Source organism: Cololabis saira, chromosome 6 (genome assembly GCF_033807715.1).
Source record: "Cololabis saira isolate AMF1-May2022 chromosome 6, fColSai1.1, whole genome shotgun sequence".
Taxonomy (NCBI): domain Eukaryota; kingdom Metazoa; phylum Chordata; class Actinopteri; order Beloniformes; family Belonidae; genus Cololabis; species Cololabis saira.
In genome coordinates this window covers 13,739,801-14,005,000 of record NC_084592.1, presented here as the reverse complement: position 1 = coordinate 14,005,000, position 265,200 = coordinate 13,739,801, and the positions used below count along the sequence as shown (strand labels likewise).

The following is a 265,200-nucleotide window of genomic DNA, read 5'->3' as shown; positions in this document are numbered from 1 at the left end:
CTTTGAAATATTTTCAACACTTTGAAATATTTTCCACTTTTGCCAAATGGCTGTGGTACCTGTGGTGACTTTGAAATTTTTCAACACCGTGGGGACTTAGAAAAATTTCAACATCGTGGGGACTTAGAAAAATGTCAACACTTAGAAACTTTTTCCACTTTTGCCAAATGGCTGCGGTACCATGTGGGGACTTTGACATTTTTCAACACCGTGGGGACTTAGAAAAATTTCAACATCGTGGGGACTTAGAAAAATCTCAACACTTTGAAATATTTTCAACACTTTGAAACTTTTTCCACTTTTGCCAAATGGCTGCGGTACCATGTAGGGACTTAGAAAAATTTCAACATCGTGGGGACTTCGAAAAATCTCAACACTTTGAAATATTTTCAACACTTTGAAATATTTTCCACTTTTGCCAAATGGCTGTGGTACCTGTGGTGACTTTGAAATGTTTCAACACCGTGGGGACTTAGAAAAATTTCAACATCGTGGGGACTTAGAAAAATGTCAACACTTTGAAATATTTTCCACTTTTGCCAAATGGCTGTGGTACCTGTGGGGACTTTGAAATTTTTCAACACCGTGGGGACTTAGAAAAATGTCAACACCGTGGGGACTTAGAAAAATTTCAACATCGTGCGGACTTAGAAAAATTTCAACACTTTGAAACTTTTTCCACTTTTGCCAAATGGCTGCGGTACCATGTGGGGACTTAGAAAAATTTCAACATCGTGGGGACTTAGAAAAATTTCAACATCGTGGGGACTTAGAAAAATTTAAACACTTTGAAACTTTTTCCACTTTTGCCAAATGGCTGTGGTACCATGTGGGGACTTTGAAATGTTTCAACACCGTGGGGACTTAGAAATTTTTCAACACCGTGGGGACTTAGAAAAATCTCAACACTTTGAAATATTTTCAACACTTTGAAATATTTTCCACTTTTGCCAAATGGCTGTGGTACCTGTGGTGACTTTGAGATTTTTCAACACCGTGGGGACTTAGAAAAATTTCAACATCGTGGGGACTTAAAAAAATCTCAACACTTTGAAATATTTTCCACTTTTGCCAAATGGCTGTGGTACCTGTGGGGACTTTGAAATTTTTCAACACCGTGGGGACTTAGAAAAATTTCAACATCGTGCGGACTTAGAAAAATTTCAACACTTTGAAACTTTTTCTACTTTTGCCAAATGGCTGTGGTACCTGTGGTGACTTTGAAATGTCTCAACACCGTGGGGACTTAGAAAAATTTCAACATCGTGGGGACTTAGAAAAATCTCAACATCGTGGGGACTTAGAAAAATGTCAACACTTTGAAACTTTTTCCACTTTTGCCAAATGGCTGTGGTACCATGTGGGGACTTTGAAATTTTTCAACACCGTGGGGACTTAGAAAAATTTCAACATCGTGGGGACTTAGAAAAATCTCAACATCGTGGGGACTTAGAAAAATGTCAACACTTTGAAACTTTTTCCACTTTTGCCAAATGGCTGCGGTACCATGTAGGGACTTAGAAAAATTTCAACATCGTGGGGACTTAGAAAAATCTCAACACTTTGAAATATTTTCAACACTTTGAAATATTTTCCACTTTTGCCAAATGGCTGTGGTACCTGTGGTGACTTTGAAATTTTTCAACACCGTGGGGACTTAGAAAAATTTCAACATCGTGGGGACTTAGAAAAATCTCAACACTTTGAAATATTTTCAACACTTTGAAATATTTTCCACTTTTGCCAAATGGCTGCGGTACCATGTGGGGACTTTGACATTTTTCAACACCGTGGGGACTTAGAAAAATTTCAACATCGTGGTGACTTAGAAAAATCTCAACACTTTGAAATATTTTCAACACTTTGAAATATTTTCCACTTTTGCCAAATGGCTGTGGTACCTGTGGTGACTTTGAAATTTTTCAACACCGTGGGGACTTAGAAAAATGTCAACATCGTGGGGACTTAGAAAAATGTCAACACTTTGAAACTTTTTCCACTTTTGCCAAATGGCTGCGGTACCATGTGGGGACTTAGAAAATTTCAACATCGTGGGGACTTAGAAAAATCTCAACACTTTGAAATATTTTCAACACTTTGAAATATTTTCCACTTTTGCCAAATGGCTGTGGTACCTGTGGGGACTTTGAAACCCAGCTCACGTTCCCTATTAGTGGATGAACAATCCAATGCTTGGTGAATTCTGCTTCACAATGATTTTACTTGTGACAGAGCCTTCTATGACAAGTGGAGGTCTCAGCAACGTGCCTACCATGGTGACCATGGGTAACGGGGAATCAGGGTTCGATTCCAGAGAGAGAGCCTGAGAAACGGCTACCACATCCAAGGAAGGCAGCAGAAAAATTTCAACATCGTGGGGACTTCGAAAAATCTCAACACTTTGAAATATTTTCAACACTTTGAAATATTTTCCACTTTTGCCAAATGGCTGTGGTACCTGTGGTGACTTTGAAATTTTTCAACACTGTGGGGACTTAGAAAAATTTAAACATCGTGGGGACTTAGAAAAATCTCAACACTTTGAAATATTTTCAACACTTTGAAATATTTTCCACTTTTGCCAAATGGCTGTGGTACCTGTGGTGACTTTGAAATTTTTCAACACCGTGGGGACTTAGAAAAATTTCAACATCGTGGGGACTTCGAAAAATCTCAACACTTTGAAATATTTTCAACACTTTGAAATATTTTCCACTTTTGCCAAATGGCTGTGGTACCTGTGGTGACTTTGAAATGTTTCAACACCGTGGGGACTTAGAAAAATTTCAACATCGTGGGGACTTAGAAAAATGTCAACACTTTGAAATATTTTCCACTTTTGCCAAATGGCTGTGGTACCTGTGGGGACTTTGAAATTTTTCAACACCGTGGGGACTTAGAAAAATGTCAACATCGTGGGGACTTAGAAAAATGTCAACACTTTGAAACTTTTTCCACTTTTTCCAAATGGCTGCGGTACCATGTGGGGACTTAGAAAATTTCAACATCGTGGGGACTTAGAAAAATCTCAACACTTTGAAATATTTTCAACACTTTGAAATATTTTCCACTTTTGCCAAATGGCTGTGGTACCGGTGGGGACTTTGAAATCCAGCTCACGTTCCCTATTAGTGGATGAACAATCCAATGTCATTTTTCTGGAAAATGTGTGAAAATCCAGCAAAAGTGTTTGAAAATATTCGCAAAAGTGTCTGAAAATATTTTCAAAGTGTCAAAACACTTTGTCATTTTTCTGGAAAGTGACTGAAAATCCAGCAAAAGTGTTTGAAAATATTTGCAAAAGTGTCTGAAAATATTTTCAAAGTGTCAAAACACTTTGTCATTTTTCCATCACAGTCGCTCTGCAACCCATTCCTATAGTAGATCTGGTAGTGGGAAGTGGACTTATGATTTTTTGGTACTGAGGGACCACACGAAGCTGGGCACCGCCCAGCTTCGTGTGGTCCCTCAGTAAGCCGTGCCTCTGGTACCTGTGGGGACTTTGAAAAATTTCAACATCGTGGGGACTTAGAAAAATGTCAACACTTTGAAACTTTTTCCACTTTTGCCAAATGGCTGCGGTACCATGTAGGGACTTAGAAAAATTTCAACATCGTGGGGACTTAGAAAAATCTCAACACTTTGAAATATTTTCAACACTTTGAAATATTTTCCACTTTTGCCAAATGGCTGTGGTACCTGTGGTGACTTTGAAATTTTTCAACACCGTGGGGACTTAGAAAAATTTCAACATCGTGGGGACTTCGAAAAATCTCAACACTTTGAAATATTTTCAACACTCTGAAATATTTTCCACTTTTGCCAAATGGCTGTGGTACCTGTGGTGACTTTGAAATGTTTCAACACCGTGGGGACTTAGAAAAATTTCAACATCGTGGGGACTTAGAAAAATGTCAACACTTTGAAATATTTTCCACTTTTGCCAAATGGCTGTGGTACCTGTGGGGACTTAGAAAATTTCAACATCGTGGGGACTTAGAAAAATCTCAACACTTTGAAATATTTTCAACACTTTGAAATATTTTCCACTTTTGCCAAATGGCTGTGGTACCTGTGGGGACTTTGAAATCCAGCTCACGTTCCCTATTAGTGGATGAACAATCCAATGTCATTTTTCTGGAAAATGTGTGAAAATCCAGCAAAAGTGTTTGAAAATATTCGCAAAAGTGTCTGAAAATATTTTCAAAGTGTCAAAACATTTTGTCATTTTTCCATCACAGTCGCTCTGCAACCCATTCCTATAGTAGATCTGGTAGTGGGAAGTGGACTTATGATTTTTTGGTACTGAGGGACCACACGAAGCTGGGCGCCGCCCAGCTTCGTGTGGTCCCTCAGTAAGCCGTGCCTCTGGTACCTGTAGGGACTTGGAAAAATTTCAACACCGTGGGGACTTAGAAAAATTTAAACACTTTGAATCTTTCTCCACTTTTGCCAAATGGCTGTGGTACCATGTGAGGACTTTGAAATTTTTCAACATCGTGGGGACTTCGAAAAATCTCAACACTTTGAAATATTTTCAACACTTTGAAATATTTTCCACTTTTGCCAAATGGCTGTGGTACTTGTGGTGACTTTGAAATTTTTCAACACCGTGGGGACTTAGAAAATATTCAACATCGTGGGGACTTAGAAAAATCTCAACACTTTGAAATATTTTCAACACTTTGAAATATTTTCCACTTTTGCCAAATGGCTGTGGTACCTGTGGGGACTTTGAAATGTTTCAACACCGTGGGGACTTAGAAAAATTTCAAAATCGTGGGGACTTAGAAAAATGTCAACACTTTGAAATATCTTCCACTTTTGCCAAATGGCTGTGGTACCTGTGGGGACTTTGACATTTTTCAACACCGTGGGGACTTAGAAAAATGTCAACATCGTGGGGACTTAGAAAAATGTCAACACTTTGAAACTTTTTCCACTTTTGCCAAATGGCTGCGGTACCATGTGGGGACTTAGAAAATTTCAACATCGTGGGGACTTAGAAAAATCTCAACACTTTGAAATATTTTCCACTTTTGCCAAATGGCTGTGGTACCTGTGGGGACTTTGAAATTTTTCAACACCGTGGGGACTTAGAAAAATGTCAACATCGTGGGGACTTAGAAAAATGTCAACACTTTGAAACTTTTTCCACTTTTGCCAAATGGCTGCGGTACCATGTGGGGACTTAGAAAATTTCAACATCGTGGGGACTTAGAAAAATCTCAACACTTTGAAATATTTTCAACACTTTGAAATATTTTCCACTTTTGCCAAATGGCTGTGGTACATGTGGGGACTTTGAAATCCAGCTCACGTTCCCTATTAGTGGATGAACAATCCAATGTCATTTTTCTGGAAAATGTGTGAAAATCCAGCAAAAGTGTTTGAAAATATTCGCAAAAGTGTCTGAAAATATTTTCAAAGTGTCAAAACATTTTGTCATTTTTCCATCACAGTCGCTCTGCAACCCATTCCTATAGTAGATCTGGTAGTGGGAAGTGGACTTATGATTTTTTGGTACTGAGGGACCACACGAAGCTGGGCGCCGCCCAGCTTCGTGTGGTCCCTCAGTAAGCCGTGCCTCTGGTACCTGTAGGGACTTGGAAAAATTTCAACACCGTGGGGACTTAGAAAAATTTAAACACTTTGAATCTTTCTCCACTTTTGCCAAATGGCTGTGGTACCATGTGAGGACTTTGAAATTTTTCAACATCGTGGGGACTTCGAAAAATCTCAACACTTTGAAATATTTTCAACACTTTGAAATATTTTCCACTTTTGCCAAATGGCTGTGGTACTTGTGGTGACTTTGAAATTTTTCAACACCGTGGGGACTTAGAAAATATTCAACATCGTGGGGACTTAGAAAAATCTCAACACTTTGAAATATTTTCAACACTTTGAAATATTTTCCACTTTTGCCAAATGGCTGTGGTACCTGTGGGGACTTTGAAATGTTTCAACACCGTGGGGACTTAGAAAATTTTCAAAATCGTGGGGACTTAGAAAAATGTCAACACTTTGAAATATCTTCCACTTTTGCCAAATGGCTGTGGTACCTGTGGGGACTTTGACATTTTTCAACACCGTGGGGACTTAGAAAAATGTCAACATCGTGGGGACTTAGAAAAATGTCAACACTTTGAAACTTTTTCCACTTTTGCCAAATGGCTGCGGTACCATGTGGGGACTTAGAAAATTTCAACATCGTGGGGACTTAGAAAAATCTCAACACTTTGAAATATTTTCCACTTTTGCCAAATGGCTGTGGTACCTGTGGGGACTTTGAAATTTTTCAACACCGTGGGGACTTAGAAAAATGTCAACATCGTGGGGACTTAGAAAAATGTCAACACTTTGAAACTTTTTCCACTTTTGCCAAATGGCTGCGGTACCATGTGGGGACTTAGAAAATTTCAACATCGTGGGGACTTAGAAAAATCTCAACACTTTGAAATATTTTCAACACTTTGAAATATTTTCCACTTTTGCCAAATGGCTGTGGTACCTGTGGGGACTTTGAAATCCAGCTCACGTTCCCTATTAGTGGATGAACAATCCAATGTCATTTTTCTGGAAAATGTGTGAAAATCCAGCAAAAGTGTTTGAAAATATTCGCAAAAGTGTCTGAAAATATTTTCAAAGTGTCAAAACACTTTGTCATTTTTCCATCACAGTCGCTCTGCAACCCATTCCTATAGTAGATCTGGTAGTGGGAAGTGGACTTATGATTTTTTGGTACTGAGGGACCACACGAAGCTGGGCGCCGCCCAGCGTCGTGTGGTCCCTCAGTAAGCCGTGCCTCTGGTACCTGTAGGGACTTGGAAAAATTTCAACACCGTGGGGACTTAGAAAAATTTAAACACTTTGAATCTTTCTCCACTTTTGCCAAATGGCTGTGGTACCATGTGAGGACTTTGAAATTTTTCAACATCGTGGGGACTTCGAAAAATCTCAACACTTTGAAATATTTTCAACACTTTGAAATATTTTCCACTTTTGCCAAATGGCTGTGGTACTTGTGGTGACTTTGAAATTTTTCAACACCGTGGGGACTTAGAAAATATTCAACATCGTGGGGACTTAGAAAAATCTCAACACTTTGAAATATTTTCAACACTTTGAAATATTTTCCACTTTTGCCAAATGGCTGTGGTACCTGTGGGGACTTTGAAATGTTTCAACACCGTGGGGACTTAGAAAAATTTCAAAATCGTGGGGACTTAGAAAAATGTCAACACTTTGAAATATTTTCCACTTTTGCCAAATGGCTGTGGTACCTGTGGGGACTTTGACATTTTTCAACACCGTGGGGACTTAGAAAAATGTCAACATCGTGGGGACTTAGAAAAATGTCAACACTTTGAAACTTTTTCCACTTTTGCCAAATGGCTGCGGTACCATGTGGGGACTTTGAAACCCAGCTCACGTTCCCTATTAGTGGATGAACAATCCAATGCTTGGTGAATTCTGCTTCACAATGATTTTACTTGTGACGGAGCCTTCTATGACAAGTGGAGGTCTCAGCAACGTGCCTACCATGGTGACCATGGGTAACGGGGAATCAGGGTTCGATTCCAGAGAGAGAGCCTGAGAAACGGCTACCACATCCAAGGAAGGCAGCAGACGTGCAAATTATCCATTCCCGACTCGGGGAGGTAGTGATGAAAAATAACAATACAGGACTCTTTCGAGGCCCTGCAATTGGAATGAGTACACTTTAAATCCTTTAACGAGGATCCATTGGAGGGCGAGTCTGGTGCCAGCAGCCGCGGTAATTCCAGCTCCAATAGCGTATCTTAAAGTTGCTGCAGTTAAAAAGCTTGTAGTTGGATCTTGGGATCGAGCTGACAGTCTGCCGCGAGCCTGGGGTGCTGGGGTATCTAGAGCACGTAATCATAGGAGGACAGTTTGTACCTTTCAATACACTTATTGTAAAGTACAATCAAAAGTTGATAGGGCAGACATTCGAATGAGACATCGCCGCCACGGAGGGCCAGCGATCGGCTCAAGGTTATCTTGAGTCACCAAAGTGGCCAGGGCGCCCGCGAGGAGCACCCCGCATGGGTTTTGGGTCTGATAAATGCACGCATCGCTGGAGGTCAGCGTTCGTTGGCATGTATTAGCTCTAGAATTGCCACAGTTATCCAAGTAACGGTAGAGCGATCAAAGGAACCATAACTGATTTAATGAGCCATTCGCAGTTTCACTGTACCGGCCGTGTGTACTTAGACTTGCATGGCTTAATCTTTGAGACAAGCATATGCTACTGGCAGGATCAACCAGGTAGCCCCTCCGCAAAAGAATGCGAGGCGGAGGCGAGGCAGGACCGGCCGACGCACTGGGCAGCCCCCGGTGGGAGTGCCGACGTCTCGGCAGCCCCGTGTGGGGAACCTCTGGAGCGGCCGGACCCCACCCCACCTGGCGCACCATTTTCTGGGTGGGTGTGGGTCGCTGGAGCTGGGTTACACCGCAAGCTCTGCAGCGTGGCTGAAAGGGGTTTGAGAAACACCGTGCGTTCCGGACGAATACACCGCCGCCAGAGCGGCAGCCGATGTCGGAGGTCGGCCTGCCCGGCGGCGGGCTCCGTGGGGGGAGACCTGGGGCGGACAGGTTGACTCGGTCTCGCTACCGAGAGGGAGGCGCGGCACCCCCCCGGTGGTCGGGGGGAGCCGCGCCGCAGAGGCGGGCCCGAAGGACGGAGGAACCGACCGACCGCGAGCCGGCCGTGAAGCCGGGAGTGGCGGGGGCCCTCCGATGTCAGGCCGCGGTTGCCAATCGGTATGGAGGTGGTCCGGTGGGTGGGGGGTCGCAGCGGGACGCCCGGGGCCGAGGGGGAGCCCGGGGAGCGGACACAGGCGGCCGTAGGAAGCCTGGGAGCATCACAGAAAAACCGTCTTTTTCTGTTTTAAAATCCGGCCAAACTGTCTGAAAATCGGGCGAGAGTGATGGAAAATGACCAAAAGTGATGATAAATGACTCAAAGTGGGGCCGGAGGACGGCGCGGCACCCCCCCGGTGGTCGGGGGGAGCCGCGCCGCAGAGGCGGGCCCGAAGGACGGAGGAACCGACCGACCGCGAGCCGGCCGTGAAGCCGGCAGCGGCCGGGGCCCTCCGATGTCAGGCCGCGGTTGCCAATCGGTATGGAGGTGGTCCGGTGGGTGGGGGGTCGCAGCGGGACGCCCGGGGCCGAGGGGGAGCCCGGGGAGCGGACACAGGCGGCCGTAGGAAGCCTGGGAGCATCACAGAAAAACCGGCTTTTTCTGTTTTAAAATCCGGCCAAACTGTCTGAAAATCGGGCGAGAGTGATGGAAAATGACCAAAAGTGATGATAAATGACTCAAAGTGGGGCCGGAGGACGGCTGGAATCGTCCCAGGAAGAGCACTGAAAACCGGCCTTTCTGTCTTAAATTCCAGCCAAAGTGTCTGAAAATCCGGCAAAGGTGATGATAAATGACTCAAAGTGACTCAAGAGGACGGCTGGAATCGTCCCAGGATGAACACTGAAAACCAGCGTTTCTGTGTTAAAGTCCGGCCAAAGTGTCTGAAAATCCAATAAAAGTGTTTGAAAATATTTGCAAAAGTGTCTGAAAATATTTTCAAAGTGTCAAAACACTTTGTCATTTTTCTGGAAAGTGTCTGAAAATCCAGCATAAGTGTTTGAAAATATTGGCAAAAGTGTCTGAAAATATTTTCAAAGCGTCAAAACACTTTGTCATTTTTCTGGAAAGTGTCTGAAAATCCAGCAAAAGTGTTTGAAAATATTGGCAAAAGTGTCTGAAAATATTTTCAAAGTGTCAAAACACTTTGTCATTTTTCTGTAAAGTGTCTGAAAATCCAGCAAAAGTGTTTGAAAATATTCGCAAAAGTGTCTGAAAATATTTTCAAAGTGTCAAAACACTTTGTCATTTTTCTGGAAAGTGTCTGAAAATCCAGCAAAAGTGTTTGAAAATATTTGCAAAAGTGTCTGAAAATATTTTCAAAGTGTCAAAACACTTTGTCATTTTTCTCGAAAATGTCTGAAAATATTTCAGAGTGTCAAAACACTGTCATTTTTCCATCACAGTCGCTCTGCAACCCATTCCTATAGTAGATCTGGTAGTGGGAAGTGGACTTATGATTTTTTGGTACTGAGGGACCACACGAAGCTGGGCGCCGCCCAGCTTCGTGTGGTCTCTCAGTAAGCCGTGCCTCTGGTACCTGTACACCGTGGGGACTTAGAAAAATTTCAACATCGTGGGGACTTAGAAAAATGTCAACACTTAGAAACTTTTTCCACTTTTGCCAAATGGCTGCGGTACCATGTGGGGACTTTGACATTTTTCAACACCGTGGGGACTTAGAAAAATTTCAACATCGTGGGGACTTAGAAAAATCTCAACACTTTGAAATATTTTCAACACTTTGAAATATTTTCCACTTTTGCCAAATGGCTGTGGTACCTGTGGGGACTTTGAACATTTTCAACACCGTGGGGACTTAGAAAAATTTCAACATCGTGGGGACTTAGAAAAATTTCAACACTTTGAAACTTTTTCCACTTTTGCCAAATGGCTGTGGTACCATGTGGGGACTTTGAAATTTTTCAACACCGTGGGGACTTAGAAAAATTTCAACATCGTGGGGACTTAGAAAAATGTCAACACTTAGAAACTTTTTCCACTTTTGCCAAATGGCTGCGGTACCATGTGGGGACTTTGACATTTTTCAACACCGTGGGGACTTAGAAAAATTTCAACATCGTGGGGACTTAGAAAAATCTCAACACTTTGAAATATTTTCAACACTTTGAAATATTTTCCACTTTTGCCAAATGGCTGTGGTACCTGTGGGGACTTTGAAATTTTTCAACACCGTGGGGACTTAGAAAAATTTCAACATCGTGGGGACTTAGAAAAATTTCAACACTTTGAAACTTTTTCCACTTTTGCCAAATGGCTGTGGTACCATGTGGGGACTTGAAATTTTTCAACACCGTGGGGACTTAGAAAAATCTCAACACTTTGAAATATTTTCAACACTTTGAAATATTTTCCACTTTTGCCAAATGGCTGTGGTACCTGTGGGGACTTTGACATTTTTCAACATCGTGGGGACTTAGAAAAATCTCAACACTTTGAAATATTTTCAACACTTTGAAATATTTTCCACTTTTGCCAAATGGCTGTGGTACCTGTGGGGACTTTGAAACCCAGCTCACGTTCCTTATTAGTGGATGAACAATCCAATGCTTGGTTAATTCTGCTTCACAATGATTTTACTTGTGACAGAGCCTTCTATGACAAGTGGAAGTCTCAGCAACGTGCCTACCATGGTGACCACGGGTAACGGGGAATCAGGGTTTGATTCCAGAGAGGGAGCCCAGGGCCGGGCAGGGAGACCTGGGACCCGGACCCACAGCCCCAGCAGCCCCAGGAACCAGACCCACGGCCCCAGCAGCTCCGGGAACCGGACCCACGGCCCCAGCATCTCCGGGAACTGGACCCAGGGACCCAGGAGACCCCGGACCTGGACCCACGGCCCCAGCAGCCCCGGGACCCAGACCCACGGCCCGAGCAGCTCCGGGAACCGGACCCACGGCTCCAGGAGACCCCGGACCTGGACCCACGGCTCCAGGAGACCCCGGACCTGGACCCACGGCTCCAGGAGACCCCGGACCTGGATCCACGGCTCCAGGAGACCCCGGACCTGGACCCACGGCCCCAGCAGCCCCGGGACCCGGACCCAGGGACCCAGGAGACCCCGGACCTGGACCCACGGCTCCAGGAGACCCCGGACCTGGACCCACGGCCCCAGCAGCCCCGGGAACCGGACCCACGGCCCCAGCAGCCCCGGGAACCGGACCCACGGCCCCAGCAGCCCCGGGAACCGGACCCACGGCCCCAGCAGCCCCGGGAACCGGACCCAGGGACCCAGGAGACCCGGGACCTGGACCCACGGCCCCAGCAGCCCCGGGACCCGGATCCACGGGACCAGGAGACCCCGGACCCGGACCAACGCACCCAGGAGACCCGGGACCCAGATCCACGGCACCAGGAGAGCCCGGACCCACGGCACCAGGAGACCCGGGACCCGGATCCACGGGACCAGGAGACCCCGGACCCGGACCAACGCACCCAGGAGACCTGGGACCCAGATCCACGGGACCAGGAGACCCCGGACCAGGACCAGGAGACCCAGGACACTCACACCCACACCCGCCAAACACTGCACTGAACCGGGGACAGCTCGCGGTACGGGGACATTGGCTCTCCTACCACCTCCAGGACCTCCAGGGACCCCAGGACACTCACACCCAGCCCGCCAAACACTGCACCTCACCGGGGACAGCTCCCGGTACGGGGACTTTGGCTCTCCAGGACCTCCAGTGACCCCAGACTCTCACCCAGCCCCGCCAACCACTGCACTGCACCCCGCAAAGACCCCCATGCCGCTTCCAGACCCCCACACCGGGGCACTTGGGCTCAGTTCAATTCTACGAGCCGATGGAGCTCTCCATGGTTCTGACGGAGCTCCACACGCTTCTGACGCATCTCCAGGGCTCTGATGGAGCTCTACATGCCCAGGCCCAGGCCCAGGGCCGCCTGCACTCCCCCAGGAACACCCCGGACCCCGGCCTCCGGCCTGGAGACCCCCCCCCCAACACCCGGCGCACCGGCCGAGCCGGGGTACCCGCACTTAAGCACCCCTCCGACCGGCCATCCCTGAGTGATAGAGCCCAGCCCACGGGCCTGGAGGAGAGGCCCAGGTACCCCCCGGGGACCTCGTGCCCGTGGTACCCGCGGACAGCGCTCTGCAGCCCGTGTAGGGACTTAGAAACTTTTCCAACACATGCCTCGTGTATGTGGTACCATGGACAGCGCTCCGCAGCCCGAGAGGGACTTTGAACGTGCCTCCTGCCCGTGGGCAGCACTCTGAAGCCCGCGGGGGGACTCTGAACATTTTGCCCGTGGTACCATGGACATGGACTATTGCAACAACACATCATCAGTAGGGTAAAACGCGTTTATGTTGCCATGGTTACCGGTCGCTTCATATACATAAATATTATGCTATCATAACATGTGGAAATCAATGTGTTTATGACATTCACTGTCATATGTTTAATTCAACTTCAGATTTTGGTCACCTTTCACTAAATCAGTGGTGATCCTAGTTATTATGTGCAACAAAGTAGCAGTTTGGGCTGCATTCTTGCTCTATAAATAAAGTTTATAATATTTATGATTGTTGTTATTATAATAAAATATATTTTCTTGCATGATTACTTGAGAATAATTTTTTTTTTTTTAGATTGTGAGCAGAAACACACAACTCTATACAACCTGTTACTGCCATCATTAAAATTCTTTGTACACTTATTGGCTGCAAACAGTTTTTGTATAAAATGCTGCTGCAACTTTTCACTTTCCAACAATAGACTAGGTAGAATGTCAGAAATGGGCTTATTTAACATTTTGGGGGTATTTAAAGTGGCTGTATCCAAATCTGCTACAGTATGTACCAGGCTAAAAAAAATTAGTTTTAAGCCTCCTAATTACTACAATAACATAGGCCTAAAAACATAGGCATTGCAGTAATTAGGTGAACAGGATAGAATATTAAAGTATCAAATATCTACATGAACCCTCTCTGGCTTGTTCCTTATGAACAATAAGTTGTTTTTTTAGATATTGGATGCAAATTCGCACATAATGATGTCACACTTAATTTGGATGTGAATTTGAAAATTGTGATATGATTTTTTTCATGAAAAAGTTTCATGGTGATTAATTGACTTTTTTTTTTCCCCTGTTCAGCAGTAATGCTTTGCCAGTGGAGTTGATATACTTATTTCTCTATATTGAGGCATTTCAGCAGATTTGAATTCAGCAATATTGAAGAGACTTAACCCCCAGATGTTGTATTTACCATGAGTTTTATTCTCCATTCATTAATACATCAATTATCATTAACACATAATTCGCAAAGACTCCAAACAAACCGGCGTCCGAGCAAAATGAGAAACAGAGAAAAGTGTTCAGAACAAAACCACCAGCAAACTAACAAACCAACCAACAAAGCTCAGAGTTAACAAAACGAACCAGCAATGAACAACTGGCCGCTGATGAGCTGACGGGCTGCAGGTTCAGGCTCACAGCGCGACTGAAGGCTGATTTATGGTTCCGCGTTACACCAACAAAGACCTACGGTGTAGGGTATGCGGCGACCGTACGTGGAAATGCGGTCTTTTTTCTGCTATCAAAACATGTTGTAATGTGAATTTGCAACACTTAAACTACAAATAATATTTTTGACGTGACATCAGAGATTGCACATGCTCTCTGTGAAAGGATGAGAAGCTCCACAACTGGAAATGGGCGGGTGGTTTGGAGCGTCTGGGACAGTCATATCCGATCTGAGTGTTTGGAGCTGTTCAGACTGAGACGCATCTGCCCAAATGCGATAATGATCGGATATGAAACTACCTCCCGGAGGTGGTTTCCATCTGGTTTGCAAAAATCGGATCTCATGCGGTTTGGGACTGTTCAGACTTCAAAAGAGTCATCCAGTTTCAATCTGGATGGGCTAAAAATCGGATATTTGCCTGCAGTCTGAACGCGGCCTTAATGTGATGTTGTAAAAGAGGAAATCAGAACCAAACCAATCCCAACTAAACCCCCAATGAAGTCCTTTATTTTGAAAGACTTGATAGGTTGAAAACACATCAAGTGGGACAAAAGAGTGTATTAAATCTGATGGGTTGTGACAATGCTTCGTTGTTGTGAAGGATTCAGTATTTGACAGAAAATGAAGGGAAATCATCATTATTTTTTCCCCTTCTGGGAAGTTTGTGACTGTTTCAAATACTACAATTGTTCTACCAATTTCTCCTTTTTTTCTCTTTTGTGTATGTTTGCAGGCCAGAGCCTCAGGAGCTGCGTTCTGGCCTGTGTTCCCGGCCCTCCCCCCCCCTCTGGTCATCCCATTGCTTCTTCCACCTGCCTACGTGGATGTCTGCTGTTGCTGCTTCCGCCTGCCTGCACCCCCCCCCCCCCCCCCCCCCCCTCTGGTCATCCCGCTACTCCTTCCACATGACTGTTGTGCTGCTGACGCCCCCCCCCCCCCTCTGGTCATCCCGCTGCTGCTTCCACCTGCCTGCTGTGTGCTGTCGACGTCCCTGACTCCCCCAGTCTGGCCTTCGGCAGGAGGGTCCCCCCTTATGAGCCTGGTCCTGCTCAAGGTTTCTTCCCTCCTAAAGGGGAGTTTTTCCTTGCCACTGTTTGGCTTAAGGCTTTTCTCCCACTAAGGGAGTTTTTACCTGCCATTGTTTATATAATAATTGCTCGGGGGTTTATGTTTATGTTTATGTTTATGTTTATGTTTATGTTTATGTTCATGTTCTGGATCTCTGGAAAGCATCTAGAGACAACATCTGTTGTATTAGACGCTATATAAATAAAATTGAATTGAATTGAATTACCACCAGTGTGCAGCAGGCGATGCTGGAATGATTTATCCTTGTTGTTGTTGTCCCTTGTGATGTCAGAACTAAATCTGCATCACAGTGGAATCACTGAGTTCCAGAACCAACTGTTCTGTGAGCCACATTTACATTTGAGCTGAACTTCTGGATACCAGCAGTGACGTCTGAGTGTGAATTATTCCTGTTCAAGATGAACATGAATAACTTGGTTTGTGAGTCGTCCGACGTCCGTCATCCTCCAAACTCTGAGAGAGATTCAGGTGACACATCTGCCGGTTTTCAAAAACCTTCCTGTTGACTCTGTGTTAGTCTGTATTGGTGTATATGTCTCAACTAAAGTAGAAAATATGATAAAAACAAATACATATATATATATATATATATATATATATATATATATATATATATATATATATATATATATATATATATATATATATATATATATATATATATATATATAAAACCTAAAAACCTTCCTGTTGACTCTGTGTTAGTCTGTATTGGTGTATATGTCTCAACTAAAGTAGAAAATATGATAAAAACAAATACATATATATATATATATATATATATATATATATATATATATATATGTGGTACAGGCTGCGTGGTTGGTAACACCATCATCAACCACCTGATGTACGCTGATGATTTAGTTGTTTTTTCACCATATAGTGCTGGTCTTCAACAGCTACTGAGGGTCTGCTCACAATATGGCCTCGACTTTGACATTCTCTACAATGCAAAGAAAAGCAACATAATGATCGTCAGGACCAAAGAGGACAGCAAACTGTCATTTCCTGACTTCTTTTTGTCTGGCACTGTCCTCAAAGTGTGCAATGAGGTTAAATACTTGGGACACTATTTTAATGACGACCTGTCTGATGATAGGGACATTTATAGGCAGTGTCGTGCATTGTATGCGCAAGCGAACACACTTGTACGCAAATTTTGTGTGTGCTCTGTACCTGTGAAGGCTGCACTTTTTAGAGCCTATTGTACTCCCATGTATACTGCTCACTTGTTCACTATAAAAAGAGCAGTATGCAGAAACTTCATGTAGCCTACAATGATGGGATGAGGCTGTTGCTCAAGGTGCCACGCTGGAGCAGTGCAAGTCAGCTGTTTGTCAGTGTCGGTGTGCCTACCTGCACTGCTGTACTGCGTAACCTTATGCACAGATGTATGTGCAGGTTGTCGTACTCTGGGAACAATATAATTTTCCAACTGACTAACCCTGCACAGAGCTCAGTCAGGTTCTTCTCCAGAATCTTTTTTTTGTACCCCTTGTCTGTTGTCTGTTGTGCTATGAACCTTTTGTCCTTAATAAAGTTTATTATTATATATATATATATATATATATATATATATATATATATATATATATATATATATATATATATATATATATATATATATATATATATATACAGTGTGTATATGCAAATATCTTTAATATAAATGACCAAAATAAACTAAACTAAAAAACTAAACTAAACTGAACCAGGACCCGTCACCCTGGGACCTCCAGGAGCTCCAGGAGCTCCAGGAGCTCCAGGACCTCCAGGACCCGTCACCCTGGGACCTCCAGGACCTCCAGGACCTCCAGGACCTCCAGGACCCGTCACCCTGGGACCTCCAGGACCCGTCACCCTGGGACCTCCAGGACCTCCAGGACCTCCAGGACCTCCAGGACCCGTCACCCTGGGACCTCCAGGACCCGTCACCCTGGGACCTCCAGGACCTCCAGGACCTCCAGGACCTCCAGGACCCGTCACCCTGGGACCTCCAGGACCTCCAGGACCTCCAGGACCCGTCACCCTGGGACCTCCAGGACCTCCAGGACCTCCAGGATCCGTCACCCTGGGACCTCCAGGACCTCCAGGACCTCCAGGACCCGTCACCCTGGGACCTCCAGGACCTCCAGGACCTCCAGGACCCATCACCCTGGGACCTCCAGGACCTCCAGGACCCATCACCCTGGGACCTCCAGGACCTCCAGGACCTCCAGGACCCGTCACCCTGGGACCTCCAGGACCTCCAGGACCTCCAGGACCTCCAGGACCTCCAGGACCTCCAGGACCCGTCACCCTGGGACCTCCAGGCCCTAATACTCTTTGGTACTCCTTAATTTTCTGCTTCTGGCTTTACTTGCTTCTCCCTTCAGCTGGAATCTCTCATTCAAACAGCTGTGCTTATAGAGCAGGACTCTCAGAACCAACGGGTTAACGTCTCCTGTCTCCAGTACTGGAGTTGAGGGGGGATGAGGGGGGATGAGGGGGGATGGCATCCCCCCCTGAAATAAAAACGGTCCAAATCATCCCCCCTGTAAAACTGCCATCCCCCCTTTCCATCCCTTATGTCATTTCATCAATGAATGTGGTTTTACTGCTATTTCAACATTTAGAGTAATTACCAGAAAAATAACTTATTTGACAATTTTTACCCGTTTCAAGTAAATTTTCACTTGAAATAAGTAGAAAAATCTGCCAGTGGGACAAGATTTATCTTCTCATTACAAGCAAAAAAATCTTGTTCCACTGGCAGATTTTTCTACTTATTTTAAGTGAAAATCTACTTGAAACAGGTGAAAATTGTTGTTTTTTCCAGTGATGAGTCTTGTTTTAAGTGTAATGAGATTTTTTTTACTAAAATGAGACATTTTAACTAGAAATAAGACAAATATTCTTTTTTTGAGTTTTTGCAGTGATCCATTTTACTTATCCTGGGAAGGACAGAGTCATATTGATAAGTTCAGAAAACTGTTTTTTATTGTTGTGTTTTGATGTATTTGATGTAAGCCCAGTGGATATTTAAAGCTTACAGAAGGCTGCATTTAATTGCTGCTATGTCATTCCTGCAGTATTTCTGCAGGTGTTTTGGTCAGTGCTATCATTTGTAATATATTATATTATTTGTAATCAACACAAATGATCTGTCCCCATATGATAAAATCCACCATCCCCCCTGGTTTTCTTTTTACAACTTGAGTACTGCCTGTCTCCACAGCCAGGTGCGTCTGGGTTCTGGCAGAACTGTTTTCCGGGCCGTCACCAGCTCCGTGAAGCGGCTGGACATCAGTGAGATCTTCTCAGCCCTGTAGGTTCTGTCGTCCTCGTCGTCACCGACAGGAACAGGAAACCCAGATCTGTGACCTCTAGAGCCGAGCTGGAACCAGCAGGTTCTGAGGTTCTGACGGGCCACAGGGAGGCTTCACCGTCTCCAGTAGAGAAGTACACAAGCATCTGAACACGCTTAGCGCTTTAAGTCAAACGTTTGTTGACAGATCCATACTTCAGTCTGCTTTTTGTTATCGCTTCTTTTATTTTGAAAATCCCTCCAAAATTTTGGTCCCTTTTTTAATTTGAGAAGTAAAAGATTGTAAATGTTTTTTATCTCCGTGGACAGAAGCAGAACACAGCAGATGTTCTAAGAGCAGATGTGATGGACCCTGAAGGACGAGCAGAGACTACAGTGGTTGATTTTAAAGCATGTTTATTGCATGCATGATGTGAGAGAGAAGATAGTTAGAAATAAAGACAAAGACTTTTTCTTATTGGAGATTCAAAGTAAACTTTAATACAGACTGGTTCCCCTGACAACCTCCCAGAAAAGAACAGATCAAGAATGTGCTTCATAGTTTTCTTCTGACAAAAATGCAAATATCTAGATAAATATTTCAAAATAATTGGCTAAACTGGAGAGGAACCGTGGTTTGGACTTGGCCTCCCTTCGTTGGAGCCTTGATTGGTCCGATCACTCTGGTCTCTTCATCTTCTTTGGCTCCAAACATCGTGGATTCAGTCTTGAACTCATCTGTGTGGGAAGTTCAGTCTCACCATCACCTCCACGGTGCTTAATCACTACCTGCCGATGTCGCATAAACGAGGATGAGGATGGGATTGCTGTGGAAACGCGTGCACAGGTTTTGATTTGGTGTTTTTATCCAAAGTGCAAAGTGCAAAGTGCTTGTAAAGCTGTATTTCCAGGACTGCTCAGGTCCGTGGGAGCCGAGCGGCATCAAATCCCACCTGTCACGGTGGTGAACTGTTATCACTCTGTGCAGAGTTGGGATTAGTTTAACAGCTAATAATATTCACTTTATGACGGCTAATAGTGCGCCGACATGAAAATCCTCGACAGCAGAGTCAATGGTTTCAACACAGATCCCCATGGTCCTGCATTGTGCGGAATCTTTCTGTTGTGGCATTTTATGAAATGTTGTTTTGGATTCCATAGTAACCAGGCAACTGGTTGTGCGAGCTGTATCCATGTGTGTTGTTTTACTCCGTCTCAGTATTCGTGCGACTGTCAGCTGGTTTTCAGAGACTTCTGCCTTTGCTGTACTTGGAGACCCCTAAACTGCAGAACACCTCAGTATCTGCTGATACCATGAGCGAACAAAAAGGGTAAGGACTAGGGTTGCCAGCCGTCCCTTGAAAAACGGAATCGTCCCGTATTTATAAACTAGAGTACGCGTACCGTATTGAGCTGAAAAGAGACGCACTTTGACTCGCATAGTATTACTGTGAGAGTCAAAAAATAGTCCTCAAATGCCAATGGAAAATGGCATTTCTTTCTGTTTTATTACAACTGTAGCTAAAGTCATGGCCTTTGAGGCACAAATATGTTTACAAGTTTTCTACAGACTTTCTGTTTGCACTTTTGTTATTGCACTATTACAGAATGGATGTTCTGCTTTCTTTCTATTGTTTTATATTAATTTATACAATTTTAAGTTAAGCAGGACAGGTTTCTGTTTAAGAAAGATACTTATTCAGTTCATTTAGTTATTTTGTATTAAAGTGAATTGCTAGATAATTAGTTTTCCATGTGCTCATGGCATTCAAAAATATGCATCTAATTCAATTCAGGTTCGAGTCAAATAGTTCAAAAATCGTTTCACTCACAAAAAAGGGGCTAAAAAAATTCAACACGCCAGGAAAGGTGAAGGCAATTGGGTTGAGGGGATGAGGTGTCCCTTATTTATTTTTAAGGAGTTGGAAACCTTAGCAAGGAATCATAAAAACATATGGTTGTGTGTTCTAGAAATGATGCACGACCTCCCGGACACGAGGACGGCGAAAACGAGTCCCTCTGCTTCGAGACTAGAGCGCAGCTGGAGAAAATGTTCTCCGACAGTCACCTGGCGGAGAACAGCTTTCTGCTGAAACACGTGCTGAAGAACAAGCACGGCTACGTCAGCCTCAAACTTCTTACTTCTTTGAAAAAGGTAAACAAGTGTTGCGCTGCTGTGTGTGCACGCTCCCAGTTAAAAGGAACCCCGGTTATTAAGACTTGTAGGCCCTAATAAGCCACAATTGTTCTCTTATACTAAAATATGTTGTTAGAAACACATAAAATAATGTAATTACTTTAAAAATATACAATGTTTATGACATATTTTGACCTGCGGGAGGCGCCATGTTTTACCTGCGCAATGCATTCTGGGGGGGATGACGTAGTTCGGTTGCTCTGGGACTGTGCGCACATTATCCAATTTGTCACTGCAAAGTTTTGTTTGAGGAAAAAAGATCTTTGAAATAAATACTTATTGAACTCTGAATAGCCAACCAATCTATCCTCTACCTAATATAATGGATAGTGGAATATTCAGGCCGATTGGGACCCTGAAATTAGCCGTATAGAGCAGTGGACGGACTGTTTCTGTGCCTACTACAAAATTGAATCCTGGCGGCGCCACTGTCCTAATGATTTATAAAGCATAGGACAGCGGTGGATGCTAATAATCTCCAAAATTATTGATATTGGAATACGTTTTATCACACAATAGCTTCCCGTGAACAGCTGCTGACAAAAACATGAGCTCTTGACAACAAACGCTCTCCTTCTCTGTTTGCATCGAGATGCAGTTGCAGCACAGACACCATCGATTTTGTCCCACTCTCGCCTCATCTGTCTTTCTTGGTCTTCATTTGGCTCGTTTTGAGATAAGTTTTCAGTGTTGTCCTCCTCCTTGACCTTGTGCTCGGGTTCAAATTGAAATGGCTGAACAGATGACATGTTTATCCTCTGGATTATCTCGTTGAACAGTCAAAACAGTGTAAGGGGGCCAGCAGGTGCAACCGACTGACGTCACTACCCAGAGTGCATTGCGATGTAAACAACAATGGCAACCTACGAGTTAAATTATATTTTCAAATTTAAAAAAAAAGGAAGACATCAAAAAGGTTTTTTATATCACATTGTTATAATTGATACCAACATTTATCTTTTAAGACCTACATGGCCAGGGTTCCCTTTAACATTCCGGCTACTTGAATGAAAACAACCCAGTGCAATTTGAACCGAGTTTGAGTTTTCCATTCTTTGCTGCAGATAAAATCCCTGACCAGCGACTGGAACGTAACTCTGATGGCTGCAGAGTGCTCTGACCTCCTGGAGGTCAACGACGACTGCACCAAGGTGAGGCGCAAGGAGCCGCTTCCCAGCTGGCTGCTGTGCTCCCCGACCAACAAGTTCCTGCTCATCTGGGATGTTTCCAGGAGGCCGGGCGGCCAGGGCGTGGCCTCCCAGGGCCAGGGAGATGTGGCCTCGCAGGGCCACGATTCCCTTTTACTCAAGGTGCTCCAAAGGTTTGGCAACAACGGCAGCGTGGCGTCTGTCTGGATCCTGCACCCTGGTGACGACCTGCCCAAAGAGCTGCAGCAGTATGCCAAACACAACAAAGAGCTCAGCCGAGTCGTGTGTGCCGTTGTGAAGTTTAATAGTCTGGAAGGGGCTCGGGAGGCCTTCAGCGCCCTGAGGGCGGAGGAGGAGGAGGAGGAGGTTGATGGGATAAGTTTACGTGTGGCACAAATGGGATTCAAGTCGGTGCGGGACTCAATCAGGTCTGAACCCCCAGAGGAGGAAAGCAGGAGCCAAACTGGGGAGATCCCACGCCCTCAGGAACATCCCCTTGACGTTATGAAGGTTAAAGTCGGGCCAGAACCTTCTCCTCCTCAGGATGTGTTTGAAGAACCTCGAGGAACATACTATCCACAAGTATGTTTCAAGGACTCAATGAAACAATACTTTGAAAAGCATTGTTTGCGCCCCCCTTATACACTGAAACAGGACAGTAGGATAGATTACTCCTGTGGAGACTGTAACGTGGAAAGCCCGTGGGTACTCAGGCGCAAGTGTGCCGCCACCGCTGCAGGTCACCTAGACATGACCCGGCCCAGGAACGTGCCCTATCTGATGCAGGGCGTCCTCCGTCAGCCGCGCGGCCCCGACGGCTCCAAGGGGTTTCACGCCAGAAGGGAATCATTCGGCAGCCTCGGATGAACAAGAAGTGACAGATTATTGAGAGAAGACTTTGTTCCAAAAGAACAAGTGAATAAATGAATAATAAAATGTTTTACATTGAACAAAAGCTCTGTTGATGAGAGGGTTTTTAAGTCATGCTGGGGTGCAGTTGTGAGCCACTGACAGATGAGGGCAGCATTCAACTGTGCTCAAATGAGTAATCCTTAACAATTTGTTCAGTTTCTCAAACTGTGACGACCATGAGTCTAATTCCATAGGAGATCATGTTGGTGTTTTGACTGACACACATATTAGGAGTAAGAATAGCATGCATCCTAAGCTGAAATGAAAGTGAGAGTAACACCAGCTTCTGCCTCTGCACATCGACGACTCATCCGGCCACAACTGCAAATTAAACTGTGCATTTTTTTCCTCAGCCAGGATGGATATACCTTTTTTACCACTTTCTCAGACATAAAAAAAAAAAGAAAGTTGGCCTTCAACACAAAACGCTGAGGAAAAAAAGCTCTCATTGTCCTTCTGTATCTTTTTCATAAATGCCTGTTTAGACTTGGGTTCTTTAAAAAGTAGCTTTCCACTCACTGGGATGACATTTGGCAAAAGGGACAAGCTTTCAAACCCATCGAAGGTTTAACCAATCACAGAGATATACCCAAGTTAACTAACCACCTGAGATTTTTGCTTAATCGCAGAAACATTGCAGTGACGATCGATGACGAACATGAAAACTCTAGTAGAGATCCAACAGCGTAGACCGGCGCCGCTCGCCTCTCTGCTCCGTCGAAAGTAACTTAACTTCCCTGACTGTCAAAGACTACTGGTAGCACTGAGAGAGCATTATCGCTGTTTTCTCTTCTTTTTTTTTGTTAATTTTATTGTCACTATTATGATTCATTATGTCAAATTGTATTGTTTAGTATACTTTTCATGTTGCTTTTAATAATCATTGTAATATCAGACATTTCTTCTGTCTTAAACTGCCCAGGCAGCCTTGGCTGTGCATTATTTCATAATCATTTTTAGGGTACTTTAGCACACAGAACATGTATTTTTAACATGTTCCTAGATACTAATACTGGAGGAACACTGTTCTCTGAGCTGCTGTCAGATTTTTCTTTTGTCATATGATATTTTTTTATTCATTTTATGTGTTATAAAATTATTGCGGACCAGTTTGTTATTTTTCACCCAGTTTCTGGTTCATTTATAGTTGAGGCAGTGCTGTACAGTGTTGTGTCATCCGCATACATAACTATAGTGGAATTTTGTATTACAAGAGGTAGATCATTTGTGTAAACAGAGTAAAGTAAAGGGCCAAGGAAGCTCCTTTGTGGAACTCGACAGCTGATCTGCTTACAATCGGAAAGGCTACCATTAAAAAAAAACTCTCTGTGATCCTCTCAGATAGATAACTGATTATCCAAGACAGTGCTTTGCGGCTAAATCCATATTCATCTAATTTAGTGATCAATATATTGTGATCTATAACATCAAAAGCAGCACAGAACTGTGCCCACTATTTCCCTATTATCCATATGTTTCAGCCAGTCATCAGTTAGCTGGGCTAGAACTGTGGTGATTGAATGACACTCTCTGTATGCATGCTGTGAACTTGTGATCAGATTATTTATGATAAAATCATTTTGGATTTGATTAAAAACTATCTTTTCTAATAATTTGCTTAAGACAGGGAGTATGCTTATTGGACGGCTGTTAGCATCTGTGAAGTTAGATTTATTGTCCTTTGGTATTGGAATTATCTTAGCCTCTTTCCAAATCCTTGAGCAAACCCTGTTAGTAAAACATCTATTAAGATATATATAAAGATAAATATATATATAATATAAATATATATAAAGATGTGACAAATCGGAGTTGATATGTAAGCTGCAGCAAGTTGTAGCAGTTTACCATCTAGGTTGTCGGTTCCAGCAGGCTTTTCAATTGGCAGAGATGGTAATAGTTTATTTATGTCAGGTACAGCAATCTGCACAAAGTCAAACTTACAGTTCTTATGTGGTAACAGTTACCACTCAGATCCTACAGCTTTTTGCACGCGCTTAGGGCACTTCAACTCCAACAAATAAACGCTTTTACAGTATTGTCATCAACAAATCAATCGCTTGCATTCAACTCTCACGCACGTTCTATACCGATTCTACAAATTAAACCTTTTGCAATTTTTCCTTATTGTTTTTTAAATCCAGCAGGTGTGCCTGATGCCTTTTACCCCAACAAAGCCACCTCCCACGCCTGTGCTCCAGGAAGACACTCACTGACACTGAGTCCAGTTGAATAAAGCTTTTGTTGCACATCATCAGCTGTTGTGCCAACGACAGTCCAGTCAGTGATCCAGTCAGATTTCACAGTTTCAAGCTTCCTCCTTCAGACCGGGATACAATGAAGACGGCAGACATCTGAGAGCACAAGGGCAGATCTTGTAACAGAGTCAGACAGTATGCATCATCTTTTGCACTCAGTAGAATTACATGCAGCTCAACAAGCAGTATGCTAGTTATTGCATATTGAGCTGGCAGTGTGAACACAGCTATAGATACCAATGCATGTGTTAAATCAATATCACTGAAAGCAATTGGAACTAATTCGTACAAGAAGAAAAGCTGGCGTTTGGTTTTTTTGGTCATGACAAAACTTTAAATACAGTGTCATCCACGACAACTTCTGTGTGCTAAAATGTAACGATTAGATAGCAAGATTATGTGTTATTGGATTGGTATTAGAGTCTTAAAATCAATGGGAATAACTAATAAGAATGCTTGGTAAAATGTTTCATCCTGAGCTGGAAGACATCTTCACATCAACTCAATGCATAATGTGTTGTTTTTGATAATACACAAGCTTGTTTTTTAACCTCTCATTCAGCACCCGGGTATTGTAGGTGTTGTTTTTTGAAGCTTTGCACATGTAAAATAAAGTGTTGAATGCAGCTCCCTGTCGGACCACTTTTTTGGAACCAGCATGAGTTGGAAATGTCTTCAAATTCCCTCACATGGCATTTTTTGTTGTTAGATTGCCATTACAGTTATAATATTTTCAAGGTCCTGTGGCAAAATAATTTCACTACTTCTGCTGTGCTTTTAAACAGCTGTGTGTGTCTGGTTTTCTGGTGTTTATAATAACAAGAAAAGAAATACATCTTCACTCTAATGTGTGCTATTACGTGTGCTTCCTCTTCCACTATTCTTCGTGACGTCATCAAAAACATCACATCATGTGATTCACATGTCTTTGATGAGCATTTGAACGCTACGCGTCTGAAGCTGGAGCTGATTTGCTGCAAACGAGGATGAATGTGCACATGTTCCCAAACGTAGCAACAGCGCCCTCTGCTGGTTCATGGCGGTATGGTCGTAAGTGGCAGCTGCGGCTTCACAACTGTCTTCTATACGCGCATTGTAGCTGTCATAATAAGCCAGAAATGGTAATTTGTTATTTTTATTTTATTGGGTTTCTAAAAAATAATATGTACCATGTGTGTTTTTTTGAGCAACATTATACCTGTGGGTTTGTATGTCCTTCAGTACTGTAGGGGCAGGCAGAGGCAGGCCTCCTCCTAATTGGTGCTGGCTTAATTGAGTGCACCTGGTGAGCCAAGCTCATTCTGAACTGAGCTTCAGTGGTGGTAGCAGTTCTTCGTAAAATAAATAAAACAACTTTAACTGTCCTAAAAACGTGGTAGAAGGCTTACACGGTACGTTGTTGTCTTTGTTTGTATACATTTATTTAATTTCATCGTTTGTTTAAAAATTTAAAGATTTCATTCAACTTGTTAAAAATATATTTGTTTATGTTTGCAGTTTTTCACGTTGTCTGTGGGGAAATAAAATACCTTCAGATGTCAGTGGAGCGTTGTCTTTACCATTTTAAGAAGCTTTAGGAGCGGTTACAGTGAAAAACGTGGCCACCGACGCCGGAGGGGGCAGACTATTTCCTGGCGCAAACACTCAACAGCCATTCACCTCCTCGCATCGGCGGCGGGTTCCGGGACAAGCGTTGACTCCAATAACTAGCCGCATGCATTTGGGGTTACGCAATACATCCATGGTTAGGCTACGCAGACTCAAGAACTACACGGCGCCCATACGAAGCGTGGACCAGCGGAGCAATGAGGGCTGCAGTTGTCGAGACGACCACAAGAGGGCAGCGTCGCTCCATTCACTGGTCTGCAACTTTCTACGGGAGAACGTTCAGCGTGGAGTCCAGGTATATTGCGTTGGCAAAAGAAAACGTCCAATTAATATCAAGACAAGTTACATTGAACTGTTTTGAAGATAAACATTGATTTGTCTGAGAAGAAAATATACATATAAGTTTGAGAGACATTCTACTCATTTATTTTCAAAGGAGAATACTTTGCATATTCGGTGTATTCATTTTTCTACAAGGTTGCATGAGTAGTGTGACATTTAATTTAAAGGTTTAATTTCAAAGAAGTGATAGGCCTACTATTTGTTTTCATTCAGTTGATGATTTAAATAAGGACACTATTTCATTTATTGAAGAGGCTATTTAAAAAGAGATACAATTTCATTTTGTTGGTTAAAAGCAAAAAGATCTATATCATTTATTCTTGCTGGTGGTTTAAAAACAATTTCATTTCATTGTGGTGTTTAAAAACAAAACAAAGGATATTTCATTTACGATTTGTTCATTTAAAAAGTAACTTGGTGCTTTAAACTAGCAAAGTATATATTTTGGGTTGTATAATATTATTTTCCTAAGCAAAGGCACTCTAACTGAAAGGAAACATGGATGAGGGTGAAATAGTTGCACCGGAGGAAATAATTGCTGCATTAAAGGAAGAAAAGGCACTTTTGGAGAAAATGCTGGAAACTGAAGATGAAGAGTCAGAAAAGGAATTAATCCAAGAGCGTTTGGACGAGATGGAAGCATACTTCACTTAGGCTGCGTCCGAAATCGCATACTTCCACCCTATTTAGTGTGCAAAATGAGTATGCAAGATTTTTTAGTGCGTCCGAAACGTTAGAACATACTAAATAGTGTGCATCATGCATACTCATTCCGGATAATTTTTTGAGTGTGCATCGATGGACACTACCCGAGCAGAAATTTCCCACAATGCAATGCAGCGGTGTTTGGTTGCTGCGCGCGCACCTTCGGCTGCGCAGAGCAACATGATGGAGGATAAAGCTGCCGGAGCTGAGGAAAGTTGCAGCAGCACGCTACAATTCAAATGTGAGTAATTAGGTGTGATTTTGCTTTGGTTTCCATAAGATATTAACCAGATGAGTTCATAATTTATCACATTATTGTGTAGGTAGATGTATTTGCAAAGTTTACGAATGAGCTACCTACAGGCAGCCAGTGATAGCTAGTGTTAATGTTATTTATGGTATAATGTTAACGTTGAGTGAGAGGGGCTAGGGAAACACAACCATCGTATCTAATCAATTTAAGGGGTGATACTTTCCTCTGTTAGTGAAATACTATCACGTGAATTGTTTTGATGTGCCAGGGACGGACGAGAAGACGAGAACCCGGAGCAGCTGATCCACTGGAGAGCAGCCAACAACAGACTTTTTCTCAGGGAAGCGAATTAATAACCAGAGCTGTAGATCCTCTCTTCTGGCCTGATTTTTCCATATCTACAGTAGCAACCCAAACCAGTTTAACTTTTCAAAAGGCCCTGCCTTTAATAAAATTATTGAAAATAATATAGTAATTATAGAAACATGGGAGAATTGAAGTTGTTTGTATGATAGGAGGATGATAGAAAGGTTCATATTAAATGGTGTTATTATAACACATTTTGGGTAATTATAAACTTGCAGGAAGGAGGACAACAGCTGGCATCTATGAAATATCTCAGGGAATAAAATAATACAATAGGCAAAGGTTGAACACCATACGCCACAGCAATTACAAGTAACATAAGTTTTATTAAAGCAGTAATTCACTAGAAACAATATATAGTATAATATGCTAATAATGTTAATAATAATGAAGGTGTTGATTATGATAACAATGACAATAATACACTGTAGCCCTTTATAACAATCCCAAACTGATCTCTGCAATATATCAACAACTATCAAGAATAATATTACTGTGAGGTAAAAATAAAGATGAACAATGAACAGATTGAATTAAATTAGAACAAAATCATGTTTGATGAAATAAATGTTGACTATGCATTCCAAATACTAACTACTATATTGTAACTAGTATAAACTATTATATACATATTTACATTGATTGATTAGTCAATTATAATTATTGATTTTAAATCTGATTCATATCTGTTAACATTTAGATGTAATCATGCTGTTGCAGAGCTTGCACTTCAACCACTGGAGCTGAGACAGCGGCTGACAGCTTGTCTGGATTTTTTTCTCTCCAGAGGACAACTCAGCACGTCCAGATGCTCCAGGGTCTTCATCAGGGGGCTGCATGTCCTGCTCCTCCATCACGTCTCCATTGTCCAGGCAGATATTGTGCAGGATGGCACAAATAGTTGAGGAATGCAAGTCGAACGTCACTAAAGAATATGAGCGTATAAGGGCAATAACAACTCCTTCTCAAGATATCCGAAGAAAAGTAGACACCTGTGTCTCGGTAGCAGATGAAATGTTTGAACTTCTGAAGAAGCGTTCATATGAGCCTGGGACAACGGAGTTTGATCCAGAGGCTGCAAAGACTGCAGTAAAACAGTTGCTGCAAAGACCAGATGCCAAGTCTGTCTACGGCTCTACCGTTTCCAGAGCTGAACGGGGCAGTCAGCGTGAAAGCCACGTCTCTGAGGGATCAGTGGAAAAGGCAAAAAGGGCAGCGCTGGTGGCTTCAAAAAGGGCTGAATTGCAGGCAGAAGAAAAAATCTCAATTCAACAAGAAAGGTTAAAAATGTTGGAGACACAAAGATCTTTGGAAATCATGAGAGCTGAACAGGAATTAAGAAAGCTTGAGAAACAAAGAGACTTGGATGCTGCAGAAGCAGAATATAATGCTTATACAGAAGAAGAGTTCAAGCTAACTACTCAAGGAAGGGGTCCAGAAGCAGTGAATGTCCAACTCTCAAGTGATTTTGTCATTCAACAAACTAGCACTCCATGTGCTCAAGTCTCTAAACGCATTCCACCACCTCCTTCCATTGAAAATAAAGAGCCCACAATGAATGAAGTCAGTTTGGTTCAAGCATTACAAGAGACCATGACACTGACTAGGCTTCCAGTACCAGAGCCGTTTGTGTTCTCAGGCGATCCACTAAAGTTTGTTGAATGGAGCACCTGCTTCAAAGCATTGATTGAATCGAGCTCTGCAAAGCCAGTGCACAAGCTGTTCTATCTGAAAAAATATATCAGTGGAGAAGCTCTTTGTGTGCTAGAAAACACCTTTTACAGGAACGATGAGGAAGCATATAACCAGGCTTGGGATGCCCTCAATGAACGATATGGACACCCATTTGTGGTGCAAAGGGCCTTCAGAGAGAAGATCAATAAATGGCCAAAGATTGGACCGAAGGAGTCGTTTAAACTAAGAGAGTACAGCGACTTCCTAACCTCATGTAAAAATGCAATGCCCTATGTGGAGGGGCTACAGGTCCTCAATGACTGTGAGCAGAATCAGAAGTTGGCTTACAAACTTCCAGAGTGGGCCACCACCCGCTGGAATCAATATGTTACTGAAGCCATATATGATAAAAGGCCTTATCCAGGGTTTAATGCGTTTGCAGACTTTGTGGCAAAGGAGGCACGAGCAGCGTGCAACCCTATTACATCCCTGCATGCCTTTGGACGAAAATCAACAGCTGTTTCTGGGAGGGAACCAAGACGCTCAAAGGCAAGTGTCTTTGCAACAACAACAGAAGTGTTTCAGGGTCCCAAAACCACTCAGTCAAATACAGCAGGCAGTGGAAAAGGGGACACTACAAAATCGAAAAATAAACCTCTAGCAAATGCAAAACCATTGAGCTGTATTTGTTGCAAGCAGAATCACTTTATCTACAAGTGTGAGAAATTTGCTGCATTGTCGCTAAAACAAAAGAAAAAATTTGTTATTGACAATATGTGCTTTGGATGCCTCCATATCGGCCATTTTTCCAAAGAATGTAAACGGAGAGCTTCTTGCAATATTTGCAAAGGAAACCATCCATCTCTGCTTCACGAAGAACCCCTTGTTGCAAAAGAGCCCTCTGCAGATACGACAGAACAGGAGGCAACCGCTTCATCGGTCTCATGCAGTGTGACCGGAGATAATGGAGATCGAACATCAATGATTGTACCCGTGTGGCTGTCATCGGCTGATGGCACCTCTCCCGAGACCTTAGTGTATGCGCTGCTGGACACACAAAGCAGTAACACCTTCATTGACTTGGAAACTGCAGAAAAAATAAAAACGGAAACACAGCCAGTCAAACTGAAACTGTCAACAATGACCGACAGGGGTTCGGTGGTCAGATGCCAAAGATTGACCGGTCTAAGAGTTCGAGGTTACTTCTCACAAGAAAATATTGACTTGGCACCTGCATACACTCGGGATTATATACCGCTGGAACAAAGCAGCATTCCCACTCGGAGAACAGCAGAAAGGTGGGCTCACCTTCGCTGCATATCTGGGGAAATGCCTGAGTTTATGGACTGTCCTGTTGGTCTCCTGATTGGTTACGACTGTACAAGAGCTCTTAAACCAACAAGAGTAATAACCGGTGAAGATTACGAGCCTTATGCGGTTAAGACAGACTTAGGCTGGAGTGTGGTGGGGTGCATACAAGCTCAAACAATGTGACAGGGCTCTGTCACCGCATCTCAGTTAAGGAGCTCCCCCCGATCACACCCGCGAATGTAATCAGAGCACTGGAAAGTGATTTTCTGGACACAAATCCTAAAGATAAGAGTATATCACAAGAGGACATCCAGTTCCTACAACTCTTGGACGGAAAGGTCCAATATGACAAGGAAGGACATCTGGAACTGCCCTTACCCTTCAGGGAGCGGCCTCAGCTTCCCAACAATAAACAGCTTGCTAAAGTTCGACTGAAACACCTGAAAAGAAAATTTGAGAAAAATACAAAGTACAAAGAAGATTACATTAAATTCATGAACAGTGTCTTTGAGGATGGTGATGCTGAAGAAGCCGAAGGCCCATCAAAGGAGGGAAATACATGGTACATTCCACACCATGGGGTGTATCACCCTAGAAAACCCGAAAAAATACGGATTGTCTTTGATTGTTCTGCCAAATATGGAAGCACCTCTCTAAACGATTACCTACTCACAGAACCAGATCTAACGAATGGACTCACCGGAGTGCTGTGCAGATTCCGTGAGCACCGAATAGCAGTCACATGTGATGTGGAAAATATATTTCACAGATTTCATGTTCGTAGTGAAGATCGTGATTTCCTGAGGTTCTGTGGAAAGCATGGATAAAAGACTTAGGCAGCGTAACTTAGGAAGGAAAGGTGAACGTCTGACACAACCGTCTATTCTCGAACGCCCAGTCCAAAAGCTAGTGGTACTAGTTGAGAATAAGCTAAGTTAACTAGAATAAAGGAAAAACTTGATGTGTTGATTGATGGTCACTTAAGATTGAAAAGGAAGACTCTAAAGTGATACTTTTATTTTGTTGGTAAAGAAAATTACAGATTCTATAGCCTAATTAGTTCATGGCGGCAGTAATGAATCACTGTAATTTTGGGGGCAGTGTAGCTGTCCTAATAAGCCAGAAATGGTAATTTGTTATTTTTATTTTATTGGGTTTCTAAAGAATAATATGTACCATGTGTGTTTCTTTTGAGCAACATTATATCTGTGGGTGTGTATGTCCTTCAGTACTGTAGGGGCAGGCAGAGGCAGGCCTCCTCCTAATTGGTGCTGGGCTAATTGAGTGCACCTGGTGAGCCAAGCTCATTCTGAACTGAGCTTCAGTGGTGGTAGCAGCTCTTCGTATGTTGAACAAGAGTTGCCGTAAAATAAATACAACAACTTTAACTATCCTAAAAACGTGGTAGAAGGCTTACACGGTACGTTGTTGTCTTTGTTTGTATACATTTATTTAATTTCATCGTTTGTTTAAAAATTTAAAGATTTCATTCAACGTGTTCAAAATATATTTGTTTATGTTTGCAGTTTTTCACGTTGTCTGTGGGGAAATAAAATACCTTCAGATGTCAGTGGAGCGTTGTCTTTATCTACCAATTTAAGAAGCTTTAGGAGCAGTTACACGCACTTACCGAGTGTACTGTCACGTTTGTTTTTTTTCATCATAACTGAACAACACAAACATCCGTATGCTGTCCTTTGACGACCGAGTTACTCCTTAAAATAAATGGATGGCGCTCCTATAATTTATTTCTTTAGTTCAGCCACTTATAGGCTCTGCAAAGCGATTTAGCCTTTTTCCTATTCAACCGTTCACGGCCTCTTATTTTAGACACTCGCGCAATGTGACAACAACCCCCCGGTGAACATGTGGGAGTGAAGTGGGGCGTCTCATAAACACCGACACACGGCAGCTGCAGAGTTTCAGCTCTGCTAGAATCCACCAGCTCCACTTGTGAATGAGCTCCACTGACTCTTGAACACACCGGTTTTACTCTCCGTCTCAGACATCGGGGATGTGGTTGCCGAGAAGTGAACACTATATAAGAGCTATTTCAGGGTTCAGCTTTCGCTTACGGCCATACCAGCCTGAATACGCCCGATCTCGTCTGATCTCGGAAGCTAAGCAGGGTCGGGCCGGGTTAGTACTTGGATGGGAGACCGCCTGGGAATACCCGGTGCTGTAAGCTTTTTCAACCAGCAGAGAGTGCTCTTGCTCCCTCTACTCACACATTTTTATGCCTGCTTTGTTTGTTTGTTTGTTTATTGGATGGATTTACAGTCAGTCATGGATTTGATGTTGTATCATGAAGCTGGTCCCAATCTAACACAATCTCACAGTCTAGCGACTAAAGAAAAGTTTCACCTTCATGCTCCACTGCTTTCTTACTTGCTGTTGTAGTTGTAGCCAATTTAGAGTTGTGCTGTGTGTGTATGTATGTGTGCGTGTGGGTGGAGGTTGTCATTGCATCACCTGCACACCAGTGGGCATAGGAGGTAATTGTCAATCAGAGGTTAGGTAAGGGAGACACAGGTGATCAGGTGCAGGGGAATTAGGAGCTGGGAAGCCACATAGTTCTTCAACCGTGCATGGAGTGTGTGTGTCCGCATGGTTTGTTCTGTCGCCAGTAGCCTAATGTGTCTGATAATACACAAGCTTGTTTTTTAACCTCTCACTCAGCACCCAGGTATTGTAGGTGTTGTTTTTTGAAGCTTTGCACATGTAAAATAAAGTGTTGAACGCAGCTCCCTGTTGGACCACTTTTTTTGGAACCAGCATGAGTTGGAAATGTCTTCAAATTCCCTCCCATGGCATTTTTTGTTGTTAGATTGCCATTACAGTTATAATATTTTCATGGTCCTGTGGCAAAATAATTTCACTACTTCTGCTGTGCTTTTAAACAGCTGTGCGTGTCTGGTTTTCTGGTGTTGTTTATAATAACAAGAAAAGAAATACATCTTCACTCTAATGTGTGCTATTACGTGTGCTTGCTCTTCCACTATTTTTCGTGACGTCATCAAAGACATCACATGTCTTTGATGAGCATTTGAACGCTACGCGTCTGAAGCTGGAGCTGATTTACTGCAAACGAGGATGAATGTGCACATGTTCCCAAACGTAGCAACAGCGCCCTCTGCTGGTTCATGGCGGTATGGTCGTAAGCGGCAGCTGCGGCTTCACAACTGTCTTCTACAGTAGAGCCTCCAGGAATAAGGTGGATACGCGCACTCAGGGGCGGGTCTAGACTTTTTTTCTTGGGGAGGCAAGCTAGGGGCACAGACTGTGGAAGGGTGGCACACCGGAATCACAATTTTTTTTAAATGCCCCATAGTCTTAGATCATAATAAACGGTAGGCTGAGGTATGAATAATAGAACTATTTTATTTACCCAAATAATGCACAAAACAGTGTAGCATCCAGCATCTAGAAATCTTATCTGACTGAGTAAAATGTTTTTGTTTGTTTGTGTGGGTTGATCTGTGCTCCGGAAGAGTATACTGATGTATCTAGTACTAGTAACCTAGTAGTAGTATTAGTTTCAGCAAGATAAACACTTGTGTTTCATAGGTATCTAGGTATCGTATGTATGTTAACTTACAGAGACGGAAACAACCAACTGAGTTTAATTATGAATGACTTTTATTTTTTTGACTTCAATTTTAAAATCATATGGCAGCACAAACTGAAAGAAGTCAAGAGGTTCACAATTATTTGACCTTAAGTGTGTGTGTGTGTGTGTGTGTGTGTGTGTGTGTGTGTGTGTGTGTGTGTGTGTTATTGAACCAAATGTCATAACAGGTACATAGTGTGTACACATCAAAAATCCCTTTGGTCTTGATCTTAACCATTAACAACCAATTCTGAACTTAGAACACAAATACACTTAAATAAATCAGTCTCACTATACACCAAAGCACTAGTCTGCCTGTGCATGTGCCATCAATGTGAGAATTACATTCAAGTTACCAAAGTTTGAGTTATATTACAATCACAGATAGTTTGTGTATATTCACTCCAGTGCACGGGTTCACAATTTTTTCAAGTCTATCTTAAAACAACAGCCCAATTCTGAACTTAAAACACAAATACACTTAAATAAATCAGTCTCACACACCAAAGCACTAGTCTGCCTGTGCATGTGCCATCAATGTGAGAATTACATTCAAGTTACCAAAGTTTGAGTTATATTACAATCACAGATAGTTTGTGTATATTATTTACAGGATTATGACAGCTGAATACGCCTGTTTTGGTGTTGATTGGCGAAGCGTTCAACAAAAGCATCCAAGTTCAACGACCTTGCCCTCCTCCTCTCAATACTAAGTAGGGCTGCAACGATTCGTCGACGTTGTCGACAAAAATCGATAATCAAAATTGTCGACAATGAATTCCATTGTCGACAATAGTCGCCAGACGTGTTTTTCCAACGGAGTGAGGCATCTCACTTCAATACGTTCTCTGCCGAGAGACGCGCATGCGCGATAGCGTCTCTGCCGAGCGGTAGCGGGTAAACAGAATGACGGCGTCCCGTCCTGTAGCAGCTGCATGTAACAAAACTTCTAAAGTTTTGGAGCCTTTTAGCCTCGATACGGTAAATAAAAAGATTACTTGCAAGGTTTGCAAAGCAGACCTTGCTTATCACGGGAGCACGTTGGTAATGCACAAGCATTTGAAGAGAAAGCACGTCGGGTCTGAGTGACGGGTTTCAACAACACCAGTTCAACCCAGAGATGTTTATTCATTCATGGAATTATGTCTGACTGATCACTGCCTGTCCTTGGTTTTAAATAGGACATTTTCTTAACTTTTTGTATGAACAGCGGCAAAGTTGAATAAAATATCTACAGGACTGTCTCAGAAAATTAGAATATTGTGTTATTTATTTCTTTATGTTCTGTAATGCAATTAAAACAACAAAAATGTCATACATTCTGGATTCATTAAAAATCAACTGAAATATTGCAAGCCTTTTATTATTTTAATATTGCTGATTATGGCTTACAGCTTAAGATTTCCAGAATATTCAAATTTTTTGAGATAGGATATTTGAGTTTTCTTAAGCTGTGAGCCATGATCAGCAATATTAAAATAATAAAAGGCTTGCAATATTTCAGTTGATTTGTAATTAATCCAGAATGTATGACATTTTTGCATTACAGAAAATAAAGGACTTTATCACAATATTCAAATATTCTGAGACAGTCCTGTATTTTTCATTGAAGTACCCATCTTTCTCGTGTTTATTATCATTTGCCACATAATTAAAGTGACATACTAAATTTAAGAAAAAATTACTAATTATCCGATTAGTCGACTAATCGTTTCAATAGTCGGTGACTAGTCGACTATTAAAATAGTTGTTAGTTGCAGCCCTAATACTAAGCACTCCAATATTGCTAAGCCTGTCATCATTAATTGTTGTTCTCAAATGATTTTTTATCAGCTTAAGCGCTGAGAAGCTGCGCTCGCAACTGGCACTGCTAACAGGCAAAGCTATAGCTATCCGACACAAGTGAAAAAGCTGATGAAAAACCTCTTTTGTATGGTTCAAGAAAAGATGTTAAATCCAGGATACTGGATAGTTCAGTCCCACACTGTGCCTTTCTATGACCTTCTTTGCCTGATACAGCTCATGTTTTAGGTCCTCAACATCACAGTCAAAAAGACAGGCAAGACGCAAAACTGTTTTCTCTTCTAAAAAGCTTTCACCCTTGGGGTTAAGTGCCTGTATACCCCTCATTATATCAGTTATTTTTGCTGAACCGTCTCTGAAGTTCTGCATTCAAATGATCCAGGATGGGGGTAAAATACATCAATCTTGAACTTATCTTTGTCCCCTTCCTTGCATCTACGTTGACCAACAGTGGATTCTACAAGATACTCACTAAGTCTGGAGCTCCCTCTTTGTTTCCTTTTCTCAACAGCCTCAACTGCAACATTACATTTCTTTGCAGTCTCCACAGTTTGCTGCCAAAGATCATCAAAACAAGATCCAGCTCTACAGTCCTCTAAAGTCTCCTGCAGCAATGCAAAAAAACAATCAACTTCAGGCACTGCTTTCACTGAATCAACAATAACGAGGTTGAGACAATGTGCGTTGCAGTGAACATAAAAGGCATGTTTAGCCTCTGCTTTGATCCTTGCTGCAACCCCATTGCATCTCCCTGACATCACCGCTGCCCCATCATAACCTTGACCTACAAGATTAGACTTGTAATCAAGGCCATATCTTTCCAGACACTGTATTATTTTCTGACTGAGTCCTGCTGCATCTAATTCACTGGCTCTCTGGAAATCTAAAAAGCTCTCATGAACTGCACCATTATAATAGTACCTCAGTACTAATGACAGTTGCTCACTTTTCTTAAGATCTTTTGTTTCATCTGCAATAACAGAAAAAACCTCACTTTCTTTCAGTTCCTGTATGATGGATTCCCGGACCATATCTGACAGGCATTCCAAAATTTCATTCTGGATTGTGTTACTGAGATACTTGGCATTGCCTGATGCATTCATTTTTTTTGCAATCAGTGGATTGTGTCTTGCAATCAGTTCAATCAGTTCTAGGAAATTTCCTTTGTTTTGTGAGCCTTCAGTTTCGATGTGTCCCCTTTGAGCAATGTTCTGCATGGCTGTAAGACGAAGCACTTCAGCAATTGTTTTTATGTACGTCCGGTTTTCCTCAACTTTTTTTTTGTAGGCTTGGTCCAAAGCATCTCGTATAGAAAAATCTCTGAGAATATTTTTTTTGTATTCACTCCAGGCAAACATTGCATTAACATGCCCTTCTGATTTCTCATGCCATTTAAACCCCCCATCTTTGTACATGGCCTTTTTCCAATTGGAGTAACCTCCCTGTGCTGTAAAGGGTGTTTCAGGGGTGTTGGGCAAGCTAAAGTGTCTACATGCAAAGCAATATGCAGAGTCACAACTTTGTGAGTACTCCAACCATGTGAAGTGCGTGAACCATGAGTGGTTGAAGGCTCTTTTTCTGTCCCCCTGCACAGTCCGTGGATACACCCTAAGGACAGGCTGTGTCGGTCCGTCTGCTGGACACCGGGATATGTCTTGGAAAGAAGGGGAACAAGAAATACAATTTTAAACTATGCATAATACATGGCTTTTCATTTATAAAACACAATGTAGAATTCAGTGGTACTGAATTCAAAACCAATCTTGTGAACAAAAGCTGGGTCTCCTGTTGAAGTAATGCACTAGACTTGATCATCTTTCTGAAATCTTAAAGCAAAAGAGATCAAATACCCAGTTGGTGGGATGGTGTGGGGTGCGAAGTATGGCTAGCCTCTTCAGTGTCACTGCCGCTTCCACCACTACTACAGAGAGTCTCCTGTTGGGTGGTATCTTCGTGACCTAACTGATCACTAGGGGAAGTGTCTGATCACACAAAGAAATATTCAATTATTGCATCAAGAAGTTATTTAAACACACACTGTTTTTATTTAATTGCTTAGAGCTATCCATTATGACTTAAATATTTAGCTTACCTGCAGAATGCTGAATTGTCGATGATGGGCCCGCAGTCTCATCATTGTGCAAAGTTCCTGGGAAAAGTTGTATCAGTTACTCAAAATGTCAATACGAGTATAACATTAACTGAACTTTTAATACTTATTCAAATGTGATCTATTTTAAAGACATCCTGCTACCTTTCTTGACATTGTGGACATATCTTATTCAGTTCATTTAAACTTCTTATGCTATAGGCCACTTATCTATTCCTTCCTATTCGATAGATAGATAGATTCAACTGTCCATTAGCTCATAAAAACAACAACCACACTTCCACTCATCAACAATAAGGCGCATTAAAATAGACATAAAGTAATAAAACAGAATTGAATTAGATTAAATTAAAATTGCCCATTCCACAGTAGTCCAGCCCAATTGTGGCAGAGGTGGTGTGTGAGTTTGAGTGTGACTGATTCAGGATGCAGTGACTGATACCTTGATCACCAGCTTTTTTTTTCTTTATCAAGAAAAAGGTCTCAATGTTTTGAGTCCTTTTCATCCTGCTTTCTTTCACTGTCTCTCCCTATCACTGTCTGCCCCTGAAGAAATCATGCATATTGTTTGGTTAGAAATAATAGTTAAATCAGAAAATCACTTTACTTAAACTGAAACACACAGGATAGGTATCACATGCAATTATATCATCCTCTAATGATATGTTACAGCAACCCCAAGCTGTCTTGTTTGTACATGTGTATGAAATAAATCTTTTTGAAGACTGAAAACGTGTAATACGTGACGCTAACGTGACGTCCTTTGGTCTAACCTCCATCCGAGAAAAGCCTCGCCTGGACACATGATATTGTATTTTGTCAGCTACACACACACAGGCTGTGTGTGGACGCCACAACACGGCTGGTTGAGCTAAAAGCTAACGTTAAATGCCTAAAGTTAACCTCCACTCTAGAAAAGCCTCCACACTTGTATTTTGTGAAGTAACTTTTGTTTGAAAGGCGACAGACGCGCTCACACGCATGTTACACACAGTGAGTGTGTCTTTATAGTCAGTAAGTCTAGCTTGGGGTTGCAGTGACGTTCGTTTTTTCCACATTTACTGGCGCAGGCTAATGCTTCTCATAGACTTCAATTCATTATGCTAAGCTAGAGTACTGTGGTAACTCTAGATACACCTTACTTATCAACTTAATTTAAACATTTGTAAATCCTTTAACACTAACGTTACACATTGTGAGCGACTGTTTACTTCTTCTTCTTCTTCTTCTTCTTCTTTGGGGTTTAACGGCAGCTTGCATCCAGTTAGTTGCATTGCTGCCATCTTCTGGATCTTTCAGGAATTCATATTCTCCTCATCAGACCAGTATTATGTAAAAATTTAAACAAACTCCGCCTCCCTCTTCCACTCGATCCCCCTTCCAAAATACTTCTAACTGTAGCTTCTTTCACACCCATTTCTTTCTAACTGTAGCTTCTTTCACACCCATTTCTTGCAGCTCTGCCACTAGCTCAGCTCTTTCCCTGTTGTATCTCCTGCAGCAAATAAGCACATGTTGTACTGTCTCAGGTACTTGACACTCGGAGCATAGTCCATTTTGATGTTTACCCATGACGTGCAGCGTGCTATTAAGAGCAGTATGCCCAATCCTTAACCTGGAGAAAATGACATCTTCCTTTCTCCTCCCTCTTCCTCCGGTGTTCACTGAATCTGTCACTTTCCCCGTTACTGAAAACAAATGCCTTCCTTTATTTCCTTCCTCCCACTCCTTCTGCCACTCCACGATGATTTGTTTCCACACTATGCTCTTCCCTTCACCCTTAGACAGGCTTAAGTTGGCATCCACCCTCTCCTTTTCCACTGCTCTCTTAGCCAACACGTCTGCTTTTTCATTGCCCCGAATGCCTGAATGTGCTGGAACCCACATCAGCACCACTTCAACACCCCTCCTTCTCACCATCTGGTTTGCTATCAGTATCTCATACACCAGATCGTTCCGCCCCTTGGACATCCCCATCCCAACACTCTTCACCGCAGACACAGAGTCACAACAAATCAGCACTCCACAATTCATCAGCTGTTCTGCCCATCTCACTGCTATTAAAATTGCATACAACTCAACAGTATGTACATTCAGAAAATTAGAAGTTCTCACATAAGATTCAACATTCTGCCTGAGCACGGTAAAGGCTGCACCCGTAGTACCTGTCTCTTGGTCTTTAGACCCATCTGTGAAAACCAATACATGACTATTGTATCTCTCGGCTACATGACAGTGAAACTCAGTGACCAATTCTGCTCCCTTATTCTGTTCCCTCATTTCCAGTAATCTCAAGTCAGTCATTGGGACTTGAAGCTCCCATACAGGTACCACAGGCCACAACACCACAGGACAGAACTCTTTATCATAAATTAAAACTTCCCGAGCCACCCTCTCCCCTGTCCATCCAAAACTAGACCCCCCCCTCATTCCTCTCTCCCATGTTGCCTGCATAGCCACTCTGACAGGATGATCTTCCCTTTGACCCATCAGGTTCACCCAGTAATTAGCCTGAAGCTGTTTTCTCCGCAGGTACAAAGGCATTTCTCCCATCTCAACTTGCAAGGAGCACACCGGAGATGATTTTATTGCTCCTGTACATATCCTCAGCGCTTTAGCTTGGATTACATCCAGCCCAGCCAGCACAGACTTGGAGGCAGACCCATACACCAAACTTCCATATTCCATTCTCAATCTTATCAGATACACATAGATCTGTCTTAGTGATGCTTTATCTGCTCCCCACTCTAATCCAGCTAAGCACCTCATTAGGGCTGCACGATTAATCGTTAAAAAATCGCGATCTCGATTCATGCTTGAACGCGATCTCATTTCCAAATGACGACGATTTAAAAAAAAAAAAAAAAAATTTTTTTTTTTTTTTTTTAAAGATGGCTGCATAAAAAAAGGACTAGGCCTATGTTCTAGGTTGTTGTAGTCCTGTCATGGTTAACTATCATGTTGTTATATTTTGTTAATGATTGTGGATTACATTTGGAGAAACATCTACCTTTCTCATCACCTGACACATATTGCACATAAATATTGTTAAAATTGTTATTGTTAAAATTATTTAAAGACAAAAGAGATGTTTATGTTTTTTTTGTTCAATGTCAGCTGTTACAGCAAAAAGCAGCCAGAGGAATACTTTGTTGCCTCAGAACTACAGGATCTGTTACAAGTCCCCTTTCTGAAAGGGTGTTCAACTCAGGGAGGAACAAATATTGTTCAAAATTGTTATTATTGTTTAAATTATTCAAAGGTTTGTGTAAAGAAGACAAGAGATGTTTATTGTTATTATATTTTTGTTCAGCTGTTGCAAAGTTAAAGTAATAAGTGCAATAAATTTTATATTGGAAAAAAATCGTGAGAGAATCGTGATCTCAATTCTAAGCAAAAAAATCGTGATTCTCATTTTGTCCAGAATCGTGCAGCCCTATACCTCATCATATTCAACACTTTCTTGCACTTGTCTATGACTTTCCGTATATGGTCCCTCCATGTGAGCCTCGTGTCAAAAAACACACCCAGCCACCACCGTTTCCTTTCCCATTTGAGCTTTCCTTATTTCATCCTCTAAGCATATTATTGAGTCCGTCGTACTTCTCCCTTTCCTAAAACCACTCTGACAATTAACCATCAGTCCTCTCTCTTCTATAAAATGCATCAACCTTCCATTAACCAACCTTTCCATTAGTTTTCCCATATGCGATGTTAGAGCTATTGGTCTATAGTTTCCTGGCTTGCTTGCATCCTTCCCCGGTTTCCTCATGGGAATAATAACTGCCTCCTTCCACCCTAAGGGAATTACTCCTTCTTCCCAGACTTTATTATACAGCCTCAAAAGTTTCTCCAATCCCTCATCACTTAAGTGTCTCAACATAACATAGCAGACACTGTCTTTCCCTGGGGCTGAATTCCTACAATTAGCCAGTGCACTCTTTAGCTCCCTCATTGTAAATGATACATTATATTTATCATTTATCCTTCCTTTCTTCTGAATTGCTTCTGCATGTGCCCTTTTGGTTTCTTCTCTACTTCTTTTCTCCTCTTCTGATAAATGATCGAAACTGTGTATTCTACTCAGCGTGTTCACCATCATTTCTGCCTTCTCCTCATTTGATATGGCCACCTGTTCCCCATCTGACAGGATTGGGTAACTCCATTCTCTTCTATTTCCTTCCATTTTCCTTATCATTCCCCATACTTCAGTTATAGTGGTTGTATTCCCTATGGAGCTGCAGTAGTCCCTCCAGTATGTTCTTTTTGCTTGCCTTATAGTTCTTCTAGCTACTGCTTGCAGCTTCTTGTACTCAACCAATTGTTGAAAGTTATGGGTCCTCTTTAGTATCCTAAAGGATCTATTTCTGCTTTTGACTGCCTTTTTACATTTGTCATTCCACCATGGAACCGCCTTCCTCTTATTTTTTCCTGAACTTTTAGGTATTGCAACCTCTGCAGCCATGCATATACTCTGCCGTACTTTCACTTCATATTCATCGATATCATTTCCTTCTTGGATTTCCCTGAGATGCTCATCACTCAATCTCCTAAATATTTCCCAATTTGCTTTCTTAAAAATCCATCCTCCACAACCATTCTCCATTTGCAAAACCACCTCAATACCCATTTTACACATAACAGGATAGTGATCACTCCCTATAGTCCCTCTTCCATATACCTCCCATTCACACCTTGGCGCCAATCTACTGGACACCAATGTAAGATCTAACACCGACTCTTTTCCAGTTCTTACATCTATCCTCGTCTTTCTCCCATCATTCACACACACACTAAATTCCTATCATTCAGCATCTCTTCTATTACCTGCCCATTATTATCTGTCTTCTCTCCTCCCCATAATGTGCTGTGCATTAAAATCCCCGCACCATATAACATTGTCTGCATCTTGGCCTTCTACTTTCTCCAGGTCATCTAATCTCAGCTCTTTACACGGATTATAATAATTTATTACCACCACCTTCTTTCTATCTGCCCATATTTCCACTACTATATACTCTTGTCCCTCCCCTGTACCCACCACTCTATATGGCACTCCCCTCTTTACAAAAGTAGCACACCCCCCTCCATTCCCCTGGTCTCTATCTCGTCTAACACCAATGTAGTTTAACAAAACAAAATCCAAATGAGGTTTTAGCCATGTTTCCTGGATACAAATTACATCAGGTTTCACCCTTCTGATATCAATAAACTGTTTAAAATCTTGGCCATTCACTAACAGGGTTCTTGCATTCCACTGTAGTAACAGCATGATCAGGAGGAACATCCTGCACTACATCCTTCCTGGCTGGGTAGTGCCCCTGCACTTAACCCATTCCGTATCATCTCCCACTTTAATCCCACCATATCTAAATGCTGGATTGCTGCTTTTGCAATAATTTGGATCCTTTCCGTCTTAGACTTAACCTCTGTTGTAGCATTGATTACCCCTGCAATAAAGATTACTAGATCCCTCTTCTTTCTCCATGCCTTCTCCTCCTTCTCTCTGAATGTTTTTTGTCTCTGATTCCACACATTTCCAGACACTACTTCCCCACGGCCATTTCCTCCTTTATCCATCACTGTTACTTCCATCCTTTTAACTGCTTCTGCATGTGAGACTTTCTCCTTCACTTTAATATTCTGCACCTCAGCCTCCTTCCTCATTACTTCACAGCCCCGATACGCTGCACTATGGGCTCCCCCACAATTACAGCATCTTGGCCTTACTCCCTCTCCACACTCCCCATAATCATGGTTTCCTCCACATTTTGCACACCGTTTGTCCCCTCTACAGAACTTTGCCACATGGCCAAATTTCTGGCATTTGAAACATCTCATAGGTTTTGGCACGAATTCTCTTACCCTATATCTCATGAATCCAAAATACAGCTCACTAGGCGGGTCCTTAACACTAAATTGTACCAAAACAGACTCAGATTCCTTTTTCTCCACTCCCTTAGTCAACCGCTTCGCACTCTGAACCTCATCACACTTCTCCTTTAAGTTTTTCACCAGCTCCTTCATATCAACAGACAAGGGAATCCCATAGATGACTCCCCTACTTCCCTGCTCCCCCACTCTCACCACCTTCGTCACCACCACTTTTCCCATACTTTGCAGCTTTTGAGCCCTTGCAACCTGTTCTTCCGACACACATCCTATTAGTAAATTACCATCACTAAAGACTCTAGCAAACTTCACATCCCCTACCTGATTTTTAATAATCTTCGTTAGTTTTATTGGATCTATATTCTTCACCCCCTCCCCATCAAACCTCACAACAACTTTCCATTTTTCCTCCATCGCCTGCTCTGCCTCTATTCCTCTAAGCCTCTTAGTTCCCCTGTTCACTGTCCTTACCTCCCAACTACCACTCCCTTCCTCCTCTTCCTCAAACTCCTCCATACTCCAACTACTTTCCCCCTGAGCCCCCGCCATAGCCAGCAAAGAGAGTATACGAAAGCGAACCGTATACCGGACCTATACAGGCCGTCGGCCAGTCGCTCCCACCTACCCCCTCGGCTAGCCCGCGGTTGCAAAGCTAAATTAAATATCGTGTTCTAATAATTCCGAAAACTCTGGTACTCAAGTGTATCAAGTCCGACCAACGTGTCTGCAACCTAGCAGCCGCCTCTCCTATCCGGCGACTGTTTACTTACCCTTGTTTTCTCCTTTTCTGCAAGACAGAGTTAACGCATCCAGAGTGAATCGTCAATCCTGTATTTTTTGAATGTCGACTCGGACAAACTGATTGGTAGCTCTGGTGGGGGTGGCCAGGCAGGGTGGCCAATCATATTCCAGGGGTAGCCGGTGCCACCCCCAGCCACCCCGGTGGCCACGCCCCTGCGCGCACTTACCGAGTGTACTGTCACGTTTGTGTTTTTTTCTTCATAACTGAACAACACAAACATCCGTATGCTGTCCTTTGACGACCGAGTTACTCCTTAAAATAAATGGATGGCGCTCCTATAGTTTATTTCTTTAGTTCAGCCACTTATAAGCTCTGCAAAGCGATTTAGCCTTTTTCCTATTCACCCGTTCACAGCCTCTTATTTTAGACACTCGCGCAATGTGATAACAACCCCCCGGTGAACATGTGGGAGTGAAGTGGGGCGTCTCATAAACACCGACACACGGCAGCTGCAGAGTTTCAGCTCTGCTAGAATCCACCAGCTCCACTTGTGAATGAGCTCCACTGACTCTTGAACACACCGGTTTTACTCTCCGTCTCAGACATCGGGGATGTGGTTGCCGAGAAGTGAACACTATATAGGAGCTATTTCAGGGTTCAGCTTTCGCTTACGGCCATACCAGCCTGAATACGCCCGATCTCGTCTGATCTCGGAAGCTAAGCAGGGTCGGGCCGGGTTAGTACTTGGATGGGAGACCGCCTGGGAATACCCGGTGCTGTAAGCTTTTTCAACCAGCAGAGAGTGCTCTTGCTCCCTCTACTCACACATTTTTATACCTGCTTTGTTTGTTTGTTTGTTTGTTTGTTTATTGGATGGATCCAAAAAAAAAAGTTAATTTCCCCATTAAGGTTGAAATAAAGGACAGTTTAATCTAATCTAAGAAAGAGGTGAGAGTGGGTGGAGGGCGTAAAGTAAAACAGATTCAGGTTGACAGATATGTGACATGAGGAGGAAATGTAATAATCTCCAGTAAACCAAAAGAGGCCAACAGTTCAATCAAGCTGATGCAGGATGAACAAGCGACACCATAAACTTGATCACAAATACCAGCACGCGTATTAGATTCCTGATGTGGGGTGATGAGGGAGAAGCTGCCGTCCATCCAGTATGACTCTGTACGTACGTGGTTTATCAAGACAACACATCCCTCACGCTCTGATGTTTGAGCTCCTGGACCTCCTTCTGTACGCATCCTTGTTCTCCCTCTGCCTCCTTGTCATCTTCTTCTGTACCGTGTTTGTCTCTGTGTCCATCCACAAAGACTCTCTCCATCCTCTTCCAGAGCTCCTTCACGTAACTAGGGCTCATTGTTATGGAAAGACTGATCCTCCTGGAAGAAGAGAAGATACGCAGGAATGAATGTACTCTGTAATGCAGTCAGTCATGGATTTGATGTTGTATCATGAAGCTGGTCCCAATCTAACACAGTCTCACAGTCTAGCGACTAAAGAAAAGTTTCACTTTCATGCTCCACTGCTTTCTTACTTGCTGTTGTAGTTGTAGCCAATTTAGAGTTGTGCTGTGTGTGTATGTATGTGTGCGTGTGGGTGGAGGTTGTCATTGCATCACCTGCACACCAGTGGGCATAGGAGGTAATTGTCAATCAGAGGTTAGGTAAGGGAGACACAGGTGATCAGGTGCAGGGGAATTAGGAGCTAGGAAGCCACATAGTTCTTCAACCGTGCATGGTTTGTTCTGTCGCCAGTAGCCTAATGTGTGTGATAATACACAAGCTCGTTTTTTAACCTCTCATTCAGCACCCGGGTATCGCAGGTGTTGTTTTTTGAAGCTTTGCACATGTAAAATAAAGTGTTGAACGCAGCTCCCTGTCGGACCACTTTTTTTGGAACCAGCATGAGTTGGAAATGTCTTCAAATTCCCTCACATGGCATTTTTTGTTGTTAGATTGCCATTAGAGTTATAATAATTTCATGGTCCTGTGACAAAATAATTTCACTACTTCTGCTGTGCTTTTAAACAGCTGTGTGTGTCTGGTTTTCTGGTGTTTATAATAACAAGAAAAGAAATACATCTTCACTCTAATGTGTGCTATTAGGGTTAGGATTAGGGTTAGGGTTAGGGTTAGAGCCAACGACAGTCCAGTCAGTGATCCAGTCAGATTTCACAGTTTCAAGCTTCCTCCTTCAGACCGGGATGCAATGAAGACGGCAGACATCTGAGAGCACCAGGGCAGATCTTGTAACAGAGTCAGACAGTATGCATCATCTTTTGCACTCAGTAGAATTACATGCAGCTCAACAAGCAGTATGCTAGTTATTGCATATTGAGCTGGCAGTGTGAACACAGCTATAGATACCAATGCATGTGTTAAATCAATATCACTGAAAGCAATTGGAACTTATTCGTACAAGAAGAAAAGCTGGCGTTTGGTTTTTTTGGTCATGACAAAATTTAAATACAGTGTCATCCACGACAACTTCTGTGTGCTAAAATGTAACGATTAGATAGCAAGATCATGTGTTATTGGATTGGTGGTAGAGTCTTAAAATCAGTGGGAATAACTAATAAGAATGCTTGGTAAAATGTTTCATCCTGAGCTGGAAGACATCTTCACATCAACTCAATGCATAATGTGTTGTTTTTGATAATACACAAGCTTGTTTTTTAACCTCTCACTTAGCACCCAGGTATTGTAGGTGTTGTTTTTTGAAGCTTTGCACATGTAAAATAAAGTGTTGAACGCAGCTCCCTGTCGGACCACTTTTTTTGGAACCAGCATGAGTTGGAAATGTCTTCAAATTCCCTCACATGGCATTTTTTGTTGTTAGATTGCCATTACAGTTATAATATTTTCATGGTCCTGTGGCAAAATAATTTCACTACTTCTGCTGTGCTTTTAAACAGCTGTGTGTGTCTGGGTTTCTGGTGTTGTTTATAATAACAAGAAAAGAAATACATCTTCACTCTAATGTGTGCTATTACGTGTGCTTGCTCTTCCACTATTCTTCGTGACGTCATCAAAGACATCACATGTCTTTGATGAGCATTTGAACGCTACGCGTCTGAAGCTGGAGCTGATTTGCTGCAAACGAGGATGAATGTGCACATGTTCCCAAACGTAGCAACAGCGCCCTCTGCTGGTTCATGGCGGTATGGTCGTAAGTGGCAGCTGCGGCTTCACAACTGTCTTCTACAGTAGAGCCTCCAGGAATAAGGTGGATACGCGCACTTACCGAGTGTACTGTCACGTTTGTGTTTTTTTCATCATGACTGAACAACCGAAACATCCGTATGCTGTCCTTTGACGACCGAGTTACTCCTTAAAATAAATGGATGGCGCTCCTATAGTTTATTTCTTTAGTTCAGCCACTTATAGGCTCTGCAAAGCCATTTAGCCTTTTTCCTATTCACCCGTTCACAGCCTCTTATTTTAGACACTCGCGCAACGTGACAACAACCCCCCGGTGAACATGTGGGAGTGAAGTGGGGCGTCTCATAAACACCGACACACGGCAGCTGCAGAGCTTCAGCTCCGCTAGAATCGACCAGCTCCACTTGTGAATGAGCTCCACTGACTCTTGAACACACCGGTTTTACTCTCCGTCTCACACATCGGGGATGTAGTTACCGAGAAGTGAACACTATACAAGAGCTATTTCGGGGTTCAGCTTTCGCTTACGGCCATACCAGCCTGAATACGCCCGATCTCGTCTGATCTCGGAAGCTAAGCAGGGTCGGGCCGGGTTAGTACTTGGATGGGAGACCGCCTGGGAATACCCGGTGCTGTAAGCTTTTTCAACCAGCAGAGAGTGCTCTTGCTCCCTCTACTCACACATTTTTATGCCTGCTTTGTTTGTTTGTTTGTTTGTTTATTGGATGGATTTACAGTCAGTCATGGATTTGATGTTGTATCATGAAGCTGGTCCCAATCTAACACAATCTCACAGTCTAGCGACTAAAGAAAAGTTTCACCTTCATGCTCCACTGCTTTCTTACTTGCTGTTGTAGTTGTAGCCAATTTAGAGTTGTGCTGTGTGTGTATGTATGTGTGCGTGTGGGTGGAGGTTGTCATTGCATCACCTGCACACCAGTGGGCATAGGAAGTAATTGTCAATCAGAGGTTAGGTAAGGGAGACACAGGTGATCAGGTGCAGGGGAATTAGGAGCTGGGAAGCCACATAGTTCTTCAACCGTGCATGGTTTGTTCTATCGCCAGTAGCCTAATGTGTCTGATAATACACAAGCTCGTTTTTTAACCTCTCATTCAGCACCCGGGTATCGTAGGTGTTGTTTTTTGAAGCTTTGCACATGTAAAATAAAGTGTTGAACGCAACTCCCTGTCGGACCACTTTTTTTGGAACCAGCATGAGCTGGAAATGTCTTCAAATTCCCTCACATGGCATTTTTTGTTGTTAGATTGCCATTACAGTTATAATATTTTCATGGTCCTGTGGCAAAATAATTTCACTACTTCTGCTGTGCTTTTAAACAGCTGTGTGTGTCTGGTTTTCTGGTGTTTATAATAACAAGAAAAGATATACATCTTCACTCTAATGTGTGCTATTAGGGTTAGGGTTAGGGTTAGGGTTAGCAGCCAACGACAGTCCAGTCAGTGATCCACTCAGATTTCACAGTTTCAAGCTACCTCCTTCAGACCGGGATACAATGAAGACGGCAGACATCTGAGAGCACAAGGGCAGATCTTGTAACAGAGTCAGACAGTATGCATCATCTTTTGCACTCAGTAGAATTACATGCAGCTCAACAAGCAGTATGCTAGTTATTGCATATTGAACTGGCAGTGTGAACACAGCTATAGATACCAATGCATGTGTTAAATCAATATCACTGAAAGCAATTGGAACTCATTCATACAAGAAGAAAAGCTGGCGTTTGGTTTTTTTGGTCATGACAAAACTTTAAATACAGTGTCATCCACGACAACTTCTGTGTGCTAAAATGTAACGATTAGATAGCAAGATTATGTGTTATTGGATTGGTGGTAGAGTCTTAAAATCAGTGGGAATAACGAATAAGAATGCTTGGTAAAATGTTTCATCCTGAGCTGGAAGACATCTTCACATCAACTCAATGCATAATGTGTTGTTTTTGATAATAAACAAGCTTGTTTTTTAACCTCTCATTCAGCACCCAACACACCGGTTTTACTCTCCGTCTCAGATATCGGGGATGTGGTTGCCGAGAAGTGAACACTATATAACAGCTATTTCAGGGTTCAGCTTTCGCTTACGGCCATACCAGCCTGAATACGCCCGATCTCGTCTGATCTCGGAAGCTAAGCAGGGTCGGGCCGGGTTAGTACTTGGATGGGAGACCGCCTGGGAATACCCGGTGCTGTAAGCTTTTTCAACCAGCAGAGAGTGCTCTTGCTCCCTCTACTCACACATTTTTATACCTGCTTTGTTTGTTTGTTTGTTTCTTTATTTTTTTGTTTATTTGTTTGTTTATTGGATGGATCCAATAAAAAAGTGAATTTCCCCATTAAGGTAGAAATAAAGGACAGTTTAATCTAATCTAAGAAAGAGGTGAGAGTGGGTGGAGGGCGTAAAGTAAAACTGATTCAGGTTGACAGATATGTGACATGAGGAGGAAATGTAATAATCTCCAGTAAACCAAAAGAGGCCAACAGTTCAATCAAGCTGATGCAGGATGAACAAGCGACACCATAAACTTGATCACAAATACCAGCACGCGTATTAGATTCCTGATGTGGGGAGATGAGGGAGAAGCTGCCGTCCGTCCAGTCTGACTCTGTACGTACGTGGTTTATCAAGACAACACATCCCTCACGCTCTGATGTTTGAGCTCCTGGACCTCCTTCTGTACGCATCCTTGTTCTCCCTCTGCCTCCTTGTCATCTTCTTCTGTACCGTGTTTGTCTCTGTGTCCATCCACAAAGACTTTCTCCATCCTTTTCCAGAGCTTCTTCACGTAACTAGGGCTCATTGTTATGGAAAGACTGATCCTCCTGGAAGAAGAGAAGATACGCAGGAATGAATGTACTCTGTAATGCAGTCAGTCATGGATTTGATGTTGTATCATGAAGCTGGTCCCAATCTAACACAATCTCACAGTCTAGCGACTAAAGAAAAGTTTCACCTTCATGCTCCACTGCTTTCTTACTTGCTGTTGTTGTAGCCAATTTAGATTTGTGCTGTGTATGTGTGCGTGTGGGTGGAGGTTGTCATTGCATCACCTGCAAACCAGTGGGCATAGGAAGTAATTGTCAATCAGAGGTTAGCTAAGGAAGACACAGGTGATCAGGTGCAGGGGAATTAGGAGCTGGGAAGCCACATAGTTCTTCAACCGTGCATGGTTTGTTCTGTCGCCAGTAGCCTAATGTGTCTGATAATACACAAGCTCGTTTTTTAACCTCTCATTCAGCACCCGGGTATCGTAGGTGTTGTTTTTTGAAGCTTTGCACATGTAAAATAAAGTGTTGAACGCAGCTCCCTGTCGGACCACTTTTTATGGAACCAGCATGAGTTGGAAATGTCTTCAAATTCCCTCACATGGCTTTTTTTGTTGTTAGATTGCCATTACAGATATAATATTTTCATGGTCCTGTGGCAAAATAATTTCACTACTTCTGCCGTGCTTTTAAACAGCTGTGTGTGTCTGGTTTTCTGGTGTTTATAATAACAAGAAAAGAAATACATCTTCACTCTAATGTGTGCTATTAGGGTTAGGGTTAGTGTTAGGGTTAGCAGCCAACGACAGTCCAGTCAGTGATCCAGTCAGATTTCACAGTTTCAAGCTTCCTCCTTCAGACCGGGATACAATGAAGACGGCAGACATCTGAGAGCACAAGGGCAGATCTTGTAACAGAGTCAGACAGTATGCATCATCTTTTGCACTCAGTAGAATTACATGCAGCTCAACAAGCAGTATGCTAGTTATTGCATATTGAGCTGGCAGTGTGAACACAGCTATAGATACCAATGCATGTGTTAAATCAATATCACTGAAAGCAATTGGAACTCATTCGTACAAGAAGAAAAGCTGGCGTTTGGTTTTTTTGGTCATGACAAAACTTTAAATACAGTGTCATCCACGACAACTTCTGTGTGCTAAAATGTAACGATTAGATAGCAAGATTATGTGTTATTGGATTGGTATTAGAGTCTTAAAATCAGTGGGAATAACTAATAAGATTGCTTGGTAAAATGTTTCATCCTGAGCTGGAAGACATCTTCACGTCAACTCAATACATAATGTGTTGTTTTTGATAATACACAAGCTCGTTTTTTTAACCTCTCATTCAGCACCCGGGTATTGTAGGTGTTGTTTTTTGAAGCTTTGCACATGTAAAATAAAGTGTTGAACGCAGCTCCCTGTCGGACCACTTTTTTTGGAACCAGTATGAGTTGGAAATGTCTTCAAATTCCCTCACATGGCATTTTTTGTTGTTAGATTGCCATTACTGTTATAATATTTTCATGGTCCTGTGGCAAAATAATTTCACTACTTCTGCTGTGCTTTTAAACAGCTGTGTGTGTCTTGGTTTCTGGTGTTTATAATAACAAGAAAAGAAATACATCTTCACTCTAATGTGTGCTATTACGTGTGCTTGCTCTTCCACTATTCTTCGTGATGTCATCAAAGACATCACATGTCTTTGAGCATTTGAACGCTACGCGTCTGAAGCTGGAGCTGATTTGCTGCAAACGAGGATGAATGTGCACATGTTCCCAAACGTAGCAACAGCGCCCTCTGCTGGTTCATGGCGGTATGGTCTTAAGTGGCAGCTGCGGCTTCACAACTGTCTTCTACAGTAGAGCCTCCAGGATGGTGGATACGCGCACTTACCGAGTGTACTGTCACGTTTGTGTTTTTTTCATCATAACTGAACAACACAAACATCCGTATGCTGTCCTTTGACGACCGAGTTACTCCTTAAAATAAATGGATGGCGCTCCTATAGTTTATTTCTTTAGTTCAGCCACTTATAGGCTCTGCAAAGCGATTTAGCCTTTTTCCTATTCACCCGTTCACAGCCTCTTATTTTAGACACTCGCGCAATGTGACAACAACCCCCCGGTGAACATGTGGGAGTGAAGTGGGGCGTCTCATAAACACAGACACACGGCAGCTGCAGAGTTTCAGCTCCGCTAGAATCGACCAGCTCCACTTGTGAATGAGCTCCACTGACTCTTGAACACACCGGTTTTACTCTCCGTCTCACACATCGGGGATGTAGTTACCGAGAAGTGAACACTATACAAGAGCTATTTCGGGGTTCAGCTTTCGCTTACGGCCATACCAGCCTGAATACGCCCGATCTCGTCTGATCTCGGAAGCTAAGCAGGGTCGGGCCGGGTTAGTACTTGGATGGGAGACCGCCTGGGAATACCCGGTGCTGTAAGCTTTTTCAACCAGCAGAGAGTGCTCTTGCTCCCTCTACTCACACATTTTTATACCTGCTTTGTTTGTCTGTTTGTTTATTTTTTTTGTTTGTTTGTTTGTTTGTTTGTTTGTTTGTTTATTGGATGGATCCAATAAAAAAAGTGAATTTCCCCATTAAGGTAGAAATAATGGACAGTTTAATCTAATCTAAGAAAGAGGTGAGAGTGGGTGGAGGGCGTAAAGTAAAACAGATTCAGGTTGACAGATATGTGACATGAGGAGGAAATGTAATAATCTCCAGTAAACCAAAAGAGGCCAACAGTTCAATCAAGCTGATGCAGGATGAACAAGCGACACCATAAACTTGATCACAAATACCAGCACGCGTATTAGATTCCTGATGTGGGGTGATGAGGGAGAAGCTGCCGTCCGTCCAGTATGACTCTGTACGTACGTGGTTTATCAAGACAACACATCCCTCACGCTCTGGTGTTTGAGCTCCTGGACCTCCTTCTGTACGCATCCTTGTTTCCCCTCGTCCTCCTTGTCATCTTCTTCTGTACCGTGTTTGTCTCTGTGTCCATCCACAAAGACTCTCTCCATCCTCTTCCAGAGCTCCTTCACGTAACTAGGGCTCATTGTTATGGAAAGACTGATCCTCCTGGAAGAAGAGAAGATACGCAGGAATGAATGTACTCTGTAATGCAGTCAGTCATGGATTTGATGTTGTATCATGAAGCTGGTCCCAATCTAACACAATCTCACAGTCTAGCGACTAAAGAAAAGTTTCACCTTCATGCTCCACTGCTTTCTTACTTGCTGTTGTTGTTGTTGTAGCCAATTTAGGGTTGTGCTGTGTGTGTATGTATGTGTGCGTGTGGGTGGAGGTTGTCATTGCATCACCTGCACACCAGTGGGCATAGGAGGTCATTGTCAATCAGAGGTTAGGTAAGGGAGACACAGGTGATCAGGTGCAGGGGAATTAGGAGCTGGGAAGCCACATAGTTCTTCAACCGTGCATGGTTTGTTCTGTCGCCAGTAGCCTAATGTGTCTGATAATACACAAGCTCGTTTTTTAACCTCTCATTCAGCACCCGGGTATCGTAGGTGTTGTTTTTTGAAGCTTTGCACATGTAAAATAAAGTGTTGAACGCAGCTCCCTGTCGGACCACTTTTTTTGGAACCAGCATGAGTTGGAAATGTCTTCAAATTCCCTCACATGGCATTTTTTGTTGTTAGATTGCCATTACAGTTATAATATTTTCATGGTCCTGTGGCAAAATAATTTCACTACTTCTGCTGTGCTTTTAAACAGCTGTGTGTGTCTGGTTTTCTGGTGTTTATAATAACAAGAAAAGAAATACATTTTCACTCTAATGTGTGCTATTAGGGTTAGGGTTAGGGTTAGGGTTAGCAGCCAACGACAGTCCAGTCAGTGATCCAGTCAGATTTCACAGTTTCAAGCTTCCTCCTTCAGACCGGGATACAATGAAGACGGCAGACATCTGAGAGCACAAGGGCAGATCTTGTAACAGAGTCAGACAGTATGCATCATCTTTTGCACTCAGTAGAATTACATGCAGCTCAACAAGCAGTATGCTAGTTATTGCATATTGAGCTGGCAGTGTGAACACAGCTATAGATACCAATGCATGTGTTAAATCAATATCACTGAAAGCAATTGGAACTCATTCGTACAAGAAGAAAAGCTGGCGTTTGTTTTTTTTGGTCATGACAAAACTTTAAATACAGTGTCATCCACGACAACTTCTGTGTGCTAAAATGTAACGATTAGATAGCAAGATTATGTGTTATTGGATTGGTATTAGAGTCTTAAAATCAGTGGGAATAACGAATAAGAATGCTTGGTAAAATGTTTCATCCTGAGCTGGAAGACATCTTCACATCAACTCAATGCATAATGTGTTGTTTTTGATAATACACAAGCTTGTTTTTTAACCTCTCATTCAGCACCCAACACACCGGTTTTACTCTCCGTCTCAGACATCGGGGATGTGGTTGCCGAGAAGTGAACACTATATAACAGCTATTCCAGGGTTCAGCTTTCGCTTACGGCCATACCAGCCTGAATACGCCCGATCTCGTCTGATCTCGGAAGCTAAGCAGGGTCGGGCCGGGTTAGTACTTGGATGGGAGACCGCCTGGGAATACCCGGTGCTGTAAGCTTTTTCAACCAGCAGAGAGTGCTCTTGCTCCCTCTACTCACACATTTTTATACCTGCTTTGTTTGTTTGTTTGTTTGTTTGTTTGTTTGTTTATTGGATGGATCCAATAAAAAAAGTGAATTTCCCCATTAAGGTTGAAATAAAGGACAGTTTAATCTAATCTAAGAAAGAGGTGAGAGTGGGTGGAGGGCGTAAAGTAAAACAGATTCAGGTTGACAGATATGTGACATGAGGCGGAAATGTAATAATCTCCAGTAAACCAAAAGAGGCCAACAGTTCAATCAAGCTGATGCAGGATGAACAAGCGACACCATAAAGTTGATCACAAATACCAGCACGCGTATTAGATTCCTGATGTGGGGAGATGAGGGAGAAGCTGCCGTCCGTCCAGTATGACTCTGTACGTACGTGGTTTATCAAGACAACACATCCCTCACGCTCTGATGTTTGAGCTCCTGGACCTCCTTCTGTACGCATCCTTGTTCTCCCTCTGCCTCCTTGTCATCTTCTTCTGTACCGTGTTTGTCTCTGTGTCCATCCACAAAGACTCTCTCCATCCTCTTCCAGAGCTCCTTCACGTAACTAGGGCTAATTGTTATGGAAAGACTGATCCTCCTGGAAGAAGAGAAGATATGCAGAAATGAATGTACTCTGTAATGCAGTCAGTCATGGATTTGATGTTGTATCATGAAGCTGGTCTCAATCTAACACAGTCTCACAGTCTAGCGACTAAAGAAAAGTTTCACCTTCATACTCCACTGCTTTCTTACTTGCTGTTGTTGTTGTAGCCAATTTAGAGTTGTGCTGTGTGTGTATGTATGTGTGCGTGTGGGTGGAGGTTGTCATTGCATCACCTGCACACCAGTGGGCATAGGAAGTAATTGTCAATCAGAGGTTAGGTAAGGGAGACACAGGTGATCAGGTGCAGGGGAATTAGGAGCTGGGAAGCCACATAGTTCTTCAACCGTGCATGGTTTGTTCTGTCGCCAGTAGCCTAATGTGTCTGATAATACACAAGCTCATTTTTTAACCTCTCATTCAGCACCCGGGTATTGTAGGTGTTGTTTTTTGAAGCTTTGCACATGTAAAATAAAGTGTTGAACGCAGCTCCCTGTCGGACCACTTTTTTTGGAACCAGCATGAGTTGGAAATGTCTTTAAATTCCCTCACATGGCATTTTTTGTTGTTAGATTGCCATTACAGTTATAATATTTTCATGGTCCTGTGGCAAAATAATTTCACTACTTCTGCTGTGCTTTTAAACAGCTGTGTGTGTCTGGTTTTCTGGTGTTTATAATAACAAGAAAATAAATACATCTTCACGCTAATGTGTGCTATTACGTGTGCTTGTTCTTCCACTATTCTTCGTGACGTCATCAAAGACATCACATGTCTTTGATGAGCATTTGAACGCTACGCGTCTGAAGCTGGAGCTGATTTGCTGCAAATGAGGATGAATGTGCACGTTCCCAAACGTAGCAACAGCGCCCTCTGCTGGTTCATGGCGGTATGGTCGTAAGTGGCAGCTGCGGCTTCAAAACTGTCTTCTACAGTAGAGCCTCCAGGAATAAGGTGGATACGCGCACTTACCGAGTGTACTGTCACGTTTGTGTTTTTTTCATCATAACTGAACAACACAAACATCCGTATGCTGTCCTTTGACGACCGAGTTACTCCTTAAAATAAATGGATGGCGCTCCTATATTTTATTTCTTTAGTTCAGCCACTTATAGGCTCTGCAAAGCGATTTAGCCTTTTTCCTATTCACCCTTTCACAGCCTCTTATTTTAGACACTCGCACAATGTGACAACAACCCCCCGGTGAACATGTGGGAGTGAAGTGGGGCGTCTCATAAACACCGACACACGGCAGCTGCAGAGTTTCAGCTCCGCTACAATCCACCAGCTCCACTTGTGAATGAGCTCCACTGACTCTTGAACACACCGGTTTTACTCTCCGTCTCAGACATCGGGGATGTGGTTGCCGAGAAGTGAACACTATATAAGAGCTATTTCAGGGTTCAGTTTTCGCTTACGGCCATACCAGCCTGAATACGCCCGATCTCGTCTGATCTCGGAAGCTAAGCAGGGTCGGGCCGGGTTAGTACTTGGATGGGAGACCGCCTGGGAATACCCGGTGCTGTAAGCTTTTTCAACCAGCAGAGAGTGCTCTTGCTCCCTCTACTCACACATTTTTATACCTGCTTTGTTTGTTTGTTTGTTTGTTTGTTTGTTTATTGGATGGATCCAATAAAAAAAGTGAATTTCCCCATTAAGGTTGAAATAAAGGACAGTTTAATCTAATCTAAGAAAGAGGTGAGAGTGGGTGGAGGGCGTAAAGTAAAACAGATTCAGGTTGACAGATATGTGACATGAGGCGGAAATGTAATAATCTCCAGTAAACCAAAAGAGGCCAACAGTTCAATCAAGCTGATGCAGGATGAACAAGCGACACCATAAAGTTGATCACAAATACCAGCACGCGTATTAGATTCCTGATGTGGGGAGATGAGGGAGAAGCTGCCGTCCGTCCAGTATGACTCTGTACGTACGTGGTTTATCAAGACAACACATCCCTCACGCTCTGATGTTTGAGCTCCTGGACCTCCTTCTGTACGCATCCTTGTTCTCCCTCTGCCTCCTTGTCATCTTCTTCTGTACCGTGTTTGTCTCTGTGTCCATCCACAAAGACTCTCTCCATCCTCTTCCAGAGCTCCTTCACGTAACTAGGGCTAATTGTTATGGAAAGACTGATCCTCCTGGAAGAAGAGAAGATATGCAGAAATGAATGTACTCTGTAATGCAGTCAGTCATGGATTTGATGTTGTATCATGAAGCTGGTCTCAATCTAACACAGTCTCACAGTCTAGCGACTAAAGAAAAGTTTCACCTTCATACTCCACTGCTTTCTTACTTGCTGTTGTTGTTGTAGCCAATTTAGAGTTGTGCTGTGTGTGTATGTATGTGTGCGTGTGGGTGGAGGTTGTCATTGCATCACCTGCACACCAGTGGGCATAGGAAGTAATTGTCAATCAGAGGTTAGGTAAGGGAGACACAGGTGATCAGGTGCAGGGGAATTAGGAGCTGGGAAGCCACATAGTTCTTCAACCGTGCATGGTTTGTTCTATCGCCAGTAGCCTAATGTGTCTGATAATACACAAGCTCGTTTTTTAACCTCTCATTCAGCACCCGGGTATCGTAGGTGTTGTTTTTTGAAGCTTTGCACATGTAAAATAAAGTGTTGAACGCAACTCCCTGTCGGACCACTTTTTTTGGAACCAGCATGAGTTGGAAATGTCTTCAAATTCCCTCACATGGCATTTTTTGTTGTTAGATTGCCATTACAGTTATAATATTTTCATGGTCCTGTGGCAAAATAATTTCACTACTTCTGCTGTGCTTTTAAACAGCTGTGTGTGTCTGGTTTTCTGGTGTTTATAATAACAAGAAAAGATATACATCTTCACTCTAATGTGTGCTATTAGGGTTAGGGTTAGGGTTAGCAGCCAACGACAGTCCAGTCAGTGATCCACTCAGATTTCACAGTTTCAAGCTACCTCCTTCAGACCGGGATACAATGAAGACGGCAGACATCTGAGAGCACAAGGGCAGATCTTGTAACAGAGTCAGACAGTATGCATCATCTTTTGCACTCAGTAGAATTACATGCAGCTCAACAAGCAGTATGCTAGTTATTGCATATTGAACTGGCAGTGTGAACACAGCTATAGATACCAATGCATGTGTTAAATCAATATCACTGAAAGCAATTGGAACTCATTCATACAAGAAGAAAAGCTGGCGTTTGGTTTTTTTGGTCATGACAAAACTTTAAATACAGTGTCATCCACGACAACTTCTGTGTGCTAAAATGTAACGATTAGATAGCAAGATTATGTGTTATTGGATTGGTGGTAGAGTCTTAAAATCAGTGGGAATAACGAATAAGAATGCTTGGTAAAATGTTTCATCCTGAGCTGGAAGACATCTTCACATCAACTCAATGCATAATGTGTTGTTTTTGATAATAAACAAGCTTGTTTTTTAACCTCTCATTCAGCACCCAACACACCGGTTTTACTCTCCGTCTCAGATATCGGGGATGTGGTTGCCGAGAAGTGAACACTATATAACAGCTATTTCAGGGTTCAGCTTTCGCTTACGGCCATACCAGCCTGAATACGCCCGATCTCGTCTGATCTCGGAAGCTAAGCAGGGTCGGGCCGGGTTAGTACTTGGATGGGAGACCGCCTGGGAATACCCGGTGCTGTAAGCTTTTTCAACCAGCAGAGAGTGCTCTTGCTCCCTCTACTCACACATTTTTATACCTGCTTTGTTTGTTTGTTTGTTTCTTTATTTTTTTGTTTATTTGTTTGTTTATTGGATGGATCCAATAAAAAAGTGAATTTCCCCATTAAGGTAGAAATAAAGGACAGTTTAATCTAATCTAAGAAAGAGGTGAGAGTGGGTGGAGGGCGTAAAGTAAAACTGATTCAGGTTGACAGATATGTGACATGAGGAGGAAATGTAATAATCTCCAGTAAACCAAAAGAGGCCAACAGTTCAATCAAGCTGATGCAGGATGAACAAGCGACACCATAAACTTGATCACAAATACCAGCACGCGTATTAGATTCCTGATGTGGGGAGATGAGGGAGAAGCTGCCGTCCGTCCAGTCTGACTCTGTACGTACGTGGTTTATCAAGACAACACATCCCTCACGCTCTGATGTTTGAGCTCCTGGACCTCCTTCTGTACGCATCCTTGTTCTCCCTCTGCCTCCTTGTCATCTTCTTCTGTACCGTGTTTGTCTCTGTGTCCATCCACAAAGACTTTCTCCATCCTTTTCCAGAGCTTCTTCACGTAACTAGGGCTCATTGTTATGGAAAGACTGATCCTCCTGGAAGAAGAGAAGATACGCAGGAATGAATGTACTCTGTAATGCAGTCAGTCATGGATTTGATGTTGTATCATGAAGCTGGTCCCAATCTAACACAATCTCACAGTCTAGCGACTAAAGAAAAGTTTCACCTTCATGCTCCACTGCTTTCTTACTTGCTGTTGTTGTAGCCAATTTAGATTTGTGCTGTGTATGTGTGCGTGTGGGTGGAGGTTGTCATTGCATCACCTGCAAACCAGTGGGCATAGGAAGTAATTGTCAATCAGAGGTTAGCTAAGGAAGACACAGGTGATCAGGTGCAGGGGAATTAGGAGCTGGGAAGCCACATAGTTCTTCAACCGTGCATGGTTTGTTCTGTCGCCAGTAGCCTAATGTGTCTGATAATACACAAGCTCGTTTTTTAACCTCTCATTCAGCACCCGGGTATCGTAGGTGTTGTTTTTTGAAGCTTTGCACATGTAAAATAAAGTGTTGAACGCAGCTCCCTGTCGGACCACTTTTTATGGAACCAGCATGAGTTGGAAATGTCTTCAAATTCCCTCACATGGCTTTTTTTGTTGTTAGATTGCCATTACAGATATAATATTTTCATGGTCCTGTGGCAAAATAATTTCACTACTTCTGCCGTGCTTTTAAACAGCTGTGTGTGTCTGGTTTTCTGGTGTTTATAATAACAAGAAAAGAAATACATCTTCACTCTAATGTGTGCTATTAGGGTTAGGGTTAGTGTTAGGGTTAGCAGCCAACGACAGTCCAGTCAGTGATCCAGTCAGATTTCACAGTTTCAAGCTTCCTCCTTCAGACCGGGATACAATGAAGACGGCAGACATCTGAGAGCACAAGGGCAGATCTTGTAACAGAGTCAGACAGTATGCATCATCTTTTGCACTCAGTAGAATTACATGCAGCTCAACAAGCAGTATGCTAGTTATTGCATATTGAGCTGGCAGTGTGAACACAGCTATAGATACCAATGCATGTGTTAAATCAATATCACTGAAAGCAATTGGAACTCATTCGTACAAGAAGAAAAGCTGGCGTTTGGTTTTTTTGGTCATGACAAAACTTTAAATACAGTGTCATCCACGACAACTTCTGTGTGCTAAAATGTAACGATTAGATAGCAAGATTATGTGTTATTGGATTGGTATTAGAGTCTTAAAATCAGTGGGAATAACTAATAAGATTGCTTGGTAAAATGTTTCATCCTGAGCTGGAAGACATCTTCACGTCAACTCAATACATAATGTGTTGTTTTTGATAATACACAAGCTCGTTTTTTTAACCTCTCATTCAGCACCCGGGTATTGTAGGTGTTGTTTTTTGAAGCTTTGCACATGTAAAATAAAGTGTTGAACGCAGCTCCCTGTCGGACCACTTTTTTTGGAACCAGTATGAGTTGGAAATGTCTTCAAATTCCCTCACATGGCATTTTTTGTTGTTAGATTGCCATTACTGTTATAATATTTTCATGGTCCTGTGGCAAAATAATTTCACTACTTCTGCTGTGCTTTTAAACAGCTGTGTGTGTCTTGGTTTCTGGTGTTTATAATAACAAGAAAAGAAATACATCTTCACTCTAATGTGTGCTATTACGTGTGCTTGCTCTTCCACTATTCTTCGTGATGTCATCAAAGACATCACATGTCTTTGAGCATTTGAACGCTACGCGTCTGAAGCTGGAGCTGATTTGCTGCAAACGAGGATGAATGTGCACATGTTCCCAAACGTAGCAACAGCGCCCTCTGCTGGTTCATGGCGGTATGGTCTTAAGTGGCAGCTGCGGCTTCACAACTGTCTTCTACAGTAGAGCCTCCAGGAATAAGGTGGATACGCGCACTTACCGAGTGTACTGTCACGTTTGTGTTTTTTTCATCATAACTGAACAACACAAACATCCGTATGCTGTCCTTTGACGACCGAGTTACTCCTTAAAATAAATGGATGGCGCTTCTATAGTTTATTTCTTTAGTTCAGCCACTTATAGGCTCTGCAAAGCGATTTAGCCTTTTTCCTATTCACCCGTTCACAGCCTCTTATTTTAGACACTCGCGCAATGTGACAACAACCCCCCGGTGAACATGTGGGAGTGAAGTGGGGCGTCTCATAAACACAGACACACGGCAGCTGCAGAGTTTCAGCTCCGCTAGAATCGACCAGCTCCACTTGTGAATGAGCTCCACTGACTCTTGAACACACCGGTTTTACTCTCCGTCTCACACATCGGGGATGTAGTTACCGAGAAGTGAACACTATACAAGAGCTATTTCGGGGTTCAGCTTTCGCTTACGGCCATACCAGCCTGAATACGCCCGATCTCGTCTGATCTCGGAAGCTAAGCAGGGTCGGGCCGGGTTAGTACTTGGATGGGAGACCGCCTGGGAATACCCGGTGCTGTAAGCTTTTTCAACCAGCAGAGAGTGCTCTTGCTCCCTCTACTCACACATTTTTATACCTGCTTTGTTTGTCTGTTTGTTTATTTTTTTTGTTTGTTTGTTTGTTTGTTTGTTTGTTTGTTTATTGGATGGATCCAATAAAAAAAGTGAATTTCCCCATTAAGGTAGAAATAATGGACAGTTTAATCTAATCTAAGAAAGAGGTGAGAGTGGGTGGAGGGCGTAAAGTAAAACAGATTCAGGTTGACAGATATGTGACATGAGGAGGAAATGTAATAATCTCCAGTAAACCAAAAGAGGCCAACAGTTCAATCAAGCTGATGCAGGATGAACAAGCGACACCATAAACTTGATCACAAATACCAGCACGCGTATTAGATTCCTGATGTGGGGTGATGAGGGAGAAGCTGCCGTCCGTCCAGTATGACTCTGTACGTACGTGGTTTATCAAGACAACACATCCCTCACGCTCTGGTGTTTGAGCTCCTGGACCTCCTTCTGTACGCATCCTTGTTCTCCCTCTGCCTCCTTGTCATCTTCTTCTGTACCGTGTTTGTCTCTGTGTCCATCCACAAAGACTCTCTCCATCCTCTGCCAGAGCTCCTTCACGTAACTAGGGCTCATTGTTATGGAAAGACTGATCCTCCTGGAAGAAGAGAAGATACGCAGGAATGAATGTACTCTGTAATGCAGTCAGTCATGGATTTGATGTTGTATCATGAAGCTGGTCCCAATCTAACACAATCTCACAGTCTAGCGACTAAAGAAAAGTTTCACCTTCATGCTCCACTGCTTTCTTACTTGCTGTTGTTGTTGTTGTAGCCAATTTAGGGTTGTGCTGTGTGTGTATGTATGTGTGCGTGTGGGTGGAGGTTGTCATTGCATCACCTGCACACCAGTGGGCATAGGAGGTCATTGTCAATCAGAGGTTAGGTAAGGGAGACACAGGTGATCAGGTGCAGGGGAATTAGGAGCTGGGAAGCCACATAGTTCTTCAACCGTGCATGGTTTGTTCTGTCGCCAGTAGCCTAATGTGTCTGATAATACACAAGCTCGTTTTTTAACCTCTCATTCAGCACCCGGGTATCGTAGGTGTTGTTTTTTGAAGCTTTGCACATGTAAAATAAAGTGTTGAACGCAGCTCCCTGTCGGACCACTTTTTTTGGAACCAGCATGAGTTGGAAATGTCTTCAAATTCCCTCACATGGCATTTTTTGTTGTTAGATTGCCATTACAGTTATAATATTTTCATGGTCCTGTGGCAAAATAATTTCACTACTTCTGCTGTGCTTTTAAACAGCTGTGTGTGTCTGGTTTTCTGGTGTTTATAATAACAAGAAAAGAAATACATTTTCACTCTAATGTGTGCTATTAGGGTTAGGGTTAGGGTTAGCAGCCAACGACAGTCCAGTCAGTGATCCAGTCAGATTTCACAGTTTCAAGCTTCCTCCTTCAGACCGGGATACAATGAAGACGGCAGACATCTGAGAGCACAAGGGCAGATCTTGTAACAGAGTCAGACAGTATGCATCATCTTTTGCACTCAGTAGAATTACATGCAGCTCAACAAGCAGTATGCTAGTTATTGCATATTGAACTGGCAGTGTGAACACAGCTATAGATACCAATGCATGTGTTAAATCAATATCACTGAAAGCAATTGGAACTCATTCGTACAAGAAGAAAAGCTGGCGTTTGTTTTTTTTGGTCATGACAAAACTTTAAATACAGTGTCATCCACGACAACTTCTGTGTGCTAAAATGTAACGATTAGATAGCAAGATTATGTGTTATTGGATTGGTATTAGAGTCTTAAAATCAGTGGGAATAACGAATAAGAATGCTTGGTAAAATGTTTCATCCTGAGCTGGAAGACATCTTCACATCAACTCAATGCATAATGTGTTGTTTTTGATAATACACAAGCTTGTTTTTTAACCTCTCATTCAGCACCCAACACACCGGTTTTACTCTCCGTCTCAGACATCGGGGATGTGGTTGCCGAGAAGTGAACACTATATAAGAGCTATTCCAGGGTTCAGCTTTCGCTTACGGCCATACCAGCCTGAATACGCCCGATCTCGTCTGATCTCGGAAGCTAAGCAGGGTCGGGCCGGGTTAGTACTTGGATGGGAGACCGCCTGGGAATACCCGGTGCTGTAAGCTTTTTCAACCAGCAGAGAGTGCTCTTGCTCCCTCTACTCACACATTTTTATACCTGCTTTGTTTGTTTGTTTGTTTGTTTGTTTGTTTATTGGATGGATCCAATAAAAAAAGTGAATTTCCCCATTAAGGTTGAAATAAAGGACAGTTTAATCTAATCTAAGAAAGAGGTGAGAGTGGGTGGAGGGCGTAAAGTAAAACAGATTCAGGTTGACAGATATGTGACATGAGGCGGAAATGTAATAATCTCCAGTAAACCAAAAGAGGCCAACAGTTCAATCAAGCTGATGCAGGATGAACAAGCGACACCATAAAGTTGATCACAAATACCAGCACGCGTATTAGATTCCTGATGTGGGGAGATGAGGGAGAAGCTGCCGTCCGTCCAGTATGACTCTGTACGTACGTGGTTTATCAAGACAACACATCCCTCACGCTCTGATGTTTGAGCTCCTGGACCTCCTTCTGTACGCATCCTTGTTCTCCCTCTGCCTCCTTGTCATCTTCTTCTGTACCGTGTTTGTCTCTGTGTCCATCCACAAAGACTCTCTCCATCCTCTTCCAGAGCTCCTTCACGTAACTAGGGCTAATTGTTATGGAAAGACTGATCCTCCTGGAAGAAGAGAAGATATGCAGAAATGAATGTACTCTGTAATGCAGTCAGTCATGGATTTGATGTTGTATCATGAAGCTGGTCTCAATCTAACACAGTCTCACAGTCTAGCGACTAAAGAAAAGTTTCACCTTCATACTCCACTGCTTTCTTACTTGCTGTTGTTGTTGTAGCCAATTTAGAGTTGTGCTGTGTGTGTATGTATGTGTGCGTGTGGGTGGAGGTTGTCATTGCATCACCTGCACACCAGTGGGCATAGGAAGTAATTGTCAATCAGATAGTCTAGTAGGAAGGAGGGGTTCCCGAGCACCCGATGGACTCTTTTCTGAAACCTGTTTTTTTGGGATCCTTTAGGTGTTTGCTTACGATTTTTGCTTGTTGCCCGAAAAAAAATTGGTCCGAAAGTTCTTTTTTGGAACCCATTTAGAATTTTTGCCTGTTAAAATGGCAAAAACGCCGATTTCCATAACTTCTGAACCATAAATCCTAGAAAGACAAACAAACACACTTTTTCTCATAATATTGACACCAGGAATCCAATGGAAAGGTTACTGGGATGGTAGAACCACTCTTTATTAGGGAAAAATGAGCTTCAAGTAGTATTTTAGGGCAAAATTACCCAAAAACGCTTGAAAATGTTTTTTTCAATCAAGTGCATCTCCCTTTTGGAAATACCTGTTGGTGTATTGTTTACACCAAAAAAAGGCCCAATTAGTCCCCTTTCCAACGAGGTACAACTTGTAAGAAATCTCCATTTGTGGAATGAGTAATGAAGCAAAATGCGGGGGATGCAACCCATTTAGAATGCTTCGAATGTTCAGTAAAAGGGGCGTGTCTTCCCACTGTTAAGTGTTTAGAATGTTCAGAATTTGAATTCTCAAACCAACTGTAGCATCAACTGTCAACTGTCAAACACAAGCAAACTTGAACAAGGAGTGTAAGTATTTTCTGAATGTTTTATCATTTCTAATATAAGGTTATATCTTATCATTTTTGCTAATATAACATTATACATGGTTGTTTTTCTTATATTAGAGCCAGAGGTAATACATTCTTCAAAATAGCTTCATTTCTATTTGGTTAGCTGGACAAGCTAACCAATTAGCATGTTAGCTAGCTTTTTTCATTGAGGTTAGCTTTTAACTCTTACTGTTTTGCTTGTATTTTGTAGGTTTTAACTAACAGTAGGGTACGCTAAAAGAAATGTGACATACAGTAAGTTCGATTATCCAGGCCTTTTTTTTAATAATTTAGTCCAGTGGCACTAATTGTATTTTTTTATATTCTTTTTTTCTGTGCCCAGTGATGGATTAATAAAACATGAGAAGTGCAAAGAGACTGCATGATCAGACTTCTGATGTGTCTGAACCCCCACTAAAAATCCAATCATATACCTGTGTATTGCACACCCCAAGTCCATCGCCTGGGAACTTCATTTGCTTCAGTGCCTCCAAAAATGACCCCAAAGAAAAGTTGCATCACCTTCTTCAAATACGAGACAAGAGACAAGCTGAGCCAATCGACTCACCTTTTCGGATGAAGGCAATTTGTGATCTATTGCCAGAAACCCTAGATGGTGTCAACCTGGACAGTACTGGTTATCACAGGAACTGTTACTTAAATTTCACATCAAAGCTTGATCGACTAAAAAACAATTCACATCAGCTTGAAGTAACAGACAACAAGTACTCTCCCCGGAAGTCACACCCAGCCACAGGCTCTGCATTTCCAGTAGAATGTATATATTGTGACACAGATGAAAAGAAATTCAATGGAAAAATCCAAAGGACTGTCCCATTTACTTGGAAAAACAATGGTGCCGCATGGAAGCGCATTGAACCTATGGCTGAAGCTTTAGGGAAAAGCAGTCTGCTCCGCAAAGTGAAAAATGAAGACCTGTATGCGAAAGGGGCTCGCTATCATGTCACCTGCTGGAAAGCCTTACAAGTAGAGTACTTGAATCATTCTAAGAAGCTGACAAAGGAAGCCTCAGGTCAGAAACTGACAATGGCCCGGTTTCCCAGATCAGTTAAGTAGTTCTTAACAGCGAAAGACTTCTTTCAAACCATCTTAAGGAGCCTGTGAAAGAACTACTTAACTGTTAAGAACTACTTAACTGATCTGGGAAACCGGGACAATCTCTGCGCACCTTAAAGCATACAACGTGGTGAGGGACCACATTAAAGAGCAGGTCATAGAACAAAACAAAGTCCTACAACTTCGCTACCTGCGCCACCTGTATATCCTTGAGCTCGAAAAGCAAAATAACCCTAACCCTGAATACAGAGGAGATAAACTTCTGAGTCGTCTGCAAGGTGATGAGGAGCTTAAGAAGCATTTAGCCTTTTCCAAAGTTCCTGTTAAGGACAAAGGAAACCTTGCCTTTTACTTGGTCCACTCTTCCCGTATTTCTGTGGAGGACGCCATGGCCTGTGCGTATCGACTTGGAACGGTGGACAGTGTAAAAGATGTAGCTCTCACCCTACGCAGCGTCATCAATAAGGCCTTCAAGTCCAGTGTTATGCCTTGGCCACCTACCGCAGATGACCTAAACAAGACAGCTGAAGAGGTGTTACCTGAAGAGCTAGACCGCTTCCTCAAACTTCTCTTCTCTGGAGACACTGTTTCTGATTGTGAGAAAACAAAGCGACTTGTTCTTTCAATTGGACAGGACCTGTGTAGAGCAGTGACAAATGGCGAGTGGAAACTTCCAAAACATGTGCTTTTATGTGCCACAGTCCGGCACTTGTACCGGAGCAGACAACTGACCACCATTCTGCAGAGATTAGGCCATTGCGAATCTTATGATTTTGGATTGGAGCTGGAGACAGCATTGGCTAAGGCTGTGGATGAAATGTCAACTTCCCTTACACCTTCTATCATCAGAGGAGATGGGAATGAGGTGTTCCATAGCGAATGGGACAACCTGAACAGAGTCACAACAAATGTCCATGGTTCGAATGTTGTTAACAGTGCCGGCGGCATCATGATCCAGGAAACAAAACCGGGTGCCACAAGCTGCCAGGAGAGAACACTACCTAAATATGACAGGACCATGGAACGTCGTCTGAAACTGGATACACCTGAGACCCTCCCTCCACTGCACATTGGTATCAGAGTGGGTCCTAAGTTTCCTGCAGATGCGTCCTTCATACCTCCTGCGGAGAATGATCAAGTGTTCAAAGACAGTCTACAAGTGTACCACGTCTGGATATTTGGTATTTGTGTGACTGAACATGTTTTTATATGCTGTATCCGGTATATCCTATATATCGCTATGGAACACCTCATTCCCATCTCCTCTGATGATAGAAGGTGTAAGGGAAGTTGACATTTCATCCACAGCCTTAGCCAATGCTGTCTCCAGCTCTAATCCAAAATCATAAGATTCGCAATGGCCTAATCTCTGCAGAATGGTGGTCAGTTGTCTGCTCCGGTACAAGTGCCGGACTGTGGCACATAAAAGCACATGTTTTGGAAGTTTCCACTCGCCATTTGTCACTGCTCTACACAGGTCCTGTCCAATTGAAAGAACAAGTCGCTTTGTTTTCTCACAATCAGAAACAGTGTCTCCAGAGAAGAGAAGTTTGAGGAAGCGGTCTAGCTCTTCAGGTAACACCTCTTCAGCTGTCTTGTTTAGGTCATCTGCGGTAGGTGGCCAAGGCATAACACTGGACTTGAAGGCCTTATTGATGACGCTGCGTAGGGTGAGAGCTACATCTTTTACACTGTCCACCGTTCCAAGTCGATACGCACAGGCCATGGCGTCCTCCACAGAAATACAGGAAGAGTGGACCAAGTAAAAGGCAAGGTTTCCTTTGTCCTTAACAGGAACTTTGGAAAAGGCTAAATGCTTCTTAAGCTCCTCATCACCTTGCAGACGACTCAGAAGTTTATCTCCTCTGTATTCAGGGTTAGGGTTATTTTGCTTTTCGAGCTCAAGGATATACAGGTGGCGCAGGTAGCGAAGTTGTAGGACTTTGTTTTGTTCTATGACCTGCTCTTTAATGTGGTCCCTCACCACGTTGTATGCTTTAAGGTGCGCAGAGATTGTCCCGGTTTCCCAGATCAGTTAAGTAGTTCTTAACAGTTAAGTAGTTCTTTCACAGGCTCCTTAAGATGGTTTGAAAGAAGTCTTTCGCTGTTAAGAACTACTTAACTGATCTGGGAAACCGGGCCATTGTCAGTTTCTGACCTGAGGCTTCCTTTGTCAGCTTCTTAGAATGATTCAAGTACTCTACTTGTAAGGCTTTCCAGCAGGTGACATGATAGCGAGCCCCTTTCGCATACAGGTCTTCATTTTTCACTTTGCGGAGCAGACTGCTTTTCCCTAAAGCTTCAGCCATAGGTTCAATGCGCTTCCATGCGGCACCATTGTTTTTCCAAGTAAATGGGACAGTCCTTTGGATTTTTCCATTGAATTTCTTTTCATCTGTGTCACAATATATACATTCTACTGGAAATGCAGAGCCTGTGGCTGGGTGTGACTTCCGGGGAGAGTACTTGTTGTCTGTTACTTCAAGCTGATGTGAATTGTTTTTTAGTCGATCAAGCTTTGATGTGAAATTTAAGTAACAGTTCCTGTGATAACCAGTACTGTCCAGGTTGACACCATCTAGGGTTTCTGGCAATAGATCACAAATTGCCTTCATCCGAAAAGGTGAGTCGATTGGCTCAGCTTGTCTCTTGTCTCGTATTTGAAGAAGGTGATGCAACTTTTCTTTGGGGTCATTTTTGGAGGCACTGAAGCAAATGAAGTTCCCAGGCGATGGACTTGGGGTGTGCAATACACAGGTATATGATTGGATTTTTAGTGGGGGTTCAGACACATCAGAAGTCTGATCATGCAGTCTCTTTGCACTTCTCATGTTTTATTAATCCATCACTGGGCACAGAAAAAAAGAATATAAAAAAATACAATTAGTGCCACTGGACTAAATTATTAAAAAAAAGGCCTGGATAATCGAACTTACTGTATGTCACATTTCTTTTAGCGTACCCTACTGTTAGTTAAAACCTACAAAATACAAGCAAAACAGTAAGAGTTAAAAGCTAACCTCAATGAAAAAAGCTAGCTAACATGCTAATTGGTTAGCTTGTCCAGCTAACCAAATAGAAATGAAGCTATTTTGAAGAATGTATTACCTCTGGCTCTAATATAAGAAAAACAACCATGTATAATGTTATATTAGCAAAAATGATAAGATATAACCTTATATTAGAAATGATAAAACATTCAGAAAATACTTACACTCCTTGTTCAAGTTTGCTTGTGTTTGACAGTTGACAGTTGATGCTACAGTTGGTTTGAGAATTCAAATTCTGAACATTCTAAACACTTAACAGTGGGAAGACACGCCCCTTTTACTGAACATTCGAAGCATTCTAAATGGGTTGCATCCCCCGCATTTTGCTTCATTACTCATTCCACAAATGGAGATTTCTTACAAGTTGTACCTCGTTGGAAAGGGGACTAATTGGGCCTTTTTTTGGTGTAAACAATACACCAACAGGTATTTCCAAAAGGGAGATGCACTTGATTGAAAAAAACATTTTCAAGCGTTTTTGGGTAATTTTGCCCTAAAATACTACTTGAAGCTCATTTTTCCCTAATAAAGAGTGGTTCTACCATCCCAGTAACCTTTCCATTGGATTCCTGGTGTCAATATTATGAGAAAAAGTGTGTTTGTTTGTCTTTCTAGGATTTATGGTTCAGAAGTTATGGAAATCGGCGTTTTTGCCATTTTAACAGGCAAAAATTCTAAATGGGTTCCAAAAAAGAACTTTCGGACCAATTTTTTTTCGGGCAACAAGCAAAAATCGTAAGCAAACACCTAAAGGATCCCAAAAAAACAGGTTTCAGAAAAGAGTCCATCGGGTGCTCGGGAACCCCTCCTTCCTACTAGACTAAGAGGTTAGGTAAGGGAGACACAGGTGATCAGGTGCAGGGGAATTAGGAGCTGGGAAGCCACATAGTTCTTCAACCGTGCATGGTTTGTTCTGTCGCCAGTAGCCTAATGTGTCTGATAATACACAAGCTCATTTTTTAACCTCTCATTCAGCACCCGGGTATTGTAGGTGTTGTTTTTTGAAGCTTTGCACATGTAAAATAAAGTGTTGAACGCAGCTCCCTGTCGGACCACTTTTTTTGGAACCAGCATGAGTTGGAAATGTCTTTAAATTCCCTCACATGGCATTTTTTGTTGTTAGATTGCCATTACAGTTATAATATTTTCATGGTCCTGTGGCAAAATAATTTCACTACTTCTGCTGTGCTTTTAAACAGCTGTGTGTGTCTGGTTTTCTGGTGTTTATAATAACAAGAAAATAAATACATCTTCACGCTAATGTGTGCTATTACGTGTGCTTGTTCTTCCACTATTCTTCGTGACGTCATCAAAGACATCACATGTCTTTGATGAGCATTTGAACGCTACGCGTCTGAAGCTGGAGCTGATTTGCTGCAAATGAGGATGAATGTGCACGTTCCCAAACGTAGCAACAGCGCCCTCTGCTGGTTCATGGCGGTATGGTCGTAAGTGGCAGCTGCGGCTTCAAAACTGTCTTCTACAGTAGAGCCTCCAGGAATAAGGTGGATACGCGCACTTACCGAGTGTACTGTCACGTTTGTGTTTTTTTCATCATAACTGAACAACACAAACATCCGTATGCTGTCCTTTGACGACCGAGTTACTCCTTAAAATAAATGGATGGCGCTCCTATATTTTATTTCTTTAGTTCAGCCACTTATAGGCTCTGCAAAGCGATTTAGCCTTTTTCCTATTCACCCTTTCACAGCCTCTTATTTTAGACACTCGCACAATGTGACAACAACCCCCCGGTGAACATGTGGGAGTGAAGTGGGGCGTCTCATAAACACCGACACACGGCAGCTGCAGAGTTTCAGCTCCGCTACAATCCACCAGCTCCACTTGTGAATGAGCTCCACTGACTCTTGAACACACCGGTTTTACTCTCCGTCTCAGACATCGGGGATGTGGTTGCCGAGAAGTGAACACTATATAAGAGCTATTTCAGGGTTCAGCTTTCGCTTACGGCCATACCAGCCTGAATACGCCCGATCTCGTCTGATCTCGGAAGCTAAGCAGGGTCGGGCCGGGTTAGTACTTGGATGGGAGACCGCCTGGGAATACCCGGTGCTGTAAGCTTTTTCAACCAGCAGAGAGTGCTCTTGCTCCCTCTACTCACACATTTTTATACCTGCTTTGTTTGTTTGTTTGTTTGTTTGTTTGTTTATTGGATGGATCCAATAAAAAAAGTGAATTTCCCCATTAAGGTTGAAATAAAGGACAGTTTAATCTAATCTAAGAAAGAGGTGAGAGTGGGTGGAGGGCGTAAAGTAAAACAGATTCAGGTTGACAGATATGTGACATGAGGCGGAAATGTAATAATCTCCAGTAAACCAAAAGAGGCCAACAGTTCAATCAAGCTGATGCAGGATGAACAAGCGACACCATAAAGTTGATCACAAATACCAGCACGCGTATTAGATTCCTGATGTGGGGAGATGAGGGAGAAGCTGCCGTCCGTCCAGTATGACTCTGTACGTACGTGGTTTATCAAGACAACACATCCCTCACGCTCTGATGTTTGAGCTCCTGGACCTCCTTCTGTACGCATCCTTGTTCTCCCTCTGCCTCCTTGTCATCTTCTTCTGTACCGTGTTTGTCTCTGTGTCCATCCACAAAGACTCTCTCCATCCTCTTCCAGAGCTCCTTCACGTAACTAGGGCTAATTGTTATGGAAAGACTGATCCTCCTGGAAGAAGAGAAGATATGCAGAAATGAATGTACTCTGTAATGCAGTCAGTCATGGATTTGATGTTGTATCATGAAGCTGGTCTCAATCTAACACAGTCTCACAGTCTAGCGACTAAAGAAAAGTTTCACCTTCATACTCCACTGCTTTCTTACTTGCTGTTGTTGTTGTAGCCAATTTAGAGTTGTGCTGTGTGTGTATGTATGTGTGCGTGTGGGTGGAGGTTGTCATTGCATCACCTGCACACCAGTGGGCATAGGAAGTAATTGTCAATCAGAGGTTAGGTAAGGGAGACACAGGTGATCAGGTGCAGGGGAATTAGGAGCTGGGAAGCCACATAGTTCTTCAACCGTGCATGGTTTGTTCTATCGCCAGTAGCCTAATGTGTCTGATAATACACAAGCTCGTTTTTTAACCTCTCATTCAGCACCCGGGTATCGTAGGTGTTGTTTTTTGAAGCTTTGCACATGTAAAATAAAGTGTTGAACGCAACTCCCTGTCGGACCACTTTTTTTGGAACCAGCATGAGTTGGAAATGTCTTCAAATTCCCTCACATGGCATTTTTTGTTGTTAGATTGCCATTACAGTTATAATATTTTCATGGTCCTGTGGCAAAATAATTTCACTACTTCTGCTGTGCTTTTAAACAGCTGTGTGTGTCTGGTTTTCTGGTGTTTATAATAACAAGAAAAGATATACATCTTCACTCTAATGTGTGCTATTAGGGTTAGGGTTAGGGTTAGCAGCCAACGACAGTCCAGTCAGTGATCCACTCAGATTTCACAGTTTCAAGCTACCTCCTTCAGACCGGGATACAATGAAGACGGCAGACATCTGAGAGCACAAGGGCAGATCTTGTAACAGAGTCAGACAGTATGCATCATCTTTTGCACTCAGTAGAATTACATGCAGCTCAACAAGCAGTATGCTAGTTATTGCATATTGAACTGGCAGTGTGAACACAGCTATAGATACCAATGCATGTGTTAAATCAATATCACTGAAAGCAATTGGAACTCATTCATACAAGAAGAAAAGCTGGCGTTTGGTTTTTTTGGTCATGACAAAACTTTAAATACAGTGTCATCCACGACAACTTCTGTGTGCTAAAATGTAACGATTAGATAGCAAGATTATGTGTTATTGGATTGGTGGTAGAGTCTTAAAATCAGTGGGAATAACGAATAAGAATGCTTGGTAAAATGTTTCATCCTGAGCTGGAAGACATCTTCACATCAACTCAATGCATAATGTGTTGTTTTTGATAATAAACAAGCTTGTTTTTTAACCTCTCATTCAGCACCCAACACACCGGTTTTACTCTCCGTCTCAGATATCGGGGATGTGGTTGCCGAGAAGTGAACACTATATAACAGCTATTTCAGGGTTCAGCTTTCGCTTACGGCCATACCAGCCTGAATACGCCCGATCTCGTCTGATCTCGGAAGCTAAGCAGGGTCGGGCCGGGTTAGTACTTGGATGGGAGACCGCCTGGGAATACCCGGTGCTGTAAGCTTTTTCAACCAGCAGAGAGTGCTCTTGCTCCCTCTACTCACACATTTTTATACCTGCTTTGTTTGTTTGTTTGTTTCTTTATTTTTTTGTTTATTTGTTTGTTTATTGGATGGATCCAATAAAAAAGTGAATTTCCCCATTAAGGTAGAAATAAAGGACAGTTTAATCTAATCTAAGAAAGAGGTGAGAGTGGGTGGAGGGCGTAAAGTAAAACTGATTCAGGTTGACAGATATGTGACATGAGGAGGAAATGTAATAATCTCCAGTAAACCAAAAGAGGCCAACAGTTCAATCAAGCTGATGCAGGATGAACAAGCGACACCATAAACTTGATCACAAATACCAGCACGCGTATTAGATTCCTGATGTGGGGAGATGAGGGAGAAGCTGCCGTCCGTCCAGTCTGACTCTGTACGTACGTGGTTTATCAAGACAACACATCCCTCACGCTCTGATGTTTGAGCTCCTGGACCTCCTTCTGTACGCATCCTTGTTCTCCCTCTGCCTCCTTGTCATCTTCTTCTGTACCGTGTTTGTCTCTGTGTCCATCCACAAAGACTTTCTCCATCCTTTTCCAGAGCTTCTTCACGTAACTAGGGCTCATTGTTATGGAAAGACTGATCCTCCTGGAAGAAGAGAAGATACGCAGGAATGAATGTACTCTGTAATGCAGTCAGTCATGGATTTGATGTTGTATCATGAAGCTGGTCCCAATCTAACACAATCTCACAGTCTAGCGACTAAAGAAAAGTTTCACCTTCATGCTCCACTGCTTTCTTACTTGCTGTTGTTGTAGCCAATTTAGATTTGTGCTGTGTATGTGTGCGTGTGGGTGGAGGTTGTCATTGCATCACCTGCAAACCAGTGGGCATAGGAAGTAATTGTCAATCAGAGGTTAGCTAAGGAAGACACAGGTGATCAGGTGCAGGGGAATTAGGAGCTGGGAAGCCACATAGTTCTTCAACCGTGCATGGTTTGTTCTGTCGCCAGTAGCCTAATGTGTCTGATAATACACAAGCTCGTTTTTTAACCTCTCATTCAGCACCCGGGTATCGTAGGTGTTGTTTTTTGAAGCTTTGCACATGTAAAATAAAGTGTTGAACGCAGCTCCCTGTCGGACCACTTTTTATGGAACCAGCATGAGTTGGAAATGTCTTCAAATTCCCTCACATGGCTTTTTTTGTTGTTAGATTGCCATTACAGATATAATATTTTCATGGTCCTGTGGCAAAATAATTTCACTACTTCTGCCGTGCTTTTAAACAGCTGTGTGTGTCTGGTTTTCTGGTGTTTATAATAACAAGAAAAGAAATACATCTTCACTCTAATGTGTGCTATTAGGGTTAGGGTTAGTGTTAGGGTTAGCAGCCAACGACAGTCCAGTCAGTGATCCAGTCAGATTTCACAGTTTCAAGCTTCCTCCTTCAGACCGGGATACAATGAAGACGGCAGACATCTGAGAGCACAAGGGCAGATCTTGTAACAGAGTCAGACAGTATGCATCATCTTTTGCACTCAGTAGAATTACATGCAGCTCAACAAGCAGTATGCTAGTTATTGCATATTGAGCTGGCAGTGTGAACACAGCTATAGATACCAATGCATGTGTTAAATCAATATCACTGAAAGCAATTGGAACTCATTCGTACAAGAAGAAAAGCTGGCGTTTGGTTTTTTTGGTCATGACAAAACTTTAAATACAGTGTCATCCACGACAACTTCTGTGTGCTAAAATGTAACGATTAGATAGCAAGATTATGTGTTATTGGATTGGTATTAGAGTCTTAAAATCAGTGGGAATAACTAATAAGATTGCTTGGTAAAATGTTTCATCCTGAGCTGGAAGACATCTTCACGTCAACTCAATACATAATGTGTTGTTTTTGATAATACACAAGCTCGTTTTTTTAACCTCTCATTCAGCACCCGGGTATTGTAGGTGTTGTTTTTTGAAGCTTTGCACATGTAAAATAAAGTGTTGAACGCAGCTCCCTGTCGGACCACTTTTTTTGGAACCAGTATGAGTTGGAAATGTCTTCAAATTCCCTCACATGGCATTTTTTGTTGTTAGATTGCCATTACTGTTATAATATTTTCATGGTCCTGTGGCAAAATAATTTCACTACTTCTGCTGTGCTTTTAAACAGCTGTGTGTGTCTTGGTTTCTGGTGTTTATAATAACAAGAAAAGAAATACATCTTCACTCTAATGTGTGCTATTACGTGTGCTTGCTCTTCCACTATTCTTCGTGATGTCATCAAAGACATCACATGTCTTTGAGCATTTGAACGCTACGCGTCTGAAGCTGGAGCTGATTTGCTGCAAACGAGGATGAATGTGCACATGTTCCCAAACGTAGCAACAGCGCCCTCTGCTGGTTCATGGCGGTATGGTCTTAAGTGGCAGCTGCGGCTTCACAACTGTCTTCTACAGTAGAGCCTCCAGGAATAAGGTGGATACGCGCACTTACCGAGTGTACTGTCACGTTTGTGTTTTTTTCATCATAACTGAACAACACAAACATCCGTATGCTGTCCTTTGACGACCGAGTTACTCCTTAAAATAAATGGATGGCGCTTCTATAGTTTATTTCTTTAGTTCAGCCACTTATAGGCTCTGCAAAGCGATTTAGCCTTTTTCCTATTCACCCGTTCACAGCCTCTTATTTTAGACACTCGCGCAATGTGACAACAACCCCCCGGTGAACATGTGGGAGTGAAGTGGGGCGTCTCATAAACACAGACACACGGCAGCTGCAGAGTTTCAGCTCCGCTAGAATCGACCAGCTCCACTTGTGAATGAGCTCCACTGACTCTTGAACACACCGGTTTTACTCTCCGTCTCACACATCGGGGATGTAGTTACCGAGAAGTGAACACTATACAAGAGCTATTTCGGGGTTCAGCTTTCGCTTACGGCCATACCAGCCTGAATACGCCCGATCTCGTCTGATCTCGGAAGCTAAGCAGGGTCGGGCCGGGTTAGTACTTGGATGGGAGACCGCCTGGGAATACCCGGTGCTGTAAGCTTTTTCAACCAGCAGAGAGTGCTCTTGCTCCCTCTACTCACACATTTTTATACCTGCTTTGTTTGTCTGTTTGTTTATTTTTTTTGTTTGTTTGTTTGTTTGTTTGTTTGTTTATTGGATGGATCCAATAAAAAAAGTGAATTTCCCCATTAAGGTAGAAATAATGGACAGTTTAATCTAATCTAAGAAAGAGGTGAGAGTGGGTGGAGGGCGTAAAGTAAAACAGATTCAGGTTGACAGATATGTGACATGAGGAGGAAATGTAATAATCTCCAGTAAACCAAAAGAGGCCAACAGTTCAATCAAGCTGATGCAGGATGAACAAGCGACACCATAAACTTGATCACAAATACCAGCACGCGTATTAGATTCCTGATGTGGGGTGATGAGGGAGAAGCTGCCGTCCGTCCAGTATGACTCTGTACGTACGTGGTTTATCAAGACAACACATCCCTCACGCTCTGGTGTTTGAGCTCCTGGACCTCCTTCTGTACGCATCCTTGTTTCCCCTCGTCCTCCTTGTCATCTTCTTCTGTACCGTGTTTGTCTCTGTGTCCATCCACAAAGACTCTCTCCATCCTCTGCCAGAGCTCCTTCACGTAACTAGGGCTCATTGTTATGGAAAGACTGATCCTCCTGGAAGAAGAGAAGATACGCAGGAATGAATGTACTCTGTAATGCAGTCAGTCATGGATTTGATGTTGTATCATGAAGCTGGTCCCAATCTAACACAATCTCACAGTCTAGCGACTAAAGAAAAGTTTCACCTTCATGCTCCACTGCTTTCTTACTTGCTGTTGTTGTTGTTGTAGCCAATTTAGGGTTGTGCTGTGTGTGTATGTATGTGTGCGTGTGGGTGGAGGTTGTCATTGCATCACCTGCACACCAGTGGGCATAGGAGGTCATTGTCAATCAGAGGTTAGGTAAGGGAGACACAGGTGATCAGGTGCAGGGGAATTAGGAGCTGGGAAGCCACATAGTTCTTCAACCGTGCATGGTTTGTTCTGTCGCCAGTAGCCTAATGTGTCTGATAATACACAAGCTCGTTTTTTAACCTCTCATTCAGCACCCGGGTATCGTAGGTGTTGTTTTTTGAAGCTTTGCACATGTAAAATAAAGTGTTGAACGCAGCTCCCTGTCGGACCACTTTTTTTGGAACCAGCATGAGTTGGAAATGTCTTCAAATTCCCTCACATGGCATTTTTTGTTGTTAGATTGCCATTACAGTTATAATATTTTCATGGTCCTGTGGCAAAATAATTTCACTACTTCTGCTGTGCTTTTAAACAGCTGTGTGTGTCTGGTTTTCTGGTGTTTATAATAACAAGAAAAGATATACATCTTCACTCTAATGTGTGCTATTAGGGTTAGGGTTAGGGTTAGGGTTAGCAGCCAACGACAGTCCAGTCAGTGATCCAGTCAGATTTCACAGTTTCAAGCTTCCTCCTTCAGACCGGGATACAATGAAGACGGCAGACATCTGAGAGCACAAGGGCAGATCTTGTAACAGAGTCAGACAGTATGCATCATCTTTTGCACTCAGTAGAATTACATGCAGCTCAACAAGCAGTATGCTAGTTATTGCATATTGAGCTGGCAGTGTGAACACAGCTATAGATACCAATGCATGTGTTAAATCAATATCACTGAAAGCAATTGGAACTCATTCGTACAAGAAGAAAAGCTGGCGTTTTTTTTTTTGATCATGACAAAACTTTAAATACAGTGTCATCCACAACAACTTCTGTGTGCTAAAATGTAACGATTAGATAGCAAGATTATGTGTTATTGGATTGGTATTAGAGTCTTAAAATCAGTGGGAATAACTAATAAGATTGCTTGGTAAAATGTTTCATCCTGAGCTGGAAGACATCTTCACATCAACTCAATGCATAGTGTGTTGTATTTGATAATACACAAGCTTGTTTTTTAACCTCTCATTCAGCACCCGGGTATTGTAGGTGTTGTTTTTTGAAGCTTTGCACATGTAAAATAAAGTGTTGAACGCAGCTCCCTTTCGGACCACTTTTTTTGGAACCAGCATGAGTTGGAAATGTCTTCAAATTCCCTCACATGGCATTTTTTGTTGTTAGATTGCCATTACAGTTATAATATTTTCATGGTCCTGTGGCAAATAATTTCACTACTTCTGCTGTGCTTTTAAACAGCTGTGTGTCTGGTTTTCTGGTGTTTATAATAACAAGAAAAGAAATACATCTTCACTCTAATGTGTGCTATTATGATTAGGGTTAGGGTTAGGGTTAGGTTGGTGATTACGGCCCCCTGAGGGGAACCAATACACTTCTGCCTCCTACGCTCGTTAGCGATTCCAGAGATTGCTGAAGGTAGTGTTGCACTCTCACTCGTACAGTATGAGATCCGTATGCACTAAAGTACTTTGTCAGTAGCGTATGGTGCGGGACCTCTGAATTAGTTTCAGAGTTTTGTTTTGAGATGTGCTGCATGGTGTATCAAGGTAACTGGGTACCCCTTATGAGTGCAGTCGGATTATGGAGGATCCGATGTCTTCGTATGTGGCTAGTGGGTGCACTTTGAGAGGACAGTTGTGAGTTTTAGAGGGGGAGAAGAGGGGGGGGGGTGATAGTTCAGTGAGGAGAGATTAAGGTGAGGGGGGTTTTTTAGAGAGGCTTTAGGATTTGGGGTTCGGGTTAGGGTTAGAAGTTGTTGTGTAGTTTAGGGTCAGGGTTAGGGTTAGAATCTGGGGTGTCGGTTAAAGTTAGGGTTTAGGGTCGGGGTTTGGATTAGGGTTGGGGTTAGGGTTAGAATTTGGGGTGTCGGTTAAGGCTAGGACTTAAGGTCAGGGTTAGGGTTAGGGTTTTGGGGTATGGGTCAAGGTTAGGGATAGGTTGGAATTTGGGGTATCGGTTAAGGTTAGGATTTAGGGTAAGTTAGAAATTGGGGTGTCGGTTCAGGTTAGGGTTAGAATTTGGGGTGTCGGTTAAGGTTAGGATTTAAGGTCAGGGTTAGGGTTAGGATTTTGGGGTACGGGTCAAGGTTAGGGTTAGGTTGGAATTTGGGGTATCGGTTAAGGTTAGGATTTAGGGTAAGTTAGAAATTGGGGTGTCCGTTCAAGTTAGGGTTAGAATTTGGGGTATCGGTTAAGGTTAGGGTTAGGGTTAGAATTTGGGGTGTCGGTTAAGGTTAGGACTTAAGGTCAGGGTTAGGGTTGGAATTTGGGGTGTCGGTTGAGGTTAGGGTTAGAATTTAGGGTGTGTGCTGTTAGGGTTAGGGTTAGCAGCCAACGAGTGCATTTTGGGGTATGGGTCAAGGTTAGGGTTAGGGTTAGAATTTGGGGTATCGGTTAAGGTTAGGATTTAGGGTTAGGGTTAGGGTTAGAATTTGGGGTGTCGGTTAAGGTTAGGGTTAGAATTTAGGGTGTCGTGTGTGCTATTAGGGTTAGGGTTAGCAGCCAACGACAGTCCAGTCAGTGATCCAGTCAGATTTCACAGTTTCAAGCTTCCTCCTTCAGACCGGGATACAATGAAGACGGCAGACATCTCAGAGCACAAGGGCAGATCTTGTAACAGAGTCAGACAGTATGCATCATCTTTTGCACTCAGTAGAATTACATGCAGCTCAACAAGCAGTATGCTAGTTATTGCATATTGAGCTGGCAGTGTGAACACAGCTATAGATACCAATGCATGTGTTAAATCAATATCACTGAAAGCAATTGGAACTCATTCGTACAAGAAGAAAAGCTGACGTTTGTTTTTTTTGGTCATGACAAAACTTTAAATACAGTGTCATCCACGACAACTTCTGTGTGCTAAAATGTAACGATTAGATAGCAAGATTATGTGTTATTGGATTGGTATTAGAGTCTTAAAATCAGTGGAAATAACTCATAAGAATGCTTGGTAAAATGTTTCATCCTGAGCTGGAAGACATCTTCACATCAACTCAATGCCTAATGTGTTGTTTTTGATAATAAACAAGCTTGTTTTTTAACCTCTCATTCAGCACCCGGGTATTGTAGGTGTTGTTTTTTGAAGCTTTGCACATGTAAAATAAAGTGTTGAACGCAGCTCCCTGTCGGACCACTTTTTTTGGAACCAGCATGAGTTGGAAATGTCTTCAAATTCCCTCACATGGCATTTTTTGTTGTTAGATTGCCATTACAGTTATAATATTTTCATGGTCCTGTGGCAAAATAATTTCACTACTTCTGCTGTGCTTTTAAACAGCTGTGTGTGTCTGGTTTTCTGGTGTTGTTTATAATAACAAGAAAAGAAATACATCTTCACTCTAATGTGTGCTATTACGTGTGCTTGCTCTTCCACTATTCTTCGTGACGTCATCAAAGACATCACATGTCTTTGATGAGCATTTGAACGCTACGCGTCTGAAGCTGGAGCTGATTTGCTGCAAACGAGGATGAATGTGCACATGTTCCCAAACGTAGCAACAGCGCCCTCTGCTGGTTCATGGCGGTATGGTCGTTAGTGGCAGCTGCGGCTTCACAACTGTCTTCTACAGTAGAGCCTCCAGGAATAAGGTGGATACGCGCACTTACCGAGTGTACTGTCACGTTTGTGTTTTTTTCATCATAACTGAACAACACAAACATCCGTATGCTGTCCTTTGACGACCGAGTTACTCCTTAAAATAAATGGATGGCGCTCCTATAGTTTATTTCTTTAGTTCAGCCACTTATAGGCTCTGCAAAGCGATTTAGCCTTTTTCCTATTCACCCGTTCACAGCCTCTTATTTTCGACACTCACAATGTGACAACAACCCCCCGGTGAACATGTGGGAGTGAAGTGGGGCGTCTCATAAACACCGACACACGGCAGCTGCAGAGCTTCAGCTCCGCTACAATCCACCAGCTCCACTTGTGAATGAGCTCCACTGACTCTTGAACACACCGGTTTTACTCTCCGTCTCAGACATCGGGGATGTGGTTGCCGAGAAGTGAACACTATATAAGAGCTATTTCAGGGTTCAGCTTTCGCTTACGGCCATACCAGCCTGAATACGCCCGATCTCGTCTGATCTCGGAAGCTAAGCAGGGTCGGGCCGGGTTAGTACTTGGATGGGAGACCGCCTGGGAATACCCGGTGCTGTAAGCTTTTTCAACCAGCAGAGAGTGCTCTTGCTCCCTCTACTCACACATTTTTATACCTGCTTTGTTTGTCTGTTTGTTTATTTTTTTTGTTTGTTTGTTTGTTTGTTTGTTTGTTTATTGGATGGATCCAATAAAAAAAGTGAATTTCCCCATTAAGGTAGAAATAATGGACAGTTTAATCTAATCTAAGAAAGAGGTGAGAGTGGGTGGAGGGCGTAAAGTAAAACAGATTCAGGTTGACAGATATGTGACATGAGGAGGAAATGTAATAATCTCCAGTAAACCAAAAGAGGCCAACAGTTCAATCAAGCTGATGCAGGATGAACAAGCGACACCATAAACTTGATCACAAATACCAGCACGCGTATTAGATTCCTGATGTGGGGTGATGAGGGAGAAGCTGCCGTCCGTCCAGTATGACTCTGTACGTACGTGGTTTATCAAGACAACACATCCCTCACGCTCTGGTGTTTGAGCTCCTGGACCTCCTTCTGTACGCATCCTTGTTTCCCCTCGTCCTCCTTGTCATCTTCTTCTGTACCGTGTTTGTCTCTGTGTCCATCCACAAAGACTCTCTCCATCCTCTGCCAGAGCTCCTTCACGTAACTAGGGCTCATTGTTATGGAAAGACTGATCCTCCTGGAAGAAGAGAAGATACGCAGGAATGAATGTACTCTGTAATGCAGTCAGTCATGGATTTGATGTTGTATCATGAAGCTGGTCCCAATCTAACACAATCTCACAGTCTAGCGACTAAAGAAAAGTTTCACCTTCATGCTCCACTGCTTTCTTACTTGCTGTTGTTGTTGTTGTAGCCAATTTAGGGTTGTGCTGTGTGTGTATGTATGTGTGCGTGTGGGTGGAGGTTGTCATTGCATCACCTGCACACCAGTGGGCATAGGAGGTCATTGTCAATCAGAGGTTAGGTAAGGGAGACACAGGTGATCAGGTGCAGGGGAATTAGGAGCTGGGAAGCCACATAGTTCTTCAACCGTGCATGGTTTGTTCTGTCGCCAGTAGCCTAATGTGTCTGATAATACACAAGCTCGTTTTTTAACCTCTCATTCAGCACCCGGGTATCGTAGGTGTTGTTTTTTGAAGCTTTGCACATGTAAAATAAAGTGTTGAACGCAGCTCCCTGTCGGACCACTTTTTTTGGAACCAGCATGAGTTGGAAATGTCTTCAAATTCCCTCACATGGCATTTTTTGTTGTTAGATTGCCATTACAGTTATAATATTTTCATGGTCCTGTGGCAAAATAATTTCACTACTTCTGCTGTGCTTTTAAACAGCTGTGTGTGTCTGGTTTTCTGGTGTTTATAATAACAAGAAAAGATATACATCTTCACTCTAATGTGTGCTATTAGGGTTAGGGTTAGGGTTAGGGTTAGCAGCCAACGACAGTCCAGTCAGTGATCCAGTCAGATTTCACAGTTTCAAGCTTCCTCCTTCAGACCGGGATACAATGAAGACGGCAGACATCTGAGAGCACAAGGGCAGATCTTGTAACAGAGTCAGACAGTATGCATCATCTTTTGCACTCAGTAGAATTACATGCAGCTCAACAAGCAGTATGCTAGTTATTGCATATTGAGCTGGCAGTGTGAACACAGCTATAGATACCAATGCATGTGTTAAATCAATATCACTGAAAGCAATTGGAACTCATTCGTACAAGAAGAAAAGCTGGCGTTTTTTTTTTTGATCATGACAAAACTTTAAATACAGTGTCATCCACAACAACTTCTGTGTGCTAAAATGTAACGATTAGATAGCAAGATTATGTGTTATTGGATTGGTATTAGAGTCTTAAAATCAGTGGGAATAACTAATAAGATTGCTTGGTAAAATGTTTCATCCTGAGCTGGAAGACATCTTCACATCAACTCAATGCATAGTGTGTTGTATTTGATAATACACAAGCTTGTTTTTTAACCTCTCATTCAGCACCCGGGTATTGTAGGTGTTGTTTTTTGAAGCTTTGCACATGTAAAATAAAGTGTTGAACGCAGCTCCCTTTCGGACCACTTTTTTTGGAACCAGCATGAGTTGGAAATGTCTTCAAATTCCCTCACATGGCATTTTTTGTTGTTAGATTGCCATTACAGTTATAATATTTTCATGGTCCTGTGGCAAATAATTTCACTACTTCTGCTGTGCTTTTAAACAGCTGTGTGTCTGGTTTTCTGGTGTTTATAATAACAAGAAAAGAAATACATCTTCACTCTAATGTGTGCTATTATGATTAGGGTTAGGGTTAGGGTTAGGTTGGTGATTACGGCCCCCTGAGGGGAACCAATACACTTCTGCCTCCTACGCTCGTTAGCGATTCCAGAGATTGCTGAAGGTAGTGTTGCACTCTCACTCGTACAGTATGAGATCCGTATGCACTAAAGTACTTTGTCAGTAGCGTATGGTGCGGGACCTCTGAATTAGTTTCAGAGTTTTGTTTTGAGATGTGCTGCATGGTGTATCAAGGTAACTGGGTACCCCTTATGAGTGCAGTCGGATTATGGAGGATCCGATGTCTTCGTATGTGGCTAGTGGGTGCACTTTGAGAGGACAGTTGTGAGTTTTAGAGGGGGAGAAGAGGGGGGGGGGTGATAGTTCAGTGAGGAGAGATTAAGGTGAGGGGGGTTTTTTAGAGAGGCTTTAGGATTTGGGGTTCGGGTTAGGGTTAGAAGTTGTTGTGTAGTTTAGGGTCAGGGTTAGGGTTAGAATCTGGGGTGTCGGTTAAAGTTAGGGTTTAGGGTCGGGGTTTGGATTAGGGTTGGGGTTAGGGTTAGAATTTGGGGTGTCGGTTAAGGCTAGGACTTAAGGTCAGGGTTAGGGTTAGGGTTTTGGGGTATGGGTCAAGGTTAGGGATAGGTTGGAATTTGGGGTATCGGTTAAGGTTAGGATTTAGGGTAAGTTAGAAATTGGGGTGTCGGTTCAGGTTAGGGTTAGAATTTGGGGTGTCGGTTAAGGTTAGGATTTAAGGTCAGGGTTAGGGTTAGGATTTTGGGGTACGGGTCAAGGTTAGGGTTAGGTTGGAATTTGGGGTATCGGTTAAGGTTAGGATTTAGGGTAAGTTAGAAATTGGGGTGTCCGTTCAAGTTAGGGTTAGAATTTGGGGTATCGGTTAAGGTTAGGGTTAGGGTTAGAATTTGGGGTGTCGGTTAAGGTTAGGACTTAAGGTCAGGGTTAGGGTTGGAATTTGGGGTGTCGGTTGAGGTTAGGGTTAGAATTTAGGGTGTGTGCTGTTAGGGTTAGGGTTAGCAGCCAACGAGTGCATTTTGGGGTATGGGTCAAGGTTAGGGTTAGGGTTAGAATTTGGGGTATCGGTTAAGGTTAGGATTTAGGGTTAGGGTTAGGGTTAGAATTTGGGGTGTCGGTTAAGGTTAGGGTTAGAATTTAGGGTGTCGTGTGTGCTATTAGGGTTAGGGTTAGCAGCCAACGACAGTCCAGTCAGTGATCCAGTCAGATTTCACAGTTTCAAGCTTCCTCCTTCAGACCGGGATACAATGAAGACGGCAGACATCTCAGAGCACAAGGGCAGATCTTGTAACAGAGTCAGACAGTATGCATCATCTTTTGCACTCAGTAGAATTACATGCAGCTCAACAAGCAGTATGCTAGTTATTGCATATTGAGCTGGCAGTGTGAACACAGCTATAGATACCAATGCATGTGTTAAATCAATATCACTGAAAGCAATTGGAACTCATTCGTACAAGAAGAAAAACTGACGTTTGTTTTTTTTGGTCATGACAAAACTTTAAATACAGTGTCATCCACGACAACTTCTGTGTGCTAAAATGTAACGATTAGATAGCAAGATTATGTGTTATTGGATTGGTATTAGAGTCTTAAAATCAGTGGAAATAACTCATAAGAATGCTTGGTAAAATGTTTCATCCTGAGCTGGAAGACATCTTCACATCAACTCAATGCCTAATGTGTTGTTTTTGATAATAAACAAGCTTGTTTTTTAACCTCTCATTCAGCACCCGGGTATTGTAGGTGTTGTTTTTTGAAGCTTTGCACATGTAAAATAAAGTGTTGAACGCAGCTCCCTGTCGGACCACTTTTTTTGGAACCAGCATGAGTTGGAAATGTCTTCAAATTCCCTCACATGGCATTTTTTGTTGTTAGATTGCCATTACAGTTATAATATTTTCATGGTCCTGTGGCAAAATAATTTCACTACTTCTGCTGTGCTTTTAAACAGCTGTGTGTGTCTGGTTTTCTGGTGTTGTTTATAATAACAAGAAAAGAAATACATCTTCACTCTAATGTGTGCTATTACGTGTGCTTGCTCTTCCACTATTCTTCGTGACGTCATCAAAAACATCACATCATGTGATTCACATGTCTTTGATGAGCATTTGAACGCTACGCGTCTGAAGCTGGAGCTGATTTGCTGCAAACGAGGATGAATGTGCACATGTTCCCAAACGTAGCAACAGCGCCCTCTGCTGGTTCATGGCGGTATGGTCGTTAGTGGCAGCTGCGGCTTCACAACTGTCTTCTACAGTAGAGCCTCCAGGAATAAGGTGGATACGCGCACTTACCGAGTGTACTGTCACGTTTGTGTTTTTTTCATCATAACTGAACAACACAAACATCCGTATGCTGTCCTTTGACGACCGAGTTACTCCTTAAAATAAATGGATGGCGCTCCTATAGTTTATTTCTTTAGTTCAGCCACTTATAGGCTCTGCAAAGCGATTTAGCCTTTTTCCTATTCACCCGTTCACAGCCTCTTATTTTCGACACTCACAATGTGACAACAACCCCCCGGTGAACATGTGGGAGTGAAGTGGGGCGTCTCATAAACACCGACACACGGCAGCTGCAGAGCTTCAGCTCCGCTACAATCCACCAGCTCCACTTGTGAATGAGCTCCACTGACTCTTGAACACACCGGTTTTACTCTCCGTCTCAGACATCGGGGATGTGGTTGCCGAGAAGTGAACACTATATAAGAGCTATTTCAGGGTTCAGCTTTCGCTTACGGCCATACCAGCCTGAATACGCCCGATCTCGTCTGATCTCGGAAGCTAAGCAGGGTCGGGCCGGGTTAGTACTTGGATGGGAGACCGCCTGGGAATACCCGGTGCTGTAAGCTTTTTCAACCAGCAGAGAGTGCTCTTGCTCCCTCTACTCACACATTTTTATACCTGCTTTGTTTGTTTGTTTGTTTGTTTATTGGATGGATCCAATAAAAAAAGTGAATTTCCCCATTAAGGTAGAAATAAAGGACAGTTTAATCTAATCTAAGAAAGAGGTGAGAGTGGGTGGAGGGCGTAAAGTAAAACAGATTCAGGTTGACAGATATGTGACATGAGGAGGAAATGTAATAATCTCCAGTAAACCAAAAGAGGCCAACAGTTCAATCAAGCTGATGCAGGATGAACAAGCGACACCATAAACTTGATCCCAAATACCAGCACGCGTATTAGATTCCTGATGTGGGGTGATGAGGGAGAAGCTGCCGTCCGTCCAGTATGACTCTGTACGTACGTGGTTTATCAAGACAACTCATCCCTCACGCTCTGATGTTTGAGCTCCTGGACCTCCTTCTGTACGCATCCTTGTTCTCCCTCTGCCTCCTTGTCATCTTCTTCTGTACCGTGTTTGTCTCTGTGTCCATCCACAAAGACTCTCTCCATCCTCTTCCAGAGCTTCTTCACGTAACTAGGGCTCATTGTTATGGAAAGACTGATCCTCCTGGAAGAAGAGAAGATACGCAGGAATGAATGTACTCTGTAATGCAGTCAGTCATGGATTTGATGTTGTATCATGAAGCTGGTCCCAATCTAACACAATCTCACAGTCTAGCGACTAAAGAAACGTTTCACCTTCATGCGCCACTGCTTTCTTACTTGCTGTTGTTGTTGTAGCCAATTTAGAGTTGTGCTGTGTGTGTATGTATGTGTGCGTGTGGGTGGAGGTTGTCATTGCATCACCTGAGCACCAGTGGGCATAGGAGGTCATTGTCAATCAGAGGTTAGGTAAGGGAGACACAGGTGATCAGGTGCAGGGGAATTAGGAGCTGGGAAGCCACATAGTTCTTCACCGTGCATGGAGTGTGTGTGTCCGCATGGTTTGTTCTATCGCCAGTAGCCTAATGTGTCTGATAATACACAAGCTCGTTTTTTAACCTCTCATTCAGCACCCGGGTATTGTAGGTGTTGTTTTTTGAAGCTTTGCACATGTAAAATAAAGTGTTGAACGCAGCTCCCTGTCGGACCACTTTTTTTGGAACCAGCATGAGTTGGAAATGTCTTCAAATTCCCTCACATGGCATTTTTTGTTGTTAGATTGCCATTACAGTTATAATATTTTCATGGTCCTGTGGCAAAATAATTTCACTACTTCTGCTGTGCTTTTAAACAGCTGTGTGTGTCTGGTTTTCTGGTGTTTATAATAACAAGAAAAGAAATACATCTTCACTCTAATGTGTGCTATTACGTGTGCTTTCTCTTCCACTATTCTTCGTGACGTCATCAAAGACATCACATGTCTTTGATGAGCATTTGAACGCTACGCGTCTGAAGCTGGAGCTGATTTGCTGCAAACGAGGATGAATGTGCACATGTTCCCAAACGTAGCAACAGCGCCCTCTGCTGGTTCATGGCGGTATGGTCGTAAGTGGCAGCTGCGGCTTCACAACTGTCTTCTACAGTAGAGCCTCCAGGAATAAGGTGGATACGCGCACTTACCGAGTGTACTGTCACGTTTGTGTTTTTTTCATCATAACTGAACAACACAAACATCCGTATGCTGTCCTTTGACGACCGAGTTACTCCTTAAAATAAATGGATGGCGCTCCTATAATTTATTTCTTTAGTTCAGCCACTTATAGGCTCTGCAAAGCGATTTAGCCTTTTTCCTATTCACCCTTTCACAGCCTCTTATTTTAGACACTCGCACAATGTGACAACAACCCCCCGGTGAACATGTGGGAGTGAAGTGGGGCGTCTCATAAACACCGACACACGGCAGCTGCAGAGTTTCAGCTCCGCTACAATCCACCAGCTCCACTTGTGAATGAGCTCCACTGACTCTTGAACACACCGGTTTTACTCTCCGTCTCAGACATCGGGGATGTGGTTGCCGAGAAGTGAACACTATATAAGAGCTATTTCAGGGTTCAGCTTTCGCTTACGGCCATACCAGCCTGAATACGCCCGATCTCGTCTGATTTCGGAAGCTAAGCAGGGTCGGGCCGGGTTAGTACTTGGATGGGAGACCGCCTGGGAATACCCGGTGCTGTAAGCTTTTTCTTTAAATATTTTTATCCCGGTTTTTTTCCCATTTTTACCACCCCGTGCTCCTACCTACTGACAGTCCTGGGCATTGCCATCCTCTACCAACCCCGGGAGGGCCCTGCACTGAGCTCAGGTCTCCTCCTTAACCTGAGGAGTGAGCAGGCCGCATCTTTTCACCAGACAGGGTGGGGTTTCTCCGGCCGGACGTAGCGCGTGGAAGGATCACGTTATTCCGGCCGGATCCTCCCCACCCCATCTGGCGCCCCGGTTGGCCAGAGGGAGCATGTGTAGCCCAGGACTGTGTGCATGTTTTTGTGAGAGTAGCTCACACTAGCTACCCAGGGGAACACGGGGAGAACATGCAAACTCCACACAGAAAGATCCTTTCACCAACCCCACCCAGGGTGTGGGTGCTGAAGTCATGGGGGAACTAACACGCACTTCAGCACCCACAGCGTCCCCCGGCGGGAATCGAACCCAGGACCTTCTTGCTGTGAGACCGCTGCACTACCAGCTGCGCCACCGTGCCCCCTGCTGTAAGCTTTTTCAACCAGCAGAGAGTGCTCTTGCTCCCTCTACTCACACATTTTTATACCTGCTTTGTGTCTGTCTAGTGGGTCTGGTTTTCTGGTGTTTATAATAACAAGAAAAGAAATACATCTTCACTCTAATGTGTGCTATTAGGGTTAGGGTTAGTGTTAGGGTTAGCAGCCAACGACAGTCCAGTCAGTGATCCAGTCAGATTTCACAGTTTCAAGCTTCCTCCTTCAGACCTGGATACAATGAAGACGGCAGACATCTGAGAGCACAAGGGCAGATCTTGTAACAGAGTCAGACAGTATGCATCATCTTTTGCACTCAGTAGAATTACATGCAGCTCAACAAGCAGTATGCTAGTTATTGCATATTGAACTGGCAGTGTGAACACAGCTATAGATACCAATGCATGTGTTAAATCAATATCACTGAAAGCAATTGGAACTCATCCGTACAAGAAGAAAAGCTGGCGTTTGTTTTTTTTGGTCATGACAAAACTTTAAATACAGTGTCATCCACGACAACTTCTGTGTGCTAAAATGTAACGATTAGATAGCAAGATTATGTGTTATTGGATTGGTATTAGAGTCTTAAAATCAGTGGGAATAACTCATAAGAATGCTTGGTAAAATGTTTCATCCTGAGCTGGAAGACATCTTCACATCAACTCAATGCCTAATGTGTTGTTTTTGATAATACACAAGCTTGTTTTTTAACCTCTCATTCAGCACCCGGGTATCGTAGGTGTTGTTTTTTGAAGCTTTGCACATGTAAAATAAAGTGTTGAACGCAGCTCCCTGTCGGACCACTTTTTTTGGAACCAGCATGAGTTGGAAATGTCTTCAAATTCCCTCACATGGCATTTTTTGTTGTTAGATTGCCATTACAGTTATAATATTTTCATGGTCCTGTGGCAAAATAATTTCACTACTTCTGCTGTGCTTTTAAACAGCTGTGTGTGTCTGGTTTTCTGGTGTTTATAATAACAAGAAAAGAAATACATCTTCACTCTAATGTGTGCTATTACGTGTGCTTGCTCTTCCACTATTCTTCGTGACGTCATCAAAGACATCACATGTCTTTGATGAGCATATGAACGCTACGCGTCTGAAGCTGGAGCTGATTTGCTGCAAACGAGGATGAATGTGCACATGTTCCCAAACGTAGCAACAGCGCCCTCTGCTGGTTCATGGCAGTATGGTCGTAAGCGGCAGCTGCGGCTTCACAACTGTCTTCTACAGTAGAGCCTCCAGGAATAAGGTGGATACGCGCACTTACCGAGTGTACTGTCACGTTTGTGTTTTTTTCATCATAACTGAACAACACATTTGCCTGCAGTCTGAACGCGGCCTAAGACCATGACAGCCTGTAATGCCGCCACCCACCCCCCTCCAACCTGTAGTCGTATCATATCTGACAATGGTTTTATTTGAAAATGTACATTTTAAAATGAAACACAGCAAAGTTAACAGACAGCAAACCTCTCAAATGTCATGGAGATTAACTCTATCTGTGGAGTCCAAAACTATTTTTTGAACCAGACTGTAAATATGTTCATCTCTGCTGTAAAGTTGGACATTTTTAACATGTGAGTCAGTGAATATTGACACGTTGCTAGATTCAGCCTCCAACTGTCAGCCAAAGAACTTCAACTTCTTTTTAGTTGCACATTCAATTCATTTCAAAGATCTTTATTTCAAACATGATGGCAGTATAAAGTAACCGACATGCTTAAAGATACTTCAACAATGAACGCAAGAGACACTTTTTTTTTGGTAGCAGCAGTTTTGACCCTCATTATTAGATATTAAAAAATCTTGACGTACTTAGAAGTTACACCAAATAATAGAATAGTATAAATAGTAATCATCAGTATAAACATATATTGTGGTAAACCTGAGTATAAAGTAGCAGATCCCATGTCATAAAGAATCATCTCAGACTGGTTTCTTGAACATGATGTGTTCACTACTCAAACGGCCTCCACAGTCACCAGATCTCAGTCCAACAGAAAACCTTTGGGATGTGGTGGGACGGGAGATTCACATCACAGATGTGCAGCCGACAAATCTGCAGCAACTCCCTGATGCTTCATGTCAACATGGACCAAACTCTCTGAGGAATGTTTCCAGAACCTTGTTGAATCTATGTCACGAAGGATTAAGGCAGTTGTGAAGGAAAAAGGGGTCCAACCCGGTACTAGCAAGGTTTACCGAATAAAGTGAGTATATAAGTGTATATAATATAAATCATCCTTTTGTGAAATAAGAGCTCCTCCACAAGGTAACACAGATTCGCACTGTTCGCCACAAGAACAGTTTTTTCCCGTCTGCAGTTCTCCTCGTCAACAAGGCCCCGGTTCCCCCTCCCCCCCGACTACTACGGACTGCCCCCCCATCCCACTCTACGTTACATTAACGTAAATATTCCAACCCCGTAACATTTGTACAGACTCACATCCGACACTTTAAAAACCCCATATTGTACATTTCTACCTATACTGTTCATTTCTGTTTATACATTTTATCTGTCATGTGTCATAATACGTCACTTTTTGTAAAGATTCATATCCGGCACTTTTTAATCCTCATATTGTACATTTCTGTTTATCCCTGTTATACATTTTACTTTATTCTATCGCTCAGTTTATCTCCATATATATTTGTTTGCTTTTAAATTTTTATTTTTTATCTTTATTTTTATTCTTACTGTATTGCACCAATCACCACAACAAATTCCTTGTGTGTGTTGACAAACTTGGCAATAAACCCCCTTTCTGATTCTGATTCTGAAGTGAGGAGATCAATAATAATCATAAAAGCATAGCAGAGCCGAGTGATCTTATGACCAAGACTGTCATGTAAAAACTAGCTCAAAGTGAATTTGAACTGAGTGGAAACTGAAACCTTAGAAAAGTCGGGGTTCTGATAAACTTTAACTTTTATTGTCCTTTGATTTCTATCAAGGACAAGATAAGCGAGGAACACGAGAGCAGAGAAAATCTACTTGCTGAAAGGATCCATTCCCAAAAGATCCACAGTAAGTATTTTTTATATTATACTGTTAATCTGTGTAATGTTTGATTATTAATGAAACATCTAACAAAACTCCATGTGTGCAGATGCACAGCGAAGCTGGAAAGCGACTGTTCCTCACAGAAGAAGAGTTCATCAACGCTCTTGACTTGGGGAAGTCATGAAAACAGATATGGTTGTCATTTCTCCATTGTTTCTTTGACTAAAAGGTTCCCTTTTACATTTGAAAAAACATTCTATGTGTAGTGAGTGACAAAAAAAACTGCTTGAAGCCTCCCAAAATATATGCAGAAAAATAAATATGTTACAGTAAACGTGATCAAAGTCAGTCATCTTTTTATTTCACAGATTTTAATAGATATACTTTTAAAAAATATACAATAAAACCCTTTTAAACATTTTCTTGTGAGTTAATGAAAAACAAATGTACAATGTGGTAAAAATGAGAAATACATAACTGTGAGGAACATAAATCCCACAGATACAGCAGAACCAAACACTGCCCCCTAGTGGAGAACTGGAGGAGACACGTTTCATCATCTTCATCCCAACCTTCTCCAGAGAACAGATTGTTTTAAAGCTTTTTTATGAAATCTTCATCAAAGTGTTCCAGGTCTTTTTCTTGGAGCAAGCCCTGAAAATAAATGCAAGAATAGTTAATTCATTCGTTGATCTACTGATGATAACTTTACAATCCTAATACTAAAAGCAATATTTTTCTAAAACCCTGAAAGGGTTTTAGAAAAATATTGCTTTTAATGATATTGTATTACAGAAAGGTCCGTCAGCCCACTCAGTCTAATGATGTGAAGCTGTGGAAATCATTTACAGTCCTGTTCAGGTTGGTGCCAACATTCGTTGTGATTGATCATGAGTAGATTCTGTCTGGGACTCGCAGCCACATTCTTATAGTCTAGCTGCAAATGCAGTCACAACAAAAGACTACCAACTCCCTTGATGCAAGTCCCTAGAAGAAGACTTTTCAGTAAGATGTTTTTGTTTATTGTTGTTTCTTTTAAAAGACAGAAAGTCATCATGTCTCTGATAAACAATTTAAACATTTTTTTTTTAAAGTTCTTGTTTAAATATTGCCATAGTTCAGTTCACTGGATGTATCTGTAGAAGTACTGATGTCCTGCCTGATGCTGATCTGGCTGTGATGTAGCTTGTGTTTCCTACATACAGATCACATAACTGAGATCTGATTACAAACGTGCATGTGGACTATTAAAAGGTGAGAACTTAGAAATGAGCACTGGATCCAGGATGTGTGATAATACTAGGTCTACATGGCCTCACCGTTTCACAAACACTACCTCGTACCTTAGGAAAGTATCCAAGGAGTTTTGTTGCGTAACGCTGCAAAAGTTTTTGCCGCTCTTCTTCAATGATCTGCCTCTTTCTCCTGCTCAATGGCTCTTTCTTTAACCTCCAGTTCCTTTAAGAAAAGGTGTTTTTAAAATGAACCAGGACATTATAAAAGTCACATTATATACAGTACAATATGTTAGATCAATAAATATCTTATTTTTGGTGCTAAAGTTATTGTTTAAGCAGACTTTTACAGGTAAAATGCTCAAACTTGTTCATTGCTAGCGTCTTCAATTATACAAGAAGAACCAGTAAAGTCAGCGACACCGACACCAACTAAACACTGATATAATTAAGTACACAAAAACTGTAATTAGTCCCATGTCTGCTTCACGCTGACGTCTTTTATCTTCCCTCAGTTCTATTTCGTCCCTACTGACCGCCAGGCGGTGCTGTAAGCACTGGATATCTTCCCTCGCGCATGCGCATGTCGAGTACAATACCAACAATGTCACGTCACCCGTGACCCCTGCATGACCCCCGGAAGGGTATATCTTCCGGCGTCAGCATGGGATCGACTCCTTATTCTTCTCACATCGCGCGTCTGAAGTACAGGACGGAAATAGGAGCTTTGTGAAGCTTCTTCCTTTCCTCCCTAAGAAACCGCCGGCCTCTGTGCAGCTTCGTGCCATTCAGGTAGGAGTAACGATTTTTTTCGTCCTCCGAGGAGCTGTGGCCGCGCGGTATTGATGGTGTCGGGTTGCGGCGGCGTCTCCCCGCCCCGCCCCCCAGCACAGCTGATAGAAGGTAAGCTGTCAGCTGTGCCTGACACCTGGTCACAATCTGCGCAGGGAGACAGCGTTTCGCTTCCTCTCCCCACTTTATTAATGTGACAACATTATTTTTTCCTTGCAGATTATTTTTTTCTTTTGGAAAAAAAAAAAAAAAAGGAAAGAAACGAGAGAGGAATGTTCTCTTCTTTTTGAGTAAAGACGCCTATTTTTGCCTTTTCTCATAGCCGTGGTGACGGCAGCGTGGCCCTCCCCTCTCCCGCCTGCATATTGGCGGTGACGGCAGCGTGCTCGCTGTGGTGACGGCAGCGTTTCCGCTCCCCTCTCCCACTGACACACCTGTGTTGACGGTAGCGTGGCCCTCCCCTCTCCCGCCTGTATATTGGTGGTGACGGCAGCGTGCTCGCTGTGGTGACGGCAGCGTTTCCGCTCCCCTCTCCCACTGACACCTACGTGGTGATGGCGGCTCGTCCGCTCCCTCTCCCACCGGCACATCCGTGGTGACGGCAGCGTGACCGCTCCCCTCTCCCACCGACACATTCGTGTGGACGGCAGCGTGACCGCTCCGACCGACACATTCGTGTGGACGGCAGCGTGTCCGCTCGTCTCTCCTACCAGCACATCCGTGGTGATGGCGGCTCGTCCGCTCCCTCTCCCACCGGCACATCCGTGGTGACGGCAGCGTGACCGCTCCCCTCTCCCACCGACACATTCGTGTGGACGGCAGCGTGATCGCTCCGACCGACACATTCGTGTGGACGGCAGCGTGTCCGCTCGTCTCTCCTACCAGCACATCCGTGGTGACGGCAGCGTGTCCGCTCCCTCTCCCACTGACACATCCGTGCTGACGGTAGCGTGGCCGCTCCCCTCTCCCACCGGCATATTGGTGGTGACGGCAGCGTGCTCGCTGTGGTGACGGCAGCGTTTCCGCTCCCCTCTCCCACTGACACATCCGTATTGGCGGTAGCGTGGCCCTCCCCTCTCCCGCCGGCACATTGGCGGTGATGGCAGCGTGCTCGCTGTGGTGACGGCAGCGTTTCTGCTCCCCTCTCCCACTGACACATCCGTGCTGACGGTAGCATGACCGCTCCCCTCTCCCGCCAGCATATTGGTGGTGACGGCAGCGTGCTCGCTGTGGTGACGGCAGCGTTTCCGCTCCCCTCTCCCACCGACACCTATGTGGTGACTGCAGCGCGTCCGCTCCCCTCTCCCACCGGCACATCCGTGGTGACGGCAGCGTGACCGCTCCCACCGACATCTTCGTGTGAACGGCAGCGTGTCCGCTCCTCTCTCCTGCCAGCACATCTGTGGCGACGGCAGCGTGTCCGCTCCCTCTCCCACCGGTCGCTGTGATGGAGCGTTCATGCCCAGGGTGCATGGCCGCCCTGGACCCTGCGGATGACCAGGACCTCTGCGTGTCGTGCCTCGGCCCTGAGCAGCGGGGCCGTTGGCCAGCCTCCCCTCATCTCAGCCGGGGTCTTCTCTGAAGCGATCGGCAAAGAGAGTGGTGGGGGCCCCCAAACGACGGCGGATGACGAGCCAGCTCTCCTCGAAGGTAGATCGCTTGGCTGCCGACATGGAGCAGATGAAGGCACCCCTCCTCAATCTGCAACCTGGTACTGGCCAGGTGGAACCTGCCATGCCAGAGTTTGCTCTGGGGTCGCCACCGCCGCTGCCGGAGGACGCCATCTCCATTGCAGCCTCGGCGAGCCACTTCAACGTGTCATCAGGGGACCCGGCCTCACAGCGCTCGGGGTTCTCCTCGCACTCATCTGCCCAGAGCTCTCGGGAGGGGACGGTTTGTTCCTCCGTGCAGAGCATTATCCGCACTGCCCTGGCACACTTGCAGCCGAATGCACCGCGTGCGGAGGTGGCCTCTAGCGCCTTCCACGGGCGCAATCCTTCTCCGGTGGAATTCACATTCCGTCTTCGTCTGATTTTTTTGAGGGAGCTGCACTCATGCTGGAGAGATGTCACAGCCGGCTGATGACCGTGCTCTGACGGCGATGGAGGACGCTGCTGTGGCTTGTCTCCACCACATGCCCCCCCCATCGAGCCCTCCATTGCAGCACTGATAGTGGCTCCTGATGAGGCTCTGAAGCCAGATCCCAAGTGCCCCTCTACCCAGAGTAGGGTTACTGATGGGCATATTTGTAAGGCTTATGAAACAGCGGCACGCATCGGCCGGCTGGGGAACACCCTTTTTCATCTGCTACTGGCTCTCTCCACCTCCCTGCAGGATGCACAGGTGGATGATTCCACACAGGACATGTGTGACATATCCCTACAGGCTTTTTGCCTCCCAAACGAGGGAACTGGGGCGGCTGATGTCCACCCTGGTGCACACGCGCCGTCATGTCTGACTGGCGCAGTCACCCCTGACGGAGACTGCTCGTAGGGTTCTTCGTCAGGCACCGGCAGAACCGGGGGAGCTGTTTGGGGCAACTGCCCTGGAAGCTCTGAACCGCACCGCCCTGGCTGATGAGACCAGGCAGCGGCTGGTGTACCTTCACAGGGGTGCGGCCGCTTCCTGTACACCGGGAGGCCCTTCACCGGCCCCCGGGCCTCGCCCCCGGCCGCCTGCGCACGGCGGCCGGCGCGGCTTTCAGCGGTCTGTGAGTCAGCCTGCTGGTGACTTTCGCCCCCCTGTGCGCGGACCGTCCCACCAGCGTCGGGGCGTTGATCCCGACCGTCGCCCCCCCGGGACGTCCGGAGCCCGGGGGAGACGGCGCTAAGGCCACGGAGCCGGTCGTCAGCTACTTTTCCGGCAGCAGCTCGGTTACTGGGCTGCCTGCTCATTGGGGCCCGGGTGGTTTCCACCCTAGCCCAGGGGTACGTATTGCAGTTCCGACACCGGCCTCCTATCTCCGGCCGGGTTGAGATGACCATCGTCAGAGACCCGGCAAACATTCCGGCTCAGGGCTTCCGGCTTAGCTGTACATGGGGTGAGACGTGATTAGCGGAGCTCCTGCAGAGTTAATTTTAATTCAACATTTATAGGCACTTTTTGCATCACTCCCACGGCTTTGGTTTTAACTAAATTATTTTCAACGCGGTTACTTCGACAACTTACCACGGAAATGCCTCCAAAGTCCTTCAAAGCGGGGAATAACCCTCCAGCTAACCCGCGGCCTGCTGCTCATGCCGTCTCCTCGCCCCGCGGTGATTCCCCTCCTCCGGAGAGCACCTGCGCTGCGCAGGTTCCAGCTGCGGAGTTCAGCCGGCTTAAAACCGAACTCCTCTCCGCTCTCCGCAATGATGTTGCAGCTATATTTCGGTCAGAGCTTCAGGCAGCACTTACCGAGAATTTAACGTCCATTAAGTCCGAGCTGCTTTCTCTTAAAGCCGATCTTTCTGGCAGTATTTCATCCATGAAGGCGGACGTCGCGGGTCTCGCGACCACGGTCGCTGGGATGGAGCTGTCCGTCTCAAGCTGCTCAGACGACATCGTTGCTCTCCAGAAAAAAGTGGATCACTTGTCGAAAGAATATGTGAGGCTGGAGGACAGATGCGAGGATTTGGAGTCAGGGTCTCGTCGGCAGAACGTACGGATTATTGGCGTCCCGGAGGAGGATCCTGACTCTTCATCTGCAGCCGGTGTTTCCAGGCTATTGGCGGAAGCCTTCTCCCTCGACGCAGAGCCGGTGGTGGACAGAGCCCACCGCACCCTCATGCCGAGACCGAAGCCCGGGGAGCGGCCCCGCGCAATAGTGGCAAGGCTCCATTATTACACCGACTGCGCTGACATCCTGAGAAAGGCGAGAGAGCGGCAGCAGATCAAAGTCCGGGGTATGAGCATCTCCGTGTTCCCGGACCACACAGCCAAGACAGCGCGGGCGCGCGCTGCCTTTAATGACGTGCGCCGTCAGCTGCGGGAGATTGAAGGAGTCCGGTATGGATTGCTGTATCCCGCACGGCTGCGTGTAACCCATGATGGCCAGCAACGTGACTTCACGTCGCCAGATGAAGCCCTGGCATTCATCAGGAAAATAAAAAAAGTGACTACCAGCTAGTTTTCTGGGACGATTTATCCAGCTTGATGTCCGTGCGGGACTCTGGCCCGGGGTGAGCGACTGAGTCAATTCAGAAAATGGGACTTTATGTCGTAATTTTTTATTTTTTATTTTTTATTTATTTTTTTTTTTTTTTTTCTTTTCTCTTCTAACTATCAATGGGAACAACACCGTTTTAAATTGATGGCCTAATCATTTCTCTGGTATGATGCCTTGATAAGAAAATATGCACGCACCCCTGTCTTTTCTTAAATTGTGTGCATGTGTGTGCGTGTCTGTGTGGGTGTGTGAGTGCATATATGTATATCACGTGGCACGAGACAGGGCTGCCCTCTCTCCCCTTTGCTATTCGCTCTATCCGTCGAACCACTTTCAATTGCTTTAAGAACTCTTCCTCTATTTCGCGGAGTCTCTAGGTCCAATGTGGAACTTAAATTGTCACTTTATGCAGACGACCTCCTTTTATATGTATCTGACCCTTTAACCAGCATCGCACCAATATTATCTCTGTTGAAGAATTATGGATCCTTCTCCGGCTATAAGGTCAATCTTCACAAGTGTGAATGCTTCCCCATAAACTCCTCTGCTTTACAACTCAAACAATCTGATATCCCCTTTAAACTCAGCCCGTCAGGCTTTAGATACTTAGGGATTAATGTGACCCGCACTCTGCCCTCTCTTTTCACCGCTAATTTTTCCTCACTGGTAACTCGAGTGAAGGCGGACTTACAGAGGTGGAACTCCCTACCATTGTCACTGATAGGAAGGATTGACACAGTGAAAATGACTGTATTGCCTAAATTTCTTTTTTTGTTCCAATGCACTCCTTTATTTCTACCAAAATCTTTTTTTAAATCACTTGACCAAATTGTTTCCAACTTTTTATGGGCCGGTAAGACACCCAGAGTGAGGTATTCGCTTCTCCAAAAATTTAAATTTAATGGGGGTCTAGCACTACCAAACTTTATGCTTTACTATTGGTCAGCGCATATTCACAAACTAATTTATTGGCTTCAGTCTCCTGAGTTATTATGGTGCAGATTGGAGGCTCAGTCACTCTCTTCATCCTCTGTAACGGCCCTACTCTCCTCCTCTTTACCATTGAATGCCTCTAAGTTTACAAATAGCCCTGTGGTGCTTTCCTCCCTTAAGATTTGGTCACAGTTTAGGCGCCACTTTAAATTTGCTTCTCCATCCATCTATACACCTGTTACTAAGAATCATCTGTTCCCTCCATCACTAATAGACACCACTTTTATGATTTGGTACAACCGGGGCATTAAGCACTTCAGGGATCTATATAAGGATGGTATCTTTTCCACATTTTCAGATCTGAGGTCAAAGTTCAATTTGCCTGCCTCCCATTTGTTTCGCTACTTCCAGCTTCGACACTGCGCCTCTGCTCTGTTTCCATGCTTCCCTTCCCTTCCTGCTAACCAACCGTGGGATGATCTTCTAACAATGAAACTCAGTCAAAAGTCTCTGATATCTAAGATATATGCACTGTGTATGACATTTGATGATCATTCTGTAGATAAAGCTCGGGAGGGTTGGGGACGAGAGTTGGGCCTTGACTTCACAGGGGAGCTGTGGGATAAAGCTATCCGTAGCATACGATCTAGCACGCCTTGTGCTAGATTTGAACTTATTCAATTTAAGGTGCTGCATAGAGCCCACCTATCAAAATCCCGATTATCGGAAATATATCAGAATGTTGCAGACCTATGCGACAGATGCCAGGGTTCTCCATGCAATTTAAGTCATATGTTTTTCTCCTGTCCTAGGTTACAGAAATTTTGGAGTGATTATTCTGTGATCATGTCTAAAGTTCTGGGTAAAAAAGTTGTTATGGCCCCTCTCTTAGCAATATTCGGACTCACTGTTGACTCCTCACATATCAGCCCCACACAGTCAGAAGTATTGGCTTTCACATCCCTTTTAGCAAGACGTCGTATCTTACTTCTATGGAAATCCCCCAAGTCCCCGTCTATTTCTATTTGGCTTAGTGATGTTATGTTTTTTCTTAAATTGGAGAAGGTGAGATACTCTTTAAAAGGCAACGCAGCTAAATTCGTTCGCAAATGGCAATCTTTCATAGACCACTTTACCGCGTTGAAGACTCTACCCACCGACTGACCCCCCCCTCCCTTAATTTTCTTTTCATCTCCTTAATTTTTTTTTTTTTATGTTTTATTTATTTCCAGTTAATGGGATATCACTTATGGGCATCTACATTCACCACTGCATTTGTTTTTTGTATGCATTTTTGCTCATACATTACTTTCCTCCTCTGATCATTTCTTGCTCATCTGTTTATTTATTATTTAACGCTACAGAGACTCTGTTCCTTAGTTAGGTTTTGTGTGTTTAAAAAAAAAAAAAAAAAAAAGGAGACAATGTATAATGCGTGTGTTTGACTACAGATTTCCATGTTTTCATTGTATGTTGTTTCCTATAAAAAGATCAATAAAAAAAAAAAAAAAAAAACATTCCGGCTCAGGCTCAGGTGTTGCCCGCCCTACTGGCCAAGAGCGCCATCATGCCGGTGGACCCCCCGCCGCAGCCTGGGGGTTCTACTTGAGCTACTTTCTCGTCAGCAAGAGAGACGACGGACGTCGTCCCATCTTGGACTTGAGGGACCTCGACGAATACATGAAGGTCCTGCCCTTCCGGAGGCTTGACCACAGCAGATGCTCTGAGTTGGTCAGGAGGAAGTGGTTTGCAACTGTGGACCTACAGGGCGCTTGTTTCACGTGCCGGTCGCGGCACGTCACCGGTAGTTCCGGGGGTTCGCCTACCGGGGCCACCGTTGTCGGTTCAGGGTGCTCCTGTGCGGGCTCTCCCTGTCACCGAGGATTTTTTTCACCAGGTGCGTGATGGCAACCCTTGCCCCTCTTATACCTTTGGGCCTGCTGTCGCTACGCCCCCTGCAATGTGGCTGGACAGCCTCGCCTGGATGCCAAGAGGCACGGGCGCAGGCTGGTCAGGGTTTCGCGGGTGTGTGTCTATACCCTTGCACCCTGGAAAGGCGGGACATTCCGGCTGAGGGGTGTGCCCTTAGGCGCTGTCCCCTCCCTGCCGGGAGGCTGTCATCAGTAGCCCTCCCGGGTCCGCACGTGCCACGTCAACGTGCTGGAGCTCTGGGCTCTGCACTTCACACTAACATTTTTTGCAACTCCTGTGGGGGAGGCACGTGCCGGGTCGGTCGGACGGTGTGTCCACTGTTCCTTGATCGGCCACCAGAGGGGGCCCCGACTCTGCACAGCTGCTGCAGGTGTCCCGGGGCCTCCTAGCGTGGACAGCTCCTCGCCTGCCCGGCCTTCGGGCGATGTTCCTGCCCGGAGACAGGAACCGGGTGACGGACTTCCTCTCCCGGCGCAAGCCGCCTTTGCAGAGGGTCCTCCAGAGGGCTCACGGGCTCCTCTTGGTGGCCCCCTTCCGACCGGGGAAACATAGTTTCCACTGCTGCGGAGGCTCTGCTGCGACACAACATGACGCCCCCCAGAGGGACCGTCTTTTCCAGCCGGGGATTCAGGTTTTGCACCCCGACCCCGTCGTTTTTGGCTCCGAGTCTGGCCGCTGCGGCGCCCGACCCATTGTTGTCAAGCTGTCCTGAACCCGTCAGGGCTGGCATCTCGAATGCCCATGTGCCTCCCACCCGCCTCTGGTATGAGTGCGAGTGGGGGAGATTCTCTGCCTGGTGTGCAGACGGGGCAGAGGACCCTGTTCTTTGCCCCGTGGCCACGATCCTGGGGTTCCTTTCGGTCCCTCCTGGATGGTGGCCGTGCTCAGTCCACTTTAAGGGTGTATGTGGCGGTCATTTCGTCGCAACATGCCCTGGTTGAGAGTGCCACTGGCTGGTTTCTCTTTCTCAGGGGGGCTCGGAGGCTGCGCCCCCCCCCCCCCCCCCCCGGGGAGCCCGATGGCCCCGGTTTTCGATTCCATTCGATTTTTATATAGCGTCTAATACAACAGATGTTGTCTCTAGACGCTTTCCAGAGAACCTGAACATAAACGTACATATAAACCCCGAGCAGTGTGGGACCTGCCCATGGTGCTAGGTGCCCTCTCTTCTCCACCCTTTTGGGCCCTTGGCCCGGGTGGGCCTGAAGTGGCTCTCTATGGAGATAGCTTTTCTCCTCGCCATGACATCGGCGAGTCGATGAGTTACATGCCCTGTCAGTCAGCTCAGGGGCTACGTTGTGGCCGAACGTGGCGTTCCTGCCCTAGGTCCTGCAGAGAGTGGGCCGAGCCCTTTGTGCCCCGTACGGGCCCTTGCTGCTTATGCTACCGCGCCTGTGCGACGGTCGGAGCAGCTTGTTCTCTGCCATGGTGGCCCCAACAGGGGGCGTGCTGTTTCTGGACAGCGCCGTCCCACTGGGTGGTGGACACCGTCGAGCGTGCCCACAGGGCCAGTGGCCGCCCCTTACCAGTGGGGGTGAGGTGCCACTCGACCAGAAGCGTCGCAGCTTCTTGACTGCCCTGCAGGGGGTGCCTCTGGAGGACATCTGCACCGCGACTTCATGGACGTCGCCAGACACGTTCTCCAGGTTTTACCGGATCAATGTCGCCACTCCCCAACCATTGGGCGTGGTTCTACTCCCGGGTCCTTCTGCCCCTGGTCAGTGAGGTATGTGACCGGGATCCTACGTGACATTGTTGGTATTCGTCATCCAGTACTTACAGCACCGCCTGGCGGTCAGTAGGGACGAAATAGAACGAAAGTTACGCCTGTAACTACGGTTCTATGAGTCCCGGATGACCACCAGGCCTGCCGGTCACTCCGAATCCTCGTGCTCGCGAGAAGATTCTAGGAGTCGATCCCATGCTGACGCCGGAAGATATACCCTTCCGGGGGTCATGCAGGGGTCACGGGTGACGTGACATTGTTGGTATTGTACTCGACATGCGGAAGGGAAGATATCCAGTGCTTACAGCACCGCCTGGCGGTCATCCGGGACTCATAGAACCGTAGTTACAGGCGTAACTTTCGTTTTTCCACCTCACACTTGTGTTCGAGCTGCTTCATGTGTCGTTTACGGTCCTCCATTCAATTCGATCATCCTCTGCAAACTTGGCCACCATCATTTTCCTAAAGGCCTCGTCTTCCTCTGTTTCTGCTCGTTTCCGCATCTTTTTGAGAGCCAGTTGCTCCTGGCAGGTCTGCTGCATCATGAGCCTCTTTCTGAATTTTTTCCCCATCTCTTCCTGTTAAATCACAATCAGAAAAAAAAATTGTAAAATACAAGTTGACCTTGTCTGTGATGTTCTGTATCCAGTTCAATTCAGTTTTATCTACATATTTAAACAAATACTGTGATGATTAGTGTTATCAGTTACTAGATTGGACTGGGATATGTTTAAATGATAGATTATAACATAAACTGTAAAAAAAAAAAGTAAAGTAATTTCTTACAATTTCTCTCTGCCTGTTTGCCTCCTGCCCTTTATTTTTTTGTTATTCTCACTCCTGTTTTCCGTTTCCCATTATCAGCAGAGACTCCCACCAAGAGGTTCAGGGCCGTGTTTCAGCCCGTAAAGGTGAAGGTTCCTGGGGGCCTCATTTACAGGGCCGTTCCTGGTAATGGAGACACGCACAAACTGCCTGGCCCCGCTGGTCGCAACGTGCCTTATGGCCACTGACTCATGTTCAAATGTTCAACATTGCAGCAGAAATAAACATTGTTTTACAACCTGGTCCAAAAAACTGTTATGGTCTCCATAGCTAGATTTCCCAGTCTACTGTATGGTGTTTGATTTTTTTTTGCACCACAATCAGGTAAAATTGTGTAAAGTAAAACATTTAAGTACAATTAGGGATGTGGACTTTTGATTGAGGGCTAGCACAGTCAGTGGCCAGCAGATATCTTTGTTGCTGCTTATTTCATAAAGAGATTTTTTCATTTAGGGTTTTCATAAACTGTGAGTCTTAATCACCAAAATTACAACAAATAAAGGCTTGAAATATCTCACTTTGAATGTAGTGGGAAATAATATATTTGTTTCACCTTTAGTTGAATTTACTAAGAATTAAGTTTTGCAATATATTCAAATTTTCTGACCTTCACCTGTATATTATGACATCAATAAATAAGAGCATAATATATGTCTGTATTGGTTCAATAAGAAACGCAACTTTTAATTCCCAATTATGTAACAATTCCGTATTTTAAGGGACGGGTGGTGACCCTGCTGACAGCAGCAGCCACATATACCACCAAAGCTGTGAGCGATCGGGGAGGGTCACAGCTGGGTCACAGCCAAGCTCTGGGAGGGTTTATTTCAGATGCCCTTTTGGTAGGGAAACTTGAAGTGATCATGTCTAGACAGATTTGATAAGAACAGATTTAATGTTAATTAGCATCAGAGATTAGAATAAGCTGAGTCAGCCAAGTTGAAGTACATGATTGGCATGAGGAGGGCATGAGGAAGCCTGTGTTTACCAGTGTTTACCACTCATCTGCATGATGGTGCTGCAGTGTGAGGGAAAAGGAGGCTTCAAAAGGACTCTTTAGAAAACCTGTGTGCCGTCACAGAGGGTTTGTGCTGTAATTAAACCGTCTATGGTTGTCAGATCTCAAAGGGTCTATGCACCCCTGGACATGTCCAGACATATTTTTCTCCACCATTAGAACTTTAATGCATACACTTTACTTTAATGCATAATGTTTTACACTATATGTGACCTACTTCATATGCAGTCATAATATATTAAAAATGCTAATGTGACATATCTTCTAATGAGTTCTCATTTGCCACTATGGCCTCACTAGTGGGAATTGAATACTTCATTTTTGCCGTTGATCAGCATCATTAGTTTAGTTTATTGTTTTGCACAGTTTTAAAAATATACAGGAAATATCAAATATAAATACTACAGGTGCAGGAAGAGGCAAAAAACCCAATGGGCTTATTTGAAGCCTCCACCGAAGTTATTAAAATGTCATGTGTTATAAAGAACACAAGATTAACATACAAAAACAAAAAGTATAACTACACAAAAGTGATGGCAATCTAATAATGCAATATATAAATAATAAAAAATAAAGACAAAAAAATAAGTGTGTGTGAGTGTGCGTGGGGTATTGTTTTTACAACTTATATTACTTATATTGACTCCTGAGCATATAAAACGGTACATGTCACTATGAGTGAAACACAAAAAAAAACAAAAAAAAGAACATGGACACATATACAACATTACATTGGGAAAACAGTTACAAAACAGAAGTCAAGTGGTCCTTCAAACGTCTTTTATAACATTTCAAAGAGGAAGAGCTCTTTGCCAGGTGGGAAAAATCATTCCACAATTTAGTCCCTAAATCTCATGGAAAATGGACGTCTGCAGGTGAGAATTCACCTGATTCATTACTCAGGTAGAAGTATAGATACTAGAGTTTAAAAATACTCCTGTAGAAGTTGAAGTATCAACTCAAGTTTTTTACTCAAGTAAAAGTATAAAAGTACTGGTTTCAAAACTACTTAAAGTATAAAAGTAAAAGTAATGTAAGGGGGGAAAAAAGCCATTAAGGACAAAAGCCATTGAAAATGAATGCATCTTAGCATAATGCAAATATAGAGAACCATATATGTGTACTATTGAGCATTAACATGTGTTTCAGAGAGCAGGAGATATGATGACTAGTTGTCTATAAGTATTGTAATGGTGCAAAAATTCAAACTTCAGAGGCATGTTATCATTTATCCTAACCTTTATTGGAATGTACATCCAAGTTTAGTTGCAGGAATCTGAGGGAACGGATGTAAGAACAAAACTGGACAAGAACATCTGAAACAACCACAACCAAATTCACTCTATCCGGATGGAGCAATTTAACTGGATAGTTTTTATTTAAAGGCCGAAATGAAATAGAGTAATGAGGCTGTTTTTAAAATGTAAGGAGTAAAAAGTACAGATAATTGCGTGAAAATGTAAGGAGTAAAAGTAAAAAATCTTCTAAAAAATAATTACTCCAGTGAAGTATAGATAACCAAAATTTTCTACTTAAGTAAGGTAAGGAAGTATTTGTACTTCGTTACTTGACACCTCTGACTTGTACACCTTCCTTTCCGGTGGCCGCGTGTATCAGAGGTGGACGAGAGACGGGAGTACAGTGCTGGCGGACAAGTTTGTGGACTGGAGCAGCAGGAACCACCAGGAACCATCTCCTCCTGAACATGAAGCCTGAACACCACCAGCCCATGATTCCCGGGGGAAGAGGGGGCAGCTGAGCACCAGCTCTGCACTCGGACAGCAGACTGGACCAGAGGACAAGGATTTCCATGGAGACTAAGGGCCAATCCCAATACACCCCCTACTTTCTTCCACTAGCCCTCCCTCACTACCACTACCCCTAAAAAAGAAGGGACAGATTTTAGGGCACTTGAAATCTTCCCAGGGGCCTGTCCCAATACTCCCACTACCCCTCGTTTTCATCCCTACACCTAATCAGGAAGCCGAGAGCCAAAAGCTGTTTTAATTTCAGCTGTAGCGCTGTTAATATGCCACTTTATTAAGTTTTTATATTTTTTCAGGCGTAAAAGTAACCGTTAAGATCCCCAACCTGGGCTCAGTTTATCCAAATAACGCCTGTTAAGAAATTTGATCCGATGTTTTCGGAGATAAGAGTCCGCAAATGACGACGAAAAGCATTGTGGGAAATTTTTCTGGCCCTAGTTCACCTAGTGAGCATCGGAAATCCCTCGATCTGTAGGGACAGATTCATAGCCACTACACTAGTTTTCTTCACTATCCCTAGGTGAAAAGAGGAATTGGGACACCACTACCCTCACGAAAACGCGCAAAATTTAGGGGTAGGGCTGAAAAGTAGGGGTAGTGGGAGTATTGGGACAGGGCCCAACACTAACCCAGCTTCTTTGGGTGTTGGCTGAAATAAAACTCTCGAAAAATGAAGCAGAATCAAGATGAATTTTGTTAGAGCAGCTCCAAGACAAATATGTTATAAAACATAAGATAAATCACTTTATTACTTGAAGTAGATAAAAGACATTACAGCAGACACAGCACATGTAAAGGAAACTAGAGGCCAAAACATTTTATACAACGTTTATGTACACTTTTACACTTCATTAACAAAAAAACATCCATCTACAATAACTGGGATAGTGCTCTGAACGAGGAGGATCCAGTCTCCAACATAATGCTTTAAGTGGCTCTGCTCCTTTTTATTTGGTTGTTTTTTTATTGCTGTCCTTCACTTCAGTCTCCAGTGTGTGTTGAAGAGGGACGCTGTGGATGTGCTGCCTGTAGAAAAATACTTGTGAAGTTGACCCAATAACGCTCCCGGCCTGGAACCCTCTCAGGCCTGTATGGAGGCCAAAACGTACAAAAAAGAAACACCAGCAAACTCTATAGATCAACGTGGCAAAAGTTGCTCCCCATACAGCTGAATTTGTACATTTTTGAACTCACGCAGCCCATCATCTTCTGGCATTAAAAAAAGGTTTGTCTTTTGTCTTTTAAAGTATGACTATATATAGTATATACACACGTGTGTGTGTATGACTATACACACACACGTGTGTATATACTTGTGTATGTGTGTGTATATATAAATACACTTACATACATACACATATATATATATATATATATATATGCTTACATACTTATGTGTGTGTGTGCATCTATACAGGACTGTCTCAGAAAATTAGAATATTGTGATAAAGTCCTTTATTTTCTGTAATGCAAAAATGTCATACATTCTGGATTCATTACAAATCAACTGAAATATTGCAAGCCTTGTATTATTTTAATATTGCTGATCATGGCTTACAGCTTAAGAAAACTCAAATATCCTATCTCAAAAAATTAGAATATTCTGGGAATCTTAATCTGTAAGCCATAATCAGCAATATTAAAATAATAAAAGGCTTGCAATATTTCAGTTGATTTGTAATTTTTTATTTATTTTTTTTAAATTGCATTACAGAAAGTAAAGAATTTTATCAAAATATTCTAATTTTCTGAGACAGTCCTGTATATATATATATATATATATATATATATATATATATATATATATATATATATACACATACACACTTACATACACGTTCATGTACATATACATACATATGTATATATAGCCATCATGGAAATGCCTCATGCATACCTGTGTGTGTACGTCTGCTGTACTCTTGGCATTGAACAGGCACAGTCATTAGTCACAGTCATGAGCCAATATGTCTCATGATCCACTCATACACCACACACACAAAACAATCAACTAAACAAAGGCACTCTGGGAACATCTGTGATGATTTACGTATGTGTGTAAGTGTGCACGTACCATGGCATTAAAAAAAAAAAAAAAAAAAAAAAAAAAGGGAGGGAGGATAAATGTCCCCAACGATGCTCTCAAACCGGAACCAGAACCTAAATAGTGAAAACATGTTTGTCGTCAGTGACTGCGTGTGTGTGTGTTTTCCTCAACACCAGTTAGAGATCCGCCTCTCCACATCGTGATGGCCAGTTCTCCGCCACTCGGCTCCGACAGGTAGGAACCCCTGACTGAGCCCGTCTGCTTTGCAGTTCAGTCGCCACGCTTAGCAATTGTCAATCATGCTGGAGGCGGGGTTGGAGGTCGGACTGGCAAATGTAATGGACACGAGTGAACCAAACCAAACCCAAACCAAGAAGAAACGGATGAAGATCCCAGGTGAAAATGGGGTAAACATTCAGGTTAGAAATGGATCCCAGCAGGCAAAGAGTTCCTCCAAGGCTGTGTACCATCTCCTTCAAGTGTAGTTCCCAGGGACAAAGCAGGGAAGGCGTCTCTGATTGGTTGTTTTTCAGAATGAAGGATGACTTGAGGCCAGTAAGATTTTTCAGTGGTTATTTCACGCAGAGCAGGCCACCCACATTAGCCACAAACTCCTCCAGGCTCTTGAGGAAGGCCACCTTCTGCTTCCGGTCCATAGTGGGTGGCGTGCTGCTGGCAGTCAGCTTATTGAAGGCATCGGCCAGCCGCTGGTAGATGATGGCGTCTCTCTGAGAGGAGAGCAGGGTCTCCACCAGCTCCGAGTACTCCACCTGACGGAAGAAGGAGAATAAGGATCAGGATCGAAATAATCCACCTATTTCAGTCATTTCGGTCCGTGTACTTCGCGGCCATCCATTTTTTGTTTTGAAATGGCAAAATAAAAATAGAGAAATAATCCAAAATAATCCATTTCACATTTTTTGTTTTGATAATAAAAAACGGAAAACGGATCGTTATCCATTATCCGTTATCCGATTTCATTGATGTGTTTGAAAATCGAAATTGGGAATTAAAACAGCGAGTGGAAAACTTTTTTCTCTATTTCCTATTCGTTTCCAAGGATACTGAAAACAAGGATTGGACAAATGGGGGGATTGCACATGCGCAGTAATAAATGAAGAAAGTTGTTTCTAGTTCTTTTGTTGATCAGATTGAAAATTAACAGTTTTAGATTTTTTTTTATGTTGAAACAGAAAATAAATCAAATATGAAACCTGGGAGTGAAACATGAGTTTAATCTGTAATCTGTCTTCACTCCGTCATGAAACTGCAGTGATGTTGTGACAGTCCGTTCAGCTGCAGTGTCCAAAAAAAACCCAGCTGAACTCTAACATACTGCCCCCCCCCCCCCCCCCCCGTTGGAAACGAATAGGAAATAGAGAAAAGAGTTCCACTCGCTGTTTTAATTCCCAATTTCAATTTTCAATCAATGAAATCGGATAACAGATAATGGATAATGGATAACGATCCGTTTTCCGTTTTTTATTATCAAAACAAAAGATGGGAAACTGATTATATCTCCATTTTCACTTTGTCATTTCAAAACAAAAAACGGATGGCCGCGAAGTACACGGACCCATTTCATCCAAAAATACGACCCCGAATAGTGATATGAACATTCCTGGCCAACATCAGCTTCAGTGAACTGTCCAGTGTGGGGCTGTGTTTCCCCTGAATGACCACTAGAGGGCAGTTGGTGCCACAACCAAAACATGCCGTTCTTACATAACAGTCTGTTTAAAAAGAAAAAAAAACAATAGGGGGGAATTTTCCAGAGTCGCACGTTTAATCTTGATGTGGGTGTGACAACAAACACCAAACTGCACCAGGACCACAACGTATCTATGGACAAGCTGAACCTGAGCAGTCAGCCCTCGTGCAGACGGATCAAATGGATCCATCCCATCCGTCTTTGTCTGTTTAGTTGTTGCTGTCCGGTGCAAATCTGGTTCTGGTCTGTTAATGCTTTTGTGTAAAGAGAAATGTGTCTTTGTGTAAAGAGAAATGTGTCTTTGTGTAAAGAGAAATGTGTCTTTGTGCTCTAAACTCCAAGTGCAGCACTTACTTTGAAAATTAGCAAGTGCTCATGAATATTGCATTCACATCAATACATATTAGAGTTGGAAATAGTAAATATCTGACTATTGCAACATGATTTAATTTCACTGTTTATACAGTTGTCACTCTCAAAGGCTGAAATGAAGGCAAATGGACCTCCTTTTCATGGTTTTTGAAGATGTTTCATCTTCCATCCTTCCTGGATGGAAGATGAAACATCTTCAAGAACCCACTCACCTTACCGGTACTTTTACCACGTGGGCAGATTCAGTCATCCATGACCTGGATGACTGAATCTGTACCACCATACACAGCTATCACTTTTAAAATGTTTTTTTCTGCCTTTAATGCTAAGTAAGAAAACTCTTTATTATCTCTACAGGACTGTCTCAGAAAATTAGAATATTGTGATTTTCTGTAATGCAATCAAAAAAACAAAAATGTCATACGTTCTGGATTCATTACAAATCAACTGAAATATTGCAAGCCTTTTATTATTTTAATATTGCTGATCATGGCTTACAGTTTAAGAAAACTCAAATATCTCAAAAAATTTGAATATTCTGGGAATCTTAATCTTAAACTGTAAGCCATAATCAGCAATATTAAAATAATAAAAGGCTTGCAATATTTCAGTTGATTTGTAATGAATCCAGAATGTATGACATTTTTGTTTTTTTAATTGCATTACAGAAAATAAAGAACTTTATCACAATATTCTAATTTTCTGAGACAGTCCTGTATATTATATTGTTTATTTGGCAGAAAGAGAGACCTACAGCTACCTCTTTTTGCCAGTTAAAATGGCAGGCCGGCTGCACTATCATTCCTATCTTATCTGGGCAGTAGTAGACACAAATGGTCTATAAACGAGCCATCTTCTACCTGGATCGGTTGAGAACCGGCCTCCCTTGGTGGGATCCCACTGCGTAATTTGGTATATATTTCCCCCAGTAGAGCTGCTGCACTGGTGAAGGATAACCACCAGTTTTGGTGTAAAGTAAGAAGATGCTTTTCTTTGCTAACCCCTATTCATGAAAACCCTGACTTCCCCCAGGGATCCATTTTGGTTCAGGAGACTGGCACCAAAAAGGGTGTTAAAGTCGTTGGTGATTTTGTTCAGGAAGGATCTATTTATACGTTCTAGCAGATGAAAAAGAGAAATAGCAGCACTAATAATGACTTTCTGCAATATAATACAAGTGCAAAACTTTATTCGGATCAATTTAAAAGGTGTTTTCTGGAGGCTGAGCCACATTGGAGGATAGCTCTCAACCTGAACAGTCTGATGAAAAGCTTCATAAAACCCTATCAAGTTTTAGACTGGATAATTCAGTCAAAGTCAAATGTGGATGGAAATCAGAGGAAGGCGCTATTGGTGCTGATGCCTGGGTTCCTCTTTGCAGCCAACTCTCTAAAGTCGTGGCCTCCAACTCTGTCTGGGGAAGGCAATTTAAGATTATACACACACACTTTATGTTTCTCCTGAACCCAGATACAAGATAAACCCATCACTGACACAACTATGTCTTAAATGCTTTTTTTCCACTGCCTATAGAGCTTTTTCAGCAGTTTTGGGGCTTTTATCATCCAACAGCTGAATGTGATCTTAAAGTGTGGACTTGTCTCTTGGGGCTGTGGGAAGAAATACCACAAGACCTTCATAACAAAGAATTGCTGACCATCTTACTACATTGTGTCCAGACATGTATCCCCGCTTCACGGATCACTGATAGAGCCCCAACTCTGTGTCAGTGGCAGCAAACCGTTATAAATATTGTCCCTTTTGGGGCTTTTTTATACAACGTTAAAGGACAAACCCTTTGAATTCCATCATAACCTGGAATTGATTCTTGGACCGTATGGACAGTGTATCCTCCCAAAGACTAAAGTCTGGGCTCACGTCCCGAGCCTGGAAACAGGACTTGGAACATTCAGGAAAGCTCCTGAGGCCGACACCTCGGACTCCCCCCTTATCTTATTTTTTGATCTATTATCATAATTATTTTGAATTAAGTTTATTCAATCAGATTTTTATATATATTTTTTATTTAGTTTATTTTAACTTCCTTTCATTTTTAATTATATTTCTGTTATTAAGATCATTTCTAGTGGTATTATTCTTGGCTACTTTATACTTTTATGCATTTGTATGTTAAACCTTGCAAAAATATTCAATAAAAACAAGTTTTAAGAAAAGAAAAACCTTGTCTTTAATAGTGTGGCATATATGAAAAGCCAGTGTGTTACTTATCCCATTCTGTAGACTGATAGCCAAGCAAAGCTGCAGCTTTAAAACATCTCAGTAGCGCAATTTACGAGCTGGACATCATAATCAAATACATTTGGGAAATACCAGGAGTAAGTAGATATCTGTGTCTGAAAGTCCTTAAAAGTCTCATTGCATCACTCTTAACACCTCACACAACATAATCCACCGTTAAAATTAATCATTCAATTAATTAGTCATTCGGTTAACAGAGGATGGTTGAATAGAAAGAATTGGGAACAATTATTTTGAGGTGTGTGTGTGTGTGTGTGTGTGTGTGTGTGTGTGTGTGTGTGTGTGTGTGTGTGTGTGTGTGTGTGTGTGTGTGCTGCACTGACCTGATGCAGGCACACGAGTGTGTAGAGAGCTTCTCCTGCTGCCACGGTCATCTCCGTGTTGTGTTTCTGCAGGACCAGCATGTCAAACACCAACTGAGGGCACAGAGCATGGCAGGAAAAAATTAGAGCTCTTCTAGCTGAACTAACATTTTAGAAAAGTGTGCCGTTTCATCTGAGCGAGAAGAAAAGTATAAACAACCCATGTGTAGTTTAAATGAGATAATTTGTGAAAAAAAAACCAAACTTTCCGTCAGTCTTCGTTCCTGCTTAAATAATCCGTTTGAAAGGTTTACTGTGGAGTCATCACCGGTGTAAAGACTAAAAACTCATTCCTGCAGCGACCTGTTCGTGTGGCTGTCACCATGACAGGTGTGTGTCGTACCTTGAGGAAGTGCCGAGTGGCGATGAAGAGCGGAGAGTCTTTCTCCTGGTTTTTGGCGCACTGCTCAGCCAGAGGAGACAAAGCCTCCAAACACAGCTGGCTGATTTCTGAACTCATCCTGAAGACACATGTTAGGGAACTCAAACGACTAGAAAAGTAGGTTTCTGATTTCCAACTTGGTACAGTTTCACATTCGACTGGCTGCAGAAGGAAGTAAGAACACACTTTCAATCACCTCCCTTTTCTTCATTTCTCTGGCTATAGGCTGATCTGGTGTGTCATTTCTTTGTTTAGTGTGCCTTTTTTGGCCAGTTGTAAGTAAATATGGGCTAAATGAAAATACTAACTTTTGTAAACATATATATGGGGGGTGGGTGTGTATATATATATATATATATATATATATATATATATATATATATATATATATATATACACACACATATACACATAGGGCTGTCTCAGAAAATTAGAATATTGTGATTTTCTGTAATGCAATTACAAAAACGTTTAAGAAAACTCAAATATCCTATCTAAAAAAATTAGAATATTCTGGGAATCTTAATCTTAAACTGTAAGCCATAATCAGCAATATTAATATAATAAAAGGCTTGCAATATTTCAGTTGATTTGTAATCAATCCAGAATGTGTGACCTTTTTGTTTTTGTAATTGCATTACAGAAAATAAAGAACTTTATCACAATATTCTAATTTTCTGAGACAGTCCTGTATATATGTGTGTGTGTACACACACACACACACACACACACACACACACACACACACACACACACACACACACACACACACACACACACACACACACACACACACACACACACACACACACACACACACACACACACACACACACACACACACACACACACACACACACACACACACACGAGTACAGCTTAATCCTGGATAAGGTAAAATAACATACATTTTCTCACAGAAAGAAACTACTTTGAAAATCATGACTGCAGAATATTAGTTTGGTTTTCAGCAAAATCACTTATTTGTTCCTCACTTTTTAAAGAGATGTAAATGTAAAAATAAAATAAAACAACCTGCAGTTAAAACTATTGCACAGACTGCAAATATCTGATGCCAATACTGGAACTAACTAAAATAACTGATCATAATAGCTGATCAATAAGAACACCAATTAAATCAGGATCAATAGTGCAACATGGTGAGAGGATACGAGGTCATTCCCAGCTCCAACGAGAACATGAGACTCTTGAAGAGATCTTCAGGCAGCTGAGGGATCTTTTCTGGAAAGATCTCACAGATGAAGGTGATGAGCTTGTAGTACTGGTTACACAAAGATGGGAACTGGAAGACAATGAGGACAGGATGAGACCATCACTGCTGAAGATTTAAGGGCTAACGTATCAATACATCCATGCTGCACTGCTTTACCTTCAGCAGGTCCTGAGACATGAGGGGAAGAACAATATTGACTCCATAGAGAACAACATCTGCTGCTGAAACGGTCCGATTGGACGCCGGTGTTCCCTGGTCTTGGTTTCGAAACACCTCGTCTGGAACGCGCAGCAATTTGAGGTCAAGTTTAGTCCCAAGCAGAGGTGTCAAAAGTATTCACATTCATTACTCAGGTAGAAGTATAGATACTAGAGTTTAAAAATACTCCTGTAGAAGTTGAAGTATCAACTCAAGTTTTTTACTCAAGTAAAAGTATAAAAGTACTGGTTTCAAAACTACTTAAAGTATAAAAGTAAAAGTAATGTAAGGGAGAAAAAAGCCATTAAGGACAAAAGCCATTGAAAATGAATGTATCTTAGTATAATGCATATGTACATCCAAGTGTAGTTGCAGGAATCTGAGGGAACGGATGTAAGAACAAAACTGGACAAGAACATCTGAAACAACCACAACCAAATTCACTCTATCCGGATGGAGCAATTTAACTGGATAGTTTTTTTTTAAAGGCCGAAATGAAATAGAGTAACGAGGCTGTTTTTAAAATGTAAGGAGTAAAAAGTACAGATAATTGCGTGAAAATGTAAGGAGTAAAAGTAAAAAGTCGTCTGAAAAATAATTACTCCAGTGAAGTATAGATAACCAAAATTTCTACTTAAGTAAGGTAAAGAAGTATTTGTACTTCGTTACTTGACACCTCTGGTCCCAAGTAACAACTCACTGTCTAAACCAGGGGGGGCTCAAAGTTGGTCGTCGAGGGCCGCAGTCCTGCACGTTTTAGATGTTGCCCTGCACCAATACACCTGATTCTGATTAAAAGTCGTCATGGGCTCATCATTCAGGTCTGCAGGAGTCTGACATGTGAAACGTGCAGGACGGCTGCCCTGGAGAACCTCTGGGCCCCTCTGGTCTCAGCTGATGTTCTCAGGCGGGGAGCATCCAAACATCTCACCGGTGTCGCTGAAGTCGATGAACTCTTTGGACAGCAGGTTTGTGAGCAGCTCCATAATGAGCAGCAGGTCCTGGTACTGGTCCTCCTCGGCCGTGGCGTCGCTTCGCTTCCTGCTCTGGTTGTTTTTGGAGTAGACCTGCAGCAGCGTTAGACACGCCTCGTACAGCTTCATGGACTTTGACTGAAAAGAGAGAAAAAAATATTAGACTCTCACAGGAGGACGGTGGTTACTGTAACCTCTTCTTGACCTTATGTAAAAACCACTGCTGTCAAACTCATATTTCACAGTATTTCCATATGAGACGACCTTCCCAGCCTTGTGCAGCAGGTCGGTGAGGGGCCTGTTGAGCAGACACTGGCCCAGCACTTTCTAGTGCTAAACCTGGACGCTCCCATAACATATAACACAGTCTTGCTAGTTTATTTACACTTTAATCCCATAAATATGTCACAGTTTAAGCTCTGGTTCTGCACTAGGCAAGAGAAACACAATAACTAAAAACATCAATAGACTGAAAGATACAGACAGAAATGATATTGCAACTCTTGGACTGTTGGTGGCTTAATAAACACAACAGGCTCAACATTAGTTCAGATTTGTACAAAAGCCCAAACCAAGCTTTATTTACAGAACTGATGTTACTAAGCTGCTAAAAGAAAATACATCTGTCTCATAATCATTATTAATACTCAACAACTCCAAAGAGGAACAGGTCACCTTCAAGGTCATTTGCAAAGTCTAACTTCAATCGTAAGAAAACATTTTCTGTTCCTAAAGTAAAGTGACACCATCTGTAAAAATCCTCACTTTTCCCCCTTTTTTAAAAAAGACATATGCATATAAAGCACAAAAATGTTGCTAACATCCACTAAAATCAGTTTTTTGAGTCCCAATGCATTTGGCCTCTTGTTATGTGACTCTGCAGTAGCTGGAAGATTATTTCTGAAACCTTCAGTTGCAGGTTGAACTGACAGGTTTGAATTGGAAATGCTGGAATGCAGCTGGACACTTTCATTTCATACAGACCAGAAACAACGTTTAGTGCAGTTACCCTTCATCATTAACACTCTGTAATATTTGTGGTTAGTGTACTAGTATTTTTTCTACATAAATCATTTGAGGGGAAAACCCCCCAAACAAAACATCTTTACCCTCAGCCCCAGTAAAACGCAAGATTGTGGAACTAAACTGTGTTGAAACCGAAAATGTTAGAAAGCTATAAGAAAGAGATAAAAGTGCAAATCAAAATATACAAATTAATATTTCTTTGTCTGATTTTCAGAATACTTTCAGTTTTTTTGTGTTTTACAGATAATGATGTATTTCCTGGTGAAAACAGGTGTGCAAAGTTAAACACAGGCAACTTGTTTTGATTTTGATGCAGCAGCAAAAATACTCATTATTTTGAACATTTAAGATGTCTCTCCTACCTCTCCCAGGTAACAGATCTGCTTGTGAGCCACTTCCACAAAAACCTCAATGATGAGGTTGATTGTCTCTGGCGTGTTGCTGTAAACCTGTGAGAAAAAGACAAAAGTCGCCACTAATGAGGTTTAACTCCAAGAGACTGATGACTTTCATACATCCCAGACTGATTGGATGAATAATTCTCCTCTAATCCCTAGTTCACACAGGGCCAACACACCGACGGCTTTGTTTCCTGCCCACTCTTACCTCCATGAGGCCGATGCAACTGGACAGAAAGTCCATGAGGAAAGAGAAAAGCGACGCCACGTTGTCAATCTGCGTTGCCTCGGCAATGCCGCACAGCGCCTCCAGTGTGGCGACGATTTCCTGTTTGACAGCTTCCTCTTGGCTGATCTGAGCAAAATTCTCCTGGTTGATGAGGTTGAGAAAACGTTGCTGGAGAGGATGAAGCACCTGGAGGGACGGACGAAGACAGAAACTGTACTCAAGCACCAAAAACATCCTGCTGCTTTCAAAGTGTAACCCATCAAATTTAACACATTCATCTAAAAAGAAAAAGCTACTTTTCGAACCATTGTGGTTCCTTTTCGTGCATCTGATTCGTAGAGTTTTGCAGGAAACGACAACCAAACCACATCACTTATAGGCCTGTGTTGAAAAAATCGATTTCCCAATTCTAAATCGATTCTCATATTAATTCCTAAAAATCGATTCATATGTCTAAAGATCGATTTTTAAAATTTTTTTTTCTTCTTTTATTTATTTATGTATTTTTTTATATTTTATATTTTTTTACAACTTTTGGTTATTTTTTTGTTTATCCCCCAAAAAGGAATGTTTTGTTGGACACGAGAATAACTGGTGCCATGTTTTTGCCTTTAAATATGTTTAAAGGTATGAAAACATTAAAGTGTTAGGTTATAATTGCATAAATTGTCTATATTTCATTACTTTATACACTGTCTTGGGGTTACATTTGCAAAAAATGCTAAAAACCAAATGCTCAAAAATTAAAAACAAAATAGACCGAAAATGGAACAAATAAAAACGGAATGTGGGAAAAAATAAAAGCGATTTCCTCCGTCTCTGTTTCCTCCCTGGATCTGTTTGGTAATTCTGACCCACATGATGTTTCTGAAAGCAGTTCCATCAGCATTCTGGGAGCTGATTGGTCCTTACAGCATCATTAGCTGCCAATAATTACTGTTTAATCTCAATATAATACTAGTAGTAATATTTTGCACAACTACAGTCATATAATTTAGCAACAGCTCTAATACCAGTTTTAATAACACTAACCCAAATCAATATCCGAATCGAATCGGATCGAATCAAAGCTTGATAATCGATTCTGAATCTTAAGAATCGGAATCGAATCGATTCTTGACATTTGAATCGATCTCCAGCCCTAATCACTTACTTAAGTAAAAAGTAGATAACAATATAAAAGCTCTCTCATTGTGTTTGGTGGACTAAAGCTGAATCAGTCGCCAGCTCCCCGTCTTCTCTTCCTTCTCCCCGAAGCCATCTGAGTTCGGACAGAGCAGCTGTACAAAGCAGCAGCTGCCGTCTCACTTGCACAACCCCAACAATTACTCTGGAGTCACCGTGGCTTTGCACCCACATTTACTACTGTCAGCCTATTAAGACAAAGACCTGCAGGATCAGGACGAGGATCGAATTATGCACGCGGCAGAAAGACCCAACAGCAGAATAATATCCACCGCATCCATGAATCCTGGCTGTGTGGCCTCACGCTGAGATCCACAAACCGCTCAACCAACTAGCAGTTTGATGCAGGAATAAGATTGGAGATGTGACGATATTTACTATCAAGAACAATTACTGAAATCTGTTGGCCATTCCTTAATAAGAAAAAACTAAATGTCAAGATTGTCTTGTTGACACTGTTCTCCCTCCTCCAACGTCTCAATACTATTGATCTGAGATCTGAGACAGTTATGATCACAAATGTTCATAAGCATTCATGTAATTAAATGCTCTGATTACACACAAGTAAATGATTACAGCTGCTGTAAAAGATCAAAGTCTAGTCAGGAGAAAGTTCTGTACGGTAATAACTTACTCTCTAAAAATATGTTTGACAAATTAAGATTAGTTAATCAGCTGCTTTCATTGAAACTTAAAACAATAAATACATTCTCCCAACAGATGAGAAAACAGTTTGTCAGATGTTTAACCCTTGTGCTGTTTTAGGGTCAAGGAAGGAGGAAGAGAAGAAGGGAGGAAGGAAGGAAGGAAGGAAGGAAGGAAGGAAGGAAGGAAGGAAGAAAGAAAAGAAGAAAGAAAGAAAGAAAGAAGGGAGGATGGGAGAAAAGGAAGGGAGAAAAGAAGGAAGGAAGGAATAATGAAAAGAAAGAAAGAAAGAAAGAAAGAAAGAAAGAAAGAAAGAAAGAAAGAAAGAAAGAAAGAAAGAAAGAAAGAAAGAAAGAAAGAAGGAAGGATTTGAGAAAAGGAAGGAAGAAAACAAGGAAAGAAGGAAGGAAGGGAGAAAAGAGGAAGGGAAGAAGGAAAGAGAGAACAGGAGGAAAGAAGGAAGGAAGGAAGAAACCAAGGAAAGAAGGGAGAAAAGAAGAAGGGAAGAAGGAAGGAGAGAACAGGAGGAAAGAAGGAAGGGAGAAACAGGTCATTTTGACCCGAAGACAGTACAAGGGTTAAAATGTTTGCTAATACAACTAAAATATTCTCTTCTGTCTTGACAAATGATCTTTGAACATTTATTTACCAATCAAAAGCACGCCTCTTATAAAAATGTTTTTATCCTTATTTATAAGACATGCATGAGTGCGGTACCTCGGCCCAGTACTGCTGCTTGGTGTCAGAGTCCATGTGAGCGAAGCCTCCCAGCACCAGCGCCTTCATCAGAGACCTCTGCACGGAGCTGGACAGCAGGTGGAGCGGTGGGCTGCGGCTGGCGAACTGCTTCGCCAGGTTCCACCAGCTCTCACACTGAACCACGATGTTCGCTCTGGTCACAGGGACAGACGGACGTTAACACTGCTGGACGCTCATGTGACCACAAGCAGTTTGAACAATGACCCAACTGGTATGTGACTAAGGCTGGGCGATATATCGAGATTTTAATATATATCTATATATTTTCAAACGCGATATGGTACGAGACAATATCGTTTATATCGATATAGCTTTTTTTTCTTTTTTTTAATGGTTTTGATATAGCTTATTTTGTGACAAATTGACTTGAATGTTTTGAGATTTGCACAAATGTTTTGTTATTAGCACAACTGTCAACCTCAGTGGAAAAGTCTGCCTGTTACTGTCTACATTGTATTAATTGCACAGTGTATTTTAATTCAATTGTTATGCAGGAAAGGGATATTTGTTTTATTTTATTCAAGAAGCATTTTTATTCTATATATGCAGGCAGTTTATTTTTATTTCATTTGTTTTATACATTTTGATATTGTGCAGACCTCTGTTAATAAAGGTGTGTGATATTTGGCACGAGGCTTTGTATTAAAACTGACTGTTTTTTTAAGGGTTTGCCTCAGAAAAAAATGAAGCTAACAGAGATGCTATGCTATAATGCTTTGGGGGAAACCCCAATTATGGCACAGAAAAAATATCGATATATATTGAGTATCGCCATTCAGCTAGAAAATATCGAGATATGACTTTTGGTCCATATCGCCCAGCCCTATATGTGACCCAAACACTATCAGGACAAAATAACATTTTTTTGTTTTTTAACACTTACAAACCACCACTGCACTGGTTTTCCTACTGAAAATGGAAGAACTCAGCAGCATTTCAAAAATACATCTAAAAGTTGGTGTGAACTGGCATTTAGGAGAAGTAACATGACTGGTTATCAGATCAACTGTTTAGTTTTTAAATAGTGTTGTATGAAACAAATGAAAAATTAACCCTTACAGTGTGTTCAATGTCTAAAATGACACCGTGAACAATGAAATATAATAAAAGCATAATTAAAATGTCAAAACTGCCTCAGGGTGAGTAAACCAGAAAACGCAAACGTTAGACCGGGTGGAACAAGATAACTAACGCCTCGTTCTGAGATACGCAAGTCCTCCGTCTATGAAACGGATCAATATTACATCTGATCACGTCTGGTGGGGTCCTGTGCAAGGAAATGCATTTCAGTGTAGGTGGATGAAGGTGGATGCTACAACCAAGGAGAAAAGCTCTTTTTTTCTTTTTAATTAAGATTTTAAGTGGCTCGGGTGACCTTTATTTTGAAAGTGGTTAAGTAGAACTGGGTATGGGGGTAAAGAGTGACCGGCCGGGATTTAAACCAGCGCTACTTGCACAAGGACGATAGCGTCTGCATATAGTGTGCCCACTCAAAAAGCTATTTTTTAAACTACAAGACTGTCTCAGAAAATTAGAATATTGTGATAAAGTCCTTTATTATATATAATAAAGGATATAATATAATATTCCTGATCATGACTTACAGCTTAAGAAAACTCAAATATCCTATCTCAAAAAATTAGAATATTCTGGGAATCTTAATCTTAAACTGTAAACCATAATCAGCAATATTAAAATAATAAAAGGCTTAAAATATTTCAGTTGATTTGTAATGAATCCAGAATGTATGACTTTTTTTTTTTTTTTTTTTTTTTTGCAATTGCATTACAGAAAATAAAGAACTTTATCACAATATTCTAATTTTCAGTCCTGTATTCTTTGGTATATAAGCGCGGAGCATAATGATGACAACAACAAGAAACAACTAATCCTTCCTGTCGACAGAGAAGTGCAGAGCTGATCCTATAAATATGATTAATATTTAAAGACGAGCCACTGATTACAGTGTCATCACAAACCTAGAAATATTTAAATTCTCACTTTGAAATACGCAAAATTTTACAAATCAATATATTCTACATATATAGTGACAGTCTGGTACTGATTTTATTTTATATTACCTTTATTTTTTAATATAGTCTACATTTGCACAATTCTTCGCTGAGTCTTAGTCTTAGATCATGACGTCCACAGAAGCTCCGTGAGCTGCTTTCATCCAGCCGTAAAGCTATACCAGTGTTTGGAGGGAGGAGACTGGGACGAGTGTTCAATCAGCTGTTGCTTTGCCGATAGCAGTGACAGGAAGGCGCGAGAGGTGGACAACGCTTCCTGGAAGTTTTAACGAATATTTCAACATGATATAAACTATTTTGTGCTGCTTTAAGACAAAGTCTGGTGGGGAAGCAAGTGGAAGGTGCAGTTTCTCCCATCGGTCTGAGATTGAGGGGATTTCCACAGAAATAAATGGACATGTTAGCGGAGGCGTGGTGAGTTCTGTCCTCACCTCTCCCTCTTCTCTACCAGAGTCACCAGCAGCTCCACCGTGTCGTTGGCCAGGTCCGTCTCCGAGCTCCACACTGACAGGTTGTTGATCACTTTTTCCAATAGATATCCCACAATCCACTGAGCGCCCTCGGTGTCTGCACCAAACGCTGTGCTGAAAGGAATGCTGATCTGAGGAGTGCAATGAAGGAACGAATAAATAAAAAGGTGAAACACATGGTAGATAAGTACTTGATTTACTGTTATTACCATGCACTGCAGCCAGGGCTGGGCAATATATCGAGATTTTAATATATATCGATATATTTTCAAACGCGATATGGTACGAGACAATATCGTTTATATCGATATAGCTTATTTTGCGACTGTAGATCAACGCTGACCCTCGCGCTGGCAAAAAAGTACCTTTGTGTGCTGAAACCTGACAGTGTTGACAGGTTTGTTTTCCTGGCACAAAATGTGTAAAATGTACAGTAGTCGACTTGTTGTAATTATTTGAGATTTGCTCAAAGAGATGCGATATCTGTTTACATGTTTTATTTGAGATTTGCACAAATGTTTTGTTATTTGCACAACTGTCAACCTCAGTGGAAAAGTCTGCCTGTTACTGTCTACATTGTATTAATTGCACAGTGTATTTTAATTTAATTCTTATGCAGGAAAGGGATATTTGTTTTATTTTATTCAAGAAGCATTTTTATACTATATATGCAGGCAGTTTATTTTTATTTCATTTGTTTTATACATTTTGATATTGTGCAGATCTCTGTTAATAAAGGTACCTGTGTGACATTTGGCACGAGGCTTTGTATTAAAACTGACTGTTTTTTTAAGGGTTTGCCTCAGAAAAAAATGAAGCTAACAGAGATGCTATGCTATAATGCTTTGGGGGAAACCCCAATTATGTCACAGAAAAAATATCGATATATATCGAGTATCGCCATTCAGCTAGAAAATACCGAGATATGACTTTTGGTCCATACCGCCCAGCCCTAACTGCAGCGACAGACATTTGTGCTCATGTTGTTGTGTGGCAGCTCTGGAACCCCCACCTGCTCGTAGAGCTTCTCATCCACCAGCAGGTACGTCTTGGCCCATCGTCTGAGGAACCACACGATGTCCTTTCCCATCTGGGGGCTGAGCAGCTCAGTCAGGCTCGCCCTGGTCGCCCTGGACTCCACCTCCGACGTCCTCAGAACCGCAGACAGCAGCCTGGAACACAACGGTACCACAGAATGACTGATGGGACATGGGCGGAAGGTTCCATGAAGCAGACAATGCTGTGAACAGACTGGTTCATGTTAGGACGACCACAGCTTGACATGAACACTTACTTACTTTTGTGTCACCATCTCAAACAGCTACAACACAAACCCAATATGGAAATGTCCATAGATGTAATCAGATGTAATTGTGCCACTTCAAACTTGTACATGTTGCTGATTAAAACTTGCACAATCATGTGATCTATTTTGCTGACAATCAGTCTTTGAGTCTGTACCAATAACAATAGCACCCTAAATTAACCCCATGAAAGTAGTTTCCAAACAACGCCAGTCGCTAACAATGCAAATGTGCAAAGTTCACAAAAAATATAACATTTAAAGCTCAATTATCTGAGTCAAGGAACACCTGAAACAAAGGAATACTTGTTTTTCACAACAAAGTTAATAGCGGCTGCTTTGCTCATGTTGTTTGGGCGTTTTAGCAGTCTTAAAAAATGAACTTCTCCAGGTGGGGGTCTTATTATTATCTCAGCTACCTCAACTGTCACTTTTTAACCTTATTTATTGTCTGTGTTCATCCTGCAAACATGGGAGTTCTTCATGGCCAGAGGAAAGGGAGTCGGTGGCACCAGCTTCCTACGTGAGCGCAAAGTCAAACATTTCAAGACAGAGCTGCATCATTGAGGGCTGTGCATAGGTGTGTCGTTAGGAGACAAAGATAGAACGCACCTCTACAACAAATGATCAAACCTGCGCAGACAGCATCATCCTGGTGTGTCACAGTTGGACCCACACATGGTATATAAAAGGACACAGAGACAGAGAGCTTAAAGCAGCTTACAGCTCTGCCTTTCTTACTTGACAGCACACACTTTCAGATTGTTTGCAGAAAACAAAACCACGCTGACATTTACAGAGCCGGGGTCGGCCACCCATTATTAGGAAACCTGATGCCATCAGCCTCCTGTCCCTGCAATCCCCTGTCGTCGCAGTCACCCCCTGACACGCGCTGATGCACACGCACACACGCGCGTGGCTCTACATAATGAATGATCTAGAAAACAGAGGCTCAATGACCTTCAACAGACAATATCAGCGCTGTTGTGAGCGTCTATTGTCGTCACTGTGATTATCAGGAGAGCATCCAGCCCGGCGGAGAGGCACAAGGCTTCTAGCACCACGGCGACACGTCTAATTATTGTTGAAAACTAAATCCTCTTGGGTAACACCCACTAGAGTTACACTTTGCAAGCTCAATTTAATTATGGGAGTATTTTTAGCACAATCAAGGTGTCGGGGTGTTCAAGGCTCACAGGGACATTTTTCTTGTTGTGCATGAGAATCATTTCTTTTCAAAACTAAAGCAATCAAAAGGAAATAAAGAAACAAAACACTGGAGTGAACAATGTGTATAACTTCCCACAATCATAGAGGAAATCCTGTCGGCTGATAATATTTCAATCTAACCACAATCATCAAATTACTTCTCGTGTAAGACTATATCATCTTTTTCAGCACAGCCAAAATAAAAAGGCAAAAACCTGCTGTTATTGTGTATTTCATGTAAGCGTAGCAGCGACAGCTCCATTAAGCCATTTCATCGTACCTGTTAGGCTGAGCTAAAGCACTACAAGCTGCACTGAAACCATATTAAAACATTGCCACGGTTACCGTGCCTGTGTTTTACTGGTGAAGGCAGAGAAGCTGGTCCACCTTTAAATTTATAGGATAATAAATGAGACGACAGTCGGAAACCCAACTAAGATGGGGACGGCGAGGAAATCTATTTTGGGAGTTTTAATGGAGGCTGACTGTCAGCCGAGACAAACTGGAACAACAGACTTCATACAAAGAAGCGCCGTCGCAACACTACATAGCTGCAGCGTCGTGGTCTCTTCACTTTCTGGTAAGAAGATCCTGCTGCATCCTCTTTTTAATACAGTTTTTTATTAAACTCGAGAAGTCACCACTCAAGTCCTCAACACTTCACGTTAATGCGAGGCTTGACAACTCTACCAAAACCATCTGTCATATAATGAATAAATGAAACATTTACGATGCAGCTGAAGAGCTCAGTTACATTTGTTCTGGGGGAAATTGTTTTTTTTCCTTTCTTTAGTTCACAAAGTCAGGACTAGGCCTGTGTTGAAAAAATCGATTTCCCAATTCTAAATCGATTCTCATATTAATTCCTAAAAATCTATTCATATGTCTAAAGATCGATTTTTTTTTATGTGTTTTTTTATTTATTTATGTTTTTTTTTTCATCATTTCATTACAACTTTTGGTTATTTTTTGGTTTATCCCCAAAAAAGGAATGTTTTGTTGGACACGAGAATAACTGGTGCCATGTTTTTGCCTTTAAATATGTTTAAAGGTATGAAAACATTAAAGTGTTAGGTTATAATTGCATAAATGGTCTATATTTCATTACTTTATATACTGTCTTGGGGTCAAAAAATGCTAAAAACCAAATGCTCAAAAATTAAAAACCAAAATAGACCAAAAATGGAACAAATAAAAATGGAATGTGGGAAAAAATAAAACCGATTTCATCCGTCTCTGTTTCCTCCCTGGATCTGTTTGGTAATTCTGACCCACACGATGTTTCTGAAAGCAGTTCTATCAGCATTCTGGGAGCTGATTGGTCCTTACAGCATCATTAGCTGCCAAAACTTGCTGTTTAATCTCAATATAATACTAGTAGTAATATTTTGCATAACTACAGTCATATAATTCATGCAACAGCTCAAAAAACAGTTTTAATAACACTAACCAATATATCAATATCGGAATCGAATCGGATCGAATCAAATCTTGATAATCGAGTCTGAATCTTAAGAATCGGAATCAAATCGATTCTTGACATTTGAATCGATCACCAGCCCTAGTCAGGACACAATAAATACATTAAGAATTTCCATTTCTTTGCCGTATTTTCATATTTACAGTTTCTCAGAAACAAGGAAAGGAGACGCTACCGGATGACGGAGTCTGTGCGGTTGAAGCCCGGTATGGAGGAGGCCTTTTCCCCCGGCGATCCCAGGATCTGCAGCGTTGTGTTGATGTCCACCTCTGTTGAGTGTTTGATGGAGAACTCCATCACCTCGGAGGGGATCAGCGGGGTTTCACCCTGAGGATCGTCTGCTAGTAGATACCCTGGGTAAACCATAAACAACATTTTAGTTCGCAGCATGTTCACCTCATCAAATGTTTTCACACAACCTCTGGCAGAGGTTGCGTAACCATTATAGTGGAACTTCAAACCTACAACTTTCTCATTTTCAAAGCCAAAGCATCAAACTTTTTATTATAATAATTTAAAAATTATTTGGGCTTTCACTTTTTTTTTCTCCATTTTAAACAGTTTCCCATATTCTTTGTCTCCTAGATAGTAAGTTTGAGAAATTTCAGCTGAAGCAAGCCAGTTCACTTACAATAAAAAATGTTTCCCTAAAATACCCTACTTTTATCATCTTATTTTAGTTCGCCAATTAAAAATAAAGTACGAGGCGTCTTTTGGAGGACCGGCACGCCCAGTTTAAAGCCGCCGGCGATGCTTTGCACAGCTTTAATGATGCAGGCATTATTTAATTAGCTTAAAGCCACAAGTCTGGGTGGAGTTCACTTAATTCTGTCTGGGTTACAAATAAAGTCAGTAATTAAGAGTAAAACACACTGGAAAATTCATTTGTAAGCAAAATATAAATATTTCTTTCTTCTCTATTTAAAAGTCATGCAACTCAGTCAACTTTGTCAAACTGGCTTCAGTGTGTATAACTGTAACTAATTTTAAATTATATGAGGAGTTTGTGAAACATGATACCCGACATTCGTTTAAGACTTTTATTTTGTAAAGTTATTGAAAGTTCAAAGACGGAACAAAGTGCACGGCTGTTGCCGGCGGTGCTGTTCTGTTATCTAGAGCAGTGGTTCCCAACCTTTGTTCCTTGTTCCCCCCCCTACTTGTGTCTAAGACCAGCCGGGCCCCCCAACCCGTACGTACTAGCAGCAAAAGAGTAAAGTTATTCGTTACAAACCTTAATTGAAAAAATGAACATCAATTATGTTTTTTTGATACATTTCTCTTTGGTTTACCCTGTACTTAGTTTTTCTCACCTTCCTTTTGTGTCACCAATGTATAAAATATGCACAAAAAAAAGAATTGCAAGGACATAAAAATATTTCTGAAAAATGTCTCTTTTAATATGAGACCAACATTTATTTTTTATTTTTCCTTTAACAACCTGTCGGAGTAAATTAAATGTTGAAGAATGATATAATAATAAGTTTTTATCCTGATAAATAACTTAGTATTTTAAAATGACCAAAATATATTTCTAAGTAGGTTTATACAGACTTGGATTATTTTATTCCATTAGGTGTGTTATTATGATTTTTTATTTATTTAACATGTGCAAATATAATTTTTAAACTGCATATCCTCAAAGCAGACAAAGTTTTGTGCCCCCCCAGAGATCTCTGGCGCCCCCCCAGGGGGGCCCGGACCCCAGGTTGGGAGACACTGTTCTAGAGCTCCTTTTGTGTGTTCTGTGCACAGCTCCTGACCTGAGACCAGTATGAGCCAGTGGATGTCCTCGTAGAGGTCGTCCAGCACTTTGCGGTCCAGTGTTCCCAGGTCAGACGAGGCCATCAGGTGCTGCTGGGTCCTCTGGAGCTGCCCGTGCAGCCGGTTCACCCGCTCCTCCAGAAGGCTGCAAAAACAAAAGAAATGTTACCAACTTCACATCACAAAGATTAAAAGGGCCGTTGTCTGTATTGTGTTTACCTGGTGAGCAGGGGGATGCAGTGGTCCGCTGCCACACGGCCCAACATGCCAATGCTTGACAGCTGGTCTGAGAACAGTTCTCTGTCATCCTCCTGCAGCTCATTGATCTCTTCTTCATCGTGAGACGATATGCCATTCACTGACTGACAGGTTGGCAGGCGGGGGGAAGTCAGGGTTCAGTCAAGCCCAGAGAAGTTAACAAAGAAGACATTTCACGTTAAGAGAAAAGATCGAGCCCAGAGTGACGATAAAAGTCACATTTTTAGCCTTCTAGAAATACATTCCAGGACGGGTCTCACCAGATTGCGGGTCCCATCGGGAGCGGCCAGGTGACACTGGATGTAGGAGTTGAAGACCTGGATTGCTGGCTGGATGAAGCAGCCGCGGGGAAAGTGCTCCTCGTCCTGGACCAGCGTGAGCCACGACTCCAGCAGCTTGTCATAGGCCTCCATGTAAACCATGTCGTCCTTATCCAGCTGAGCAAGAGGAGGACAATGTATGCTTTTTTATTTCTTTTCTTGGTTTATATTAAAAACAGCCGTCTATAACACCGTGGGGAGTTACCACATCTGTGGGAGTGATGACCAAAGCTAGCCAGCTGAAAATTATTAGGAAGGAAACCTGATGTGTTGCAAATATGATGCATGCAAATCTGCCACATGTCACAATATTTCAAGCAAATGAAAAGAAATTAAATGATTGAATTAAAACTCAGACTGCTTAGTTCTTCAAGATGTACTTCAATGTGACTGAATTGAATGAGGATAGTTTGAGTTCTGAGCAGCAGCTGACGGCGTCGTTACTCACCACCTCCTCCAGGGCGGCGCTGCGTCCAAAGGAGCAGGTGAGCAGCGTGAGGCAGTTGATGAAGGAGGTGAAGAGGTCGCTGGGCAGAGCTGTCAGCGTGCTCCGAGGGAACATGGTGATGAGATTGGAAATTATATTGGAGATGCCCACCGCCTCAGAGTCCTCAATCTCGATCCTAAAAGAACAGATGGTAAAGACAGGTCTCAGGGTCAAATCCCACAGCTGCCTGATCACGACGCTGATGAGCAGAGATACACATTATTTCTCTAGATAAAAACAATCACATGACGCGTATTATGTAGTCAACCAAAGAGTAAGCTTTATAAATCGTTTTTCCAGCAGTATTTTACTCTGGAATAAAAGACTGGTGTTTTTGTTTCTTTTTGGATTAAAGTAAAAAGGCAACACAAGTTGAAACTTGATTTTTTTCCCTCATTTCCAATTTTGCAAGAGTTTACATACTTTTACTGAGTTGAAGTCGCTATCTGGTTTAACCACTGAACAATGAGGGAAGGAGACTGACATGAAAATTGATCCTCGGCCAAAACTGCCAGCCTGACCTCTGAGCACTTTTTCACAGCTGCATCTGATATATATTTTTATGGCATTTCTACATCACAGGAAAGGGAATAAAAATTCAAGATGGAGGAAAGTCTGTACAGCTGCAATTCAGTTTCTGGTTTTATAGACCTTTACAAACCAGATCAAACTGTGAAGGATGAAATGGCAGATGTGGAAAGAGTGTTGCTCACTTTCTAAAAGCAGATAGGAGAGCAGATTTTAATCTGAATTCTTCCCCATCTAACCATGTCGTTTGCACAATGTAAAACTATACATTTAAAAAGTTTGTACGTTTAAAAGAGACAAAAAAGACCCAAAACACATCCCATACTATAGTTAACATCATTCTATAACTTCAGTATGCTCTTTACTATCTTTCAATAATAATAATGATAATGCATTCGATTTATATCGTGCTTTTCTTGGTTACTCAAAGCGCTCATAATCATTCATTCACTGGTGGTGGTGAACTCCATGCGTAGCCACAGCTGCCCCGGGGCAGACTGACGGAAATGTGGCAGCCACTCCGCGTCAATGGCATCCCCGACCACCACATTCATCCACATTCACACACCAGCGACGCCTCACTGGAGGCAAGGAGGGGGAAGTGCCTTGCCCAAGGACACAACCACACCCTACTGGGGGGAGCGGGGTTCCAACCGCCAATCCTGATCATCGGACGACCCGCTCTACCATCTGAGCCACTGCCGTTGCTTGATTCTTTCAACAGATCGATAGATACTTTATTAATCCAGAGGGAAATTCAAATCTCATTCTGAAAATATTTCTGTGTAAAATGTGCTATATTTGACACCACGACTAATCATTGACCAGGAATGTAAAAGGGCTCCAGATGCAAAAGAAAAAGTCAGAATCAAGGAAGCTAGACTTGAAAGGCATCACAAAAAATATGCGTGGAAACTTGGAAACAAAACATTGTTCACAAGAAGTGCGTCTCCATTAAATTAAAGAGTACATATTAGGCAGCCTACCCTTCCCTTTACTGTGTTTTTGTGCTTAAACAAAGGTCTGGGAATTGCAAAGCCTTCCTCAATAGGAATGTTTCCCTCTCCCACGTAGGACACTCCTGAACTTCCTGGAAGTCTTGTTGAAGCTCATCCCTTTCCCCTCTTACCTTACACCGTCACCATGAAACCCGTGGCTTGATGTCTCTCTAGTGGCTTGTTAGCATGAACAAAGCCGGAGTAGCTGCTTTAAACATCACTATCTGGGACCAACAGGCTAATCAGAGATGATCTGGAGAAGCAAAATCTAAATTTGTTAATTCGTATTGACCACTTCTATCAGTTTTTCTGATGATTTGATCCTTTTCTTCTGTCCCGCCCACACTGGATTAAAGTTATCCGGGGAACAGCGGAAATTTGTAATCTGTAATAATTTAAATAATAATTTAAGCCAGTGCGAATGCACCATGACGGATTTGTAAAGTAAAAATTCCACCATAAATGACCCCCCCCCCCCCCCTCGTTTCAGTAAACACTGAGGTCGTGAGATAATTCTAATCCTGTGCGAGTGCACATCTGAGTAATTCAGTGATTTCATTTTGTTCTGCTTCTTTCCCAAATATGACCGCTGCAATACAGTGTGATGTTATATAAAGACCTTATCCTACATTCCACTGCATATAGCGTGATTATTGTATTGGGGGACAAAATATAATATAATTAATTACCATCAGATACCAACAGATACATTTAAAACAAAAAGTCCAGATCTGCAGAGGAGCAACCATGAAATGACTTGCTTGGTAAGAAACTTTTTAATCTTTCATCAAGCTCAAAGACTCAACAAAACCATTAAGCTTCAACAAAAAGCTTGTTTACTGTTACCATGGTTACGAAAGGCAGATAGGCAATTTTCACATTTCTTCCTTCAATAAGTGGTATATAATCACTGAAATCTAGCTGTAGAGTGTCAATTCAGAGGCTTTCAACGTAACATTTAAAGTGCATGTTTAATAAAAGGTAACAGTTTATGAAACGCAAGGATTCAGTGACACTTTTGGGAATCAGTGTCTGTAAATCACAGTAAAACACAGGCTGTTTTTCCCGTGCCGAAGTGCTAAAAAACACAGACGTAAGGGAGTCATTTTAGAAAAAACTGCAGGTTCAGAGGTCATTTTAGTCCAGTGTGAATAGTACATCAGAACATAAGTGATGTGGAAACACTTTATTTCTCAATGTTTCCCAGAACATTTACATGTTATGAAATACTAAACACTAATTGAATCTGACTGTAAATGCAGTTTTAAAATGCATGTTATACTAGTCTGACTGAAATCAGCCAGATAAAGTTGAAGTTGTGATGCTCTCTGAGGATTTGATGGAGAAGTAAAAGAAGAAATGCATACAAATAGAAAGAGAATGCGAGAAAGTGTCCAGTTCCCCCCTGGTGTCTGTCTCAGTCTGCCGGCACCAGCAAGCCAAAGACTGATCTGTTTTGGTGTGTGGGTTAACTGTAAAGTTAAATGCCGATAAGACGAAAGTAGGCACTGTTGCAGACACCTGTCGTGGCAGATACAGATACAAATACTGTATTTTCTGGACTATAAGCCGCACCTGCATACAAGCCGCATCCGCTCTATTTTAAATGTTATGTTGTTAGATTAGATATTTACTACATGTACAAAAGGATTCTGAACTGTAAATGATGTACATGTTTGTACCTAAATAGATCCTTTCCTAACAGCGTCTTTTAACACGGCAGCAACTTTGCTGATTAAAACGGGACAGAACCAAGAGAAGATAACCGGTATTTATTTATCTATTTATCTGTTTGAAATCTGCTTCTACCTGCTTCTATCTGCTAAAGAAGAAGTAGCGTATTCTTCTTTGCATTTATTTTGTCTTAGTTTTGATTCTAATTCCGGTTAGAGCGCCCCGAGTGGTGGAAGAAAAATCCACAGAATAGCAGCACCTTTGTATAAGCCGCACGGTTCAAAACCTATGAAAAAAGTAGCGGCTTATAGTCCAGAAAATACGGTACTCTGTCCAACTAAATGCCCTAGTTGAGCTAAACTGTGCATGTAAAAGAACAGATTGATTTCTTGACACAATCAGCACTCTCTCTCTCCTCATTCATTATCAAACTTTGTTGACAATGTATGCCTGAACCCCCCTCCCCCGATAACTGTGCCTGACAAGTATTTTTACTCTGCATTTAATCCATGAACTGAAGGCAGGTGAAATATATAATGGGATTCCACAACGAAATAAAGCAACAAAACTCCCAGATAACAGACCAATGTCTACATCATCAAGTTATTATATTACTAAAAATGAAATAACTTCAGAGGCAGTATAGATGCTTTCCTTACAGCTGTGACAGGAAATCCTGATGTCCTACATGTGTCCACAATCCTGCAGTCTAGTTCTAACTACTTGATAACATTAATACACTCAACAATTTATCGTCCAAATGACTTAATCGCCATCGTCGTCAACACATTTGTGAAATTCTGATGTTATTAACCTGCAGCTCAGTTTATTTAAGCGTGCTTTTGCACAGTCCAGCAGCGCTACGGGTCCTGCCTCTGTTAGATTCATGTCTATGTACGTTCGGCGGGAAATCCCCGACAAAAATTACTTCCATCCCTCACGCTTTGTGTGGACTTGAATGTTTTTTTTCCCCCCTTCCCTCTCTAAATGGTTTCCTGATGATGCAACTGGAAAAAAACGTTCCAAGAATAGGTGATTACAGAGAGCAGGGGAGAGACACGGACAGAAAACGGAGAGACCCCTTCTCTTATATGTCCTACATGTGATTGTGTGGCAGCTTGAATCAGAACACACACACACACACACACACACACACACACACACACACACACACACACACACACACACACACACACACACACACACACACACACACACACACACACACACACACACACACACACACACACACACACACACACACACACACACACACACACACACACACACACACACACACACACACTTCTTCACGTACTGTACAAACCCATTTTAAATTTAAATGGTCAGTCCAAAGAAAATGACAACATGATTGCAGTACTGGTGTTTTTAACTGTTTCTACAAAATATACTATAACATAATAAAAAGCTGCAAAAACGTCTTCAATTGCTTCAATATTCATTGTGGGTGAGACTTTGAGAGAGACTTTTCATTGCTAAAAGTTTAGTTTTAAACTGCAGCTATTACAGCTAAATAAATGAAATAAAAGTAAGAGTGACTTAAGTATCCAGAACATTAGGTTCTGTATTTTAAAAGCAACTGAGACAAAAATAGGACTAATGGGTTTTTACTCTCTTAGCCATGGTACAATGTAATGAATTATTAATTTCATTATACTCCAATTATTATTCTTGTTATAACACAGCTGAAGTAGGGTGAACTTAAAAGTCACAACTTTAAAGGTCAGTGAAGTCCATAAATTAGGATGATTCTTTACTGATAAATGCTAGCATAAATGTCATGTTTTTTTATAAAGTAAAAAAAAAAAAAAACAGTCTTAAATGACTGCCGACAGAAGGATTTGTTTTGGTTTGTTACAGCACCGAGTCATTTGATCTTCACCGGGCTGGTAAACCAAGGTTAATTAAGCTGCTTATTTCCTAGAAGTCATTTGCTAAGACCGTCTGGTTGCAATAATCAGTTACCACATTTGTTCTGATTATAAAATCCATCTTAATGATATTTCTCATGAAAACATGACAACTGGTTAGTTTTGTCAGTGAGTCAGTCGAACAGTGATAAAATACAATAGTTCTTGTGCATAACTTCAAAGAAAGACAAGCTTTTTTCTCTTTACTTTCATTGACTCAAACTAGTGTCCAGATTCTCTCTTAACCTTCAGATGATTGTCGCCTCCCCCTCGCTGCTAAAAACAGAATGGTAAAAGTGCACTCTCTCCTAACGTATCTTCCTCTAAACATTTACTGGCTGCACCAGATGCAGGGACGATCAATAGCTTCAGGCAAGCAAGGCTCCTTGACAACACACCTTGTAAAGCTATTACCGTTACTCTATATCTTCAGATTAGCTCTGCACAAAAGTAGGATACATGGAAAGGTACGTATGGAGAAGCCCGTCAAGTGGGGAATTGTTACGCTTCCGTGAAACAATAACCTTTAATGAGGAAGAAAATGTAATCTTATTAAACATAACCCAGATCTTACTTGGGCTGCAGGGCTGTTCATTTTTTTTGGTTTAGTTTGATGTGGTTTTATTAAATTTGAAGGTAAAAAAGAGTGCAGGTTACTCTGGAAATCAATTCCTTAAAGCAAGATGAATTCAGAATAATTCTGCTGGACAGAGGCTCAAAACGGACCTTGAATTACTCCTTATGGGAAGTTCTTTACAGCCATGAACCAAAAGAAAATTTCAAATTACAGCCCTGTAGGATGTGGGAAAGAACAGTTTGAAAGAAATGCTGAGAAAAAAAGGCAAGTACTAAAAGAAACTGGCTCCAAGATAAGCGTTAGCGATGAAACACACAGCAGGCTTTTATATCCTTCGCTTGGAAAGGAGGATTACAGAAGTGGATTTTCAGCAATAAAGGGAGCAGGGTGGCACACACTGGCCATTTCCAAAAACCCCATACTAGTACTTACAAAAATGTAGTATCTGTATGCAAACAAAAGGAGAACTTGCACCGTGCAAAAAAATGCCCAGATGATATACTACTACTGGAAATGTTTACAGAATGCATCAGCAGTTAACTACAACAATGAAGAGTCACAGATAAATACTCTGCTACATTTAACTTCCAGAGCCAGGAACTACTGAATGGTCTTGTATATACTTTAACGACTTCACTGTAATGTATTTGATTTCAAGAATGGTCATGGTATTCTTGAGGAAACACTGATGTTTCCTTGTTATTTTCAGGAACACTCAATTACCAGCCTTTACAGCCAGCCTTTACTTTTGTGTGAACAAGCCAACATTTAACTACTTTTACTTCAACACTAACCAAACATCCGTTCAGATACAGCTTCAGATAAGCAACTAAGGCTGAGCACAAAAAAATCAGCTCTTTTGGATTGTATTTGTCATTTCCAAAGATTCTCTCTCATTTTGTGAAACTAAAATCCGAGGTTACAAAACGGTTTGTAAATTTCTATTATTTTCAGGACAATTAGCATCTTTAATATATTTGTTTCAGGAGGTTTTGCTGGTCTCATATGGTGAAACTTTTTTTCCCCCATACGCATTATAAAAATAAAAAATCTAATTTAAAAATAAAGTTTACTTTTCACCGACTTTGAAGCAATACTACTTCTGACCACATGGGGGCACATATCCACTGTGTCAACAGCAGAGCCACTTTCAACACTGCTGGAGACGGACTGTTTAAAACAAGGACGAAGCATTAGGTCACGTGACCCCATTGGTTTCTGAAGAATGATTTTGAAGCCTCTTTCTCTTCGTATGGGGCGCAGCTATGTTACTGGGGAAGCCGATGGGGACACACCCACTGTATGACAATCAAAGTTATCTAGCTAGCAGCTCCTTCACCGGATCCCTGTGAAAATATCTGTCTGCAGTAGTTTACGTGGAATGACTTAACGGTGAAATCAAACACTACTGTTACGTTTAGTGGACGCTGGATTAGTAAAAGCAGCTGGTTGTCTCACTAACGATTACGGATGAGGAATGATAACGGCTAGCCATTGGCTGAGACGACTGTCAATCAATCATATTAGAAATAAATATAATGCTTAATATAAACTCTACAGGCATGGCACAAAAAACATTCACCCCCCTCAGAGTTGTCTTGTGGGAAATTAAACGACAGATACCGAAACATTTGTTTAAACCAGGCTGTAAATATGTTTCTACTCTAAAGTCAATGGAGATTGACTCGCTTTTGGAGCCAGCCTCTAGTGGTCAGTTGAGGAACTGCAACGTATCTTGGTTTCGCATGAGCCTCTACTCAGAAGTTAGATGTTTGCTGCTTGGCTGGGGACGGCATCTTGTAATCCCGCTTTGTTCCACCCGAGCTGCACTTTGAAGTTTCTGTAGATACAACTGCCTCCACGTGACCAGAACTGGTATTGCAACATAAGAGTGGCTTAAAAATGCCTACTTCTTTTGATGTGTACGTCTTATTTAAAGTATAATTTTTTTCTAATCATCAGTCATTTTAACTTAACTGTGAAAATCACATTGGTTGACTCTTTTTCAAAAACACGCACAGCATTAGATTTCAGGACATGTCCTGAAACCTTACCTTACCTACATGTCCTGAAACCTAATACTGAGGCGCATAAAGATTCTAAAAATAGTCATCAATAGTAGGAAACACATTTTCTGAAATATCAGTTAAGAGAACTAATCAAGTCTCGTAAATTACATGTATGTGTTAAAAAAAAAAAAAGAAGCCATAAAGCATGTAGTTTGATTCATTTATAAGAGCCGTAACCTCTGATAGCAAGCACATCCTCTCAAACTTTATATATTAACATTTCCCACCTGAAATAACATGCTGTTGATGTCTTCTTGTTATCAAAAACTTAATGATACCTGCCTGGGTTTAAGACTTAATACATCTCTGAGTATATCCCTTCCACTGCATAAACCAATTAGTCTGACAAAGCTGCAGCAACAGTGATGGACAACAGTTGTTCCATTAACGATCGGTGGCAGGGACAGGTACGTAGCAGCTGAGCATTGTTCATCTGTGAGTATTAATACCAGCACAGACCATCGCAGTAAAATCACACCTCCTGAAAGGGTTTTTTTTTTTATTTACTTCCTCTGACAGACTGAAACATTTTAGGTTTTATTTAGAAAGTTATGCAGAGTGGATTTTACTTGCAGTTTTATTGGTCTGGCAGCTCTGTGTTAGAGGCCACCTGCTGACTGATACACACACACCCACACCACTCATCCACCCATATTTGGCTGCTTTCTAGATTTGGTTTTAATCCCCTACGTTTAAAAACTGGTTCTAGGACAAAAATTAAGTAATAATTTAGCGTGAATATAAGTTAGCATGAATTTGGTTTACGTGGCATCTGGGAAACACGAGGCATTGGGTAGTCCATTTGTTTTTGAACCAGGAGACAGTTTCCCACGGAAGAATAGGAGGGCATTTCAGCAAAGACTCAACAAGCAATTATTCCCTGTAAATAAAGCCTGAAAGGTTCAGTATGAGCAGTGCTCCTGTTGATGTTTCCCTAAATCACTGTTGAGTCTTTCAATTTTTAAGAAATTTAAAGACGTACGAAATCCTTGAGGAGAAAACGGAGATGAAATCTGCAGCCAGAGACTAACTGAGTGGGCCTCTACTCTTTTTACACAGGTAAAATAAACAGTGTAAGTTATTAATAACAAAAACGTTTTCTTGGGTTGAAATCAAGATAGTAAATAGACTATATTTATATATCACTTATTTAGTCTTACTGGCCTCCCTTTTACACTACAAGTCACATTCATCCATCCACATTCATACACCATCCTCTTAGTCTCTATAGATCTATACAGATTTCATTTTCTACTGAGACTACACAGTGTTGTTGTATTTTTTCTTCTATCGTGCACAAAACCACACACAGATTAATCCATTGGGAGATATTTGGGGTTCAGTGTCTTATCCTAAACACTCCGGCATGTTGGCTGCGAGGCCAAGAATCAAAGCAAACACTTTCCAGTTGGCAGACGGCTCTATGTCCTAAACCCAGCCGCCCCGATTGCAAACCTACAAAATGAGTGAGTTTGTCATTTTTATTACTCTTTTTCACCTTTTCTTAGGGACTACAACAAATTGAGGCAATTTCCGAATAATGTGACTTTACGGCCTTGTCCCGTTTATGTGATCGTTGCAGATTTAATGGTGCAAATCAATTGGGGGCACCTTTAATCTCTTAAAGAATGCATTTGAGAGAAAATCCAATAGGTTTGAAGCATCTTAGGCTGACTGAACTGCCAAGTTTAAATTAGGTCTGTCAGGTTGTTTCTAAAGCTTTAACTGTCACTTTAGTGGAAATCACTTAACAGACTTGAAGATGATGAAATATAAGGCTTTTTTAATAGTCAAAGGTAAACCTGAAAGGATAAAGGTGACGAGCCAAATGCTTGTCTTAGGTCGTTGGGAGTGATTACAGCACACACTTTTTAATGCATTTAAGAACACAGCAACTATGTGGGAGGTTGATGCAAAAACGGCAACATCCTGGTGTTACAGCAACAGTCAAATTCATCCTCTGCAGACGGTAAATAGAATACACATCCACAATTTCATCCATTGTATTTAAACTATCCTGCCAATACTGCTTAAATATTAAAAGCATGAACTAATAGCCAAATAAGAATGACTACTAATCCTGTAACTTGTGTAAATACTAACAGTCAGTACGTTTACATGCAAAGTCAAATTATTGCCTTAGTGCGACTGATATGGAAGTTTTAAAAGCCATGTATACACCGTAGCCGGGCTGCAGTCGAACCCAACTGGAGCTCTTGAAATCGAGCTACAAGATAACACGGCTCTAATCAGAGTTATTCCTGCATGTATATGCAAACCATGGTTAGCCGAGCTACTGACTGGCCTCAGGCCAGTGGCCTGGGACTCCTGCTTCTGGAAGTGACGACAGCGCGGAACCGGGAATAACAACAGTCATGGCATGACAACAACACAGAAGCAGAAGAACAAGACGACGAAGAACAACGAAGAAGTATGTGCGAAATGTACAGAGCTGCTGCATCGTTAGCGTCCATATCTCTGTGTGTTATCCTTCTACGTCTGCTTCAAATCTGCTGAGTTTGTTTACTATTTATTCCAACTAACCAGAAGAATGCCAATGCGAAAGGATGTGTAGCGCCACCTATTGACGTGGAGCCGAACGCACCTATTTCTCTTCCTCCGCATGTATACTCCAGTTAAATCATTAAGGCTGGATTATGGTTCTGCGTTAAATCCACGCCGAGCGTGCGCCGCAATGAGCACCCCACGGCGCACGCCACGCCGTGCCTGACGTGCAACACCCAAAAATTGTAACTACGCGTCAAGAGGTCGTAGACCAACGCAGACCGAGAGGGCTGTGATTGGTTCGCTTGGTAACAACGCATTTCCGGTTCCGAAGCAGTCGTGAACTTTCAGCGCTTTTTTCTTCGTGTGTGTGTGATTTTTTTTGCACAATAGTTGTCCTTATCTCTTTGATTCACTGTGACTGGAAAAGTCGGATAAACCGGGAAAAGAACGCCACCCCCCTAGCGGTAGTGGGGGGTACTGCACCGCAGAGAAATGTAGAGACAGAGAAGTCCGAAGGGTTCACGACGGCGTCACGGCAGCGGCGTGTGCTCTGCGTTGGTGTAACTCAGAACCATAATCCAGGCTTAAGTGACGGACTACACGGTGGATGGTTTGAGCACAGGCACATACTCACCCGTTGATCATGCTGAGCAGGCCCTCCACCATGTGGGCCAGGTAGGAGACCTGGGCGCTCTCATCGGGGAAGATGGGCCCATGCATGGAGGCCAGCTGGGCCAGGCACTGAAGGGAATCCTGCGCCATGTCCGAGTCTTCCCGAATCTTCCTGTGTACCTGCACAAGTCAGAAACAGCTCTCAGTACCTCAATGAAGCCACATATACTTTGGGAAGTGGATTACTATAATTAGCTAATCACACTTCAAAAAGAACATACAGAAATGTAGGAAGAGTTATGGAAAATGAACAAAAACAAACAAGTGATGATCCGATGTGAAGTCACATCAGCCAGGTAGTCTTAGAAATCCTGGGACATTTTCAACTCGTTCTAATTGACACTAATGCTCAGGACCCTTAAGAAGACATTTAAGGAGAAGAAATGAATTTAGATTGAAAATTGGAATTAACAGAACATAAAGAGCCACCTCCTCCCTGCCTCGGTCCAGTGCAAGGGAGAAACCAGGCCCTTCACCAACTCCCCCAAGCCTCTCTGCCCCCCCTTCATGTGCACGGCCACCAGCGTGAACCCTGCCTCTTTCCATGACTGACTGAAGCAACATATGAAGCATAATACTTACATTAGTAGGTGTGACATAAAATGTGCTGGGTTAAAAACTGCTTACCCCGTCTTTAAAGATCACATGACTACAAGCACAAACATCAAGCAAGACATCGTTTCCTTATTTGCTACATACAATCACTAAATATAATTTTTTTTTGATAAAATCAACTGCACATCTGCCCAGTGGTTTTTCTAAACTAAATCCTTTCAATTAATAAAAAACAAACAAATACATGGGAATAAGCATATTCATGATTGCATATGGTGCTTTATGTTTTGCGATCGGCTGAAACCAAATAAACAAATGTTGCATCGGGGTTGACTTTTCAGTGAAGCGAGATCCTCCCCTACATGTTGAATGTCTCTGACACAGGAGCTTAGCAAAGGGAAACAATCGTGTCAAAAAGAGCACAACGTTCCTCGCTCACATCAGGACATTATATAAATCATTTGGTCTTCACGAGATCTTAAGTACAACCTCATATGAACAACAGTGAACATAAAAAGATGGCATTTAGTTAATAAAAAAGGTCTTGATCCGGAGGCAGCATGTGTTAAAACTATGAACGCCCAAATATTCAATTTACTGTGAAATTCCTTTAGAAGCAATATCTTGAACATAAATTTCTGTATCACATTATCTGCGTCTCGTATCACTGTGGAGGAATTTTGGCCCACTCGTCTACATTGTTTGTCCTTTAACGATCAAGTTTGGACTTTGTGCCATTACATCACCCGGTGCCTTCTTCTCTCACTCAGCGTGATGCAGATTTGCTGGGGTCACTGTCCTATTAAATGACCCAAAATTTTATACGTCAGTCTAATGTTTTTTATTTTTTATTTTTCAACTTTTAAGAACGTATATTTTGCAAACTTTAAAATCTTTTATTTATTCAAATTATAAGTGAGTACTTTAGGGCCAGTTTTTCATGGTCATTTCAAGCCCGATAACTGGACGCTATAAATAAATCTAGGAGGTAAAATACCTTGTTGACGCCAACAGTCGGACACATACAAATGAGACATGAATGCAGATGTAATCAACTCCTTTCGTCTACGTACAAAATACATACGTTTGTGTTCTAAATCGTCAAGTAAGCAGATTGTGGAAATGATAAATTCTTTGGCGTTTTTTTTAGGCTGCAGCATAGCATGCTGATCTGCTACACCTAATGTACGGTTATAATCGTAATAAAAGACCAAGAGATCTGTAATTTTTTTTTATCTCTGTAGCAATTACACATTTTTCTTTAGGACTTAAGTGCAACCTTACACCACACTAACTGATGATTATTCACAGCATGCAGTAAAAAAAACATGAAGTAAAATCTAAGAGCAGTTTGCAAAATTAGTATTTTAAGTATCGTCTTTTTGGCCCCTGCAGATTCTTTTAGCTGAGAACTTACTCAGCCCCTGACAGCTTCATTATCTTTCCAAAAGCAGAAAAAACGACCCAGAATACGTCCCTTAAATACGCCGTGATTAAAAGTTATGCTACAATTCTCACTGCAAGCAAGTGCTTGTGATATTTTTACGCTTTTTTAAATTATTACCATTACAGCGGCACTGCAAAGGACACCACCTTGAAATAGAAAGGTCTTTAGGTCAAGAATGAAAAAGTAAACCTTCCTCATCTTCCTGTCACCACTTCCAAAAAACTCAGCTGATACCTGGCACGATTGATACTCACTGGTGGAACAAACAACTCAGCAAACAGGGGTGTTGTGAAATGCCCGTTTTTTGATGTATCTTCAGAGAGTGTGGACCTGGTCTCAGGCAGATAATTGCAGTGGTGGTCTGAGCTCACAGACAGCCTCAATCAAACCCGGAGACGAACGATCAGGCTCCTGATGAGAAAAAGCTGCTTGATCGAGTCTCATCTCAGCTCTGAGATCCGTACTGAGCTGTCACACTCCGGCAGAAGAGGCATCGCTGCTCTAAACTGTGCACAGGCGCTGGTACGCGTACGGCAAGGTGGCAGCAGGAATATCACTGCGAGTCATCGCAGCAACATGTGTTTACAGAGACGATCCTCGGGCAGACGTCTCCAACTCAAATGCCTTCCTTCTTTTGGAGATACGGCTCTCGTCTCAACCAGTCTGAGCCCTTCTACCGCTTTCTTGCTCTTCTCCCGTCTCTTGAATTGTCATCCTTCTGTTTTCAGAGTAAATACCTCTTCACCAGCACTTCGTACATGTGGAGCAATTGAACTTTCAACCTCTGTCTCTCCTCCGCGTTTCTTCTTCCTCCTCCTCCTTTCCAATCCTCTCCAGTTTTCAGTTCTTCGCCTGCAATTTATCTCACAGCCCATTTACAGTCCTCCTCCCCTCATTGCTCTCTCTCTGCTCGACAGCTGTGCTGCTCCGCTGCCCTGCTGGTTGGGAGCCACACGGCTGGGAAGGGGATGTCAGATGCTAACATAGCGTAGCCACAACACTGTAGTCTTCAGTGCTCGCTGGCTGCTGCTCTCTCTTCCAGAGCGTGAAGTCATCCTCTGGAAGAGCTTGGTGAGAGGATGAGGGGGGGGGGGGAGGCAGGAGGGGTAACTGGCTGGTGAGTGAGAGAAGAAAGCGAGAGGGAGGGGTTGGAGAGCAGCGCGAGGCCAGCGGACGGAGCAGCGCAAGCTCTGAAAAAGCAGCTGCTTAAGCGAATGAGCCATGCAATGCCAGTAATCTCAGTCGCCTTGAGCCCGACTATAGATACACGGTGAGTGTGTATGCGTGTCATTATAGGGAGAGGGAGATGATAGAAGAGAGAACAAGATACAACAATATGAAATGTTTATGGCACACAGATAAAATGACAGTTGATTTTCAGTGTTAATACATAATGGCTTTGATATAAGTAAAGAGTTATAAGACATTGTCCCAGCTGCAAATCAATGCTTAGGTGTGTGTATATATATATATATATATATATATATATATATATATATATACATACATATATATATATTAGGGCTGTGCGATTAATAGATTTTAAATCTAAATCGGATTTATTAATCAAGACGATGTTAAAAAAAAGGAAAATCGGAAAATCGAATTTTTACTTTGTTTGGTCAAGAAGATTGTTAATGTTGTCACTTTACTAAACTCAAGGAGGATTTACAGTATCTTTCAGTTGCACTTCATTCCCAATAGGGAAATTTGTTTATTTTTCCTTTCAAAATAAAGATAAAATATTTGAAACAATTTATTCCATTGTCTTTTGTAGTTTTACCAAAAAAATCAAAATCGAAAATCGGGTTTACAGGGAGAAAAAAAAAAATCGGGATTTTATTTTTCTCCAAAATCGCCCAGCCCTAATAAATATATATATATATATATATATATATATATATATATATATATATATATATATATATATATATATATATATATATATATATAGTAATAGAAAGTGAGTGGTTGAATTGCAGGTCTCCAATTCAATTAAATGTCACTTAAACATCCATACAATCTATCAAAAGCCTTAGACCAAACTATCAGGTGATTTTTTTTCCCCCAGTTAGGAAAATTGTCATCCACCACTAGATTCATTTGCAAACAAACCAAAGGCACGTTTCAGGGTTAGTGCCAAAAAAACTGAGGCTTAACAAACCAGAAGTCCAACAGACAAAACATGAGACTGGGAAAGAAAGGGAAACCACCGTAGGTAAGAAAAGGCTAATAAACACGGGCGAGATTATGGAAATGTAGGCGAGTGGAGGACAAAGCGAGGCTGTGCAGGGAAAACAAGATTGGAGGGAAAAAAGAAGAAGTGGGAAACAGAGGAGCAGGGCAGATATCAGGAATGATATTTATAGAAAACGACAGCTTAATGTCGGCTGCTTCGGGGAGCTCACAGGCTCATCTTTCTGGGCTTCCAACTTATTGTCTTTTCCAGCATCTCTCTCAGATTACTGGTTACTGTCTGCCTGCAGGCGTCTGCCTTGGCCTCATCAGCCCCTGCACTTCAAACTAATTGGGTTTAGTGGATAAACACGTAATGCTTCATGGTGTGTGTTTGTGTGTGCGTGCACTCTGGGTGCTCTGTCTTAGACCACAGGCGGGGGCCGATCCCACAGAAAGCAATTTCGTATTATAGAAATATACCAGACCAGATTTAGTGATAGAATGCTCTCATTTTCTCCAAATAAATCTTGGAAGCCGTTTCTAGGACATAATCAGTATGCAGAATCTGTTTTAGAAAATCTTGTAAAATAATACAAGTTCACCACACGTGTTGATTGTCGGCAGGGGCCCAGAAAACACTCCAGGGGACCAGCAGTTGCTTCTGGTCTGATGCAGTGTTTTTATTGTGGAGTACACCAACGCAAAATACTGTTTTTCGTCACAAATCTACTTTGAGAGTGCACTCGAGTCATGGTGGCTGAGTCGCAGTGAACTTTTCATTGGTTGCAATGTGGACCGTAATTTCAGTGTGTGTTTAAAATTGCCTACCAGGCAAATTGATTTTAAACAGTTTAGTCCTGCAAGCTATATTGTTTACAAATACAGCAGCATTGTTTTACTTAGAATTTTATATATTTATATATTTTTTTTATACAGCATAAACATATATAGAGCATAACAGCATATTTTTGGAGCCAGATAATATCGTCTTTTATATGGGTTAAGTTTCCCAAGGAAAAACAAATGTTGCTCTCCTCTTTTCACTTATAAATAAGCAAACACTTGAAGAAAAGAACGACATTTAAAATATTTAAATGACCTTGTAACAAAACAATGCAAAAGTGCTTAAGATGCATCAGGTACAATATCTGCTTAAGCCTGGACACCCTCATAAAATGTCATTTTAATTTCTCTTAAAAAAAAAAAAACTGTTTTACTCAAATAAGTTCAATAAACCCAATGACTACAGAGGCTTTATACCTGCTTTGATACCACTGGACCCACATAATAAAACTTAAATTAAAAAGAGATAACTCCAATAATATAATACTAACTAAAAAAAAAAAGAAAAAAGAAAAGAAATCCTATCTTCAACAAATGTAAAAACAAATTTCAGAAGCTTTTCTCCATCTGTGGCACAGATGGATAATTTATTCCAGGCTCTTTAAAGTTCCTCTGCTCTGCATCTTAACCAGTATCATTTGTCATTTAAAGCACTTTCAATCTGCACTGCTGCACTGAGCCTGTGTTTATTAATTATTATTACTACTACTACTATTATTTTTATTTTTTAAATGAGACGTAACGCGGATCGGACAGTGATTGATCCACGTGGACCACGGATCATCTGTGGTCCATTACAGTCCTGGTTAATAGGAATCCCTGTGCACATCTTGATTTACAATCCCGCGTACACATTAATTGTCTTCTTCACCTCTACTGATACATTTCTTGTGCGCTCCCGGCCCTTAACTGCACTTCTGAGGAGACAGAGTCAGGTTGTATAAGGTTATTGCTGCATTTGCATTGCCTCATTACCGTAGTTACACTGTACCCCCGAATGCACAACTGGAATTTCAAGTCTGATCATGCATGTGTAAGAGCTAAAACTAAGACATTTATCCATTTTCTACTGATTAATCTGGCCCTGTTTCTTGTCCTTCAGAAAACACAAAACAAACAAAGATTCAGGAATGATTTGGCTTGGACCATTTGTTTGCTGATGACAGATTATGAACTGCAAAATAAAAGCTCATCATGGTATCACTAGATCCCAAGGAGCAAACATTTCCAGGAACAAAAGGATTAAGAGCTATGTAGGTTTAATTCTACAGTGCATCCTGAATAGGAACCAGCGTGTTCAGTCTGCATGTGTGCTTGCAGCGCATGTGTTCATCCGACAGGATGACATTAACCAGATGCTACTGACTGTACAGCCCGTGCACATAAACAATATGTTGCTGCTCCCAACTAATCAGAGCAAAGCTGAAAGTAGAACACAAAGAACGCACAGCTGACGCCACTATTATAGGCGCCTCGGTTTGTGTGCAATCTTTTATCTTCTGTGTGCTTGATTCGTTTTAAATCCTTTTCTGTTGTTATGCTCGTCAAGAGGTTCAGTGGATTTATTTCGAAGGAGCAATAAACAGGGTTTTCTTTTTCAATCTACATCAGTCCATTTATTTTCTAACCTCTCTCATTCTCCTGGGAATTGCATCCACAACAGTTCCTCTTTCTTCAATCTCTTGTCTTTATTTCTCTCAAACAGATTTTTCTTCAATCTAATCCTGCACCTCGACCCTGTCCTTGTTACTTTGTTTTTATTTCTCTTTATTCTTTTGGTAATGATTTTCCCCTCAATATCAGTCCGCTCTTTTATTCCTACCCTCATCCCTCCATCAATCATTTCTTCCCTGAATCTCAGAGCCATAACTGTCAGTAGCTGAAGTGGGAGAGGAGATAAGCACTCTTCTACTGAATCCCTCAGGAGCTAAAATGGGTTTGCTGCACCGAGCATCCCTGCAGGATCTGAACGAATGCTAAACACTGCATAATTATTGAGCTCATCTCAAAAGGCATGTTTCTGTTCTGTCAGTAAAAAAAAGAAAAAGAAATAAAAATCTCAATCTTTAGCTGGCACAATAATTATTGATCTTGCGCCAGTGTTATCTCACTCAGCTTTATTGCACATACTGAACGTGCCCTGACTTAATCTACTTCCCCATGTTCCTGCTTCTTCTAAAGGAAACAATGAAGTCTGGCTTTTAATACGCTCCATTTTATTGTCATTGTTTTTACCATGGTTTACAGTACAAACGTGTAATTACTATTGTAATTTGTGGTATATAGTATATCCTTTGTTTAGTGAAACTCTTTTGTCTGTCTAATTCAAGCTTAAAACATTCAGTGTGGGTACCAGTTTCTTCAATTTTTGCTCCATGGTTCAGTGACTTTTCAGGTTTCAGGTTAATTTTAGTGATTGTGGTTACTATAAACATAATTTAACATAATCGATGTTGAGAGATAGAGGACTAGAGATACCTGGATTTAACCTCCTTGAACCTGCTGCTTGGTTGGTTTGTTCAACTTTAAAACCTTCTAAGAAACTGTAGACCTTTACGAAAACCAGAGAGCCGTCACAGACGCAACATCGTTACAGCACTTTAACTTCTCACCAGTCGTGTTCTTTGAACCTCCCTCTGTTGTCTGGGCTGTAAAGATGAGTTTGTCTTCTCCACAAATCACAATTCAGCATCTTAATTACACCAGTCTGGTTTAGCAGCAGTTGGCATTTGTGGTCGCCCTTTTTAATGCTAAAATATGTTGAGTGGAATCTAATAACGGCAGTGCCAAAAGGAATTTTCATAATCACAAGTGACATTTAAGATAGATAAAAACATAACAACTTTCAAAACTAGTTCCAAATGCCGTCAACAAACAAAGGTGCAAACAACGAATGTTTGACAGGGAATGTTGCTCTTTGTCCGATATAATCAAACACTGAATAAAGTAGCTGTAAAACGGAGCAACACAAATGATGGAATGATGGAAGAAGAGCAATAAAGTAGGCCTGTGTTGAAAAAAATCGATTTTCCATATCTAAATCGATATTAATTCCTAAAAATCGATTCTTATGTCTAAAGATCGATTTTTTTGTAATTTTCTTTTTATTTATTTATCATTTTCGCCAGGTGAACTTTAATCCCAGTAGTCGGACACACAGTTTGTCATGACACTTCTGAAAAATGCCAGGTGCTTCATGGCAATATGTGTGCGTTTTGACAGAATAAATTAGATAAGCTAAAAATGATATTTTTACTGCATGAACTGTTGAAATTTCTTTCTTTTATGCACTTTAAATGGATATTGAAAGGCCCGTTTGAGTTATTTATTTCTTAGTTATTTCACAATAATTATTGTGAAATTATTATTTCACTAGTTATTTTACAGTCATATAATTCAGGCAACAGCTCAAAAAACATTTTAAATAACACTAAGCAAAATCAATATCGAATCGGATCGAATCAAATCGTGATAATCGATTCTGAATATTAAGAATCGGAATCGAATCGATTCTTGAAATTTGAATCGATACCCAGCCCTACAATAAAGCAGGAAAGCTAAATGCAGACGGATACAGACTCTGCACACCAACTAAACCTCGTGGCCTCGTGGCTGCAGAGACTGACAACGACCTCCTGTTAGCTCACAACACAGATGGGTGATGGAGCGCAGGAGCCATTTAATGAGAGGCTGACAGACATCCACCCACGGAGGGATGGAGCCTCTCCAGCACCCCTCAACACGGCGGCGTGTGTGTGTGTTATGGTTGGGTTACTGTGGTTGTTAACAGGGGCCCCTAATCCTGGGGCCGGCCTTTAATCCTGCCACTGGTCGTCTGTGGACCGTGACCCTAAAGGCGCGTGCCTACCAGCGCCTCCCTTTACACATACACACAAGTGTACACAAACACACACTTAGCCGGGCTGGCCAGTTACCCCCTCACAGCTGAGGAGAGACGGCAGCTGAGACAGCTAAGGACGCCATTAAACACACGCACACACGCACTTACGTCTACTACACAAACTTAAACGGACACACTCCTACAGAAACAGATACGTTCCAGCACACACAAAAATGCAAACATCACAGCATAGGTGACAGTGCAGCACGCACACACAAACACACACACCAGCAAGCAGCTGACAGCACAACAGCAGCCTTACAATAACAAACAGTTGAGCTACTAGAAATACCACAGCCAGAGATGAAACCAGAGGCCTGAAAACTGAAACCAACACAAAACACATCCTGCAGATTCCAGCAGCAAAAACAACCAAGCAACAATGGCAAACATTTTTATTCAATGCCAGCCGCCGCCGCAGGCCAATCAAGCCTTGATTAGGCCTCTGTTATTTGTATAACGCATATCTGATTACATACAGCGCTCTGAGCCAATCACTGTAATTTGTGATTGCTTTGTGTATATAGATGGTAAACATCCAGCCATATCACAAAACGCTTACATTCAGAGAGCTGATAACTGGTGTTTACAAGACACAACAAGTAAATGCTTATAGACAGTTAAGCTGCAAATAATTTGAATATACAATGGTAAACGAAGCACAATCTCCATTTCTTTGCCAGGCTTTGGTCAGAGGTGGAATACTGATTTTTCTAGTCTTATTGACACAGCAAGCTATGTGCATCCATTAACTCTTTTCAGGTCTATACATCGTTCTTTCATAAAAAGACTTAAATACTGATGATGGCAGTGGAGAAACATCGAACTCGCTATGTGGATAGCCAAGGCCAGAGATCAATCACTGACAAAGTGATTGACAGACAAATGCTCCACCTCCTGAGCCAGTGCTACCCAAGCTGAAGAGGATGTACCTGCTAAAGTGGCCAGTGCCTAAAACTCCATCAGCAACTGATCTTTGGGTTGGGGAGTCTGGGATTCTACATCAAGATGGCATCATGTGATGATCATTTATGCAGTAAAACTCTTGTTAATCAAGATCCAGATCTGGTGACTGGGGAAGAAACAAACTGCTTGACTAAAAAAATGTACCTTTCAACTCTCCGTTATCATGCTGGAAGCAGGCCCAATATTTTCACGGCCCAATCTAAAGGTGTAGTTGATAAAAACTAAATAAAATGACAAGATCGGCATTAAAAACTGTGGTATTTTCTCTATAGTAATAATAATAATAATAATAATAATAATAATAATAATAATAATAATAATAATGGATAATAATAATAATAATAAAACATAATTTTCGAAAAAATAAAATAATGGAAATTGTAAATTACCTTTAATATGAGTATTTCTATAAATGTGTTTCTATGTTTGTGTTCCTATTAACGTTATTTAAAGCCATTATTTAATTTGTTATATATTAGGGAGACCGATATTTAGCGCTTTTATTTTGAAGGCGTCTCGCCGAGACCTCGTAAACATCCGGCGCTTCGGACTTTAACAGTAAAAGTTTAACAGCAGTAGCAAACTGTGTCTGAAAGACTAAACGAGTGTAGGGAATGCTAAAGTGGAGCCTAACTGACACAAAAAGAAATTATTTTTTCTTTCTGTGCGGCCAAATGACCCACGGCCCGGTACCGGGCCGCGGCCCGGGGGTTGGAGATCACTGATTTAGCAGATGCTTTTATCCAAAGTGACTTACAACAGAGGAATACAACCAAGCTACAGTAACATAGCAGATCAAAGAGTAGCTGTAGATAAAACAGTATTTAAATAAGTCCGGCTAAGTGCCACCAAGACGGCATTCAAGTGCAGTTCAGGAAGTTAAAGGGGAAGCAAAGTTCACAACACCTTCAATGCATCCTTGAAGGGAGAGAGGGACAACTCTGCTGGTGGCCACGCATAACTTGTTCTACTGTCGAGGAACGACCTGGGAGAACAGTCCAGACTGGGATCTCGTGTGAGAAGAGGGCAAGGTCAGTCTGTGTTCTTGTGAGGAGCTCATGCTCGTGAAGGGGTGTAGTCCGTTATGATTGAGGTCAATCCCGAAGACCCCAAGATCACCTTGTAATCAAGTGACAGGGCCTTGTGTTATTCAAGCACTCAGAGGTAGTTAGTGAAGCTCAACGAACAGAGGTGTGACGCGTGCCCATCTGGGTTAATTAGACACCAGACGCGCAGCCGCATTCTCAGCCTTTTGTAGCGGTTTGATTGCATAAGCTGAAAGGGCAGCTAGGAGGGCATTGCAGTCATTTAACTATGGCTTGTACCAGGAGTTGAGATGGATATTGAGTCAGGTAAAGTCTTTCTTTTCTTTTTTAATTGTTATAGAGAGTAAAGCAGCACGACCATAACTGGGCATCGAACATGACAACAGGTTCTTCGTAACTTTCATGGGAACAACAGCTGTAGAGACAATATTTATGTTGATATCGAGGTTGAACAAATGATGGGCAGGGATAACCAGGAATTAAGTCTTATGGCGCTTTTCCACTAGTACCTACTCAGCTCGGCTCGTCACGCCTCGTCTCGCCTCTACACGCTTTGTCCCCGTTTGTTTTTCCACAGCCAGGTGAGAAGTGGGCAGGTTGGGGTGAAGCTGCTGTGACGTACTCGATTGCGCAACCCCTTTGTTTGTGTCGCCGCTGATCAGAAATCAGCTGGAGCGGCTGAGAGTAAAACACAGCTCCTGGTGGATCTGGTCGTTCTTTATCGCCCGTCTACATCCCTTTTTTAATTCTCTCATCAGCCACCAGGTTTATGAACATCTGCACCTCAGAGTTGGATCACCAAACAGACGTTTGCGCTGTATAATAAAATCGCCGCGAGTCGCTCTCGCGCTGACTCCCGCTTCCTGATTCAAACGTCTGACGGCCCCCCGACCAATCAGTGGCGTGGAGGGTGGTGACGTCAGATCCATGGCCGACTCAGCCGCTTAGAACCTCGGCAGCCTCGGTACAGAAAAAGTATCTGCTTGGCACGGCTCCACCTGCCTTGGCCCGTAGTGGAAAAGCGCAAGATGGGGGCGTGGCAGGTAGAAGCGAGCTAATGGCTTTTCCACTAGTATTTACTCAGCTCGCTTCTACCCGCCACGGCCCCGTCTTGCGCTTTTCCACTACGGGCCAAGGCGGGCCGCGCCGCGCCAAGCCGATACTTTTTCTGTAACCATTCTGCCGAGGTTCTAACCGGGCTGAGCCGGGACTATTTCCGACGTCACCACCCTCCGCGCCTCTGATTGGTCGGGGGGCCGTCAGACGTTTGAATCAGGAAGCGGGAGTCAGCGCGAGAGCGACTCGCGGCGATTTTATTATACAGCGCAAACGTCTGTTTGGTGATCCAACTCTGAGGTGCAGATGTTCATAAACCTGGTGCTGACGAGAGAATTAAAAAAGGGATGTAGACGGGCTGTTTTACTATCAGCCGCTCGCGGCTCCAGCTGATTTCTCATCTGCGGCAACACGAACAAAGCGGTTGCGCAATCGAGTACGTCACAGCAGCTTCACCCCAACCTGCCCACTTCTCCCCTGGATGTGAAAAAACAAACCGGGAGAAAGCGGGTAGAGGCGAGACGAGGCGTGACGAGGCGTGACAGGCTGAGTAAGCACTAGTGGAAAAGCGCCATTAGATGGCTTAAGTTGAAGGTAGTGATCCTTCATCCATGTAGAGATTGTGGGGTGGTCCGGTGGGAATGACGGGTAGAGTTGTGTATCATCTGCATAGCAGTGATACGAGAGGCCCTGTGAATGAATAAACTGGCCCAGAGAAGTTGTGTAAATGTATTATGGAGCAGGAGACTTGTTTTTATTTTCTTTTTACATGCAAACTTCTGATGCACATTTCAAAATATTGGACAATGAAAAACTGATAGAAGCTTCCTCAGTTTTACAAAATAAAAAATAAATACATTTTTTTTTTTTAAAAAAGACGTTTTGACACTCACTTGAGGTGGGTTTTGCCTTTCTGAGACCTTGTGATGCAAATTAAGGCCGAAAAGGCCATTATAAATACATTTTAATGACATGACCGTGTTACAAATGAATCAATATCCATTTCTGCAATCATAGTCAGCACTAATTAAAGTATCACAACATAAATTGAAACATTTAAGAAACTGAATTCCTGAACGAACTCCATTAATCCCCTAAAATGATTTCTCACTTTCCAGCTGACAGCCACAACTCACTTTCTGTTTACTATGCCCACCCCCACCCCCCAAAAAAAGTGAAATGTAAATTAAGCAACATATCAAATTTGATTTTCAAGTAGACCAGATTGTGCAGCTGTGGTCAGCAACAAGACTCAGAGGCTGGAGCTTTCAGCCCATGATTGAATGGTATTAAGGAGCTTTAATTCTCGATGAAAGCATTCCCCTGCACGTCAAAGCATCAGTGGCTCCGAGAGCATCTGCAGCTTCAGCAGACTTCAAGATTCGTCCGTCAAGACAGATACTTCCCAGTCCAGTCAGTTGTTGAACATCCGCCACAAGTCCTTATGTACTGTGAATGGTTTGTTTAAAGATGGTTAGAGCCAAGAATGTGGACTGTTGATATCTGTGCAGACCCTTCATGATTAGGTTGTCAATTTGCATGTACCTTCTATAGTAGGATGGGAAGTTTTAAAAGAGCAGCTCTAATATGCTGTGAGGGATAAATATTTTGGATAAAAATCAGGAGGGGTATAAACTCTTAAACATGACCCACTACAGCAGTGTGTGAAAGAAATGTGGAAGAAGGTGAGCAAACGCATAAGGAAGGATGCTCTGTGTAGCTGGAGGGGCCTGATATGTTTAGCACTACGCAGCGATGGCCAGTCGGAGGGTTTGAATAGAGGCTGGAGGGAAGAAGAGCTGACCAGTTTGTTCCACTCTTCTATTCCACACCATGCACTTGGCCGGCTTGAGCTGTCTCTTTAAACACACTGAACAAAAATACACATTTACTTCACCGGGGCGGTCCTCTGGATAGTAACACAATAACATAACCCCACTGCAAGGCATCCATAAATCTGATTAATGGTGCATTCAAGAAAGCTCTGAAACAAGAACAAACTTAGGTGGTGCCAAAAAGAGGAGGTCAAAGCCGAGCTAGCTGTCAGACACCAAAAAGAAAAATTGTCTCTCTTTGGTTAAAATGAATAAAGTACCATTAAAAGATCAAGAGGGGAAAAAAAGAAAAACAAATATAATTAAAATGTAAGACAAAAGCAGATTTAATATGGAGTAAAACATGTTTTAAATTACTTCTGTGACAGACATAAAGCTGGATGAACCACCTTCAAGTTCCACCAACTTGATTTAATTACAGGTTTTTTGAGTGATGAAAGATTGTGCCACGGTTGATGAGCTTCAAATTAAGCAATTTATCAAAGTAAAAAAAAAAAAAAAAAAGAAGAATGTCCTTAAATGGAGACTCCAGAAGTGAAAAGAAACTCACGGTGAAGAAGAGGTCCATGACGCGGGTGTCCAGCAGCGCTTCCCTCCAGGACTCGGTAGGCTTGAGTGTGACGTTCTGCGTGGCCTCAAACATGGCGATGTAGTGGCGCCCCAGTGATCCGCCGCTGGTTAAGGCCAATAACAGCATAAAAAGGAAAAGGAAGAGGAGGAGGAAGGAGAGGAGGAGGAGTGCCACACACAAAAACACCAGCTCCTGTCACTAAACTCCTTCTCGATGGGTATTCTGGTGTCTCTATGAGCGTCTCTGGCTTCTTGTGTGGCCTGCAGCAGACACTCGTGAGCCACTTGTTAACCAACTCTTCCTGTCATTAAGTCTGTCAAATGATATTTGACAACAGGGCTTTTTAACATTTTCCCATCCTTCCCGTCTTGGCTGCTTTTTCTTGATTTTCCCTATAGTCTCCCTTATCAGCTCCTCATTTCACGCAGCTTTTACTCACACAGCAAAACTTGATCTTCCTCACCCTCTCATCCACTTCTCCCCTCCTCCGTCTTGATTTTCTCCAGCTTTTTCCAGTTTTCACCCTCTGACTTGCCTGACACCCTCTTCCCTTCTTGTCCTCCTGTTCACCCCTCTTCTTTCAAGTCTTCCCTGCTTCTGCTCTCAGTCTCTCTGCCTCCTTAAGATCTTAAACTCACCAGACGCACATATGCTGCGGGCAGTCAAGGCTGCGCTCCTCTACAAGAAGTCCTGGAGGCTCCTTACTGGCCTAGAACACTCCCTCTCCTACACCCTCGGCCAATCACCGCGCCTCTCCTCCTAAATGCTTTCCAAGACCTAAGCCTTCTGTCTTTACTTCACAGGCACTCACTTAAAACTTCAGTGCCACACTTTTCTGCTCTGTCAAGTGTTGTTACAACTTCTCACTAAGCTACAAAACTTCATATCCTTATTTTTATCTTATAAAAACAAACAGAAAGAGCTTTTCTCTCAAGATGTATAAAAAAAAACAGCCTGTTTTTGTGTAAAAACTGAGGGTGTAGCTCACACTAGGTTACTGTGCGAGGAAAACTGACCCCTGAAGTCTGGTTAGTTTAGATAGTGTGAGTGCTTCAATCTGAGCTCAAACAACATGATTCCTGGTCTCTGGAACAGCTGGGAGAGGTGTGTGTGTGTGTGTCTGTGTGTGTGTGTGTGTGTGTGTGTGTGTGTGTGTGGGGGGGGTTCTGCTGCACATGCATGTGGAACAGGTTTATGTATGCAAAGTTTCCATGGCTTATATATGTGGCAGTCATTTAACAACATAGCAATGTAATCCAGAAATACATAAACGTGAGGTATCTAATGGTTTTATCTAATGTGTTATCTGGCACTGCCATCATATTTTTTTGCGCTGTTCTCTGAGACGGCACACACTTCAAGTATACATGTGGCAACACAAGTTTGTGAAAAATAAATGAATAAATAAATAAATAAAGTACTTCTTTGAAACACACTGGATTGATCATGGTCTTCTAAAAGTAACTTCTACTCCAACTATCTACACTTGTACATGTATCAAAATTTCCATTTACTAATGCTGCAATATGTAATTCCAACTTCTTCTGCCTTTTTTCCCCTCATCCTCTACTTTATTTACTCCGATCGATGTATATTGATTTAAAAAAAGCCTAGACTTTTTCCACATTACCCACACAAACCCGTATCACTTCCCTCCGGCTCAGTGACAGCAGAAGGCGGAAACTTCCAGAGGAATGTTCGATCAAAGCCAGAGAGTCAGAGGCCGGCAAGGTCGCACATTCCTCAGACACCAGCCCTCAGTCACTCCCCTCGCACACACCCCACCGCAACACGCCACGCTACGCTTTTCGGCACAAAAGTTGGCACCTGTTTAAGGGGTTTGTGGGATAGTGCGTGTGTATGTGTGTCCTACGGTTGGCTTTCAGAGCTTGTTAAAAATAGGCCCGGTGAGGCAGAGGTCCGATAACCGGAGCCGTCCAAAGAGAGGAAATACAAAAAAGATCAGAGAGCAAAAAAGTGCGGCGGTTGATTCCTGCTGATTTTTGGTGGAAGATTTTAAAAACTTGATTACAGAATTGTACCGTGTCATTTTGTCATCTCAATCAAATCCTGAGAAATATGATTATAATATTAATATAATACATTAGTTTATTTCCTGATCAAGTCCTGCAGCACAGATGGACCACCTCAGTGATGGTGAGGTTCTCAAGTAGGTCGTATAACTGGGAGCAAACTCACAAGAGGCCTGGAGAATGATACGGAAACATCTGCTTCAACTATTTCGTACTAATGAACACAGATGCTATATTTTCTCAAACTGGACCTGAGGCAGGAGAAGGTTCCAACGGTGGGGAATGCATCCTTCATTGTTCCTGCTCCTAAAAGCTCTCATCCATCTCCTCTCAGTGACTGCAGACCAGCTGCTCTAACATCCCTCATTACGAATGCTCTGCAGAGCCCGCTTCTAAATAAATAAGCAAACTAGCAACTTTGAAAACTCACTGCGGTTGTCTAAGCATTTGGAGACATAAATGTCATCAACTGCCGACTTCAACGTCATTTCAATCAAAGAACTCCATCAAACTATGCAAAAAATTCTTAAGGTGTGGCAGCAAAAATACCCCGACTTAGGAGAAAATGACAGTCTTTAAACTAAAAGATGAATGAACTACGTGTAAAAATGTAGAAATGTATAATTACTAATTATGTGATTATACATTTTTCTGAGTCAAACGGATCCATTTGGAGATTTATTTGTCTTGTTCCCAAATTCTGCCTCATTTTTGAAACATCTAAAAAAAAAAAAAAAAAAAAAGGATCAAGGATCGGTGGACGTACGTTAAGAAAAAGAAAAGTTCTAGTGCATCCGGAGGGCTTGTTCAGTGAAGAATGTGACAAAATAATATTTCTTAACAAATAAAGATATATTTTAATGGGCATAAAATGTGTTATATTATTTATATCAATGATTCCATTATCATTTTGCAATCAAAAGCTGTAGTAAAATTTGTAATTTATTTTAACAATGACGTCAGGTTTTAAGTAAAGTTCCCTAGTCTTAATATCCAAAAGAAAAGACAGTGATTTATTGTGCAGTATTAATAGTTTCAAGTTATCCTTTTCGCTCTAAAAATAAATATTCGGGAGGAAAATTCCAGAAAATAAAAGATAAACGAACTCCACCTACGGTCTCCAAATGACTAAATCCCCCTGACCGAATGCCCTCAAACTACATTTCAGCAGTTCGGCGAGTCAACAAAAGATTACACATTTCTTTCATTCCCAAAAGACAATCTCACATTAAGAGTGCAACCGATTAGTCAACAAAAATTGATAAGAGAAATAGCCGCCGAATGATTTAATTGTCGACAAAAAAAAAATCTGAAGCATCCTGTTCCTTCTCATCTCTGCTGAGAATTTCATACGTACAATAGTGCTCAGCCGCTTGTCCCCATGCGTTTTTTTTTTAAATATCGTCAGGCATCCACCTCCATTCCTATCTCTACTGACAGTTGCACATTCTGTTTAGATAGAATTGCAATAATAATAATGATAATAAACTTTATTTATATAGCACCTTTCAAAGTTACAAAGTGCTTCCCAAGAACAATAAAATACATCAAGATAAAAATACAGTGCATAGTGGATAAGAACATAAGACAGCAATAACCAAGTCTAAAATTAACTAGAAAATTTCAGGAAATTTTGATATGGGCATGCCCTACTACCCATTCGTCCCCTCTTGCTGCTTTGGTTTGGGGCTGTAGTGGTTGTGTTCGGGATGGTTATATGTCAGTTTGAGGTGTTTACGGTTGAATTTCATTAATTCCTGTGCTCCCAATAGTTATTAATGGGACGCGCTTTTTGGCGTCTAGCATCCCCACGGTAACGCTTTTGAGTGAAAAAAGTAATGCCCATCGAGGCACGATGGAGACGCATCTAACAGTGTATGCCATGCATGGGTGCACGTTCCGGTTCAGGCTACGTTAACAGGTTTTTTTTTCACCATGGTAAAAAACCCCATCTGAATGAATGGGGCCATTTGGCCTGGATTTGGACATAAAATATCCTTAAAAGGAGCTTGAGGCTCCTTTTAAGAAATGAGACTCTCTAGCGCCACCCTTCACCACGACGGCCGTTGGGGGTACTGCAGCCAACAGTGAAGCCGGCACGGGAGAATGGGGAGAACGCACATGCAGCGTCATGTGACGTCACATCCACAGGACAGCGCTGGAAATTCGGGACCGAATTGCAGCACATTTTGCAGCACACAGCCTGTTCAAGGCAAAGGAGAGATACACTAGAGGAATCATTCTTTTGGGTTTGGAACGCTTCATCTGACATTATTACTAGAAAACTTAAAATGTATACAGATTTTTTTCATAAATCCTGCCAACAATCCGGCCTCAAGCTCCTTTAAATCACAGCTTCATGAAATTTGAATCCACAGCGTGCCGAGTCGGGGAACATTTGTACGATGTCTCTACGATAAACTATTGCCTAGCAACAAGCGTCCAAATTGAAATGGAAATAAAAAAAAAAGAAAGGTAAATATCGCAAAAACAGTAATAATTGGCATAATGAGGTTGTACGGTCCGTGAGTGACAATCGGGCCGAGTGTTTGAAAGTTTGAACAATGTCTCTACGATAAAGTTCGGCTGAGCAATAAGCGTCCAAATTTTCGCCTTTTTTTGCTTTTTGGAATCTAGCGTTGCCACGGTAACACTTTTGACTGAGAAAAGTAATGCCCATCGAGGCACGATGGAGACGCATCTAACGATGTATGGCATGCATGGGTGCACGTTGCGGTTCGGGCCGCATTAACGGACGCAAAAAGAGTGCGGAATAATAAGAATAAGAAGAGGGAAACCTTTTCTGTATACTAATATATCGCCTTCATTTTTCAGGTTTTTCCGGCCGTGTTTTATTTTTGGGGATTTTTTTTTCTCCACATCAGAGCGGGGTCATGCTATACACCCGCTGGTGCGCAGTGGGACTTTTGCGACTTTAGCTTGTTAGCAAAATGCTAGCAACATTGCCCTTTGGGCCATTCTGGACGATTGCAATATGGTCATGCCACTACTTGGCATGCCCATAATAACAATATTCAGACCACAATAAAAGCTTTTCTAAAAAGGAATGTTTTTAGTAAAGATTTAAAAGCAGTGGGGGATTTAGCTGACCTGATCTCAGCAGGTAAAGAGTTCCAAAGTTTGGGGGCCCCGGGCTGCAAAAGCTCCATCACCTTTGGTCCCAAGCCGGGCCCTGGGAATGACCAGAACTACTGGCTGATCTGAGGGAGGCCCTGGCAGGTAGGGGGTTAAAGGTTCTTTAAAATAACTAGGGGCTTGGTTATTTAGGGCCTTGAAAGTCAGCAATAAAATATTTAAATCAATGCGATATTGAACAGGAAGCCAGTGAAGGGACGACAGAATTGGAGTTATATGTTCAAATGTTCTTGAGGCAGTGATCAGACGAGCAGCGGCGTTTTGTACCAACTGAAGGCGGTGGAGTGATGATTGAGAAATACCGGTGTAAAGGGCGTTACAATGATCCAGGCAAGACAGAATAATAGCGCCTGGTAAACACTATGATGGCGGCCGATGCACAACCATGGCGACTGGCAAAGTTCATTAAAAGATCTATTTTGAAATAAGTGTCCATCTTTCTTCTTTTATTTTTAATTGACATGTCATTTAAACAAAGTCTGATTAGTTGACTAATCGTTTCAATAGTCCTAGAACTAATCGAGCGTCAGAATAGTCGTCAGTTGCAGCCCAACCTCCCATTGTCTCTGAACATCTAGATTTCTCCATCATTGCTACCAGTGAGGTATCTGTATTGTGATCGTGAGTATCAACAAGACGCGATACTTTAGTGCAGGGGTCACCAATCCTGGTCCTCGAGGGCCGGTGTCCTGCATGTTTTAGAGTTTTCTCTGCTTTAAAACACCTGATTCTAATTAATCATCGTCATCAGCTTGTCATTGAGGTCTGCACAATTCTGTTAATGACACAGTCACTTTTATCACGGTGCAATGAAGCAGCGAAACATGTAAAATATGCAGGACACTGGCCCTCGAGGACCAGGATTGGTGACCCCAAGTGGAATAACTGAAACCGATCAAAAGCAGCTCAACAGTGGTGCATGATGATGGAGAGAGGAAAAAATGGTTCCTTCATGTGAAAAGAAATGACATTCACCTATTTATAGATTGTCCCATTACACACAAAACATCAACGATGACAATATCCAAGGTGTTTCTGTGATGAGGTAATTTCTCCAGCGCTCACTGCCCCAAGCTACATTCAACATCTATTACCCGGCTGGGAAACTGTTAGGAACAAGCTCACGCGTCTGAATTCAGATCAAATTCTACTTGCCGAGTTGACATATGAATTTACAACCTCATCCGTGCAAGCCACCTTTTAAAAAAAGGACAGTGGGTCTGTGTGTGCAGCGTACATACCTCCGGGATGAGTAATGTACACAGAGTGACTTTGACATGTGGCTGCGGTTAGGTGGGTTTTTAAAAGACATCACCTGCTACTATCACAACCGTTCCAGCAGGCTCAAGAATAACTAACACGGCACGTCAGTTTTCCACTGCAGGGATGAAACACTGACAGACAGACAAGCCGTTGGACCGACTCAGAACACAGCAAGTGTCAACCACCGGCCACAAGAGTTTAAATCAAATCCAAGTGAAGAAGTTTACACACCCAAAGTTCTCACATGCGGTTGTCAAATTTGCAGACACACAGACTCATAAACACACAGTAATACCTTGATTAACACCAGCCATCACTCAAATGTCAAAATACATGCTGCTTATAGATTTGACTGATTTTCCACAGCAGTATTTTAAGTGCAACTTCCTGCCTTCATGCCACTGTGACCAAAGCTTCAGCTTCGCGTTACAAACACCGTTCTGTGCACCACCGTGAAGGAAACAACCACAACACCAAAACCATCAAACGGGAACTGACCTCCTGCTGAACGTGAAGAGAGGCAGGGACAGTTGTTAGCAAAGTACCAAAAATGACGCTGGCCATAAAGTAAACACTCCAGAAACCTTCTAACTACTTCTAACTATACTATATATAATATTTTAATTAGGTTTTGTAGCAGCTCTCAAGCTGGACCTGCACACAATCACCTGAGCTAAATGATGAGATTAGAATACAGACATGCAAACATCTTTTTTAGCTTGTCGTAAACTTCGGCACCACTGTCAGGTTTGAGAAAGCAGTTTTCAGACACTGCTTAGGATTTAGCATAATTTAGGAAACAGTCTGCATCTCTGTGTTACTGTAGATGTGATCAATGTGCTCACATGAACCAGATCTGATTACTATTAGCAGCCAAACAGGAACAGTGTGATCCAGTGAGAAATTAAACTGTTATTTCAATGTGTGAAATCATTATGGAGTTAAAGGTATAGTCTGTAATGTTGGAGAGCTAGCAAGATTTGAAAGTGGCACCTCCTCTAAGCCCCGCCCCCTCCTTCCCCTCCCGTCAGCGCTCCGTCCAAAGCCACGCCCCCACAAACTTTGGGGAACGCGCATTTGCAGGAGTCGAGTTTTCCAGGACATTTTGGACAGCACATTTTCAACAAAACTACCCCATGTCTCATTCACCTGTAAGCGAGGCTGGTTTTAGGGGGGGCTGTGCCCACCAAAACGTGCGTCCTGCCCACCCAATCAAATTTATGGGGATCCTTTATTTTTTTATAATTTTATTTTTTTATAAATATAAAAAAATATCACAGAAAATCTGTACCATTTCTGATTGGGTGGGCACTGCGCATTTTAGACACAACAATGAACGCATACCGCAAAAGTTTCGGCGGGGGGACCCGACGTCCAAGCAAAATGAGAACAACAGAGAAGTTCAGAACAGCACACACGCTGAAGGCTGATTTATGGTTCCGCGTTACACCAACGCAGAATGGTGCGCATCGCCGCGTACCCTACGGCATAGCCGTGGCAACAGAGCCTGCACGGCACCGCAGCACCTCCACCCGCACCGGGGCTCTCCGCCCTCGCCGGGATGGAGATGCCTCCATCACCACGGACCCCACGGGCCATGGCTTTCTTTTTTTAGCCTTTTTAGCAGGGCGAGCCGTTACATTCGACGTGACGAGTGCGCGCATGGGACAGAGGAGGGCATGGGCCGGAATTAAAATGAAGGCAACTGATTGGTTCTTCCCCCCCTGCCAATCCTCTGGTCCTGGACCAATCCGTTTCATTCGGACCGCAAATAACAGATTGGTCAGAGTTTTTACAGGATGGTCGGATTTTTTTCTTTCCTTTTTCTGAACACATTATTCACTGGCTACTCTCAGGATGGAAGGACCATTTCACCCAGTATAACAATAAATGTTTTTGAATACGATTACAGACTATACCTTTAATTCTAACATAATAGCAGTGATGGTAAGAATCAGTGACCTCAGAAATAAGTATTATATCATGTGATCTCTTCCTGGCCTACCGTTTTAAAACATTCTGGTCCGAAACAGAAAACGACAACATAAGAGATAAGATTTAGTTTTCATCTACAAAATACAGAATGTGGCAGCACTTGCCAAAGCTTCCTCAGACTATGTTTAGCAGCAACGTCCGGGCTGCTGTTGTGCCTGGTTGGACTATAAATGGATTAAAAACACAGTGCGTTGTACCTTTCAGAAACAGAAGAGGTTTCAAAGGCTGAGAGTGCTGCTCTGGCCCGAACAGAGGAAATTCAATACGCCCAAAGGCTGAATGGCAGGTGGATTAAAAAAAAAGAAAAGAAAAAGAAGGCATGCGAACCCCTTTAACTGTGCTGCTCTTGAAAGGTCACAATAATAGACAAACATAAGAAATTCCTTCTCATTTCTTATTGCATTAATTCCTCTATGGCTCAACTGCATCTTTCCTCTAGCAGTGAATGTTTAATGGGTGTGTTCAATCAAAGTCATGGGGTGTTATTAGTTCATTCTAAAAGGTTCACATTTGGTTTTGTTTTTTTCTTGCCAGTTTATTACATACTTTGGACCTGAATCCAGAAACAGCCATTTGCAAGGTGCAAGTACACAGGTATAACTGTAAAGCTGCACAACCTACCGTTTTATCATCAACACTGTGACATATAGAATTATTGCACTGTGGGAAGTGCAATGTTCAAGAGGTCAAACAGAGATTAATCTACCATTTGTATGACAAAATTAAACTTGAAACGTTCTTATTTCCAACAGAAACAAAAGGAGAAGACTGACTGATAAAACATGATCTATTCAGTTTGCATGGATATCCCCAAGATTATTTATCCATTCAAATATACACACACACATACACATTTATATATACACACACATACATACACACACACACACACACACACGCACAGTATATATGTACACAAACATACATGCCAGCCGTAGACACCATAAACAGACTGACGCCAGCTATTTCTCCTATAAAGCCATTTAAGTGTTTGCATTTTTCTACCCATAACAGCCCCGCCCCTCGTTTTCTCCGTATTTTTCATCAACAAGTTAAAATGCAGAATCACTCACTGCTTTATTGCAACACTGCCAATTTTTTTATATGCAAGTATTGTGTGTGTTTTCCGAGCTGCTGTGTTTTATGATGTGGCAGCCTGACCATGGACAGGCTCCCTGCTGTGCAGTGCAGCTACAACTCCAGTTTCTGCTTCTGTCTTCAGCCAAGACAGACAGAAATAAAGACGGAAATAAATAACAGAAAGAAATACACGATTCATTCATTCACTCACTCGCCATGAATCAGTCATTCGTTAATTCAAAATGACAGGAATTGGAAAACATTGCTCCAGAGACTTAAAAAAAGAGCTACAAGCTGCCTTTAAGATATGTTTCATATCAAGTGTTGATTCTGTTTGCTGGAGACTGTTCTCTAGACTGAACCTTGAAAAGGTCCACTGTGACTATGTTTACATGCAGTCAAAATTCGGGTTATTGCTAATATTCCGGTTACTGAAACATTCGGAATATTCCGTTTCCATGCGTGAGCAAACAGGGTTATCCCTGTTTACATGGTGATTAATCATTCGGGATATCTGGATCAAACCAGCGACGTGCGAAGAACGTCATGACGCAATTAGCGTAATTTCCGCTTCTTCTTCCTGTATCCAAATTCAAAACAAATGCTGCTTTTGCAGTATTGGCTAATGAATGTTTAAGCTAGAAATATTTTTGCCTCCGTCTCTCCATGCAAGTTATCCGTCTGCAATTCGGTTTAACATAGAGAATACTTGCACGATTTCACATTGAAAGCAAAATCAATACATAAAAATGAAAATCACTAGAATTCTGAAACAAAAGCAGGACTTCAGACATGGTGCATGTTGATCAGCTGAGCAGTTCTTTTGTGTGACTTTTAAATAGCTATACAATCGGCTTATCTCAGTGATCTCAACATATTGTAAGCCTGAACAATCGGCATCCTTGAGGATCGTGGATTAACAAGCTTCTCTTCTATCCTCCATTCATTATGCCTGATCCTCGCTGAGGATGGTCCTGAAGCTGAGCATCTGCCAGTGGCCGTGCAAAGATTGCAACGCTTTGTTAAGGCGCGTGGTAGGGTTTAAGTAATATATCCTGCCACAAGTGTGTAATGCAGCCTCGCCATGTGGAATAACAGTCCAGAAATACCTCCTAGGTGACCTGGACCCCCTCCCTCCTTCCTTTTCCATTTCCTTCTACTGCTTGGCCCTCTTCTGTTTAGACAGCAGTTGTCATTAATTGTTCCCCCAATGAATTAAACCACTAACAAAACCAATTACAAGCCGGCGCTCTGTGAAAGTTGACTGTAGAAAAACAAGCTCAATGAAATGAGAGCAACATTTGTTTCAGTATGAAATGAGCCATCTTCAGCTAGTCATTAAGAGCTACTGGAATGAGTGCTTGTAAAAACCTTAATGAACTGCGCACGTTAAAATTAATGTGGCCGTTTAGTGAAAAGAAAAAAGGAAAAAAAGTCTATTCATACTGACTTAAATGTCACAACTTAGAAAAGACATGCACTAACAGAACATCCATCAGCACTTAAAGCAGCTGTTTGCACCCTCCCACCTTTGTTTAGACAGTAGTCGTTAAAGATCCTTCACACAGGTCAGGGCCAAGGCAAACACCGGGCATCGACTTACATTCTCCTAATCCAAACTTAACCTGAGGGCAACAGAGTCCAGAAAGTGACCTCCGAGAAGCCAACGAGAAAAAGGAGCTAAGCCAAAATAAGTGTTTGTCTCTTCAGGATAAATACATACTCAGATTTAATAAGAAAATTAATGATTTTCAATTCTAAGGCTTTACTTGTGAAAATTAAAACATAGATCTGGCCCTTACCTTACAGGTTTTACAATGAGCTCAGAATGAGATTATTACAACCAATTTCCAACCCAAGTTTTATCAAATCTGCTGTTTTAAAGCATTTAAGTGTGTAATAAAATGCTGAGGAGGAAAGACATCATCAATGCTTTCAGAGAAGCACCTGTTGCTGCCCATCAACTTCACAAGGGCATTTAGCCCATTTCCAAGTCCGTCATTATATATTAAAAATAATTAATCACAAGTGGAAAACATCAAAGACGGTTATCATCAAGTTCCCCCCAAGGTCCGACTGCTCACTGCCCAGAGAAAACGCTAAAAATAAATACATACATAAATATACAGAGACATATGGAGTAAAGAAATAACACTTAAAAAGAGCTCCTGTTGAGACTCTACGAGCCTCAGTTAACATGTTAAATGTTAAGGTTCAGAAGAGGACAAACATAAAAATACTGACCATGTAATATGTTGTCGTAATAATTGTCAGGAGAAAGTCTCATCTCCAAGAAGAACATGGTAGTATGAGGTTTGTGAAGTAGCATCTGACAAACCACCAAACTTTCTTCAGACAATGTCCCGCCGACAGAAAAGATCAAAGTGGCAATATCGTGCAGAGCCACATTTGGAGAAGCACCCATGCACGCAATGCACACAATGTAGGTCTAATAATTTGGACTTGATTCAAGTCGACCATGAACTCCTCCGTATGCCAAGAAGTTAGAGTCAGGTGTGAGGCTATGCAATACGAATACTGCAATACTACCCGGACTTGGGTTGGGACAGGAAAATGATCCCAAGCACACTACAAATCTACTTAAAATGCCTTCAAACCTCAATTAATATCTGAGGTGAAGATGGCTGGACCACAATGCTGCGAGACTATCTTACAGAAAACTATTTATACAGGACTGTCTCAGAAAATTAGAATATTGTGATAAAGTCCTTTATTTTCTGTAATGCAAAACTGTCATACATTCTGGATTCATTACAAATCAACTGAAATATTGCAAGCCTTTTATTATTTTAATATTGCTGATCATGGCTTACAGCTTAAGAAAACTCAAATATCCTATCTCAAAAAATTTGAATATTCTGGGAATCTTAATCTTAAAATGTGAGCAATAATCAGCAATATTAAAATAATAAAAGGCTTGAAATATTTCAGTTGATTTGTAATGAATCCAGAATGTATGACATTTTTGTTTTTTTAATTGCATTACAGAAAATGAAGAACTTTATCACAATATTCTAATTTTCTGAGACAGTCCTGTAAGCGTCTGGTTCTAAAAACCTTTGAATCATAGGGTGTCATTTTTATTAAAATAAATTACACAAACAAAAAAAGCAGACATTTAAAAAATTTTAAACAAAAAAAAAACATTTTTTGCAAGTTACTTTCCGAGCAAGAAATAAAGTAAAGAAACAGCACTTGAGCCGAGGTTGAAGCCGAGGCTATGGTTTCATGTGAAACAACTTTACTTCAAGAGCGCCGAGGCAGTGAAATCCACACATTCCTCTGTCGTGAAGGAGTGAGAGCAATGCGGCAGACTGCTGTACAACAAAGCACCATTTATAGCACAAACACAAATGACAGATTCCACTGCATACCGACGACATCTAAACAACATAAGGAGGAGCCACATACAGAGGCAGGATCACAGAGGCAGCTGGGTATCCGTCAGCTCCCAGAGCCATTTACAGCACCTGACTGCCGCCACAGTCTCGAGGCCTGACCGCGACCCCGGCCGCAGGCAAGCCAAGTGTGGAATGACACGATGTCGTAGAGATGACTGGGGAGTGTGTCTCCACTAGACAGTGTTCAGATGCCGGCAATAACAGATGACCTGAACGCTGCTCGGCTCAGGAAGGGAGGGAGGCCTTTTCTTTTTAAAGGAATCTTTTGAGCTGGTTAAAGAGTGTGCGTGTTTGTGTTAGAGGTAGCTCCGGTCAGGCCACGCAATTAAAAATAGGCCCCCCTCTCCTGATACCCTTGCTGCTATACGTTCACGTCACATCCCACCAGCACGGGCTTGTTGTGACACTCGCAGACAAGCGGCCACTCAGTCAGGCCTCCCTCTGGTCTTCATCAATCCAGTTCTCCATTTCAACAACAGCTCAAATACTTGAAGACTTCACACGCACACCAAATTTCAAGGAGAACGCCACTTGATCTTAGAAGTCACGAGCTATTTTTATGGGCCAAGAGAGCGATCCGCATTTATGACAACTCAACATCAAGTAACAAAAGAACGACGGCTCTATTTGTATAAAACTAGCTCCAAGATGAATGATTACAAAGTTATCTTTGCTTCAGTCATCTAAGCTTCGTTGATGATTTTATGATGTACTTCAGGTCGCACTCACCCCTAAATAAATCCTTTAAATGCTATGAACCAATGTAAACTTTGAAATTAGTCTATGTACTTTGAAGTGTGCTTTCTAATAAGTATTAATTACAGTTAAGGTACATTTCTATTAAGTGAAATGCTCTGGCTGCGGTTTGCCAGAAACATTATGTGTTCATCTTATTGATAAGGAGATAAAATGAGGCATTATGGGTGAGCAGAGATGACATTGTACATTTTCGGAGACCACACATCTCTTCATGGCCTCTGGGGAGAAGTCTGGCTTTCTGATCCACTGACAAATACCTGAAAAGTCCAAGAACTTTATCAAAAATATCTCCCCGCTCCAATATGCTCTTGAAACTTATTTCTCTTAATGGCCACATTCAACCTGACATATTACAGGAAAGATTATGCCACTGCAGAGGGAATTAAATGTTCAATTTAAGCACAATAATCTTGTTTAGTATTTTATATCACAAACCGAGCCATAAACTTCTTCATACTCCTCCTTGGCTTCATATAGAGACACTAAAACAAAATTAAACCGCCGTCTAAAAACTGAGGACTACTACTCTTAGACTTAAAAGCGCATCTTTGAGAACACACACGTACTGAAGTGAGCGTGCCAGGCATACCAAGGGGAGCCTCAACAAGCCAAGGCACGGGTGGTGTTGCTGTTGGAATGATACAGGGATGGACACACAGACACCTCTTTGAAAATGATACATGGCTCCGGATAGCAGCAAGCGCCACTCCAGATCCCCTCAGACCGACAGAGAGGATGCCAGGCTGTCGGGGTTTAAGCTGTAATGAGCCTGGCGGCCCGGCCCGCGCACACACACACAGCACCGACACACTAAGTGATGAAGTTTGCTCAACAATTCCACCAACTGCAAATATATCATAGGATGTGTGCATAAGAGATGAACTACAAAGTAAAATTCACCGACAGATCACATACTTGTAGAGACACACAAAAATAGAGATGGATGTGTTGGCCATTAAAATGGACAATGCAGAATACATAAACTTAGGAGGACTTTTCATTTTTAAATCCTGAACGCAACTCTGTTATTCTAAAGGCTGAGTTATGGTTCTGCGTCAAAACGACGCCGTGCCTACGGAGTGTGCTACGCGTCGACGCGGACCACACTCCGTCACTGACGCGCACCTCCTGAAAATTGTAACTACGCGTTGAGGCGACGCAGACCACACGCAGACGGAGAGGGCTGTGATTGGTTCGCTTGGTAGCAACGCATTTCCGGTTTCCGGTTTGAAGCAGTCGTGAACTTTCAGCGCTCTTTTCTTCGTGTATGTGTGATTTTTTTTTGTTTTGTTTTTTTGCACAATAGTTGTCCTTATCTCTTTGATTCACTGTGACCGGAAAAAGTCGGATAAACCATTCAGGAAAAGATCGCGAATTAGCGGTCACGGGGGGTACTGCACCGCGACAAAATGGAGAAGTCCGAAGGGTTCACGACGGCGTCACGGCAACGGTGTGTGCACGGCGTCGATTTGACGCAGAACCATAATTCAAGCTTTAGGAGGACTTTTCATTTTTAAATCCTGAACGTAACTCTGTTATTCTAAGATGAAACCGTGTGCCTTGATCTGGACTTATTATTTAGAGTAGTTAATATATGTTTCTGATTTGTTTTTTTTTACTCATCAGAAACCTGGGGTTTCGAGTCTTTGGTAAACAAAACAAAAACACCATATTAAAGTATTAAGAAAACTCTCATATGACTAATTTTGAAAAGGCAATAAAGACAAAAGGATATGATTGGGAGGCAAAAAGTTCCAGCTGAGGACGTGGTTGGCCAGAGCCAGGTATCGCTGGAAGACACAGGACATCTGGGCGTTAAGGTTTTCTTGGCGGCTGAACTCCTGCAGTACCTCCATGGTCAACATGAAGATCTGACGCAGGCCTTCCTCCTGGGGGACAATATGACATCAGCTTCAGACGCGACTAAAGAGGGAGGAACAGCCAGGACCAGCCGTTCAATACACAGAAACAAACCTGGAACAGGCGCTTGCAGTTGCCGTGGAACTCCATGCTGAGGCCGATGCTGCTGGTCTTACTGGAGCTGGAGAACTCGCTGAGCAGCGCGGTCAGGATGGAGCAGGCCAGCGTTTGCTGCAGAGGAGATGATGATCGTGTGGTTAGGAACGACAAGATTGCACGATTCTTTATTTGTCATTGAGCCAGCGTCCCGGCACAAGCAAATACAGTAATCCCTGGTTTTTTGCGGGGGTCACGTTCCAAAAAGAACCCGTGATAGGTGAAATCCAAGAGTAGCAACCTCTTATTTTTTTTTTCTTCACAATTATTATACAAGGCTTCAAATTGCGGAGATCAGCACCACCCCACCGCGACCCAAGAAATTGGATTTGAACAGAAGAAAATGAAAAATGATTATGAAAAAAAATACAATAAGTACAGTAGTATTGTGACTGGCGCGTATTTCTCTGCTCTTCTGATGCCGCTGCATCCTGACTCGCTCTGTAGCGTCTTTTTCTTCTAAAGCCGCGCCGCAGGTGTGTTTTTTCGAGAGAAGAACATAGTTATGGGTAGTTTTTGTCGCTCTTTTTTCTTCTGGGCAAAAAGATTAGATCATATTATCGATTATACTTGAGAACTGTAATGAACGATTCATCAAAGGGTCCCGTTCTTGAGCTTGAAGCTCATTGGTCGTTCTCAGCTTGTTGCTAAGCGACCAACGTTATTGACACATTGAAGTGAAGAAGCGGGGAGACTGTTTAGCCAATCAGAACGTAGAACACGATGCACAATGCAAATCCGTGAAGCAGCGAGACGTGAAAGGTGAACTGCGTTATAGCAAGGGATTACTGTATACGAAACACCAGGAAAGAGGAGGGGAAAAAGAAACACCTCCAGACATGCACACCTCAGCACAAAGAGCCCCATACACACAACGTCCTACCCAGAGACTAATATATGTACCGGTATATGAAACAACTGGGATGACCAAAAAACACGGACCGTACCTGACTCTAGAAAAGTTTCAATTGTATGGTGCACTGAGAAAACTGCAGTCACATTTCATCAACATTTGTGAATGCAGCTTGGTTTTTGATTGTGTCTGATAAAAAAAATTGTTGGCCTGTATTTTGAGCCAAATCCAACAAAAGAAATTGCAGGAACAATAACCTTTCAATGCACCAGCTTGATGAAGTTTTAAGGAGATCAAACCTTTGTGAAAAACTTTTTTCCTCCGTCACTTTAGGAGATTAGTTTGCAATAATTTTCCAAAGTCACAGAGGAAATTCCTCCAATCAGTGATCACACTGCAGGGCTCCAAAACAAAACCCACCAGGTTTTAGCCAAAGCAGTGTAATTGACATTTTGTGGCGTATATTGTTGGTATGAAACAATATTTTTTGAAGAACTGCAATTCAGTCCATTCATGGATTACTAATCAGATGGGAAAAACTGGCCAAACCTCATTGGTTATCAGGAACACATCAATCAACTAGTCACAAACATAAATAAGACAATCAACCCGGGGGTGGGTAAGATGTACCGTATATCTGGGAACATCTGGATGCTACACAGCATTTTCAGTGGTACATAACGACATCTGTGTTAACACGTTTAAAATATGTTTATAGTAGACAGTTCAAACTTATCTGGTTATGTATGAAGAGAACATGTTGAATGTTCCTTAAGTGCCTGATTCCCCACTAGATTTATGTATTTAAATAAACCCCTTCCAGACATGCACTGCAATGGAAATCTGACAAAGTTTGACCAAATAACACTATTTACACATCACCTTCAATGGTACGCAAGTCTAAACTGAAAAGAGACAGACATGCACAGTGGAAGTGGGTCAATTAAGTTTCTGATCAGCTGTTCAGAGCAATGTGGATATTCGTATAATAACGTAACTAAAAGAAAAGCAATCTCAAACTTGTCACTTGTGGTTTTATCTCAGCTAGCTGCAGTTCCTAATTTGGCTTTTACAGCATCTGCACCAACTAAACAAGATTTTTAAAAACTTTGTAAAAAAGCAAACAAGTTCTGGTTCTGCTCTGATTTTAATTTGGATTTGTAAGATGAAGTTCATTTGTATGTTAAAACTATCCTGAGGAAAAGTGCAACTTCATTAGGACATACAATAGTGCGGGTACTCGTGCAGATGATATATTCAGCTGGTGTAAGAGGTCATCATGTTTTTCCCAGTTAATAAAAAAGGCTATGCAATTAAATATCTCAAAATGAAACACCATACTGCATTTTTAATATAACTGATTGTTCTATAACCCACTGTTATATTGTGATATTATAACTATCACGTTTTTCAACATCTGCAGCAGATGTGAGTATGAATTGTTGTGGTGACATGGGACACGGCTGTTGCCTAAAAAAATTAACGTAAAAAAAAAGAGAGAGAACGAAAGAACACATAACCACAGGAAAACTGTACGTCTTCCATGTCCGGTTTATAAAATAATTAATTTTTTTATGAATTACTTGAGAAAAAAAAAACAACAGTATTCATAAAAAGGACAAATTATAATTAAAAAAAAACGAATGATCTCATTCAAGCATACTAGTTTCTAAAAGGAATAAAATATATATTAAGAATTCTAAATAATCACTGAGCAGTTATTGATCCCTTGTAACCATTAATTTAGCAATAGTTTATTTCCATTGTTTCCACAAAATATCTGGGTTTTTCCCTTCTAACTTACATTTCTCTGAAACAGACTGTTATAGTACATTCAGAAAAATATTTAAGTCTCTATTCTTTTCAATATCTTACAAGTAAGACGAGGCTTTATAAATGTCATTTAGGACATGACAATCTACAGATTTCAGCTGGTGCAAGAGAGGGGACTTCACATGAAATCTAAACTGCACTTCCAGTCCTCCACAAAGCAGAGTTGGCCTTTCCATATGTGGGAATTGGTTCTGGAGACAAATATTGTACTGCCATCTACTGGATTAATAAAAGACTTGCACAGCCGCACTAAGACAAGGGTGGTGTATATGAACAAGAAAGATTTTTGGTTTTGTTTAGGTGAGATATTACAGTTTTTAATGTATGTATCATGTCAGATCACACAATCAATCAATACCCTGAACCTATTTAAGCAAGAATTTCCTACCGTCACATTTTAGAAAGCTCAGTAAAGTAACACACAAAGCTGCACATCTATGATTCAGGCACAGGTTTCTCACCACTGTTGGGTTCCCGCTGCTGATGAGCTGTCCGACCTCATGAAAGACGCTTTTACAGCTGATACTTTTGTCCAGAGATCCTCTCTTCACGATGACGGCCACGGCCAGCAGGATCTGCTCTCGGACATACTTCTGCAGACTGCACAGAACATGAAGTTATTGCACAAATAGTTTGTTGTCCTGATGAAGTGCAATAAGTATGTAGACCAAGAACAACTGGGGAAATGTCAATGTTGTTTCAGATTGCTCATGGAGAGCTATTCTATGGATTAAATCAAATTATTAATCAAATTATTTTTATTTATACCGCACCATTACAGATGACCAAAGCACTGTAGATGGAGAAAAGCTGGAGATAAGAAAGATGGAGAGATCAAACAATTCCCTGAATGAACACTTGATGAAAACATTACTATTTTACCCTTTTTCATTACACCGTCTATTGCAATAAAACTAAACAGAAACTGAGTGTCTTATGGTGTAGTGCAATGTGTAACATCACTCCAAGATTAGATTTGAAAGAATTAGAGGGAGGAAATGCATCTCATAAAAACATAAAGCAATATTGAATAAATTGCATAACAAGCACAATTAAAAGTTTCAGGCGGGCTGTAGGTGGACATTTCAAGCCTCTTGTTAGAAAAAATATAATCTCAAATGGAATCAGCATCACTTATGCAAAAACAACAAAGATTCTTTGTGCAATGTGCCGGACTAAAGTTTTACATCTCAAAATATGAATGACTGACTCGCTGAATTAAAGATAAAAAAACAAATCTGTCTTTTTTCTGATAAAATGTTCATATGCAGGAGCCTTTCACAGAATGCAGAGAAACGGTACCACACACACACACACACACACACACACACACACACACACACACACACACACACACACCACTGTCCTACCAGGTTTTCATAACGCATTGACTCTTTGACCTAATTTTATTAATTTAAGTAATGACCCAAGTTATTTTGCTTCATAAGAATGAATAGTTTTACCCTTCTGAAACAGAGTAGCTCCTTTTCTTTTCCATGATCACAGGATGCGTTTTCTAATATTGTTGTTGAGGAATAAGGAGCTGTTTCACTGCACGAGTTTGGGTTGAAGAACTTCTCATGACGATACTTTCTTTTTGCAAGGCTTGTATCCATTTGCTTACTTAAATCCGAGGGGTGACTTTGCCCAGGTAGTGCATGTTCTTACATCAGTGTTTTTCGTTTTTAGCTTTACAACTGTATGAAGATGCCAGTTATAGTCTAGTATCCATAATGTATTATATTTGTATAATGTCATGTATTTTTGACTGAGAACAAAACGATATGAAGTGGGGGCTCCAACACCAGCGTTACAAAGCTCTTGACTCTTTTCCCCACTTACTTGGGTCTCTGTAAGACGTAGGTGAGGAGGAAAGCCCGCAGCGACTCGATGCTGGTCTTCTCCAGCAGTATCCACTCCCGTACCACAGCCTCCATGATGGCTGTGGCCGCCTGGAACAGCACGTAGTCCACCTTACTGGTCTCTGGTGGGGGAGAAAAGAAGAAATAATGTGTAAGAAAAAAAAAAAAAAGCTGGAATGTGTGTTGCAGAAGTTTACCAGGAAAGTTCATCCTCTTTGTTTGTTGCTGGCTTAACTGAAACTGATGTCTGACAGTTCGGTTTTTTTATGTTTGGTTTTTTAAACCTAGACCTAGATAACCAACATAAACATTAATGACTAATAAAACATCCAGTTCTATTTATTTTAAGATTTTTAGCAGCTTTTACACATTAAATGCACTATTAACTATATTATTTTAACTGATAATAAACATCAAACACTGCCCGTTGCAAAAATGTAAAAAAATATTAATAAACAAAGGATTTGTTGCAGGATTAAATTAGACTGGGTTCATTGAAGCACACCAGACGATCGCATACACCAAGTCAATAAAAGCCTTGTACGAAGCACACAGTTTATTTATTTACCGTAAGAGTGGAAATATTAGATATCCTTGAATGTAATTAAAACTGTAAATCAAGAAGTAAAACGTTTAAAAGTTGGGCCACAAGGACATTCTGGACACATTTAAAATTTACAACAAGATTGATTCTTGTTAAGATAGTGGTAAAAGTATGAAAAATACTTTTACCTTATCAAAAGAGAGCTGAATTTTGTCGGTATGGGGACAGATGACAGTGAAACGTTTGAGTTTTACTCAGACATGACACCTGATGGTTTAACCCTCACCCTAACCAAACCAGAGAGGTTGGAGCAACACGCATGAATACAATTACATTACATTGAGCAATGTGTAATATCAACAACCCTACATACCTCTGTCTAGGAAAAAGTGGCTTCTTCTTTTGTTAAATTAATTATTCTGAACACTGTGAGCATTCAAAGGATCATGCAAGTTAAAAGACTTAGTCCAGTGATTCTCAATTAGTAGGTTGGGACTCAAAAGTGGCTCACAGACCCAGTTTAAGTGGGTTGTGGGCCTTTGCCTCAGATAAAGCTACATAGTTCTGTGTCTTTTTGGAAATACTTCTCAATTGTTGCACTTTTTATTTCACATTTGTGTATGAAATCACTCAATTCTGTACAATCCGCAGTTCAAACTGAAACATCTGTTCATTAAATAATGAGTTGAAAATTTGGGTCACAGCCTGTCAGTGCAGAGTGACGGTGGGTCCCTAAGCCAAACGAGTTGAGAACCACTGATTTAGTCCAGAATTACCCAAGATGTGCTTGCAGATGGCAAAAGGGGATTTGGACTTCCTGAAGGAGAGGAAGATGTGTTCAGCATGCTGTCTCTGTTCTGTGCTGACCATGGACGGTGGGGCCTGTAAACAAGCAAAATGTGCGCTTTAAGTAAAAATATAATAAAATAAAAAAAAGGTAACAATGATCAAAAAAATCAATTCTCAGATTGAAATTTCAAAAATACTAACTTACAACCAAAAATTCCAAGAAAAATGTTGAAGTTTAAAATGTTCCCTTTAATAGTGTTGTACGTTGCCTCATTTGGACAATACAATAGAAAAGATAACATGCTTACAATTATAGTGCTCAGAATATGCTCACAAGTGTAATATACAGGACTGTCTCAGAAAATTAGAATATTGTGATGAAGTCCTTTATTTTCTGTAATGCAAAAATGTCATACATTCTGGATTCATTACAAATCAACTGAAATATTGCAAGCCTTTTATTATTTAAATATTGCTGATCATGGCTTACAGCTTAAGAAAACTCAAATATCCTGTCTCAAAAAATTTGAATATTCTGGGAATCTTAATCTTAAACTGTAAGCCATGATCAGCAATATTAAAATAATAAAAGGCTTGCAATATTTCAGTTGATTTGTAATGAATCCAGAATGTATGACATTTTTTTTTTTTTTTTTTAAATTGCATTACAGAAAATAAAGAACTTTATCAAAATATTCGAATTTTCTGAGACAGTCCTGTATATTGGTTTTATAAGTTATCCCGCTGACCCAAGCTAATAGTGTCGATAAACTGCTTGACAAGTTTATAGCTAAATAATAAAACAACTGTTGAATATAATGAGGATTATTTTTCTTTTGATGAGGTTAAAAAAAAAATCACTCTGGTGCCATTTCAGCATAAAACCCCTTAAATCTAACAGTCTCAATAACAACCAATGAAGAAACCGGATTAATTAATTAAAAGGAAGAGAACAACATAAAAGAATAAAATAAATTCCAGTATAATAAAAGGCAAGGCATCTCTGAATACACAAAGAATAAAAGTGAGAAAGCAGAGTACACAAATGTTAAGGGAGGAAGGTCTCCACGATATTGCTCTGCAGGAAATTCACATTCCAGCCCTAATTGGAGTAAACACTGCTCTACGACTGAAGGCGGCAGAGAGAAAAAAGACCTTTTCATTTGAGAGCTCACCACACATACCGACTTCAAACCACATAATGTATCATGATCAGAGGAAAGACAACATACAGTCAGCAGGGCACGGCAGTCAGTTAACACAAGCAGCACTGATGCTTAACTGTAAACTTTAACACTTAACGTTTATTCCACCTAAATCGCACAATTGGTAAATGTATAATTTGTTGATAAACTGACATGAAATAGCACATTTGACTTGGATGTTAAGGAAAAATCAGACTTTTTTTGTTGTTTTGTTTTATACATGGATGCCTGAATGAATACACATATGAAATAGTGTGTGTGTATACATTTACACACATATATATATATATATATACATACACACACACAAACACACACATATGTATATTATGAAGCAGCAAACATGAGCTCGGGTGTTAGGAGGTTAAGTGTGCTGCTGACAGATGCGCTTCAGTCCGTCGGTGCATCTATTCATGCGTAGCTAATTCATTCAGACTGGTGTTGCACTTTCGCTCTGTTCTCTCTCCAAGCTCGTATCCTATTGTCAGTAAATCTGATCTTTCCAGCTCATCCTTTATGTTATATATGTGATGAAATCTGATCTGTGTATCCACATGGTTGCTATGGTAACTTTAGAAGGTCTTAAAATGTGGTGACACAACAACAACACAATTTACCAAAAGCAATGCATACGCTGATCCTTTTCTTTGTCCACTACTACAGTCATTATGTTGTAGATTTGTTTGAATGCTGGTAATGCCTGTCCCGTTGTGTGACCCACTTTTGTCCAAGCTTTAGCTGTCAGACAGATGGGCTCACGTCTGATTGTAGAATATGCTGGTATACACAGGCATGCACGGTAAATTCAATGATGCAAGAAGCCTTTGTCACATGGCTACAAAACAGGCCCAAATCATAACCCCTCCACCACCATACTTTACAGCTGGTACAAGTTACCTGTGCTCATATTATGTGTTTGATTCTACTTCTGATGTATTTCCATTTATAGTGGGGCATTTTTACATTTTGTTATTGCCTAAGCTTGCACAGAAATGTAGGTAGAATAAAGAAGAAAAACAGCAATTCAGTTGAAATCAATTTGAGTTTTGTGCTGGCAGTCCAAAAATGTAAGTTTAGGAGCATATCTCAGACTAAATCAAGCTCCATTTCAAATGCTGGAGACAAATGTAAAAAAAAAAAGAAAAAAAAGAAAAAGGGGGACCTGCAAACAAACACTAACTACAGTCACTACAAGGTAATAATAAAAAAAAACTCACTATATTTGCTATTGTCATTTTTTCCCCAAATATATTTGGGACAATGACAAATATTATTGTTAAAAAGATGTATCCAAACTTTTGGATGGTCCTGTTTTAAAGAAATGCGAATCCCAAACCACCTCCTCCAATATGATTTCAAACAGCCTCATATTAAACAAAGAGCATGTTTTGGCAAGTATATGTTTCCATAAACAGTTTCCACACTTGCTTGCACATCGACTGACCCAGTAACACAACTCCCAGCTTAAGACACGTGCAGTTAACTAAAACGAGACGCACTTCTACCTGCCTCGTCCCAAATTAACTTTGTCATCTTCAAAAGGACCAGGTTTAATTGAAACACCAGTGAAAAGCTGGTAGAGAGCTAGACATGCTGCTTTGGCCTGTTTATCCCCACATGCACATGGTCGCTCTGCACTAGGGTTGCCACCTTTCAGAAGTAAGGGGCCCTGATTTCAGCATTGCAGGCGCCAAAAAAAGGGACATCCCCAAAACTTCTAAACTCCATAGACATGTATTTATTTTATGTGAAAAAATAAAAAGCTTTGATTTAAAGTCTAAAGTGCTTTAATTGCATTGAACTTGCATGACTGTACAGACAGCCAACCATGCTAGCAACTGAAATACCTTTGCTCCTATAGTAATTATATAAATATAGCCTACAGGTGAAGGTGAAAATTAGAATATGGTGTAAAAGTTAATTTATTTCAATAATTCAACTTAACAGGTGAAACTAATATATTACATAGTCTCACAGTCTTACATGCAAAGCAAGATATGTTAAACCTTAATTTGTTACAATTTTGATGATTGAATTGTTTATTGATTTAATAAAATATTCAAATTTTTTGAGATTTTTTATTTGGTGTTATCATAAACTGGGAGTCATAATCACCAAAATTATAACAAATAAAGGCTTGAAATATCTCACTTTGAATATAGTGGGAAATAATATATTTGTTTCACCTTTAGTTGAATTTACTAAGAATGAAGTTTTTCAATATATTCAAATTTTCCGACCTTCACGTGTATATTATTACATGAATAAATAAGAGAACAACATATGTCTGTATTGGTTCAATACGGAACGCTACTTTTAATTCCCAATTAAGTAAAGATTCCGTATTTCAAGGGACGGGTGTCGAGCCTGCATCTGCTCCAGAGACCCCGGCAGCGAGGACATGTCGTCGTCCCTAAACTAAACTAAACTTGGGTTCAGGGCTGGGAGGAGGAGACTCCAGCATCGCTGGAGCTCCAGCCCGGTGGTGCTGGCTGGTGCTGGGAGGATGGAGGATAGCGGAGTGGAAAGATGGAGGAGTTTGGTGTTTAAAGTGATGTTTCCCTCCCCGGGGTGATGGAGCACCGGGCGCTGCGCCATGCCCGTCTCCACCTGGACACATGTCCGCCCACCAACCCGCCCCGGAGCCCCGGCCCGCGGCGGCACGGCCGCCCTGGGGGCGCGGCGCCGCCGCGGCGGCCGCGGACACCACACACCGACGCGGCTCTCACCATTAAAACTTTGGCAGCGCTCTCCAGCTGTGTGATCACTTCTGCTGCACCGACCGCCGCCATCGTCGTCCCTCTCCAATGACGCGCCAAGCGCGCTGCATTCTGGGACACGGCGGGACCGCGCTGCGCGCCCCGGCCGGTGACGTCGCCCCATGAACCCCCAAAAACTGTCCTCAAACTCTCAACACGGGCTTTAAACTCCTCCTGCGGAGGGGGAAAACCATGAGGTCCCTGGAATAAAGAGCAGAAATACAACCATAACCACCCAATTATGTTGTACCTTAATTGAGCAACCTCTCAAAAAAAAAACATCAATTATGTACAAGTAGGCCTACTAAAAGTAACAAAAATGGATGAAGTTTTTTTAGTTTTTTTTTTTTAGTTTATAGTTTATTTACAAATAATTAAAAAACACAAATACAGATAATAATCAATCGAGGTTTGTAAAATGGGACTCCCCAGAAGCTACTGTAGCCCAGTCACACAGCAGAACAACTATAAATTACACATATAATACATACACACAGTATAATAACCTTATAACCTAAATAAGAAAAACACACACAAAAAAAAACAAACCCTGAGACCTCCTCAGATTTCCTAGGTACAAATATATTCTTATAAAAATAATACATCAGGTATTGGTACATAAAAAATTTAATAAGAGACATAATTTAATAACAATTTTTGTTTTAGTCTTTTTTTTTTAAATTGAGAGAGATCCAGACTCTTTTATATCACTACCAAGCTCATTCCAAATTTTTGGACCCTTGCAGGTTACACTGAAACATTTCAGTTTCCTTTTCTTTCCCTTTAAAAGTTGTTTTCCCCTTGTGGCGTGTTCATGAGTGGGAGCATAAAGTAAGGCATTTTTTTCAAAAGTTGACGTAAATTATCAGGGTCTAATTGAAATGTGACATACTTTGTTCAAAAGACCACCAAGATAGGTTTTAAAACCTCTATATTCTTCTTTATGCGTGCACCATTGTTACAGATGTGCAGAACCTCCTGTCAATCACCGGTAACCGTGGCGACCAGCTGCTCCAGCTCCTCCATGCTGAAGGAGATGCTGCTGCTGCCAGCAAACCTTTGCAGCAGTATATTTCTGTTCTGATGTAGTTTTCCGGGCAAAATCACAAGTGATTGCTTCCATTTAGCCCTCGCTGGGTTTGTACCAGCTGCCAATTTCTTCACAAAGCTTTGTGACAATGACGGTTGCAGAAGTGATAATTGTTAGCCATTGGCTAAGCAGACTGCCAATCAAAAGCTTATGCCAAATATTATGAATAAATATATTGTTTTATATAAATCTGTCATTCAAATAATTTTTTCAACTGTTTTGTTTATTTTTACTTAAATGTTTAACTCAATGGAAATTGACTCAATTTTAGAGCTAGCCCCCAGTGGTCAGCTGCTCAACGGATTATTTATTAACCTTTATTTAACCAGGGAAAGAAGCTATTGAGATTCAAAACATTTGTCCCTGACCAAGACAGGCAACAGTTAAGAGCACAAGAGTTACAAACACATATAACAACTATATAAACTAGAAATATGTACATAAGCACCACAAAAAATCATCATAAACTGCCTATATAGGCGCTAAAATTACCATTCATTAGACCTTTAAAGGTTTCAACGGTCATTGTAATCGTGTCTGACAGTTATCTGTCATAACATCCACAGCCAGAGATGGATGCACATAGAATATTTAAATTGTGTTTCCAAACCTGTAATGAGATCAGATCCTTGAGGTTGATGTGAAGTTGGAGCCGATTCCAAGCATAGGGAACAGCATATTTAAATGCCTTTTCCCCCAGCTCAGTTCGAACTTTAGGAACAGCTAAAAGAAATTACCCTTGGAAGCAAAGACTCTAACTTCCAAGAATGTAAGCCTGGAGATAGGATGGAAGAGTACCAAGAATAGCTTTGTAAATAAGTATATGCCAGTGTCTAATTCTATGGGAAGACAAAGGAGACCATCCGACGCTAGCATACAAGTGAAGTGGTGAGTAAAAGCTTTGAGATTAGTCATGGACCACAAAGCTCCAGGCTGTATTGAGTGAATGCAAACATTGTGAAGAGGCATGCATATAAATCAATTAAATTCAATTTTATTTATATAGCATCTATTCCAACACAAGTTGTCTCTCTGTGCTTTCCAGAGACCCAGAACATGACCCTCGAGCAATCATTACATAAACACTGACAGGTAAAAACTCCCCTTTAGGAGGGAAGAAACCTGGACCAGGACCTGGGTCATAAGGGGGTGGTCCTCGTGCCGAAGGCCAGCAGGGCAGAGCAGATAGAGGAGAGATACAGATACATTGTCAAAGTTTCAAAAGACAAGATATATACATATTCATTATTCAGTAGCAGGTGAACTTAGAGTTCTATGTACATGTGAGCGATACAATGCTATCTGATGAACTACGGAGACGACTATATAAACAGATGCAGACAGCAGACACTGAGGTGGTGGGTGGGGAGGGGGTGCAGGTCAGGATGCAGCTCCTGAAGCTCTGGCCTGCCAACATACAGAAGACCAAAGGGGGGGGGGGGCAGACCAGCACAACAAACTACAAGAACAATGGACAACAATGATGGTTAGAGATGGAAAGAGAAGGAGGGTGAGGGGCACTGCTCAGTGGATCGTGACCCCCTGCAGCGTAGCTTTAAAGCAGCATATCTACAACGAAGCTGGTTTGAGACAAACTATTATAGTCTTGTTCTGTAGCTGCAGCTATGACTACTGGCCCTAACACACTAGTTTACACTAACTATAGGCTTTACTAAACAAAAAGGTTGAAGTTTGGTTTTAAAGGTGGAGGTGGTGTCAGCCTCCTTAACCCAGATTGGAAGTTGGTTCCATAGTAACGGTTCCTGATAGCAGAACGCCCGTCCTCCAAATCTACATTTGGATCCTCTAGGAACTACGAGTAAACCTGCACTCTGAGACCGTAGAGCTCTGTTAGGAACATAACGGTACTATCAGGTCTTGCAAATATTGCGGAGCTAAGCTGTTTTGGACTTTATATGCAAGTAATAAAATTTTGAATTAGATTCTGAGTTTTACAGGGAACCGATGAAGGAAGGCTAACCCTGGACAGACGTGGTCTCTCGTTGATTCCTGTCAGCACTCGCGCTGCTGCATTTTGGATCAGCGAGAGTCTATCCAGTGAATTACTTGGACATCCTGCTGATAATACATTACAGTAATCTCTAGAAGTTAGAAACTCTTGAATTAGTTTTCCTGTATAACTCTGGGAGACGATGCGCCCAATCTTTGCGATATTACAGAACATTGCAACACCATCTAATCCCTTCCTAAAGTGTTTGGGACCAAAAACAATAACCTTTATTTTATCAGATTTTTGAACAAAGGAGTTAGTGGACATCCAATCCTTGATGTCCCTAAGACATGCCTTAAGTTTGGCTAACGGTTCTGTTTCATCTGGTTTCATACTCAAATACAGCTGCGTATCATCAGCATAGCAATGAAAATGTATGTTGTAGTTTCTAATATTTTTTCCCAACGGCTATATACACTGAAGATTCACCCTTGCACTGAACCCTGCGGGACATGCATAGCCGACCCTCATCTGTGCAGAAGAAACCTCATTAACATTTTGCACTGGAATTATCAGACAGATTGGTTGGAAATAAAAATCATATGACCAAAGTGCAGCAAAGACATAAATGTAGCAGAGACATGTTTTTTTTTAGCTTCAAAAGAGAGGCATGAATTGATTTTTAAGAAAAAGCTCAATTTCAATTCGTCGTCAATCAAAATCCCCAAGTATATGTATTGTGAAACAAGTTTGATTTCAGAACCCTGAAAAGTACAGTTTTGTTATTTTGGCATTTAAGACTAGTTTCAACCCACACAAGGTGTGTTGAACATCCTTAGAAGCTTGTTGGAGCTGATGTATGGCCTGACTAGTTGCAGAGGCAGCACAGTACTTTAGTGTCATCAGCATAAAAATGAAATTGAGCAAAAGGCACCTGCTGATGGAGATTTTTGCTGTTTACAATACACAAAAGGGGTCCTAGGATCTATGCCTGAGGAACACCATTAGTTACACTGAAGTAGCTAGAAGTGATACTTGATACTTTTCATTTGAACACATTGCAATCTCCCTGATAAGTAAATTTCAAACCATCCAACAGCATGGTGTTACTTCTTGGTTGCCGTCAACTCCACTCCATCCTCTTCTGCCTTTTCTGTTCTTGAAAATTACCAGCGATTTAACCTTGTTGTAAACCCTCTGCATTAACTTCATGAACATGTGTCTTGAATGTATATGTTGACGATACACCTACTGTACCCAATGATTTTTTACTTCTTTTGATCTTATGAGGGGGTTTTTCCTCACTTAAGGAAATAATTGTGTTGTCCTATCCTTTTGATGTTGGGGTGCCTTCTTCCAAGGGATGTTACATGTTGATTTAATCACAATTACGTTTTTTTTTTGCAATCTCTCTTATGAATTCATGTTATTTCAGCCAAATGATTGTGTCTTTCTTCACTTAAATCATGTTCCAGTGAAACAGCTGTCAAATTCCAACCCAAAACTGGAGGTACTGGAGGTACTGCTGTACATGGCTGTAATTCCCAACTGCTAAATGCCATACTTTTGTGAAACATCTGATATTAAAGCTAAAAGTATACACATTGATTTCCAATCCTTAATGGGATTGTATAATAACAAAACTATAAAAGGTTCTTTCATTATCTGGGCCCCAACTGTATAAAAAAATAATAAAAGTTAAGGAACCATTTTAGACAGTGAAACTCAAAATATTAAGCTCTTGATAATTATACCCGATTTATGAGTTACTCTGTTAAGTTCACATAAATATTAAGGGACTGTATATGATTAATTCATATAGGATAACCATATATTTTATTTAAATGTAGATTGCATGCCTAAAATAGCAATTGCTAATGTTTCTTTCACACTTGAATGCACTCAATTCCAAGTTGGTTAATTTAATTTATACATACAATTTACACACAAGGACAGTAAAAGCATTTTTTTGACAAATTCTCAATTCATACATGACTGTAAAAAAAAAAAGATAGCTGTCCACATCACATCTTCTATAATACTGTGTATTGATAGATTTTTAATCTTGGAAAAAGGGAAATTGGAAAAAAGGGAAAGATACAAAAAATATGTATATCTGTATAAATATAAAGAACTGTATCATACATGAAGGAGCAAAGCAGAGATTCCTTAGAGTAAAAATACAAAATGAAAAAGACATACAAAGAAGTCTTGCCAGGTAATCAGATCAGAGGACGTGAAGTCCAATAATAAAGATTGTCAGTCATCACTCTCTAACCTAAGAAACAGAAAACACATCCAGGAATCGCCTCATACACTTTGTGGCACTCACACGGTTGGCTGTGGCACTCATTTTTAAGTATTTTCACACAGATGCCCATCCAAGTAAAAGCAAATTGGAAAAAAAAAAACAGTCACTGATGGGCTTGGAGAAGTGCAAGGATGTGTCAGACATGTAGACTGTCTGAAAGACAAACAGAATGAGGAAGAGTGGCAGAGCAATCACCATCATCTAAATAAACTCAGTGAGGTTGGTCTGTAGAAGACCAACTTTATCTCTGCAGCTCATGGGCAAGACACCGGCTGTGTTTACATGCACCACTCGGACTTTGGAACAGTTTAAACCACCGTCAGACAGGTTAACGAAGGAAACGTGTTATTTCACATTGTAATTACGTTAGCTCTATTGTGTAGCCATGCAACAAATCTGCCAGTCGGTGACAAGAAATGTAAAAATAAACAATCCCCTTCTATCAAATTGAACAAGCAGCTTTAGATATCTGAATGAGACCTGAGTTGGAACATTGAACAGTGGAAAAAAACTGTTTCCCTTTGCGAAAACCATTTGTGGCAACAGTAAGACTGAGTTTTAGAAAAACACCAGTGGTAGGGCGTTTCCATGGGATTCAAAGGGAGGGAAAGCCACCAACGTCATTGTTTTATTTCAAAAGTTGTATATTTCTGTCTACTTTCCCTTATCTTATGCATATCAATTTTCACGAGCTGGCTTATTAGTTACAGACCAGAATAATAGTAGTGAATGTTGCACGTAAACACAGCATGTGTAAATGCGAAACAGAGCATGCTCTGTCAGACCCCCCCCCCCCACAACCAACCAGATTAAGAATGATGACAGACAAAAGGGCTGAAAATAAGAAGAGGGTCTTAATATAGTGCTGCTCATGTTAGAAATGGCACATTTACAGAAAAAAATATAAAATAAAATCAAAACATCATCACAACACGTCAACACAATCTTAACCACGCATTTTCTATCACCCAGAGAACCACTTTACAGTTCTGACTATAACATAAATATGTGTGACATTCAAAATACTGCTGGAATAGTTTGGTATTAAGTTTGACCGAAAGGTTCAGTTCAACTCAGGCAGAGTCTTTACTGCTTGCTGATTGTCAATAAGCAAAAACGATATTAGATGGTAACAAACGTCAGGTGCTGAACAGAACATGGCACAGCTCTGTAGCAACAGTACAGAGTTTAACAACACTTTAACTTGTGGTCATTTTGGATAAATTAAAAAAAAATGTACCAAGCTCTTTGAATTTTAATCTTTTTCAAAAATAGAGAAAAGCCATTCATCCTTTTTTTTTTTTCAAAAATAACATTCCCTGAAGCCATCTCCTAATTTAGTCTTCTGTGTTCCATCTCGGTCTGAAGTGGAAACCCTCACCCCCGTCTCCCCTCTGCTCCGCTGCAGTCAGGGCCAGCCGGGCTGCAGCGGGCCAGGAGTCCCACGGCAAAGTTCTACAAACACCTAACACGCCATCATCACCATCACAGTCATCTTCCTCGTCATCCAGTGGCGACTCGCACTACAACATTCAGTAAGGAAGGCACACAGTTCGTTACTTTCAGAACCCAAACACGCTTAAGCCTCCACTTCTTTAGACTGCAGCAAAAGAAAACAGGTAATAATAATAATAATAATAACAAATATAATAGTAATAATGTAAATAATATTAATCACAATAATAAGCAGCATGTTGTAACTGAAAAGAGAAAATACATATATAAACCAATATATTTGCACATTTCAGGACTAAACTTTCAAAAGGATATTAAGTGTTTAGAAAACTATATACATATGTCATTTCTGTATTGCACATAGTCACACTATCACATGTTTGGCTGTTGTAAGGACACGCTGCTTTGTTTTTCGTGGAGACTGCTTAAGCCGCAGTGCTACTGCGGGATGATCTTTGCATAACAGCTGTACAATTGTGCATTTCTGTGAATAATGTGTGTGTAGATGTGTAATATGTGTGTGTGAATGACCGCGTTCCTTCTGCGTGGAAGTGGAGCCTCATCTGCCCAGACAGATTCAGGCCTGTACAGGTCTGGCTCTGATTTGTCAAATCAGATTGCATTTCATGGTACTCATTAGTTGTTTTGTTTTTCCTCTTAACAAGAACAAAGAAAGAGAAACCCTGTGTTGCGCTAACACAAAAAGTACAGTTTGAATGCGAGAGCAGTTTTCACCTATTCTGACTCTTCTTGTACTTTGTAGAAACAAATATCACTATGTCTGGATAATCGTGACATGGCTGATGGTAATAAAACTTAGGCTGCAGTGCAGAAAAAAAATCTGATCGATTTTTTTATTTTTTTTGCAAAATTCCAAAGTCAGCGCTGAGACTTTATGATTTAAAAAAAAAAAAAACGACTTTAGAGCTGAGCCTTGAAATTGTCAGAATAGAAAAACGTATTTCTAACGGCTACCTCTGAGGTAGGAGACTCAGTCTTACTCTGAACTACAGTTGGCACAACATGAGGCAGGTGTAAATACATAAGAAAGCAACTATATCTTTGACGCTGCAAAATAGGAGAAGAAGAGAAAAAAAAAGGCACTTTGTTTTTATCTCACAACACGTGACGACAGGTTTTTCTGCGTGGGTGACGACATCAGAGGGATCTCTTTGTCGACTCTAATTAGAGCCAAAAGTGTCAAAAAGATGAGCATGGACGTTGAAATCGACCTGAAGTCTAACACCATTTTCCGAGCTGTGATGAATAAGCGTGTGAGTGCGTGCATGTATGTGCCTTTGTAGCTTATTTTGCAGCAGCTGTGAAGGAGACATGATCATCAGGTAAACTGGTTCAACCCTAACCTCACTGTGTTCAATACTTGACTGTAAAGCAGCCCCAGGCGGAACAGGAAGTAGCTCCTGTGTCGTGAAGGCCACCGTTGAGGTTTTTCAGTCATCTGTAAGACCAAGGGTGGAAGGAATGGGACAAGAAACAAACCCCTGGATGAACCAGAAGCAGAGCTCAAATCAAACCAGGCATCCTAGCATCCCCAAGAATATGAACCGCCTCTTTTCAGTCGTTTCTTGGTCCCGGATCGGAGGTTTAAAATGTAAAAGTCGCTGGTGAGTGCCGTAGCAATAACACAAGGTGGCAATGTTCGTCCATCCTGCTCCCGCAGTAATCCCACATGTCAGACACTTGTGCACGTCCACCTACACCTGAGAGGAGCAGTGACGGAGCCGAGTGACGGGCAGTATCGCACACAAGCTGCTCAGGAAGCTTGTCAGAGTGTAGCTCTAGACGTACACTGGCTCACATCCCTCCCCCTGCTCTCCCTCCTCCTCCTCCTCATCCTCCTCTTCTTCTTCCTCCTCCTCTTCCTCCTGCCCCTCCTCCTCCTCGTCCGGGCCCATGGCGCCGGCGATGTTCTGCGTCGCCCCGTGGGCCTCCGGCGGCTTCGGGTAGCGGAAGGGGCAGCCGTTGTCGTCGAAGAACCTGCGGAAGGTGAACTCGTAGAAGGCGTGCTCAGGGTGCTTCCCGTGCGGGGAGCAGAGCGTGTCCAGGGCCCGGGTGCTGTCCCCGCTGTCGCTCCAGGCCCCCGGGCCGCCCTCCTCCTCCACCGGGTCGAAGTTGGACGTGTCCATGGGGTGGGCGATCTTGGGCCGGTACGGCGCCGGCTGCTGCCGGAGGTTGCTGGAGAAGTCCACCGGGGCGAAGAAGGGGTGGGCCTTGATCTCCCCGGCGCCGTTGGCACCCAGGCGCTCCTCGGCGGAGCAGCAGAGCCGGCCGATGATGTCCACGGACTCCGGGCTCAGCTTGACCTGAGCCGGCACCTGCAGCGTGCTCTCCCAGTTGATCACCTGCAGGGACAGAAGCAGAACGCTGGAACTCAGAGGCCGTTCAGAACTGAAGACGTGATAAAGCTGAGATATCAAATCGGGCCTCCGGCAGGAGGGTCCCCCCTTATGATCCAGGTCCTGGTCCAGGTTTCTTCCCTCCTAGAGTTTTCCTTGCCACTGTTTGGCTTTAGGTTTTTCTCCCACTAGGGGAACTTTTACTGTTTTATCGTTTGTTATGATTATGTAATAATTGCTCGGGGTCATGTTCTGGGTCTCTGGAAAGATCCTGGAGACAACTTCTGTTGTAGTAGACGCTGTATAAATAAAATTTAATTGAAATCTGACTACAGTTCTAGTTACCTTTCTTGAGTGGGACATTTACACTATTTGTATTCTCTTTTTTAACTACAGGAGAAGGCTGCATCACAGCCTGCCACTGAGAAGTCTGCTGACGTTTGCATCCGAAAAAAGAAAAAGTTACGCATCAGAAGGATTTATACAACTATTAGGGACACTGCTAACAGGTTTTATATTTCCCATGTTTAGTGCCCAGTTATATGTTTTACGTGCTACTGTGTGTACTCTCTGCTGACAGCTTATTTCTCTTTTATCTCTTTTGTTCCCCCCTATAGGTTTGGTCTCTTTCTTAATCATTGCCATTTTCTCTACCATCATTTCTTTCTGGAGTCATGTCATGTATGACAGTATGAAAAAAGTTGTGTCATCACGGTCAGCTCTGAAATGACTTTGGCTAGTTTTTGCCAGTTGCGCTAATTTTATCTGGATCACATCGGTATAGAAATGACACCAGTCAGTCAGTTATATAAACCCATACCAACCTTGATCTGAGTCTCAGTAGGAGTTGAGGCGAGGAACGGGGGCTGTCCCACCAGCATCTCAAACAGGATCACCCCCACACTCCACCAGTCACACAGCTGGGTGTAGCCTGCACACAACACAGGGGATTTAACAAGTGAACCATTTAGGCGTACAGTCAAGCATTGCTACTTTTTATTCTCTCCCGCTGGCTCTGTGCCTCAGAGCACCGATCCTTCATGAAGGCATAGAGGCAGGACTAAAGTTTCCTCTGGCATTTCACCCGAAACAATGAAATAAATTAAAATAGCTGTCTACAAATTACGCTCTGGTTAAATTTGTGACACTGAAGGTTTTGATTCAATTGTGATAAAGCTTTGCAATTTACTTTAAATATCCTCTTCCTACAATTAACACTAACGCACAGGATAAAGAGGAAATATGGAAAGTTTTTTTCTTCTTTTTATGATCACCTAGAAAAATCAGTGTTCACCACTCAAAACAAGTGAGAACATATAGTCTATAATTCATTTTAGTGAATTATACACCATTATACTTCATAATATTGTCCTAAACAACTTCGTAGATATGCTGCTAGATACACCACGCTGCAGGGGACCAAGATGGTCCACTGAGCGGTGCCCATCACCACTTCTGCAAACAATATAACACAGGTTTTTCCCTGGTCAACATTGTGATTATTTGACCGTATGGATGTCTGCTAGATGTCTGCTGACATCCTGACCTCCCCCCCCACCCACTCTGCAGTGGTCATACGCCTCATTTCCACCCACCTTTACGCAGCAGAACCTCAGGTGCGATGTAATTGGGCGTTCCGACCAGCGAGTGAGCCAGGCAGCGCTGGTGCTGGCGGTTGGCGCGCTGCTCCAGTGTCATGAGCCGGTCGCCACAGCGACAGTTGGACACGTCGTCCCAGAAGTCGCTGGGTTCCATGCTGTCTTGTCTGACATGACTCCCTGTAAACAGAGGAAGAGTGTTGTTGTTATGCTCCACGCAGGAAACGGACCGTTAACGCTGCCTTAGAGCAAACTCAGACAACACTGAACAAACACAAATCATGCTCAGGTGACCGAGAGATACGCACTTTATGCCCAAATGGGAAACCAACGTTCAATCAAAATTTAGATTTAAACTAGTGCTTTAAATAAAAGTTCAGAAATAAAACATAGCTAAAAGTTTTTGGGGGGGCGCAATTTACCTTGGCATACATAGGGGTGTAACGGTACATAGAAGTCACGGTTAGGTACGAGCTTGGTACAATGGGGAAAAAGGAAAGTGGAAAATAATATTTTGGTCCTTTATTTTTTGAAAAATGTAGCCATCCAACAATGGCTTATTGATCATAAGTTTTAGTGAAGCAGTTCAGTTCTGCTGCAGTGGAAAAAGAAAACTGAACATAAAGTATGGGTTTAACATTTCAACAAGTCCACTGTTATTCTGTATTGTTTTTTTTTTCCTGGTTTGGGTTCAGTTTATTTTGCACATTAGAGAGAAGAAAAACATTAACATTTCCATTGTTCTGTCTGGAATTTATATCATTTGAAAATATAACGTTCCTTTCTTTCAGATATTTGATCAACAAATATTTTCAAAAGCAAGTGTTATTTTAACCTATTTAAAACAAGCATAAAAATTAGATAAAAAAAAAACAAACAAAACATACGAGTCACGATACTGATCGCAGATTCGTTGCTGATAACCGAGTTTCTGGGACGCACACGACTTTACGAATCTAATTCAAACCAATTAAAAGAAATCCTCAGGTCACATGCTGTTGGAGAGCTTACTCTGGATTCTGTTTGACCGGCACCCCTTACTTCCAGAAGGAAATAAAATAAAAAACATTTTATAACCAAATAAATATCTAAACAACATTTAATTACTATTGACAGTCACCCACAGACTGAAATAATAACTTATTTTAATAATTATTTGCATCTTACAGCATGTTTTTTATCTTATTTTTCATCTCTTGATTTGATGGGGGCGGCTCCCTAGCGCCCTCTACTGACCAGCCGCCACTGGTACATATTGTCCCAAATCCTCTGAACCACATTAAAACGGTGTAATATTAAGGATCTGTAAACGTGCATCAAGGTCTCCTGCAGGTAACTCTGAACAAAGCCGCCTCACCTTTCTGGTAGTACTTGGAGTTGTGCGTCCAGCGGAAGCCTGTGCACAGACCAAAGTCGGTGAGCTTGATGTGTCCGTCCAGGTCGATGAGGATGTTGTCTGGCTTGATGTCCCGGTGGATGAAACCCATCTTGTGCACGCTCTCGATGGCTAGCGTCAGCTCAGCCACGTAGAAGCGCGCCAGATGTTCGGGGAAGACGCCCATGCGGATGAGCAGGCTCATCATGTCTCCTCCGGGGATGTAGTCCATGACGAAGTAGAGGCTGTCGCGGTCCTGGAAGGAGTAGTAAAGACGCACCACCCACTCGTTGTCGGCCTCCGCCAGGATGTCGCGCTCTGCTTTCACGTGGGCCACCTGGACCACAAACACTCATTTAGACCATTTAGCAAAACAGCTCGTTATCATCAGCGACATTTTTTAACTAAACAAGGCACAAAAAGTCTGTTAAATCATTAACGTTCTCAATCAAATCAATCAAATTTTATTTATATAGCACCTTTCATCCAGGTACATGAAATACAAAGTGCTTTGACATTTTGACTGAAAAATAAGCGTAATAAACAAAAAAAAATAAAAACTGGGAGACCAAAAAAATAAAAACTGGGAGACCAATGCACACTGACATACAATATAGTTAATTAAAATGAAAAAATGACAAAAGTTCAAGGATTAAGGCTAAAAAATAATCAGTCCACAGCAATAAAATATAATAATAAAAACATTACAAGAAATAGATAAATAAATAAAACAAATACCTTTAAAAAATGTTAAACAGAATAAAACTATCAAATGTGATGCTACATAAAAGCCAGACCAAAGAGATGAGTTTTTAGTCTACGTTTAAAAATGTCCACATTTCCAGCTCCTCTCAGATCCTCCGGCAGGCTGTTCCACAGTTTTGGAGCATCGTGGCTAAAAGCAGCATCACCAAATCTTTTAGTTCTACTCTGTGGAACAGCTAGAAAGGAAGAGCCAGAGGATCTGAGGGGCCTTCCTGGTTCATAGAATAAACGTGCTAAACAAAGATAAAAGGGTCTTTGTGTACAAATGTAATGAAGAAAAATCGAGGAAATCACCTGGTTACGGTTGAGGACATCCTTCTTACGCAGCGTCTTCATGGCATAAAGTGCATCCGTGTCTACTTTCCGTGTAAGGCACACTTCACCGAAAGCACCTATGCCCAAAGTCTTGATCTTCACAAACATGGACTTGTCCATTTTGGCTCTCCGTAGCCTGTTGTAGTTGGACTCCTTCTGGTTCAGCATTTTCCTCATCTGTTCCTGCTCCGCCTCCGACAGGCCGGCCTGGGGAGAGAGGAGAGACGCTGAGGAGAAGTGGTCCTAAAAACAGTTTAGAAAACCAGATCTCCTTTTCAGCCAAGGGTTTTCAAATCCAACTAGTTCCATCCAGCTGTTGGTCCTCCAGAGATGTCCATGAATAACTTTAGAGAAAATTGTCAAAGTGCAAAAACGATGATTCGGGTTAGGCTCATGCAAACACGAGTGTGAATTGATTGATTTGTTGCTGGACAACAACAGCTCCTTCAGTCTAAAAACAGACCTCAGGAAGAGTTTGGTGATTGAAAACCTCTTAGTCAGAAGTGCTCCATGTTTATTGCAGTTATAATCTTATGTGCAGACCTAAGAGCTTTACCCGAGGATGGATAGTTTTAGCCCATTAAGTGGAAATGTCTTCAACACTAACAAGAGAGATACACTGCCTGCAGAATATGGTGAGATCTTTAATGGGAATAATTCACAGCTTTAGACCGTTTAAAAGTTATTTGTGTCAACTATTGCGTAAAAAACTGATTTTTTTGCTGCAGTTCATCTGTTTTACTTAGACCAGGGATCGGCAACCCGCGGCTCTAGAGCCCCATGCAGCTCTTTAGCTCTGCCCTAGTGGCTCCTGGCACTTTTTCAAAAATGTTTGACCTTTGTTTTTCCCTTCTTTTTTTCCTTTTTCCCCTCCTTTTTAATCTCGACATTTCGACTTTTTTCTCAACATTTCAACTTTTTTTTTTTTCAACATTTTGACTTTTTTCTCTCAACATTTAGACTTTTTTCTCGAAATTTTGACTTTTTTCTCGACATTTCGACTTTTTTCTCGAGATTGTACTTCAACATTAATCTTGACATTTCGACTTTTCTTTCAACATTTTGACTTTTTTCTCGAAGTGCATAATGAAAAAAAAATCTTCCCCCAGTTATAACTAATATAGAAACATGCAGCATGTGTTGTCTTCATTCTAAGGCTGATACAAGACTTTTCATTATTTGCGGCTCCAGACATTTGTTTTTTTGTGTTTTTGGTCCAATATGGCTCTTTCAACATTTCTGGTTGCCGACCCCTGACTCAGACGCTTCTGTCCTTTTGAGTTGTTTCTCTGTGTAAAGCACTTCAAAAGTACAACAGAAACAGTACTTTTAAACCAGTTTAGTGTCTTACCTTGGACATCTCCTGTTCCAGCTGGAGCCTGCGGTTCAGCTTCTGCTGGTACGTCTTCATGACGTTCTCTATGTGCTGCTCCATGTAGAACTTGAAGGCAAACGGGGAGTAGGTTTTGATGCGGGACTCCCTCTTCTCCTCATCCCGTCCGTTCTTCCTCACGGGAACGGGGGACGTCTGGATCTGCTTCTTGTCTTTCGTGGTTTTCTCGGCCTTGCCCGTCTTGGTCTTCTCCTTCACCTGCTGGCCGTCCTCGGCCTTGCCGCTGCCGGCGCTGCCGTTGTGCGAGCTCCTGCCGGCCGGGTTGTTGAGGTCCGGAGCCCCGCAGGCGGCCCCGGCTCCCTCCAGGCCCCCCGGGTCGGCGGCTCCGGTCAGGAGCAGGTTTTTGGGGTACGGCGGCGGAGGGCAGCGCGGCTCCTGAGCCGCCTCCAGGGGGTATGTCTCCTCTGGCATGTAGGCCAGAGGCTCCGACGCCTCCTGGCTCTGAGCCGTCATCCAGCTGGGGTGACACGGCCCCACGGCCGTCTTGGGCTCCGGCCTCATCACGCGGATGCTCTTCACCGGCTGCTGGATGGGCGGGGACGTTACCGCGGTGATGGTGTTAGGAAGGCCCAGGGAGGAGTCCTGTTTCCCAGCGGCGGGGGGCGCCGCCATCGTGGGCCGTACGCCGTTGGGACAGGCGGAGCGACTGTTGAAAGAGTTGGTTCTGCTGGGGACGCGCACCTCCCCTCTGAAGGGGCCCTGCGGCTGGGGCTGCCGGGCTGGGGGGGCCCCCTCGGGCCCCGGGGGCCCTGACCAGTGGTGCTCGTACAGGTCCAGGTTGAGGCTGGCCCTGGACGGCGTCATCAAGCCTTGGGGCATGTCTGAGAAGTCGGGGCCCATGCCGGAGACTCCCCCCGGGGAACGGGACATCATGTGGACCTGGTGGGAGGTGGGGCTGGCCTGCCGGGGGTGGGAGTGTGGGGGCAGGTACAGGTTAGCGGGGTAGCCCCCCCCACCCCCTCCTGGCCCGGGCTGACCCATAGCGCCTTTGCCCTGCATGTTGACGTAGTTGTCCGGGGGGGCCATTTGGGGTGGAGCCATCTTGTTCTGGAAGGAGGGGGTCCTTTTGACGCCGTAGCCGGCGGGCTCCATGATGTGCTGCCTGGCGTGGCCGTAGTCGTAGTGCGGGCCTGGGACGGGGCCCCCCGGTGGCTGCGGCTGGAGCTGCAGGGGCTGGCCCGGGACGTTGTAGCTCATGATGGGCCCGTGGGGCTCCATGCTGCTGGGGTAGCCCTTCTGCTGGGGGCCGGGGGGGTACATGGTGTTTCCTGGGTTGCTTTGTGGGGCCATCACTGGCGGGTAGCTGCCCATACTGGTGGGGCGACCCATGGGGTTTCCCATGGCGGGGCCCTGTGCTGCACCAGAGGGAGCCATCATGTAGTTCATAACAGGGTTGTTCATGTACGGGCGGGTCATGTCGCCCTCAGGGCCGTATCCCGCCACCCCGTCATAGATCTGATGGTATGGAGGCATCGCTCCGGCTTCACCTGAAGCCTCCAGCGAAGGCCGGTGGTCCATCGTGTTTGGCATGCCAGCTTTCCCTACAACAAGGAACAAGACCATTCAACATGTTCAAAAAGGGACGAAGAGCAACTAAATTCCAACTGTCACAGTCAACTTTAGCTTGGTTTATACCTGGTGACGTCTGCTTGATGACGCGGACAATGAGCTCATTGCGAGGGTCGAGGTAACCCATCTTGCTGATGTACTCTAAAGCAGCCTCGATGTTCCTGCTCCCCGTCTGCTTCAGCGCCCGCACCGCCATTTCCTGCAAAGCACACAAACCCGCAAAAGACATTAAATAACTTTTCAAACCTTATTTTTACGTTGACACTAGTGATGCACCGAAATGAAAATTTGTGGCCGAAACCGAAAATAATAAACACTTGGCCGAATACCGAATAATACCGAACAATGGTTCTTTGCAGTTTTTCATTTATTTTGCCAATTTTTTCACCATTGCATAAATCAAATAAATGTGCAGTGAAATACTCGCCAGTCACAATTTGTCTTACTGTACTTATTGTATTTTTTCTCATAATCCTTTTTCATTTTCTCCCATTCAAATCCAGTTAATCGGGTCGCGGTGGGGCTGATCTCCGCAATTTGAAGCCCTATATAATAATTGTAAAAATCTGGGTTATTTTCTTGGAGGATCTCGTCATATCAGACAGTGAGGGTTCTCCACCGCGTCGGTAGTACGGGCCCTTTTCTCTGCTGTTCGTCCCGTGACGTCTCCATCACCAAGCGGCTTTCCCAAATCCAACTCAGCCTGGATCATTTCTCGTGTCCTCTGCTTTTTCCCCACATCCAAGTACCGGTAATGATCTGACATGCTGACATGTTTGCAGCATTTAACACCACACGCTCCCTCACTCCACGCTGTTTGATTGCGCCATCAGACGCAGTTATTAATTGTTCGTTTTTTCCCCACTTATTCCACCGAACACCGAAAGTGTTTTTTTGCTATTTTCGGCCGAACAATTTCGGTTACCGAACATTCGGTGCATCACTAGTTGACACACTTTTTTTTTCTTATTTCAAATTTGATCAAATTATAACAGGATTCAAGGACTTGAACAGGAAAAAAAAGTGAAGACTTTAGTGAGGACATCTACAACTGATCACAGAAAATAAGGTGCACGTAAAAACAGTGCAAGAGGTGCTTCCTTTGGGGTCATATACCAGTTACTTCCTGTCCATGGGAATGGAGCACCACATTATAGGATAATGGTTTGATTAGTAGAGGAATATTCTGAAAACTCATAAATCACAAATCCCACAAAAAACATCTGAGTGTTGTGAAAGAGCAAGTAGTAAGTGAGTGTCTCCGGGGGGGTATCTGCATGAAAGCAAACACATTCCTCTTCAAGTCTTTCATTTGAAATTGCATTTGATTTAAGTCATCCCCTCCCTCAGTCATACAGACAGGTGTGGCATGTGGATCTCATCCAGAGACTCCTGCTTCCACAGGTGGGTCACTATAAAAACCAACGGTATGTACAGTAGGTCAACTATGAGAAAAATGTTGGTTGACCACTTTCGTTTTGCAATTAATCAGTCGCTTTACTTTATTCAGTGACACGAATGCACCGACAAAAATGTGAAGGAAAACATAAGCAGAGTAATCCTTTGGAGTTTATAGCTGCCTTTTATTAAACACGTTACAGCAGCACGCATTAAAGCTAAACTTGAACCGAGAGGTCACTGGAAACACACGGGGGGGATTTCAATGACGGCCATCAACTGAGGAATTCTGAGCTGTCCACCTGTGATTGGATCAACCAGAGTGCATGTCAAGCTGCTGAAGGGGGTCAACCATTCTAACAACCACAACGTGAAGCATTTAAGATATTAAGATCATAATAGCAGCAGGATTTATTTACTTTACTTGTGTGCCAGTACATGATGCAAATCCTCTGTTTTAGCAGAAACTCTCACCATAAAACCCTTTACGTCAATCACCACATTAGTGAAACACCGTCCTGTACGTGTTCTGGGGTAGATGCCTATGATGAGCTTCATCTGGAGGTCAAAATTGCCTTAATTATTGCGTAATACGAGCAGAAAAACACAGAAGTGCCTTCACGTTTCTGAATGTAACGTCTCTTCACAATGGTAAACAAACAGCACCAGACTGAGACTAACGGCACAAAATCTTTCTTTTCCTGTCCAACGGAGAGGCCCACACCTAGATGACGAAATCTTCTCAAATGGCATATGACCTCACTGTAAAGACATTTACACTCGGACCTCTGCCCTTCAGCTGTAACCGAGCTGCTCCTGCCGGCCTGCGCAGGAACAGCAGCTCTGCCTGTTGCAGATATTAACTATGCAAACATTTAGAGAGGAGAAAAAGTTACCCTGACACTGATCAACACATGCTTTGCTCATTTGCCTTCTTTCAGTTGTAGGGATTGATGTAGAAAAGGTAAAAGATTAAAAAAAAAAAAAAAAAACCTGGATTCTTGTCAGGTTTTGTGAAGATGACAGACACATGACACATAAACCTGTGTTATTATTCATTTAACAATAACACGTCTATGCTGGAATTGAGCCAAAATGCAGAAGGAGTGTGAGACACACCAAGCATAACCTTACTCCTTCTCTGGGGATTAAAGAAAGTAGCAGCCAAGTGCTGTCAATCAAAAGTAATTGATCAAGTGTGAGCACAGAAGGAATATAAGACCTTTTCCAAACAACTGGAGTCAATTTTCCATTGGAGCACAATAAGAAATACAATATTCGGGGAAGTTGTCAGTTTTCTCAGGATTAAATACCTCGGAACCCCCCCAAAAAAAAGTAGAAATGTTTGTCTATTATGGACAGTGCCACGCGTGGTGAAAACAAAAACGCAGCATATCAGCATGAACACCTCAACTGTCTAGCACAGTGGCGGGAGAGCCATGACTGGGCAGGAGCTACAGGACCCGGGCCTGGTGCCAGTAAGTCGACTGGGAACTCTTCTATTCACCGACGCATTTTAGAGTCAAACACGAGGCTTTCTCACCCAAACTGGGTCATGAGACTGGATAATGACCACAAGTACACCAACAATCTTCAACGAAAAAATGCAACGATACACAGAGGGTGGGCCGAATTCCTCCAGAATAAAAGGCAACTGTCAACCTCATACTGACATTGTTAGAATTTTAAGCTGTACTGAAATGTAAAATGTAAGAATAATCAGTAGAAAACGATATAGAGATCCAACAAATCCATTATTCCTTCAGTTAAAATTGTTGAAATTTCATGAATTAGTAGACTATAGTATTCTGCCAATTATGTTTAAAGCTCATAAAAAAACTTTACCAATCAACATTCAGAAAAGATTTGAAAAAAGAGAAAGCAATTATAAAGGAACAGAGATTTTAAAAAAACCAAGATGCAGGACTAAATTGAACATTTTGTTTCTGTGAAAGGAATCAGTTTTTGGAACAATCTGAATAAAGAAAACAAAGAATCCAAATCAAACATTACATTCAAAAGAACAATTAAAGCCTGTATGTTAAGTAAATATAATGAAATATGTTAGTTAAGTTTGATTGACATACCCATAGACGGCTGTAATTTTATTTTATTTTTAGTTTTTTTATTCACTTAGTTGTTTTTTTTAATTTCTAATTTATGTTATTTGTGAATTTATTTCTTGGAAAAAGGGGCAGATTTATTAGATAAGATTCTTCTTCTTTCTGCTCCCTTTTCATTCACAATTTATGAACATTTGTATTTGTATTGAATTGTTTGTTTTATTTTTTGAATGAAATATAGAATAAAAAAAAAATAAAAAAAATCCTAGACTGAAAGGAAAGGCACCTTCTTTCTTAACCCCTTAATGCTCGACAGGAAATAATGCACAAAAAAAATCCTCTTAAAAAAAAAAAGAAAAAAGTATTGTTTTAATTTTTGTTTTTTGAAGATGGATTGGTACATGGATCTCAGAGATTCAAGTATCAAATATGATACATCTATGACACATCCAGCATTATAGGGTTAAATACAGTATATCTCTCCTGTGAAAAGTGCGCCCCTCATTTCTGAGCTGCTGCGTTGACCCGTCCGCCTCCTCCTCCTCTCAGACGGAGAGGGGGACTGCACCCGCATTTCTAATAAGAACCAGGAGGATTGAACAAATTCTTTCCTACCTTTAAATCATTTCAATGGCTTCAAAATCATTTGAGAGGATGTCAAAAGCTTTTGCTGCTTCATTAATCACTCAGAAATATAGCAGGCAGGTATATTGCTTCAAGTCGCAGCTAAAATGGAAAAACTTGTGCTTAGTTATTCTGCTGTCATCAGCCATTCCTTTCCTTTGACTTCACACACCCCTTCATAGTTTTAACCTTCTTAATGGAGGTCTTGCTGAGCTGTGTATGTAAATATTGGCCTTTTTCATAGGCAGTAACTATTCTAACAAGTTACACAAAATAACTCAAGGTTTTCCATCATAAAATAACTCAAAGAACTTCAGGAAAGCAACGCTGATGGAATGAGATTCAACCCCCATGTGGTGTTTTTTTTTTGGTTTTAACCCGACCTTCTGCTGTTTGTCAGGCAGAGTGGCAGCGTTTATTTGTTAGCAGGAAACTAAATCGAGCAGACTGTTCAAGAGCAGGCCCACGCAGCAGTCGTGGGTACGGTCCGCTCTGAAAGCCAGGAAATGCCAAGGCCAGGAACTCTGAGCCTTCTGTGGTGTGTGTGCATAAGCCGTGCCCGTCAGGGTCCCCCGGCTCCTGGATACAACGGGAACAATCCTTGTTTGCCGTTTGCTCCCGAGCATGCGTGTACCTTTAAGTCCCTGAGCCTAGTATTGACCCCCCCCCCCACACACACACACACACACAGAGCTCTGTTTATGCTCCGTTTCCTGTGTGTGTGCGGATGTGTTACATTCCTGCGTAGCCAGAGGAGAGTGCTGCCTGCCAGAGCCGCCCTGTACTGTCACATTTTGTCCTTCTCTCTTCACTTGCTTTTACCTCTCACTCTGTTCTCACGGCGAGCTTCCAAGTCTCGCTTCCAAGTCCGCTTCTTTCTAAATGATCCGATGGGAACTAACCACAGACCCACCAAGTCGACCATCTGCATAATAATTTGGCATTTTACTCTGTACAAACAAGTAAACTACACACTGACAAAGAGGAAATCAGAGGTCCGAATGCAGCGAGGATATATTATTTAGCAAAAAGGACAAAAAGAAATGGTTGATTAAGGAATGAAAAAAGTCATTCTTGTTGTCCGACATGGACTCTACTCTGTCTTGCATTTAACTTTCAGGATGTTGCAACTGACCAGTGCTTCAGCTGGAGTACATGCACAAATTACACACATTGTATAATTAAAAACAGACTATAATGATTTGAGAATCGTTTAAACCCCATATTTAGACAGAAAATAGAACCAAGAAAGTCATTCAAATGTTGTTACAAAGTAATTTAACTGTTTTTTGGTTTCTTTTTAACCACCATGTTCGCATTCCCTCCTCTTAAAACACACTGCAAACTACAGTTGCTGATGTTTGCGAAGTGAAATGTCCTCTTACTGTAGATGAACTTGGAAGACATTCATTTTGAAGTAAGCGTCCTCTGGATGGCTGTTGGGGCTTCACGGATGTGCAAACTTTTATACAGTGCAGTTAAACTATATCTGAATTATTCCCCTCCATGACTTCCTAAAATTATTTCACTTTTATTTAAACTTCTGCATCTGACAGGCAAGGGCACACTTTTCCTCCAGGTTTTTTTTTTAATTATCATTCTTCTCCAATCTTTTGCTTAGACGTGATGCAAACATCAAATTAACAAGGTGCATTTTTTTTTCAAAACACAATAAAGTTTCTCAGGTTGAACATTTGATATGTCGTCTTTGTATCATTTTCAGTAACAAAGGGTTTTTATTGATTTGCAAGTCATTATTTTATATCATTTATAATGAATACAGTTTCCCAACTTTGTTTTTGAGTTTTGTGTTCAGCCAAAAACAGCTGCATTGACACGTGTGTGTGTGTGTGTGTGTGTGTGTGTGTGTGTGTGTGTGTGTGTGTGTGTGTGTGTGTGTGTACACTGGGTGGAGGCGGGTCTCCTGACCCTTGCTGTCATGGCAACAGATGTTCCTTGCTCACATTCCTCAGCCCAGGAAGCAGGAATTCAAGCTATTTGCAATCTGAATAGCCGCTCTCCGTCCCAGTTGAAAATATCCAGGCCACATTTGCACCCTTGTCATAATGGTTTGCGGGCTACGAGCCGCCAAGTTATCCCAAGCGCATAATCACCGACCTACAATCGCAGAGACACACAAACTGCTCCAGCAGGCTGACAAAACAAGCACAAACTGAGATCCACACGCGCCTTTTTCTTTGCACAAGGATGGAAAACATTACCCAGAGAGTTTTCTCTCTTTAAAAGCTATCTTACTGACCTAATTTTGAGACGCACTCTCGTCCCGGACCCGGGGAAATCAAAGCCATCTGGAGCCCCGTCAGGAATACTGAAGGGACTCATCTAGAAAAGACGTCTATATAATATTTCCACAACGACAGCTGCAAACTACAGTTCTCTCTCCTCATGTTCCCGTCCATGACAGCAGGCAAAACACACGTGCTGCAGTTTTTAAGCATCAGGCCAGGAAGGCCTCGTCCTCGAACTCAACATACACACACACTGCAGCACCTTCAACTTATGTCCTGTTGGCCTCACTGTTGCATTAAACACCACATTATTTGTTTACTCATGTGTGCTCGAGCTTGTAGAGCGTCGGCCTTGCAGAGACAGCTGAAGGCCTGCGAGTGTCGCTCAGAAGCTCGGGGAGGAAATAATATGAAAATCACAGAGCGCCCCCTCCTTCCTTTCACTTCCTCTCTATCATCTTGATGGCTGGCATGCGACCCCCACCCTTCATCCTCCTCAAAAACATTTCCTGCTTAAAAAAAAAAAAGAAAAGAAAAAAAAAACGATTATGTAACAAGCCACATTGGTATGTGATCTGCAGCTGAATCAGTGGAAGAAAATGAGGAAGACAAGGTTTCCTGATGAGAGCTGGGATGCAAAAGATGGGTTTGCCTCAAAAAAGCTGCAAAGAAACAACAGCTGATGGAAAATGGTTGAAAAAAAAAACAAAACTAGAGTTAAAGAAGTTCATGAATTGATGTGAAGTGTATCAATAAGGCGTGGAAAAATGAAACCAACCCAGCAGATGGTTTGATACAAAGACAACCATGTTTTGGAACAGGCATGCACTTCCAGCAGGCACCTGGAGGATGGCGCCGTCACAACGACAAGCAAATGTCCACCAGTTATATCAGTGAAACTCTGAGTTGATAAAGATTAACACGACTACACCTGAAGGCCACCTGCAGCTGCAGGCACAGAAAAGGGAAACGTTCAATATTTCAGATTTGAGCTCAGCTGATGTACTTGTTTCGTGGGCAGATGGGAGAATCTGCCATCCACTTCAATTGAGAGATGACCACAACACGCAGTTAAAGTGAAAAATGTGCATAAAAAAACAACCAAAAAAAACACACAAACAAAAACGTCCGATTTCGATTCATTACTTAAAAACAAGCGTCTCCAGCAGGAATGGAGCGACCACAGAAACATGAGTCTTGGTGAGCAAACGGGGACAAAAACAGGGTGCCGTGGAGTCCTCCAGACAGACGAAGGACAGAGGAAGAGGAGGGGAGGCGACGTGTTGGGTGGCGACTCGGCTGCAGCAGACTGTTCCACCCTGCTACCATTGAATGTTCACTTCCTGTTTGTATTGACTGGGTCAGCCCTGCCCGGGTCCATTCACAATGGTGCAGCCGAGCCGGTCAGCTGGCCGGAGCGGCAGCCGAGGAAATGGCTGAGTGTTGTTGTTGTTAAAGGCTGGACGTCCACAACAAACCTTCATGCAGACTCGGAGCCCAAGAACACGACGGCTACACGTCCCAGCAGCCGCAGTCGCGAGGAAACCTCGTAAAAGCCACTGAAACATCTTCAACTTTAGATAACTTAGGATTAAATATACAATCTAAATGTAATAAACAAACTAACAACCTTGCCATCTAGTTTTGAAACCAACTCATGATTCCAGATAATTTGATCAAATTCAACTGCTTCCTAGAATATTTCAAACTGCTGGACGCTTTTAAATCGTGATTAAAACAACAGCTGTGAGTAACTTGTCTCAGCTGACATGCAGAATATTAAATATTAGAATATTAAGTTTTAGGGTTGGGGTTACTTGCATGTCATGTGAAAAACATCTGAAATGACTGAACCGTGGTGTTTAGGTCGCTTTTGTGTGAATGAGATCTTAGAAAGAGCAAAAACTCATCCTTCTCACCAAATCTTTATAAATTATATTACCAACCATCAGCATCTAGCTGGCTAATAAGGCCCAAATTATTTCTTTTTACATTTTTTTTTATCCTTGCAATGATGAGATTAAGAACCGGTTGGTGTTGTTTTTTCTTCTTCCTGAGGAGCCAAATTGAAGAGATGATGAACCCCAGCATTTTCTACTTCTGCAAATTAAAACATCAGCCCCACTGATGAGGACGACTAACAAGTAACAGAGAGTTTCCCTCCTTCGTCTTCACCCTGCTTCCATCTGGTACCACGCTGCTGGCTCACCAGCGGCTGCATCGTTCATCATTGTAGACACACAACTCTGGTCTGAGGACGTTTGCTCAGGCCCGGTTCTACGAGGGTGCATAAGCATTGCACCCTCAGTTTATGTGTTTGCATGCTCAGTTGAAAAGAAAACTGACAAATGCGCGCGTGTTAAGCTTGATTTATGGTTCTGCATTAAATTGACGGCGTAGCCTACGGTGTAGGGTACGCGGCGACGCGCGGCGTACGTTCGCGTCCCCGCATCCTACGCCATAAGCTCTGCGTTGGTGCAACGCGGAACCATAAATCAGCCAGTGTCCGTCACTCATCTGCTTCCAGCAGTTTCCTGCACCAGCAAGACGCTGCTCTCTGCTGTTCCGTTAACACAAAGTAACGATGGATATTCGGAAGTGGTTCAAGCAAAACGACGCAAGCAAGTTTATATTTATGGTTATATTTATTTTTGTTATTTATTTTTCTATGTTTTATTTTCTGTTGCTAGATTGTCTGATGGGTGAGGTAGCCCAGACTAAATGTAGCATTTTCTTTGTTCAGCAGCGATATTGCTGCAAAAATGCACTTGAAAGACACTTTAAATATTATTGTTTGACTGGTATCATTCCACTTGAAATGACTGTCATGTTTAGTGATGGTTTTGAGCTGTATAGATAAAATTAGTTTGAATTTCTATGTTTTATTTTCAGGGTGAGAAACATCTGTTGCTAGATTGTCTGATGGGTGAGGTAGCCCAGACTAAATGTAGCATTTGAAATACACTTAAATATTCTTGTTTTGCTAGTATCATTCCGCATGAAATTATGGGAAAATGCATAATTTAGTGTTGAATAACGTGCCAGGCATGTGCACCCCCTCTGATCTGAGATGCAGCCCTAGTCATCATTTTCTAGAACCGGCCCTGCGTTTGCTCAACGGCTCTGAGAGCTGTCAGTCAACACTGAGATCAAACACTTTTCAGTCAGGTTTACAGTCAGAATGGTCCCTCCCATGATGCACCTCTCCTCACCAAATTTAGTTTGTCAGTCTCCATGCAGGCCATGTTTGCAGTCATTAACTCTTTGTTCTTGCAGCAGATATCCCTGCCTTGCGTTGGCGTTTGTTGTCATCCCTGCAGCTCCCTCTGAGCCTCCAGCCGGCCACCCTTCCTGACTCTGGTTCAGCTGGAGGTGTTTTCCTGTTAAAACTGCTTCCTCTCCACTGACCGCTGTGTTGGTACGTTTGTTTCTTCAATGTGCCCACAATCAAACAACGCCTTTCAATAAACGCTTGACATCAAAACTACACGAATAAACTGAAATTAAATGTCCTTTTATTGCATGTAAAATTCATAAAGTAACCCTTTAATGGCGGATGTATCGTATTTGATACAGGAATTTCTGAGACCTCTGCAACCTCATAATGACAGAAAAATGTTTTAGGAATAAAAAATGTAATGCATTCATAATGATGCCAAACATTATTCATTAGAAACTGTTGAATAAAAAAAATAGGGGGCGTGTCAATTTTAATACATAATAAAGACTAAAAAAAAAGTGTATTATTTCACCACAGTGACCCGAGAGTTAAAGGAGACCTATTATGAAAAACACGTTTTTTCTTGCTTTAACATATATAAAGTGGTCTCCCCTCAGCCTGCCAACTCAGAGAAGGAGGAAAGCAACTAATTTCTGCAGTGTCTGTACAGCCGCCCGGATGAGCCGTCCAGTGTGATGTGGATCTACGAGCCGTTCAGATTCTGCTCCCGTCGTTACATACGATTTACATAGTTTGGCCTCTGATGCGTGAAACCACACCCACAACTAACTCTGCCGGCCGGAGCTTCCGCCATTTTTTCGTAGCGGTGTATCGTGATGGTGTCTGTTCGAGCTAGACATGCGCGTCATTCAGGCAGCCAATCAGCACAGAGCCTCATTATCATAGCCCCGCCCACTCAGAATCCTGCATAGATAATGAGGTTAGAGAATGGGAAGATAAAGACATGGCTCAGAGGCTGAATGTCATTGTAATTTATTTAGCAAAAACAATCAAAAGCTTGTTTTTAAGACATTCAAGGCCTGTTTAAAATAGGTATTAGATGCCATAATAGGTCTCCTTTAAAATGTAAATGTTTGTGATTCCTCATTTTTTTCTTGCTAATCCAGAAAGTTTTACATGCAAATTTACCAAAATTAATTTAGTAAAGCTAAATAATGTCTATACATTTTTTTAAATATCAAAATTGACTTTTTTTTTTAATTTTTTTTAAATCTTTTAGATTTGCTAACAAAACCTTTGGGATTCATATTTTGGTTGAGTTTGGTTGTGAATTGGTGGCATAAATGATTGCTTTTTTTTAACCTAACTTATATTCGTTCATTAGCTCCTGATGGATATCATTTGGCTGCCGTTGTTGTGAAGTGACACCTGAGCACAGTGGTTACTACTCTACAGACACAAATGCCACCACCAGCTTTGATTAAATAGAAAATACCCTTTTTCCATCAAAAAACACTGGAGAATTCCAGCAATCCTCTGGGAAACCCAGCTTGAACCTTGACTTCCACCCTGCTGCTAACTTGGCAAACGCTGCTCTCCGTTCTGCGGTCCGCTCTCATCCACTGATCACTTCAGCTCTTTGGGATCTTGACCACTTTACTGATGCCTCAGGTGTTTTCCCAAACAGAAAAACGTCTGCAGCACAACGTGTGTGTGCTGCTCTAATCCCGACGGACACTGCCAGTCCTGTGATCCTCCTGCGGCACCTGGCCAGGCCAGATGTGGAAACCGGTGGCAGAGCAAAGGTCCTGCTATCAGCAAGCGGCTGACAAACAGTGGCTCCTTGTTTGTGATAAGCTGAAATCGATTTTTTCTGCTCGTCTCTTTTGCAGTGCTGTGCACGGGCTTGAGCGGGGCATTCCTCACATACCGAGCTTCATCTCAGAGCCCTTAACCACATGCACACCACGTCTCAACCGGACCGACTGCATTTTGTAGAGACGATCTGTGATTTAATCATCTGGCTTACTCGCCCCTTAAACATTCCTCCACCACGCCGCGTTTTTACAGCTCTCATGGAAAAGATAACGAGTAGGAGAGTGTTCTGGCTTCTGTTCGGATGGAGAAAGTAGAACATGTTCAATGTGGCAATAATAAAAGAGAAGACTCTCTCATTGATTCATTTTCACTTGCGTTTCAGAGTGATTCCCACGGGCATTTACTCAGGTTTACACTTTAACCGCCTTGTTTATATTCATTCTTTCAACTTCTAAGTGCAGCAACAAACAGTCCTGATGCAAAGACAAACGTTCACAGGTTTCTATGCTTTTTATTGACGGCGAGGAGCTGTTGCAGATGTTTTAGATGTTAGGGGAACATAATCCTTCTAACAGCACGGAGACTGTTCTTCTACATTGATCCAATCCTTCAACTGCAGGGATGTGAGGTGACCCCTGATTAACAGCTTCCACATGACTCCTTTAGGCTGCCATTTCTGCAGCTGAAGGTCGAGTGTGAAACAGACCCTCACTTCCTCCTCATTCTTGCATTCTTTGTGTTGAAGGAGGGAGAAAATACCAAACAGCCCACTTGAGAAATCAACCTGGAGTTTCAACATTTCATTTCTGGGGGACGGCAGTTACGCAACTGAATCACTATACACTCGGTGGGAGGGAGATTTGTATTGTATCTCGGAGTAACACTCCATAACGCTCCAGTGCTTTTGTTGGAAATTCCTGACTGAAGGAGGCAAAGTGGGTTGGAAAACCTCTGAGACACAAAGATGGAGTATTGCATCTCATATGCAATGGTGGTTTAAAACGGGGCAGTTTAAGAGAAAAATGATCGGCCTTGAGGTATCTTTATGGTTTTGAAATGTATTTTTCTAACGCTGACCCCATCATTTCACTTGCTGATAAAATTCTGACACAGTACAATAAATTAGTGATGCACAGATTGTTCGGTAACCGAAATTGTTCGGCCGAAAATGGCAAAAAAACACTTTCGGTGTTCGGTGGAATAAGTGGGAAAAAAACAAACAATTAATAACGGCGTTGTAATATAGGTTGCACACCACAAACATAAATCGTTGGCCAACCAAAAAGTAACCACATAAGAATTTTACCTAACATTCACCAGGAGGTGGAACCAAAACAACATAATGCTGGGAAATTAAAAAAAAATGTTCACATTTATTTGGTTTATGCAATGGTGAAAAAATTGGCAAAATAAATGAAAAACTGCGAAGAACCATGTTCGGTATTGTTTGGTATTCGGCCAAGTGTTTATTATTATTTTCGGTTTCGGTCACAAATTTTCATTTCGGTGCATCACTACAATAAATAAATAAATAAATTAATTAATAGATATCCCAGCTGGCCAAATGAAGTGACGGAGTCCCAGGGGCTCACCTGGTCACAGCCGGCGTTGACGAGCTCCTGCAGCATCTGCCGGTTCACCTCCCCGGCCTCCCCCGACTCGTTGGCGAATGGCATGAGGGACTTGCGGATTTCTCGCAAAGCATTCTGGTAGTTGTTGAACTTCTGCGGCGGCCGGAGCTGCTGCGGCCGGCTGCCCGTGTCCTTCCCGCCCTTGGCGTCAGCCCCCCTGCTGCCCTCGCTCCGGGAGCTGCCTCCATGCAGGGCTTGGCTCACCAGCTTGGCCGGCTGTTTCAGGCCCTCCTTGATCTCCTGAAGCCGCTGCCGCGTGTTGCCCACATATGGGGCTGCTGGGAAAGTCTTGGGCCTCATGGCCTCAGTGCCCAGGCCAGGCACCTACTCTAAATAAGAACCACACACACACGCGCACACACACACTCCCAAGCCCCCCCTCTCACACTGGCTGACCTAAATAGATAAAGATCCTTCAGGATCAGAGGCCCAGATTTCGGAGACCTCCTCTGTGTCCCTCAGTCGTTTGTGTCTCACTTTGGTGTTTCTGATTCCTGCCGATACTCTTGAGATGAACGCAGCGGAGGCGAGATACTACAAACATTCCATGGTGTGACTTTCAAGGCTCGGGTTCCAGCTTATTCCAGGAAATGCAGCCGCTCATGAGGGCACGGCGGAGCCAAACCATGATGATGCCAATCTGCGCCTGTGGAGGAAGGGATGGAGTTAGAACACGGTCACACACGGTGCTCACATTGGCCTTATTTTCTCAATGAAAGCAAACTGAGGAGAGTTTGAACTTTAAAACACCTGGATGCTGTGTTTTAAATTAAAAAAAAAAAAGTAGTGACTGAAATGGGGGCGAAAAGGAAAAAGAAACTCTAAGATTCTGGTGTAAAACAAAGTGAAAGCATTAGAAATATGTAGCCGGTAGGAAACAAATGTCACATCTAGGGCTGGGTATCGATTCAAATGTCAAGAATTGATTTGATTCCGATTCTTAATATTCAGAATCGATTATGATGATTCGATATTGATTTGGCTTAGTGTTATTTAAAATGTTTTTTGAGCTGTTGCCTGAATTATATGACTGTAAAATAACTAGTGAAATAATAATTTCACGATAATTATTGTGAAATAACTAAGAAATAAATAACTCAAACAGGCCTTTCAATATCAAGTTAAAGTGCAAAAAAGAAAGAAATTGCAACAGTTCATGCAGTAAACAAATAATTTTTAGTTTATCTAATTTATTCTGTCACCACGCACACATATTGCCATGAAGCACCTGGCATTTTTCAGAAGTGTCATGACAAACTGTGTGTCTGACTACTAGGATTAAAGTTCACCTGGCGAAAATGATAAAAAGGAGAAGAAAAAAAAAAATAAAAAAATATCGATCTTTAGACATAAGAATCGATTTTTAGGAATTAATATGAGAATCGATTTAGAATTGGAAAATCGATTTTTTCAACACAGGCCTATCTACTACCTGAGCCCAGTATGAGACTTATTACCTGGAAGCCTGGGACTCAAATTCCAAATCGGTAGTGCAAAAGCACAGCCGCATACCTTGTGTATAATTCAGAAATGCCAGTGGTCATAAAACTCCACCTGCCCCACCTCCACCAATGCATAGCTGTGGTTGTGCAACCGAGCCCCCATCACTACATACTTGAGCGGCGTGGTCATCGGTGAACACCCCTCAGAAAGCACGGTGCTCCGGCGAGGGGTCGCAGCGAATCAGCAGCTCCCGCCGACCCCAGCTCCCCCCGCCTGACATCAGACACTTAACGCCACCTGACAGTTGAATCTGCAGGAACGTGCTCCGAATTCTGCCACAGCAGCGTTATTCCCCCAGAGATGATGGGATGACGTGGGGAATATGTGCACATGCTCATGCCTGGAGCCTCTCGTGAGGACCGAGGTGAAATACTTGTATCCATGACAACATAGTGAGAGTTTGCATGGTTTAATAAAAACAGGGGTGGACAGAAGGGAGAGGAATTGTTTAAGGGAATAGGTGCAGAAAATGTGCATTTAATAGAGAGGGACAAGGTTTTCCCTGCCCAGTATCTCGAACTTTCACACTTAAAGACATGATAAAAGAGTATATTTCCATGTATATCAACTCTTGGAAAGTACCTGTGCCAATTAACTCCCTATTTATCAGATGGTTTGGGTTTAGCAGCTAAATCAATGTGTAAAGTTATGCCAACACATCATTTCCCACGAGCTTGTCTGCTGTATGAAATAATCCTGGAATGTTTCATGAGTTATAGAAAGAAGAAGCTAGTTATCCTCCACTAGGGTTGCAAAATTCCGGGAATTTTCAAAGTTGGAAACTTTCCATGGGAATTAACGGGAATATATGGGAATTAACGGGAATATATGGGAATTAACGGGAATTAACGGGAATAAATAAGAAATTTACAGAATTGAAGGTTGGCCCTTAACAGGGAACTTAAATATAGTTGGGGGAAATATATTGTAGCATAGTCTTGGCTAAAACAACCAGATTTAATGCAAGTACACTCCTCAATCACTTGCACACAGCACATTGCTTACTGCAGGGCTATTGAGGCCACACCCCCTACATGCACTGTGCATTCCACCATCACATGCACAGGTGATTTCTTGAAGCCTGGAGGCCACACATTTGAGCTCAAAGCACAAGACTATTGAAGCCACACATTTGAGCCCACGGACTATATAAAGTCAAGTAAGTTTTGATAATATTATGGGGTAAATATATTTGATCTATAATGGTATTAATGTTTAACTTGCAAATATTAAATAAAAAAAACATGTTGAATGGGACTTTTTTGGAGGGAGTGGGGCTCCTTTTATTTAACATTTTGAATGGGACTTTTTTTTTTTGGGGGGGGGGGGTGGGGTCATTTTACTTTTTGATTGGGTGGGGGAGTGGGTGAGTTAGTATTTACTCAACATTCATGTTTTTGTTGTTCATTAAAATAATTGTTCATACAAGAATAAAAACTAAAGTTCTACTCAAATAAATCTGTTGAAATGTAATGTTTTAGTATTATCTTGCATGGATATCTGCTTATGACAAAATAAATATTTACATTTATGTTTGGATATGATACAGTTTGTTTAAATTACCCCCAATTTCCAGTTAATTCCCATAAATTCCCATAAATTCCCATAAATTCCCAATAATTCCCATAATTCCCATAATTCCCATGGAAAGTTTCCAATTTGGAATATTTCCAAAATTCCCAAGCTTAACTTCCCATGGAAAGTTTCCGGAAAGTTTCCGGAAATTTACCGGAAATTTTCCACCCCTTTGCAACCCTATCCTCCACCATGAAAAAAACTACAAAATATCAGCAGAGACATTAAATGTACAACTTTCCAACCATTGCAAACCCTCTCAGAAATGTGAGCCGATCTACAAACTGGCTAATAATCAGCCTGAAGCATCCACTTATATTGTGTATATTCTATAACGTGTTTATATTTTGTTTGGATATTTTTGCAAATTAAGAATATCATTGCCTGGTGTAAACTAAATACATATGACAATAAAACAACAGCAAAAATAAAACAAACATCGGTCCTACATTAAACTACAGTGAACACCCTTCTGCATCCTCAAAAGAAAGATGGGACAGAAGATCCCTCTTCTTCTCATCCAAATCCCCCATGAGCCTTTTCAATCAATTGGAAAAGCTTTGAGGGTTTGGCTTTGGACTGACAACCTAAACAAAGAAAGTACATGAACATACAGTGTGAGGGGCTCACTATTGTCATTACAGCAACAAAACTGACGTTAGATCAGCGTTTACCAATATCATTCAAGAATAAGCTGTCTGTGGGAATGTTAGTGTGCTTATTACAAATATATGCTCATCAGATCTTTCTGATACTCTACTTCTTTCAGTTTTTCCCTTTAGGGGCTGACTTTTCTGTTATTAGGAAAAATAAAACCGGATGTTTCATATTTTTTTTTAGATTTAAGCTGTTAAACCGAATCAAGTAGAAGAAATAAATTATCAGAATGCCTCAAAAATCCAAACATCGATGACTGACTTCACTGCATCATTATACACTGCTGTCAACTTAAAAGTTAGTTTCTAGATGTTTACAAACTGATCTGAAGCAGAAACTGTTTTGTTGTCTTCAGGTGGGATTTACAAACCTTAATGTCAGAGAAACAAACAAAAAAAACTGGAAGTGACAGATTTCCAACAGCAGCATCTTTAAAGGCGTCCGGATCTATGAAGCAGCGAGGAAATCTTTGGAGTGTTTGGAGTTAAAGCACCTCCGACTGGTTTCTCCTTTGTAGCAAGAAGTCTGTGATGTAACAAGTATAGAAAAGTTGAAGTTTCTATCAAATCAATAAGTTAAATTTGGTGAACAAAAATAAAAATTGTTAAGATTGAGTCTTATTGCTAAACTGTAAAGACGTGGTGGTAATCTGTAAATAGGCACCAAAAACGTGATATTATTGCTGCTGTAAGGACATCGTAACTCTTGGCGATGTGGCCAAACAAACAGATGCAGCAGCCAAACATAAAAGGCTGTGGGGTGCACGCCCACCCGCCTCCTCCCTACCAGGCTGCATCCCTTTGGGCCAGTTCTAAGAAGGACACAGCACTCACTGTTTGTGTCAGATAAAACAACACAAAAATGGTTTCTTTTTTCTTGCTTAAATATAGCTGGGTGACAGTGTAATGTGAGGCTAGGCTGCATAAATGTTTCCCCATCTCCGGGATCTCTAGCCTCCATTCCTGCGATGCTTCGGGCTCCGTGTCCGAGCAATAAGCATTCCATTCCACAAGTAACTACAAGCAGAATACCCGCGCTGAATCATGGGACAGTCTGTGCTGACCAAAATAAACCAAAAAAACAAGATGTAGACAAGGGATTTGTGTCTGAATACAGGAAAGTGCTAGGACACGTCCAATATTAATGACTTACCCCCAAAAAATAATACTCTGCAGTAAGCTACAGGTTATTCACATAGACTTGTAGCTTCCTGATTAATACTAAATACATTCCTAACTCGGATGTGTACTCTGCTGTTATCCAGAGTTTAGTCAGTATGTCAAATCAAACATGAAAAAATGAAAATTCACCACTTCATGATATAAAAAATGCTCTCCACTGGCAAAAAAATGTATTTCCTTTAATGAGACATTTATTCTGACTTTGAGTTTTACATTTAAAAAAAAAAAAGCTTCACATTTGAGTAAAGACTATCGCATTATTACATTAAAGCAGCACTATGTAACGTTCCACCTTAATATAATATTTCATCATCATCATTGTGATGGTACATCAACTTCCAACAGGTTTAATGAACCTCTGTCATGGTCTGATGGGTCTGTATCGCCTTCACTGGAACTATGTAACTTTGAGGAGCATGGTAGGAACCCTGCCACACTAAAAAACTACACATTTTTACGGCTTTGACTGCTTCACGGCATACGTCACTTCCTCCTCCTTCCCGATTCGTAGTCGAGACGAAAGCTGGGCGGGTCGTGGAGCGCAGAGCTCAGCCGGAGCTGGTATCATGGCGGAAGCAGCGAAAAAAACCGAAGAAAATAAAAGTTTTATCGGAGAAGGCGAAAAAAAGAAAGCGGGAGAGTAACAAGCTAAATGCCGGGACACAAAAAAAAAAAATGCCCGGACAAGAATAAACACTGGCCCGGCGTTCACTCGCTGGCGTGAGATAAAAGACGAGGAGGGATGTCCAACCGATGGGGATTTATGGGGATAAAACAAGAGACAGAATTGTTATGATAAAAATGTAAATGTAGAGTTCTATGTTCAATAAGAATCAAAATTAGAATGTTTTCACATACAGGAGATTCGTCTTGGGTTCTAGTATTTTTCCTGAGAACTGTAAAATTGCGCAGGGCTGATCTGCAAAATATAAGGAATGGGCATTCAGTTATTCACAGGCTATAAAGTATTTTTTTATTTTGTCAGTAAGTATGTTGGACTACTAATTTATGACGGTGTCCCTCTAAAAAACGTGACAGGAAAAGGGTGCAGCAGAACAAAACCAGAGCGTGTACAGACGTGCTCCCTCTTCGTTTTGTCTTAGCCTAGCGGTACTTGTAATCGCTACTTTCCGTTATTCTGTAACCATGGTAACCCGTTGCTGTGTTGTGGCTGCAGCAGCTCAACACGTAACAGACGTAACAGAAGATCGCTAATGGTTTAACTTTTCACCGGTTTACTGCTCTGAGGCAGAACCACGGAGACCAAGTATCTGAGATAACAGAGTAAAAGAGTGAAAGAGTCGTCGGCTCGCTTGGATCGCGGCTGTAAGACGACCAAACATGACCTTCCACAGTAAACCACAAAACAAACACTCACACAGACCGGGGTTGGATCATTCACACGGGTTTTATTCCCGATTCTTCTCCAGCTAAATGCAGTTGCTGGCCAGCTCTCTGCGGTGCGATTAACCCCAATCTTCAGATAAAACTAGTTTGTTGAGGAAAAAATATTAACTCTATTTGTAGCTGCAGAGGAAAAAAATAATCTCACGAGGAAAACAAAAATATTGCTCACGCCTCGGAGCCTCTACGCATAATATAGCGGTCAAAAATGAAAAAAGTAAGAGTAATACAAAACATGTACTGTATGTTGTACTATTATACTAATTTATTGAAACACATGGCGAGTCAAACATTTACCAAAGCAGCTGCCAAACACTCCTAAACAAGATAGCCGGAGACGGTGGTTGTGCAGAACTGCGGCAGTAAATCCCACTCTTTAGTAGGGATTTCAATGGACCCAGACCGTTAATAATCATTATTTTCTCCATATACTGCTCCCTGGCTTCCTTGTTTAAGGTATCCCGGTAAATTCCAGTTCCTTTCCAGCAGTTTAACATCTTTTTTTTGCGTTCCGTCTGTTCACTTGGTGAAACAGAAAAGTAGTTTTGAAAGTCCGTCCCGTCTTCATTTACTATCAAAACAAATGCACGCGACGGGGACAGGATCTTTCCGGCAGTACGCGCTGGTGCTCATGGGAAATGTAGTGTTCTTTCTGGTAAAGCACTACCGCTTTTGTCAAAAGGACTCGCCGAACTCAACAAAAGCTGAAAGTTACATTGTGCTGCTTTAATATACCAGAACATTTTAATGTTCCAATACAATAGAACTACTGTTTATTACAACAGAAAAAGCATAGTTTTAAGTTGAAATAAAAAGTAATTACAAAATGGGTAAGAGTGGCCTCCCATACACTGCGTTGTTTCATGTGATCTCAGAAAAACGTTAACCTAACACCAAAGCTGGCCATCTTTCCCTGGAGTATCGTCGATGACCGTTAGGTGCTGCCTACAAGTTACTAACAAAACAAACAAACAAATAAACAGTTGTTTGTCATTTTCAAAAACACAAAACTATCCCTCTGCCGAAATATGTCCATCGTTAAATATTCACCCGCATGCCTCGTAATGCAAGATAATATGACTGACCTGCTTGGAAAAATATCACTAATTTGATTGTTTCTCTATATTTGAAACCCTGCAGAACAAAAGGTGATCAAACATGACGTCCTACGGTGCAAAGCATCTGCAGTGGAACAATGAGATGCACTTTCAGAGACTGCTGCAGTTGTGAGAGTGCACGTGTCTGTGTGTATATATATATATATATATATATATATATATATATATATATATAAAAAAACACTGTTTTCTTATTGCGTATCATTGTGATTTGTACTGCCTGTGCTGTTACACTTACATTTTTGCACACAAACAGCCTGTTACACCTGAACGGTGCTTTTGCACACTTTTACAACCAGTGCTCCTCACCTCAGAGCCAAAAACATGCATCAAAGTGAAGCCTTGGCCCAAGTGCAGCAACTAGAGCAGACAGTACATGTCGTGCACCATCAAGGTGAGCGGTCTCACCCATCAGTACAGCAGCCTGTGCCCTGGTGTGATCCTCACCCCCCCTGGTCCTCCCTGACAGGACCCAGCTGGTCCTGCTACCTGACAACACCTCTGCACCATCCAGGGCTGCACAGCTCCAACATGTGGCTTCAGTAAAGTAGGAAGGTTCAACACAGACAGCAGACCAAAGTAAAGGGGTTGACCCTCGTGTAATATAGGTGAACATCAGCCTTCATGTAAAGCTTGATCAGAGGTGTCAAGTAACAAAGTACAAATACCTCGTTACCTTACTTAAGTAGAAATTTTGGTTATCTGTACTTCACTGGAGTAATTATTTTTCAGACGACTTTTTACTTTTACTCCTTACATTTTCACGCAATTATCTGTACTTTTTACTCCTTACATTTAAAAAACAGCCTTGTTACTCTATTTCATTTCGGCCTTTAAAAAAAACTATCCAGTTAAATTGCTCCATCCGGATAGAGTGAATTTGGTTGTGGTTGTTTCAGATGTTCTTGTCCAGTTTTGTTCTTACATCCGTCCCCTCAGATTCCTGCAACTAAACTTGGATGTACATTCCAATAAAGGTTAGGATAAATGATAACATGCCTCTGAAGTTTGACTTTTTGATCTTTTGCTCTCTGAAACACATGTTAATGCTCAATAGTACACATACATGGTTCTTTAATATATTTGCATTATACTAAGATGCATTCAATTTCAATGGCTTTTGTCCTTACATTACTTTTACTTTTAAACTTTAAGTAGTTTTGAAACCAGTACTTTTATACTTTTACTTGAGTTGATACTTCAACTTCTACAGGAGTATTTTTAAACTCTAGTATCTATACTTCTACCTGAGTAATGACTGTGAATACTTTTGACACCTCTGATGTAAAGCTTGATCAATAACTATCACGGCAGAACTCCTGATCCCCTCTAATAACATTGGACTTGGACCATAAAAAGGGCAGATCAGAGACAGTGTATGAAACAGGAGTCCCAGGTTTAAACCCCCCTCCAGGAGGATGTGTGGGTGTATGTGTGGGTGTATGTTGGAGGGTGTGTGGGGTGTATGTTGGAGGATGTTAGGGGTGTATGTTGGAGGATGTGTGGGGGTATGTTGGAGGATGTGTGGGGTGTATGTGTGGGTGTATGTTGGAGGATGTGTGGGGTGTATGTGTGGGTGTATGTTGGAGGATGTGTGGGGTGTATGTGTGGGGTGTATGTGTGGGTGTATGTTGGAGGATGTGTGGGGTGTATGTTGGAGGATGTGTGGGGTGTATGTGTAGGTGTATGTTGGAGGATGTGTGGGGTGTATGTTGGAGGATGTGTGGGGTGTATGTGTGGGGTGTATGTTGGAGGATGTGTGGGGTGTATGTTGGAGGATGTGTGGGGTGTATGTGTGGGTGTATGTTGGAGGATGTGTGGGGTGTATGTGTGGGTGTATGTTGGAGGATATGTGGGGTGTATGTGTGGGTGTATGTTGGAGGATGTGTGGGTGTATGTTGGAGGGCGTGTGGGGTGTATGTTGGAGGGTGTGTGGGGTGTATGTTGGAGGGTGTGTGGGTGTATGTTGGAGGATATGTGGGGTGTATGTGTGGGTGTATGTTGGAGGATGTGGGTGTATGTTGGAGGGTGTGTGGGTGTATGTTGGAGGATATGTGGGGTGTATGTGTGGGTGTATGTTGGAGGATGTGGGTGTATGTTGGAGGGTGTGTGGGTGTATGTTGGAGGATATGTGGGGTGTATGTGTGGGTGTATGTTGGAGGATGTGGGTGTATGTTGGAGGGTGTGTGGGTGTATGTTGGAGGATGTGTGGGTGTATGTTGGAGGATGTGTGGGTGTATGTTGGAGGGTGTGTGGGGTGTATGTTGGAGGATGTGTGGGTGTATGTTGGAGGATGTGTGGGTGTATGTTGGAGGATGTGTGGGGTGTATGTTGGAGGATGTGTGGGTGTATGTTGGAGGGTGTGTGGGGTGTATGTTGGAGGATGTGAGGGTGCATGTTCCTGATGGCAGAGCCGTGTGTTCCTGGCCTGCTGAACCCCAGCAGGGCTGGGGGCCGAGCAGCAGCACATTCCTCTGCACCGGGGAAAAAACTACCAAAACCAACTTAAACCAGCCCCAAACCCCAGCTAAAACTAGGAGGGCTGGGGAAAAACTAAACTATTTACTTTTCTGTATTCTTTCACTGTTATACGGAACTTTTTTCCTCAGTAACAAATTAGTCACCCCCAACCCCCCTTACAAAAAAAAGAAAAAAAAGTAACTCAACTTACCATGTGATAGAGGTAGCGAGAATAACTTGACTTTGGAGAGTAAATCCCATCCGACGGCGAGTTTTAAAGTGGGTTTCTCGCCTGGCGAGCGTGTGGGACAGAGCGGAGGAGCTCAGCGAAGACGGAGCGACTGAACAAATGTGATGAAATGAGCCTCCATTTTCTCCCCAGACTCCAGCAGGATCAGAAATGCTGCACAAAGTTGGACACTCGCTGCATTGTTAACATTCCTCAGGTCACGTGACGGACCGACGCACGTCAGCAGCGGGGCGAAGATCGTCTCCTCCCGACACCAGTCACTCGGGCGCGTTTTCATCCGTTTACCTTTTAACTTGTTTTATTCATCTGTTTAAGGTCAGACAAAAACGGCTTTATTGGAAAACACGTAATCAGAAATCACACAACTTACAAACAAAAGTATGATTAATTAGTTGTAATGTAATTTAATAATAACATTATAATATTTTGGAGGTATTAAGGGTGCATTACAATGTATTTTTGCAAGATTTTGAGGAAAAAAAAGTAAATAATCCTTCTTTGTCAGTGTACATCTTGTAAAACAGACTGAAATGAGTCCTCTGCTTTTAACCAGTACTGGAGTTGAGGGGGGATGGCGTCCCCCCTGAAATAAAAACGGTCAAAATCATCCCCCCTTTCCATCCCTGGCTTATGTCATTTCATCAATGAATGTGGTTTTACTGCTATTTCAACATTTAGAGTCATCACCAGAAAAACAACACCAGAAAAATAACTTATTTGACAATTTTCACCTGTTTCAAGTAAATTTTCACTTGAAATAAGTAGAAAAATCTGCCAATGGGACAAGATTTATCTTCTCATTACAAGCAATAAAATCTTGTTCCACATGCAGATTATTCTACTTATTTCAAGTGAAAATCTACTTGAAACAGGAGAAATTGTTGTTTTTTCCAGTGATGAGTCTTGTTTTAAGTGTAATGAGATTTTTTTTTACTAAAATGAGACATTTTAACTAGAAATAGGACAAATATTCTTGTTAAGATTTTGAGTTTTTGCAGTGATCCATTTCACTTACTCTGTGAAGGACAGTCATATTGATACGTTCAGAAAACTGTTTTTATTGTTGTGTTTTGATGTATTTGATGTAAGCCCAGTGGATATTTAAAGCTTACAGAAGGCTGCATTTAACTGCTGCTATGTCATTCCTGCAGTATTTCTGCAGGTGTTTTGGTCACTGCTATTATTTGTAACATATTATATTATTTGTAATCAGCACACATTATCTGTCCCCATATGATAAAATCCACCATCCCCCCTGATTTTTTTTTTACTCGAGTACTGCTTTTAACCCATCAATAGTTACACTAGAAGCAGCAGGCTGCCATTTGTCCAGCACCCAGGGGTGCCCAGGGTTAAGAGCCTTGCTCAGAAGCCTAAAGTGGTTCATGCCCTAATCATGTCTGATTATCCTATACTGCGTCAGGACAACTGGTAGATAATAATATTTGAGAATGACTACCTTTAGAAGGGGTCAGACCTTCAGGATTGACTCTGGAAATACATTAAAACATCACTGACACAGGAAAACACAATTGTTGCATTGCATTTTTAAGTTTAACAACAACAAAAAAAGAGACATAGATCTATTTTTTTTTTTTGGCGTGTGACAGTTTAAGGAATAAAAATTGTGGAGGTTTCACCCTCTGGTCTGTACCTCAGTGCAGGGAAATAAAAAGGAGTGAGACATCTGTGTTTTCCGTCCTCGCTGACCGCACCTACTCAAGGTGGAGCCTCCTCCATAGCACGTTCTCTTTCACAAATTAAAGGTTATCAGTACATTTCTCCTCACTCCGTTCTCGCCCCAAGTCTTCACCGTCCAAAGACAACTAACCTAGGTAAAAACAGTGTTTAGCTGCCATTACAGAGTTCAACGATACGTATCAAACAACAAAAATGTCTGCAAAAATAACTAAAGTACTGAGGAAGCAGCAGAGGAATGTGGCATTTCCCAAACTTTTATTTTTTTTAGTCATCATGGAAGCCTCGTTTGAGGAGACTCAGAACAAACTTTTACAGGTTACACATGCAAATAGCATGTAAGGAGGAGAACACTTGGAAAAAATAGCCATAAACCAGCTCGTCTCTTAACATTTATCAATCTACAAAAAACATCTTTATTTTATTACATTACAGGCAAAACGGCAAATATGAGCTACTTTGAGAAAGAATCAAACCCCCTTGTACAGAGACAAAATGAAAAAAAAATATGCTCCACCTGGAAAACAAGATTTAAGGAAAACATTATTTCAGAGATTTTGTTCTTGATCTATTATTTGGTTCCACTTCTCGTGACATCTTTTGGTTTGACAAGCAGCAAAAATGTAAATATTTCTTAGTCATTCATGAACTATCTCTCATCTAAATATTATAGATATTTTTGCAACGTCATTAACGATAATAAAAGGAAGCTTGTCTAATGAAAAACATCAAAAGCACAATCAAATGTCAGCTTTACTCCAGCTGACTAATGCAATGTCTGAGTTGTTTACAGGTACAACATTAGTAGTGATGACAACCGTAGCTGACTGTAAAAATAAATAAAATAGAATAAAAACAGTCACCTAAATGGGTAGAAAGGCATAGCAGGTAGGATAAGTTTGATGTGCATTGATTTCAGTCTGTGTGGATGTTCCTGAGAAGGTCCAGAGGGAACTTTCTGAACCCTACGCTGCTTCTGATTATTGAGCAACACCTGTGGAAATTCCACCTGAACACAAAGATTAAATGTGAGGAAAATGTTCACGTGATGTGAATGACCTGCTCCCATTCATTTTAGACCCCAAACAAAAGCGAAGGAGCTGTAATCGCTGGGAATTTTCGCAAAAATAAAAATTTTAGATGACTGAGAAAAAATAAGTGCTTAAACGTTGAGCGCTAATCCTTTATGTGCGTTTGGCTTTAGTGTCAAATCAAAGGAAGCCTTAAAGAATATTCTAAGGTGCAAAAATAAAGATCTTTAGAAAATACAGGCTAACTTGTAGCAGCTTTACAAACTAAGGCACCAGCAAAACAAAAAAAAAAAACATTTCAAAAAGCTAATGTAGGTGCTGACACCAAAAGAAGAATTTTCAGTTTAGTGCATTTATCCTATATAGTTTGGGGAAAAAAAATCCAGCTTTCCAGGCCGATACTGGAACTAACTGCGGTATGCACACATGGCGCAACTCAGTTAGAGCTAATTTTAAGAGAATGAAGTGAACATAACTGGAGAAAATTCAACCATTACACAATAAACAGTCTCTGCAGCAGCTCATGTGCTCGGCAGAATAAAGTGTTAATTAACGCTCAACACGCTGTCTGCGAAGAACACAGCTCAGACCGACCGCTCACTTGTAATCTGATTTAGTTTGAGCGCAAGAATTAAACTGAAAATGACAAATAAATTCACCACACAAGTGCAAATATTCCCTGTCCTTTGTGATGCGAGATGAACGTGTACTTGAGGAAAATAAAAGCTCAAATTCAAAATTTCTCCTCACCAGTACAAATAAAATATTCGAGAAAATGTCACTTTAAATCAGAATTTTTAACCATTTTGGCAAAAATTCTGGAAAACGTAATAAAAATAACTAACGTCGACCACAATCTTAAAAATAAGAGGCATTGTAAATGCTGACGACACATTTTGGACACTTTCTGCCCTTTCCACTTCAACTCTGCAGCAATGGCTCTTTATTCTGTGCAAAAAAAGAAAAAAAAACAAGCAACAAGTCATCAATACCAAGCAAAGCCCCGTTGTAGAGGCCAGCCATCTTAGAGGCGTTGAAATCTGCAGGAATACAGCTGCACTCCTACGACGTTCCCGTGCCAAAGTGCAGCAGATAAATGAATACCAGACTGGTCATGAAAGAGGAAAATTGGCCTGTGGGTGGTTTGTTTGTCTGCTGTTTAGAAAAGAAAAAAAAAAGAAAAAGAAAATCTACCTGACTGGCAGGAAAGTGTACATTTAGAGCCATAAACCACGTGGTGTTTCTGTTTCCGAAGGTGAGCAGGCAGCCACAACCCCTCGCAAAGTGGTGCAACACCACGTCTGCTGCTCTTGTTGATATAACCTTCTCCTTTGTGTGCTACTTTGGTTTTACAAGCAGAGAAGCAACAAAGAGCTGCTGTAACCAACATATCCCCCTTTTTGCAGCAGGACAAGAGTGTAATCAGTTAAGTCAGCAGCTGTAGTGTTTGCGGGAGATGGAGGGGGGGAAGAAAGACTGGCAGAGAGCTTGTATCACCCAAACTCACGTTTGCATTCCTCACCATCAACCTAAACATAAATGATAAGACATCTGTCATACAAAGCTAAACTAAATGTCAACACATCTTCCTATTTTCCCAGATGAGCTGGATAACTAAGTGATTTTACACATCAACAAAGTAGATTCTACAATAGAAAGAAGTGCTGCAATCACAAAGAATAAAAAACAACTCGATAATGGGGAGGGATGGAAGTTAAGGGTGGATGGGTATCAATAAAGTTTTAGTAGTAATGGTGTAGTGCTGACACATGCACTATAAGGAGCTGTGACATCTTTAGGAGCCCTAGTTTTCCAAACTAATTATTCCAGAGGAGCAGCAGAGATGCAGAGGTTGTTTAAGGCACAGGCAACTTGCACAATCTTATCAAAAGTGGAGAGGTTGGAAGTGCGCTCGCAGGCGGCGGTGAAGGGGCTCTCGACGGGGCCGGTGAGCATGGCATACCTCCGCTTCACCATGGCAATCACCCGCTCCACGTGCCTCTGCACGCTGGCCGTCTCCGACGCCACATCAGCCGGCAGTGAGCCCTCCGATCTCCCCACCGCCTCTCCTTGGCAGGCGCCAACAGTTTTAAAAAGGGCTCCACGGGCCGCCACGGACTCGCCGATGTTCAGATCCCGGGCGGCTAGTACGACGTCGCCCGGGAGAAGCTTGCAGAGAAACCCGCAGCCCTCGGCAAGGCTCCTGTCGCTGACGTTGCCCAGCGCCCCCCTGGAGACGAACGTGACCACGCCCTGCGGAGCCACGCCGATCAGGTACTTTAACACGTTCTGCTGCTGCTGCTGCTGCTGCTGGTTGCCCTGGGCAACGGGCTCCTCAAAAGGCACGGTGAAGCAGTCCACGATGACGGCGCAGTCCGGGTAGGAGGCGTGCAGGGCCGCCGGCAGGTTCTTCCGGAGCTCGGCTCGGGACGGCCAGAAGACGGCCGTCGGCACCAGAGTGGAGGACATGATGTTGACCATGCGATGCACCGTCCGCGCCACCGTTCCCACTTTCACTCCGAACCGGTAGGCCAGGTCCTGGTTGCGCAGGTCCAGGCGGAGGCGCATCAGCGTCAGAAGAAGCTGCTGGAACTTGGAGAGCTTGACGTTCTTCATCCTGTCCATGTGCGGTGCCAGCAGCCACATGACCGTCTCCAGGACGAAGAAGTTGGGTAAACCAGTGTAAAACCTGACCTTCTCCGCATCGTTCCTAAGCGAGTTCTCACAGAGGGACATCTTCTCCACAGACTCCCTGAGGGCCTGGTTCTCCTTTTTCAAGGCTTTCAGGATGTCGTCAAAGTTGACAGACACGTCAGGCGTCTCGGCAAACCTCCCTCTCTTGCTGTCACGCACGGATTCTTCATCATCATAGTCGTCGTCTTCGTCAGTGCTGAGGGACGATGACGCAGATTCCTCAACGACGGCGGCGCGGCGTTCCCCCTCCTCGGGTTGCGGTTCCCGCCCGAGCTGGTCCCCCGTGGCCGGGCCCTGACCCTTGAGGAACAGCAGGGCGTTGGCCGCCTCCACGCGCGCCTCCTGCTTATCCAGGACCTCTAAACCACACGGCTCCTTCATCTCTGGGGACAAAGGAACGGTTGTAAACACAGAAGGAACATAATCTGGAGAATGTGGATTCTTCACCTGTTTTCCTGAAAGAAATCAGAAGAATACAAACACAAAAGACTTAAATGTAATCAAAATATTAGACGATTGAGTTTGAGGGCTAAGTGGAGCAGGTGACCAGCCCCATTTCCCCCTCAAAGCCCAATTAGCTGATATACAGTACAGACCAAAAGTTTGGACACACCTCACTCATTCAAACAAATGAAGACATGTGTCCAAACCTTTGGTCTGTACAGTATAATCGTACACACAAAAAGAGAAACAGAGTCCTTTTCTAAACTTGTTGATACCAAATTAAGTGATTTATGAAACAAATAAAGTTGATGATGAGTGACTAATAACATGACTAATTGCTAAACAGTCACTGTTTTTTCTGCATGGTTAAAATAATAGTAGTCGGCTTTATTATGAAATTTTGCAAAGCTATGAAAATTATGAAATCTTGCTGTTTTTTGAAATTTTAATAAATAAAAACAAAAAAAAAAATCAAACATTACAATAGTTTTTCTATTTCCTTCATCATCTTCATCTTCTCCCGCTTATCCGTTACCGGGTCGCGGGGGCAGCAGCCTCAGCAGGGATGCCCAGACTTCCCTCACCCCAGACACCTCCTCCAGCTCTTCCGGGGGGAGTCCGAGGCGTTCCCAGGCCAGCCGAGAGACATAGTCTCTCCAGCGTGTCCTGGGTCTTCCTCGGGGTCTCCTCCCGGTGGGACATGCCTGGAACACCTCCCTAGGGAGGCGTCCAGGAGGCATCCGGTACAGATGCCCAAGCCACCTCAGCTGACTCCTCTCAATGTGGAGGAGTAGCGGCTCGACTCCGAGCTCCTCCCGGGTGACCGAACTCCTCACCCTATCTCTAAGGGAGCGTCCAGCCACCCTGCGGAGGAAACTCATCTCGGCCGCTTGTATCCGCGATCTTGTCCTTTCGGTCACTACCCAAAGTTCATGACCATAGGTGAGGGTAGGGGCGTAGATTGACCGGTAAATCGAGAGCTTCGCCTTTCGACTCAGCTCCCTCTTTACCACGACGGTCCAGTACATCGACCGCATTACTGCGGACGCTGCACCGATCCGCCTGTCAATCTCACGCTCCATTGTTCCCTCACTCGTGAACAAGATCCCGAGATACTTGAACTCCTCCACCTGAGGCAGGACTTCTCCACCCACCCGGAGAAGGCATGCCACCCTTTTCCGGTCGAGAACCATGGCCTCGGTCTTGGAGGTGCTGATTCTCATCCCTGCCGCGTCGCACTCGGCCGCAAACCGCCCCAGCACATGCTGAAGGTCCCGGTCTGATGAAGCCAACAGGACAACATCATCTGCAAAAAGCAGAGATGAAATCCTGAGGTTCCCAAACCGGATCCCCTCCGGCCCCTGGCTGCGCCTAGAAATCCTGTCCATAAAAATTATGAACAGGACCGGTGACAAAGGGCAGCCCTGCCGGAGTCCAACATGCACCGGGAACAAGTCTGACTTACTGCCGGCAATGCGAACCAGACTCCTGCTTCGATCATACAGAGACCGGACAGCCCTTAGTAGAGGGCCCCGGACTCCATACTCACTCAGCACCCCCCACAGAATGGCACGAGGGACACGGTCAAATGCCTTCTCCAGATCCACAAAGCACATGTAGACTGGTTGGGCAAATTCCCATGAACCCTCGAGCACCCTGCGGAGGGTATAGAGCTGGTCCAGTGTTCCACGACCGGGACGAAAACCGCATTGTTCCTCCTGAATCCGAGGTTCGACTATCGGCCGTAATCTCCTCTCCAGTACCCTGGCGTAGACTTTCCCCGGGAGGCTGAGAAGTGTGATCCCCCTGTAGTTGGAACACACTCTCCGGTCCCCCTTTTTAAACAGAGGAACCACCACCCCGGTTTGCCACCCCAGCGGTACTGTCCCCTTCCTCCATGCAATGTCGCACAGGCGTGTCAGCCAAGACAGCCCTACGACATCCAGAGACTTGAGGTACTCAGGGCGAATCTCATCCACCCCCGGTGCCCGGCCACCGAGGAGCTTACGAACCACCTCGGTGACCTCGGCTTGGGTGATGGATGAGCACGCCTCCGAGCCCCAACCCTCTGCTTCCTCAGTGGAAGGCATGTCAGTCGGGTTAAGGAGATCCTCAAAGTATTCCTTCCACCGTCCGACAATGTCCCCAGTCGAGGTCAACAGCTCCCCACCAGCACCATAAATGGTGCCGGCAGAGTACTGCTTCCCCCTTCTGAGGCGCCGAACGGTCCTCCAGAATTTCCTCGAGGCCGACCGAAAGTCCTCCTCCATGGCCTCCCCGAACTCCTCCCAGACCCGAGTTTTTGCCTCCAAGACTGCCCGAGCCGCGGCCCGCTTGGCCTGCCGGTACCCATCTACTGCGTCAGGAGTCCCACCGGCCAACATAGCCCGGTAGGACTCCTTCTTCAGTCTGACGGCATCCTGTACTTCCGGTGTCCACCACCGGGTTCTAGGATTGCCGCCACGACAGGCACCGGAGACCTTGCGTCCGCAGCTTCGAGCCGCCGCGTTGACAATGGAGGCAGAGAACATGGTCCACTCGGACTCGATGTCCCCCGCCTCCCCCGGGATCCGAGAGAAGCTCTCCCGGAGGTGGGAGTTGAAGATGTCCCTGACAGAGGGCTCAGCCAGACGTTCCCAACAGACCCTCACAATCCGTTTGGGTCTGCCCGGTCTGTCCAACCTCCTCCTCCGCCAGCGCATCCAACTCACCACCAGGTGGTGATCAGTTGACAGCTCAGCCCCTCTCTTCACCCGAGTGTCCAAGACATGCGGCCGAAGGTCAGATGAAACGACAACAAAGTCGATCATTGACCTCCGGCCTAGGGTGTCCTGGTGCCACGTGCACTGATGGACACCCTTATGCCTGAACATGGTGTTCGTGATGGACAAACTGTGACTAGCACAGAAGTCCAACAACAAAACACCACTATTTCCAACATAAAAATATTGACCCTAGTGATGTTTTATATATTTTTTGTTTTTCACTGATTCATAATATTGTTGACCTCTGTTTTGGGAGAGAGAACTTTATTTATTTATTTATTTACAGCACTTTATTTTTTGCTGTTTGGGGATTCTGACTGTGAATGTAGCTGCTGTCCCTGGAGGATGCTGCCGAATGAATTTTGTTGTATACTGTACAATGATAATTAAGCTTCTTATCTTATCTTAGAATAAAGAACAGAGAGAGAAGCACAAAAGACAATATCAACCAAACCAAATTAAGTGATTTATGAAATAGCCCCCCCTACAAATTTGCTGGCCACCCCACTGGCCTCAATAAAAAAAAAACATAGATAAAAAAAACATTGATTCTATCGTCAGTTATGCATTTCATCCCAAACCATTTGGGCATAATGCATATCAGTAGGCGTTTAAGTATTTCTGAACTTAATTTAAAAAAAAAAAACATATAATATATATATATATTATATATATAAAAATATATATATAAGCTCTATTTTTAAAAAAATATATAAAAAAAAATATGCAAGCCGCAGATATTTATGTTGTTAGATTAGATATTTAATACATGTACAGAACCATTTTGAACTGTAAATGATGTACATGTTTGTACCTAAATAGATCTTTCCTAACAGTGTCTTTTAACACGGCAGCAACTTTGCTGATTAAAACGGGACAGAACCAAGAGAAAATAACCGGTATTTATTTATCTATTTATCTGTTTGAAATCTGCTTCTACCTACTTCTTTCTGCTAAAGAAGAAGTAGCGTATTCTTCTTTGCATTTATGTTGTCTTAGTTTTGATTCTAATTCCGGTTAGAGCGCCACGAGCGGTGGAAGAAAAGTCCACAGAATAATTCACAACCTATGAAAAAAGTAGCGGCTTATAGTCCAGAAAATACGGTATATGCATTAATAAAATAAATATATGATATATTAAAAAATATTTTATATATATATATATATATATATATATATATATATATATATATATATATATATATATATATATATATGCCTTATGTTTTTACCAATTATTAATATATATGCAGACAAGTTAGGGAAAAAAAAAGTATTTCTGAGCCTGTAGGCTATAAGTCCTGTTAATGGATTTTAGTTTTGGTTCCACCCCAAGAATTGAAGTGGCCCCTCTGGCCCCCCTATGACAGTTCTGGAGGCCCCTGAGCATGAGACATCACTGGTCACCAGAGTTCACTCCCCCAGGGAGAGACTCTGTCCACTGTCCCATCATGGAAACCAGATCCTGGCTCAACATGAGAGCAACTCCGTCCAGATACACATTTACAGCCCTCTCCCTGGCGCTGCAGCCTCACTAAAGTGCACCCAGGGAACCCCCCGAGTCATCCTCCCTACACTAGTCCCGGGCAGGCCGTGCTGGCCCGTGCCGGGGCTGGTCCTACCGGAGATGAAGTGCGTGCTGCACAGCCGGCTGCCGTCGCTGGGCGCCCAGCCCCGCCGGTTCACGGCGGACACCCAGCGCTGCTTCCGCTGCGGGTCCCGCGGGAAGCGGTAGAAGGACACGGAGCTGCCCGCGGTGCGCCGGTTCCTGCAGCCCGACACCACGCACGTGTGGACCATAGTCCGCCGACGCGGCCCGCGGAGGTTTTGACTCCCAAAATGGTGTCGGAGTGGAGGATGGATGGATCCAAGGAGGAAAACAGAAAAACAACACAAGTAGTGGGCCGGCACACTGGCCGCTGATTGGCTGGTCTGGGAGTGACGTCACTGGAACATGAGGCCATGCAGCCCCGCCACAACCAAACAGTTAATACTGATAATCACTAAATACATCTGCGAGATCAATTAATACGAGCATCTAAACCCCACAGAAGAAAATAAATGCTTTGTTGTGAAGTAACGGCCCATTACCTTGATATATGTTGATATATTTAGTCTGCTACTCTCCAGGGGGGTGATACTTCCTACAGTGTCTGCGCTCATTCATAATCGATAACTCTTCTGCTTTTAGAGAAGCGTGACAGACCATGCTGAGTGGGCTCGTTATCTGCACAGTAGACACCCCCATGTGACATATCTGAAATAATATTATATATACACACACACAGAACTGTCTCCGAAAATTAGAATATTGTGATAAAGTTCTTTATTTTCTGTAATGCAATTATAAAAACAAAAATGTCATACATTCTGGATTCATTACAAATCAACTGAAATATTGCAAGCCTTTTATTATTTTAATATTGCTGATTATGGTTTACAGTTTAAGATTAAGATTCCCAGAATATTCAGATTTTTTGAGATAGGATATTGGAGTTTTCTTAAGCTGTAAGCCATGATCAGCAATATTAAAATAATAAAAGGCTTGCAATATTTCAGTTGATTTGTAATGAATCCAGAATGTATGACATTTTTATTTATTTTTTTAATTGCAGTACAGAAAATCACAATATTCAAATTTTCTGAGACAGTCCTGTATGTATGTATGTATGTATGTATGTATGTATATATATATATATATATATATATATATATATATATATTGTATGAAATAATACACGGAAAGCCATTTCTCTTCTGTTTTTTTAAGTGTTTAGCACATCTTGAAATTAAACAACCCCAATCTTGTTTTCAAGTTTTATGATTAATATTTTATTTCTATATCTATGAATACATCGGCTTATTTATTATTTGATTATGGGCGTGCTGCAGAGGTCTCAGAAGTGCATGCAGCTATCATACATCAGGCATTAAATAATTTGAGGCCTGAATCCTGTTTTTGCTGGATGGTTAAAATAACAATACACAGCTAATATGAAATGTTGCAAAAGCTATGAAAATTATGAAATCTTGCATTTTTTTGTAATTTTTAGAAATAAAAAGAAAGGGAGCACAAACATAATAATGACTTTTCTATTTCCAAGATAAACCTTAGTTGCACTTGTGGTGTTCTATATTCTTTTGTGATTTTCAGTGATTGAAGACTTCTGTTTTAGGAAAGAGAGAATGAACAGAGAGGCACAAAAGACGATATATATATTGGTATTAATCATCCATTAGCGGGAGAACTAAGAGTTTTATGCAAGACGAGAAATACATTGCTAGCTAGTGCACTGCAGAGATAACTATATAAGCAGGTGTAGACAGCAGACACCGAGGTGATCAGAGGGACTGCAGGTCAGCATGCAACTCATGAACAGACGAGAAAAAGGGGGCAGACCAGCACAACAACCTACAAGAACATTGGAGCGCAGTTATGGTGATGAGATACTTCTGATTAATAACTGAGGATTGAGCTAAAGAGAAGAAAGAGAAGAAAAGGAGAGCAAAAACTTGAGTTACACTAACTAGAGGGTTACTAACACTAACTAGAGGGTTACTAACACTAACTAGAGGTTTACTAACACTAACTAGAGGTTTACTAACACTAACTAGAGGTTTACTAAACAGAAAGGTTTTAAAGGTGGAGGTGGTGTCAGCCCTCTTAACCCAGACTGGAAGTTGGTTCCATAGTAATGGTGGCTGATAGCAGAACGCCCGCCCTCCAAATCTACATTTGGATCCTCTAGGAACTACTAGTAAACCTGCACTCCGAGACCGGAGAGCTCTGTCAGGAACATAAGGCACTATCAGGTCGTGCAAATATTGCAGAGTAATAACATTTTGAATTGGATCCAAACTTTTAAGGGGAGATGTGGTCTCTGTTGCTGATTCCTGTCTGCACTCCCGCTGCTGCATTTAGGATCAGCTGGAGGATATTCAGAGAATTACTTGGACATCCTGCTAATAACATATCACAGTAATCTAGTCTAGAAGTTAGAAACAGATGAAGTAGTTTTACTGCATGATGCTCCTAATCTTTGATACTACAGAGATGGAAAAACACTCTCTTACAAACCTGAATAATATACACACACATAATATTAGTTACAACATTACCACAAACGGATAGTAATCTACAGTTGAAATTAAGTCATTTTATTTCATATAAACTAAACAAATTTAGCAGCACTTTTAATTTCTGAAAAGCTAAATTCAGAGTTGAAAAGGAGTAAAACTGTTACAAACGTATTTACAAAGAATTTTTAGTGCTAGAGTACATGTATCATTTATATATTGTTATTTTTAAGCCAACTGTCTTTACTTGTATACAGAGTATACATATGGTGTGCATAAATATGTTACAATTTCTTTATACTGAGTTAATATATATGACTGCAGTTCACCATGCAGAGTAACTACAATATACATATAAACCCATAAAAAGACTTTACACCTGCTTTCTCAGGTAAAGTTACTTGTGCCTTCTCTCGTGACTTTTATTAAGCATACAGACCAGAATTTCTGTACCTTAAAGCTTTTCATAAATCCAGATGGGATTAGATTTGGGCTGGCAGTTGGACAATCTTTAGTTCTGTGTGATTAGTTTGTACACAGCAGAGTCCATATTCCCGTCCACATGATTCAGCCTCTTGAGCTCCTTCAGACAGAGGACATAAACCGGGGCCTTAGTTCCAACGTCGATCATCTTCCTCAGCTTGTCCATGGTGAACTCTTTCATTTCTCCTGCAGAGGGCAGCAAAGAACAGGGGGAGATCAGAAACTGCAAATCTGCTTCTCTAACAAGTGCTCTTCATCTCGTCATAAAATATGTTTTGGCTTGGGACATGACTGATAAAATAACACCAGAATACATCCAGTAGTACTGGTACATCCTTACAGGGACTGCCTTGTGTTGGTGTCTGTGGTGTGTTGGCCATGTTTTGAAGGACAGACGATCATTTTACAAAGCCAAACAAATATTCTGTGTGCTTTTTTTCCCCCAACCTTAATAAAAGCCACATTGTTGAGGACTGAACACCATGCAACACTTATTATGGTCATGGTATAACAGTTTCTAATTCAGACATTAAATTAGTTCAGTAATTAGGCTGATGGCTTGATCTTTCCAACACTCTACTTAATATGCATAAATTAAGTAGTAATTATTGTATTTTTCTAGACTCAGTATAGTGTGGTCTTCAACAGGCCACTCTACCCAGTCAGTTATTTGTTAGGATGGCATTTTTGCAAAATATTGTGCAGAGGACAATGTGAAATTGATTATACAGTCAAAATATGCCAAAGGAAGATAATTAAAACAAGTTAGAACAGATCATTATGTTTTAAGAAAAAAAAACAGTCATTAAAAATAAAAGAAAAACACATGACTGATCAAAGACTGTCCAAATGATTACAAATTTGTAAAAGATGAGATGTTTTTGTGAGAAAGTTTAAAATTAAAAACTATTTTGTTGCAACACAACCATCAACATCCACTGTTCTATTCTCTCTATTTAAAGGCACATTTATGTGAAAGTGTGAAAAGTAAAACTAAACCTCTGTACCGGGGACGTGGGCGTGATCCTTTGTTCCCGGTGACACTGACCTGGATGCTCGTGTGTGAATGTGTTGATGTTGTTGACGGCCTCGTTGAGGCTGCTCAGAGTCATCTGCCTCAGGTAGCTCGGTAACGCCTGGAACTCGTTTCGTGACACCAAAGACACACTCTCAGCTTGTGAGAGAAGACTAGGTGGAGGGAAAAAAGTTGAATAAATGACTACAAATCATATAAAGTAGAATACATAAAAGTTGGAGGGATGAAAAAGAAATAACCACCAGCTACAAGTAAAAAGTTACAGAATAAGTAAATAAAAAATTCAGTGATCCATTTATTATGGATGCTCTAATAACTTTTATAACAAAAGGTTTTGCCTCTTTTTATCTTTATAAGTTTGTTTCACTCCATGAAACAAGTTTTCTGAAAGATGGTGTTCTGATTAAATACTTCTTGCAGTTAGGATTCTCTAAAATAGTGTAAACATAGTGAAATGGACCATTAAAAAAAACTTACCGGTAACTGAAATAAAAATAATCTTTTGTCATATTTTCTTAAACAGTCATCGTTCCTTGTAAGTTATAAAGACAGTTGGATAATACTTTTCCCTTCTTCTCCTCCCAGAGCCCAAAATGGTACTTGAATTATTTGACCACACCTGAACCGAACCAAACCAGAACTGTGGCGAGCCTTCAACCGGCCTCAATCATTGCAACGGTGCAGTTCCCATAGAAACTGGCCAGCAGAAGCATCATAAGTTTCCTCTGCAAGGAGGAGCTTTTGCGGCAGCAACAAAGCACAGCAGAGAGGGACATGCCAGTGTTGGCCATCAGGTTCTGCTTTAAAGGGTGTACTATAACTTAAGCAGAAAATATTTTTCATGAACTTAAGCATTTTGTAACATTGTTTAGAAAACTGCCATATAAATATATGTAATTATATTATTATTATTATTATTATTATTATTATTATTATCTCAAAGAGCCCTTATCTTCTCCACTCGCTCTAGTGAGGAGAGAAAGCTGTTTGTATTACACTTAGTAAATTAATCACAATCATTGGCCTGTAACAGTTTCTGTGGAAAACAGGCAAAGACACTGAATCCGTCTAAATCTTAAATCATTTTTGGTAGCACTCGTATGAAAGGGTATGGTCTGCAGCTTTTGAAAAGTTGATGGAAAGAAATGTTAAGCTACTGCCACACTTGTCTAAAATCCCTTTTCAGAGTTTTGAAGGGAAGTTGTATTACCTGTGCACATCTTTTTCTGGAATGGCGTGTGGCTGCACTGCTGCAGAAGTTGTCTTCTTCATCTGAGTCTGGGACACAAGCTACAAAATAAAAGCACAAAGCAGCTCAGTAAAGTTGAAATTCACTTCTGATAAACTTGTGTTGGGGTTTGATACATATATAAACAAGTTTAAAATGATTTAGAGCCACTGACAAAATCAAGTAGTGTAAAATCACACATAGGGCCTGATTTACTAAAGGTTTGCGTGTGTAAAAACCTGTGCAAACTTGACAGCACCCGCAAACCAAGGTGCAAGCTGATCTACTAACAGCATGCAAAGAATAGCGTGCGCAAAATAACACACGCTATTCATTTAGTACTTTTGCCCTGATGAATAATCAATATGGGGCGTACCCGGCAGAACGCGCTAAATACTGGGAGGGGAAAATGCAAATTGGTCCATTTACCACGCGCAATGAGATTTACCAAGCCTGAAAGTTATTGCGGGGATTGTGATTGCGTCTGTATTTAATACGTTCGAAAGGAAGGTGCTAATCTGCACATGCAAAAGGAGAAATATTTTATTTGAATGTTAAATCGAGTATTATTCAGCAAAAGGTTGCCACAGGAGGCATCTTAATTTTTTTTATTTGTGATAATAAATAAATCACGTGTTTTCATGGAGAAAAAAGTGTTTCTTATTGTGCGCCAATGACGTGATCTACTAGTTTGCATTATTCGTTTTGGAATACTCAATTTAGATATATACTGCATGGGATTTGGACTCAGAATAATGGCTATAATTGCCACGGCATGCCACGGTCAGCTCGAGACAATTGTCTCGAGCTGACCGGAGCATCAAGACTGGAGAGATGATTAAAAATGATGTCCGAGCTGTCATGTTAGTCTATGTCCAAAATAACACTGAAAAGCTTGTCTGATTACGCTTTTAGTTGTCATCCATCCATTCAATACACGTAACAGACATTGATGTATTCACAATGATTCATTATCAGCTGTAAATACTTGTGTACAGCTATTATTCTGAGTCCAAATCCCATGCAGTATATATCTAAATTGAGTATTCCAAAACGAATAATGCAAACTACAGATCACGTCATTGGCACCCCAGGATACAGCTTTGCCACCAAGGTGGCAAAGCGCTCTCTGCTCTGTGCGCTCTGTGCGCTCTGAATTTGGGCACACCATAGGTCTGGGTAATGTACTCGCAAATATCCAGTGTAACAGTCTTTGTGAGGAAATATCTATTCTTTGTCTTTGCCACCTCCAAAACAGACAAACAGTTGTTGCGTCTCTCTCATGGAAGGTGCGCTCCTAAACCCGAAACGCGCAAACCCGAAGCGCATGATGAGATGAGGTATCTCCTCCTCCTCCATTTGCACAAATTGATTAAACCAAAACAAACTAAGCAAACGTAATAGTTATTACATTTGTGGGAAATCGCGTGTTACGTTTGTAGTAGGCAGCGACTATTACGTTTGTGGGAGATGTATTACATTTGCAGGATTACTACATTAAAAACTGCATATTTTTATTACGTTTGTGGTTTATTACGTTTGCGGGCGTTACAAGCCTGCTTACTGTGTTGTCTTCCATAATATTTGTAAATATATATAATATAAACTCCTAAGTATGTGTTTGTGTGAGTGTGTATATATAAATATCTCGAAGTGTCAGTGTGTTGTTTTTTTTCTTGGTCTACTTATCATTGAATATACGAGGAGGTGCTTTTCACGGCAGGGGTGCTGAATACGGCACAACAATTTGCCTCTTCCACTAATATCTCTAACTCCAACTCGTCAAATTTCATTTTGCACTTGTGACTTGTGACTGTGCTTTCCATCCAGACTCTCCATGGCGCAAAGTTTGCGCTCGCAAACCGTAAGACACGCAACACCTCATTTAAATACTGAGGTTTGCACCTGTTAGCAATCTTAGTTGATCACCCGCAAAACACACAACAACAGCACGCGCAAACTTTTTCAGTGCACACGCAATTTAGTACCGTACTCTTTATTTAGGATCTTAGTAAATCGGGCCCATAGTGGAATAAAATCAAAATGATTTAGTCAGCAGTTAATAAGATAGGACAGACTATAACTTACTTTACAGATGTCCTGTGTGATGGAGTTAAGGTCCGGTCTCTCGGGCGTGTTTAGCTCCTCGTACGTTATCCTTATGCGAGGCATCTTCAGGCTGAACTCCTGGGTGGGCCCGTCCACTTCTAGACCGCTGTCAGCAGCAACTCTTTCATTCTCCCTGATCCTCAGGGTTTTTCCGTTGCTCTAAAGGTGAACATAGAAGTTAAAAAGGTGAAAGAACAATAAGCCTCAACACACAACTTTATTCTTCTCTATTGGGTCTAACGGTAATACAAATGGTAGTTAAACATCTGGCTGTAAATGGTGAGGCATCAACAAATCACCTGCCACTTCTGTTTCACCATTTTTTCACGGAAATACAGGGATGTTTAAAGGTTTGTGAACCCTAAAGGTTTACATTCAAGAGCTATTGCTGTTTTTTTAGGCTTGAGATTTAACCTGTTGCTTGGAAATTAAATTATGTGCTCTTACATTTTGTAAAGAATTTTTCAAGAAAAACTCCAGGTTTGGCATCTCGGGCGTCTGGGGCATCTGTTTGTCGTCTACACCAAAGACCGAAAAATCTGGCACGTTGTATTCCCAGGTCTGTTTTGAGCCAGTTGTGCCATTACGGGGAGTCGCCTGAAGTTCAGTTGTTTGGCTGTCGTTTGCAGTTTGCATGTTGGTTGGATCTGGCTGCCGGACACTCTGGGAATTAATGAAAAAAAAGGCAAAGCCTAAGCTGGAGGTTTTCATTAAAACATTGAAATTAATCATCATCATGATGCCAGCGGCTAAACTTGATTTAAAGAAGTCGAAGCTCGGGAGAAATTTAAAAAACATAAAAGCCTCTTATACCTTTTTATTGCTGACCAGTCGGTTCAGATATGGGGTTTGAAGAGCTGGGGCCTCGGGTGTAGTAGGCAAGTCGTCAGCGTGACATGGGGATTCTGGGTTGCCGTTTTGCACTGGCACGGAGCAATGACCATTTGATTTTTTGATGTTGAACCCTGGGGTATGAAATACAGGGCGCTCTGGGGACTCCAACTTGTCAACTGAGGACAAAAAAACAAAACAGAAATTACATACTGGAGCCGAGTGCAGACATAGATGATTCCTCAAATATAGTTTGGACTAGTCCAGAAGTATGTTGATAAGAAACTAGATATTTGACAAACTTATGTATGGCATGGGATGACTTTCTTTTGGATTAATTCCCATAACAGGACAAAATTTGTGTTGAAGTTACTTAAAGCTGGTAGTGAAACACCTTTGAGTGAATGCAGATACTAAGGAGGAATCTCTGACAGTTTAATACCTTTTGTCTGCAAACTTGATATTACGGAGTCCACTGTTGGCACAGGTATGTCTTGTGGGGCTCTGTTGAAAGAGGACACGCATGATGCAACGGGAACAGTGAGTATAAACAACAAGATATTTAGTAGAAATCCTATAAACTCTGTTAATGAGTAAAGCTCAAGATGAATCCTTCATACGTTGTTTGGTCCCTCTGATGCTTTTCAACGTTCTTCCGTAACAGATCCATGGTGAAGTCATTGTTTAGGCACATGGTGTGCTCTGTGATACCAAAGTCATGCATCTGGGGTGTCTGTAGTTCATCTTCATCCATCCTCAGGGCACATTTAGGAGTTATGGGCATAGGGGGTAGTGCAGGGGTGCTGAGTGAGGGTTGAGGGAAGCTCATTTTGGGCATAGGAGGAACTTCAGGGCACCACTCCCCAGCCAGAGTTCTTTTCAGCTCCAGCTCAGAGAGACCAAAATCTGAGAACTGAGGGGTTCGCATCACATCGCTGAAAGGCAGGTCCATTTTTGGTGGTGATGAGCAGTCGTTCCCTTCATCATCTTCCTGGCTTTCCTCTTTTACCATATCTGGGTTACTTTCATACCCCTCTGCTACATCAACTTCAGACTCTGCATCATTTGCCTCTGTTTAAGAGAGTGACAAAAACAGCAACTTTGAATAAATCTTACTATATTTTTTCAGTCATTACAAGAGAGTCCAGAAACATTTTCAAAGACATGATTATTCCTGTTATATATACCCATTACTTACTGGTTGTTCTTTGGTTGTTCAAGGGGGCCTGGTAACCATACTTTTCCAGGTGTGTCCTGATTGTCTCAATGTCCTTAGAGACCCTTTGTTCCATCACTCTACAAGCCCCGATGAACTTGCTCACCTCATTCTCCTTGGATTTTTGCTCAACTAACTCATCCTGGATCTGCCCCTGCAGGAGGACGGACCAAAAACCAATCAACCAATTATTCCTTTTAAAATGTCTTCCGCTATCAAAAATAAAAAAAAAAGGAAGGGGGGGGGGCTTAATGTACCTTTTAATATGCGTCTGTCTGTCACTGATTTAACAGCAGGTGTATGGACAGGTCACAGTATTGGTTCCCCACAGATAAGACCAGTATCAGGTCTTTTGTGCAGCATTTTATGGGACTGATCAACTCTGTTCAGCAGGTGGTTTGCAATAGTCTGCTTCTTTTTTTTCTTTGTTGTAACTTTGTAAACTTTGTTTTTGAGATTATGAGCTTTTTTTTTTTTGTTGTTTTTTTTAGATAGTCCATGACTTAGTTAGATTTACTACTGTTTTTGACCTTGGTTTTCTTGTGCACCTGTTGGTTTTACCGATGTATTTTTGAAACCTGTTTGTAATAATATCCATCCATCCATATAGTCATCCTCCTTCACAAGTTTAAATTTTAATTCTCTCAGTTCACTGCTCTTTAACATGTTTCCAAGTAGGTGAATATCCAGACTGAAAGTGAATGTGTTGAAGTTACCAAGAAGAGAGATTAGTACATTACTATTACTACAGATTTCAGTAGATCTAATTAAGCAGTTGCATGCAAAAGGGTCAGAACAGGGGGGAGTGGTAACCTAGTGGTTGCAGAAGTGGACTGGCGTCTGGAGGACCAGGTTCAAGCCCCCAGAATGCAACCCAGGTCAACCACCCTGGGCCCCTGAGCAAGGCCCTCAACCCCAACCGCTCCCCGGGTGCCGTTCATATGGCAGCCCACTGCTCTCTAGTCTCTAGAGATGGGTTAAATGCAGAGACACCAAATTCCACCAGCCTGGCTGTGTGGTCATTAATATATATATAAAAAAAAAAAAAAAAACAGACATCAGGTGTCTCGATGCAGAATGACAAAGGGAAACAATGATTTTAAGGCGTAAATGATGATTCAGATAAACACAGCTAATCTTTTAGGGACAAAGTATTAGTCTGCAGACTCTGTAAGAGGCTAAATGGTCCTCCCAGTAGTTTTGGTTTAATCCAAGTTGCCAAGGCTACATTTTCCATCACACCTGGTCAGCTGTGGTATTGCAGAGAAACTAAAAATATTTTTTTGTCCTTCCAATTAATTAGATGAACGTTTTTATTAGTCACATGGTTGAACAACTCATGTTGCAATAAAAATAATGAATGCTTTCCACTGCAAGCCCATAAAAGGATAAATTATCATTCAATTTACAACTTTTCCTTCAGTAAGCAAGTAAAAATACTTTAAAATATATGAACATACATTTTGTCTACCTTGAAAAATAATGGTGTTTCTTACATTCTGTGTGTAGATTTTACAACCAGGTTCACAATTAAGACTATTAGACGGTACAGGTGTAAAAAAAAAAAAAAAAAAAAGCACATGTAAAAGCTTAATTTTAAAGCAGATGTACAAAACTGCACTTTTATTGTTCTTGTTAAGTACATTTTAACTAAAATTTCTTAACCCCACTACTTGAATATAATTGACACAATTACAAGTTATTGTTATTTATATTAGAAATGGAAAAGCCTCGTCAAAGTCCAGAGACCTTAAAAGCATTGAAGAGATAACATTTGTGCTTGTCAAAGCACAATAGCAGTTTGTTTTTATGTTTTTAAATCTACAACAAGTTATTTTACTATGAAACAAATAAATTATGCTGATGAAACTGATTAAATGACTTAAATGTAAATCCCGAACAGAGTTGGCGACTTTAAACCACAATACAACTGCTATTAGTTTGTAAGTATTTGTATTTAAAATGACCGTTTGCAACAGCTTGGGAGGAGCTGTAAATCAAGACATCATGAGTAGCATTGGTACTTTAATACAGTGTACTTTACAATATTCGAGTGTTGGAGGTTTGTAGAGCTGCTGTTGGCGAGGGTGTGATAAACATGAGATGATATAAATGCAGAGGAGTCAAGTAACGAAATTTTGGTTATCTATACTTCACTGGAGTAATTATTTTTCAGACGACTTTTTACTTTTACTCCTTACATTTTTTCACGCAATTATCTGTACTTTTTACTCCTTACATTTTAAAAACAGCCTCATTACTCTATTTCATTTCGGCCTTTAAAAAAAACTATCCAGTTAAATTGCTCCATCCGGATAGAGTGAATTTGGTTGTGGTTGTTTCAGATGTTCTTGTCCAGTTTTGTTCTTACATCCGTTCCCTCAGATTCCTGCAACTAAACTTGGATGTACATTCCAATAAAGGTTAGGATAAATGATAACATGCCTCTGAAGTTTGACTTTTTGATCTTCTGCTCTCTGAAACACATATTAATGCTCAATAGTACACATATATGGTTTGTAAGCGCCATGTATAGCTTATGATTTACTTTATAGTTAACTCTTTTATTGCATAATATGCCTTATTGTTTACAGAGAAGGAATATATTTCAGTTTAAGTTTTGAGAGTTATTATTTTATAGTTTAGTGATTAAGACCTAAATTTCACTACTGATATTTGTTTTGCCTTAACGGTTTCGGTAGTTTGGGGCAGTGGGGCTTCCGTAGCAGCTGAAGGTGTGTTTTATGTCAGTTGAAAGAATAAACGAGTGACGGTGGAGCAACACAGCGTTTTATCGTTCTGCTGACGGTTCTGTTGCCGTACTCAACGCGTAAACAATCTCCTGTCGTCATTACCATTCATGAAGTGAGTAAGATGTTTGGTCAAAAGAAGAAAGAGTATAAAGTCTAAAGATAGTCACTACATGGTAGGGCTGGGCGATTTTGGACAAAAATAAAATCCCGATTTTTTTCTCTGAAAACTCGATTTTCGATTTCGATTTTGATTTTTTGGGTAAAACTACAAAAGACAATGGAATAAATTGTTTCAAATATTTTATCTTTATTTTTTAAAGAAAAATAGCAAACAAATTTCCCTATTGGGAATGAAGTGCAAGTGAAAGATACTGTAAATCCTCCTTGAGTTTAGTAAAGTGACAACATTTACAATTTTCTTGACCAAACAAAGATGACTAGACGAGCTCTGTCTGTAATGCAGCCAGCTGCAAAAAAGGAAAATCGATTTTCCGATTTTCCTTTTTTAACATCGATTTTGATTAATAAATCCGATTTAGATTTAAAATCGATTAATCGCACAGCCCTACTACATGGTTCTTTAATATATTTGCATTATACTAAGATGCATTCATTTTCAATGGCTTTTGTCCTTAATGGCTTTTTTCCCCCTTACATTACTTTTACTTTTATACTTTAAGTAGTTTTGAAACCAGTACTTTTGTACTTTTACTTGAGTTGATACTTCAACTTCTACAAGAGTATTTTTAAACTCTAGTATCTATACTTCTACCCAGTACTCGAGTTGTAAAAAAATAAATCAGGGGGGATGGTGGATTTTATCATATGGGGACAGATAATTTGTGCTGATTACAAATAATATAATATATTACAAATAATAGCACTGACCAAAACACCTGCAGAAATACTGCAGGAATGACATAGCAGCAGTTAAATGCAGCCTTCTGTAAGCTTTAAATATCCACTGGGCTTACATCAAATACATCAAAACACAACAATAAAAACACTTTTCTGAACTTATCAATATGACTCTGTCCTTCACAGGATAAGTAAAATGGATCACTGCAAAAACTCAAAATATTAACAAGAATATTTGTCTTATTTCTAGTTAAAATGTCTCATTTTAGTAAAAAAAAATCTTATTACACTTAAAACAAGACTCATCACTGGAAAAAACAACAATTTCTCCTGTTTCAAGTAGATTTTAACTTAAAATAAGTAGAAAAATCTGCCAGTGGAACAAGATTGTATTGCTTGTAATGAGAAAATAAATCTTGTCCCAGTGGCAGATTTTTCTACTTATTTCAAGTGAGAATTTACTTGAAACAGGTGAAAATTGTCAAATAAGTTATTTTTCTGGTGTTATTTTTCTGGTGATGACTCTAAATGTTGAAATAGCAGTAAAACCACATTCATTGATGAAATGACATAAGCCAGGGATGGAAATGGGGGATGGCAGTTTTACAGGGGGGATGATTTGGACCGTTTTTATTTCAGGGGGGATGCCATCCCCCCTCATCCCCCCTCAACTCCAGTACTGCTTCTACCTGAGTAATGAATGTGAATACTTTTGACACCTCTGTATAAAAGTACCTTCAGGTTCAGAACTTCACTGTTCACTTCGTGATAAACCCGCATTGCTCTGGCTGCGCTTTCTGGAACGAGACAGGGTGAAGGTTGAGGTTCGTGGTGGTGACTGGTTTGTTTTGAGCAGGTGTGTGTGTTGTTGTAGTTGTCCCCCCTCACCTCCGTCCTCGTCCTGGCCGCGGTTCTCAAACGCCTCCTGCAGTCTGCTCGTTTCTGCCTCCAGATTCCCCGCCAGCCTCCTGAGTTTGGAGAAGAACTGCGATGTGGGCTCCATGTTCACGGAAGAGCGGGTTAAAATGAGCCAAATCAGAACCACGGACCTAAACACACTTGCAGGTGTTAGTTTGTTTATCGATCTGAACTTTCAGATTTGGCGCCTTTTCCGGGTTTTCCGGAAGTGAGCTCTTCTTCGTCTCCCTGATGCCGGTGTCCGTGTTTGGTCGAGACAGCGCCCCCTATGTTTACATTGGTTTTGGTACTCCAGCACATATCTTCATAGTTAACAGTGTATGGGCTCAAATTAAAGCCATAAATATTTTGTATCTGCAAATAAACTTTGTACTTGTAGAAATATTTTGTGCATGTGCAAAAAATATTTGTACTTGCAAAACATATTTGTACTTGTAGAAATATTTTGTGCATGTGCAAAAAATATTTGTACTTGTAGAAATATTTTGTGCATGTGCAAAAAATATTTGTACTTGTAGAAATATTTTGTGCATGTGTAAAACATTTTTGTAGCTGTGGAATTAATTCGTCTGTGTGCAACATTTACGGAAGAGTATTAGGGCCACTTAAAAAAAGAAAAAAAAATTCTGAGAAAAAAGTCAGAATTCTGACTTTAATCTCAGAATTCTGAGAAAAAAGTCAGAATTCTGGGCCACTTAAAAAAAAATAAAAATAATTCCGAGAAAAAAGTCAGAATTCTGACTTTATTCTCAGAATTCTGACTTTAATCTCAGAATTCTGAGAAAAAAGTCAGAATTCTGACTTTAATCTCAGAATTCTGAGAAAAAAGTCAGAATTCTGACTTTAATCTCAGAATTCTGAGAAAAAAGTCAGAATTCTGACTTTAATCTCAGAATTCTGAGAAAAAAGTCAGAATTCTGACTTTAATCTCAGAATTCTGAGAAAAAAGTCAGAATTCTGAGAAAAAAGTCAGAATTCTGAGATTAAAGTCAGAATTCTGACTTTTTTCTCAGAAGAAAAAAAAAAAAAAAAAAAAAGTCAGAATTCTGAGAAAAAAGTCAGAATTCTGACTTTTTTCTCAGAATTCTGAGATTAAAGTCAGAATTCTGACTTTTTTCTCAGAAGAAAAAAAAAAAAAAAAAAAAAAAAAAAAAGTCAGAATTCTGAGAAAAAAGTCAGAATTCTGACTTTAATCTCAGAATTCTGACTTTAATCTCAGAATTCTGAGAAAAAAGTCAGAATTCCGACTTTAATCTCAGAATTCTGAGAAAAAAGTCAGAATTCTGACTTTAATCTCAGAACCGAACCGATTTCAGTCAGTGTGACACAGTTACTGCAGAAGAGCAAGGCAAGACTGAAAATGTCGGATGTTGATGATTTCCTCCGAGACAGAGGGGTCTCTGAAGACAATATATCATTGCTGGCAGAGCAAAAGGTAGGTAAAACAGATATTTACTTGTTCGTGTGTGATTTTTGTACATTTAAAAGTGTGAAGCAACTTCTCTGATTAAGCTAGCTTGCATGCTATCATGAGTTTTACATTCATGACTGTAATGATAATAACCCAACGAGCGGACCTCCGACCCGTTTGTCGGCTGATTGCAATATATATATATTACAACCACATTGTTATGTCCTCACTGTTTGTCTTCATAGAGTTATACAGAGTCCGCTGGTGACTGGTTAACTGTTTATTTCTGCTTACACCGAACGTACATGGCTCCATTGTTTACATCCATCAGCCAACCTCAAGTGCGTGATATAACGTTACTGTAGTGGTCTGTAGTTAAAGTGTCTGAGAGAAACCCCGGAGAAAACAGTAGGTGTTACGTTATTGCGTATTTAAATGTATTTTATCACACACACTGCCTTATTAAATAAAGCCAACAAATGAATGAACTTGCAAGATCTTAACGAGCGCGAGAGTTCTGATTATTCATAACGTAAAGTGAACTGCTGGTGGTCTTTGTTTGCTGATGGGTCAAATCCCAGTTCAGTGTAATATCAAAAGAGACTCGATAGATTTGCAACACGGTTATTTTGAATTAAGGTGCTCTAGACTTTATTCATTTCAGATCTGTGCATCATTTACCTGGAAAATTACAAAGTAATACGTTTAGAATTTTACCTATTGTGGTGAAAGTATAACCAAGACAAAAGATCAGCCTAGTTCTCTTCTTTGTATGATATTTCTGGAATTTTATATAATAATTACTATTATGCAGACCAGAGGGCATTCTTTTAGGACTACTGCATACACAAGTTTATAGGTGAAAATACAAGGATAACAGATTAGGTCACACAAAGTTTTAAGTAATTTAAACATCAAGTTATACAACCATATGCCTTTTTTCTTTTTAGAAATATTTCAAAAGGAAAACAAAAGTGTGCGTGTGTGTTTAAAAAAAAAAAAAATATTAATATTGAGATCATGCAGAATAAGATGTTTTCCTGATCCACGAGCAAGCCAACCAGTACCTGAAATAGGGATTTTCTGGGAATAACACGTATATATTTGTGTATATACATACACCGCTCTTTTTTTTAGTAAACACTTTATTTCAGACCCTTTACTTTAATTTGAGATTATATCACAAATATGTCCTTAACTGAAAATCAATGTCTTTGTTTTGTCTTTGTGCAGATCGACAGCAGTGTTATACTCTTGATGGATGATGCAGCCCTGGCGAACTATATCCCTTCCTATGGAGATAGAATTGCCCTCTTGAACTTCTGCATAGTTGTCCTTTCAAATTAATTAAATTTAGTGACACTGGTTTTGCCGTTCAACATGCCTCCCGTGCCAGAGTTGGATGACTTAATCAAATTTTACTTTAGGCTTTCATTTAGTAACAAAGAAATACTTGCCATTTTAGCGCAAAACAGTCAGATAGTAATAAGCATCCGGACTTTAAAGAGAATCTGTAAAAGACTTGGACTGTTTCGAAGGAAAAATCAGTCAGATTTGGATGAAGTTCTGGCTTTTGTCCAGAATGAGATCATGACACATGGACAGATGCAGGGTTATCGTTGGCTACATCTTCGTGCGGTTCAACGTGGATTTGTTGTGTCACAAGAAACTGTAAGACGCATCATTAAGCTGGTTGACCCGCAAGGTGTGGAATTAAGACGAGCAAGACGCTTGAGGAGACGTCAGTACAACTGCAGAGGACCAAATGCACTCTGGCACATGGACGGCTATGATAAATTAAAACCTTATGGCATTGCAATTCATGGCTGTATAGATGGCTATAGCCGATATGTGTTATGGATGGAGGCTTATACCACAAACAGTGACCCCAAAGTCATTGCTGGGTATTTTATCAGAACAGTCTCTAACATAGGTGGATGCCCTGAGAAGATTCGAGCAGACAGAGGCACAGAAAATGTCTATGTAAGAGACATGCAGATATTTTTACGGAGGAACCACCCAGACAGCTTTGCAGGCGAGAGAAGTTTCCTTTATGGAAGAAGCACAGCCAATCAGCGGATTGAGGGGTGGTGGAGTACTCTTCGCAAACAGAGTGCACAGTTCTGGATGAACATGTTCCAAACATTCCAGGATGATGGTCACTTTACAGGAGACTTTTTGGACAAAAGTCTCATCCAGTTCTGTTTTCTAAATCTTGTTCAGGTAAAAATCTTTCGAATCACTCTGAAAAGAATCAATCATAAATGTATTAAAAATACTGCTAGTTTTTCCTTGAGCACAAGTGTTCTAAAATGTACAATTCACATTAGTAGAAGCTCCATTTTACATCATGTCAGGAAATTGTTTTTCTTTTTGAAAAAGTTTAAATTTTGTACCTTCATAACTAGTAAAGGAAATTCAAAATAAAATGAAAACAATACTTCAAAAATAGGATCCAATTTTGGTAGTTTACTGACATTTTCTTCAGTTCTGATTTTAAGAAACAATGAATTTCATTGCACTGTTCTAAAAATAAAAGCACATCTCTTTTTTAACCAGTGCCAAGCAAAATTCTGGACCAGAGGCAGAGCTGAATTGGTCTTATTTTTCCTATTTCCAAAACACATAAACTGACCCCTAATATTACTAGGTATTCTGCAAGCAAAAAGCCCCAATTTATTTATCCATTGATGTTATACATCTAAATGTTTCGGAAGATTCAACTTGCTTTCTGAAACAAACAAAAAATTAAAGCAATGCCAATTTTTTGGTTAGCTATCTCAATTAATCATATTTAACAAATCTTAGTTTTATGATATCAAAAAATATTAAATGTACTAATTTTTTAAAAGTCTACGCTATCCCCTTTTTATATCACACTGACTTTAGTATTAGAGTGTGCAGGGTGTGCATGATTTAGGAAGATTTTAATGAACTTACAGGTCTTTCATGTCTTCAGCTTTATCTAAGGTGGTGCACACATGTCAAGGTGGCTGCCTTGACAATAAAGTGCCGTGGGAAACACTGTTAGTAATCAATATTTACAATGCTTCTTTCTGTGTAGGACGAACTTGATGAAGTTGTCAACACATGGAACGCACACAGGATCAGACCAAGGAGTGGTGGTGCTGTGTCGGGCCGGCCAGTTGTGATGTACTCATTCCCAGAGCTCCATGATGCTGAGGATCGACAAAAACCTATTTCTAAAGAGGAAGTCACTTTGTGTGCAGAAGAGTGTACTCCCAAGGGACAGTTTCCATGTGATGAAACTATTTTTGAACTGTGCTGTTTACTGATGGAAGAGAATGGATGGGAGGCTCCAGGTGATCCTTTTGCTGCAGCAGATCTGTACATCAGGTTAAGAGAGGAAATACTTAAAATTATTTAATGTCATCTGATCAAAAATAAACTATATTGGAAGCAAGTGCTTGACGTTCATGTTTGTTTTTCTGTAATCTTTTCACTAATTTGAAGTAGCCTGATGAACATAAAATCAAGATGACCAGAATACACATTTGGTAGAAGAATCAACATTTTACTGAAAATTGAAGTTTATAATATTTTAACATTTTCCAACAGTTCAAATGATTTAAAATGACAATATGGCCTACAAATAACTCAATAAAAGCTTGTGGATTGTGATAAATCTGCCTTCAGAGTAAAATGAAAGAAATCAAAATCAAACAACTGGCCAAGATAATGGCAAATGAACATGGCTGTCATTCAGTTAAACAGAAACAAGTGGTGTCACAAAAAATAATTAGACACATCATAAAACTTTCACAAGATGTGGATTTAAAAGGATAGTTTGGAGTTTTGGAGATTAGGTTGTATGAAATATATGGCAGTAGTATAGTGGATGCAAAGGTGTCACAAAGTTTAACAAATCTCCTGCGCCCGAGTTATCGCATCTTGCTGAAAAAATGGTACAGAAGATAAGAGGGGGACATGAAACCAAGCAAAACTTGTTTTGACCTCATCATGTAGGGAGCATGAATTGTTGCTTTTTGTGTTCCCTCATGATGGGGTCATAATACCAACAGGTTTTGCTCTACAAAGAAGCATGCAAGTGTTGCATTACACTATGTTAACATTTAAACAACAGTCCTCACATATGTCAGAACCTTGGTTTCATGTTCCCCTCTTATCTTCTGTACTATTTTTTTCAGTAAGTAACATGCAATAACTCAGAGCAGGAGGTTTTGTTAAATGATGTGACACCTTTGCATCCACTATACTACTGCCATATATTTTATATAACTTAATGTCCAAAATTCCAAACTATCCCTTTAACATGAGTAAGATATTTTTTTCTACTTTTTTTTGTTGTGTCTAGATGCTGGTTAACAAGATATATTTGATTGTGGCATTATGACATGTAAGAATGCATCACAGTAGTTTCATTAGTTACCAAAAACAAGTCAGAACACTAAACACATTTAATACTTTCCATCAGTAACTGGGGAATTATATTTTAACTTTACCCATAAAAATCTGCAACAGGGTACGATGTAAAATTCTCCAAGGATTGAAGAATGCAAAAATAATTTGTGTAGATAAGATGAGAAAATAAGAAAACAAAGGTAGATTGAAAACCAATAACAAGTGTTGATCAAAAGCAAACAACCAAATTCTAATTTTGTCACTTATCAGTTTTACGCTGACCTTTTTTGTGGTATTTCTTCAGGAAGAATTGAGCCAACTGTTCAAGGCTCTAATTTATCTGCCAATAGATTCAAATTACTGCATGGATGCGGGATTTACTACACTTTTAGTTAATGCAATGGTAATTTGGAACAACTTTCCATGTGGATGCTGCACAATTTTGCAAATTAAAATCATATTCACAAAGGTTGATTTTGTGCAGCTAGATAACTGGAATCAATAGAATGTATTCCTCAACATCCTTTACAATTCTTCAAAATGACTTAATATGCAACATAATATTTGTGGAAGATTGTTACGGTATGAGTTGTGGTAGTCTAAACAATGTCCATTACCCAGACATTACTTTCAAGAACAGCGTTGAATTCTAAACGGAAATCTGGGAAGTTTTCATAGCTTTCAGCAATATGCAGAGTCTTTCCACATGTGTGTCCTATTGGTCTTCTTGTGAACTCCGTCATTTGTTCAAACTCCACATAGATGCTGTCTGTCACAATGAGATCAGATCCTGTGCAGAACCTCAAAAACTTCTGAAGTTTGATTTCATCCAGCTCCCTGATGAATCTTTTCAGGTGATTCGCCACTTCCTTTTGTTTTGGAGTTATATCTTCACTAAACTTAAGCAGTTGGCAGACCTTCTTTGTAGTTGGTTGCAAATCAGACAGCAACTTTGTCAGATGATCTGGAGTGATGGAGAGATGATTCATGGTAATTTCCCTCCAGGAGTTAATAACAAACATTGGTTTTTGGACAAGCTCTTTGTGTGCGATTTCATCCAGGATCGTTGTAAGACTCTCAGCTGTGATTCTCTTTCTGCAGCCGTATCCATCAAGAATTTCCAGAAGATCATCATGATCCACTTTTGAGAAATCCATCATTGCTTGCTTCAAAACCTCACATTCCTGGCTGCTCACAAACTGCAGGAAATGTGCTTTAGGATCACTGTAGATGCAACTGAAAAGCACCTGCTCAAGGAAGGGCAGAGCAAGTTTGTTTGGCAAATACTGACAGTCGAGGTAACCTTTCAAAAGCACTCTGCCAATTGCCTTCCACTTTTCTGCAGAAAAATCATGGCGAATGAAAGGCACTTTGACTGTTGCACCAAGTGTGCATCTCTCATAGAATTCCTGCCAGAAACAGCTGAGAACATCTCTTAGTACTCCAGATCCACTGCCTGCTTCTTCCATGTTGTCTGGAAGTATGCGTTTCACATTCAGTGCTTTGTACAAAATCTCTGCATCAGAGAAGGCAGTTATCATGTCTTGGAAAGTGTCCCCATGATGAATAGTTATTGTTATCACATCATCTGGGTGAGCTGGACTGACAGGAATAACAAAATCCTCAAAGAACAGCGTGTCGTCTGTGTCTTCTTCCACGCCGTAAACCGGGCCAAAGGTTATAGTTCCAGAATCAATAGATGTTTCTGGAGAAGGCTGGAGCTGATCTGTGCCATTTGTGACATCTCCTGTTTGTCGTTCTGCGACACTGACTTCACTGCCACTGGTTGCAGAAACAAGGATCACATCAGTGGCATTTTCATTCATTTCTTTTTGCTTGGTTGCAATGTAAAATCGCAACATTGTCATCTTTGCAGCTTCATACATGGTGCCTATAGTCAGGCATGTCTCACCTGTAAGGCAGTTCTGTTTAAAATCCCACACCTCAAACTCAAAATCAGATACTGATCCTTTGGGAGAGGTTCCATCAGGAAAAAAAAGGTTCTTCCCCTCTTCAAGTATATCTTCTCTTTCAGCATCAATTGACAGTTTGATTTTTCTGGTGCCACCACCCTGCTTTGCCCTGACTTGTTTGGTCAATTTTCCATCATTGTGAATCCATCCTATCTCCACATTTCTTACCGACTTTAGCTTTTTTGAATGTGTACTTGTTGAATGTGTACTTGTGTCTCTGTTTGATGTATCTTCTGTGGAACTGTCCTTTTTGAGCTTCAATTTCTCACGAAGTTTATCTAAAAGCCCTTGCTTTCGTTTTGACAGAGGTTTTTTACTCTTGCAGAAGTTCAAGAGGGCAATTCTATCTCCATAGGAAGGGATATAGTTCGCCAGGGCTGCATCATCCATCAAGAGTATAACACTGCTGTCGATCTGCACAAAGACAAAACAAAGACATTGATTTTCAGTTAAGGACAAATTTGTGATATAATCTCAAATTAAAGTAAAGGGTCTGAAATAAAGTGTTTACTAAAAAAAAGAGCGGTGTATGTATATACACAAATATATACGTGTTATTCCCAGAAAATCCCTATTTCAGGTACTGGTTGGCTTGCTCGTGGATCAGGAAAACATCTTATTCTGCGTGATCTCAATATTAATAAGTTGGATTTTTTTTTTTTAAACACACATGCACTTTTGTTTTCCTTTTGAAATATTTCTAAAAAGAAAAAAAGGCATATGTTTGTATAACTTGATATTTAAATTACTTAAAACTTTGTGTGACCTAATCTGTTATCCTTGTATTTTCACCTATAAACTTGTGTATGCAGTAGTCCTAAAAGAATGCCCTCTGGTCTGCATAATAGTAATTATTATATAAAATTCCAGAAATATCATACAAAGAAGAGAACTAGGCTGATCTTTTGTCTTGGTTATACTTTCACCACAATAGGTAAAATTCTAAACGTATTACTTTGTAATTTTCCAGGTAAATGATGCACAGATCTGAAATGAATAAAGTCTAGAGCACCTTAATTCAAAATAACCGTGTTGCAAATCTATCGAGTCTCTTTTGATATTACACTGAACTGGGATTTGACCCATCAGCAAACAAAGACCACCAGCAGTTCACTTTATGTTATGAATAATCAGAACTCTCGCGCTCGTTAAGATCTTGCAAGTTCATTCATTTGTTGGCTTTATTTAATAAGGCAGTGTGTGTGATAAAATACATTTAAATACGCAATAACGTAACACCTACTGTTTTCTCCGGGGTTTCTCTCAGACACTTTAACTACAGACCACTACAGTAACGTTATATCACGCACTTGAGGTTGGCTGATGGATGTAAACAATGGAGCCATGTACGTTCGGTGTAAGCAGAAATAAACAGTTAACCAGTCACCAGCGGACTCTGTATAACTCTATGAAGACAAACAGTGAGGACATAACAATGTGGTTGTAATATATATATATATTGCAATCAGCCGACAAACGGGTCGGAGGTCCGCTCGTTGGGTTATTATCATTACAGTCATGAATGTAAAACTCATGATAGCATGCAAGCTAGCTTAATCAGAGAAGTTGCTTCACACTTTTAAATGTACAAAAATCACACACGAACAAGTAAATATCTGTTTTACCTACCTTTTGCTCTGCCAGCAATGATATATTGCCTTCGGAGACCCCTCTGTCTCGGAGGAAATCATCAACGTCAGACATTTTCAGTCTTGCCTTCTGCAGTCTTGTCTTCTGCAGTAACTGTGTCACACTGACTGAAATCGGTTCGGTTCTGAGATTAAAGTCAGAATTCTGACTTTTTTCTCAGAATTCTGAGATTAAAGTCAGAATTCTGACTTTTTTCTCAGAATTCTGAGATTAAAGTCAGAATTCTGAGATTAAAGTCAGAATTCTGACTTTTTTCTCAGAATTCTGACTTTTTTTTTTTTTTTTTTTTTTCTTCTGAGAAAAAAGTCAGAATTCTGACTTTAATCTCAGAATTCTGAGAAAAAAGTCAGAATTCTGACTTTTTTCTCAGAATTCTGACTTTTTTTTTTTTTTTTTTTTCTTCTGAGAAAAAAGTCAGAATTCTGACTTTAATCTCAGAATTCTGACTTTTTTCTCAGAATTCTGACTTTTTTCTCAGAATTCTGAGATTAAAGTCAGAATTCTGACTTTTTTCTCAGAATTCTGAGATTAAAGTCAGAATTCTGAGAATAAAGTCAGAATTCTGACTTTTTTCTCGGAATTATTTTTATTTTTTTTTAAGTGGCCCAGAATTCTGTCTTTTTTCTCAGAATTCTGAGATTAAAGTCAGAATTCTGACTTTTTTCTCAGAATTTTTTTTTTTTTTTTTAAGTGGCCCTAATACTCTTCCGTAAACATTGGATATACAAAGCTACAAACTTTTTTTTACAAAAGCTACAAACTTTTTTTTACAACTACGAATTATGGCACTGTTTTGACGTGCCAATAATATGATATGCACAAAATATTTCTACGAGTACAAATATTTTTTGCACATGCACAAAATATTTCTACAAGTACAAAGTTTATTTACGGATACAAAATATTTATGGCTTTAATTTGAGCCCATAATAGTGACGCTAAATACCTACATTTTGTATTGTACCTTCTCTCTGGTTTTGATTCTATTCTATCTGCCTTACTGCATTCAGCTCCCCTCCATTCACCCGTGTAAATTATATATTTTTTCAATATTTCTTTACTGAGCATTCAGATACCATACAGTATATAAACTGTCTGAAACAATTCAAGCTCTTTTTTCCCCCTCTCACACATGTAAACAGTGTTGGAAATCTATTAGGTTAAAAGGAGATTGAAGTACAAGAGCAAACATTTACAAGTGGACATGGCATTGGTCAATAAAACCAATTGGTGAAATAAAACCAACAATTACAATTACAAAAACAACAAAATAAGCATGAGATATGAAACAAATAATAAATAAATAACAAAATAGATTGACTGGAATATCGCACCCTCAACCACCCCCCCCCCCCAAGCCCTGATCCTCACTTCAGGGTCACTACCTATCCCAAGAAGAATTAAATGTAATTCATTCCTAGTGTGTTGTGTGTACTTGAGTGTGGGCCGCTTCACTAAATTGCAGCTGTGAGAAAATGTTTTCATGACCGATTTGCAATCCAAAGGGAGTGAATCTTTATGTATGAAGGTCAGTTGTCTCTTTTAAATATTTCACACCACAGTTGAGCATTTCTTTGTACCAGGTTTCTACGCCTTTATGTCTACCCCCCTCACTGAAATTGCTTTTGGCATCCGAGCTTCTGCTGCGTTCCAACGCCTGTAAAGATAATTGGAGTTTAATGATCTTCTTCCTCTTCTGCTTTTTTGTTGGCTTTTCCCTTCTGGGATCACAACATTGGATAATCCATTTTCATCTCACTGGGTCTTCTTCATTTCCCTCCACCACAACAACAAACTTCATATACTCTGTCAGCATATCCGTAAATCTCCTCTTTTAGTCTTTGGCCCATTTTTCTCTTTCATGGCAGTTTCATCTCCATCATCTTTCAACTAATGAACTCCATGTCTCTTTATGTGTCCAATCAATGTCGCTCTATGATCTCTTGCTATGCCTCAAAGAAGTCGAACCTTGGCTGTTCCTCAGATGTGCTTGTTTAATAATAATTGACAGTCTCCCAAAAACTGTAAACATCATCTTTGCCACTTCTTTCTCTGTTTTCTGTCTCTGGGTCAGTGCTGCTGCCTCTAAGCCACAAAGAAGGATGAGACAACACCCCCGTAGTGAGACCAGTCTTTCTGTATGGCTTAAAGGAAACAACAGCATTCAGAGTTCAATTATCTCTTTCATAGAAAGGGGCTTATACATATATATATTTAACTGCTGTGTTTATTAATAATAATAATGATAATAATAATAATAATAATAATGATAATAATAATCCATTTTATTTGTATAGCGCATTTCAAGGCACTCAAAGACGCTTTACATTAGTCAAAATCATAAAAGCAATACACATGGGACAATTACATGACACAGGACAGTACATGAGGACACAACATGACACAGGACATTAATCACACATTAAAAGCTGTTCTGTAAAGGTGATTTTTGAGATGGGATTTGAATGTAGGGAGGTCTTTTTTTTTTTTTAAAGGTTTTTTTGGGCTCTAGTGGCCCTTTATTGGAGATGCAGCCTGGAAAGGGGTAGAGAGAGAGAACGGGGAAGACACGCAGCAAAGGTGCACGGGCTGGATTCGAACCCGCGATCGCTGCAGGAGGACTGTAGCCCCAATATATGAGCCGCCTCTTAACCCACTGCGCCACCGAGCGGCCCGAATGTAGGGAGGTCTGTACAGTCACGGATGTGTTTGGGGAGGGAGTTCCAGAGGGTGGGAGCAGCGATGGAGAAGGCTCTGTCACCCCAGGTCCGGTGCTTGGTTCTGACTGGAAGGGACATGAGGTTGGCGTCAGAGGAGCGGAGGCTGCGGGAGGGAGTGCGGCGGTGGAGCAGGTCGGTGAGGTAGCAGGGGGCCTGATTGTGGAGGGCTTTGTGGGTGAGGAGAAGGATTTTAAAATGGATCCGTTGAGGGATGGGGAGCCAGTGGAGCTTCTGGAGGACTGGGGTGATGTGGTCACGGGAGCGGGTGTGGGTGAGCAGGCAGGCGGCAGAGTTTTTAATTTATTGGAGTTTGTTGAGAACCTTGGAAGTTGAGCCATAGAGGATGCTATACAGTAGTCAAGTCTTGAGGTGATGAAGGCGTGGATCAAAGTTTCAGCGGCAGAGAAGGAGAGTGATGGACGGAGACGGGCAATATTTTTGAGGTGGAAGAAAGCAGTTCTTGTGATGTGGTTGACATGGTGTTGGAAGGAGAAGTTATTGTCCAGAATAACTCCGAGGTTGCGGATGTGAGTGGAGGGAGACAGAATGGAGTTGTCAACAGTGAGAGTAAAGTTGTGAGCGGTATTGGTGAGGGATTTGGGGCCGATGATGAGCATGTCTGATTTGTTGCAGTTGAGTTGGAGGAAGTTCGAGTGCATCCATGATTTTATTTCAGTGAGGCAGTTGGTCAGGGTAGAGTGGGTTGCAGAGGTGAGGGATTTGGTGGAGATGTACAGTTGGACGTCGTCAGCGTAGCAGTGGAAGTGGAGGCGGTGGCGGTGGCGGCGGATGATGTTGCCGAGGGGGAGCATGTAGAGGATGAAGAGTAGTGGACCAAGCACCAAACCCTGGGGGACGCCTTGTGACAGAGGGGCAGTGGAGGAGGAGCAGTTGTTGATGCTGATGAACTGATGTCTGTTAGTGAGATATGATTTTAACCAGGAGAGGGCGGAGCCGGTGATGTTGAGAGATGATTCCAGGCGGGAAAGGAGGATGGTGTGGCTGATGGTGTCGAAGGCTGCTGTGAGGTCCAGGAGAAGGAGAATGCTGAGCTTGCCGGAGTCGGAGGAGAGAAGGAGGTCGTTGGTGACTTTGATGACGGCTGTTTCTGTGCTGTGACGTGAGCGGAAACCAGACTGAAATGTTTCAAACAGATCATTGAAGGTGAGGTGGGTGAGAATTTTAGACAGAAAGGGGAGGTTGGAAATGGGCCGGAAGTTGTTCATGGTGTCAGGGTTTAGTCCAGGTTTTTTGAGCATGGGGGTGACAGCAGCCAGTTTGAAGGTGTCGGGGACTGAGCCAGAGCTGAAGGAGGAGTTGATGATGTTGAGTGGGGAGATGTCTGGGAGACAGTTTTTTATAAATGTGGATGGGATGGGGTCCAGAGCACAGGAAGAGGTTTTCATGAGATCATGAGAGTGGAAAGAGACGCTGAAGACATGGGAGAGAAGTGAGACAGGGGCTGAGAGGTGGAGGGGGGGGGAACAGGTGGGGAGGTGGAGGGGGTGGTGGAGGTGGTCAGGTTACTGTAGATGGTCTGGATTTTGGATTGGAAAAATGAGAGAAAGTCATTGCACTTGGTGACTGAAGGAGTTGGAGATGTTGTCACTGGGTTTGAGAAGTTTGTTGATTGTGGAGAAGAGAGCCTTTGGGATGGAGGAGTCAGAATGGATGATGTTGGAGAAGTAGGTGGAGCGAGCTGAGTTGAGGGCATCCTTGTATTGGTGGAGATGATCAGAGTAGGTGAGTTGATGAACAGTTAAACCAGATTTCTTGCAGAGTCGTTCGAGTTGACGTTTACGGGATTTCATTTTGTGGAGTTCAGGGGTGTACCAGGGTGCTGAGCGTGCGAAAGTGACTTTTATGGTTTTGATGGGAGCCAGTTGATCAAGACAGGGTGAGTGTATGGTTGTAGTAATCCACGAGGTCTGAGGGGTTGTCGGGTGACGGGGGAGGGAAGGCGGACATCTGAGTGGCAAGAGAGGCTGAGAGGGCAGAGGGGGAGATGGATCTGATGTTGCGGAAGGATATTTTGCGTGATTCTTTGGGAGTGGGGATGGGGATGTTGATGTCCATAGTGATTGCCAGGTGATCAGACACGTGGAGGTTGAGGCTGGAGAGCTGATTTATTGTGAGGCCAGTGGAGCAGACGAGATCAAGGGTGTGGCCGCGGGTGTGAGTGGGGAAGTCGATATGTTGAGTGAAGTTGAGGCAGTGTAGCAGGTCCAGGAACTCAGTAGCAGGTTTACAGTTTGCATCGTTGGCGTGGAAGTTGAAATCACTCAGGAGGAGAACAGAGGGAGAGATGGAGCAGAGCTGGGTCAGAAAATCCGAGAAATCCGAGAGAAAGGAGGGGTTTGGCTTGGGGGGGGGGGCGATAAATGACGGCGGTGACAAGAGGAGTGGGGCCGGATAATTTGAAGGCAGTGTGTTCGAATGAAGGAATGTCGGGAAGGGGGATGGAGGTTGTTTTAATGTCCTTTCTGTATATTGCTGCAACACCGCCCCCCCGCCCCTCAGCGCAAGCTTTTTCAATGTAGGTGAAGTAGGGGGGAGTGGTCTGATTTAGAGAGAAATAGTCCAGGGGTTTGTGCCAGGTTTCATTCAATTAAATTACTTTTGACTTGTGTGGGCATACATGCAAATGGACTCCTGAGCCAAACTGTGTAAAAAAGTAATACTTTAATCCAAACAGTCAGTAGGCCTAAGTAATAGTTTCTTTAATTATTTCCCCATTTAAATGCAGATGACAATAATTATTTGCTCCACAAATCCGGAAAATAACCAGAGTAGGTGTCATAAAAAGAGCCTGTTGCCAGAACATGAAACTGCAATACTTACCAGCTTAGATTGAATAAAGGCTGAGATGACCCGCTTTAGTATTATGCAGGTCATCTCCATTAAATGTTCAGTTGTTTGAGGTTACTCAAAGGGTCAAACAAGAGCAGGTTGAAAAAGACAAAAAAAAAAGCAACCTGAACTGCACAGTGTACTGCCTGTAGCTGTTTGTAATCAAACAGTCACTGCAGGCGCAGTAAATTATTCAAAGACAAGTTGATGACCATCCTTTCCAGCTGATTTAGATGGTTTGGACACGTACGGAGGAGGGAGGGTGAATATATTGGAAGGATGATGAAGTTGGAACTGCCAGGAGGAAGAAATGAAGTTAGACGGTGTGACAGGAGAGGATGCAGAGGACAGGGTGAGATGGAGGCGAATGACTGGCTGTGGCGACGCCTGAACGGGACAGCCGAAAGGAAAAGAAGACAAATAAAAGACTGACACTTCTCTATATTTGTTCTCACCTGATGTGATATGATAATCTGAAGCTTTCTTCCTTTTACGAAGGCAAAACTACAAAAACTGGAGGGTGATGCTTCCTCAAACAAAACAATCATTTTCTGATGTTTAACAAACATCCTAATTGATCAGAAACGTTCCAGATTTAAGTTATTATTTTTATAATCAGCTGGCGAGCACAGCACTTAAGTTATGTAATACGTTTTTAAGTATTTGATTTAAAGGTAATCTAAGTAACAAACAAACAAAAAACATCCTGGATCCGTTTCATTAGTTTAGCCAGAATATATGAGTTGATATACTGTCTCAGAAAATTTGAATATTGTGATTTTCTGTAATGCAATTACAAAAACAAAAATGTCATATATTCTGGATTCATTACAAATCAACTGAAATATTGCAAGTCTTTTATTATTTTAATATTGCTGATCATGGCTTACAGCCAAAACTCAAATATCCTATCTCAAAAAATTTGAATATTCTGGTAATCTTAATCTTTAACTCTAAGCCATGATCAGCAATATTAAAATAATAAAAGGCTTGCAATATTTCAGTTGATTTGTAATGAATCCAGAATGTATGACATTTTTGTTTTTTTAATTGCATTACAGAAAATAAAGAACTTTATCACAATATTATAATTTTCTGAGACAGTCCTGTAGAGTAGTTCCTGATTTTATGTAAATGAATTCAAGGAAAGATTAACCAGTGTCATCTCCAGAGCATGTCATTTTAGAAGTGAGAACACTTGAGGGCTTGCTGCTTTACAAGTAAAAGGACTGAGAGTGAAACATGCTGAGCGTGAGAAGACAGTCAAGAAAAACGTCCCTTCTTTTGGTCTTTTCACAACACTTTGGCACATAAAGGTCATGGTAAGGTGTTCTCACTCTTAAAATAATTTTTAATCATGCCATATGGCTCCTTTGTAGAAATACTCTATGTTCTACAACGGCTAATCATAATACTTTGATCCATGTGGGCCAAGCCATATGGTTGCTCGTTACGGATGTAGCCTAATGGATGAAGTTACATAACTAGAAACAGAAAAGCGCAAATAAACGAAGCGAGTCAGACACATTTGAAACAAAACCAGATTAATTTCACAAACTGCTCATGAGAGTCCTGCAAAAGAAGCAAAAAACATACAATATACATGACAATATATTTGTCTATATATATATATAACAATAATATATATGTATTATATAATTATAATATATAATAATAATTATTATTATTATAATTATAATATAATTATAATATAATTACAATATATTATGATAATTAATTATTACTATTATTTATTATTATTAATTATTATTATTATAATTAATTATTTAATTATATGTATTATTATAATTATAATAATAATGATAATATAATATATAATAATTATATAATTATTTAATTATAATTATTATTATAATTATAATTATAATTATATTATAATTATAATATTATAATATTAATATATGTATTAATATACATATATTAATATATATGTCATGAGAATATATTTGTCTTGTCATTTTAATCACTTAATCCCCCTGCTTATGTCACCAGGAAGGGCCCAGAAGCGTGCATGTGTGTGTGCAGGAGGAGCAGAGAGACAGCTGTCAGAGCCGAACTGTCAGGTCTAGACACTTCCCCTCATCGGCCTGGAGATGGTCACACTGAGTTGCTCCCCGAGTCGCTGCTGGTGCAGCAGTCATCGTGGGAGGAGGTGGGGAGATAATGTCTTTCTCATTAAATATTTATTGTCTCTTATTTTTCAAGTCTTAACACAGAGGCATGCAACTCTGAGGTGACATAACATTTCAAGCATCTCTTATTTACAAATCCACAGACAAACACACCGTTTTTGTATTCCTCAACCTTAAATGTGCTCTGATCTTAACCTTGAACCGAAACGAAAAGGTTACTGATTTGACTTCTGTGGACACCAGGGATTGTAACTAATACCCACAGAAGGCTGATATTAAAGTGCAAAAAAACTAAATTAGGGGAGAGAAGAAATGACGTAAGAAAAACAAGATGTTGGAACTCAGTTGCATTGAATGAAGAATTAATTTGAGACACACTCACAAGTATTTGCCTGTTCTTTAGCGTTCTTTCTAAATGAAAGCTAAATGTTAGTGAAAAAAATAGCTACTTTGGATGCAGCTCCATACAAATAATGCAAAGACACTCAGCCGACTAAGAACAAGCTTATAAGGAAAATGTGTTGTGGAACGCAGCTGTACAGGATTAAATATTCAGTTTTCAGACCAAAAAGATAAATGTGAAAGAAAAACATCCCGGTCCTGTGGGGGAACGAAGCACGCTGCATCTATCTTCTTGGTATGAAAATAAACTGAATATTTAATTCTGCAGCGCTGTGACCTTCTGTTGTTTTTCTTCTGAGCTGAGTCGGCAAATTCCCGTTTTTGGCAACACGTGAACAAACTGAAAACAGAAAACAGCACTTCAGCAGCTGGACTGTCTAGGTTTTAAACTCAAATGAGAAGAAAAGAACAAAAACACTGTCAACACGTTACCTTGCGTAAATGCTGATCCAAAACTGATCATGCCCTAAATCGAGTTTTCAACAGTTACAGAAATGCTCTTATGTAACCAGCAAGCCTGTGACTGTGGATGTCCAATTCCTCTCAAATAGCCGGTCCCAGCAGGCTGGAGCTGGGCGTCTTTCTGTGGGGAACTACACAATGAAAGATGGAGAGAAGGACACAGTGGCCATCCAGTTGTTTGTACTTTTGTAACAGAAGAAATAAAAGGGAAAGAGAGCTATCACGGTTCATTACTTCAAATTTTTAATCCATTAAGATCAGTTGTCGGGGCTGTTTCCAGCTGCAAAACAGCAGGGCGTCTGCTTAGTAAGGGGCTTAAATGTACGAGTGCCAAAATCAATGGATTAATGTTAATTCTAAAGCATCAATGCTCACAATTATGAATGATTGTTTTTTTTTTAGGACTGATTTGGTTTAACGTAGAAAAAAACCCTAAATTGGCCCTCAAAGTAATGTCAAAGTAAATCAAATATTCTTTATGCAGCTCACTGTTCATTATGGGGCTTTGATTGACAGGCTTTTTAAAATAACCTGTGCTCTGTATGAGCTCAGAGACTTCAGAGAGGAGAACCTTGTTAATTAAATGAACAACAGCCATATATTACTTTATTTGGAAGAATGCATGAATGATTAAATAAGGTCAAATCATAAGATTTTTTTTCTCCATTACTCTCCATTACTTATGTTCTTGTTTGTACCATAAAACCACCCCAGATCCCAGCTCAATGCAAATGAAAACAAAAGCAAATAAGATCCTGCATCCATTCCTTCTCCATAAAGCACCAGGAGACATTCATGCACTTGCTCCCTGTGTGGATGACCTGAAAAGTAGGAGCCAGAACTCTCACAAGCAGCCTCCGTTCTGCTGTAATGATGAGATTTGGAAACGTTTTAAAAGGTCAGTGCAGCCATCAAAAACCCCAGATTTAAAAGTGTTTAGCTTTAGAAAAGCCAGATGGAACAGATAGTCTTTAAATCTGTTCGAGTTTTACCTAAACTACCGGTGCA

At 41.8% G+C, this 265,200-nt stretch overlaps 7 protein-coding genes and 16 non-coding genes across 24 annotated transcripts; 18 read left to right on the top strand and 5 right to left on the bottom strand.

Moving 5' to 3' along the window:
• Positions 1–11,316: 11,316 nt before the first annotated feature.
• On the top strand, positions 11,317–18,723 carry LOC133445560 (basic proline-rich protein-like). The gene is made up of 6 exons (XM_061722886.1): positions 11,317–12,238; positions 12,474–12,809; positions 15,627–15,731; positions 17,006–17,594; positions 18,484–18,573; positions 18,636–18,723. The coding sequence occupies exons 1-6, from the start codon at positions 11,317–11,319 to the stop codon at positions 18,721–18,723; spliced, it is 2,130 nt and encodes a 709-aa protein (XP_061578870.1).
• Positions 18,724–19,600: 877 nt separating this feature from the next.
• Positions 19,601–22,764, top strand: LOC133445559 (la-related protein 6-like). The gene is made up of 4 exons (XM_061722885.1): positions 19,601–19,649; positions 19,772–19,883; positions 20,524–20,707; positions 21,814–22,764. The coding sequence occupies exons 1-4, from the start codon at positions 19,601–19,603 to the stop codon at positions 22,762–22,764; spliced, it is 1,296 nt and encodes a 431-aa protein (XP_061578869.1).
• Positions 22,765–33,395: 10,631 nt separating this feature from the next.
• On the top strand, positions 33,396–33,514 carry LOC133446625 (5S ribosomal RNA). Its single transcript, XR_009782861.1, has one exon. It is a non-coding gene; the product is annotated as a 5S ribosomal RNA (ribosomal RNA).
• A 3,542-nt stretch (positions 33,515–37,056) lies between these two features.
• LOC133446390 (zinc finger MYM-type protein 1-like) lies at positions 37,057–39,395 on the bottom strand. Its single transcript, XM_061724411.1, has 4 exons — positions 39,292–39,395; positions 38,832–38,888; positions 38,590–38,721; positions 37,057–38,393 (listed from the first exon to the last, which is right to left on the bottom strand). The coding sequence occupies exons 1-4, from the start codon at positions 39,353–39,355 to the stop codon at positions 37,075–37,077; spliced, it is 1,572 nt and encodes a 523-aa protein (XP_061580395.1). The 5' UTR covers positions 39,356–39,395; the 3' UTR covers positions 37,057–37,074.
• A 6,754-nt stretch (positions 39,396–46,149) lies between these two features.
• LOC133446624 (5S ribosomal RNA) lies at positions 46,150–46,268 on the top strand. Its single transcript, XR_009782860.1, has one exon. It is a non-coding gene; the product is annotated as a 5S ribosomal RNA (ribosomal RNA).
• Positions 46,269–49,178: 2,910 nt separating this feature from the next.
• On the top strand, positions 49,179–49,297 carry LOC133446623 (5S ribosomal RNA). The gene has a single exon (XR_009782859.1). It is a non-coding gene; the product is annotated as a 5S ribosomal RNA (ribosomal RNA).
• Positions 49,298–50,750: 1,453 nt separating this feature from the next.
• LOC133446622 (5S ribosomal RNA) lies at positions 50,751–50,869 on the top strand. Its single transcript, XR_009782858.1, has one exon. It is a non-coding gene; the product is annotated as a 5S ribosomal RNA (ribosomal RNA).
• A 2,906-nt stretch (positions 50,870–53,775) lies between these two features.
• Positions 53,776–53,894, top strand: LOC133446620 (5S ribosomal RNA). The gene has a single exon (XR_009782857.1). It is a non-coding gene; the product is annotated as a 5S ribosomal RNA (ribosomal RNA).
• Positions 53,895–55,940: 2,046 nt separating this feature from the next.
• On the top strand, positions 55,941–56,059 carry LOC133446619 (5S ribosomal RNA). The gene has a single exon (XR_009782856.1). It is a non-coding gene; the product is annotated as a 5S ribosomal RNA (ribosomal RNA).
• A 2,029-nt stretch (positions 56,060–58,088) lies between these two features.
• On the top strand, positions 58,089–58,207 carry LOC133446618 (5S ribosomal RNA). Its single transcript, XR_009782855.1, has one exon. It is a non-coding gene; the product is annotated as a 5S ribosomal RNA (ribosomal RNA).
• A 2,008-nt stretch (positions 58,208–60,215) lies between these two features.
• On the top strand, positions 60,216–60,334 carry LOC133446617 (5S ribosomal RNA). The gene has a single exon (XR_009782854.1). It is a non-coding gene; the product is annotated as a 5S ribosomal RNA (ribosomal RNA).
• Positions 60,335–63,243: 2,909 nt separating this feature from the next.
• On the top strand, positions 63,244–63,362 carry LOC133446616 (5S ribosomal RNA). The gene has a single exon (XR_009782853.1). It is a non-coding gene; the product is annotated as a 5S ribosomal RNA (ribosomal RNA).
• A 2,040-nt stretch (positions 63,363–65,402) lies between these two features.
• LOC133446615 (5S ribosomal RNA) lies at positions 65,403–65,521 on the top strand. The gene has a single exon (XR_009782852.1). It is a non-coding gene; the product is annotated as a 5S ribosomal RNA (ribosomal RNA).
• Positions 65,522–73,181: 7,660 nt separating this feature from the next.
• Positions 73,182–73,300, top strand: LOC133446641 (5S ribosomal RNA). The gene has a single exon (XR_009782874.1). It is a non-coding gene; the product is annotated as a 5S ribosomal RNA (ribosomal RNA).
• A 2,008-nt stretch (positions 73,301–75,308) lies between these two features.
• On the top strand, positions 75,309–75,427 carry LOC133446640 (5S ribosomal RNA). The gene has a single exon (XR_009782873.1). It is a non-coding gene; the product is annotated as a 5S ribosomal RNA (ribosomal RNA).
• A 2,909-nt stretch (positions 75,428–78,336) lies between these two features.
• Positions 78,337–78,455, top strand: LOC133446637 (5S ribosomal RNA). Its single transcript, XR_009782870.1, has one exon. It is a non-coding gene; the product is annotated as a 5S ribosomal RNA (ribosomal RNA).
• A 4,974-nt stretch (positions 78,456–83,429) lies between these two features.
• On the top strand, positions 83,430–83,548 carry LOC133446626 (5S ribosomal RNA). Its single transcript, XR_009782862.1, has one exon. It is a non-coding gene; the product is annotated as a 5S ribosomal RNA (ribosomal RNA).
• Positions 83,549–88,536: 4,988 nt separating this feature from the next.
• Positions 88,537–88,655, top strand: LOC133446614 (5S ribosomal RNA). Its single transcript, XR_009782851.1, has one exon. It is a non-coding gene; the product is annotated as a 5S ribosomal RNA (ribosomal RNA).
• Positions 88,656–90,692: 2,037 nt separating this feature from the next.
• LOC133446627 (5S ribosomal RNA) lies at positions 90,693–90,811 on the top strand. Its single transcript, XR_009782863.1, has one exon. It is a non-coding gene; the product is annotated as a 5S ribosomal RNA (ribosomal RNA).
• Positions 90,812–110,504: 19,693 nt separating this feature from the next.
• xpo4 (exportin 4) lies at positions 110,505–183,782 on the bottom strand. The gene is made up of 25 exons (XM_061722883.1): positions 183,753–183,782; positions 182,727–182,957; positions 178,780–178,885; positions 177,440–177,581; positions 176,059–176,197; positions 172,870–172,986; positions 172,632–172,784; positions 157,167–157,280; positions 142,752–142,909; positions 131,794–131,968; positions 131,286–131,462; positions 130,987–131,129; positions 130,767–130,912; positions 129,179–129,356; positions 126,024–126,183; positions 124,973–125,142; positions 122,467–122,641; positions 119,899–120,105; positions 119,655–119,741; positions 118,224–118,404; positions 117,251–117,372; positions 117,033–117,163; positions 115,822–115,939; positions 115,440–115,532; positions 110,505–111,544 (listed from the first exon to the last, which is right to left on the bottom strand). The coding sequence occupies exons 1-25, from the start codon at positions 183,780–183,782 to the stop codon at positions 111,347–111,349; spliced, it is 3,651 nt and encodes a 1,216-aa protein (XP_061578867.1). The 3' UTR covers positions 110,505–111,346.
• Positions 183,783–187,629: 3,847 nt separating this feature from the next.
• lats2 (large tumor suppressor kinase 2) lies at positions 187,630–222,215 on the bottom strand. The gene is made up of 9 exons (XM_061723323.1): positions 222,009–222,215; positions 211,861–212,545; positions 199,002–199,134; positions 197,325–198,907; positions 195,953–196,180; positions 194,876–195,230; positions 193,516–193,698; positions 192,745–192,851; positions 187,630–191,926 (listed from the first exon to the last, which is right to left on the bottom strand). The coding sequence occupies exons 2-9, from the start codon at positions 212,197–212,199 to the stop codon at positions 191,363–191,365; spliced, it is 3,492 nt and encodes a 1,163-aa protein (XP_061579307.1). The 5' UTR covers positions 212,200–212,545; positions 222,009–222,215; the 3' UTR covers positions 187,630–191,362.
• A 2,183-nt stretch (positions 222,216–224,398) lies between these two features.
• Positions 224,399–232,632, bottom strand: LOC133445837 (uncharacterized). Of its 2 annotated transcripts, none has more exons than XM_061723321.1 (2): positions 232,302–232,632; positions 224,399–227,925 (listed from the first exon to the last, which is right to left on the bottom strand). In XM_061723321.1, exons 1-2 carry the CDS (start codon positions 232,477–232,479, stop codon positions 226,598–226,600), a joined length of 1,506 nt encoding a protein of 501 aa, XP_061579305.1. In that variant the 5' UTR covers positions 232,480–232,632; the 3' UTR covers positions 224,399–226,597. The 2 variants fall into 2 exon arrangements, with proteins under 2 accessions (XP_061579305.1, XP_061579306.1); XM_061723322.1 differs by having other exon boundaries at positions 224,399–227,853.
• A 2,299-nt stretch (positions 232,633–234,931) lies between these two features.
• ska3 (spindle and kinetochore associated complex subunit 3) lies at positions 234,932–246,379 on the bottom strand. Its single transcript, XM_061724410.1, has 11 exons — positions 246,159–246,379; positions 246,006–246,067; positions 241,642–241,813; positions 241,064–241,514; positions 240,886–240,947; positions 240,426–240,622; positions 240,060–240,275; positions 239,592–239,771; positions 237,486–237,565; positions 236,288–236,427; positions 234,932–235,425 (listed from the first exon to the last, which is right to left on the bottom strand). The coding sequence occupies exons 1-11, from the start codon at positions 246,271–246,273 to the stop codon at positions 235,268–235,270; spliced, it is 1,833 nt and encodes a 610-aa protein (XP_061580394.1). The 5' UTR covers positions 246,274–246,379; the 3' UTR covers positions 234,932–235,267.
• Between the last annotated feature and the right edge of the window lie 18,821 nt (positions 246,380–265,200).

What these genes read in the sequence shown, in the direction of transcription:
- LOC133445560 (XM_061722886.1), top strand. Translation starts at nt 11,317, where the DNA reads ATGGTGACCACGGGTAACGGGGAATCAGGGTTTGATTCCAGAGAGGGA. An exon ending in TGAACCGGGGACAGCTCGCG is followed by an intron (nt 12,239 to 12,473) that starts GTACGGGGACAT and finishes ACTTGGGCTCAG; the next exon opens with TTCAATTCTACGAGCCGATG. An exon ending in CCAGGCCCTAATACTCTTTG is followed by an intron (nt 17,595 to 18,483) that starts GTACTCCTTAAT and finishes CTGTCTCCACAG; the next exon opens with CCAGGTGCGTCTGGGTTCTG.
- LOC133445559 (XM_061722885.1), top strand. Translation starts at nt 19,601, where the DNA reads ATGAAAATCCTCGACAGCAGAGTCAATGGTTTCAACACAGATCCCCAT. An exon ending in TTTCAACACAGATCCCCATG is followed by an intron (nt 19,650 to 19,771) that starts GTCCTGCATTGT and finishes ACTCCGTCTCAG; the next exon opens with TATTCGTGCGACTGTCAGCT. An exon ending in TTCTTACTTCTTTGAAAAAG is followed by an intron (nt 20,708 to 21,813) that starts GTAAACAAGTGT and finishes TCTTTGCTGCAG; the next exon opens with ATAAAATCCCTGACCAGCGA.
- LOC133446390 (XM_061724411.1), bottom strand. Translation starts at nt 39,355, where the DNA reads ATGAAAAGGACTCAAAACATTGAGACCTTTTTCTTGATAAAGAAAAAA. An exon ending in AAAAAAAGCTGGTGATCAAG is followed by an intron (nt 38,889 to 39,291) that starts GTATCAGTCACT and finishes AACTTTTCCCAG; the next exon opens with GAACTTTGCACAATGATGAG. An exon ending in CACACCATCCCACCAACTGG is followed by an intron (nt 38,394 to 38,589) that starts GTATTTGATCTC and finishes CTTCTTTCCAAG; the next exon opens with ACATATCCCGGTGTCCAGCA.
- xpo4 (XM_061722883.1), bottom strand. Translation starts at nt 183,782, where the DNA reads ATGGAGGAGCTGGAGCAGCTGGTCGCCACG. An exon ending in GCGCCGCCCTGGAGGAGGTG is followed by an intron (nt 131,463 to 131,793) that starts GTGAGTAACGAC and finishes CCTCTTGCTCAG; the next exon opens with CTGGATAAGGACGACATGGT. An exon ending in CTGGTAGAGAAGAGGGAGAG is followed by an intron (nt 122,642 to 124,972) that starts GTGAGGACAGAA and finishes CCCTGTGACCAG; the next exon opens with AGCGAACATCGTGGTTCAGT.
- lats2 (XM_061723323.1), bottom strand. Translation starts at nt 212,199, where the DNA reads ATGAGGCCCAAGACTTTCCCAGCAGCCCCATATGTGGGCAACACGCGG. An exon ending in TCAACGCCGGCTGTGACCAG is followed by an intron (nt 199,135 to 211,860) that starts GTGAGCCCCTGG and finishes TGTGCTTTGCAG; the next exon opens with GAAATGGCGGTGCGGGCGCT. An exon ending in CTACTGAGACTCAGATCAAG is followed by an intron (nt 191,927 to 192,744) that starts GTTGGTATGGGT and finishes CTGTCCCTGCAG; the next exon opens with GTGATCAACTGGGAGAGCAC.
- LOC133445837 (XM_061723321.1), bottom strand. Translation starts at nt 232,479, where the DNA reads ATGGTCCACACGTGCGTGGTGTCGGGCTGCAGGAACCGGCGCACCGCG. An exon ending in CAGCACGCACTTCATCTCCG is followed by an intron (nt 227,926 to 232,301) that starts GTAGGACCAGCC and finishes GATTTCTTTCAG; the next exon opens with GAAAACAGGTGAAGAATCCA.
- ska3 (XM_061724410.1), bottom strand. Translation starts at nt 246,273, where the DNA reads ATGGAGCCCACATCGCAGTTCTTCTCCAAACTCAGGAGGCTGGCGGGG. An exon ending in GAACAACCAAAGAACAACCA is followed by an intron (nt 241,515 to 241,641) that starts GTAAGTAATGGG and finishes TCTCTTAAACAG; the next exon opens with AGGCAAATGATGCAGAGTCT. An exon ending in TCACACAGGACATCTGTAAA is followed by an intron (nt 237,566 to 239,591) that starts GTAAGTTATAGT and finishes TTTATTTTGTAG; the next exon opens with CTTGTGTCCCAGACTCAGAT.